Below are 288,358 nucleotides of genomic sequence, written 5' to 3'. Positions count from 1 at the left end.
TAGGTGCTGCACAAATGCAGAACAAAAATGATCCAAAAACCTTAGAAGGTAAGTATAGAAAATCAATGGGGTGATTTTTTGTCTAGCTACATCAAACCCATTTCCTAAATTTTGCCTATCAGAAAACTGTTCGCAAGTTAGAAAGAGTGCAAAATATGCATCAAAGATCTGAATGAGCTAAACTTTGGAATGATAGCCATCCACATCCATGTCACCCTGGCATCATATGGGTGCAAATGTTGACCCAAGGTGCAAAGAAGAATCAAGCTAAACAAACAAAATGTAGATTAACATATTGCTATTTCGCTTCCTTTCTCCCAGACTATTTACCATCTTAGTTTAAATGTAACTTGCTTTTTTTCCTCCACAATGAAAAGAATTGGTCTGTAGATGCTAAATTGATTAGTGATGCAGGCCACAGTTGAAGTGTGTTTGAAGTGAATCTTGGCAGATGACACATGCTTTATTGGATATCCAAGCTCAAGGAAAAACGACTTAAGTGTTAGTAAACTTACCTATACTTAAAATACAATGGGGTGTGTGTCATGGTTGGGGGGCGGTATTTTCCCCTGTGATACTCAGAATTCCAGGAAGGCATTAATTTGTTTGTTTCCTTGCCATGCCAACAAAAGCTAGGCACTGTCAAAGCAGAAAATAATCAAAAATCTATATGTGGTTGCTGTTTGAAAGGCAAAACAAAATCCCACATTTCACATCACTTATTGAAGGCTAAATTAAGACCATATTGACATATACATTCATCATGTGTTTTACTGGAAAATAAATTCTTCACTTCCCCTCCAGGAAAGCACATCTAGCATGTATGTTATGGAATGGGTGCTTGCTCCACCCTGAAGCCATTACATTTCATTGGCAGGTGTCTGAACCCCACTGCATATATTGCTCATGACATAACTCTCCTGCTCCCACTGCTTTCCACAAATGTTTTGCCATTGAATGAAAATGCATCTGCAAGAAATTGTGTATCTTAAAACATAGATACCCCACACCTCGAAGCCATGAATTAGTTATTAATTATCACTGGGTAAATTAATTGGGAACAACTTTCTAAAGTATTTCACAGAACATGTTTTCTCTTTTTCTTCTCCGGGATAGTTCCCAGTGATGACTTTCGAGGCTCACTCTGAAGCTGCTCATTCTTCTATTGATATATAATTAAAATGCACTTCCATGTGAAATTAGTGTGTTGTATTTATTTAATTGTGTGGTAATTATTGTAAAAAGGCTGTGCTGTTTTATTCCACAAATCGTCATCTCTCTTTCCCCTCATCACCACTCTCTGAAGGAAACAGAGAGTAAGCCGTGCTAGTCTATACACTATCAAAACAAAAAGCAGTCAAGTCTTTAAAGTGCTGCTTGACTGCTTTTTGTTTTGAAGGAAACAGTTACTCATTCTGTCTTGGATATGCTTCTAATCTACTCAAGTGATACATTTGCCCTTTAACCTACAGAAAGTAATACTAGCTTGTTGTGCCAGCATCTTTCATGCAAATCGTGATGCTAGGGAAGTCTTGGTTGCCTGCTCTTTTTCTCCACTCAGAACTGGACATTGTTATATTGAATTTCCAGGTCAAGTGCACCTTACGTGAATCCTCAGGACTTTTCTAGTTTATTAGTGTTTCAATGAAACACTTTGACTATTGTAAGAAAAACCTCATCAAAGTAAGTGAAACTTAAGCATCTTCATAGACTCCACATGGCAGGCTTACCATGCAAGTCATCTAGACATAACTAAGTGGCATCATTTGATGTACTGTACCTGGATGTATTTATAACTTTGGGATTCCAGGAAAATAATTAAAACAAAATCTTGCTGCCCTATGGGACCTTTTTGCAATTCAACTTCCAGCAACAGGTCTTCAAGAGAGGTACAATTTTTCTCACAAAACTATTACTAGCAAACTAAAGACCATATAAATTTTCACTAAAGGAGAAAAGCCAACATTGACGTTGACATAAATCAGACAAGAAGTCTCTAGGGAAACCAAAGGGATTGGTAAACTATTCAAAATAACAAAAATAGTGAATTCAGAAAACACAATTCGTATTAATACAACTTTCATGAGGATTTATTTCACATAGGAAAAGATATAGAGTAGATGGGTTCTGAGCTGGAACCAACCTCTAAGCTTTATCCCAGTCCATAAACTTTCCAAAAGTTCAAATAGGTCTCCTAAACTCAGATGAACCTTACCACCAACACTCCACATGCTAGCTGGGGGTGATGGGGACTACCTGGAGAATGGGCAATGGGAGAAGAAGAGACCCAGCAGCACTTCAGGCTGGGGCCAACCAAACCCACCACCATGCCACACTCTGGCAAGCTGGGCAAGGAGAAGGCTGAGCAGGGACCTGGAGGTCTGAGCAGCAGCTGAGCTGGGACAACACGGCAGGGGAGAGGAGGAAACCCCACACAGAGCAAACAGGAGAGGCTGAGCAGAGACAAGGCAGGCAGGGAACTCAATGGGAACTACCACACAGGAAAAGGGCAAAGTTTTTGGCTCAGACTTCATGATTGTGGCACATTTTAAGACCACTTTTGACTTGTACATCACCCACAGTAGATGAAGGATCTCATTGAAATGAATGCTGTGCTGTTCTCTTTCATGTAGGGATATAACTCATAACACATGTTTTTCAGACTGGTTGATTTAATTACAAGGGAGGCCAATGACCCTTAAATCTTTATGGGACCTGCAACACAGATTATAATCCAGGATTTTTCCAGAAATTACTGGCAGAATATAAATTGTATGTAACTGATAACTCACTATTTCTTGTAACAGATCTTACTGTGCTCTTGATGGTGTCCCACAGGGCTGCATTCTGGCCTTCATGCTCATGAGTGTCTGAATTGGCTTCCCTTTTTGAAACAGCATGAGGAGTGAACTTATCATTGCCATACTGCATCAGTATCACACGGGCATGCTTTGATTTAACAGCAGATTGATCCCAGTGGTCTAGCACTGCTCTCTTGCCCAGCAGATGTGCAGATCTAGTTCTTGTCTCAAGGTGGTGTAAATATCATTGGTAGAGTCTTTCAAGACTACTGGAATTACCATATTGTATCAGACCCCTGGTCCATCTAACCCAGACTCTGGCTGTAGCCAGCATCAGATGAAGGTGTAAGAAACACCAGGCAGGTGCAGGTTGATCCCCTTTCCAAGAAGGACTCATCCAAATCCTTAATAATTAGATGCTGGTTTAAGTCATGAATTGTGCTTTATTATAGACATTCAAATCTTTCATAAGAATTAACTATTATAATTCTGTCTACTGTTGTTAGCCATATAAATATTTAATTTCTATATAAATCTCATTAAATTCTTGGCATTAAGACATCCTGGGGCAAGGAGTAACCTGGTCTCAAATAAAGGATATTGTTTACTGACATGGGTATTCACTAGATGAATCAAGATATCTCCATCAATTATTTTATATTAGGAAAAGGTTTTAGATCCAGCATGTCCAAAATCAAAAGTACCTTATTTAACCATAATATGTTATTCTTTTCTTGAAATGGTAGGTACATTAACTTTGCAGATGCCATCAATATTGTTAGCATTATTCTGTGTTATTGTAACCACTAAAAGGCACCTGTGACCTCTGGAGCTTAGTACATGAGATTCTGGGCTAAGGCTAGAGAGGAGACACTCTGGCTATGTCTACACTACAGCAGTCTTTTGAAAGAAGTCCCTCTGGAAGATCTCTTCTGAAAGAACTTCTTTCAAAAGAGTGCGTCCATACACAAAAAAGCAGATAAAAAGAGTGATCTGCTCTTTCAAAAGAGAGCCTTCACACAGCCCCCGTGCTTTCAAAAGAATGAGACTGGGATTGAAAAATCAGGTGCCACGAGGACTGCTCTTTCGAAAAAAAAGGACCAGCGGAGTGTCTACACATGTTTTCTTTCAAAAGAAGTTACTCTTCCTGAAATGGGAGTGGACAAGTGCTTTAGAAAGGAAGTCCATGTTCTTTTGATTTAGTTTCAAAACAATGCTTTTTGTGTGTAGATGCTCTTCTGTATATTTCAAAAGAGCCCCCTTCTTTCGAAAAATATTTTGAAAGAACTAGCTAGAGAAGACGTGGCCCTCAGAGAGGGGTTTCTTAATGATTTCACCATGTTTCATCACTTTGATCCTGCTTTAGGCAGAGGGCTGGAATAGATGACCTCCTGAGGCTCCTTCAGCCATTCTATTCTATGATCCAGGAGCCATCAGAACTCATGAACAAAGCCTTAAAAAGATCAACGGAAGTTATACACCTAAATATATAAACCTCTACTACTTGACAGAAATAAGTTATCTCCAATAGCCTGTAGCAGTCCTAGTCTGTTAACCTCTAGAAAAACTGCCAATATGGGGGATAATGCACATGCATATCATAATTTTCAAAATATAGCTAAAAATGGGCAAAAGGACTTTGCAAATAATAAGAAGGGACCTGAAACCTTACCCACAACTCAGAATGAACATATTTGGGCTACGTCTACACGTGCACACTACATCGAAATAGCTTATTTCGATGTAGCGACATCAAAATAGTCTATTTCGATGAATAACGTCTACATGTCCTCCAGGGCTGGCAACGTCGACGTTCAACTTCGACGTTGGGCAGCACCACATCGAAATAGGCTCTGCGAGGGAACGTCTACACGCCAAAGTAGCACACATCGAAATAAGGGTGCCAGGAACAGCTGCAGACAGGGTCACAGGGCAGACTCAACAGCAAGCCACTCCCTTAAAGGGCCCCTCCCAGACACAGTTGCACTAAACAACACAAGATCCACAGAGCCGACAACTGGTTGCAGACCCTGTGCATGCAGCATGGATCCTCAGCTGCCGCAACAGCAGCCAGAAGCCCTGGGCTAAGGGCTGCTGCACACGATGACCATAGAGCCCCGCAGGGGCTGGAGAGAGAGCGTCTCTCAACCCCTCAGCTGATGGCCGCCATGGCGGACCCCGCTATTTCTATGGTGCGGGACGCAGATCGTCTACACGTGCCCTACTTTGACGTTCAACTTCGAAGTAGGGCACTATTCCCATCCCCTCATGGGGTTAGCGACTTCGACGTCTCGCCACCTAACGTTGATTTCAACTTTGAAATAGCGCCCAACGTGTAGCCGTGACGGGTGCTATTTCGAAGTTGATGCCGCTACTTCGAAGTAGCGTGCATGTGTAGACACAGCCAGGATATTCCAAAATGGGGTCAGCAAACCCTGGCATGGGTGCCAAGAGTGTCACACGAGCCGATTTTCATCAGCGCATGAGGCAGGAGCTCAGCCCTGCCTCTTCCTTCCCCATTCAGCTGCGCGTTTCCTCAAAGCCATGCCACCTGTAGATTAACAAAAAACCAGCTAATGCTGCCAACCACCACCTAAACAGTAGCACTCTGCATCTTTATTTATTAATGAAGCTGTTGTCAGTAGGACTATTAGTGACTTTAAAAAGTATCACCAGCACTCAGACCATATGCAGATAGACACTCAGCCTCAGAAAGGTAGCTGACCCCTGTTGTAATACATTTCTTTTATTTCTTGTACCATGACACATTTTAGTGCTATCACTGCTGGAATATTGTGCTTATTTTGGTGTCCCTACTTCAAAAAGGATGTTAAATAACTAGATGGGATTCAGAAAGAAGCCACGGGAATGATAAATAGATTGGAAAATATGCCTTACAGGGCAAGACTCATGAAACTCAATTCATTAAGCTTATCAAAGAGGAGGTTAAGGGGTGATTTGATCACAGTCTCTATATACCTACAGGGGAAACAGAAACTTCATAATGGGCTCTCCTTTCTAGCAGACAAAAGCATAATAAGATCCAGTAGCTGGAAGTTGAGTCTAGAGAAATTCGGATTAGAAATAAAGTTCCAATTTTTTAAAGGGAGGGTAATTAATTCTTGGAACTACTTACTAGGGTCTGTGGTGAATTGTTCATCACTGGACACTTTTAAATCACGAGTTGACTTTTTTTTCTAAAAGCTATATTCTAGCTGAACCACATCCATTGGACTAGATGCAGGAACTAACACTGGGACGTCCTCTGGCCTGTGTTATTCAGGAGGTCTGATTAGATGATTACAGTGGTTCCTTCTGGCCTTAAAAATCTATTCAGCAATACATCTAAGTTACTGTTTAGAACCAGAAATGAAAACACCCAGAAGAAAAAATATACATCTCCACCAATACCTTGAAAAAAACAGGTTTTCATAATCCAAGCTTCATTCTGTGTATTTGAGCCATTCACATAAGGGCTTGAGCAACATCTGAACTCTAAGATGCTCTTCCAATGCAAATGCTGAAACCTTTAAGGGCTCACCCATGTACATAATGTATAATCCTATATTTACAATCCAGGCATTGGCATCAGGTTTAATTTCATGCTGTGTTTAAACCTGAATTATATTATCTTGGCCTTTCTCAACTGACCAAAAGAATCCATTGTTCTTTATATTTTCTGCTACCCTAAGACCCTGAAAAGAGGCCTTTTTCACAATAAACCATATTACAATGAATTAATAACTACTTATTTGCTCTGAGATCCTCAGATGAAAAGTGCCATAGAAATGCACCTTAGAAACATTTAGAAATGTTAAACTTCAGCATATGCCTCTCTACTTTACAGCTGGGGAGCTGAACTACGGCATCCTGCCCCAAGTTACATGGTAGAATCAGGAATAAAACCTGCACATTGTGCCTCCTGCTCTAAATTACAAGAGCAATTTTAGTGTCTTGTTTTTTAATAAACAGGTGCATGATGTTTAGAGCTCTCTGTTGTGCCTCTGAGAAAAAAATCTTATTAACTTTATTTTTATTTATTATTTTTAGCATGATGGTACTTGGATATTTGGCTGGGCTGGGAGCCAAGTATATAAGTGCCACCATGATAAAAGTAATAGTGTCTTGTGGGTGATAGTAGGTACTCTACCTAGATTGTGTGAAAGACATACAATGCCTGGAACAGTTTCCAGTCTGAGGCCAGTTCTACACTAAAAGGCAAAATTGAGTTTAGATAAGCAAATCCAGCTACGAGAACTGCACAGCTGGAGTCAACTTATCTAAAAATCAATTTTTGCCACTGGCTGCAAAGCAGGAGGTCAATGGGAGAAGTTCTCCCATAGACTTCATATAGGGCAAGTCTACACAAGGCCTTAAAGTCCATCCTACGTGTGCAATTCCAGCTACAGCGATTGCATAGTTGGAATTGACATATCTACAATCAACTTATCAGGTCATCCTCGCTGAGGGAAGTTAATGGAAGAAACTCTCCATTGACCTCCCTTACACCTTGCAACAGTGAAGAGTAAAGGGATCAGCTGTCAACCCCTGATAGTTCAATTTCATGTATCCCCACGGGTGCATGAAATCAACCCTGAAAGATTGACCCTGACACATAAATGTAGATGTACCCTTACTCCACCCGCCAGGAGTACTGGGGACAACTGTGGTGCCATGACAGTTCAATTTATTGCATCCCCGCTAGGTGCTCTAAATCAAACACTAGATGATCAACCACCAGCCGGTTGATCTTCCAATAAGCAGAGATGTATTCTTAGTGAAATACAAGACTTAAGAGATGGCTGGAAGAAGCAGAGCTCCTGGAGGCTAGTGTGTGATTACGACAATGTCTTTTTGCACATCCATGCACTAGCATGTGAGCAAAATTAGTAGTTATGCCATAGTTTATTTTGATTTTGTTGCTATCTATTCAGTGGCAATAATCTTGATTTGCCTTACACCTAGCTGTTATCAAACATACTTTCTTGTGCTGGGGTATGAAATTGGAGCATGATTTCAGCTTCTTCATGGAAGGTTCTGTTTTGATGTGCACTTTTTTCTTGGGGTTGCTTGTTCTGATGCTTTAGTTCTCTTCTAGTAAGGCTCTGGCCTTTCCATTATTTCAGGGTCTTATCTCCTCAGAGGTTGGCTATTTTGTGTCTAATATTACTGGATTCCAATCATATGTCAGGCCAATTTTCTGCTCCTGGGTAGTTTATTAATACTTAATAAATTCCCTTCTGGGGACACTATATCTGGTCTAGCAGAGGCTATGTACCTGATGGTCTTTTTGATGTTTTTCTTGGCTAATTCCCATGATCTTTTATACCATATCGTTTCACATAAACATGCTGTGTGCTTTTCCTTTTGCCATATATTCTTGCAGTCCTACATCAAGGGCTGATATCAGACAAATAAACTGAACATGTCGGTGCTTTAAATTAGAATGGAGAGATACATCTCAGCCCACTGTAAATGTTCAGGGCCACATCACACAGGATAGGAGTTAAAAAAACACATCCACAGCAACAGATACCATGTGAAAGGGAAGAAACTTCATTTCCATTATCGCCTCCCTTCATCCGCTCAAAACACATCGCTGCAGGGGTTGTCATGGTGATGCAGGTTTGACCTCTCACTTTTTACTCTTCCAGGAGCTAAAAGGTAAAAATGAGGTATTCTGTCTCAAATGGAAATCAACCTCCTGCCATTAAAATGGCAGTCGAGCCATGTTGCCCTTCGTCAAACCTAATGCTCTGTGGTCAAGACTGTAATTAACCAAATTAAGTCAATTAAAACAGACCAGCGTGAAAAGAAACAGAATGGGTTTGATTGAAGAGCAATGCGAGGGTTGTACCTGATAGCAAGGGCCCCTGTCAAATTTTCTCAGAAATCCAGTTAGCATGCCCTGGACTTCTAGTCTTTGTCTCACTTAGGCTATGTCCGTAGTGGTGTATTTGTTCATTTGGGTTGGTTTGGGGTTTGTGTGGCTGGAAGTTCTAGGGCAGGAAATCAAATGACTGCGTGAACTGTATAGCAGACTCAGAAGTCATTATTAGCATCCTGCCGCATGTGAGACTGTAAAAGGTAACTCCATTTGTGTGTATTTATATTCTTGCGATGTGGGCTTCAGCAAGCCAGCTGTTTTGCCAGATTGGCAGAGGCAGGCTGGCACACACAGTCTCCTAGTCTCTGGATCTAGGCAGTCAACTGAGCAGAGCTGTTTGTGCGGATTGGGTGCGGGGCCGGGGAGTGGGGGCGGGAGGGGAGATCTCTGATTTCCATGCTTGCAAAGCTGTCTTTCTCTGTCTGCCAGTTTAGAAGCCCAATCCTCTGCTTTGGTAACCAACCCCTTTTCCCTCTTTCACCTCCTGCCTCACCAGCTGGACACAGCCACAGGCCCTGATCACTTGTGGGGTCATTGTGATAGCATGCTAGTTTTATTTAGCTCAAGGATAAGCCATTTACATAGAAAATCCCTGATGCAAATTCCCTGGACTATGGTAAAGGTGTTTAAAATTACTTCTTCATGTGAATTCCTCATAATTACAATCTAAGGGAAGCTACTGAATTTTTCATAACTGGGCAAAATTGAGCAGGGGTATATTTTTCTTTGTTTTAAACTTCTGTAGAGCTAATAATGAAATATGCCTAGACAAGGGCAACTATTGCATGTCAGTGAAAAGAAAGCCTAGACCAGGAACAGGACTAATTCTGTGACCACCAACAAAATCCCAGTGTAATAACTTAGTCTTGTTGCCCAAAACTTCATATCACACCCTGGTTACTCCTGCCCATGCAGCAGGAGAAATAGCAGCTCCTTGGTGCTGCCCTCCCTCAGACGCAGAGCAGTGACTTTGGTTAATCTGTATGAAATTTTCTTTAGGAATAAAATCAGTCCCTACCACAAGGAAGTTATGATTTGGTTTCCCCATCCGAGAGAGGCCGCTACTCAAAAAGGCGTAGAACCTTCAAAATGCACAGGACTGTGCCATACAGTCCCATGAAGGAGGAGCAATGCATTGCTTTCTGCCCGCCCTGGTAGTCAGGTGCTACCCTGAACCATTAAGAATAGCAGCATTAACAGTAAATATGAGGAAGTGGGTCTTGCCCCATGAAAGCTCATTACCTTATAAATAAACGTTTGTCTTTAAGGTGCTACAGGACTGCTTGTTATTTGTGAAGCTGCAGCCTAGAACAGCTACCCCTCTGAGAATTAAAAGTAATCTACTGAGTGTATCCTGTGGGCCTGAATCCCACCTCTTAACTAACCTAACATAGGAAAGCACTCCCATGGCTTGATAGAAACAATCCCAAAGATTTTGCTTTTCTGCACATGAAAGGCAATATTAGAAGGCAGCGAGCCTCATTTGCCTCTTTGTATGCAGCAAAAAGGGGGTCAAACCGGACGTAATCACTAGTGTCACGTGGCTGGCTGGGTGGGATTTTCTAAGTTTAGGCATCAGAGCAGGTGTGGCCAAACTGCAGCTCTTTTATAGTTAAAGTGAAGTGCAGCTTATGGAATCTCCCATCCCTGAACCCCCCTTCCCTTTCTCCACCTGCTACACTTGGGAGTGGGGGAATCTTGGGGATTCTGCCCAGCAGTGGGGTGGTGGGGTTTGGGGCTTCTGCCAGAGACCACAGATGCCTGCTGAGAGTTGGGTTGCACAGTTTAAAAGTTCCTCTCTCCTAACAGCTTGAGCCACACGCAGCCATCCAGGCACACCCCTTTTAACCTCAACCTGGCATTAGCTCTGCATGGAGAAGCAAGGGGCAAACCACTGGTAGCTAAAGGGAGGGGCTGCTACTTTAGTTCCAGGAGGAGAAGCAGCAAATTTCTCAGCAGCTTCTAACTGTTTGTCTCTGCCTCTCCCAATGGGCAGCTGCCAGCTTGCCAGCCCCAGCAGCTGCCTCGCAGGGAGGGAGCCTGGCAGCACCATTTCCTCAAGCTGGTCCAGCAACCCTGGCAGAAATCTGAGGAGGGCACATAACTCTATGTCCTCCCACCCAACCACTATCTCTGACTTCTGCCCAGCTGGGAGGGGTTTTCAAGACCTCAGCATTGAGGAACACTTACTGGGATCAGGGCTTCAAAAGAGCTGAAGTCCTAAGTCCCAACAGGCACCTCCTATTCATCTGGAGCCCAACAGATACAGCTCAGGGCTCAAACTTCTGAAGATAGGTGTATGCAGGTCTGAGGACCAGGAAGTTTGGCTGCCTCTGCTCCTGCAGAAAAAAAATCGTCCCTTGAGTAGCTGGGTGGGCTTCATTTCAGTTACACCAGGGTTCAATTTGGCCCTTTTCACACACTGTGAGGGGTGCATAGCAGCCCAATACCATTGGTGCCTGTTATAACTCTGGAAATTCAACAGCTGGTGTGCACTCAGAAGCTGCTGACTCATCTGTAGTTATGATCTTAAATTCATATGTCACATGCTTTTAAACCTCATCCTCTTGTCTGTCATCCTCAAAGATCCAAGCATTATTAGATAAATAACCAATACTACTCTATGGTTCCAGTACAGAACTATAACCAGGCCACCCATAAGAAAAACCCTGAATACATCCCTCCCCAAACATTCCACTTTCAGCTGTCAATGGTGCCAGTAATCATCTGTCCCTACTCACAGGCAGCATTCCCTGTCCGATAGCTCTTGGATGGCCACGAAGCAGAGATTCAGGTGCTGATTCGCAGAGCACCCGTTGCCACCCACAGCATGTGGGTCTGTTGGCGATGCACATCTGCTCATGCCTCAGTGCACATAACAAAATGTATTCCACTCATGGATCCCCCTTCAGACTGGCTTTCTCCAGGGCTTTACCCAGAGAATGCCCTTTCTTTATAGTGTCATCGTTTACGTGTTTGCTTATTAGTAGAATGAACTTGTCAGTAACTGTCTTCCTACTAAATCCACCCTGCTCCTTAAATACCCAACTCTTCAGCATGGCTCCTGCCACCAAGGCTGTTTCAATATAAGACACTCAGCATTCAGGGTGGACAGGCCCTAAAAAGGGCCTAATCAATGTCCTGCACAGCTAACAGGTCACATTCAGAGTCAGTCAGCACTGGCCAAAGGTGCTGTGGTCATGCTCAGTAGCAACACTTTCCACAGACGGCACAGCTGAGAATAAAGGGAAAACCTGGCAAGTGGGCAGGTTGGTGTCACAAGCATGTCGTGTGTCCAGGGCATAGACTTCCCAGAACTTCCATTTGTGGAGTACGGATGGATGCTTGAAATTACAGCCAGTCATTGCTTTACAGAGCAAATCTCTATAATTTGCCATAAGGGAGTACAGAGAGTGTGGTATATTTATGTCTCTAATAAAAATCACACCTGCATAAAAGATATGTTATAAATAAGTTCTAGTGGCATGCTCCCAAATAGTTTAACATCATTTTAAAATGCAGCATCGAAGGGAAAACATGTAGGACACCATATCGAATACACGACTTCCAACCTCAGAGGTCTAATACCCGCTGGTATTTAAATTACATGCATGTGAGCTGAGCTAAACCATGGAGCACTGTTCCCTCAAATTGTTTCCATCCATGGGCAGAATAAATTTTGTTATGTGCACCAAAGTGGTTGTAGAGGTGCACTACCAGTAGAAACACATGCTGCTCACTTTTGTTAGCTGTGGGCATTCTGTTAAACACTGGGGGTGCCCAAAATATCTCTTGGGTGGCCACCCAAATGTTCTTCTTACAGGAATCAGTTTGTGGCTGCTTATGTCTCCACAGGGACAATATTTATTTCCGAACTGATTCTGGAAGGGCAGGCTGGACAGTGTGAGTGTAAGTACAGGTTTGGGAAAAGGTGATTTGTAACCTAATCCAAAGTCTCCAATATATTTCCTTTGTGATCTCCAAGCTAAATATTTAATCTCCAAGTGCCTCAGTTTCCTCCTCCATAAAACCTCTCTAGGTGCTGAGAGACTGGCTCAGTGTTTGTGACATGTCTTCAGACTCTCCAGGAGAAAGTAGGCTAGACACACAAATTGTAATAAATCTTTGTTACTCACAGTGGTTTAATTTTGGACAAACATTCTTTGATTGTTCATGGCCTATCAAGTCTTGTACTGTTCTAACACATGCTTAGAAATGGCAATGATAGACACACTTTAAAATCTGAAAAATATAATCTACCTCTGATTTGGAAACACTTTCATTCTGACTCCAAGACAAATTGTATTCAGTTATGATTTTAGTGTTTTTAAATCCTTCTTTTAACATCACCTATCATCCTTATTTATAGTGAATGAAATGTAAATATTTCAGTTAAAATGAGGACATGCTAGAGTGTTGTTGTGGATAATGAAATTCCTGGGAGGAATGATAAATTTCTACTATTTATGTGTCATGCAGGAAAAGACCCAGAAAAGTTGTGCTTTCAGTTCAGAATTTGTTGGACTATAATGGCTCAAGGGTAAGTGTTATCAGCTGAAGGGAAAAAAGAGATCTGTTGTAAAGGGACAATGGTTAAGTTTCTATGTCTGGTTGGAACATTTTTCTCTAAATATTTCTTTTAGAGGAACTTAAAACAAATTAACAATTACGAAGTCCACACGGCTATTTCCCCTCCCTAGTCATTGGAATTATTTTTTAACCCTGGAATCTCTGATCTAGTGAAAAAGATGTCATTTTTCTTTAAATCATTCTCTGCTCAAGAAACAACTCCAGTTTAAAATATATATAGGGAACTCTCTCTCTATATATAGCTGAGGTTATATCCCAGAAGGGATGCAGAAACACCAAGAACTTTCTGAAAGTAGCATACAGTTCAGGCAAAGACTAATTAGCATATAAAACATAAACCACTTGAAATGTGTATTTAAGTCTGTAGGACTCTTTTCCTCTGCTTCTGGAGGAAACTTAAATCTATTCTCCTACTCCTACAAAGAAGTTCTAGAGAGAGAAAAATATTGCTTTTTTAATTCTTCAGGTAGTCTAAGTGATCTTTCACACCGTTAAAGGAACAGTTAATGCCAACCATTGCATAGCTTCTTTAGAGTTCCCTATCACAGTGCAATTTAGTTTCTTTCTGTATCATGTAACTTAACTGCCCTCCACTGGATGTAAAAGGTAAGTACAAGTTTTGTACTGAAGTATAAAAGCACAGTCCACTTCTGTGGTTCTCCTGTACCGCAGACCAAAGGTTAGTATAAACTCAGTTAATAGTTCAGGCTATGTCTAGATTACAGGGATTTGTCATAAGAAGTTTTTGTTGGAAGATGTCTTCAGCCAAAACTTCTGTCAACAGATCATGGCCAAACTGCCAAGCAGATCGCAAGCTATCCGCTCTGGTGACTGCCTGTCCACTCTATGAGCAAAACTGCCAACCAGAAGCACAGCAGACAGGGCTGCCTAATGTCCCAGAAGCCCTGTCTGTCGACAGAGGGTCACCTGGAACGTACAGACCAGCTTTCTGTCGACAGATATCTGTCAACAGAGGTATTATTCCTCATGGGGAGAGGTGCACAGCTGTTGACAAAAGTCGTATGTTCTGTCAAAAGAACACCTTGGGAATCTGGATGCTCCACAGGTTTTGTCAGCAAAACGGCCATTTTGCCAACAAAACCCTCTAGTGTAGACATAGTACAGTCATTTTTGATTTGCTATTGGACATCACTGCACTAGATAACACGATGATGTGCATAGCATAAGATGCCTTGTAGAAAAGAATCAACAGCACCCAAACATCTAGCCTGGTACACAGGTTGTTGAAAGATGTTTCAGCAATTCTCCCTTCCCCCACCAGCCCCTCCAGTCCTGCACCAATAAGTCTGTCATCTCCAGTTCTTGTGAGTCTGCTTAGCCACGCCAGCTAATGCCATTCAAGATAGTGATTTCCTTTAGACATGGTGGCTGTGAACAGAAGACTACAGTTCAGTTCAATAAGGTTTAAGATCCCAGTTGCCCCATATTTAACTTTTTATTTCTGGTATGGTCCTTGATGGTTCAAATACATAACTCTTGTCTGATTGTTCCTCTCCATCAAAATCAGGGAAATGGCAAGTGGACTGCTGGATAGAAATATCTGTACTACAGTCCCAAATCAGAGGCAGCTGACATTTGGGTTTCCTGGTCTGAAGGACAAAACTTTGTGGTATTTGCTCAGATAAAAGCCAACTGACCTCTAGGTTTATTTTTTCCTGGAAAAAGATGTCAGACTTGACCTTTGTAAGCTTAAGGCAAGTGTTAAATTCATTTACTTCTGACTTGAGGAAAGGTGGTCCATGTTGAATTATGGGACTAGTGGACCAATACCTGTTTTCTACTTTATTTTCAAGTGACTTCTGTCCTCATCAGTTTCGCATTGTCAATATTCAGAATCCACATTCTAAGTAGAAGAGCAACATAATGCTCAATTTTTGGAAGCTGGGGGTCACTGAGTCTTTCCTCCCCCAGCTCCACAGTCTGCACACAGCATTCCCCTTAACTTCATCACTTTTTTAAAATTTATGGAGCATTACATATCATGAGGTCATATTGCCAGCTGATGTAATGTATAATAAATTTGACATAACCAAACATTTATCATTTATTTGTCTTCTGACGTGACAGCATGGAACATAAATTTAAAAGTAAGTTGCTCTAAAAGACAAAAGGCAACACGGAAATAAAAATGAAGGAGAAAAAGAGAATGTTGATGATGTCATAAATAAATCTGCCCAATTAATAACCTATCTGGCCATTCCCCCATTCACACTCCATTTCCAAGCGTCATCCTTTTGTACAGAAGAGGCAAAGAAATATGGGGGAATGTCATAAATGATAGCTCTTAACTGAATGTTTACAAAAAGCGTGCACCTGAGTTACTAAAGTAGCAAAGGCTGCTGCTACAGAATTAATGCCTGAGTATCCTTATGAAAGAGACCTGTCTGCTATCCACACCTCTCATCAGATGGTCAAAAAGCAGCGAGAGTTTGGGCTGAAGGCACAGTTGTTTGCTGTCCTTTGCTGGAGAAAACCTCCTACATCGTGAGTCAAAAATCACTAAAATGTAAAGAAAATATACGTTATCAATTATTCTCTTTTATGCCTAAAAAGTATGGTAGAAATATACTTTATAAAAAGGATAACAGTCCAAAAATAATCACTCTTAGTACTATCGTGTAGTTGCTAATAATATAAATATATATACATATATACACACACATATATATATATATATGTATATATATGCAATAAAAAAAATGTTAGAAGGCCACATAAGTGGTCATGAGAACCAACACCTCTGTCGACAAAGGTCTGTCAACAGAAAGCTGGGCTAGATATTCTGGGGGGCCCTCTGTCAACAGACAGGGCATCCAGGACACCGGGCATCCCTGTCTGCTTTGCTTACGGTTGGCTATTTTGTCGAGACCGTGACTAGGCAGTCCAGCTGCTGTCTGTCAACAGAGTGGATCACCCTTGCAATCTGCTTGGCAGTTAGGCCAGGATCTGTGGACAGAAGTTTTGTTGGAAGATATCTTCTGACAAAATCTTCTGTCAACAAATCCCTGTAGTTTAGACATAGCCTTTGAGAGGTCAGAACCGCAGGTGGCATGAATTGTCATAGCTTCATACAATTCCATTGAACGATAATATTTTACTCAAGCTGAGGATCTGACCCCTAATTCTCTGATGATAGTTTGAATTTGCTACGTTTTTCCTAATTATGGTTTCTTAAAATTAATAAAAACTAGACCAACCATGGAGTGTAAAAGTTGCAAGAGGACAGTTGCCTTGTCTGCAATATCCATAAGGTGATCAGAGCCTAGGGCAGCTGAGGGGCCTCTTTCTTGCTTTCTGGTCACAAGGCTGTTCTGTGTGTTTATATATATTCAACCAAGAAAAAAGTGTTCTGAAGCAGATGGGTGAACTTACCCTTTCAGCTCTTGGTGTCTGTTTCTGTGCTTTTTGATTAAAGTTTACACCAGAAACTCAAATAGAAAAAAAAATCCATACGACCAATTCCCATCAGAAATGATGTAAAGTTCAATGTCTTGTCTCTGGCAAGAGATGAACTCAATTTTCACAAGCAAGACAAGTAACAGTTGCAATATAGTGTCTGATGCAATCACTGCAGTTGTGTGTAAGAGGGACATCTACTGGCAGAGAGAACAGAGTTAGGCCTTTAATTTACAGAAAGAGTTTGATTGTTGCATTAAACATCATTGGTTTCAATTATAGCAGGGGTTTGATTAGACATATTTGATTAGACATATATGTGTATATAAGACCGAGAATGACCCAACCGTACGGTTAAATGAGGCCTCTGCATGGCACAGCATGGGCTTAGGTGAACTACTTGAGCCATATTGGCTGAGGTTATTATTCTTGATGCATAAACACTATTGCCTCTGAAGGTTATGGAGGAGAATGGTGAGCAGTGAGTCTTGCTACACATTTTATAAAGATATTCCAGGTACCTTCTGTAGCCCTCTTTGACTGACACAGCCAAGCACCCAGAGAAAGGAAATGGTGCCCACATCTCTCACCCTTCTCAACATATTCCCTTTGGGGTCACGGTTCTTTGTGGCCCCATGCACTGGTACACTCAAGTGACCAGCCAAATCGAACCAGGCCCCATCTTCCCCCATATCCTATCCTTTGTCTAGCACAGACACGCAAAGGATGGCATGTTTGATCACTGAGCATCCACAAAGAATACACACTGCGTTTGGATAGATTAAGGCCTGTCCCCACCCCGAAACTGAATAAATGTCCTTACAGCTCTGGGCCAGTATGGGGAACAGAATTCCTGAAAGGGTTCGAGCCAGGTTTGATTCAGGTCAGAGAATAACTGAGAAGTTTGAATTTACCTCTGCTTCTGAGGGCAGAAATCAGGCTTCCTATTTCTATGATCCACAGAAAGCTGACTTTTTCCCCGTACGTGCTTCGCCCACTATCACCAGTTCTGAGTTAATATTCACTAACCATTTAAGTTTAGTACCTGAGTCATTTTCAAATTTCATTTCAAAATTAGGCAAAATGATATGGTCCTTCACTGGAAGGCATCTAAACAACATCTGTCAGAAAATACGCAAGTCTCAGATATTTTAAGTAATACCCCTTCAAAGCCTAGTCAGTCACAGATCAAACTGTGCTTGTCTCCCTTAGCACACATGCTGTCTGTTGATGCTGCTATGGCCCCTGTTTCCCTCTAGAAGGTAGGTCTCCGGTGAGCAGCTCATTCCTTGGTATTCTAACTTGTATTTGAACATCTCACAGCGAGACTTACATCAGACCCCTTGCAAACATGACCACAAGACTTGGCATACCTGACTGCATCAGCTTAGGTACCCTTCTGTTCATCACCCAGCCCATGGGAATTCCTTAGTGGCTGGAATTGCCTATTTAAGGCCCTTTTATATTTACAGAGCTGCTACGAATGGGCTTTGAAACAACTGTGAATGAGGTCTGTTTTCAGCTGCTACAAACTGGAGCCCTTTCTACCGAATGCTCCTTGTTTCTTTGTAAACAGAAGTGGGACCAACCTTCAATATTCCAAATCAGGTTTGACCCTGTATTTCAAAGACGTAGGGTGTTTGTATTTGCATTTCTCTTTCACCCACAACAGAGAAGTGCCCTAATGATGAAATGTGGCTCTGGGTTCCAGTCCAGATTTCTAAAACCTCATGCCCATGAAAAGTGCATGGGTGTTCGACCTGAAATGGCAACAGGAGCCCTGCAGAAACTGAGATCAGCATTCCCCAGAAGCTGAAAAGCAGGAGCTCACAAGTAAGCAGGGGTTGCAAGGAGACTAGGTATGTCAAGAAGGAAGTGCTACCTCCAGGGCCCTCTCAGAAGGAGGGTTCAAGAGGAGAGGGTGACTGCAGAGAGATAAGAAAGCTTTGAAATGGAGAACCTTAGGTGTTGGGTTAGGAAGTCTCTGTTCTACACCAGAGGAGTATTTGGAAATTGCCATGAGAGGAACAGATGCAAGGTTGGATGGCTGGATTGTGAAAGAGAGTCGGAAAGGGCCTGGGATGATGAAGATGATTTTTGATGGAAGCACCACTGTGACTGGCAGCCTACAGATATCTCAAACAGACAGTAAGATTAATCTAGTTTCCATTTCATGGTCATGCCCCTCTGGATATTATTGGATACATTCTTACAGATCGGAGATTCTGGGTGTTTCTGAAGATCTCTACCAAATTCAAGGTAAACCTACCCCAGCAAGAAATAATCTTTAAAGGGGAAGTATTTTCAATGATTTTAGCCCTTCAGAAGCTAGAGAAACCAGTGAAGCTTCGGCTCTCAAAATAAACAAATAGATCCTTTACAATGAAATACTTCTTTTAAAATTTTTTTCTATAGATCTGTTGATTTCCTCCCAATTTTTAACTCATTACTGCAGCACTGTTTATTATTTTCAATGCTTATATTATGCTTCTTTATAACAGACACTCATAGTATGTTAATGAAACATGCAAGGAATAAAGTCCCAAAGATGTAACTAAGATACTGTGAAAAGACAGTCTTAAGAAATTGGATGGTAAGTGTCTGCAGAACAAATGAGAAACGAGGGAGTTATAATATACTATGGTAGAAGAAGAAATAAATATGAGACATAATTCAGTACAGACAGACATTTGAGGATCACACTTTGTGAAATACATGTGATGCTCTTGAGGATGTGAGACTTCATTCATGCCCAATCTGTCTTGTGTAGAGAGCTAGGCAACAACATTCGAAGCAGTGAGTCATCGCAAGATCTCTCCATTCATCTGAAGACTGCTTGATAGCAATAACAACAAGCCTCTGGACAAAGAAAATGCTTTGTACACATGTGGCAGGACTACAAACTCAAAGCAACAAGTACCATGCACATAGAGATTACTGTGTAAAGTAGAGGTATGGTCTGGGTCCTAGACTTCCTTCTCTGTGTTCTAACTAAGATCAGTTAAGGAACTGAAGGTAACAATCTCCTTCTTTACATGAAAGATGACAGTGTCATAGTTTATTTATCTGGGGTCAGGACATCCTCAGTGGTGAATGATTGACTCTGGAATTTGCTCCTCACTGTGACCTGTCAGAGCTGAGCTTTGAAGAGCCATCAGATGCCACTAAGTACAGAACATTGACTCAGCCACCCAATCAGAGCCACGACAGAGAACATGCTCTAGATCAGATCAAAGGCTCAGTCCAGGAAGTGGGTGTTATGGCAAAAGTTCAACCTGCACCTCAACTTTCTATAGCACCAGCCAACCATTGGGAAGTACTGAGATTAAGCATGTCCCACGCACTCTGATTAGTGGATTATAATAATTTGCACTCAACACCATTCATGAAAATATGAAAATACTTAATCCCATCAAAGAGCAGTTTCAAGAAAATATTATGAGTTTCCAAGCACTCATGAGACAGGAAATGCTCACACCCAAGTTCAGCCCTGTTGTGCATATGTAATACAGAATATGGTTCACTGGTGTTCTGTTGCCTCTTGAAAATGGGTTTTAAAAGACCAAAAAGACATTAGATCTAAGAAATTATCTTGCTATAGGAGCATTCACAAGGTGGCGTACTCCATGCCATGGACTTCAGAACTATTGTACTAAACATTGTAGCAATACAGAACTAAAAGACAATCCCTAACTCAATGAGCATACAATCTAAGCAATACAATGAATAATATTTCCCCTACAAGCCTAAACTGCTTCTTGAAATATTCACTGAAATGAGAGCTGGTTTAACAAAATAAAATAAAATAAAATAAAAATGTTGTGTGAATGGATGGATGCTTTTTGCTTTTTTTCCAAAATATTTTTTTAAAAAACCCAATGGAAAAATAAAAATATTAATTCAACTGATTGAAAATTATTTGTGTTTGCCACTTTTTCACTTTCGAGCATAGAGGAAGTTCTGAAAAGTTAAAAGAAGAGTGGAAAAATGGATGGGGGGAAGGGAAGAAGGCTCTAAAAAGGAAAACCAAGGTAAAGAAATGTAATGTTTTGACAAAAGTGTTTAAAAAAACCCTCAAAACTGGTAGCTTTCTGCAAAAAAATGTTAACTGTTAAAAATGTTCTTTTCTTTTTTTTTTTTTGTGATTGATTGATTGGTTAGTTGGTTTGTTTTGAGGCCATTTTTCATCTAAAAGTGTTTCAAACAAGACATGTTGGCCAACTCTAATTGCTATGCACACAAACTAAGTTTATTGTTAAAAAGGTTCACTGTATCCTTGTGTAGTTACACTTACTACATAAAATTCCCTTCAGGCTATGGTAATAATTTACTCAGAGTTTCTCTTCACATACAGGCCGAGTCTACACTAGCAAAAGTCTTTAAAATGGCCAGTCAAATGGCCATTTTGAAGATTAATAATGAGGCGCTGAAATGCATATTCTGCACCTCATTAACATGCTGCTGGCCGCGGCTCTTCGAAATTGCCGCTTTTTGCTGCTGTGTGGCTCATCCAGACGGGTCCTTTTAAAAAGGACCATGGGAACTTTGAAATCCCCTTATTCCTATCAGCAGAGTTTGAACCAAGATGGCAATTTTCTAGCTCATTATAGGGGCTCTTTTAGGTACTTTGCTTTATCTAATTCTTGACTTCCCCTGCCACCCTTATGCCACTCTACTCTCTGATTTGCTCACCTTGATAATATTTTTTTTGATTTGTGAACCTTGATTACTATTTTTGGTTCTCTGTGCCTTAAATATTGAGTCTGTTCTGGTATGGTTATGATCTGAAGAAGTGGGTCTGTCCCATGAAGGCTCATCACCTAATAAATTATTTTGGAGAGTCTTTAAAGTACTGCTGGACTGCTTTTTTTGTTTTCATGGGTATATGTGACTAGGATTGCATGGGCAGAGCACAAATGCACAAGAATGTAAAGGGTTAAAAAAGTGCTTAGATCTGCTTTTGTCATCCGTTATTTAAATGAGAATCAGGTCATTGGTCCATCTTACCAACAGTATGTAAACAACTTTCTACAGTAGCTCACAGTAATTATAAACCGTGTTTTGCACGTCTATGGGGTTTTAGAGCCAACGTTCTCTAAACCCTTCACATTTATTGAATCCTCACTGCATACCTCTGAAAGAGATGCAAGAAACTGAGGCACAAATGTGGAGTGAGTTGCCTACTGTTGGACATAGGAAAAAAGAGAACCCAGGAGTCCAGATTACCAGTCTACAAATGTCCATTACATGTGACGGCATAATAATTTTATTAGAGACTGTTGAAGGAGTTTATTTGACTTAGAAAACATTCTAAGTGCTCAGGTTACTGGTTATACCTCACCTGCAGGAATTTAAATGCTATTTGGACATGTGATTTCATGATTCATTTAAAGTGATCTGAAATGTTGCTTTGATGCACCCACTTTGTATCCAATGACTGCACAGTGAGTGGAATTATATTCAGCCTGTCACACTCCAGCGGACAGAGACGGTTTGTAAAGGCTGATAAGCTGTGCTAGGGTTTGCAACTTTGTATGAACTTCAGAGATAAATGCCGCATTCATGAAATGCCAAACACTGTTGGAATGCTGGTTCAAGTGTGACAAAGATTAGGGTTAATGTATTGGCTTGTAGGTATGTTGTGCAGTAAATTACAGCCATTATATGCATACTTTTGCTCTGAAAAATGTTTTATATCCAGCAATAATTCCTGTAGTACAGTAAGCAAGCATCTAATAGAGCTAATGGCTTGGATTTAAATTAATGATGCATGCATAATGTGACTAGGATTCTCTCTATGGCCAGTTTTGGAAGAATTTGTCAATATTTGCTTGAGATTTTTGCACACGCGATACTTGCTATTGCTAGAGTAGCCAGTGCATGGACACATCTGAAGAGAGGCAAAGTTTAGAGAGATTAAAATTTTTATACTTCTTAACAAAGATGTTATAATCCAATTTATTGGCTAATTTACAGATTGTAACAACTCTCTCCTGTGTGCAGACAAAAGGAAATGCTGATACTTATAAAGTGCTGGGGTTCCTTCCAATTATTTATGTCTGATCTGAGTAAAAGCTTTGCCCTTGGCAATTAATATTAGGATAATTATAAATAGGAATGTGATGCATATTTGCTTGAGAGGCAATGTTGTCTTCCATTTACAATTGGGGATTCCAGGGACAAGATTGCTGGCTTCTATTCTTTGCTTCAGTCACAAGAGCAATTTTCAGCAAGTGCTAAAGTCACTGGACTTCATATTATGGAACTATAAAATTGAGGACATACTATCTACATTAAATGGGTTTAGTACTTGCTAATTAATGTTGAATAAACATTAAGCTCTTTGGACTATTTCAGATGAAACTAGGCAATTTATGATCATGAATATATTACTATTTTTAACATTTAAACTAACAATAAACCCCCCCAACCTGACAATGGGCTATGGAAGTTTCTGGAGACCTGGATCCAGTCTGACCCAGGGAAATAATGGTACCTGTACCATCTAATGTTCAGTGATTTATGTGAAATGAGCTGGCAGTGCTCCTATGCCTTTACTATTGAAAACCAGGTGCACTACAAAGCCACTACCACAACTGATACTAGGTGGCCCCATAAGAGGCTATTGTCAGCAGAGGCCAAAGAGTGAATAGGTCATGGGCCATGGAAATGGATCTGACTGGATTTAGTACCTTATGATGTAGAAGGGACAGTGGGGCCAACAGCCTGAGCAATTATGGGGGGTAGGGGGGAATGGAGGGAGCACTGATCTGCACCCCTGGAAGGGGCAGAGCCTTACGCAGAAATGCAGGGCTAGGAGCAAGGCAGCCCTCCATGCCATCCAGAAAATGCTGTGCAGCACTCCGGTAGGGATTTAAAGGGCCCAGGGTTCTGGCCACCAAGACTACTACTGCAGCAGTGGTGTCAGAAGGAGCCCCATACTCTTTTGCCACCCCTGAATTTCCATCGGAGGGCCTGAGAAGGAAGGAGCTTGTACCAGATGTCCATGATATACCTGTCTACAAAGGAACTTCCCTCTCCACAGTTCTAAGTCTGGCAAATCCTACCAGCACTAAAGTCACTGTAGAAAGAAAACAAAGAGAACGCAAGAACCCACCACTTCTCCCCTACCCTCTTTTGGGAGAGTATACATGAGTAGTCCTTGTACCATGAAAGAAGGCTATTGTGAGCAGCACCTGAGAAGGCAAGAGCAGAGGAGAGGAGTCTTCTGCTGTCCTCTCCACTCCTTCTTGATCAAAAACGGGGGCCCGTATTTCCTCCTAAGGCCTGGCTAAATAATGCAACATTGAACATGGCTTTGAGTAATAAACTGAGTGCAGACAAGTTCAAAATACCACAGCACTCGTTGCCTGCTCACCACCTCTCAACAGACAGACCAAGCACTCCAGCCCTGGCCCATGAAACAAAGCAGTCAATAAACCCATCAGTCAATGTGGGGCTTTCAGTTCATGGACATTGTCTGGCGGTGGTATTGTATTACTCAATGTCTGTGTAAATAGCAGCCTTTTGATTGATATGGCATCTCTTACAAATTGTGTCAGGAAATAAAGGCTACAGGTGAGAGTGGTTATAACCATGAGGTGTAGTTATATGGAAAACTTCTTTTGTTCACATTTAGGGAAACCTATACCAGGTTTTCCAATATACTAATCTATAGTATTGTGGTCTGTGAAATCTGGTATGTTTGAGAGACCCCCCACTCTATTTGCTGGACATACAGGACATGAAGTGTATGAAATTCACACCTTGCTCCTTTCCTAGTTTGAGAGCTTAGTTATGTAGAAACCTAAACCCCAACATTCTTATCTGTGAGAAATTAAAAAGTGGAAAAACCTTGGCACAACTGAGGGCACATAGGGTAGAACAGTCTTCAAAAATTCAAGCCTTTGATATTAATTTGAGAACACCTGGCTTATAAAAATATGTACTTCAAATCTTGCAGTTCTGTAACTCCTGGGTGAATGACACATGTTACTAGAGCAGGGAAAAATTGTTTTGGCAAGAAGTATACTGAAAAAGGCAGTTTGAGGTGGACCAGAGCAGCTTGTGAATGTGAGTCAAATTCACTGACTTGTGTTTTGACATCTTCAAAATGAAAAACAAAAAATTAAACATTTCATTTTGAAACATTCATTTCAGTTGTTAGATATAAAATTTAAAAGTATCCAAACAATTTTGAAAGGTTATATTCAGCCCAAATGTAGTTATTATTTCATAGGGAAAAAAGCAGAAAAGAATTCTTCATCTCAGATTGACCCCAAACAATCTTTTTCAGCTTTTTCAGTTTGACCACTGGACCGAATAATTGATTATTTGCCCAGCTCTATTTATCACCTTGGGATTACCCAAATGCATCCCAATTAAGCAGCTTTTATTTTTTTTCTCCTATTGTCGCTATCAAGCAGCATTTATTGCCAGTCACTAGTCAGCTAAGGTTCTAGAAGATATGAAAATAAAGAGGCCATCCTGACCCAGTAGTGCGTTAGAGACATTTGGATGCAATGATGTGGCTTGATCATGTTCTAAATAGTTATGTTTCCTATTTTTGGAAAAGGTCCTGTATGTTTCTGATTTAAACTATATGCAGTGTGACTAGATACCACAGTGATGGGAGCCTTATAAATGTGTTATAGTAGTCATAAGAAAAGAAGCAGTAGTATAAAGCTTTAAAGGTATTTCATAGTCCTCTGTGGTGTTTTTTATGTCCCCATGCATAATATTGTAATAACTTTTTGCTAACATGAAATAGATGTTTGAGACTTTTGTAATGTAGAAGTCAGCACCAGCAAGGGCTTAATTATGTAATGAAACAGTCTCAAAGCCCTCACATTAGATCACTGATGCTTAGTGGAAAAAGCATTACCTAGCAACAGTCACTAACAAATTGCAGAAAAAAATAATAGAGATTATATGTTACATCACTCTACCAAGTCAAAATTGATGGCAAGATGTGTTTGCCCTTTCGTTTTGTGTGGGAAAGCTGTTGTTTACAGCATAGCATAGAACTGATGAGAGAACAGGCCTTGTGGTTTTTCATTAAAAACGTAGTCTTCAGAAAAAGTCGAAAAGATAGGGCTAGGGTTAAACAGTCACTAATCTGTCTGGAGACATGAAGGTACTAAGGTTCAGGTATGATTAGAGGGAAAATATGGCCTCCTGTTTTTCTGAACAACTGCTCCTGTATATCTTCAAGCCACATGTACTTTCTTAGAAGGTTGCTAGCCTAGGTGTCCAACTTCAATGTTCTACTCCACAGACTAGTCACTTAGGATAGGTCTACACAGCAAAGTTATTTCAAAATAGCAGCCTCTGTTTCAAAATAACTAAGCAAGCATATGAATAACCTCTATACCACGCAACTGCCATTTCAAAATAATGTTGAAATAGCAGATGCTTTATTTCTAAATTGGTAAACCTCATTGTACAAGGCCTAGTGCCTATTTCAAAATAGGGACTGTGTAGATAGCGAATAGAGCCTATTTCTAAATAAGCCATCGTGCATCCAATGGTTCTATTTCGAAATAGGCTCTATTATGTGTGGACACGCTATTTCGAAATAGCTAAACACTATTTCAAAATGCATGTTGTAGGAGCTGTGCTATATTGGAATAAGCTGTTCCAGAATACCTCTTCTGGAATATTCAGGAATAACGCTGCTGTGTAGACATAGCCTTAGACATTAAACAAGTCACTTAGGCCCAGCACATCAAAGGTACTTAACTGGCCTCCATTCCAGAAAAGGAAAAGCAAGAGTTTAGAGGAATGTCTTTTATTCAGAAAAATATGTCTGAACAGAGAGAGGAGGCTGCTCTGAGGGACATGATTGTGCCCTGAAAAGGTGGAAATGATAGAAAATAAAGGTCTCAAGGCCTGATGATTTAAAAGGGCTGTGTAGATAAACAATCAAAACTTTATCAGACTTTATCTGGTACTCCACGCAATGCCTAAGATATCAAGATCAGTGCAGAGAGGTTCTGCAGAGCTAGAAAATGGGGGAGAAATTCTCTCTCCAGGTTATAGAGATGTTTTGTGACCATATAGTATCCAACAACCTCAGGCAGATGTTTTCTAGCAGCAGATCCTCTTACCTGTGTCTACTCCTCCTTGCAAGCCCTGTTCCCAGCCCCAACTTTACTGTATGGGTGCACACAAGGAACCCCAAAACGTTCATCTCCATGGCATTCAGTTAGGATGGAACACTACATAGGTCTTTTGTCTTCTAATGTACTGGAACTACTCCAGTGTCATTGTGTCTGGGTCCCTGCCACACCGTCAAGCCACAGGATTTCCACTTGAGATTTTATCAAGACTGGAAGAATTAGTGCTTTGTTTCTAACTGAGTTATCATAATCAAACTGGCTTAACTCAGTTGACCTCCCCCCCCATGGGGGTGCTGCAGCACCACTAGGTTTTGCTTCCAGATTCCCCACTCCTGGGGGGCAGACTTCAACATTGACCACCACCAGCTGGCTTCATCTGCCCCAGTTACCAGCCTCTGGGTACCCCTGAGGGCTCCCACAGGAATAAATGGATGCCCCTGGCCCCATTGGCTTTACCACTCACCCTGGGATCTGGCCACCCACCAGCCCCATGGGCTCTGTCAGACCTCACTGTCCCGTCACTCACTGCCTCCTGTCGGCCCCATGGTCCAAGCTAAAAGTCCTAGAGGTTCCGCTGCCACCCAAGTTGCTGTTGCCATCCTGGGGCAGTGCAGGACTAGCTTTGCCAACTCTTCTAGACCAGATGGACTGGAATGGTGTCCGGTCAGTCCAGACCAAGAGAGTTTGCAACTGGGAGGGATGTAACTCTGAATCCTCACCCTAAACAATGTTCCAGTGCCACTGCATGCGGTTTGGCTAAAAGCAAGGTATTAACTTATAGTCTAGTTAAGACAAAGCCACAGATTGCACCTTGTGCTAATATTGTTCTTTTCATTTCCGCATCACTAGTCCCACACCCTTACTTAGGATAAGTCTACACTAGTCCAGATGATTGACCTGCTCAGGGTTGATCTTCTGGGGTTCAGATCCACACGTCTAGTAGGGACATGCAAAATTGACCTCTCAGGGGTTGCAGTCAGCCCTTGAACTCCTTGAAAGATATGAGGGAATAAGGGAGGTTGATGGGAGAAGCTCTCCCATCAATCTTCTTCAACAGGGATGGCCAAGAAAGCCAAGCACAGATATGTTGATTCTAATTACGCAATTGCCATAGATAGAATTGTGTATCTGTAGTCAACTTACTTTCCCTAACGCAGACATAGCCTTAGATCAAATGGTGCTTTGCCCCCTCCCCACAGACACAGACAAAAATTGTAGTGTACCATTCATTCTAATGGTTGCACATCGGGACTCAGTGACTAGCTCATGAGAGAGAATATATACACTGAAAATGCAGATCAAGCAGCCAGTACGATGGATTACCTGCTGCTGGTGCAGGGTACTATGAGCTCCTTATTTCAAAAGTATTATTAAGTTACAAGAAAAAGAATTTCCTGCCTAAGCAATGTAGTTTGGCATCAGAAAGAGGTCTCTCTCTCCCCTCCCATTTTCATGTTTTATATACAATTTGCTTCTTTTAACACTTCTGGAATTTTTTTTACTCCTTCTAATAATAAAAGAACCAAATCTGATGTCTCCCACTGATGGCTTTCTAACCTTCCAAAGCATGTGTTTATCATGAGTTTCGACTATCCAAAATAGTTTTGACCCAAGGTTACAAAGCAGACTGAGGCTGCTTCAAAGCAGGTTAAATGGATGATAAGCAAACATTTCATTACAGAATCTCAGTTCGGTGGAAGGGTGTTCCAATCCCTGTGAAAGATTTTCAGTGTATCTTCCAGAGCAGGGTAGGACTTCAGACCTAGAGGGTTCATTCAATCGGAGCCCTACTGGCATGTAACAAATATCTTCGCTAACTGCTCCTTCCAGCATTGGATTCTCAAGACTTTGGTGAGCTGGAGCCTGTAGAGCAGTCAGAGATTTTGCATTAGATGATACCTCCTCTGCAGGTTTTAAGGTTTAATTAAAAATGATAACTTCTTGATCAACACCCTGTCCTCTGTGTCCTCTGGTTTCTGTAACAGTGGAGGAACCAGGAACAGAAAAGGGCAGAGATGGTCAGTAACCAAGTTGAAAGTCCTTGAGAAAGAGTACCTCTGCCTCCTAACTCACTGCTGTGGGTATATCTGAGTTCACTGTGTGCTACTGCTTCAAACAGCAGCAGTAGACTGAGTGAGAAATCCCTGCGTTCATGCATCTGGCAAAGACAAGAAACTAATCGGGCGGGATTTCTAATCTGCTGCCAGCTCAAGCCAGAATCTGTGGAAAGGGCACTTTGCCACTTGAGCTGCATTGTTATTGTGTTTGGCTACCTGCTTGTTTGGTGGGGTCAGTAACCCACCCCAGCCTGGAAGCCAGACTCCCCCCTCTCTCAGGAGACAGGGAAAATTCTAATTGGCATGAAAGGTGTTTTCATTTTACATTTGGAATACAATGAAAGCAGGATATAACACAGTCCTAGCTGCTAAAGAGGGGGGTCACATATTACATATGCACATGACTCTGCCCAGATAGCTTCCTCCTTTGCCTCCCAGCTTGGAGTCCCATTGCTAATTTAACCCTATAACACCTGCATTTTCCAGACCGCCAATCAGATTAATGATTGAGAAGCGAGACGGATGCAGCCCTCCTACATTAGGTACTACTTATGACATGACTCCGCACTCCCAGCTCACTTTCACACTTACAGAATAAGTGCTCTCAATACAGGTGCTTATATGGCCAGAGATCAATAGATAATGGCAAGGAAAGGCATGGACTGCAATTTATATTAGAAAAGCAGATTTTGAGAAAGTTATGAGCATGTAAAAATCTCCTTTTTGGCTAAAATGTTTCACACTGGGTCTGAATTCAAAAGATTCACGATCTTGCTTCATTTGTGACAATGTTACTTGATTGTCACCAATGTAGCCCCTTTCATTACATATACATATCTCATAGAGCTGGAAGGGACCTTGAAAGGTCATCAAGCCCAGTCCCGTGCCCTCTCGGCAGTGGTCCAAATGTACCAGAGCATAAAAGCAAATATTCTCACCGTTGCAGACCTTGGGTATTGACATGCTGATGTCTGACAAACTTTTGACCTCCTGCTTCATTTCCATCCATGGTGATTATCCACTTACAATCAATGCCTCTGATTCTTTGGCCCAAATTATGCATTGCTTCAGGGTTGCATACAGAAGGTGGTACATATAGTACCTAATCTCATCTACTATGACTCGTATTAGCCTAGAAGGACTCACCCTTTTCCAAAGGGTGTACAAAAATAAGTCTAATTATGCTTTGCTAAGTAAGAAATGTCCTTCTATTTAGCAGATGCTTGGGCCCTACTTTGACCTAACACTGAGAGTTTCAAGTAAACTGCCAGCAGCCCCGTCAAATTGTTGTGGGTAATTTGGAGTCTGAAATGTGTTAAATTATTCAACGGGCTGAATAAGCAAAACAGGCAGTACAATGGAAGAGATATGCATACCAAGCGAAGTTAGTCTGACATTTAATACATCATATTTGCACTCCAGTTAGTACAAAGAGCCTGGTGCTCAGTGCAGCATCTTATGTGCACACAAATAGAACCTGCTAAAGCAGTAACTTGCCCCTGCCACTCTGTTAACCATTTCCCTTTGCAGGAGCCAGGCCTGACTTAGCCTGTTTGTGATAGAAGAGTAAGTTCAAGTTTGCATGACTTTCTTATCAATAAACTAGGGAAATACAATGTAGATGGGACTATTATAAGATGGGTGAATATGTGGATAAGCATTCTCAGGGAACAGGTATTAACAGCTCATAGTCATGCTGGAAGGGCATAACAAGTGGTGTTCTGGGGGGGTACAGTTTTGGAACTGGGTATGTTCAATATCTTCAGCAGTGATTTAGAAAATGACACAGAGAGAACGCTTATAAATTTTGTAGATGATACCAAGCTTGGCGGGGTTGCAAGTGTTTTAATTCAAAATGGTCTGGACAAACTGGAGAAATGGTCTGAGGTAAATAGGATGAAGTTCTATAAAGACAACTACAAGGTAGCACTGAGGCAAAAACATTCAGTTTCAATCAAAATGGGAAATGACTGTCTAGGAAGGAGTACTGCAAAAAAGGGATCTATGAATCATGGTGGACCACATGCTAAATATGAGTCACCAGGGTGACACTGTTGCAAAAAAAAAATAAATAAATAAACATCATTCTAGAATGTGTTAACAGGATTGTTGTAAGCAAGACACAAGAACTAATTTTTCCACTCTACTCTGAGCAGATTAGGCCTCAACTTGAGTATTGTGTCCAGTTCTGCATAACACATTTCAGGACAGATGTTGACAAATTGGAGAAGATGCAGAGAAGAACAACAAAAATGATTAAAGGTCTAGAAAACATGGCCTTTGAGGGATGATTGAAAGACTTAGGTCTGTTTAGTTTTGAAAAGAAATGACTGAGCGTATACATGATAACAGCTTTCAAGTACCTAAAAGATCCTTAACCTCTGAGGATAGGACAAGAAGCAATAGGCTTAAATTTCAGCAAGGGAGGTTTAAGTTGGACATTAGGAAAAACTTTCTAACTGTCAGGATGGTTAAGCACTGCAGTAAATTGCCTAGGGATGTTGTGGAATCTCCTTAGTTGGAGATATTTAAGAGCAGGCTAGATAAACATCTGTCAGGGATCATCTAGATCAATGTTTCTTAAACTTTTTGAGACAACAGAACTCCAAACAATATTTTCTTAATGTGGTACAACTATGAAAACAACATAAACAGCAAAAACAAAATGAAGTAATTTCATCGGGTATCATAACAGTGAAGAAGTAACATTGTATCTGGTTTTAATGACAGAAAATATATACCACAATACACCTGCCAGTTGCTTATGAACCACCAGTGTTCTTTAGAACATGGTTGAAGAAACACTGATCTAGTTGGTGCTTGGTCCTGCTGTGAATGCAGGGAAATGGACTTCATGACTTCTTGAGGGCTCTTCAAGTTCTAGTATTCTATGATTCTGTGAAGGTTAGTATGCAAAGCTATGTTCTACCATGAGACTGTTCCCTACCTCACCTCCGCTCAGGGCTGGCGACAGACTTCACCTGGCCCTGGACAATGTGTATAGGGGGGTGCAGTTCTCCACTAGAGAGCCTTCAGTGCCACATAGATTGGGCCACACAGGGCTCTGGCATTGATTTAAAGGGCCTGGAGCTCCAGGCACAGTAGCAAGCTGGAGCCCTGGGTACTATTATATGGCCATGCCCCGAGAAATTAACCCATTTGCCCCACCACCATTGGCGGCCCTGTATATGCTAGTTTTGCACCAGCCTCACTCCTGCGACTTCAGTGGATTTATTCCTGATTTAGGTCAGCATTACGCAGAGGATCAGAATTGGGCCCAAAGTGTTCAAGAAACACAGCCTGAGACTGGAAATACACATGTAACTCCTGCATAATAGAAACTAGGGGTGAGATACACTGAACTGTAACACAGGTCCACTTCAGAGCTATGTCTATTCATGTATGTCTCAGTAAAAGCTAACATTAATACAAGGAAAAACCTGTTTTTAACTATAGAATGGAAATAGTCCATTACTTCTTGTCCCTAGGAATAAAGGGTATTTTCAGGGGATTTTTTTAAATCTAAAGCGACTACACTTCAAGAGATGAATGAGATGCTTCCTTAGTTAGGGTTTCATGATGGCTCGCTGCAATGTGGGGGAGGGTGCCCCTTTCTTGTTTGAAAGCTTTTCCCAGTCCAGAAGAATCTGCAATTTGGAGAAGTTTGGGCCTGGCAGACCAATCTGTGTTGCTTGGTTTGTCAATGAAAATAAAAATAATACTTAAAAAAATCCATAGAGTAAGTTCATAGCGAATAAATGGAATGATCTCTCCAGGGATTACAGGGAAGCCCCAACGCTACAGCTATTTGAAAATAGACTGGACGAAGCACTCAGGAATGTGAATATGCTGTAAGGAACAAGCTTGCATTGGCAAGGGATGGACTGGTTGACCTGAAAGGCCTTTTTCCCTTTTCTTTCTTTTTTTTTCCCATGATTCTAAATAGCAGAGGTGGGATTATTTTCTGCCTGCCTGATTTTAAATGGTTCTGAAGTTCGCTTGCTGGCTGCCATAGCTCCTTAAAATAGTATCACCATTTTCTTTAATAGATTTTTTTTAATCTATTTCTTATAGTGCTTTTTTAGAAGGCTAGACGAAACATTGAAAAGCATTTGTCCCAAAGGAGTGGATAAAATATACCAGTGTGTTTTTTGGCTCTTGTTTTCCTTGTTCATAGGCTAGATTTAATAATCTCACATAGACACATACAGCTCCATAACGTACATTTTGTTGTCACTGATCATTAGTGATAGTGTAAAAAACTAAAAGAAAATAGCAAGGATTTCAAATGCTGGCTTGCTCTTGCAATGCAGGCAGCTAGAAGAATCACATGGAGCCAATTTTCATTCCTTATAGATGTGCCCAAACAAACTCTACAGACCATTAACATTGGCCACATCTACACGAGTGGCTTTTCCTGGCACATCCGGGCTTTTGCCAGAAAAAAAATTCAGTGTCTACGCGGCAAATCTGCTTTGTAGATACTTTGTCGACAAAACTCGGCATATCCACCTGCAGCATAATGCCTCTCCCTGTTCAGGTATAATGCCTCTCTCAACAGTTTCCTCTTAACAAAATAGCTGTGTAGACACTCTGGGGCTTTTTTGTTGACAGACAGGGTTACCAGTTCACGAGCCAGCCCTGTTTGCAGAGCTTCCAGTCAACCATTCTGTTGAGAGAGGGCAGGCAATCTGGCTTCTCTCTGTTGACAGAGTGGATTGTTCTTTCGATCCACTTTTGTGTGTAGATGTGATCTGTCTACAGAAGTTTTGCTCGGCAGTCCCTTCCAACAGTCACTTCTGTCAACAGAACCTTCTCGTGCAGACATGGCCAATTAATCTGACCAAAGTTGAAATGGGCAAATGCTGCACAATTTCCATTACCATTGTAAGTATTTTAGGGAACAGGTATTCCCATGGAAATAGCTAAGCCTAATCAATTGTTTGAGAATATTCACGGATAGCCAAGTTTGAATTTTTAAAAATCAAGACTATTCACTCCAGAAACAGCATACTCAGCAATACATGTATCTAGTCAGGAAACAGGACCATGAGACCACAGTGTCTAATCCAAAACAGAGACATTTTGGAATATCCAGAACTAGTTCCAAAAATAGAATAGTGATTCAAATTTCAGATGTCACAATGTGCTCAGAAACAGCTCATGAACAGAAAAAGAGGGTCCATCCATTCATCTCTATACAGGGTGGATTGATTTAAATCAAGGTAATTTAAATAATTGATTTAAATCATCATTTAAATCACCAAACAAAATCTTTGATTTAAAAAAAAGTGACCAAAAAGTAAGATGTCTTGTATTATGTAATATTAAACAGGAAAATGACACTCGGTGGCAATTGACAACTAGATTTCTCTTACTGCAGCTTTCTGCACTGTATACTTGGGTGTTAGATTCTAAACTTAGTTAACTAATTAAACAAGGCATAAGGATTGGATAAGTTAAACTTTTTTCTAGCAACATCCAACACAGCAAACAGCGTGGGAATTTACTTGTCAAATCATTATACTAAAAGGCATAAAGAGAGTCTTGAAAAATGAAGCACTGCAAAGTGAATTATTTACATCACTAACCAGTTGACTCTCTTGGCCATATCCACATCTTCATCCACACCATTTTCTCCCAATAAGCAGATTTCCTTATGACATTTCATTCTTCCAAGAAGCCCTGCATCTTCTTCTTGCACTGCTTGCACTTGACCAGTTCTTCTTTTTCACCAAAGGGATGAATTTCAAAATATTTCAGAACAATTCCTGATGTGGCCTCTTTGACACCTAGAGGCCATATCAGTTTTTCTGTGGCAAAAGTGTAGGGGCATATAGGAAGCTGGTTGTGTGCTAAATAATGCTGCTCCTTTTTTCTTCTAGTCCATTCCACTGTTCATTTCTATGCTGCCTCCACCCTTTCCTATATATTGTCTCTCTCTCTCCTTAAGACAATGTCTTAATTTACGCCTCTGCTATGCTTAGCAAAGGCCCATCACCACATAAGCACAGAACAAAAACAATTCTATCCAGTCTTTCTTTGCACATCTTAATTTTGAGTTTGCTGAGAAGCAGAAATTAAAAGCCCAGAACTTTCAAGAAGCAAGAGCTAACGGTTAGGCTGGACAGCCATTAATTAATTTTAATGATGCTGCAAGCGCATGTGTAGCATGTTTATGATGAGATTCAATTTTAACTTTCTTTTAAATGAGAAATTTAGTATTTTATAATTTAAACATTTTTAAAAAATCCAATTTGAATACAACATCATCTGTTGTTATCCACCCCATCTCTCTCTCTCTCCCCTTGTCCTTCTGTCATTTTTGCTTTCCATTAATCTTCCTGGCCTGGAGATGGTCTTCCCTCTTACCCCTCTCCACCCCTACATGTGAGATGTATTGTTGGCAGTTGGGTCCCAGGTTGAGGAAGACTATCTCAAATCATTAGACAACAGAAGCAGCGATAGTCTGGGAGACAGAAAGAAAAAGGACCAGACCCTCCATGTCTTTCAGACTCAAATTAAAAACATTTATTTATATCCATGATAACTCAGTCCCTTCCTCTTCTTTGCCACTGCAGTAGAATAGGATGTGGGATGTTCACTGGTCCATACGCCGTATTTAACAGGACACTAGACAAATCATTCTGACAGTAACAGAGTTAACACCCATGTTAAAATCAGGAACTGGTTCAAAATTGGGAGAACACAATTGTGAATCCCACTCCATATGCAGCTAAAGATTCCAGAGTGCATTTCATTCCGTGACAGGGTATGTAGCTCACCTCCATCCCCCCCGCAACCCCACTGCTTTTTAAACAAAATTCTTTGGATTTATTCATAAATTCAGATTAGATCATTTTAAACATTTTCAGCTACTGACTAATCTGGATCCACTAATAAAATCTAAAAGTGACAACCCTGCCGATAGATTTATTGGGGAAAATTAGTTTAAAATTAGGCACTAGTAAGATTTTATCAAGTTTAAGAAGAAATCTGTGAGGAGGAGAAGAAAGTAGGCTCATCTTTCAAAGGACTACAACTCAGATTTGGAATGAAGGGGCTTTATTTTCTTTCTGCTGATGGTTTCTGGGGTCTCCTCACTATCACAAGGAACTGCTAAATCAGATGGAACTGGTTTGAGATGTTGAATTCTATACTGGCTAGGACTTGTATCTCTGTTTGTCTGGGCAGGGACTACAAGCTTGTTGTGCCTAGTAGGGTTTTTTGCAAGTGCATCTGCAAAAAATTTGTTTGAGACTTTGTTTTAAATAGGCTGAGGGGCTCTGTTACTGCAAAACAAAAAATAGAAAAGTAACCAAATACTGTTTTGTAGGTCATTATTTGTCATAAATATGAATCAATTTGTGACATTTTTAGTCATGCTACATGAAACGGGAGTGAAGGAAATAAGCCCCAAAGCTAATAAATTGAATAACTTTTCCTTTTTCTTCCTTCCTGTTTTTACTGACATGGCAGATTTTGCATGGTTACTTTTCTCTGCAGTAACGCAGCTGCACTTTTTTTCTTTCTTTCTTCAGATTGCCATAGTAGCTATGCTGGATTTCTATCTATACATCAATGAAGGAGTGCTTTATAGAAATAGCTAAAACTGGTCAAAGATGGGGTGGGGAAGTATTAACATTTTAACATTGTAAAATGTTTTAATAGCACAGGTTTTCAAAAACAATGTATTTTTATATTGCTAATCTTTTTTCTTCAGAGTTTCAAGTTTAAAAATTATCTTCTATGATTTTTTTCCCCATTTTGTTCCCTAGCCCATGTCCAAACAAAGGTGAGCCAAAATGCTGGATCACTGTAGTTGAGCAGTAAATGTTAATTTTCTTTAAAGATAAGAACAGAATCAGACTATGCAGTATAAAGAAATCCTGCCCTGACCAAAATGTACTCGATTTAATGGGCTGTTTCTGAGATTTTTCACAAATGCATATAAAATAATATTTGATTTCAGACCCATCAGTAATTTACCACCATTACCCCATTGGAACAAACCACACTTCTTTTCATTTACTTTGAATGTTGCCTATTTGAGTGGAGCTGGTTGCGAATGTGAAACCAAAAACATTGTTTGGTTTCTGATGCATTTTTCTACGAAAAAAATATTAGGAAAATATTCTGTGATATTGTCTAAGGAAAAGCTGCAGTTTCTGGTTCAAAATGAGATTTAATTTAGAAACTTAAACTAATTTGGGCTTTTTAAAATTGGAAAAGTCTAAATGAAATATTTTGAAATGGAAACATTTAGATGGTCCTGAACTGATATTTCTTCTTTAGGGGAGGAGGGGTCAAGAAAAGTATTGAGATTTTTTTTTTATTTTGTATTAGGATGAGAATTTTGTTTTTATCTCAGTTTTCCTCTCCTGAGAAAATCTGTTTCCTGCCAGCTCTGTACACAAGTGCCTATGGTTGTGGATTAGTCTGGATCTACATAGCAAACTCCTAAACACACAAAAAATCTGGGAGGGCACGGAAAGGGTCATGCCTGCCCTGTAGGCCACCTAATTTGCAATGCTTTGCTAACTCAAAAATACCACTGACACTGATTACTTGAAATGAGCATGTTTCAAAGTTTGCATCTAGCTGTGAAGTTCCTCAGTGTTTGGGGATATTCCTCATATCTTGGATCATAGTTTAAGGGTATCTGTAACAAGAACTTTAAAAATGAAACAAGAAAACAGTCCAGTAGCACTTTAAAGACTAACAAAATAATTTATTAAATGATGAGCTTTCGTCTTCTTCAGACCATAGCCATACCAGAACAGGCTCAATATTTAAGGCACAGAGAACCAAAAATAGTAATCAAGGTTGACAAATCAGAAAAGTTGTTCTCAAGGTGAGCACATCAGAGAGCAGAGGGGCAGAAAGGTGGTGGGGGAAGCCAAGAATTAGATAAAGCAAAGTATGCAAAACATCCCCTATAATGAGCTAGAAAATTCCCAACCCGGGGCTCTTTTGCATACGTAGCTTTTTTTATTTCTTGATTTGTCAACCTTGCCATTTTCTGAATGAAATATTCTATGTTTTTTGGAGGTGGCGGGGCAGGGGAAGAGCAGGTGTTTTTTTGCTTTGAGATAATATACATTGTAAAAGATAAAAAAGTCTTAAAGGAAACAATTTTGTCAAATAAAGTGTTCCAAATGACCCAAACCAATATTTTTCATAACTCTTTCTTAGCAGAGACTTTAAAAACTCTTAGTCTACAGTCTTGTTTGTAATGGAGCCAAAATAAAACTCTTTTTGTAATACAGAAGTGCCATCTCCTGCATTGGTATAATATTTGTGTGCTTAGAAAATGAGATTTTGATTCAAAGATGGAGTGTCCTTATCCTGAGCTTTGAATCACATCTCCATGTGTTCATGTGTGAAAAGGGAGAGAGATTTTTCTCTTTGAGGAGAGAAAGTGGAAATATTTTCATGGTGGGTTTTCAGGAGAGGGTCTTTTTTAAGACGGTGGTCACTTGAATATGTTCTTGGGCATGGAAAATTAGAATAAATCCTAATCATGCAGGCAGGTGTTTGCCAAAGGTATGGGAGAAATTGATCACATCCCTTTCCAACTTGTAACATGGAGGTCACCCCCATATATATGAGGGCATTTTGAACTGCATAACGCAGCCTTTAGGATTTCAGTCATCTTCAAGTGTGTTCCCCTACTCTTTCATTTCTATTATATTTCTTCAGGGGAATGGGATTCATCAGAACACAAATAGCCTTTATTTCTAGATGTTAAAAACCTGATGATGAGGAAGATCTCTGAGCAAGAAATAGAAGTCAATTTCCTTACCATGTGCAGAGTTAATGTCTACGGTAATTGCGACTAAGTACAGTAGAGCAGAGATGCACTGCCAGCTGGGGCCAGGGATTAAAAAGGAAACATCTGTGCTGAGATTATAGGAATAGAGGAAGTTTTGGGGAGGGAGGAAGCTAAAATGCCCATGTTGTTCTGCCTGCTTCATCTGAGATTCTCCTTCTCACAGAGCACTGGTTTCCTGTAGCTAATTCTATATATTAACCACTCTACGTATAAAGAATGCCTTCTAAATTCCCATACTACCTGGTCATTTGCTGTGCTTAACTTTGTGCCTACACTGTTTTCACCAAAGCACCTGCTTAATTTTAAGCACATAAGTAAATCTATTCCTCTTCAGTAGCACACTGATTTAAATGGTACTCAGAATTCCTGAGTTATTAGCACAGCTATCAGGGACAACTCACATGCTTAAAGCTAAGCATATGCCCATTTTACTGGACTGGGGCCTGAATAAACAGCTAGAAGGATTTCAGATACCATGGTGATGGGCAGAGCCTAAAAACCTGAATAGAATATTATATCCCCTCATCTCAGAAAAATCTATTCTTTTTCTCCATTGTGAGGGAGAAACACAGAACATGCTGCAGCCATGAATTGCTTTATGCTCGAATGAAAATTTTATTGTTTAAGGAAAACAGCAACTGAAACTCTTTCCTTCCTATTGATATTTGTAAGCTTTCTTCCACTTGCCCCCACTGAAATACCAGGAGAAAGATATTTAATAACTTAATAAAGTAAAATCCTTGATGATGAACTAATCTAGTGACGGGAATGTAGCAGTCTACAAAATTAAAGGCATCCTTTAAGGAAATGTATCCTTCCAAATACCAAGCCAGCAAAAATAAAATAGTTTTCTTTTTCATTTTTTTTTTTGTTTCTCCAAAACAATGTGTGTTGCTTTTATCCATCCCTCCCAGCTCTGAAGATTGATAAATTTGTGTCAGAGTTGCAGAAATATCCAGTTATACAAGACAGGTCAGAAAGAGATTAGAGAGCTTTTTGCATTTTGCACAATTGCCAATTTTTTTTATGCCTGTTTCCCTTTGAATGAGTGCTCTCAAACAGCTCCGTGAGGTGAGAAAGCAGTGATGGGTGGTGAGGGGTGGATGGGGCAGAGGTGTGCAAGACACTGGGAGGGGAATTACTTCCTTCAAAAATAAATAAATCAATAAAAAAGCACAAAAGTATTACTTGGGGAAAAAACCCAGAGAGAGCGCACACACTCCACTTCTGCTAATCGGATTGTGATGTGTTTGACTTTAATATGTGCAGCCAGCCCCTATGCCCTGCCTTGTGCACATGTCATGTCCTTTTAACATCAGCAGCCATTGGCCTGATTCTTAGTCTTTGATAACATGTTCCCAAGTAGTATCGTGTAACTGGCAAGCAGAGAGGCGGGGTGGAATAATAGCCTTCTGCAGGCAAAAGCAAATGGTGGCTTTGTTGAAACATTAAGGACAATTCTAAAATTATCTCCAGCCCTTCTCATTTGATTGCAATTCCTCATTTTTATTGATACATCAAACAAAGGGTAGGTTGATCATAAAACAAAAGGCTGGATTCAAACCAGGATTTGCCCTTAATCTGTTCTCCCCGTCTCCTGCTTTCTACAGATTTTCAATATCATTAGTTTCCCTGAGTGGGTGCAGTTTCTTTCTCGTTTGGAAAGGGAAGAACTGTCAGGCTCAAGCAGCTGATGCTGTGAAAAATTTAATGGGTTTTGGAATGGAGAGAGAATTCTGAAATATTTTAACTAAAGAGATCGAGTTATAATAAGGCACACAGGAACAGACTGGCCAAGAGTCAGCAACAAGAATGCACTGACCTAGTCTGAGTGAGGACTAAGGAAGCTGCCATTTGACTTCAGGGCTTCCAAATTGGGCACTGCACTTTCTGTTCACATCAGACTTTATTCTATAGAATTATAAGATACTAGAGCTGGAAGGGACCTCAAGAGGTCATTGAGTACAGTCTCCTGCCCTCCTGGCAGGACCAAGCACCAACTAGACCATCCCTGATAGATGTCTGTCTAGCTGCTCTTAAATATCTGTCATGATGGAGATCCCACAAATTCTCTAGGCAATTTATTGCAATGTTTAACCACCCTGACTGTTAGGAATTTTTTCCTAGTAGTAGCATCCTTCAGTCTACGTAGACTATGGATCGCGTCCTTCGTAGTTCCGTTTGGCATCCTTATTTGCAGCATCAGCTGTGACTGTGAAGACCCACACAAGAGTGACAGTCCTTGCTGCATCTGTTGCATATGTAATGGATGTCTGGCAGGTCCTTTCTGTGCTTTCTGTGGGCTCGTTTCTCCTTTGCTAGCTGTCTGATCCTCAACTCACCCTTCTGAAGGCCCTTGTATAGTTCCTGCCTCCATCTGCTGTGATCATCTGCCAGCTCCTCCCAGCTGTCTGGCTTGATGTCTACTTCCCTGAGATCTCTCTTGCAAACATCTTTGTAGCGCAGCTGGCGTCCGGGAGGTCTTTTGCCAGAGGCTAGCTCGCCATACAGGATGTCTTATGGGATCCTTCCATCATTCATCCTGTGGATGTGGCCAAGCCAGCGGAGCCGTCATTGCCTGAGGAGGGTGTGCATAGTTGGGATTCCAGCTTGCTCAAGGACGGTAGTGTTGGACACTCTGTCCTTCCACGATATTCCAAGGATGTGCCTGAGGCAGCGCAAGTGGAAGACGTTCAGCCTCTTTTCCTGGCGGGCGTACAGGGTCCAAGTCTCGCTGCCATAAGGGAGGGTGCTGAGGATGCAGGCTCTGTAGACTTGCATTTTGGTGTGAGTTTACAGCATGTTGTTATTCCACACTCTCTCGCTGAGTCTGGACAGAGTTGTGGCTGCTTTACCAATCCTCCTATTTAGCTCAGTCTCCAAGGACAGGGTGTCAGTGATGGTGGACCCACGGTAAACAAACTCGTGGACGACCTCTAATGTATAGTTGTCAATGCTGATTGAAGGAGAATCAGCAACGTCCTGAGCAAGTACATTTGTCTTCTTTAGGCTGATGGAGAGCCCAAAGTCCTTGCATGCTTTGGAGAACCAATCCAGCAGCTTCTGAAGCTGGTCTTCTGTGTGTGACACGACAGCAGCGTCATCTGTGAACAGCATAACTCTGATGAGGACTTCCCGCACCTTAGATTTAGCTTTCAGCCTTGCAAGATTAAACAGTTTCCCGTCAGATCTTGTGTGCAAAAAGATGCCCTCTGTTGAAGATCCAAAGATTGAAGATTAGGAATTTTTTCCTAATGTCCAACCTAAACCTCCCTTTCTGCAGTTTAAGCCTATTACTTCTTGGCCTTTCCTCAGAGACCAAGGAGAACAATTTTTCTCCCTCCTCCTTGTAACACGCTTTTAGGTACTTGCAAACCATTATCATGTCCCCTCTGAGCCATCTCTTTGCTAAATGAAACGAGCCCGCCTTTCAGTCTTCCCTCATAGGTCATAGAAAGATAACAAAACAAAAAAAGAGCAAAAACTGAATTTTGAGAAAGCAGAATGTGATCAATTATTTTCTAGTCACAGTCTGCATTGAACTGAACACAAAATGGCAACCTATCGATGCAGACAGCAAAGTGCACTTTATGAATGATTGTTGTAGAGAACTAAAGGCATAAAAACTACATTGCGAAAGAGAGGTATGCGCTTCCTAAAAAGCAAAAAAAAAAAAAATTGAGTATGTTTAGAGCTATTCCTTCTGCATTATCTCAGTTACATAGAACTCTGTATATTGACTGTATCAGCTTCAGCTACATGCTCCCTTTTATATGTGGACACAGAGAGGAGTCCATACCTGTGGAGGGCAGCTCAGGCCAGGGCAGGGAAGTTGCATGGGATTGCCCATTCTGGGACATGTCCCTTCACTTTGCTCATGAAAACTCCATGGGATCCGGGTGCATGGTCTTGAGCATACAGAATCATGAAGAGCTGCTGGTGGCAAGTCTCCGATGGACTATTCTCACCACACCAAAACAGAACAACCACAAACCTGTGCAGCCAGTACAAGTGACTTCAGAAGACGTATTTTCCAGAGGAAGTATGGAGCTAAGGTGGGAGGGAATTGGGTTAGAGGCATGGGAATATGCTTCTGGAAGATGGAAAGAGGTCAATCCCTGGCTCAGTCCCTGGGTGTTGGAACCTGCCATCTCCTGCCCCAATGGAAGAATTGGAAGGAAATTTTATGAGCAGACAGTTGCAGCATTTTCACTTCCTGACATGGGTTATTGACATAAAAGAGAGTAGGTGGGCTTATATACTTTGACCGCCAATAACACACAGCCATTGCTTGTGTGAAAAAAGGTCAGCTGCTTTAAACTGAACGTTATACACACTATGATGATTATTTGAATAGATGTTTTAAAATGTAGCAAATGTGAAGATTCTGAAAGTGGCTAGTTTATGACATCATCACCTTTGAAACACACCAGAATATGTATCTAATTTATTTTAGGGAGGCGTCTCTCAGCATGCTAATTACACAGGAAGAAATATGTACAATGACTTATTGAACCAAATATCGACTTCAAGGAAAGGTGTGGGCTACAAAACTTACTACCTGGGGGACATGTTTTAACTGTGAGGAATTGTTTGGATTTAAATAAAGGGGGTAGGAAAGAGGGACAGTGACTCCCAATTCCAGTCAGCATATCTACAGGTTTTGGATATTTGGGTTTGATTCAGAGGCATTGAGAGGCACTGGGGTCCCAGGGCAAGGTAGGAGGGGGACCTGGCTCTCTGTCCCAGAAGGGTTGAAGGAAAGAGCAGAAGGGGCAGGGCTTGGGGTCCTCTCCCACACTCCCTCTGGGACACCCATGGAGTAGTGCACAGTGCTCCACAGCATTTCAAAAGGGACCAGAGCTTTGACAGCAGCATTGGCTGGAGCTCTGGGCCCCTTTGAAATGCTGGGCCTGGAGACATTTACTCCCCGCACCCATCGGTGAGCCTGGTTTGACTTGGCTTCTTTGATTTTCCAGAGTTTATCTGAACAAAATTAATGTCTTGAATTTGCAGACTGGTCTAGAACTTTCATGCTAATTTGCTTTCTCACAAGAGTCCTGGCCCTTTCCTGTCTCAGCGGTGGCACTGCCAAAGTGCCCTCTAGTTCTAGACAGAACCCAGAAATAAAATAATGTTTATTATCTAAAGATCTTAGAACACTGTAAAAGGGCTCAGTTCAACTTTGGTAATAAAAATGAGGAAAGGTTCACACTAAATCTTGTGCTTCAGAACTCCCACCTTTTTGCAGTGGCTTTACATCAGGGGCTTAGTGGAGGGACAGTTTTCTTAGGGACCAATTTGGAACATATTAACAAGGTCCAAGTACAAAGGCATTGTCTTGCAGAGGAGGTAAAAGAGGATTCCTCACCCCTAAAGTGGAAAATGGAGCCTGGAGCCTCCTTAAACTGTGTTGCATCACGTTAATTCAAGGCATTGGGAAGAAGTGCAAATAGATATCTATATATCTCCCTCTCAGAAGGTCTGTCATTCTATGGAGCTGTTCTGTGGACAGTCCACAGCCCATGCCCCCTCACCCCAAACCCACATTAGCATCTCCCTACAAAGAGCCACCAAGTCTTTTTTCTTCAGTACTCTTTGGTTCACCACTGCTATCTCATCTCTCCATCTTTCTGTAGGCATTCAGACACCAAAGAACATAGATAGCAAACTCAGGTAGCTGAGAGATATGTAAATCTGCTTCTAGTGCAGTAATCATACTATGAGAGTTATACTATTGACATAAGTGAGGGCACCATGGCATATCTTTCAACAAGGTCAGCTGTAGGCCCAGAGATTTTAAGTTATTTTTTGATACCTTCAAAGGTAGTAAGGCAGCTCCAAGCTTGCAGCTAGCTAATAGTTAACACATAGTATATTTTGAATGCTTACAACTTCTTATTTTTTAGATGCAGGACTAAGCATCACCAGTAAAAGCCAGAAACACAAGCTCCTATGTAAGAGCACCATATTTGTTTCCTACATAGACCATAATAATACAAATATCAGACCAATAGAGAGAGTACAAAAAACTCTTTGTAGCTTTGAAACAATGGAGATTCAGCCCAGTGTAGATTGTGACTTCAATTTAATTCAATCCCAACCTGGGTTTCCCTGGCAGATGAGAACGTCCTGAACTTTTAAACTTTGACTTATGCTTATCATCATGTAGCATTCACTGACACATACAAGTTCTGCAACAGCGGGTTTAAGTGGCATCATCACAAACCATTTATAATCACTGTACCTTCAAGTTTAGCCTGTGTGGTGCTGAGGGCAAGTTACCAGTATCTAACTGCAAGCAAAGCCCTGTAATATAGGAAGCAGGCCAGGCGATAGTTTCTCTTTTATCTCTTATTAAAGGGGCTCAGGTGTTTGCCCATCAGAACTGAACTCTAAGCTACATGTTTTTTCCCCAGTAATATGCCCATAAACTAGAAATGTGTCTGTTTAAATAAGCATAAAATTATAAGTACCCTGCAGCAAAATGAGACAGTAGCATTCAGGAATACTGTGGATGAAAAAGCTCATTCTTTCCCCTTTCATGACTAAAGGGGTGAACTGTGGGCCTATCCATAATTTTCAAGGGCATAGAAAAGGGGACCCAAGAGTTGCCAGAGCTTTATGTAAATCACCAAGTAGGATTTTTAGGCTGCATTTTGCCAAAAAGTTCTGAGAAAAAAGTGCTATGAATACAGAAACATGCAGTAAGTTTGTATATATACACTTTATATATCACACACACATAAATATAATGAATGACTGCTGCTGGGTTGACATTACAGCAAAGTATCTGTGTCCCAACTTGCTTGTAACAAATACGTTCTGTACTTTTTTATATGAGGAATAGTATTTTTATGTTCTGCAAATGGATATCGGATGGTATTATTAGTTGCACTGGCCAACAGATTCTTCTGTTCTTGAATCTACTTATTTTAAAGGTTTTCATTTCCTGAGACAGCTGCAAGGTGTCCCTTCAAGGATTTTGCTTTTTTGATTTATACTTTTGTACACTTGAATCGCAATTGAGATAGCACAGCTTCATTCCGGTTTTGACCTCACACTATCAAACTGGAGTGACCCTCTATCTCTTAGGACTGGGCTAGACTCCAATCCAGGTTATGCAAGTGCAAGGACAGAGGATCAAAGCAACCCATCAACTAAATCCCAAGGAAACACTTTATGTAAAGCCTTGGTGAAGGCCAGCCAATCACTAGACCTCATTTATAAGCCCAACTGAGTGTACGCAACTCCCTACCCTTCAATCTTCTGACAGTAGTTTTGTGTGCGCACGCAGAGGTCCTGCTTACACCAAACACAAAGGCCGACAGACAGTATTTTGGTCTGCATATTCTTTCTGAGGAGAGCGAGTGGCAAAGGCATGAGCCAGGGTTCCTGACATAACTCCTAGAATGCAACACACCTGTTTCTTGTCTTTGCTCTCACCGTAACACTCCTGTCCACACAATAGAGAAATACAGGTATTTAATGTTCAGGGACAAGCGCAACTGAGGCAACACCCAATCATGGACACCTCATGCTAATTAATTTGGAAATGAATTACCCAGGAAGAAAATTGTTACCATCATCCCAGCTGAGAGAGATGTTTTGCTAGGCACTACCTTACTACCTAATCAGATGGGAAAATGCAGCTGTTAGGTAAACTTCCCAGCAAAAGCTCGTTCATTGTCAGGAACGCCCTTATTCAAATACATACATGCTAGTATGCAGCCTTTGCAAAAGACTGTCTTCTAAGTGACTAGAAATAAGATAAAGAGGACTGCCCTGGAAGGGGAGCAATCTGAGACAGTATAGACTGGATTCGCTGCAAGCTTTGAAGCAAGTTAAATAAACCCCTAATGATCCCTAAAAGTTGCTTACATAAAAAAAATCTAAGTTTTTGAAGCAGGTTCTCTCTAAAACTCCTATTCCTGGGCTATTCAAGCATCCCCTGTTAGCTGAAGCTGATGAGAGTGAAATAGGGAGCAAATAATGGTACTGTCCTCTGTCTTCAATAACACCTTTAAAACATATAAGTGCCATCTGAATTAGCCTATTTATAAGGCCTCTTTTTGCCCCCTTACAGTAAACTCCTAATGACACTCCTCTACACAATGCAATTCAATATGACTCAAGCTTCCAGGGGTCTTGATCCCCTCAGGATAGTCCACCACAAGAGTGATTTACAAACTACAGCCTGAGAGAGTCTCAGAGACTGAAGTGATTTGAGAAAATAGTTCGGGCTTCTAAGTGAATTCAAGTGCTATGAATTCCAATGACAGAATAACAAAAAAAAACCAACCAAAAAAAAAAAACCCTCTAAGCTTCATTTCCTACCATTGAAAAGAGGGGAAGGTGAAGACAGACTGAATGCTTCATGGTAAAGTTCTATCTATCAGTAATGATGCCGGCACCAAATTTGCTTCTTTTCTCTAATAGGATCCTGTTTACATTCCTGATCATATTGCAAAATTCAAAAAGGTTTTACAGTATTTTAACAATCTCTGTGTTATGGTAGAGGTTGAGGAAAAGAATTGAGAGGAATGAGCACCAAAATCTGAATCCAAATCTGGGCATACATGTAAAGGAGACAGATTAAAAAATGTGTAACTTATTTTTGGTTTAATTTACAAATGGTCAGTGAAGAAGAATGCTTATTAATGTGCCCCCCCACCTTTCAGAAAGAGGTCCACATCCTTCAAGTTTAAAATATTTCTGTGTTGAAAATATTCAAGAGCAAAAGAAGGACTGGGAGAGCAAAATTACCCAAATTCCTTCTTTCAAAGATTTTCCCATGTAAATCTCAAAATGGGGGTGAAGATTTTCTTCCCTCTACCCTGTCTTTTACACTCAACTGTTCAAGCCTAAAGACAGCCAGGGAGCTAAAAATATATTAATTAGAACTCTTGAGGCTGGCATCAATGAGCTATAGTTATCCCAAACTGATGCTATTACAGCTCTGATAGCTTCATTTAAATTCCTGAATAAAACATGAAATATCTTAATGAGATATGAATGTAGTTGTCAGGAGGGAGTAGTTGTGATATTGTTACTAGTTGAGATATAGAAGATGAAGACATAATATGAATACCCTCGATTTTATATAAAAATGACGGCTGTTAGGAAAGACAGATCTCTCTTCAGAGACTTCTAGACAGCATATCAAAAATATCTAGAATAACAGCACAATCTCCTGTGAGGAAGATGGCTCATAGTACAGACTATATGCTGACAGTGTCTATAAAAAACACAAATGAAGGCAACAGTAAACCCAAAACTGTTATTGTTTTGTTGCTTCAAGGTTGTTCATAGGGTTCAGTTCTGAAAAGTACCCTGCCATCACACATACCCACACACCCATTAAAGACCAACGTCAGTAAGGAAAACAAACTTGGTTCTTTCCTTTTCAAGGCAAAAGTAAGACTCAAGGTCATGCCAGAAACAAAATGGAGACTACAACACTTTAAATCACACTGTCAGGAAGATCAGAATGGCAGGACCTTTTCATTCTTCCATGGACCTTCCATGAACCATGCTACTAACACTAAGAATTCACCCTTGAGCTGCAGTGGAAGCCTCCCCTCCTGTTCCTTGCCTGATTTAACCTTCTTGCCCTCTGCTTATATGGTTCTTCCTTATTTATTTTTCTCTCCATTCTCAATGATCCTAACATTTAATTCGGGATTTGTTTAATCCATCAGGATCCCAAACCAATCCACAAACAACAGGCATCTGATGCCTTACTGCCTTTCTATACCCAGACCTCCCATTAGATTCCATCCACCTTTTGCACACAAGAAGAGAGCAAGATAAGGCTCTGAAAACACCTCCCTCCACTGAAATGCAGCCAGCTCTGCTGCAGAATACACGAGCTATTTAACAGCGTGCAGCATCACTTGCAAGCCAGGTAAGGCCGGAAAGTGAAGACAAATATCAAACCAATTGAAACTGAAAGGGGAATAGTAGAGACGATACAAACTGGAAATGGCCAAATTTGAAATCCCATTTTTGCTTAATCTTTAGCAGGCACAATGCTCTCAAGAGCTCAAGTGAAAATCATCAGTAGTTTATATCAAGTATTTTATATTACATCAGTTTATAAGTATGGCCTGTATATTACTTTGTTGACACTCACAGCATAGCCACTTATTTTCTTTTACAATGTAGTGAAGAGGTGATACCTGTACAGTGTCTATTTTAAGAGACAGAACATTATCTCCAGGATACAGTTCAATTTCTCTTCATCAACACATCTTTGCTTCATTGACTAGAGTATACTTAATCCATTCAGAGTGGGCTGTCAAGGAATATACAATGGGTAATCAATATTTTCCTGAAGATGTGTGTACATGAAAATATAATCTATGACACTTAAAAAATATCAAGACTGAAAAGTTTCAAAGTGACTTGTTGGTCTGGCACAGAACAAGCATGTCAATGGATTCCTTCTCTGTTCTTATCTCTTTGCTCCTCCTACAAGATCCCAGATTCAGGAGAAGGGCTTAAAAGGCACAGCATTTAGTTGTAAATAAGCCTCCTCACTTATAATGGTTTATTTTAATTTTGTAGAGTATAAAATTCTTATGTGGCACTATAATTAGATCAATGAGTTCATAGGTCTCAGCTCAGTTCCCAACAGCCAAAAACCAACCTTCCTTTGCTTCTTGTTGACAGTGGTGCTAAACTGCTTTTTCCTATTCAGTTGCTGACCCTTCAAAAATAGACTGAGACTCATTGGCAGACTACATGTCCTGTCTGTTGTTGTCCATTGTACTTTTCATCTTTGGAGACAGGAACAGTCTCACTCCCATCCATCAAATACCCACTCAGTCATTCTCCAGGAAGCCTACAGAAAGGAGTTGACAATTCTGGAGGATGTAGAATGGGCCATGGACCTATAATGATGTGTGTTAGTGCAGCTCCTAGGAAACTCAGTCATGGCCCATGACCCAATTATTCCAAGTACTGTACAACCCCTGAACAGAAAGACCATTGCTGCCCTAAACAGTTTACGCTTTCACTCTACCGGTGGATAAGGACAGATGCACAGACAAAATGGTCAACCTGGTAGCCTGTGGCCTAACAGGCTGGCCTGCTTCACACTTCTTGATAGGCCTCCTTCTATTAACCTACTTATTTCTGACATGGGAACCTACCTAGCATGTGAGTATCTAATAACTGCTTCTGCATCAGTTGAAGGCGGCTTGCAGACAAGTCTGAAACACCATCACAAAAATGTAAAAAGTGTTGCACTCAATGGCAACTGTTACAAAACAAATGACAAGTTGGGGATCCCCTAGAAACATTCTAAGCTGCTTCTAGAAACAGATTCTCCTCCAAAGCAAATGTCAGCCCCAAGCAACAAAATTGGAGATCTGAAAACTTGACATTGTAAACATCAAGTGCATTTTGCAGCCGTCAGAGCACTATACCTGGAATTACATTCAACTATCCTCATTTTATTTGTACTGTTTTTTCCCACTCCTCTTCCTCCAAATCAATGTAATGATCCTAAAAATGTGTCAGATTAATAGCCCTGGAAACTGAAGATACCTATTTATCCCCACAAAAGGTACAACATGAGCAGAAGCAGTGCATTCCTTCTCCTCAAGCCTCCTGTCACGATGCTGCAATTTGGTCTCCTCTGCTGAAACTGCCCATGTCTGGGGTTTCAATTGCCTGCAGACTAGCCAACTGTGATGTGTATGTGGGGGAGTGCAGGGAGATGTGGACACGTCCAGTAGGCTGAAGATGGAGACCACCAATTTGTTTCATACAGACCACAGAATAAATAGGCATTGCATAGTGTTCATTGTTTGCCACTAAGAAAATGGGCTCCAATTAAAAAATAAATAATACACCTATAAGCAAGAGATGAGTCTCCCTGTTCCTCTCCTTCAGTTAAAGTTTAGCACTGATAAACATACCTATAAATTCCAAGAAATTCCTCTCCCTTCACTACGTTTGGCCCCATCGCCTCTCCCTCACACCAGCACTTACCTGTGCAAGCTTTTCCTTGTAGTAGGCTGATTCCATTCCATCTCCAGGCCAGCAGGATTTATACAGGTGCACTGCAAGGACAATAAGGAATGGGACAGAGATAAGCCTAGAAATGCCAAGAAAGGGGAGAGCTAAAGTGGCTAGAAAGAGAATATAGCTGGAGACGGGCATTGTGGGTAGGAGGGGTCATGGAAATATCACTAAATAAACAATAACCTGGGAGTGCCATGCAGACTGTGACAGACCTGAATGTTTACCCACAGCCCTAAATTGGGCTTGTTGAAAAGGCTGAGTGAATAAATTTTATAATTTGCAATAACAACCAAAAGTGGATGTTCCACTTCAAAAATGCTCTAAATCCATTAATCCACTCCCAGCTTTTCCCTTTTCCACCCAACCAATCTCTCTCCACCTGGCTGCACTACTTCCTTTTCACAGAAAATTGCAGCTACCAGAACTCTACCAGTGGATGAGTCTCAGACCCATCTTCTGTCTTGTGCACCTTCTGTGTCACGCTGGAGGAAAGAGGAAGAGTGTAGGGCAAAGAAGACAGTCTGGTTGTCTGGCACAGGAGACAATCTAAGCCATCATCACCATGTGCTGCTGAGCCAGCCATGTGCCACAGAAGCAGAAGAAGGCAAGAAAGACAGAATGGGGGCCTGCAAGTCCAAGTCTGTTGCCAAGAGCTGTAGATAAAGCCAGTCTGCCTAGTACTGTCAGCTACTTTTACTTACACACACACGCACAAACACACACACACACACACACACACAATTATATGAAATTCATTTACTTTAAGTGCATAGAGCTAAAGAAAGTTCCTCCTCCATAGCTCTGCATCTAGCTCAGACATTTCTGGAAGGGTTGAGATGAGGTTGTCAAGTTCAGGATGTATTGTACACTCATGGGAATAAAGACTTGAGTAGTGTTCCGCCCTTCTGGACATCTGTAGCTTTTTGTCTGTGATCCCCTGTCCATTTAAATGCTTCAGTGGGGCAACTTTGGTAATGTTTGATCCAAGTGCTTTCCTCAACCCATCATACATAGTTTTCAGGTCACCCAATCAGATGCCTTTTGAATATTAGAACATAGATAGATATTTATAGCATTTGTACACTTACCAAAGGTGTTTGACTCAGTTTGTATATCAGGACTATATAAAGTATTAACCAAGATTGGCTGCCCACTGACCCTACTCAAGCTCATAACATTCTTTTATGAAAACATGAAAGCAACAGTACAATATGATGTATCTACATCGGAACCATTTGCAATGAACAGCAGAGTCAAACAAGGGCGTGTTCTTGCCCCTACCCTCTTCGGCATATTCTTCTTAGTTCTACTAAATTGAGCATTTCAAAACTCACACAGCAATGTATTTTTCCAAACAAGATTAGATGACTCTCTCTACAACCTGGGAAGACTCAAGGCCAAAACTAAGGTCAAGTCCTCATTAGGGAACGCCTCTTCAGAGATGATGCAGCTCCTGTCGCTCAGGCATGCTACAGTCACTGATGGATTCTTTGTCCAGAATCTGCAAGATGTTTTCCCTTGACATAAACATGAAGAAAACTGCTGTATTCACTCTAGATATACCTCAGTGACCCCATGTCATTCCGGATAACAGACCATTAGATGTGGTTCAACAATTCTGCTACCTTGGATCTACTGTCACCATGAACCTGTCCCTGGACAAACAGCATCAGAATCAGGAAGGCAGCGACTATTTTTGGCAGACTTACGAAAAGTGCACGGAACAGTCCTAAACTGAAAGTGCAAACAAAGAAACTAATCCAACAGGCATGTTTATTGAGCATCCTACTATATGGTTCTGAGGCATGGACCAGCTACTCAAACCAGGAAAAAAAACTAAACAGCTTCCATCTTTGCTGCCTTCACAGAATTATGAATATCCACTGGCAAGATAAAGTTTCAAATGCAGATCTCTGGCAAGATCTGGCATACCCAGCCTTACAGCGATCCTCAATGGCAGTAAGACTATGTTGGCTTGGTCATGTGAGAAGAATGGGTGACAAATGTCTTCCCAAAGAAATCCTCTTCAGTAAACTGTCATGTGGGTTGAGAACAAGAGGAAGACCAAAGCTAAGATTCAAGATCAGATGCAAAAGCACCCTGAAAAAATGTAGCATCCATGCAAAATCCTGGGAATCTACATCATCAGCTCAATATACATGGTGACAACAGCTACAACAGGGCACATCATCCTTCGATAGTATATGTACAAGCCACACAAAAGAACTTCATCTTAGAAGGAAAAGCTCTCAGACTCAAGAATTTGGAAATAGACTGACATACGGTTATTGCAGTTGACCGTGTAAATCCAATATTGGATGGATAAGCCATGAGAGAAGCTGCAGACTCAAACCGGCCATAGATCCTCACTGCTGCTGCTAACCACTGTCTTTCGAGATGAGAAGGGGCCATGTATATAAGTGCACAAAGTTTTACATGTGCATACAGCTATGAATGTGGGAGATCTTTAACCTGAGTACTACGCATTGGCATTTCATAGCATTCTCCCCACCTGCCCAGTTGAGCCGCCATTTTGTTCCCAGAGTTTAGTGCAAACTGTAAGATATATGCGCTTTGCCTCCTCTCACAGACATTTACTTTTCTTCCTTCTTGTTTCATGGTTAAAAGGAAGGCTGTTGTGACTGAAAATATCTGCTTGCTCTTTGTGTGTGAAAATACCTGATGACGACAATGTTGGAGCCAACTAATTGTTATCTCTTATGGGTCCAGAACCATGTCTTTTTGTTTACAAGCACAATGGGTGTTTGCAGCCCTGTCTAAGAAACCATTTCAATAATCAGTACCTTGCTTGTGCCTTTCAACAGAGTGGTTAGCCATCACTTTTGTGATAACAATATTTACTTTAGATTTATTGCAAATTAATTTATTATTAATCAAAATGTTTTACAAATATCAACCAAATAATTCTCACCCCATCCTTCAGAGTCAAAACTAATTATGATCCCCAATTTTACATGAGAAAATTAAGGCAGAGGTCGTGCCAGACAGAGGAGGTGAAGAGTAGAACTCATGAGCACCTGACACGATTCCCAGTTTTATGCATGACCAGCACTTTTATTATCTGACTGTAGGCCCCATCCTCTCCTATTGTCAGTTCATTTGCACTGAGATGACAAATTACTATTTTCTAAAAGGGCTGACAAGCCCTGGCATTGCTGGGACACTATTCACCACAGTTTCACCATCTCCTTTGGCAGTTCCCTCACTCACGTGGTGTCGGTTCCTGAATTCCAAGCACTCCTCTCTGTGTGGGCATCATAGACATCTGTATCTTTACAGATGACAGCTTCTGTCTATAAGAGCCACCTCCAAGGCCAAGAAAGAGGCATTAAATGTAAAGAACTGTTGAGAAGATTGGCTCCCACTCTTGGGTTTTATAGAGAGAGAGATGTTTGACAGATGGTCTCTGTGAAAGAGGTGGCCTTGGAGACACGTTCTTCTTAATTTTATTTTTAATTAACATTTATTCTCAGTATTTCATCCCTTTTTCCCTTTTCCTGCTCCATCCCTGCCCCCTTTACTCCACCAATATTTTTAAAACAATGCCCGGCTGTCCCCACTCCACTTGCGCAAGCAAAGGTAGCCTTAGCATTATCCTCTGACAGGGATTTTATAAAAGTCTTTCTCTTCACCCCAGGGCCAGCCCCTCAAAATTCATTTTCATAACAGGGTATCCAGCTGTAATTGCCATCTTAAAGCTAACATTAGTGGGTCCTTCATAGGTCTGTACAGTAGCAGTTTTACAGGTAGTCCCTAACCCCTGAGATTCACCCTTCAAAAGCAGCCAGACCTGGCCCACCAGAGCCTGGCTGGTAAGTGGGGACCCAGGTGGCACGCTGTCAGCGGGGCTGGGCCAGTGGGTGGGGGCTAAGGTGGCACACTGACAGCAGTGTCCAGCTGGTAGGCACAGCTTAAAGTGGCAAGCTGACAGCAGCACCCAGCTGGTGGGTGGGGCCCAAAGCAGCATGATGCAGCCGGGCCCAACCAATGAGTGGGTTCCAAGGGGGCACACTGACAATAGGGCTCAGATGTTATGGCAGTGGACAGCGGATGTTATGGTAATTGGTTGCCTTGCTCACCTGGCCCTAAGGCCAGGCCTAAAAGCAGAGCCTCTGCTGATTTCTCCCAGGCATGTCAATGAATCCAGTGTATTTCAGCCAGTCTCTAGCTGACAAGCATCAGTCTGTAGCTGGGGCTGAGTTTGTGTTTGTTAAGCTCTTCCACATGTGTCGTTCAGGCCCTTCCTGTTTGGATTTCTTGTCCACGTTTTACACCTCTTACTTCACATAAAAACAAATGACCTTAGAGAGACTGGCTGGACCATAACTCAGTTACCATCTACAGGGTCAACTTCATCTCCTGCCATAAAAGTGCTTCCTTGCCTGCCCTCCCCTTCGCCTTGTGCATTCCTGCTTTAATGTTAATTGTAATAACATGGTTTCATTCAAACAGCAGAGAAAGATACAACCCATCCACCCCCACCACCCACCCTCTGCAGGCTTTGCTTCAGTGATTCCTCCAAATCCACTACAGTTAGAAGTGAGCACTTAACCTTCCATGGGATATTTTTATGCTCCATTTTCCATTCCATTAGGAAGGAGATGAAAGTAAACGATGGATGCTTTTGTATGGGTGCTGTCATCGCCTGCAGATGTGCTCATTGCTCCCCCCACCCACAAAAAAAGAAGACAAACACAGCACTGAAGATGTTCAACATTTAAAAACTAAAGGAAGATTGAACAACAGTGGATATTTGGTCCACTAGCCTGGTGCGACTTTTGTATATGGTGTCCACCAACTCATGGCGCTTGCAAGAAGTGAACGTGTGCCAGTTAAGTCTGCCAACCCATGGTCAACCTGCAGACTCTTCAACTTGTTATACAGGTATCTCACATAGTAACACAGATCGGATTTCAAACTGAGCTTCACCCAACCATCTAAGCCAAAAGGAAGTTTCCTAAGTTTGGAAATGTCCTGCTCCATCCCTGCCTCCTCTACTCCACCAATACTAACTTTTTTGCATGGACTATATGGGCCAAATGTGTGTTTGCCATGGTCCTAAGCAGGTTAAAGCCTCTGTATACCAAACCCCAGACTTTCTTTAACAGCAAGCAGAACTGCAACATCGGAGAAAACCACACTGCTACACTTCAGGGCCTGTTTGGACTAATTTAGTTTGTCTGTCTGGTTCTCCTGAAACTGTGCCTAACAGTCATTATAAAAAGCAACTTGCCCATTTTCCATTGCCACTTATTGTTATAGGCTGTTGTATTTTTTTGCACTTTTCAGAGCTGAGCTCCTAATCCGGGTAAATCTCTCTGTCCAATTATGACAAGAATATTTATCTCCTTCATCTCAGTTTGGAAGTTGGTCTTGATTTGGCTTATCTGATGATAGGAACTCATTCATCTACACTACAGAAATCACCAAGATTCTAGGGTGACAGGCAGGGTATATGATCAATGATTAACGAGAATTTAAAAAAAAAATAAGCATGTAAAATAGTGATTATAGGGACGTGGTGGGCACATCTCAGCTTGGAAAAGAAGCATAAATAATATTAACCATGACATAGATATTGACCATGTGAATGTAGCTGGAGTTAACGTACCTTAGGTTGACTTACTGCTCTAAATACACCATGCTGGGTCAATAGGAGACACTCCTCTGTTGATGTATTTTACTCTCCCCTTCCAGGATAGACTACTGTGGTCAAAGGAGAGTGAACTACAGTCAGTTTGTCAGGGCTTCACTAGACTTGCTAATTAAATCCTCAGTGCATTGAGCTCCAGAGTCTCGATTCCAGCTATGGTAGAAATGAAACCTAAGGGATGAGGGTGTGTAAGCTTTTGGTTCTCTCTACACCTGGAGCTAAAAGTGTGATTCCTGGTTTGAGAACACATACTTGTGCTCTCATCAAACTAGCATGTTAAAAACAATAGTGTAACATCATTAGCATGCTCACGAGTGAGAGGATCTCGCGGTCCCGAGCATGTGTCCATGGGTCCAAGATGGTTTGACCTCAGCTAGCCTTTCCCACTTCTCCACATTGTCCATGTTACCAGGACTACACCATTATTTTTAGTACACTAGTTCATTGAGAGCTAGCAAAATATGTCTCATTGATCTCAGAATCACATCCGTAGTACCTAGGAGAGACATAGGATTTATTTCTTTAAAGCAATACCCCAGTTTGAAATGTCCAAAATGTAAGATAAACTTGTCCCCAGTGAAACTCTAGGTGTGGGAGCAAAACTTTTAGTGAGTAGAAATAAATAATAATAATAAAAAACTCAAATATCTTCCCTAGGGACATTTCACATGTCCCCAGAATGCGGCCATTCCTAGAGTGAAGTTGGAGGCATATTGCACCAGCTGCAATACACAGTAGGAAATGATGAATTCCTCTACCTGAAATTCTAGGAGAAACTTTAGGTAGGAAGAATGTAAGTGTCATGTTTGCAACATGTCCAGTCATCCCCTTATTCTTGCTTATAAATTGTAGAAGGTGTTAGCTCTGGACCCCTCCTTTTCCTATATTCAATTGCCTGCTCTGACACGCATTTGCAATGTGATTTTGGGCAGACCACTTAGGCCCAGTTTTTAATGGTGCTGTTGCACTCACAATGCCTACTGGATTTAATACCAAGAGTCTGATTGCCAAAGGGATTTAGACACTTTTGAACCAATTTCCCATTGCCAAAGGGATTTAGACTCAAGCATCTACATCCCCTCTGAAAATCAGATTTCTGCTCCCAAATCTGTTCAGCATTGGAGCGCTGAGACCAGTGACAACTAAACACCTTCAAAAATCTGGGCTTTGACTCTCTGTCCCCAATCCATAAAACAGAGATAACAACACAGCAGTACTTTACATGTGTGCTGTAGGAATACATACATTAAAGACTGAGAGGTGCTCAAATGCTATGGTGATAGTGAGCCAGATGTGTGCCTTATACAGATAGAATCAAAGACTGGCATCTCTAACCACCACAGAGTAAATTGTATTGGTTTAACATGAACTCAGAGTTGACTTATTGGATTTAGTGGTTCATGGCATCCCTTCAGCTAATGTCAAGCCTCAAACATGCACTTGGAAATATTTTTTAATTGCCACCAAACTGAGATGGGGGAAATCAAGGGGATGATGAGGATGGTTTCACTACTGTTAACTTATAAGCCTTTAAAGTTCATTTTTTAAAAAAGGCCTGGATTAAAATGGTCCCTGGGACTACTGGTGCACTTTCCATTCTTGGTGGTGTTCTGAAATCAAGTTACCCAAGGACAAATCAGTAAGTGGCATTAATGCAGCCATGGTCTGTTCAAATACTTCTAAGGAGTGGCATTCCATTTTAACTCTGCGGTCAAATGCCTCTTTGCACAATGCTAGCTGGGGAATGCTGAAGAGGTCAGAGGGGGGCAATTTTGGTACAACATCAGTGTGCAAACAAACTATTTTGGTCTCATGCCCGAATATAAAAAATAAAAACAACAACACTCTTCTATTTAGTGCCATCAGGCTCAAATCAAAACTATTTGCATCTTTTTATTCCTGCCCTTTGCCTCATTACATCAAAGGCTGTAAGAGTCTGGCTCCAGCTTCTCAGCCTCATTGTATGAGCTAGATAAACCATCAGTTTACCTCTAGTGCAACAGACTGTAAATATCCTGAGGGCTACTGGATAATAAAGAAAAAATAAATAATGTACCTTAATATGCATCTGCTGAAAAATCCTGAGTGTGATGGTCCAAAGATAAATAGTGTATTTCTTTTCCCTGGAATGTGCATAACTTAATCTAATTTCATTGGCACATGTAAATATACAGTCAGAGATCTACAATGGATAATATATGAAATATATTCCCCCCCATCTCTTTTATCAAAGAGGGACATGAAAGAAAAAGACATTAAACAATATTGTATCTTTGTCTCCCTGTGATAGATTTAATGCCTTGGCATACTGACAGATAACTGGCAGCTTTCCATTCCTTGGAACTAGGTTACTGGACTGCACAGCCCAGACAGCAGTTTAACCTGAGGGTCAAAGGGCAGTCAGGCATTATCTACCAACTGGGCACATTTCCTCCGCATCTGTGACTTCAACACCCACATTCAGCTACTGACAGGAGGACAAGACCTAATGGGATCTCCTCTGGTATTCAGAAATTTAAAGGGCCAGATTCATTTGAATGGCTGATTAAATGCAATTAAAAAAAAAACAGGTTGAATGAAATTAACTAGATCGATAGATAGACAGACAGACAGACACACTCACTCTTCTTTCCAGGCTTGCTCGTTTGTCGTAAAAGCAGAAAATAGTTATGCACTTTAATAACCAGAAAATAATAAGTACTTTCTGAAATGAGCTCACAAAGGAGGGAAAAAAAGACTATATCATCCATGGCATAAGCACATTGAACAAAGCAATTGTTCCATATTTGACCTTGTCTTCCGTCTCAAAGGAAATGAGCACAATCACTTCAAAAGACTAGCCTAGGAGCTTAAATCCATAATTTTACTAGATGTTAAAAATTCTGGCTTGTGTGAGAATACTGGAAGTATGTCTCATTACATTCTGTAATGCACAAACCTCCTTTAGCCACTGGCTGTAAAGGTGTTCAATTGCCCACTTCACCTTGCAACATATGTTGACTCCTTATGCTTAACAGTTAGCTGTGACAATTGAGTACTTTTCCCAGAACTGAAGAAGAGTTCTGTGTTAGTTCAGAAGCTTATTTCTTTGGTCACCAGAAGTTGATCCAATAAAAGCTATTACTTACCCACCTTGTCCCGCTAGTACAAAATTTCCAATTAAACAATTGCAAAATGGCTGTCTTAAATCTTGTGCCTTAAACTGTATATTGTTACCTGAGAGGATGAATTATAATTTCTATTTTATCAAGACACCACCACCCACCTCCACACACACATACACACAGCCTGACCAAAGGTGATCATAATACATGTAAACTGTGTGTCCCGATTCTGGGCTATACTTCAGGAATGCATGATGCAACTCAGGAGGTGATGTTGTGGGGACAAGGATCTGTAGCCATGTTTGTGTTCCCATAGTCTTGCAGACTGTTAAAGAATCAGCTCAGTCCCGAGAGTACATTGGAGCAGCCTGAAAACTAATTGAATTTATGTCAGCTGCCAAAAATTCCAGGGAACTGTTCCAGCAGCTAGCAATCAGCGAAGCAGAAAGGATCTCTGGTCATGCCCTCTGTGCCAGCAGCCAGGAAGGAGTTGGTAGCTTTATATGCTTCCCAGAGATTCCTTTTCACTTCAGGAAATCCTTAGCTGTCTAGATACTTCAGGATTAGGGCTATACAACAGTGAAACATCAAAACAGCCTAAATGTACCAGAGAATCAGGCCCATGCTTTGTAACAAGCAGTAGAATAAAACAATGCGACTTTGTATTACCACAAGAGCTCTTTTTATTGGTCATTCTGCTACAGTAATTGCTGAGTAACACACCTGGCATAATGAAGGTAGGGACCAAAACAGCTCTGTCATGAACATGACACTTAACTGTTTTAAAAAGCTTTATAGACCTATTTTGTTTTCATTGCACCCATTGAAGCTGGAAGACAGAAATCACAGGAGTGCTGATCAACTCAGTGTTAAGAGAGCATAGAGATTTTTGCCTTGCATTAGTGGGTTCAAGTCCAGCCCAAATCAAAAAACGTGAGCAAAAGACAGAGCCATCTGCTGCATGATAGCTGGACTTTGTGAAATAAATTGATGTCTGCTTCCTAGTCCAAATCACAAAACCATCACTGTAGAAGGGTCACAGCTACTCATCTACCTTCTGAGCCACAAAGGAAGTCACTCCAACTCAGGAGTGAAATACATCTTGCACCTCTCTAGTCTGGCACCCTTGGGACCTGACTGGTGCTGGATGAGTGAATTTGCCAAACCATGGGATGCCAATATTTTCTAGCACATTGCCTACACTTCATTGCTTACTGGGATCTTAGAAGACATTTAGGGGTAAACTGCAACTAAATAACAGCACAGAACACTGACAGCCACGACTCACGGCTGGAAACAAACGTTATGGGACCACGGGAAAGTTGGCCACGCCCGAGATAAGTGGTCTTCTGGCTAATTATAATCATGCTGGTTTATGGATGTTGCCGGATGAAAGAGTCCCAGATTCAAGATGTTTAACCAGTACTTAATTAGAGGTGGCAAACATTGATATAATATTTTCCACCCCAATCTCTTCTCCAAATACAAGGTTGGTCCTTATAAAAATATCCTCGTGGGTTTCCATCTAGGCAACTCTATAATCAACTCTAGCAACAGCACTTTTGCCATTTCTCTTGGGAACTCATTCTACAGTTTAACAAGACCTCACTATCAGGAAATGTGTTCAGTATTGTCCCTGTATCATCCTTGACTAATTTCATCCTACGCACTATGGTCAGACACACCACTTGAACTTCCAGGGCTGGGTTTCTAACCCCTCTAGCAAGCCCTGCGTGCACAGAAGCCAGTCCTCTCCTGAATTTGTTCCTTTCCATTTGGCAAGCAGTGACCTTTTAGTCATCCTTTTCCACAAAGCCTGAAGTTACCCATTATTTTCATTTATTTCCTGTTCATGCACTAGACTCCTGAGCTCCCTGAGAAGCCCTTTACAGCTGTAGAAGAAGGAGCACAAACTGTTGAAAGGTCTTGTGGGGAAAAAATATAAGTGGTCTGTTTTCAATCTGGTGCAGAAGAAAAGGGAGTACTTTGGTTTGCTTTTTTGAAAACTAGATCTGGAAATTCAGAACCTGGAAGAATCTTCTCATTACATATGTGTTTCAATTTAAATAAATTCAGACACTTTAGAGTATGAGTAAATACCAGTTAGAGTACCAGTTAATAAATGATTACTAATTAAGATTTTTAATAAATGGCAAATAAAATGAAAATTTTCATGTGTGGCTTATAACCACTTCTTGATGTTCTTACAGTCACCTACAATCCATTTTCTTCATGACCGTAAAATGCTTATAACGCCTACAGAATTGTATTAACCCCTTATAAAACTATTGACAAAGGGGTGCTTTCTATAAAACTGTGATCTGTGATTCAAATGTGGGTAGCAACATGGGACCAAGCTCTCTGTTGCTGAAGCTGATGCACAGCTGTTGAGGCCCTGACCCTTGGTTTCCACCCAACAAACCAGGCTAAATGGTATGCCATAAAATTCCGTGCAGCTTCATAGTAGAAAACTCCTAGGACTCTAACCATGCTCCATGGGGGAAAATGTCCCTTTCCAACTCCTGTGGATACAGAAGTAGGAATATAAGGCACAAATATCCTTTCCCTTCACCTCCTCCACATTATGGCTTTAAATCAAGGCCAGCTGCAGCAAGAGCTCTTCAATTACCCTGAGCACAAGGGATGCTGGCAGTTACCCCGAAAGGGCTGGAGATGCAAAGAAGAGGTGAAATCATAACTGTGCCCCAAATGGCAGAGAAGAATGCATGCTGGATCCTAAACCAATCATCCTGCTCCAGACTTGGTCCATCTTAGCTTGTTTTTGAATTGTTGTAAGCATACTGTGCTGTAGACTGGATGATTTATCTAGCTCAGAAACAACATGGCACACCATTATCTCCCATGACTCAAGGCCAAGCTTGACTATTGGGAAAAAATAGCAAGTGGTTCAATAAAGTTTTTTCTGTAAATCAATTTTGCCCGATCATTTAGTTATGCTTGGAAAATGTACCTTCTTGACTGAAACACACTTTAAAGCAATACTTACTAATTTAACCAAAGAAGTGGCCCAACTAACTAGAGTGTTCTCTGCCTGTGTCCACCCACACACAACTCACTCTTCCTCCCTGCCCATGTAGCAATACCCCAGTTCTGTTCCTTTCTTCTGGGCTGTCTGTAGAAAGAGGAACTTAACTTAAATTGACACTGACAATCTGTTTTAAGCCTCACGTTAATTTAATGAAATTGTTAGTCTTTAATATCAGTTGGGGGTTTCTTTAGATTGTTGTTAGGGTGTTCAATCTATTAAATAAAGGGGAATTATAATATTTACAAGAATCCAAATATAATAGTGTTGTGCTAGTGTATGAGAATTGTATAATGAAACTGACAGACAAAAGTGAAACTGACCAATCTTGTATAATTGCCAGGGATTATGAATATGGAGCCAGAGATCTCTCAAAATCAGATATGACTGACCAGGATTTGCTTGCAACTGAAATAACATTAGATATTAACCTGACCTTTTCTAGAAAGAGCTTCAAGATACCCTAGCTTTCACAACTGATACATTTGGTTTCTTAACTGATTGGAGGAAGAGACAGATATGATGGTCTTTGATTTGCTGAGGTCTAAATACCTCAACTTCAATCTTGTACAGCATATTATTAAATATAATATAATAAAATATGTAAAATAAATGAAAAACAAATAAATGTGGTTATTAAAACAAAGCAATGTTATTGTGGAAAGTGTTAAATGGCTGTCAGCAACAATGTCTTTACTATTTAAGCAACCACAGCCCTCATTAAAGCTGGGAGGGCATGTTAGCTACCTTCACTCAGGCTAAATAGAAGAAGCAATAAAGCTACTTTATGGTATAAGGTAGCTGAAATAATAGAAGTCATCACCCAAGGTTCTGGAAAAAGGTGAGACAGAGGGCAGGAAAAGCTAACATTTTTCTCCAAAAAATTCATCTGTAATGTGAAAGGAATGAGGAAGGGGATGAGGGAAAATCAACACTTTCCTCTTGCCTTAAACATCATTTGTTCAATTAATGCTAAAGAGTGTGTGGTGGTTGGGGGGGTGGGGGTGACACAGAGAGAGAGGAAATAAGGTGAAATTTCATTCTTGGGCTAAAGGAGAAGTATAGCTGCAGAATTATACTATTTTCACCGTTATGAGATGCAGTGGAGACAGCCCAATTTTGGACACAGCACATTTTTCGTATACTGCATTTTTAATTCCTCCTTTTTCTCATTTAAGATCTAGTCCTGGACCATTTAAGTTAAGAGGAGCTTTGTCCTAGTGTTGCTAGTCTTTTTAGCCATGATACAAACACTTGACTCTTGGTGCTTGAACCTTCTGTTCTGTAGCTATCGCCATCAGCAACAACCTTTTCGTCACCTCTCCTCCCCTTGCCTTTCCCTTTCTCAGGTAGGAAACAGTTGTTGTTGTTTTTTAAATGAAAGTAGTTATACTAAATCAATTTGCACAAAAAAAAGGAAGCCCTAAAGACAGGATAGGATTCATGATGGAGGAGATGGTGGGTCGTGCTAACCATGTAGAAAAGTGCTGAGTGTTAGCTCTGGAATCTAAATAATGAGTAGCACACTTCCAACTCTGTCTCACACCATCCTTAACACACACACAACAGTACAGTGGAATGTAATTAACTCTGTTTCAGCTGTTTGCTGATGATGCTTATATTTCCACATAAAGCATCATATGACATTAATTTTATATTTAATCCCTTAAGATAAAAAGATGAGAAATTAAAATCTCTCCTGGTATCTGTTTGCTTTCCCAAACATTTTGATTTAATCCTAGTGCCCTTGACCACTCAGAGGCAAATTCTATTCGTTGGGCTGATCATCACTGTGAAGTGTAAACTAAGCAGGTGGAGACGTGGATGGAAACAGACACTGACACCTTATATTGGTGCACAGAGTACTGAGAACAATGATGTAAGCAGATATGTGAGAACGCACCCAATACAGCAGCTGTTATGCCATCCCTTTCATGGCCCAAAATATGAGAAATAGCTGGAGAAAAGAACTTGATGTCGAGGACCTTCTATGTGTTATTGTTACCTATCAGTATGTTAGCATGGGCCATTTAGCAAAAAAAAAATTGGGGCTCCTCTAAATTGAGCCTTGGGACCAGAAGGGAGCAGACCTGCAAGAAGAAGATGTGAAAGCAGCTTAAACCTACTTTTGTACCCAATTTTGGAGCTGCATCAGGCAAAGACGGGGGAGCCAACTGTAGGCAATGTGCCTGATATTTGGTAACAATTAATGAGGGAGAAGACATATAGCTAAGATACAGTGCACAAGCCAGAATGATTCACTATACTTGGAATAATGTCAAACCCTTCTCCATGAGGCACCACCCAGCAGCTTTTTAAATATTGAGGAGCCAACGTTGTTGGCTGCTGAACCCATATTACAACTGGGAGCAAAAGTGGCTTTCCAGTCTCTGCCATTTGGCCCCAGCGTGTCAGTGTAATTTATCAACAGACATGCAGCATACAGTGAGAGCCTCACAGAGGTGAATGTTAATTAAAAACAATTTTCAGCTCTGTGCTCTGCTGTCTGTACTTGAAGACAATGGCTTCTTGTTACCAGAATGGGGACCTTCCCAGTGCACCACTGAGGAAACTTGAAGCAGCATCTTCCCAATACAACAGCTCCATTAAATGCCACTGCAGACTTTTGACTGCTGTTGTTGAACACAAAAGGAAAACAAGCATTGTTTCCTAGTAAAAATGTAGGCCAGAGGTCCAGACCTCTCCTCTGCTGGGCACCCATTATATTTCCCATGCCATGATGCCTCTTCTCATTTTGTGAGGAGTCTGCAACATAGGAAGGCTTGGGCTACTGCCACACCTCCTCCTCAGTACATGCTTGCAATCTCCCCAGAGGATTGGAACTCAGTCTCTGTGCCATATGACAGGAGGATATCTAATCCAGCACCTACTTTTAAAAGAAAATCTTGTCTCAACAATTTATTAAAATTCTTTGAAACAGTCATGGGATAAGAGGGAAGGTCTTTTGGTGAAATTACAGAAAATGAAGGTAGAAATAAATGGTTGGTTTTCACAGGCTGCCTCTACACTAGCAAGTTCTCTCAGAAAATCAGGTCCTTTTTCAAAAGAACACACAGAACATCCAAAAACAAAATATTGTCTTTCAATCCAAAAATCGAATGGCTTTTCTTCTGGAAGCCCTCTTCTGCTCCTGGGTCAGGAAAAGCACCTCTTTTCAAAAGCTTCTTTAGAAGAAAAGCACATGTAGACACTCCATGGGCCCTTTTTTCAACAGAGCAGTCCTCACGGTGCTGGATTTTTCGATCCCTGGCCCATTCTTTCATAAGAACAGGGGCTGTGTGGATGCTCTCTGTTGAAAGAGTGGATCAATATTCCAGAAGATCATCTTTCAAAAGATCACTGTAGTGTGGACATGGCCACAGTGAATAGAGATAAATAGTGGGGTCCCTCACAGACCTGTACTGGGACCAGTATTATTCAACAGATTCATAAATAGTCTGAATAAAAGGCAATAAACAGTGAGGAGGAAAAATTTGCAGGTGAAACAAAATTCGTGCAGATAGTTGAATCCAAAGCTGACTGGGAATAGTCACAAAGAGCTGTCACAAAAAATAAATATCCTGAAGTTTAATTGCTATCAATCATTATTACTTTTGATTGTTATTTATGACGGGTTCTTAAATCATTTCAAATTGTTATTTGTCTTGTTGCAGAGCCTAGGAGCCCAGCCATGGTATCAAGTGCTATATAAACACACAACAAAGACGTTCCCTGTCCTCAAGGGCTACGTCTACACGTGCAGCCAACATCGAAATAGCTTATTTCGATGTTGCGACATCGAAATAGTCTATTTCGATGAATAACGTCTACACGTCCTCCAGGGCCAGCAACGTCGATGTTCAACTTCGACGTTGCTCAGCCCAACATCGAAATAGGCGCAGCGAGGGAACGTCTACACGCCAAAGTAGCACACATCGAAATAGGGATGCCAGGCACAGCTGCAGACAGGGTCACAGGGCGGACTCAACAGCAAGCCGCTCCCTTAAAGGGCCCCTCCCAGACACAGTTGCACTAAACAACACAAGATACACAGAGCTGACAACTGGTTGCAGACCCTGTGCCTGCAGCATAGATCCCCAGCTGCCGCAGAAGCAGCCAGAAGCCCTGGGCTAAGGGCTGCTGCCCACGGTGACCATAGAGCCCCACAGGGGCTGGAGAGAGAGCATCTCTCAACCCCCCAGCTGATGGCCGCCATGGAGGACCCAGCAATTTCGACCTTGCAGGACGCGGATCGTCTACACGGTCCCTACTTCAACGTTGAACGTCGAAGTAGGGCGCTATTCCTATCTCCTCATGAGGTTAGCGACTTCGACGTCTCGCTGCCTAACGTCGAAGTTAACTTCGAAATAGCGCCCGACGCGTGTAGACGCGACGGGCGCTATTTCGAAGTTGGTGCCACTACTTCGAAGTAGCGTGCACGTGTAGACGCAGCTAAGATGTTACATCCTATGGGAAAATCAATCATTTGGCTCAGAAGTCAATGTCCCTAAGTCAAGGCATTACAAAGAGAGGATAAGAAAACTGAGACACAGAGAGGTATAGTATATGACTCAAAGTCACACAATAGAGCCCAGAACTCCTGTCTTCCAGCCTAGTACGATATCAGAGCTACTTAATCTATAGTCTTATTTGCCACTTCTTACGCTGATGTTTTCCACTCATGGATAGCATTATACTGATGTACATTGAATTAATCATTATCATCATCATCAACAACAACCATGGGCTCAGCGCCTGTTGGTTTCTGATGCCTCTCTCATGATTTCCTTCCATCTTTCCCAGTCCAGTGTGGAGTGGCTTAGTTTCTGTAGACGAGCGCCACACCAATCTACTGTACCATCTACCCATTCTCTGTGGGGTCTGCCTCTCCTGTTCGAACCATCCATTATGCTGAATAGCATGGACCTGATTTTTCATTCATCGTTCATTCTGCAAATGTGCCCAAACAGCTGTAACTTCTGTTGTATAACCTTCTGCAGTGGGATTTCTTTTGGCTGTATCTTCCTATATAATTCCTTGTTGGTGACCTTCTGCATCCATTTCTATTCTCAGGATCTTTCTATAACAACTCCTCTCGAGTGCCGATATTCTTCTTTTTGCATCTTTCATTATCACCCATGTCTCACATCTGTACAACATGCTGCTGACTACACACATTCTCAAAATGCTCAGCTTCATTCCTAAGCTAATTGCTTTGCTTTTCCAGATCTTATCCGTCACCTTCAAACTCACTCTTGCTTTTTTGCTCTTCTAGTCACTATTTCCTTCTTACAGTCTAGATCATACATTATGTTGCTTCCCAGACACATGAACTTCTCTACATTCTCTAGTTCAATCCCATCTACACTAATCTTCCTTCCTATTTTCTTATCTCCAAATACCATACTGAGTATCTTCATCGCGCATCTAGAGAGAGTGAGGGACAAGGTCAAGGAAGAGGTAGAAGGGATATCTGTGAGCAGGATAAGAATTAACAACGTGAGGTTTGCGGATGGTATAGTTATCATTGAGGAAGTTGAGGAGAAGCTAGAAAGAATGGTGCAGGTGCTAAGCGAGGAAAGGAAGAGGTTTGGACTGTTTATGAACATCAATAAAACAAAAACTTTGGAATAATATTGGTCAGCAATAGTTTACATCATCATGGGAACAAGCTGAGTAGCTTTACTGGTGAGAAGAGCTTCTAAAAAATCAAATAAAATTACATAAAATCTTGAGTTCTATTGGAATTCCTCTGAAAAGTGTCATTAGGCACTACAGTGTGAAAACTAAATTATTGTCCACAACATCTTACAGCAGTGGTTCTCAAGTAGGGGCACAAGTACCCCTGGGCAATATGCAGAGGTCTTCCATGGAGGTACATCAACTCATCCAGATGTTTGGCTAAGTTACACCAAGCTACATAACAAGCAATAGTGAAGTCAGTGCAAACTAAAATTTCACACAGACAATGACTTGTTTATATGCTGAAATGTAAATACAATATTTATATTTCAATTGATTATTTTTTATAATTCTATTGTAAGAATGTGAATGCAATTTTTCTGTAAAAGTGTGCTGTGACACTTCTGTAGTTTCAGGTCTGATTTTGAAAGCAAGTAGTTTTTAAGGGGTAATTTGGGGGTACACAAGACAAATCAGACTCCTTTAATGATTACAATAGTCTGGAAAGGTTGTGAGCCAGTGTTTTACATTACAGAAAATGGTCTTCATGCACTGCCCACACTGCAAAAAGCATGAGGAGCCCATATGAACAATTGCATGGCTGTCTTTGATTCTGCCTTGGGAAGTCAGCCATAAGTTGCTGAGACATTGAATTTGGCTGCTTTGGGTAGGCAAAATTGATTAGGACACACTTTGCCAAACACTAGATAGCATTCTCATCCTGGCTGTGAAGAAATTCTACACCGTTCACACATTCCTAGCAAACGCTCAACTGTTTGAATCACTTATTTACCTTGCAGTCTTCAAGCTAATCTGAAACTTTGGTTTAAGGAAAGAGAGCAGGATAATGTGGTGCCAGAAGTATACCGGCATACTGGAGCAGGAGAGGTCCCACTCTCCCTCACCTCATCCTACTCTCCCACATGTCCCACCAGTTGTTTGAAGCTCTCTCCCTGAACACTAAGCAAGGGGAAGACTGGCACAAAAAAATATCCAGAGGGGCTGGAAAAGAGCAGCTGTAAAGCACTTTCAAAGCGAGAAGGTTTCTCCATCCTTGGTCAGAACTGAGGGGCTGTTAGTATGATAATGATCCACATTAACTAGTTCCTGAAACAAGCCCCAGTTTGTCACCAAACACAATTGGAAGACTCCAGCATTTATATCCGCCTCCCAACTGCTCTTTTCAAAAGGCATCAACTTTAGAGTTGCACATGTTTTCCACCAAAAGAAAGGCCTCCTGACTGAGACACTCTTTGTTTCTCAGCTGGAGCAAACCCAGTGCACTGGAGCTCCCATCCATTCCCCTCCTCAACACAGCTTCTGCCATTTGTAACTAAAAAGCCACCGTCTTTTGGAAACTTCTCCAAATAGTTCAGGACACTTTTTTTTTCTTTCATTCACACGAGGGAAACAACAAGAGGGTCTTCTGACGAATGCTGCGCATCGCCGTGGTTACAGTTCAGACATGCAGCAAAAAGCAATTATGGTGGGACACAGTGGAAAAAAAGACATGCACCTCTTTGTCAGAATTTCAGAACAGCTGTAATAACATGCTGGCACCCGAGCCAGTGTAAAATAACTGCAATATTGTGGCATATTAAATGCCGACACACTAAAGAAGTGGGAGATTCTAATGTCATGTTATTTAAAAGAGACGGAAGCATTAAGTTCCAGCTGCGTTTCCAGCTTGTTAAGGAATTGGCTGGAAATAAGGGAAGGCAAACAAGCAACAGTTCAGGGACTTTAATGTGTGGTGTGAAATAAAACGCTATTCAGGGGCACAGCCTGAACTTGCAGTGGAGTTCAGCTGACAGCAGCAAAGGTTTCCTGTCTTTACGCCAGGCGCGGTTTCATTGTTTAACCTTCCATGATGGAGGTCCAGAAAAGCGGTGGCAATGACACTCTGACCCTTCACACTCTGAGGATGTTGAAGTGCTTCACCACCCCTCATTTGTTTTTCACTTAGGTTAGATGTTATTGTCTACCACTGACATCAAGGGCTTGCAGGCACCCAGATGAAGACGAGAAAAGGAACTTCCAGGTAAATCTTGACAGCCTGAATTAGAGGTATCAAGATCATCCAAGACCAGGGGGTCTCAAGGTAAGTCTACATAATTTGGGTCATTTGAGTTACGCTAGCTGTGGGGCTAAAAATTGGTGTGCAAACATTAGCCTTTGACTGGGGCCTCAGGTCTGGGATACCTTGAGTGGGGAGGGTCCCAAAATCCAGGCTCCTGCTCAAGCCTGAATGCCTACAGGGCAATTTTTAGCCCACACAATGAGCCCCAAGGGCTTGAGTCAGCTGACCAGGCCAGCCACATCCAGTCCACAGGCCTTTTATTCCAGTGTAGATGTATCCTCAAACTCTGTGTCTTGGCTCCTCCATGCGGGGCAGGGGAACATTTGGGCAGAACCTGAAATGGTGGCCTGGCACTCTTTGAGATTGCCTGGTGTGCCTGTTCCAGCCCCAAATGCAGCAAGTCTCTCACACATAGTAGGGATGAGCAGGATTTCTTCCAGAGTGACCTCTCTTGGCCACCAGGATGACTGTTCCCTTATCCTCTGCTCTTTGTGTTCCTTCCCCCAAAGGTGGTCAGTGGGACAGGTTGGAACTACTTAGAATAGAGGCACAAGGAAAAGAGGGAGCAGCCAACCCACTGCCTGAAGCCCTTTCCAGCAGGGAGGAAAGAGGGATAGACTGAGAGGACGAGAACACATGGGGCAACCAGCTAATCAGTACAAGGTCCCATGTTCCTCCTTGGGCTTCTGGTGGGACTCACATGTCACTCTCCAGTTGTCATCTTTCCACTTCTGGATAAGCCTTTGCTACAAAAATAAAATTCTCCATCTTGGTGTGTGATGTCAAGGACCTATGTCCTATGGGCCTATGAATCTCTAACACATGGAAAGCTGTGACCTGGCTGCATTTGCTTTGGTAGAAAAGTGATCTGATTTTGTAAAATGTTTTGGAACAGTGGTCATGATCTGTCTGGTAAATGGCCTGTGCTTTTGCCTGCCAGGACACAATTTTTATTTATTTTAAATTATGTCCTCATCAGGTGAAAACATGGGGGATTTACCAGACAGCAGTCAGAGCATCTGGAATTCTAAGCAGATCAAAACTCAGACTAAGATCAGGGTATTCAACTCCAGTGTCAAATTGATACTAATGTAAGGAGCAGAAACTTGGAAAACAGCAAAGATGCCTTTCAAAAATCAAATTTATCAATAACTGCCTCTATAAAATCCTCTGGATCCACTGGCCATACACCGTCCGCAACCAAGACCTGTGACAACAGACTCAACAAATTGCTGCTGAATAAGAAATCAGGAAGAGAAGATAGTGATGGATTGCACACATCTTCAGAAAACCAGCCTCCAACATCAGAAGGCAAGCCTTAAATTGGAACCCCCCAAAGGAACAGGAAAAGTGGGAGCCCAAGAGATTGAGTAGGATTAGAGACCTGAAGGCAGACACTAAAAAGATGAGATATAATTCATCAGAACTGGAAAAGATCACACCAGATAGGAGACACTGGTGAATGGCCTATGCTCCCAGATATAGGCATGGAAGAGGCTTATTACTACACCTAATGAGAGCCAGAGGCTCTTACATGTGGGTAGGGAAAACAGGGGATGGCTTTAGAGAGATGTACAAGGCTGATAACTCTCCTAATTTTTATATGAATCTGCCAATACTTTGAGCTCTTCCTAAAGTCCAAACTGGTAGAAGCAACCAACTGCCTGAGAAGTTCAGCTTTCTCAAAAAAGTTTCTGTCCTTCATTGTTGCTGTGAAATGCTTGGAAATATAAAGAAAAGTGCATTGTGCAGCCTCAAAATCAGAAGCAAAGGAAAAGAATAAAGACACATTTTAAAAAGGAGCTCTTAATTTTGGGAGGCCCGTCTGGTGATTTTTGTACGTGTGGGGTTGGCAATAGTGGGTATGCACTGGGGCAGTGAATAGTTTTGGGGTTCTAAGAGAAGCTAGAGCAGAAAGGAGTAATGTCCTCTGGGGGATGAGAACATGAGCTAGCACTCCTTGACTGACAGCCTTGCAGAGAAGTACAGGGTCTGACTCAATATAGGAAAGGAACACCCATATAAATCCAACAGGCTGGTTGCCAAAAGTTTGTAGAGAGTGTGTTGTGTCAAAATCCTACACTCCCAATGCTGCTACTGTGCTTGATCTCTGAGTAAGTGGTGTCCAGGCTCAGTAGTGTCAGGTTGATGTATGTCCAATGAAAGCAAAGCATTTAATCCAGAATTTACACGAAGTGGAATCAAAACTGGGCCTTCAGTCTTCAGCGATGACTATATAGCACTTTATAAGAGGATAGGAATTATTTTAAAAAATAAAAAGGCACCCAAAAATTGTAATTGGAGACTCTTTTTCCTATACATTTTAAATGAATGACAAGCACGGCTTCTTGTAACTCATGATCAAGCCAAACAGGGACACCACTTCCCTTTAGAAATTGTCTACATTTCATGGCCCTGGAGTAATGAAATTGTGAACCAGTCAGTGGCAGAGACAATTGAAGGAAACCGATATTGCCACAAAGCAAAGGGTTTCAGGCAGGGTTATTTTCTTATCCTGCTGAGGGATTTGCCAAGAGACAGAAACTGGTATCGCGTCAGCAAGCACTTGAACTGGAAGATACTTAAAAGGCGCCAGCTAAAGTGGATGGAGATGAAAGCAGCTTCGCATCCGCATGCAAATCAGCTTTGGTAAAAAGCAGAGGCTATTTACAGAATGTTCCTAAATGATCAGCCATGTTTGGATGGGGCCAACCTTAAAAGCTTCAAGGAAGGTTTCAAACCCACTCATCTAAACAAAATCATTAAAAATAATAATTTGGAAATCTCTATGCTGCATACCTACTATATTTAACAAAACTCAATTTCATATAGGTTTGCCCAGTTTAGATACTCTGTAAATGACTCCATAGTGAAAGTGCCATATATCTGAATAAGCATCAAGTTGACAACCTAGGGCCCAGTCCTGTAAGGAGCTGAGCAGATCCTGAAAGGGGCAGGAGTACTCTCATATCCCACTCATGCCAGTGGGATTTGGCAGCATTCAGTGCTATCCAGATCAAGCCCACAGTGACTAAATGGCTCACTCCTTAGAGAAAGTTCTGTTCTGTGCACAGCGGAATACACTAGAGAAGAGAAGTTATGCAAACAGCAGAAACTGCTACCAGCTTCTGCAGCAAAGGATAGCATTGTCACGGAGTACTTTGTGCTATGGGCACCAGGCGTTTAAATGAGGGAAAGATAAAAGAGGGGATTTTAAAACAAAGGGTTTAGTGCAGATTGTCTGTTTCTCATTGCTATATTTTGTGCTGTATGCACATGTCAGATAAGTGAACTTGCAAATAACCTTAATTAGAAATGGGGATTACATTAGTCCAGAATATACTGGACACAGTTTCTCTCCAACGATCCTGCTGGGAGCACACATGGCCAACTTGCCAAGGAACAGACTGACTTGAAAGTTAGCTTCATTCTCAGTACAGCCATGCAGTGTATGCCTTTGTCATATCCAGTTTGTAAATCCCAAGTCTATGAATAATTCTTCATTCTTAATCAGGTTAGTGGGAAAATATAACAGCATTTCCAGAAAAAAAGACTAGTTAGTACAGATACCACACTTTTAACTGCAGTCTTGTTAGCTCTCCCCAGATAAAGAAGGGTCATATGTGGTCAGGGTTGGATGAGACATCTACAAGAGCAAGCCAGGTTGCTGCCAGTGATTTCATGAGCGGCAGTCTTACTTCTGAGCTTGATACGGGACCTATGCCGAAAGAAGATTCTTTGCTGCACTGGTAAATGGTACAGTCTTTTGTAGGAAAAGTAAATCTTAAGACTTGATGATATCTGTTCATTAGACATTCGTACTTCTTTGCAAGGGAGAGGCTACTGGCCCCAGTGCCCTGGCTAAATTCCAGCGGTGTAATTAGATTTGGCATGCTTTCAATTCCCTTTGTATTAGATTAGAACTCTTGGCTCCTGGACCAAGGTTTATTCTGGTACCTCAGGCTGCTCCTTTGCAATTCCTGTTCAGACTGAGAGGTTAGTGAAAAAGGAATGTGGAGAATACTGGAAGAAAACTATACTAGAGGCAAAATTTCTTGTTAATAAATAACTCCTTTTACTTAAACAGAATAAAGTAGGATGTCTCAATAAATAGTCACAGAGAGAGAGCCATATATCTTCACAAAACCAAAAAGCAGTCATGTATCACTTTGAAACTAACAAAATAATTTATTAGGTGATGAGCTTTCGTGGGGCAGACCCACATCTTCAGATCTGGAGATAGTGAAAAAGTGAATTTTCTGTTTTATTCATACTTTTGCCAACTCCCATCCCTTTTCCAAGCCTGATCCCGAAAGCTGTAATACTGAACATGGAATTGCATTCAAGTTCTGTTTTGATATAGTTTGACCTATAAAAGAATACTTGAACATACACCACCCAGCAGATTTGTGTTCATTTTAATCTGTGAGTTTGGGATTTAGCAAACAAATTTGGCCTAGGTCACAGGACCAACCTGTAGTCACATAGGTTCATACAACGTTTATGGTTGTATTTTCAGAAAGGAAGGCTAATGTTTTCCATTGTTAGTTAAACCATATCTCTCTGCCTCCAATGCAAGTGCTCATGCATTTGCTCTAGTGGTTGCATGAAGAGAAACACTCCTTCAATCATGCAGGGTAAAGATAGTGAATAGCAAGACCTCAGAGCATTCAGCAATCTGATTCAGTTGAAATGGAATAAGTACCCAAAAGTTCAGAATTGAGATGAGAATCAAAATACAGGATCCAAATTCCAAACACAGGTCTCTATGTTATAAAGGGTGAGATCCAAGCCTGAACATTTGGGGAAAACTGGATCTGGAGCTAGTTTTCTAGAACTAGAATTTTGGGTAAGACTCATTCTAATTTAGAAGTCTAAGGGTGTTGCGTTTCAAAATTAAGCTGAAAAACAGGTTTAAACATCAGATTGCTGCAGAAGCTGTTTTATCAGCCTATTAGCACTCCTAACTCTCAAGGACACTAGATTAACTACCTACAGTGCTGGTCAAGAAGGAATTTTGTCCCAGGAAGTCTAGCACTGGATTTCCAGCCCACAGTCTCCAAGCAAGAGTTCACAGAGTTGGTATTATACCTTCTGAGGGATGGAAAACAGACTAAGCACAGAGTTTATTTTGGCCCCACAATACAGGACCAGTTCTGCTCCCCATTCACCAGAAGACTGTTGCTGTAAGAATGGAAAAGGAAAAGGGGAAAAAGAGGAACTCAGAACACACAAGGCAGCAAAGCCAAAAAACACATTACAGACATGCCTGGTATAGTGGGACTCATAGGTTAAGCCAAGTCAGTATTCTCAATCTGGAAAGCACCAACCCACTGTGGACTTGGAAGAACAAATGTGCATTATTCTAGCAAAGCATCTAGTAACAGGGGAAGCTTTGGATTTTCTTACCAGCTGATTCCAAGTAAGATATAATACAATATAGACCTTCATTTTGTATAGCACTTCTCCTATGAACTGTACAACCCAGCATTTTCTACAGTGTTAGATAGGGTGGGACAGGGATGCAGAGACATGGATAAAGAGAGACTAGGGTTGGAAGATGAGATTTGATACGAGACTGGGGAGGAGGGATGTAAGAATGTTTTCCAGACAGCAGGCAATTCAGAGAAGGCTCTTGTAACACCAGGACTGATGCTATGGGAACAAACAGAGAAGAGACTGGTTCTAGATACACAGAGGGCAATAAGTACAGAGCGATGGGGCAAGAGGAACAGTTAACTTAAGCAGGCATTATTCCACTGACTAGCGAGGGACAGGCCAAAGATAGCTAAACCACATTCATCCTGAAGACGGTGATTTTAAACCTACCCATGAAACATCCAGGGAAGCCTCTAACTGCCTGGTGAAGGAGGCTGGTATAATTAGAGGTCTTTGTCACTGTGAAAAAACAGATCCCTCTCTTTCCATATTCATCAATGTAGCACACCAGGTGCAAGAGCCTGCAGCTAGGGAATGGGTGACTGCCTTGCAGCCCAAGGTGTATTGAAGCTTCTGCACAAGGCAGGTCACAACAAACTTGGTTTGTACTTTACCTTTTTTTAAAAGAGCTGAACAAACAGTAACAAGTTGCAGGAGCTTGCCAGCTATTTTCCCCCTGTAATTGAAACCCAAGTGGTCTAATTAAAGGCAAACAAATGCAGTTTTAATCAAGCTAAAGGGCAGCCTGGACTAAGTATTAGGGGTAGAACTTACCTGTTTCTCAAACTGCTCCGCTGGCATGGGAGCTGTGCCCTGCGTAAAGTATCATCACCACGGCTGTGAGTATCATTTCTCTCCCCTACTTGGTAGTTCCCTTTTTTCTTTAGTGTCACCCTAGAGTTGTATTTCCTTCTGCCATTTCCCTATGCCATTTTGCAGCCCATGTTTTCCTTTCTCGGATTTTCTGTCTCCTCATCTTTGTTCATTTGCTTATTTTTCCATCCTCCCCTAAATTGAGAGACAAACCCCGCTCAGCCCTACCATTGGAGCCAAGCACTGGAAATCACCATTTTGCATTGGATTACAAACTAGGCAAACAGCCCTAGCCCATCCCTAGTATATACAGTTTGTTCAAACACTCCTGAGGCATGTCCATCCCTCTTCAGATGCCAGTCCATTGTCCCCTACTGCTCCCAGCCTCCTGAAAAGCAATTGAAAGAACGAAAGAAAAAAAAATCATTTGAAATGATTGTAAAGGCAACACTGCATTATGTCTTTAAAAAACAAAATAGTCAGATGCTGGCATATCTCCAGAGAGGAAGGGAAAGTGTCAGATCTCAGCTGGTAAATAAGATGTTACTGTGAAGCTTGTAAAGCCAAGGTTCTTTCTCCTTTATAAAGGCTCTACCTGCAAAACATGAAGGGGGTTCAGTGACAGACACATTAAAACACCATTAAACTGTGAAATAGAACACAGTGTGAAAATAGATTTAACCTTCACAGCATATCGATCTCTACCCTGCGCCGTGCCTAAGTTCTTGGACAACTGTTTTATAATAGGTTTTACTTATTTTCCTGTTGCTATTCTGACTTCCTCAGAGGAGGGTGTTATTTCTAAAAGCTCCTGACAGCTCAGGGAAAAGCTGGCTTGTTTCTTAGCCAGGGCTCAGCTCTGGAATGCTGCTGCTGCCAGCCGCTCCATAAACAGAAGTCAGTTTTCGGAGAGTGAAGGATGACTTTGGGCAGCAGTGGTGATGGGGGGGGGGAGGAAAAGTGACAAGGAAGGAAAAGTGAAAAGGGGCAAAGCATGATGGGGGGAGGAAGGAAAAGGACGAGGAAGGAAAAGTGAAAAGGGGCAAAGAGAGGAGCTGTTTGCAAGGAGCCAGCTGAACAGAAAACTGGGAAGCAGACGACGCTGAAATGACTTTGAAATAGACACTGCCATATATGCGTGTGTGTGTGTGTGTATATATATATATATATATATATATACACACACACACACACACACACACACACACACAACAACAGTGCACATGTTGCCCAACATGACATCCATGTTGTAAATTAAACATCTTGTGTAACCACCTACAGGCAGACTTGAACCGGAGACCTCTGGAACTTAGAGCATGCGCCTCTACAGTTTGAGCTTAAAAAGTCAACTGCCTCTCTGCTTAGGCTACAGAGAACACCTACTTTTTCTCAGTGAGGGAATACATGGCCCAGTGAATTACACATAAGTGTCAAAAGAACAAGCAGTCAAGTAGCACTGTAAAGACTAGCAAAATGGTTTATTAGGTGAGCTTTCATGGGACAGACCCACTTCTTCAGACCATAGCCAGACCAGAACAGACTCAATATTTAAGGCACAGAGAACCGAAAACAGTAAGCAAGGAGGACAAATCAGAAAAAGATAATCAAGGTGAGCAAATCAGAGAGTGGAGGGTGGGGGGGGAAGGTCAAGAATTAGATTGAGCCAAGTATGCAGACAAGCCACTATAGGGCGTGTGCAAAGTGTGTTGGAGGGGGGGAGACGGGGCACTCAGCATGATCAGCTCCCCACCCCTGCAGCTTCCACTGTGTCTGTTCTTTCCAGCATAGCCACTGCAATGTCAGCTTCTGGGCCAGCCAGAGTGCACGGAGGTCCCAAGACAAGCAGCAGGGGCAACCAGCAACCTCCCAGCTTGGAGAGGAAGGACTGTGAGGGGCACAGCAACTTTACAGTGGAGGAACTGCATATTGAGGATTCATTTAATCTACTCACATACACTATTGGGTGAGGAAGGCGACCTAGACCTTACTGTAGACAGCTGTGTGGGAGGTCTTCCCAGTGTGGGGAGGGTGCTAACATCTAACTTAGGAATTAGGTGCATTAAACATAATCAGCAAACATACTGACCCACATTCACCATTGGCTTACATACCCACTGTATGAATGTAGGTCAGTTATTGTTGTAGAGAAGATGAGATGTGCATTATTTGCCTCCCCTGGTAATACAAGGCTAAAGGGGCACTTGAAACTACAGGGCAATAAACAAAACAAATGAGATCTGCTTTCCCAAACTAACTAGCTGGTGGCATTCACTACCCCAGATTAATACTGAGCTCAAACAACACTGGTGAGCTGCACAATGTGATGGGACAGTTCTATGAGTGAGAATAGCATGAGACTGAGGTATTAGTCTGTACCATCCAACTGCAGCATCCGCCTTGACTCTGAATTTGGGGAGACAGGATTAAACCAAATCTGAATGTCCACATTTCAGGGCATTATCTAATCTCCAGCTGCTGTCAAGGGAATTTGCCTTCATATTATAGAGTAGCATGATGAACTGTGTCAGATGGGGCAAGTGACATTAGCTTTCTCTGAAATATGTGGCCAGTGCAAACTATCAGATTATATGGACCACTGGTCGGTGCTAATGTGGTTTTTACTGTTGTTTAGTTGTATTGTTGTAACCTGAAAAGACCTCAGGTGAATTGGAGTTCAGTAACCTCAAAAGACCTCAGCTGAATTGGAGCTCAGGCACTGTTCAAAAACATAGGATATGTCTTCATTGCAGAGTTAACCTGGGCTCTACCTAAGTTTTGCTGTTAATCCTTTTCTTATTAAGATGACCTGGGAGATGATCACTCTGTAGTGAAGACATAACTATGGTGAATGAAAGTCCCTACCTGGAGGGGTTTACATTTTCAATAAACAAAGGTAGAGGTGGGAACCTACATGCATATGTCCTTTTGAATAAGCTTAGCAATGAAAATCTCAGTCAACCCCCACAGGGTTTTAATGACTGGCTCTCGCTTTAATCTGGAGCACGTAGAACTTAATTTGATTAGAGATGATACGCTTTGGACAGCAAGAAACCCAACAAGTACTTGTCTGTGTATTGGGAGCGAGAGTGTAGGATTTCAGAGCTCAGAATACTTCTGGGTTTATACTGGAGGCATTTGATGTACAGTTGCTGGCAAAAAGCAACCATCCCCAGAGGTTGATAGAATTCACATGCCTGTCAGCCAGCCAAAAGCTACCTGTCCTATATTTGCATGTAGTGACACAATGCCTGAGGACCTCAAGGGACCTGGCAGCAGCTGAACATTCCAGTTGCTCAATCATTTGCTGGCATTTTCCCAAATGCACGGAAAGGCTCCGATTTGAAAATGATGAGCAGGGAGTGGGCCTAAGTACCTCTTCAGGTGTGTCTACACAACAGGCAAAAGACCTGAAGCAGTGGGTATCAGAGACCAGGTCAACAGATTTGGGCTCATGCTGTGGGGCTAAAATTGATGATGTAGGCCTTCTGGCTTGGGCTGGAGACAAGGCTTGACATCCCATGAAGCAGGGACTGCCTTAAAGCCCTGGAATCAGCACGAATGTCTGCACTTCTGCTTTAGCTGAGTAGTGTGAGTCCCACAAGCCCAAGCTAGTTGACTCAGGCTCTGAAATGTGCTGCATCAGGCGCTGTAATACATATTCAGTGCCTCATTAGCATGCGGGCGGCCGTGGCACTTCGAAATTGACGCGGCTCACGGCCGCGCGGCTCGTCCAGATGGGGCTCCTTTTTGAAAGGACCCCACCTACTTCAAAGTCCCCTTATTCCCATCTGCTCACTGAGCTCTGAATTGTCACCTCCCAGCATCTCACAAAAGACAGAGGATGGCCTATAGGCCTTCAAATCCGTGAAAACCCATCATTTGCCTTTGACCTTGGTCAGCACTACAAAAGAGAACAATTGACAGTGTCCTGTCCCACTTGAAGAAGGCTTCAGTTAAAAGTGAACTGTTAATTAAATGCCTCATGAATCAAAAGGCTACAGCCAACTCAAATAAGGGGTAGGACTGGGAAGCCAGGGAAGACTGGATTTCATCCTCCTTCAGACCTGGTGCTTGGGAGGGACACAAATTACAGCAGCCACAGGGATACAAGAAATGGAAATACATGTTTAAAACCTCTCAAGTGTAATATTCAAGGACTGTAAAAGACTTTTCTGTACCATGGAATACCACAAAATGCACAAAAGTGGGTGTGCGAGGAAGGTTTTGTTGGCACGTGTTTGAAGGTCTGCAGTTCAGGAGTAGCAGATAAACTCTTGCTTACGAGGCCTCAGCAACATATATTCTGCACATAAGTTGTAGAAATATTATGTGACGATTTTGTGTGAATTGGGCTGTCCTTTTTGTGTCCTGCCATCTCTAAGGCCGATTGTCTGATGCACAGTGGGTAAAATCAGAAGGGTAGACATGTTAGCCTGTATCCGCAAAAACAATGAGAAGTCCTGTAGCACCTTACAGACTAATAGATTCTTTGGAGCATAAGCTTTTGTGGATGAAGACCCACTTCAGCATGCATCTGATGAAGCTGGTCTTTGCTCACAAAAGCTTATGCTCCAAAGAATCTGTTAGTCTATAAGGTGCTACAGGACTTCTTGTGGTTTAGTGGGTGAAATCCTGGCTCTGCTGAAGTAAATTGAAAATTCTTATTGACTTCAATGGGGTCAAGATGTCACTGCATGATTCTGCTTGTCCACGGCTGAGAGGGAGCATAAAGATCGCTAAAACCCTCAAAAACAGCTTGACTATATCCAAATTGTCATCCTTTTTAAAACCTCCTGCCCCCCACACCCATTACAAGCAATTTCTGTCTCTTACCTATCCTTGGTATTGGGTCAGGCTATTTTGGAGGGGACATCCCAATTTGGCGAGAAGGAGGAAAATTTTATGTAATAGAGTGAACAAAAAACTCCCCCCAGTGTGGTAATTTGAAGAGTTTGGTATTGTTGGAGTAAGTCCCAAAGGATATAGCTTAACAATCACATCAAAGGTCACATGGATTAATGTAGGGGTGAGCACATTTTTTAGCTCATGCCTCCTTTTTTGGCCCTGCAATAAGCCAAGGCCTCCCCCCAACTTGTGGGAGAACCACAGGAAAGGATGCGGCGGGGGGGGGGTGCTCAGAAAGGGTGTGGGACACTGGAAAGGGGTGCTGGGAGGGTTGGGGGTGCCCAAAAGGGGTAGGAGTGCTTGAAGGAGGACCCCAGGGAAAAATAAGCTAAAGTTTGAAACATTCCTTTCATTGACAAACCATTCTCAGGGATAAGCTCAAGGATATGCAGAATCTAGTTAAACAAACAGAGTGTACACTCTCAGAAAGATAACGTTTATCTCAGATTTGGGGACTTTTCCCCATTAGGAAGAGGGATTAAATTCACAAAACCTCCATATTCTAAATTAATCTTTTAGAAAATTGCATTCAGCCCATTGACGTCAGTAGACCTGATTCTGACCTCACCACAGGTTTACACTACTGTGATTCCATTAATTGCTCTATGTTTGCACTGTTGTAACTCAGAGCAGATTCCTTTCATTGCTCTGTACATATACTGAAGACCCCATGACTGCTCTTTTCTTTTACAATATCACTTTGTACAGATGCTTTACTCTCAGTTGGAGAAAAAAATCCTAAATCTATTGTCCCAACAAATCCATTTCCACACTCCATGCCTCAGTTAAAGGTCTACATTTAACTATGTTGAAAAAAGTGAATAATTTAGAACAACTGTATATTGGGACTGATCTAGTAGAACAGGCTGTACATTGCTGGGTAGGAGACCTGGGATCTGGTCCCTGTTGTGCCATGTCACTGATGAATGACCCAGGGCAAGTCATGGTACATGCCAGTGCCTCAGTTTCATTTATCATCCATTATGTTTCCTGTTTCAGAAAGCAAGTTCTTCAGGGCAGTTGCTGCTCATTTTCCCCGCCTAGTCCCCAGGTCCTGGAAAAATAGACATCCTAACTGAATTATATGGTTCAGGGCTTCAAGCTCCAGTCAACTCCTCAGACTGCAAACCTTCCATGGTCCCATCTGATCTTGCAACCTGCCTTCCCTTCTTCCAGATTTACAGTCAGACACTCTGGTGTCACCAGACGGTCAGGGGAGAAGATGGGTTCTATACTGGGATGGGGCCAACCACTCTCTTGAGCTCTTTATAGCAGGGGCATATACTGGACATGTGGCAGACCAGCTATTCATGATGTTGGCCTTGTGGCACAGGCACTTCTGGTTTTTATCTGCTCCCAGCACTACACACGGTCTGATGGAGGTCTTGGTCCACCAGCCTCCATGGGCTGATGTAAAAAGGGTCTTATTGTGTGAGTTACTGCTGAAGTCATGGCTCTGGATGTACTCTCACCAGAGCCTCTCCAGCCAGCTTGCAGCACCCTGGAAGCAAGTGGTGGAAGTGGAATAGTCCGTGTAGAAAGAGAAGAGATAAATGCTGAGCAAAGGTACACAAAACAATAGATAACTTGCGGTCCATAGAGACCAAGTGGAAGGAAGCTGATGATGATGACCAGAAGATCGGGAACAGAGAACTGTGGGAATGAGGAGGAAGGACTAGGTACTCAAGGGCAGTTAATAGCAACAGAGAGGCAGCTGTGCTAGTCTATATACTATCAAAACAAAAAAGCAGTCAAGTAGCACTTTAAAGACTGACAAAATAATTTATTAGGTGAGCTTTCGTGGGACAGACCCACTTCTTCAGACCATAGCCAGACCAGAACAGACTCAATATTTAAGGCACAGAAAACCAAAAACAGTAATCAAGGACAAATCAGAAAAAAGAATGATCAATGTGAGCAAATCAAACAGTAGAGGGGCGACACTCCAGATCCACAAACCGGCTAGTCAACATTTTAATGGAGTGGGCCATTCTGTTAATGAGTTAAGAGTTTGCATGTTACTGAAGTAAAAATTTTGCACCGCTATTGAAAGGGAGACAGCTGACCTGTCTTTTATATTCAAATTTGGCACATTAACATGTGGTTTGAACAGGGATGGGAATTTTCTGAGTCACTATAGGGGCTCGTTTGCATACTTGGCTTAATCTAATCCTTGTCCTTCCCCACCCCCTCTACCCCCTTATACCCTCTACGCTCTGATTTGCTCACCTTGATCATTTTTTTCTGATTTGTCCTCCTTGATTACGGTTTTTTGGTTCTCTGTACCTTAAATATTGAGTCTGTTCTGGTATGGCTATGGTCTGAAGAATTGGGTCCGTCCCACGAAAGCTCACCTAATAAATTATTTTGTTAGTCTTTAAAGTGCTGCTTGACTGCTTTTTGTTTTTAAGGGCAGTTAACTGTATCATTGCTATGTCTGCATCACAGATTAGGAGGGTAGAGAATTGGGTTACATGCTCTCACACACCACTCCAGGTAGGTACAATAATGGACTTTCTACACACCCCGGACATATATCTAAGGGATCTGAGCATGAAAGATAGGGGCAAAAACCTGCTAGTCGTGTACATAGACCTTGCACCATCTAGAGCAGCATTTCTTAAACTATTTGAGATGATGGAACACCAAACAATAATATTTTTTAGGTGGAACACCTTTGCAATTTTTCTTAAAAAAATTGTCAGACAAAAACAAACAAACAAACAAGCAAGCAGCAACGTATACAACAAAACCAAATGGCAGTAATTCAGTAGGTATCATAGCAATGAAGAAGTAACATTGTATCTGGTTTTAATAGCAGAAAACATACGCCATGAGTGTCCAATATCAAAAAAGTGTCAGACACTCGCAGCACACCTGCAAGTTGTTCACTAAACACTAGTGTTTTGCAGACCATAGTTTAAGAAAGACTGCTCTAGGGTCCTGAATGTGACTGGGGACTTAAGGCAAACCTGTAATACAAACTCCTCATCACCGCCATCACACTGCCACCAAATATATTGTGTAAAATGTTCCAGTCTTAAGAGCATGTCCTGCTATTTCAAACCAGTAGCTAGGCATAACTATGGAAAGAGTGGTGAGAACAATGAGATGTTGCCACAACTGACACACTACTCAAAATCCTTGAACAGAAGCATCTCGGCATCAAGGCAGAGTTAAAAACAAGCCCATTGAAAATGAATTAACAATTAAAAATGTATTGAAAGTGGAAAGAAAAAGAGAAATCATTCCTAATTAATTCTGGTGCCCTGCACAACCCCAGACCATTTGTAATCCTACAGGGAACATCTTTATTGATCAGGGGGACGCTGCAGCAGACTTCTGATGCTTATCTCAGCATAAAAATAGGCTCTTGTGATGAGCAGTGATTTAATTACATGACAATCACTGTTAACAATGCATGGCGAAGACCAAAAATATGCAGAGCAAGAGTGGCAGTGATAAATGCAAGTGGATGGCATTGACTTTCAGTAAAGTCGTCTATTGCCAGGGATGGAGGGAGACTTCACAAATATTTTTTTCCCTTCTCTCAGAGCAGCAACTTGCTGTGCAGTTCAGGAGACTCTCTCAAAGGGTCAAAAAACACACAGGAGACAGGAGCAGGGGGAGAAGTAAAGAATCACATTCAAGGCAACATGTAGCACAGTGGAACTTACAATGCAGTTGTTTTGTATGAAGGACAATGTGCTATTTCCACTGTGCATCTCCTCTAAGAAGTGAAGGAGAGAAATATTTGCTCTTCTTTGAGAGCAGGTGTCAGAAAATCCGAGAATCACATGGCTTGACTCACCAATTTGCCCCATTAATAGTTGTCCTACAATGCACAAGGTTAAGAAACTTCAGCCAAAATCCATCTGCAATATGCAGAAGATGGTGTTAAAAGTGGCAACAACAGATTGCCCATGGGAATTTTTTTTCAGCCTGGGTTATTAAGTCCTCTTTAGTGTATTCTTGAGCAGTCCATTCAAAGGAACAAATCTTGAGCTGGTGTAAAAGGATTTTCCCATTGTAACCGAAAAGCCCATTTGCCTTGATACCAGTGGAGGATCAGGTCCAAAAGGTTTGAAAGTTGCCTTGACCTGATTGTAACAACATGTGTTTGCCAATTGTCAGAAGAGGTTTGAACCTTCTGCTAAGACACCCAAGCCATTTACTTGGAGTTGAAGGAGAATCTAGATGGTTGCATGTTTTGGAGCTGCGGGTTGGCTCACTTCTGAGTCTTCACCATCTCAACAGTGACAATCACCCACCCCTGAACTGGTCTGATATTCTGTTCCATAGGAGGCTACAGCGGTATCTGTGCAAGTAAGTACGTTACCAGAGGCTTGGCTCTTCTTCTACCCCTGCATTCATCCATATGTGCAGAGGCTGACCCTGGAAAATTCATTCTCTCATCTACTGGAAAAGTCAGCATGCAAATTTGGAATGTGAAAAGGAAACTCTAAATTAGAAGCTCTCAAAACACCCACAGGGCACTTTTCTGTTTCCATCAAAATCTATATTGTTTGACTGTATTCATCCATTACTTTTTTCCAAACCTCCAAGGGGGTGGGGGCTGCTCCAACATATGGGAACCATTCGAGCAGATGGTGACTGCAGGTGCCAAGGAATAACCTGTACCTGTCTTCTGTTTCCAACTCACTGGCTTCCCAGTGCCAGGCTAGGGGCTAGTTAGGTGGCTTGGAGGCTGCTTTGCACTGGTGCAAGAAAGCAGAGGGTTGATTGGTTCCAATTAAATCAGCAGACATTCCATAGAACTCTCTCCTCCTTTCCTCTCATTAAGGCAGGCATCATCTCTATAGCCCTGTACAGCCACTGATATCCCCTTCATATCCATGGATAATGGAGCGACTTCCTGCTTTTGTGCTGCCTGCCTCTTCCCTGCTCAACCCTGCCCCTTATTGTTCACCTGTGCTTCTACCTACCCACCACCTTCCCCCTCTAGATTTGTTGTGCAGACACACAAAATCTGGATCGTGGATTGCAGATTGGATGAGTTGAGCCTGGTGGATGCGGATCAGATACAGATCTGCATTTTTGTATCTGCACAGGGCTCTGACCATTCCAGTTCTATGCAACAAACTGAGGCCATTTGGCAGCATTTCTCATAACAGAAAAATAAATCATATAAAAAAATCTCAATTCCATTGGTCACATGCACTCTCTGAATTTCAACTCACACCTTCAGTTTCTACTTCCTAAGTGTTACTGCTGTGTTCAACATCATGAGTGCCTACCACAGTTCCTTGTTGAGCTGGAATAGAACTTTCAGGATGACATATATAAAGAAAGCACAAATCAATTTTTAAATTAAAAAAATCTAAACCCTTGAATACTGCATTCAAATCAATGTGAGTGGCAAAAGCCAATTAAAAAGTGGTGTAAGCCCATGATAACATACCTGAAATGAACCACTAGTCATTTTGTTTATGTATATGAGAAATAAAACACAGCTTTCTCTTACATTGTATTCCTTTGGTAGTATATGATTTTGGTTGTAGTAGGGTTCCTTGCCCCACAATAAATCACTGGAGAGAACCAGAATCCCAAAATGATGACATTTCAACTGGCTTATTCTCCAATTTTAGAATGATTAAAACACTCCATCGGTAACACTCCAGATTAACAATTGCTTGTAGTATCTCAGCCTCCCTCTGAGTTGCTTACTTTATGGGTTCTAAAGAGCAGATATTCTTACCATGTTACGGTATGGTTCGAAGGGGGTCATGCATCAGGGCACTGACACATGCAGCTTTAGAGATAAAATGCAAGTACAATATTAAGTCAGAAGAGGATTCACTTCTAACGCACACCATAGTCTCTAAAGCCAAAGCTAACACTTCTTTATGTACCAACTTAATTTAAAGGGATGAGAATCCAAAGGATGGAGTTTGGTTAAGGGGCAGCCATTTTAAAAAAACAACAAAAATGAACAACAAACCTTCCACATTCATCCTGGTGCAATCCTGTTCATGTAATGGGAAGTCAATGTCAGTTCTGCATTTGAAAGTGCTTCAAGATCCACTAGACAGTTCAGGTTATTAGCAACAGAGATTGGCTCTGGTTGTAATATGCTGGTACAAACTGTTGCTTGGTGGCCTCCTCCAGAAAGCTGAAGTGGTTCTTATCCATGAAAGCTCATTACTTAATAAATAAAAGTATTAGTCGTTAAGGTGCTACAGGATTGCTTGCTTCGGTTTGTGAAGCTACAGACCAGCAGGGCTACCCCTCTGAGACTATATAAAGTGAGTTAGTGGATTTCAGTCCCATTCCTAGTGGACAGGAGCTTATATTGTCTAAACAGCCATCACAGTTGCTAATCATCTCAGTTGAAGAGGCTACTGATTAAGGATCGTAGAGCTTGAACTGCTCACTATTCTACATAGGTGGTCAGAGTTGAAGACCACTGATGAAGAAGTGTGGAGTGAACTTGATTAACATTTGACAAGACTCTTTTTAGGATTTAGAGCTTTTATGTTATCAAAGCCCAGTCCCATCAAGGAAGCATAAAAACTCCTTTCAAACAAAAGTTTAAAATGGTTTTAAGGAAAAGGCATGAAGAATAACAGGACTATTAAGATAATTAGTTACTTTTCCTCAGAGATATATTTGAGCTCTCTCTGAGCTATTTTAATACGAAGTAGACTACATACTACACTCATGTTTTAAAATGTGTCAAAGGCTAAAGATAAAATATTTCATATGCATTAAGAAAATGAGTTACTAAAAGTCATCATTGCCTGAATTACAAAACAGCATCATTAACCTGAAACCTAGCAATAAAATTAAAACTTATCATTGCTTTTGATTTTAACCACAGAAAAATTGCCATAATTTTACCTTCTACTTTGATCTGTGAAAGCACCAATACCATCACTAATGAAGATGGTTAGTATCGTACATTTGTGTGAATCCAGGTGTAGGATTAGAGCCTTAGCCATTTCCTTTTTGGCTCAAAGGACTCGTATAAACATCATTCTCTTTTAAAGGACTAAACACCCTACCTCCAAAAAAACCCAACAGGCCATACTATTTAAAGGACATTTTTTAAATCAGAAAAGTTTAATTTTTAAATTAATCAGCAGAACAAATAATGATTTGCATAGTCTTGTTAAAGATGCAAAATATGATGCATACATTTAAAAAACAACAGTTTCTGCCAGAGATCATTTTCTATGTCCTGATTTAAAAAACACTGCAGAGCCCCCCCACCAAAAAAGCACCCCTCAAAAAATCCAGCCTTACAGAGCCTTACAGTTACCATTACTTCCACTGTACCCACATTTTAATGCTACAAATAAGTAATGGCAGGAAATGTCATTACTTAAAGTTAAAATAAAAGCGTAGCAAATACCTGCCATTCAGCCCTGCCTGCCCCACCAATATTTGTTTGACACTTAGATGAATGAGCTTTCTTCAGTCTAACTACTTCTGATTGTTTGCTTTCAGGATAAATATTTTAGCTGCAGAACTTAACCAATATGAATGTTCAGGGAAAATGGATTTTAGTTGCGTTCATGAAAATCAACTTTTCAGAAGCAGCTTGTGTTTGGCTGAACATACGCAGAAATATTACACCTCAGAACTGATCATTTGCACAATTGTCCATGCAGTGTATAAGTACATGTGTGCACAGCTAACTTTTCTCTAGTTCTGACCCATCATCAGGCTTGTGTTGCTGAATGCATTATGATAGGAACCATATTTGGGAAGTATATGCTACTAAATGTGCACTGCTGTTTTCCTTATATCAGTACCTTACATAACAGATGGACAACAAAGCACCTGCATCAAGTGACTTGACTGGGATTTTTAAAACAAAAACACACTCAAACATTGTGGACCAAATGAAAAGTGCTGTGAAGATCTGTCGGAAGGGGGCAGCCGTCCCTGGGCCTACTGTTTCAAAGGCGCCCGGAGGTCTGGCTGCCACTGCTGCTGCTCAGGAGCAAAAGCGGGACCAGAGCACTGACTGCCTTTGGCCCTGCCCCTTCCACTCTTGGCCACGCCCCCTCCCACCTTGCCCCAAGGGCTGCGGTAGCTGTTAGTCCCACTGTCCAAGGCCAGATCCTGTATGTGAAGATTGGAGATCATCTTAAGTCAACGTGAGACTAGGGAACCCCTCAAAACCTGTGGATGGCCTGAGTTCCACAGATAAATCCTATAGAAACAGGATACTTGTTTGGGTTTGTGCAGATGGCCATAACATCACCCACTCCCAGTCCATACACAACTCTTTGTTCCCCACAGTGACATAGTTTTGATTCCAAATCCCACTTCTCTGCTGTTATTGTTATACTGCACTGCTTTCCTGTCAAGACACGTACTCATATAACACGCCTACTTTGTATGGGTAGATGTTAAGTACTGTGCCACAATAAATGTTCTATGATGAACAGGAAATGTACATTCAGAACAGATTAATTAAAAGCAAAGCAACTTAAAATCAATTGTTTATTGCATTTCCAAATATTTATCATAACAAATGGCACTTGCAACATATATAGGTACTAGAACATAGTAAAACTGTTACATTTGTGTGTCTCCAGCATGATAATCTAATACAAAAGTCTGAAATTTAGCCCACCTATTATTAAAAAAATAGACATTACCCTGTCTCCTGAATACAAAAATCAGTTCATGTGGAAAAGTCTATAGAAAAATACTATTAAATATTGGTCCCACCTTCTAAACAAACAAATGAATAGATCTCACATGTGTGTTTAAAAATGTCTGACTTTGGTGCTTACAAAATGACAGACTACAGTATGATAAACGGATAGTTTAGAGTGAGACAATGAGGCATTGTTTACACAGAAGACTGACTAACTAGTTTAACAAAAGAAGTTGGTGCATATCTACGGTATGTACAAATAGGAGATTTACTGAAGCTTTAATAATTTCTACAAGGCTCTTTCCAACCAGCTTCATTAACTTGAAGTAAATCAAATCATGCAGAGATCTGACTCAGCCAGAAAGACATGCCGGGAAAGATATAAAATGAAAAAGACCAGACACATGATGATAAGCTTTAGAATCTTTGGCAGTATTCATAAACATTTTCTTTGAAGACTTTCAAACTGCATTTTAAATGTGTGTGCATGAGTATGAGAGATACACTCACACAATACACACATATACATATTCATATAAATATATACACATATATACTGTATGTGTGTGTACCTATGTACACAACACACATTTCCTTTTAAAATGAGTGCTTCTTTATTTTCTACTCTTTTATATATACCTGCAATATGGTATTCCAGAGAAACATTTTTTATAAAATTATATCTTGTATGAAAAATTTCCTCTCTTCAAAGCATTGTAAACATTATTAAAACTAATTTGAAAAATAAACTCTAACAAAATTACTGAATCTGAGTAATAATCCATTCACTATCACTATCATGTTCCAGCAAGTGTCAGTGCTGGACCCAATGACATAATTTTGTATTGCTCAGGGCTGTAGGAAGATAACTCCATGGCTTGTATTTACAGCCACTGATTTATCAGATTATTTCTAAATAGTGAATTTTCAAGTCTTCTGTATCCTGTGGTTCCCTAGTTTCTTTGCTTTGTGAACCACTTCAGGGGAAACCAATGGAAGTGGCTGTCAAGAGACTTAGTTTCTAGTCAAGTCAGCACCACCTCAAGTGATTTAGCAGCACACGTTTCCTTGAAAGTCAGAGGGGTTAGTGCTGGTTTTGCCTCCCTGTTCCTCAGTTTTCCTCATCTGTGAAATGGGTAACAATGATTACCCAACTTGAGAAAGCACTGAATTCTACAGACAAGAATCATTACATAAGGACTTACAAAAGGTGAAGAACTGAAATTTTCTCAAAAAGACAAGTCCCAATACCAAAGGAACAGTTCTTCACAGGCTGGCTCTCTTACCATTTCTTCTGGCGAACCACCAGGAAAGACTCTACAGAATGTTGGTGGTCAAATGGCCCAAAGTCTGAGAACATATTTACAACCACTGTGCTGGGCATAGTGCTCTGCTACTCCCCAAGCTCTTGCATCTTTGAGGCAACAAAGTGGGGTTTTTTTTTCCAAGAGTTGTAGTGTTGGCATCTCCATGTTTAGACAAAATCAACAGTTCTATCAAAAACTCTAAGGAGATGGGACTATAAATAGCAAGTCAAAAATATGGCCTTTTCAGGATCCTTTCTCTGAATCCTTTCACAATGGCAGACCTTGGTTTGTCCATTGCCAGCAATGGACCTTATACCAGGCAATTTTGGCACCAAGGCATTAACAGAGATTTTAAAAACACAAGTGCTGGATGAAGCATTAAAATACTATGGGAGCTCCTAAATGTTTTTGGTAATTACAATATAAACTTTTCAAAATGTACACTGCTTGAACCGAAGCAGGGTATCAAAGACTTGTGAATTCAGAGTTCAAACCTTTCTACGTGCTGTGATATAACTGAGAAAAGAATAGCTGTCATATCTTAATGTAAATCTGTTGGATATGTTAAAACCTAGTTCAGCACATCTTCTCACATCAGCTTCGCTGATCTGCTACACTAGGCAGAATTATATCTCGTTATATATAAATGAGGCAAGCTGCCATTTTACCCTAATACTCCAAATAAAAAATCTAAGTCAAATTTGTGCTCTTCTCCACCCACTGATTTGTCCATGCATTCCACCCTGCTCTGGTTGGGCTAGGCCTCTGTTCCAAAAAGAAAGGCTGCCCAGGATAGGTGTGGATCAGAAAACAGATGCCTTCCAGAAGAACCATCCTGGGCCACTGGCAATTATAATAGTGTTGATCTGAACTCAAAAAAGGGTGCAAACAGAGAAAAAAATAGTGTCTCTCTAAGTGTGTGCATGGAGGGGGAAGTTGCATTCCAAAATGTCTGCATCCTATAGTGTGCTCCTTTTCTTCCTGAGGGGACTGGAGCTGCTGTATGGTTTCAATTCAGCACGCTGCACCTGTAAAAACAAATAGACATGACGTTTGCAGTTAGGTAACTCTAGCTCACGATAGTGTGTGTTAATGGCTCCCCAAGGACAAACCAAGGAAAACTAAGGAAGGTTCAAAAGTAATGAATCATTTTCTAAACACAGGAACATGGGGGATTAATTGCAGGAAGGATTTGAAAAGTCATGCATCATTTCTTGAAACCAAAATATTAAAAGCAGATTTTTCTAATGAGATGCATGGGGCACTACCTGATCTCTGCAATGCCAAATAGACTACTCTTTTATTACCGGTTTTTTTGCTTGTATTAGCCTATAAGTTTATTAAGACTCTCTTGGGAATCATAAAGCAAGCGGATCCCAATAGTTAGTAAGGTGACAGTGAACTCAAATATTGTCCACAGACATGCGCGATCATTTTAAAGAGGAAAATATCTTCCCAAATAGAAACTTAAAGATTTTCCTTTCCTGCAGCAACTTCTTTCATGATACAATGGTTAAAACATCTGTGATATATCCCAATGTAGTTTAATTTCCAGTCACAAACTCTCTGCTATATAACTGAAAATTGTCCCCACTGTAGTTACGACAATACACCTTTTTCCATTCTTCTTACCCAGGCCATGTGCTACTGGTATCCAGTAACATGCTATGATACTAGGGATATTTTCTAACTTATAGTTCTAGCCAAATAAAACAAAGGTGTTTAAGCAACATGTTATATGGAGCCAGCAGAGATAGCTTTGATATTGTCTGGGGATGGCTTTAATTAGATTCTTGCATCAGATGCCACTATTTTTTTAAGCATTTATGTCAAAACTCTCCTGGGATGGTATATCCCTTTATATGTGTTTTACCAGTGCCTCCTCATAGAAAATAGCATCAACTTCCTTATTGAGCTCGGTCAAGCTCTCCAAGGATGTCAGAAATGTTATAAATGTAAATCTTAAGTACAACACAGATAGAAAAGCAGCTTATCTTTAAATATAAACCTTAAAGGACAAGTGCAAAGCATCTCTACAAATCCAGCGCATTCCTTAACAGCAACAGCAAAAATACAAATACACTTAAGCTTAATTTCTCTATAATTATTTCTGTTACATCTGTTTAGCCTTTTCCACCCCCCAATCTAGAGAGAGATTTTCTCTCTAGCTCTTACATTGCCTTCACCCAATCTGGAGATCTTTCGAAACAAATGTCATCAGAAACCTTTTCCAACTGTGTTTCTACCAGCTGCATTGACACCACACAGAGACAACCATTTTCCAATCCGCAGCAAAGTAAAATCACTATGGACTAGATTGGGATCCCCTTATTCACAGTGAGAAGCATCTTACTTTACAAATACTAGTGCTTGAGGAGTACAAAGCTATTTCCATGTGATTCAGGGAGGCAGAATCAAGGCCCTACATCATAAGATTCTGGCTGATTACAAAGGATTGTTTCTTTTGTTTGATTTTGTGCGATTTGCCACCCAGTAAGAGTATTTTCCTTCCGCCGAGAGAAATATAAATAGATCTCGACATGGTAAAAGACCCACTGTTCAGATAATTTGCAGCCAGCTGGACAAGATTATTGAATACAGTGCTTTAAAAAATAGACGTGAGTGAAGGGGAGGGGGAGGGTTATCCTGGCTAGACTGAAAATTATAATTCCATGCTGGTAGAAGATCAATCTTTTTGATCACAGGTTATTTTATACAGATCTCAAGTCATTGTATAATAAAAGGAGAGCATAGCATTGTGCAAGCAAACCTTGAGTTCAAGCTGGGTGGGGAAGACGAAATTAGAATGGCAGCTGGCTCAGGGCAGATCACAGCAAGCACAAAGTTATGGAATATCCCCCCACCTCCATCCACCCCTGCATGAGGAGATGGAGAATTCAGTAAACCTTGTTGGATAGTTCTCTCTGTCACTCAGAAAGCTTATCCCCCCGCCCCCACCCTTCTAAAAACATCACAGCAGAAAGGTGACAAAACCTTCTAGTTCAGTAACCATGCATGGCAAGTTCCAGGTTCCTTTTAAGTAACTCCTTTCAAGATAAACTTTTCTTCAATCATCCGACAAAGGTTTTTAGCTCCCCTCTCTTTGCCATATTCATTGCCCCCTTTATGGATTTTCCTGACGCCTTATCTCTGTTATTCAAAACGCTTCGGTGTGTTATGCCCCAAGTACAACACTGCCAGCTCTTTGTGCTGCTGGATGCCCCTGTTGGTGGTGATAATTCATTACTTACCTTTTGAACATCAGATGGTACCCTGGAGAGGAAATCTAGTAACTCATTATTGTCGATGGCATAAGGATTTCTAAGCTTCTTAGTAAACTTATTTATGCCTGAAAAACAAAAATAAAACAATAGAAACCTGCCTTATTTACTTATTTAGAATTGCTTGGGCAATGTCTGGGGCGGAGGGGAAGGCGGGGGGGATGGCAATAAGAGAACAAAAATTCACAAGTAAAAATTAGTGTGAAAACAATGACCAGACTTCAAGTCATGCACGTGTTGCTGTCATGTGGAATCATTCACAAATGCCTTTTGGAAGGAAGGAAAGGGAATTATTATATACAGACTCTGCTTTACTTGGGTGGTGAAAATCCCATTACCACACCAGCAGAGAAGCAGTGCCTGCAAAAGAGGAGACTTGTGGAACCCATCAGATTTTTTCCTTTCCTTTTCTTTTTTGGATGGGGGTAGTGGTGCTGGGAATACATGGATAAATAGCTCATTCTGCTCTCAGATACAGCATCCCAGCTGGACACAGGCCTCCAGGAGATCAACTGCGGCACTCTTGTGAAGCATGGGGGAAAAAGGCAGACAGCTGGATGGTGAGGAGAGAAAAGGGACAGAGGAGGATTTCTGTTTTATTTTTTCCTTCAGTTTAGTTTGAAAAGGAAAGCTACTGAGGAAATCTAGTCCCCCTCCCGCCAGTATGTTTCATAGCTTTTTTATCCTTTCACAGCAGAGCCAGATTTGACACATTGATTGTACTTTGATGCTGAGGGAAACTGTGAAAATTTATTAGGATTTTATTTTTTGATCTTACTAAGGTTGATAACTTGATTTATTAACCACTGCAATGTCACTGCTAGTTTGTTCTGCAGAGCTAGCCAAGCAGTAGATGGACCCAAGGCTCACCAGTGGTAGGTCCACACAGAATAGTTATTTTGAAATAATAGCTGTTATGTCCACAGTTACTTCGACATAACTATCCTTGCATCTACACGATGCAACCACTATTTTGAAATAATTTTGAAATAGCAGTTGAGTTATTGTGAAATTGATAACCCTCAATCTACAGAGAATAGTGCTTATTTGAAAACTGTTATTTCAAAATAAGAGCTATTCAGGCTGTGGTCACAATAGACCCTTCTTTCAGAAGGGGCATGTTAATGAGGGATTTCGGCAGATGCTAATGAAATGCTGCCATGAATATGCAGCACCTTATTGGCATAATGGTGGCCACGCGTGATTCAAAAGTGCCTAAGGAAGAATGGGCTTTCAAAATCAGGGGGTCCTTTTGAACGGCCCCCGACTACATGGGCAGCATGCATTCTGAAAGTGGCACTTTCAAATCGCGCATGGCTGCCATTATGCTAATGAGGCACTGTATATTCATGGTAGTGCCTTAATAGCATTTGCTGAAATCCCTCATTAACATGCCCATTCCGAAAGGAGGGGGATAGTGTGGCCACAGCCTCCCTGTTTTAACAGCACCTATTTCAAAATAGGCACAATGTGTGCAGACAATATATTTCACAAAAGCTATTTTGAAATGCATTTTTCTGTGTAGCAGAGTTATTTTGAAATAGCTGTATCAGAATATGCTGCTGTGTAAACATATCCCAGGAGATCAAGGCAAGTAACCGATTTCTTATCCCATTAAACATTTCCAATATCAAAAATTTTTCCCAGCCCAAATCAGACTGAAAAGATATATTCTCAAAAATGTCTGTGAACCAAAAATTTTAAATTAATTTAATTTGGGTGGATCAAAACACTTTGTTTTCAGAATTCTAAAGTGCTCGTTTCAATTTTGCCCATTATTATTTACTTATTTATTTTGCCTTGAATTACCTTACCTTTCAAAACAAAGAGGTGATTCTAATCAGATAATCTGGAGTTTTTGTTTCAAAAAGGCAGAAAACAAATACAAGATGATAATAATTTGAATTTAAAAAGAGCAAAAAGACCCTTTCCGATGAACAGTTTAGGTTTAAAGAAACAACATTGGCCAAGGGGGAAGGGATAGCTCGGTGGTTTGAGCATTAACCTACTAAACCTGGGGTTGTGAGTTTAATCCTTGCAAAGGCCATTTAAGGATTGAGCAAATAGATGTCGGAGATAGTGCTTGGCCCTACCAAGAGGATAGGGGACTGGACTAGATGACCTCCTGAGGTCCCCTCCAGCTGGAAGAGGAGGTGCTGAGCAGCTCCTCTACTTACAAGTGGAAGATGTGAAAGTTCATTTTACAGTGTTAATGCAGAGCAGGAGTGCCAAACAACCTTGAGCTTACCCATTCTCTAAGCAACAACATGAACAAAGCCCAGGACTGGGAGCCGGGCAACTACAGCTCTATTCCCAGCTCTGCCATTTTCAGTTTAGGCAAGCCACTCAATTTCTTTTTGCCTCAGTTTCCCCATTAGGAGACAGAAACATGCAATAGGGCTTACCCTTCTGTACAGTAAGCTTTTCAGATGGAAGGCTGAACTATGCTACAGTGGATCTCAGTATTATTAAGAAAAAGGAGCAAATAATAACACATCATGAAAATGATGATATTGATATCCTATCAACAAAGAAAGAAATCACAAGTTCTTAACCTAATGACAACCCAAGCTAAAATTTCACAGCAGTTTCTCCTCACATGGTTTCAAATTCAGTGACTTTAACCTTTTCCCTCCCTTGCTCCCTCACTTTTGCTCTTGCCCAAATGTACCTGCTTCATATATGAATGCAGGTTTTAGGCTATATTCTTGTAGCAAAATGCCAACACAATTTTCTGTGTACCTGATTTTTAAAAACAGAAAATACCATAAGGTCTTTTGAAGCCTTGCCACAGGGTACTTGTTTAACACGTATCATATTTGAAGGGCCTGTCAGTCTAGATGATGTTGACTGGACGTATAGCTTTGGTGTACCCTGGATGTCTCCCATATTGAGGCAGAAACATATTGTTACTGAACTTTTACCTCAGAGTAATCTCCTCTCTCTCTGTTTGTTCGCTCTCTAGTTGAATTCAATCATTTATTTTATCGTTCTTCTCTCAGCTCCATCTTTTGACAGTATCATCCACTCACCCTTCTCATTTCCATCCCTTAATGTTATAGTGACATTAGCTGATGCTTCATCACTGGAAAACTAATCAGGGCTGACCACTGTCCAGAAGCATACAGTAACATGATTGTATGACCTTGCAAAGCTGTTCAATGAGGCTATCCTGCCCCCTGTTTTTTGTTCTTTTAACCCTACCCAGATTTAGCATTTTAGATACCCAAAGAAACTGATGAAAAACATTCTGAAGAAAAAAAAGACATGTCTTTTATTGCACATGTACATATAAGGCCTGAGTTTCAGACTCTGAACTCCATCAGCGCAGGCATAAATCTACACACAATGGGGGGTTGCATAAAAAAGTCTATTCCCCGGTTCCAAAATGAACACAAAAATTGCAGCCCCACTGGAAATCAGGTCTGCGAAGTGCGTCTACCTGGGATTCTTTATAATGGGCAGTGAAAACAGGAAACTACACAAACCCCACAAAATTAGCTCAAATACACCACTAAAGGCAGGCATCCCCACAGGAGTAGCAAAACACAATCACAATAGATCATCATTTTAAACAGTGACTTGTGATGACATCAAAGCCTTCAGAAATGTCCCCAACTTTACTGGATTTGGTCCTACCTCTCTGAAAAGGATGCAAAGAGCTGAGGGGTCTGTTGAATTGGTTCAGAACATCCAGCAGATATGTGGAGACTTTTTAAAGATTTGTTTAGAAAAAACCAGCTGATATTTGGATATTTAATGGCTTTGAAAGGTTTGAATACTTCATTTCCCCAACCTAGTCAGATCCTTTACCATTGTAGTCCCCTTATTCCCTCCCGCAAAACTCAGCTTCCTCTTTCCAGCACACCTCACCTCACGACAGCTGATCTTACAGTGTGCAAAACACGAAAGCGATTTCTTAGCTCTTGCACATACACTGTCAGTCACTGGCCTAGGTGCTCCATTCCTAAGACATCAAGCAGCTCCTAATACATAATCCCTCACTTTCACCTGACCGTGGAATTCAAAATAACTGAAGGGCAACAGAGACTGCCAAACTGGCTGAGAAGCTCAGCTGGATTTCTGCCAAGGTAGGAAGCCACTTATGAGGGCTGGGTCCTAAACTTTATAACCTACTAACAATTTCAGATGTGCTTCAAAATGTGTACAGAAGTTGGTGCAGAATCCTATTTTCCTCCAGTCCAGTCCCACATTTCCAAATATGAATCTACTGATGTGTTCTCATTATTACCTCCAACAGGGCAACCAACTATTAACCCACCTATACACAGACTTGTTTCTTTAGCAGAATTTCAAAGGAAATTATCTCAAACAAATTCTCATTTGAACAAGCTAGTTCTACCAGTTACTTACCAAAAATCTTTTCATACAACTGGATAATAACTCTGTGTCCATAGGCATTTCAAGCTGTACATTTGTGTCCCCCCACCGCCTACATTTGACAGGCATTTATCTCTAACCCTCCTTTGGAAGTCAACTTACAGGGGCACGTTCCATTACTTACATTGGCTAGAAAGAACCAAATTAATCAAGTAATGACAATGAACAGTTTTTAGCCCAAATCATTGTAGAAACTAGAGCCAGAAAAATACCTACTGTTTATAGAGTACATCCTCTCGCTCTTCCTTTGCAAGGCTGCTCTCTACAGCATAGTACATGCGCTAGAGCTTTGTCTAAACAAGACTGAAATGCCTCCAGTAACCGGACTACTCTCACTTATTATGAAAGACTCTATCACAGTCTTTGCACTATCAGACAAGTTTGTAACCTAATTTTTTCCCTTTTCTAATTTTACCCTAGTAAAACTTAGCCATACCTTCATACCACCCTTACCAATTTCTCCATATCCATTTCCCAGTCCAGAAAGGAGTTAAGTACCCCTAGCAATTTTCTGAGCACCCTCAACTACTATAAACTTTGGCATCTTGAAGGGTTGTCCTTTAGTGTTTAAACCTTTGAGATAATTCTAGTCAGTCCATACATTTCAAGGCCAGATGTTCCTTTCATTTTCCCTTCATTTCCCAATCACCTGTGTTGATACAATGAAAGATTGAGAAGAAGCCTTTTAACCTCTGGCATTTTATTCTGCTCAGTGCAAATCTAGACAACCCACTAGGAAAGATGTTGGCAGCATCTGGTCTACACTAAAGCTCCCCTTATGGTAACCATGAGAACATTTTAAGAAAAACCTCAGACTAGGTAACTCAAACTATTGGCAGAAAGGCTGAGATCCAGTACAAATGGTCATTTCCATCCATGTTTATGAAATATTTAGCATCTGCAGAATGCCTACTCTAAATATTTGATATCTGTGACAGCAAATCTAAAGATTTATAATTCTCTCTTATAAATTAACATTGGATTCTTCCCATGCAAATGCCATATTACGGAGCACTTACCCCAGATTAAAACAATGTACCTCAATGGTATGAAATACAAAATAATTGTTGCTGCGGTCAGTATTAGGCAGGCTAGGACTGACAGGAAAGGCACTGTCCAATTCAATGTGCTGTAAAAGATAACAAGAAAACCTCTTCAGTGTTACTGATCTTAAATTATGTCTATAACTTACATCCCATTAAGAACTCAATGACTCTGCAATATTCAAGTCACATAAATAAAGTGTAAAGGAGAGCACAAGGTGTTTAGAGAACAAACATACAGGTTGCACCTTCTAAAACTGGCACTCACAGATCTGGCAACATCCACTGTCTGCAGGACCAGAGATGTTCCTGGACCAGAGAGCCAGTGCAGGAGGGCAGCCAGCTGGTAGTCCCATGGGGGTGGAGGGGAAGTGAGGCTGGACTGGAGGCAGCCTCCTCCGGCAGCTCCCTGTGGGGGACCTGGTCTGGAGCACTGGCTTCCATGGCGGCCCCAGCGGACCTGATACTGGGGCTGAATCCAGGTGGATGGCTGTGGTGGTGAGCCATGGCTGGAGAGCCACGGAGCCAGAGCTGGAAGGCCAGCAGGCAAGGCCAGGCATTAACCTCTCCTGGTCCTGCAAAATCCTTCGTTTGGGACCACTGAGGTCCCAACAGGGAGGTGCAACCTGTACTAAATTCTGCAGCTGGATGTGACAAGAAGAATAGTTTCTGGAGTCTACACATCTCCTTTCACTGCTGTAACTTTTACCAATCCATTACTATTTTTTTTTAATTTAGGTACTCTCCAGCATTACACAGAGTGAGCCAGCAGGTGTCCAAGCTTATCCACATCACCAAAGTATTCAGTCTTATTTTATAGGGACCACAAGAAAAAGATAAAGAAGTAGTCCAGTCACCAGAGTCATCTAGTCTTTGGCCGAGACTGATCACACCTTCAGTCACTATGCTCTTAGGTGAGGCGGACAATAATGCATTAGGAAGTGCAGTTCATTTCACTCAGGCCACCCAACAGCCCAGTAACTGCAAAACTGGACCATGTATGGCATAATGAGAGGTGATATAACTGAGAGATGCTATTTAGGGACTCTTCAGAGTTACTCCGTTGCCCTTACACCATGCCTCTGTGAGCTCCATCTACTTCCTAGCAGCAGCAACAACGTACCCTGCAAACCGCAGTACAAGTTATTTGTTAATTTACAGGTGGAGATCTTTGTGTCCCTGTAGTATATGGATTGTCTGTTGGCATCCTTACATTACAATGAAGGTGGCGAGACAGTCAAAATGGACCACTCATATCAACTTCAGGATATAAAACAAGATAATCTTCATCTCGCAAATCAAATTTGTAGAAGGCGGAAAATATTTTAACTTCCATGGTGGTATTCAAATACTAAGTAAAGACAGAATGCAAGGGCTTCCACAGTTATTATACAACTGTGTAGCTTGACTGAAAAACAAAAACCAAACCACACAGCAGCTCAATATAATTAAGCTCTGACAAATCCCTCGAATTACAGAATCAGAGTGACACACAGTGCTGGCACAAACCAGTCTGTCATTTAAAAACCAAACAAGACAAAACAAAAACTTTGGTAGCAATTTTTAAATGCTACATCGTTTTTGAATTACAATGGAATTCTTTGGGAATTACATAGGGCATCCACATTAAAACCAATGGGTTCTTTAAAATCATTGTTACCAAAATAAATACCAGCATTAATAGTGTTTAAGCACTCTGAGCCTTCCTGCCATGCAGCTGGACAGAACAGTACCCTGTTCATGGAGTGGAATACATCTCCTGGCCACTTCCACCACAGCTGGGATGGATGGAGTGGAACTACAACACATGGATTTGATATATTTTTAGCCCCGACCCAGCTCCTTATTTAAGCTTGTCTCTGTTACAGACAATCGCTTTGTGTCAAAACGAAAAAAGTAGTGAGGGTCAGTTACACTCCACTATGGATCTAATTATAAAAAAATAAAAAAGTGTGTCTAGGGGAGTTATTTAGGGAGTCCTCACACCCCTGATCTCCATGCTTCCTGGTGTGATGCACAAGGACTGTGACTTCTGTTGTGACAAATGATAAAGGACCTCCTGACGTTCCTTCATGGCAGCAGGAAGCCTAAATGGATACATGGACAAGCATTTCAAGTCATAAGATAGAGGTGACAAGCAATAAATAACCAATAGGTCTAGCCTAGGAATGATGGGAAAAACACTTCCAGCATTAATCCCCACTCAATTCAAAGACAATGGATGAGCAAGAGGAATACCCTGAAATGCACCTCTTTGATCACCTCCCTCCAGCAGATGATTCCCTGGACCCCCCAGGTCAGAGTTACCCATCCCCTACCCTCATCCATGAATGTAGGTAAGAAAAGGGGTTGATGGCAGCATGCAGGGGTGAACTGAGAAGGGGCAGGGCTGTGGATTATTTTTCTCCTCTCTGCTCTGAGCTGTCTTCTGTGGTACCACCATGGTGGAGAAGAAACAGACCCAGGCCTGGCTACTCACTTCTTGACAGCTCCCAACGGCTCTCTGAGGGAGGAATTTGTTTCCTAACTTCCAGTTATGTCCCTTTAGACTGCCCTACACATTTCAGAACCTGGCAGCAAAACATTCGCTTACTTTTTAATGCGCTCTCCAAATGATGCTATTTCTTCTAAGATGTTTTGAACTGTTATAACAATATCCTGGACCATGTGGATTCTTTCAATTATTCCCTTTTTCTCAGATTCCTGAAAAGTAAACAAAATTTTTATTTACTCTGCTTTTCCTATTGTTTTCATAAACAAAATGGGGACCGAATAGATTTTCATGTCCACACCTGTGTCTGTTCAGCTGGGATCGGGAGAGGATTAAAATGCATTTATAATATATGAAATTACTCCATGTATCACCCCTGCCCCAAACACACACACGTGCATACAGGCTATTTAAGCTGAGCACAGGTCCTTTTTCCAAGATCCCAGTTTTCAGCAGTCATACTCTACATTGAGGTCAGCAACCCCACCCCCCAGGTCCCACCTCCCCCAGTCATGGGTGCCAAGAATAACAGAGCTGGTTTTCATCAGCAAGTGAGGCGGGAGCTCAGCTCCACCCCTCCTCCCCCATGCAGATGGAATCTTGCTTCAAGCCATGCTGCCTGTGGATCAATAAAAGACTAGCTAATGTACCAACAACCACCTAAACAGTAATGCTCAGCATCTTAATTTATTTATTAATAAATTTCTTAGTGACTTTAAAAAGCATCACCAACACTCAAACCGTACATAGAGGTCAAAAGGTCAAATTTTGGCATTCTGCCTCAGAAAGGGTGTTGAGCCCAGTCTACACCATCTACCTCACAGAGGCTCATCAGACGAATGCATCTAATCCCAGGCCTACATTTCTCATCTGATGTTGACCTGCATGAGATTTTGCACCAAGAGCCTGATTAGGAGAAATACTGAGGATCTGCAGCTCCTATTGATTTCAACTGAACATGCAGGTGCTCAGAATCTCAAAGGCTCAAGCCCATGCAGAAGTGATTATTGATATATTATGTACAAATTCTGCAAAACTGGGCAATCATTTTCTGATGCAAACACAATATACCACACAAATGAGTTTCTATACTGCTTACACGAAACAGTTCTTCATCTAATGCTCTATTAAAGACAAGATTCATATGCTTCATGGCCTCATCAACAGCCATTACATTATTCCACACAGATATGTCAAGTGATCATATGTAAAGTTAAATCATTTCCAATCTTTGGGGTTGGTCTGTCCCAACTACCCAACATGTCTCCCCTATTTTCACTCAGAAAGTGTTAATAACCATGTCTGCCTACAAAACAGTATCAGTCTTACAGATCCACCTTTGAGTGTGTCATATCCTAACCTAATCTCTTCTGCTGAACTTTAGAACAAGGTAAGAGCTGTATAAACTGTGGCCCTCGGCAATCTGAAACCTAGGTTTGAATATCTAATTTCATCCAAACAAGCTTAAATTTTGCATTAATCAATTATGACTTTTCTTGTCATTTCATTGATCACTGTTCTCTGAAAAATATATACATGTATGAATAAAAATTGGACATATTTTATGTTCATTTAATTTTTTTTAATTTATTTATCCTCTTTGCACATGCAAAAATACAACGGCAAGTTTATTGCCTATAGGCAATTTCTTCTAGTCAACCAGTTACAATTAAGTTGTTTAAACAAATGTGTTGCAACAGCAGAAAAAAACTTCACGTGTCTGAAAATTGTGGGTATTGGGGATACTTTTTTTTTTTTTTTTAAAGGGGTACTTTATTTAAAAAAGGTAGAGAAACACTGTTTTAGGCCACAGGATTACAGGAAACTAGTGTACAGCAATAATAAAGAAAGCGAAGAATGTATTAACATGAGAACAGCTTAAATTGGTTACAGAAATGAGGATACACTTTTCAGTGTCAACATTACACTTCTTTGCATGCAAACTGGTATGACCACAGACATTCTAGTTGAGGTGCAAAATATTTTAATGTGCAAACATTTTAGCTCCTCACACTCCTCCCCCCTGAGATAGGGAGGATTTTACATTGCATTTTTGATTGTCCAAGAATCGTCCAATTTGAGGGGGACTGGTGGAAATGTGTTTTAACCTATTAAAACCCAGACTGAGGGAAATCTGTAGGAATGGTGCTACTAGTTCCTTTCATGATCACTTATTTCCTCACTTACTAGAGTCAAATGAGGGTAATCTGGGACCTCATATGGAATTCCCTTATATTCTTGCCTCTACACATCACCACCCTCTGCTACATTCTTACCCCTAGCTTGAGTGGAATAGTAGGGTTTAGAATCACCAGCTGGTATGGTAGAACCTTCATCACTGCTTTCCTTTAAGCTGAAATCACTCAGGGACGAGGCACCTTTTCTACAGCTCCTGCTATGGTAATGCTATGCCAAATCAATGACCCCGTACATATATATCTCCTTCTCTGCCCCTCCCCATATATTTTTAAACAATATGCGATCCTTTTTGTCTCTAAGTTTTAAACAAAAAAACAATAACAATTTTGAGCAAAAATTTAATATTTGGGTGTTCCTCTTAGATACACGTCACTGTGCAATGAAAAGAAGTGGAATTTTAAATACCACATTTGGGTATTGAAAGAGAATAATTTCACAGAATTTTTTAAAACAAAAACAACATCTCTTGAATATGCAAAACAAAAAGTAACCACATAACAAAGCAGAAAAAAACTATCATTTTCACACAGGTCCAGTTATAACCTTGATAGGGTCAGAATTAAATGATGTCATGATTATTTTAAATTATTTGCACACTGTTATGCACCTTACAGACAAGTGGAACACAGAGCAAAAATTCATGGAGAGTCTCCTCAGTAATTAATTTAGTTCTGTCCAAATTGCAATTAATTGGAATGGAAGGCAAGAAATTTCCAAACGCGATCTTCCAAAGCAAACCTACTTTTGCTGCCTGGAGTGGCAAAATAATCTGGCAGCATTTTTTTTGCATCTTGCTGACTTTATTTACACATCTCAGACTGATCTATAAAATGCTGTGATAACGCAGTTTAACACACACATTACTTCTGCTGCAGCTATAGAGCAGCCTTGGAAAAATAAAACACTGATTCATTCTGAAGGATGAAATAGTCATCAATGTGTTTCTTACCTAGCACACACACAAGCACACACAGTACTGCTAGAGAATGGCTTCTCCAAGTTGGAATACAAAACACACACAAGACAGAAAAGCGTGTATGTATGTGTAGTCTGTGGAAATAATCAGCAAGTGCGGTCACTGAAATCAGATTCTGATTAGCAAGTAATTTGGCCTTTGCAGCTGTTCTTGTGATGTATCTACAGACTGCATGTTTTTGCAAGAATCATTTGGAAGTTCCTGGACTTTTCATATTGGGCTCAAGAAATGACGCAAGAGAGGACATTCTAATTTCATGAAGCTAGAGTCACTGCTCTTTGTTGCCTGAATGATAAAGAAATAAAATACAGGCAATCATCATGTCAAAAGCAAAGTATGAGCATCAATAAATGTGCTATATTTGAGCCTGATGTAGAATGAATTCACAGGACGATTTCACTTCCCTAAAATACACAACACCGAAGATTCCACAGAATTATACTCCTTTTCATATCATATCACGGTTTTCTGCGGCCTGAGGTGTCTCAAGTCCATGTGTAACTGGCCCAGCTTAGAAAAAAGTCTGGACTCCTGTAGTTTAAAATCTTAGCTCAGAAGGTCTTTGTTTAAGTTTAAATTTAAAATAAAATATCCTGACTGTTTCCAGCAAGCCTTTTTATTTTAAATGGATAGTAAAATCCCCATTTTTTCAAGGTCTCTCTTCTCTAAGTCTCAGCTGATTATGGCACTGTAGGTGGAATCAAACTAGTCTGCAGCCTCTGGGAAAGAATTAACACCAGCAAAATACATTTACAACAGTGAATTAATTATATAATCAGTATGCTACTTTAAATCTTTCATGCGTATTCTGATTTAAGAAAACCTTCATTTCTATATTAATTGCATGAACAAAAACACAAAGGGGTGTTACCAGAGATTAACCATGTCAGGGAAAAAAAAATTCAACAAATTCAGAAATTAAGTCTTTTGTGTCCCACTCGTGCACATCAGCCTGAACTTCGAAAGCAAGATACAAAGACTTTGCCCATGTAAGGAAAGGTGTTTTCAGATTTTACTCTTCATTACTGTTATGGCAGTGAATTAACTGGGCCATGCAAATTCACTTGAAAAGTTATGTTCTTTCTCTCAGCTTTATCTCATTTGCATTCAAAAAGTTAGGGACGGTAACAAAAGAAATGGCAATTCAGCTTCAAAACAGATAATGACTTCATTTTGAAATGTCTCATAATAAACAGAAATCCATGACTGGTCAGATAAGTTTAATAGAACCAAAACTCCCAGTTGAAATCATCAGGAACTATACATGCATAGATTTTAAGGAGAGAAGACAGATTGTCAGATCATCTAATCTAACCTCCTGTAGCAAAGGCCATAATATTTCATCCACTTATTCCTGTATTGAGCCCATTAGCTCAGGTTTTACCAAGGCCAGGTCTACACTAGGGAAATAAGTCGATTTCAGATAAGCAATTCTACCTAAGGCCATTGGGTAGCTAGAATTGACATATTTGAAATTGATTTACCTGACTGTCTTCAAAGAGGTAGGTTGAGGGGACCGTTTCTCCCATCAACCTCCCTTACGCCTCACAATAGCGAGGAGTACAGGGGTTGACTGCCAACCCAGAACAGATTGATGTCACGCATCTCTACCAGATGAGTGCAATTTAACTCTGGAAGACTGACCCTAACCAGGTCGATAGTGTCTTAAGCAAAGATGTGCCCTAGGCATGTCTTCCAGAATAGAATTCAGGCTTGTCTTAAGATGTTTAGAGAACACCACTTCTGTTAAAAGTTTGCACCAATGTTTAACCACCTTCATTATTAAAACCATACCTCTTACTATCTCTCCTTTAGGTTTCTTCCTGTAGAAAACATCCAATATAGCCTGTGTTTGTTAATCTATTACATTACAATTTCAAGGACAGTTTCTAATGCCCTTCTCTAAGTGCATTTCTGACTCACACGGTAATGTATTGTATGAACAGAACTGAAACTTCAAGCTCGAAATCACAAACAATTCCAAAAAAGCTTTATAGCACTCATATTTCAGTTTAGTTACATAAAACACTCTCATAAAAAAGAAATTTTGTATGTAACTTTCATACAACTGGCATTCATCAAAGAGATTTTTAACATGCCATAGGAAACTCATATATTAACCCAAGGGATGCTGCAAAGGGACAAGGTAAAAAGAAACAAAAATTAAAAGGGGTAAATTGCAAAAAGAGGAACATGGCAGTGAAACTGGCAAAAAAGTCAGGAATGGTAATCCTGGAAATTTTCAGGAAAAAAAATACGTTGTAAAGTTTGAATAGCACTTGGGCAGTTCTAAATATCACCATAAGCTTTTATGCACAAGATAACCCAAGCTGACATTGTCCTTGAAAGCATAACATGGGCAATGCATTATTGGGATTTGTCCAATGTACTAAGTAAATTTCTCTAGTGTATTAAGAACAAACAGGACTGTCTTTAAAAAAAAATCCAAAATACTCATGCATGCATAACTTCTTGCTCTGTTGTTCTTCTGGGTTTTAAAACCATGTTGGGGTTATTTGAAGAAATGCAGACTTTACCAATGCTTGATTTTCCTCGTAACTTTCATGCACTATGCAGTAGAATGGTGTTTCAAACTTATCTTTGCTAAAGAAATATTCCCAAAGACCAATGTCTTGACAGATGTGTATCATTTTAAATCAAAAAAGATATAATGGATTAAAAACCTCAGAGAATTGTCCCTGACCATTATTGAGTGTATTGCAGACAGAGTGAATTTCCCTATTGAGTGAAGTCAGGGTATTCTCAGGCCAGGTCTACACTACAAAAGAAATTTGACTTAAGATATGCAACTCCAGCTACGAGAATTGAGTAGCTGGTGTCTACGTACACTAACTTGAATTTCTGACATAGACCCACTGTGGGAGATCAATGGGAGAAACTGTAAGGAGCACCAGAATTGATGGTATCACCCTCAATGTTCAGTTTAGCATGTCCCTAATAGATGACCTAAATTGAACCTGAAAGATTTAACTCCAGAGCCTCAATTTTCCTGTAAGTATAAACATGCCCCCAATTGCCACTGAGAGTCTTGCTGGGTTGATATATTGCCATCATCAGTGTAGTATATGAACATGCCCCAAGTGTAAGGACAATAATTATCTCCTTTTTCCCTTCCATGCCAGCAAGAATGGGGTGTAAATTCGTGTCATTTAATTATTACTGAATGTAGAAGAATTTTTAGGCAAAGAAGTAAGTTGTGTACATTACTCTGAATGATATAAGGTTCTTGATCACTCTTGCAGCAAGTTTCCTAGTCTTTATGCAGTTCCTATGGAACTTCTGCTTCCACTGGTTATGAATCTCTCTCTTGGTGGCTTGACAGTTTGGATATGTCTAGACTGCAGGCTTCTGTTCACAAAACTTCTGCTGACATTGTGTGTCTAGACTGCAGATCTGTCGACAGAGATCAGCCAGTTGGGAGCATTCTGTCGACATCCCTGTACTCCTCATCACAGGAGGAAGAAGGGATGTCTCAACAGTGGGTGTTTTTCCCTGACATGTGGCCCCATGTGGATGGGACAAATGTTGGAAAAGCCTCTCTCAATAGAACTATCAGCAGTCATTCTAGACAATCTAAACATTGCCTTTCATTCTTCTAGTGTAATGATGACCTTGTAGGAAGCAGTGGTCATGCAAATGGAGAGTCTCTCTAGCTTCCAGGATGAATTTCATGCAGTCCTTTGACAATCAGCCCAGTAACCTTGAACTGGACTCTGTTCAAAGGGCAGCCATAACACAGAGGCATAAATCAGACTGAAATGAATAATCCACATTGTTAAGAGACTCTTGTCCTTTATTGCATCTATTGTGTGCTGTTGGAGGATTCTTGTTACCTAACAGAAGGAGAGGTAGATTTACACAATGCACGCCTATAGTTGTACATCTACCTCACGCAATATAAAGATGATAGAGAATTGGACATGTTCAGACTTCTAGTTTTTAACATCCATGCTGAAAACATGACTGCCTGACTGCCAATGGAAATATGCATGTCTCTGAGCTAGTCAATCAACAAGAGATGAAAATATGCATACTAGAGTGACATAAAAGGGTCCAAATTATGCTCTCAGTTACAATGGTATGAAATTTCTCACAACTCCATGTAAGTTAATGGAATGTTTTCAGAGCAACACAAACAAGAGCACCATTGGCCTTGTAGGGTCACAATTTCAAAGCCTGTGTGTTGGAATCTCTGCTCATCAAGACTTTTAGTATTGCTTGACTGTCACCTTGTGGTTCCTCCATGTCATCTGTTTGTTGTATACACTTTCTGTCTCTTATCTTTTATACTGAGATCATAAGCTCTTTGGGGCCTGGGCCATTTCCAAGTTATGCGTGGACACAATGATTGGCAAAATGGTGCTGGGACTCTATGTATTACCCCAATATAAATAATCAAACTAGCAGCATTAATAATCATGCCATCTACTCCTTCCATTTTATGGTGTAGGCCTACATCTAGATTATCCTTGCAGCTGAAAATAATTTATGTAATTTGCACAAAGCAAATTGTGTAAGTTATTTTGAGTTACATTAGTTCTAACCCAGTGCCATCCAAACAACACCGAGGTTCGAAATAAGGGGTTATTTCGAGATCTCTGCTATCCCTCTCATGACGAGGGATAACAGAAATGGAATACAGTGCTGATATTTTGAGGGTGCCATTTAGCCCCAGAGTTGCAATTTTGGGATACATTTGAGGCCCCCAGGAGGAAGGTGGCAAGGCCAGAGCATTCTTACTTTGTCAAAAAGGCCATTTGGGTTCATAGGTACCTAGGTGTAAACTTAGAGGAGCTGTAAGGCTGCTCTAAGTATTACCTAAAATCCGGTAAGTCCCCAGAGGGTTGCAAAATGGAGACAGAGTTGGTTTAGACCCCCTCTATACTTTCTTCTAGATCACTCTGTCTCTTTAGTTTAGCCATTTGTGGCTCTTCTGTCATTACTGCTCAGTGAAGTTATTTATAGGAACCCTAGCTGTGTCTACACGTGCACGCTACTTCGAAGTAGCGGCACTAACTTCGAAATAGCACCCGTCGCGGCTACACGCGTCGGGCGCTATTTCGAAGTTAACTTCGACGTTAGGCGGCAAGACGTCGAAGTCGCTAACCTCATGAGGGGATCGGAATAGCGCCCTACTTCGACGTTCAACGTCGAAGTAGGGACCGTGTAGACGATCCGCGTCCCGCAACGTCGAAATTGTGGGGTCCTCCATGGCAGCCATCAGCTGGGGGGTTGAGAGACGCTGTCTCTCCAGCCCATGCGGGGCTCTACGGTCACCGTGTGCAGCAGCCCTTAGCCCAGGGCTTCTGGCTGCTGCTGCTGCTGCAGCGGGGGATTCATGCTGCATGCACAGGGTCTGCAACTCGTTGTCGGCTCTGTGTATCTTGTGCTGTTTAGTGCAAGTGTGTCTGGGAGGGGCCCTTTAAGGGAGCGGCTGGCTTTTGAGTCCGCCCTGTGACCCTGTCTGCAGCTGTGCCTGGCACCCTTATTTCGATGTGTGCTACTGTGGCGTGTAGACGTTCCCTCGCTGCGCCTATTTCGATGTGGTGCTGCGCAACGTTGATGTTGAACATCGACGTTGCCAGCCCTGGAGGACGTGTAGACGTTATTCATCGAAATAGCCTATTTCGATGTCGCCACATCGAAATAGGCTACTTCGATGTAGGCTTCACGTGTAGACGTAGCCCCTATGTATTTAGACATGGAAGCAATATTTCCTTGGGCCAGCTCCTCCAGATGGGAGGTATGGTCAAGACAGGACAATAGGAGGGAATATTCATGCTACTAAAAAACCTAACATACTCTTTTAAAAGATGGCATGGTGAAACATCCTTGCCCATCAGACAGCTTGCTTTCAAACAGCATTGTTAGCACAAGTACATCCATTATGGCTTATTGTATTTTAAAGCCTCTATCATCGTTGGTCTTCAGTGGTATTAATGGGAGATGTGGACACATTATACGTGATTATTACAATGAATGGGATGAAAAAAACTTAAAGCAATTATTTATATCTTAAGGAATGAAAGCAAAAAGATGATATTGTCTTGACTGACCTTTTCTAAGTATGGGATATATCCTCTTACACAATGTATTCTGGGTTCATGTTTCAATTACTGACCTTTACTGTGGAGAAAATTAATGCAATTTTCGTCATAATCCACCCATACAAATAAAATCCATACGGAAGGTTTCCACATGCTAAATCTAACACAAATGGAAAATGTCAGCTGTTTGCTACTGGATGAATCTGATTTTATTTGTTGGGCTGGAGCCTCTGAATTATGCTTGAAAAACTTGGTGCATTTTTGGTACCTACTAGGATAACAGACATGTTCTTATATCAGAAAAAAATGCATTTTTCCCTTTGGAGATTTCTTTTCCAAGCATAATCCATAGTGGCTGGGTCTACACAGAACAGCTCTCCCGTCAGCTCCATGCTAATAAGTGCCTCAAAATTACAAATGGCTGCTCATTACCATGGTCCCATGGCTCATTATCATAGTTGCACAAGAGCTCACTCTTGGCAGAGAGGGGTGCCAGCAGTAAACAGGCTATGTGGACGTGCCCCTGCCATCAAAAAGCCACTCTGTCGCCAGCCCCTTTTGCCTGAAAAACCTGTGAGATAAAACAGTGCTATTATCCCCATTTTACAGATTGAGAAGGGAGAGACAGAAACCAAATGCTCTCTCATGCAGGATGGCTAAGGCAGAGCAAGAAACTGACCCTAAGCTAGTGCCTTAATCACATTATTATCTTTCCACCGAGTTTCTGCTCTACCGATTTCCAAACAAAACTTGTTACTGATAGCAATTTTTTTTTTTTTTGGAGAAAAGGGAAAAACTAATATCCTGACAACCTGAGGTCATAAAAGATTCAATGCCACTTTCCAAAGGAGTATAAAAACTCCCTTTTTGAGAAGGATGATATCTACTCTTGAAGTCATTGTCTAAAAGATATACGGAGAACAAAGACAACGATCAGCTCTATTGTGTGCTGTATTTCACTTTCCTCTATCTGCGTACTGGAAGAAAAAGATGCCTCAGTGATGTAATTTTAAAACAATCTCTAGTCCAGACAGCTATGTCCTGACAGATCCCAGAATTGACATGATGCAGTCTGAAATCTGCATCCAAGATGGCAAGAATCCGAGAAGGCATTCATCCATTGAGCAGATTTTGCCAAAGGGATGAAGCATTCTTATCTTTCACAGTCCTCTGTGTCAGCATTTGGGGGGTGGGAGGGAGGAGGAGGAGCTAGCAATTAGGCCCTGTCATTTTCAAGACTGATCGTTTAGGTGGAAGGGAGTTAATCTGCTCTTCTGTTTTTGAACTACGCGTCTGTGTGTTTATAATTTGTAAACAGTTCATCTCTCAGGGGTCGTGTTACAGTTCCCAGAAGCATGGTCTGTTATGTCTAACATGCAACAGAATCCAGAAGAGCTATGTGTGCGAGTATTTTGATACAACACATTAATGACAGGAAACAGAAACAGTGACCTTGTATACCATGTCCCTACTAGCAGATTTCAATTTAGGAGTTCCTGCACTAGGGGGGAAAATGTATATTTTTCTTTTAAATGCAGACATAGCATTGAGATGTCATCTAACTCATTGTTCTTTATCTCACAAGGGCATTCTGACCACCCCTCGCACCACACTACGAAGATACTGAGCACAGCTAAATGCACTTAATCTCGATTCCCCTCGATACACACATGCAGTTTCCATTACAGTTTGAACCTCTCTAATCCAGAATTCTCTCATTTGGCAAACTCCATAATCTGGCAAAATTTTAGTTAGCTGGATGTCCATGTATTATGGGTGTGGCTGTTTTCCCACATGGTCCCATAAAATTTGTTTGCAGCCACCAGTCCTGGATCTCAGTAGTCTGTGTTGTTACTATGTTGTAATTTATCCTTAAATGTCTTCTAAGTGCCCAGTAAGCAGTGGAGGTGTTGGTAATAATAATATAGTTTGACCTCTCATGGTCTGGCAAATTCTCTCGTCTGGTACCAGTCATATTCCCAGGGTACCAGATTAAAGTGGTTCAATCTGTACGATTAAAAAGGAGGGTACACCTGACAGGATGGTCATGCCAGGGTCTAAGTTGGTAGTTACTTTAGTAAGGGTTACATATTGTGTTTATGGTGAAATGCAGTTATGCAAGATTATAGAGATGGGCACCTAATATTGTTATAAGAGAGTTTGTACAGCAGATGCCTCTGCTATGAATAGCTCAACCCAATTTCCTCAGTTGCCAGTTATTATAAGTACATAATACACAGAGCAGATCTAGAAGCAACACTACTACATCATCATCATGGTCCTCAGAAATACCTAGCATTTTGAATGCTGTCTGACCAGAGCATTCCAAAACCGAAGTGGTAAGAGAAGAAAAAGGTCAGGTTTGAGAAGAGCAAATGGCAGCTGGGCTCGGATCTCAGTTACCATGTACAAAACCATAACTCTATGGAAGTCAGTGTAGTAGAAAATTGGACCTAAATATTTTGGCTTTGCAATAAATTAATACACCGCCAAGTCCTCTGCTGATTTTGGACAAAATGTTTATTTAAATAAATGTTCATATGTCCTTTTTTTTTTGCCTTTTTTAATATGGTGAAAAGAACTGTTGTCTCCCTGTAGCAAAAACCAACTCCTAGCCCAGCCACTTACCAACATACAGTTTGCTTACTGCTCTAAACCATGCTCACAGGCTAGGGAGACCACATCTCCTTGTTTCAAATATGGGAGAGGGAGATATGGCGGGGGGAGTGGCAGCTCCTCTGGGCTCCACCAAGCCCCAGGAAGCCAGGAAGATGACAGCAGCTGCTGGCCCTCCCCTCTGGGGAAGTGGCAGCCACTGCCGCCGATCCCCCAACCCCCATGGAGTGCCGGGGAAGCCGCAGCTGCCAGCACTCCCACCACACATCCAGAGCCCTGGGGAAGCAGCAAAGACATGGCACTGAGGGTTCTCTGGCCAGCAGCTGCTGGCAGGAAGGGTCAGTGTGTGTGTGTGTGGGGGGGGGTGCTGTCATAAATAAAGGACCATCCCACCAAATATGGGACAAATGGTCACCCTACCACAGGCATATATTACAGTCAAGTTCATGGCTTATATGTCTAGAGCTTTAAGAAAAGCTAGGTAGTTTTCTCTGAATTGGCATGTACAAATGAAGAAAAGTAATTTGATAAAACAAAAAAGTGAATCTGTCAGTTCAAGTGAGTAAACAGTGAAGAATGAAGCAGTACACGCTCAGATGAAGGGTTGTATTTTCAAATCTGGTGCCTAAAGTTAGAAAACTGCTCTGATTTTCAGACATTCTAAACATCTACCACTCCACTGAAAATCACACCACTCTCGGGTAGCTCCTTAATTTTAAGCACCTATGTCACTTTTATTTTTGGAAGAATATTCACACTAGGAACACGTATGTAAATATTCTTTGAGCACAACTATTAGCACCAGAAGCGTTCAGCAGCCACCAAGAAAGATTCCTGTTGTCTTTAGGCTCATTCACTCAGCAAAAAGAACAATTTGTTTGTTAGTTGACCAAACACACAGTACAGTGAACTATAAACAAGAAGACTTGAAGTGACAGTGATTGTGAGCAATCCACAGGCTAAAATAAATTATTTGTTACATAATTTTTAATAATAAAAGATTTCTTAGTTTTTTAAAAAAAATTCTAACAGAAAACTAAGCTATATTAAAAGATGTTCACTGCAAATAGCTTGTTTAGGGTTAATCCTAACGTACTCTGGTGGATAATGTTAGGGGTTTGTACCCTAAGACTTTGATTTACTACTGAACACTTAATTTCTTCTGAATATGCTATCAACCTAAGGAAAATTCAAGAAATAGCACGTTAAGTTATTATGAAATGTTGTAAGTTGCACATAACCTTGTACGTATTTATATCCTAATATCTAAATGTCTTTTTGTATCTGTTATTCATTAAGTAATTCCTTACCTTTTAGTTCTCAAGTATTTATAGGCTATCAGATTCCCCTTCACTTTGTTACGTTTATTATAAGATGTTTATACTAAGTTCTCTTAATCTTTCTTCATATGTCATGCCTTCTAATCCTTTTTATCATTTGTCATTTTGGTTTGACAAACTGGTGAGAATGTAAAGTACTTTTCATAGTGAAAAGGGGGGATGAGCAAGTATGTCCAGATAAACTAAGAGGTACCTCTCTCCAACTCCAGTTCTTTGTACATCTGAGGCACAGAAGTGAAACTAACATTTCTGGAGGGTCTCAACTGAAATAACACTTCCAACCCTCCACAAATCTTAGCACTGCTGGTCTCCATCTTGGACAAAAACTGGAAAGAAATGTTATTCATGCTGAATTTCCATCAGAGATTGGAACTGGACTTGCTAAGAGCTATTGTACTAAAAAGAGTGTTTTCCCCATGATTTCTAGCCCACTTTTGGGGATTCCAAAGGAATGTCAGCTTCAAATAGACATCCACACTTTTGAATGCTTATCAAAATGAAACCTCATATTCTAAAGTTTGCCCACCGTGAACAGAAATCACCCTTCCCCACCACAAGCCTCTGAAGATTATAAACTGCAATCTCCTGGAATAAGACAGCATCATTTGCATTACTTCATCCCAGTTGATGTACCTACATGTAACACACTTACCTTGTCATCCTCATCTTCATCCTCATCTAGATAAGTGGTCTCCTGAAAAACATTTCCATGTTAAATTCTTCATTGGCAGACAGAGATTCAAAACATTTCTGCAACTTATCACATTCCATTTGGTACATTTCATTCTAAACCATTTTTTAAACTACCATTTTTATTTTATTACTCTGTGTTCAAGGATATTTCCCCCCTGCCCAAGATCCTAAACAATAGCATGTAATAACCATTGCAAATTTTAACTCTACATAGAGGTATTAGTGTCTGGGCCCAGTATTTTGAAGGCAACAAGCTTTTACATTCATTGCCAAGTTCTACTGCCTGTAAACAGTTTTTCTCTTAGTCTGATAAATGAACTAGTTGGTGTGTCAAGGCTGAAGATTCTATACTCAGTTTGTTCTATCCTCACAGCTACAATGACTTCTCTCTCCCATTAGGGCCATTACTGAAACATTAGACAGTAGAAAATACATTAGTATGAACATAATCAATCTCAAGAATCACATACAGCATTATCCGTTCAGTTTGACTCCTGCTCTGGCAGGTAGGGAAGAAAACAAAAGACTTGGCTAGCGTGTGAACTTAGGGACCCCTGGCTTTCAATTCAGGTATTTTACCAGCTGAGCCTTTAACAGGATCCTCCACATTAATTTAGATCTTGCTTATTTAACGGGGAGCTTTGAATGACTACATTAAAATGTTTAAACATGGGCAAAATCAGAGATTAAAGGTGGTTATCAAATCCAACCTGCTGCTCAAAGCAGGACCAACCCCAACTAAATTTTCCCAGACAGAGTTTTGCCAGGCTTGACAAGTGGGGATGTGAAGGATCATAATTAAAGATTGCTTTAATTAGATATGCAGAGTTATTTATTCATCTGAGTAAGGATCTGGGATCTCACATACCTAAACTGAGTCATATCTCCAGATCTGCCAATGGCTTTGCTGTAATGCCTAAGGTTAATATTTATGGCAGCTCCCACCTAAGACTCTCAAAAACACTTTGCAAATCCTGTTGACTTTAGTGACAAATTAGTCTGGTAATGTGCACTATGTTAATATTAGCTCCATTTTACAGCTCAGGAAAGTGAGCACAGAGCCCCACATTTCCAGAGTATGCTACAGGCACTCTGAAAGAACAACATGAAATCTGTGTTTGAAAATATACATGGGTACACGAGCCAGAAGAAGCTACTCCATATGTAACTCAGGTCTGGATGAGCAAAACAAATATGGTTGTACCCAGTTATTTGGGGGATTTTTTTTTTTTTTTAAAAAAAGAGGAGCTGGTACTCAGTTGGCTCCCCAGCCCCCTTCCCAGACAATACTGCAGCTGGGGCTGCTGAGATACCAGTAATCAGTACTGGAACACTTTACTACCCACTCCTCCCACCCACAGCCTATGCAACTCAGAACAGCCTACCTCTTTAGAGCTGCAAGAGCCACAGTATATTGGAATTCACAAAGCTCAGAAGCTGGGTATCCAGGGGATCTTTGATTAGCTAGAGGCTCAATAAAGCACCAATCCAGAAAAACACTTGGGTGTGCTTGTGCCACTTTAGCCAATGGAGAATGTCCTACTGAGTTCAGTGTCACTACTATATGCGCATAGGGTGTGTGTTACTCCCAAGTTGCATATGTAAAGGAAGGGACCAACTTATGATTAACCAAAGTCTTGCTGAAAACAGCTATTCTGTACTTTTCAGCTGTCTCTGCATGGCACTTCATTGTGTCCACCACAAGCACACTGAAAATTTTAGAGGGATTCTATTTGCTCGGGTATTCAACACACTCATCAATAAATGAGTGATGGACAGTGGCAGCCATTAACTCAGCCCTTGCCGGGCTTTATCTGGTTAGTCACACTCAACATCACTTTATAGATCATCTTTTATATTTAATAAACTATTTGTCTTGGAGTCTCCCTGGTGGTAAATTCCTATTTTGATGGTGGAATAAGGCACTCAGGGAACACATGCAATATGTGTATGAATACTTCAGACTTTACCAGGATTGGAGATTAGCAGATTGACATGAGGATAAATGGCGAGAAATCTGCAGGATGGCCTGCTATTGGAAATGTGATTTTCAACATTTTGTAACTGCTCTCCACTGGGGAATGACTCAAGACTTCAGTAGGAACAACTTACTCTACAAAAATGATTTTTTGTTCATTTTGGTCCTAGGATGCCAATTATTCCTTCACTTAAGATCCCATGTGCATGCACTACGTTAAATTACTTCTTGTGAACAAATGACAATGCTTTTCTATGCAAATTTCAAGAAGAAAAAGTTTGCCTGGATTTCATTATTAGAATTATCAGAAGGTTTACAACAGATTCTTGAAGGTGTTAATTTACATGATTTCTAACTTTAAAGACTTGTGCTATGGCATAACATGTCAGGAGAGTGCAAACAATACTATCACAGTAATGACATTTTGCATCATAACAGTAATCCATGTTGCAATGTAATTTTTGCACAGAAAATATTTTTATTTAAAAGAATAGCTATAAAATTGAAACCTAGTTAGGCTACAACAGTTTTGTTTTTCTTTTAAAAGTCCCAGTAACTATAAAATGCTGATGATATTGATCTAACAGAATGGATTTTTAAAAGCTGGCCTCCCTTTTGGGGTTTGGTTAGCCTCTCTCAGCCGCATGAAGTCCTGAACCAATCCTGAAAAAAAACAAAAACAAAAAAAAACAAACTGCAGGACTGGATACGAGCCCAGGAGTTCAGATCATGGATCAGTGTGATCTGAAGGATCCAAGGATCCAAGGGAGCTAGTTCTGCAAGAGGCATCTAATTAAATTTCAATTAAAAACTCTTTGAAAATTTGCAGCTGTTTTCAGAGCATTAAGTGTTATCCCACAATGGTTTATGACAGGAAATGAACCACAAATCTCTGAAGCCTATAATTTTGTTTTTAACAGGAACCTAGAAACAGAATACCATTTTGATATAGACCTAGCTAAAAACCAGTAAACTGGTTAGATCATTTTTCTTCAAAGACAGATATCAATTGGCTCAGAAATATATTAGTGGTACTTTACTTGCCTGGCTGTCCTGGGCACTGCTGATCTTGCCAGTCGTGATCAGGGAGAAGTTGTAAGCAAAGAGCAGCAACAAAGCCAGGGGCACCATGTACAGCTCTATGTGCCAAACTGTGACCACAAATACCTACAAGCAACAATGCAGTAAAAGAGGATTTATACAACTGTTTAAAGAGACAAATAATAAACCTGTTCAATCATTATCCCTACTAACATATGTCTTTGAATCTCTACTAAACTCATTTGCCTGCCCCTCCCTCTTTGATAAAGAAAATTGACCATGCTAGCTTATTCTTTTTCCATTCAGTTTGATCCATTAGGCTAACATTTGTTAGCTTCTCCAATCTCCTCAAAAAAGTACAAGGCCACCAACATAATGCTAGTGCATGGGCATTATTCCCTTTTTACTGGGACACTGCCAAATCTAGGTAGCTGTTGTCCTCAATGCCGGCTCATATATGCACTTGGCAACTTCTCAGGGGGTAAATCCACTCAGCTTCGTCAAGCACTAACAACCAGCAGGTTCAATGAGTGTGAAATGGAAACCTTCTGCCCCAAGTGCTGCTGCACATCCGCTACGTGATTGGACAATGGAGTCTTACAATGCTTTTTCTATATGCTGCTGCTTCTTCCCTGTGCCCAAGCCAATTCCTAATTCCCTGGGGGAGGCAAAGCAGCTCTCATACCTAATGGTGCAGAGAAAGAGAAGAAGGAAGTGTTATTTACCCCTTCCCATAGCACAAGAACCAGGGTTCACACACTGAAATTAACAGGAAGAAGGTTTAAAACAAACCAAGGAAAGTATTTCTTCATGCAATGCAAAGTCAATCTGTGGCACTCATGGCCAGGACTTGCTGTGAAGTCCAAAAGTATAACTGGGTTTGGACAAGAATTAGAAAGTGCATGCAGGGGCAATGGCTATTAGCCAAGATCATTAGGGGCGATCCCATGCTTTGGGTGTCCCTAAATCTCCAACTGCCAGATGCTGGGATTGGACAACAGGGAACGGATCATTCAGCAACTGCCCTGGTCCATTCATTCTTTCTGACACATCTGGCATTGGCCACTGTCAGGACAGTCTCCTAGGTTAGATGGACAATCACTCTAACCCAGTATGGCTGCTCCAGGGCTCTGTGGTGAGCATGAGACCAAAATCCTGTCCCCCAGCCACCTTCCAGCATCGCCTAACCATATCATTTCGGTTGTGCCTGGAGCCCTTTGGGCCCACAGAGGGGGGAGTGACACCCACCCTGCTGTGATGCCAGATTCTGAAAGCAGAAGCTGGGTTTCCAAATAAAATTGATTGTAAAGTAACTCAGGGAGAAATGGGGCCTTAAATGGAGATTTAAAACAACTGCTCCTGGATTTTTTCAAAGAAATCAAAGCAAATTAAACAGATTTTTCAGGCTCAGTTCCTTCCTATGTGAAGAGAGCAGTAAACATGTTTGTCTACTGCAGGCTCACTGATGGGATGGGGGCAGGCAACGGGGGCAATTGCCCTGGGAACTGGTGATCCTAAAGAAGTCAGGGCTCCCAACTGCCATTGTCACTGCACCAGAAACCCAGGCAGTGCACTCTGGCTGGCCATGTCTCTTCTTCCAGAGGCATTGCCCTTCCAGAAACATGCAGTCATGTCTCTCTCTACCCTGTGTACCAGCCTGCCAAGTCTGCTGCCTCCCTTGGTTTACAGATATCCCCTGAACAGAGTCTGAGCTTGACGTTGATGATAACACAGCATAAGTTTATAAATTAGTTTCACATTCATTGAGACTAAAATTCTACATGGCAGGTACAACGTAAGTGACAGCAATGAAAACACCACCACGTTCTCCTGCCACTGCATCCAAATACCGAGAGGGAGGAATTTGTGGGGCGAGAGAACAACTGAGTCTACACATCCATTAATCCTTGGCCTCTCTGACACTGCTTGCAAGGGTGCCAATTAGTGCCATTTGTGGCAGTGATTTTGTGACAGGGACACAAACTGACAGCTCCAACTCCTATGGCAAAATGCTGGCCTCACTGACATAAATGGGAGTTTTACCTTTGACTTCAGAGGGGGCAGCATTTCCCTCCTAAGGGATGGTGACAGATATACCCTGCACATGAAAAATGCTCTTTTTGTATAGGACAAACTGTCCAGCCATCATCTACCTGGGGCCAAATTCAGCCTAAAGATTAGAGGGAAAGACTCCACATCTTCTTACCCATTCTAAATCAAGCAATTCCTCCACAACAAAGGTATTTTTCACTGATAAGCCCTACTTTGTGTTAGCCGTTGCTATGGAATAGGGCTATCTTCTTGTTATCAGCAATCAGAGCCCAATAAAACAGCCTCTAAGATATATGCCTTTACAAAATGGACTGAATTCCAGACAACACAGTCTCATATTATTGATTTACAGCTCTGGAAGTTAGATCACGACAAGGCAGATCACATTTTTCCACAGTAATCTTCAGCAAAAAAAAGACAAGTAAGAATGACTTGTATATAATGCCACTAAACCAATGTATGCAACCACAAACTCAGCAGGAAGACAGGAATTTGGACAAAATAATGGTAAAACTCAGCTACCTTGCCGGAATGCTACAAGAAGTCAATAGTTGTTGGAAAGATTTCTCTGAGCCTGTGAAGAAGGTGTTAAAGAAGGTGGCGAGATTCTCACAAAGGAGATTCCTCCAAACCTATTTCAATTCCCTCCTCCCTTCAGACCTAATACCTCTATTTACTTAGGATATATCTACACTAGCACACTACGTCGAAGTAGCCTATTTCGAAGTAAGAACATCAAAATAGGCTACTTCAATGCATATCGTCTACACATCCTCCGGGGTTGGTGCCATCGACATTCAACGTAGAAGTAGTGAAGGGGAATGTTGAAAGGAGCCGCCCCGGAAGGAAATGTGGACCGTCCACAAACACAAGCACTCCCCTTCAAAATAAGGGGCTAGCAAAGCCTGCAGACGGGGTCACAAGCTGGACTAGCACTTCTGAGGCAACAGCAAGCCACTTCCTTAAAGGGCCCCTCCCAGACACACACAGCTTGCACAGCACGAGGTCTGCAGAGGCAACAACAAGTTGCAGGCTCCGTGAACACAGCATAGACCCCCAACTGCAGCAGCCAGAAACCCTGGGCTAAGGGCTGCTGCACATGGTGACCACAGAGCCCTGCAGGGGCTGGACAGAGCATCTCTCAACCCCTCATTTGATGGCTGCCATGGAGGACCCCGCCATTTCGACATAGCAGGATGTGGATTGTCTACACACGCCCTACTTCAAATGTCGAAGTAGGGCGCTATTCCGATCTTTGGATAGGAATAGCAATTTCTACGTCTCGCCGCCTAACGTCGATTTCAACATCAAAATAGCGCACAGCACGTGTAGACACGACCCGTGCTATTTCTACGTTGTGCCAGCTACTTTGAAGTAGCTGGCTAGTGTAGACGCACCTTTAATGTTTCTGAGATACAGTAAGGGGGATTTCAGTTTTCAGTAATCTGAGTGCCACTGAAGTCAAGGGGTACTATGTATATATTTTAGTGCAGCTGTCACCATAGTATCTACGCTACATGATCCAAGAGAAGTCCCCAATTATAATTCTAATATCAACTTTCAAACCCTCTGTCTGTTAGATAACATATAACACTGAGATCCCGTTCATGTATGGTCATTAAAAATTCCATATCAGTTATTGTACAAGTAAGTTTGTGAGGTTTAGGTCCTGGCCAAATTGTATTTTCAGTAGTAACATTAAACTTATTTACAAAATAATCTCATAGTTGCCACTGGACAAGGTATTTTATCAACTTCTTTCTGAAAGTTCTGTTCTATTGCTATTTATGTTCCAATAGTCAGCTGCCAAGTTCCAACCGAGAGGTACCTGCACATCAGTAGAACTGCTTAGCATGCTTTGAAAGACCTGGGTTACTGCTATTGCTCAAATTCAGAGAAGTTTAATCACTACTGCGTACTATGCTGACAAAGGCAAATTTATTGACATATAAACACATCAGAAATTATTCGGTCTCAGAGATATACCAAGTGATTACTTAGAACACACAGTAGAGTTAGTAAAGCCCATTAGTATATTTTCATGTGAAAAATGCCTTATAAATATTCCCATAACATCATTCATTGAAAGATATAAAAGGAATTTCATTCAAATACATTCTAAGTCAGATATCATCCTCATGTTATACTTGGGGAAGCTGAGGCACAAATAGATTGAAGGATTTATCACAGTGAGTCAGTGACATAACAGGAAAAAGAATCCAGGATTCCTTACCCAAAATACTCTATTCTAATTTATGCTTTCCACAGTGTTTCATATTATCTATATGCCCATTTTCTTTCATTATCATTATCAACTATTAACTCTGTCACCATCTTTGTTGGTAAAGTGCATATTTTGGATGGGAAAAGTTAGAAAGCAAGATCAGAAGTCAACTGCAGGAAAAAAAAAAGGAAAAAGTCAAAGAATTTTTGTGAAACAGCTGAATTGGGCACTCCAATAACCAATAAAGCAAAGAATTATAAGAATCACCAAGAGCCACCACCAAAAGTTTAAAATAAAAATAGAAATCAGACAGACAGACCTTTCAACAGAAGATGGAACTTTTGGAGTTATGATTCAGATTGGAGTCCTGTCTAGAACAGAACACCAGCATCGTAGCTTTGGAGACAAGTTTGCTTGATTTCCGCTGATTAATGTGTTGCTATTTCAAAGGAGCTAATAACTACAAGTTAAAGCTCTGGAGACTTGGAAGCCATTTCATCTGAAAAATCACTGAAGAGAAGTCCAACTGTTCCTGTCAAGCAGCATGGAGTTTGAACAACCATGTGAGTGGCCCTTTCGACAGCGGTGAAAAAGATGAGAGAAGGCAGTCTGAGCTGAAAGTACAAATAAACTCTTAGAAACACATTATGAATCTGGCTTTTCGGATCCTCTGGTTCCAATTTAGAATCTGACTATTAAAAACAGATTTTAGATGAGTGTCTCCTGAACTATGCCCATAAATATTTATCACCAGCAACTACACACTCATGAGGTAGAATCATTTTTTGGGAGGGGGGTTGGATTTAGAATCCTATTTTCAAAAGGGAGGAGGTGTTGCCAGTGTCACTTTAGTTGCTCAGTCTGGCAATTATGAATATTCATCTCTAATTAACAAAAACTTCATTTTGGCCCAGTATGCCTTTTTGACAAGGTGAAGATAAAAAAGTGTTTTGTAATTCTTGGGACATGAAAGTGATCGGAAAAGTACAAAGTAGTCAGTGTGCCTTACATTTTCATAGCATCATTCAGCCACAGATATACAAAAAATTCCATTCAAACACTGTATGTCAGAGATTATCATTCTTGCTTTATCCTTTGTGAAACTGAGGCACAAATAGGTTAAAAAATTGTGCAAGATCACAGTGAGTCAGTGGCATAATAAGAAAAAGAATCCAGGTGTCCTTACCCAAAACACTCTGCTCTAACATAAGTTTACCCCCTGCCATAGTGCTTCTTTCATATTATCAACATACCTAACTCCTTTCATTATCAACCATTAACACTGTCACCCTCTATTTTTGCAACAAATTTAATGGGATGGAAAGAATAAAAAGGGAAAGAACCTGAAATGTGAGTAAAGAACCTTCATCAAAACAGCAATTTGTCAGGCTAACCATTCTCAGACCAAGACTTAAGCAAATCCCCACAGTGGAACTGTGAAAAATGTTTGCAAAACACGCAACCCCAACCACAAAACTCAACTACCAACCCCTTGCACCTCTCAACATTTGATTGACCTCAACTTTAAAACCAGTTTTGTCAAAAAGTTCACTTAAATTCATGAACATGGGCCCAACTGGGGAAAAAACATGAACTACTCTGCACTTGTGTCTCCAAGATTTTAATTTTAGCCTGAAACCTGAACTCTAATTTTGACCGGAAACACAAATGTGGACAAATACATTGAGCATGGCCATTGGGAAGAAAAGCTCCCCAATTCTAATCTACCTAACAGCTAACTAATGTATCCAAGTCCTTATCCACAATAATGGCATCAAAGGGTGGGAGGTGTCACAGTTGAATGCTCAGTGATGGACAAAATTACAATACTTTTAATCTCTTCCTACCCCAAACAAACGAATGGATTTTAGTCAATATGATACGGTACTGCACTCAAAAAGTAAAGCTGAATTAAAGGGGAAAAATTGGCCTACTGACAAGTATTATTTGTGGCAGAGACTTATTCCTTTAATTAAAAAGGAAAATACACAAAATAGCAACATGAAAGAGCAAACAGCTTTAGCAGCAAGGTCTTGCAAAATGTGGAAATGTCACATTATCCAGAAATACTCTGCTACTACACACATCTGACTGTGACAGCCTCTTATGTATATAATTGTGGCAACACAGCCTTGCAATGCACCCGCCCTCCTATGGTGCGGAATGCGGGAGCTGTCTTTTTTTTCTTTTGGGGCTTTCTTCTGTCCTCCCACCTCTGCACAAGCCTCCAATACCTTGAGGGGACTTAGCTGCCTGGTTAGGTTGCCTAGAAGTTCCAGCGTTTCTGAGGAACCCCCAGACTCTTCCCTTGCCTCAGGGCCACCTCAGTTCCCAACCCCAGCCAGGCTTCTCTCCCACAGTGTGCTCACTCTCCCAGTCAGCCAGCACCTGAGGTGTGCTCTCCCTTTTTCGCACCTCCCTCAAAGAATGGCACATGTTTGAGATGTCTCAAGGTGTGTGGGGGGGGGGGCATGATTAGGTACTCAACAGTCCACTGAGCCTTTCCTGACTCGTTTCAGGTTTACACACATCATCCCAATAACCAAGTCCAAATCCTGACCCCAGCTTAACATCTGAGCTACTGGATCATATGGACTGGGCAATTCATCCAGTCAAAACAGCCTCTTTGTCATGCAAGAGAAGAAAAAGCTGGTGCATCCCCCTAGCTTCTCCCCGCCTTCTAGCCTCCAGTGATGCAGCCGTGCATATGAGCCCATTGCACTGGTTCTCCAACTCTTCCTCTTCAGGCCACATGCTCAGAGAAAGTATACCAGATACGCTAATAGGGCAGGTCCATACTGCAAGGGCAGAAATGGCTGATCAGCAAGACTATTAGTGTCTTTGTAATGAAATAACAAGAGACATAAAACATGTGGCAGAAGGAGAAATAACATTTAAATAAACAGCTGCTGATGGGAAAAAAAAAAGAAAGTATTGGCTCTAGATCTAATTTGCTTTTCCGCAGCAAAAGAATGTGGAGAGTCTTAATAGTATTACAAAGTACATGTCCTAGTGAGCTTAGATCACCGAAATCAAAATGACCTTAAGAAAAAGCGGATCTTGAAATATTTATGCCATGTCACCTGTTATCACTACACTGCTCTGTGCATCTTATCAGCATAACAAGTTCTTGATTTTAAGGGCATACCTCTGGCCAAGAAATCTCACTAGCTCCCTGCAAACTCTTCATCACAAACAGGACCGGCTTCCAAGCAAAAGAAACCATGCCCAAAAAAGAACAGCCTCTATACAATCGATGCAGGTCACTGCAGAGAACCAGGGATTAGAAACTAATGTATGTTCAATAAAACGGCTCTTTACTACATCAACAAAATACAACCTCAGAAAGGTATTGGTTACAGAAGACCAAAGAGCAAAAAGGAAAAGGTCCAGATTGTTGCTACAAAGGGATTGCATCATCCCAGCTGTGATGTAGTAAAAGGGTTAAAGCCCTGCCCCTCCCTCTTGTGCTTTGCCCTAAACAGGGGATGTCTATGCTTCAAGCTGGAGAGGTGGTTTTCAGTTTGAGGAAGCACACCACCAGCTAGAGTTAAAAAATAAAAGTGAAGTGACAGCAGGCGACCGGCATGAAAGGTGAGCTCACTAGGTCCATGCCTACATCTCGGATAGGGAAGTACTCAGGCAGCCATTCACAGCACTGTAGCCACTCTATTTTTAGCACACTAGCTCAAGCACACATGGAACAGGGTATGTCTCACCAAGGCACCATCACCTCAGCTCCAGTGCACCTACTCTAGCTGCAGCAGGGCAAGGAGGGGCTGTTCACCCAACAGCCCTCTGCTGTGAGAAAGCGGTCAGAGAGAAGATTAAGGGGCACGAAAAGGCTCAGACTTAGCTTCATCCACTCTATGAACCAACCAGAGTAGCTAGCCATGTGCACTGAGGCATAGGGAAAAGGCTGCTCAGTGAAAAGGGTGAAGGAATCTACTTCCTCCCTAGAGCATGGAAGAAGCATGATAGGAATTGTGCTTCTATCAGTTACAATTTCAGTGTTGCCAACCCAATGCATTACAAAACATTAGCCAGTCCATTCTCCCCAAAAAACAAAATTATGTGAAAATTCTCCTTCTGTTTAAACCAATAAATGCTGGGCCCTTTTTATTTGCCTTCTGATTTAAAAAACAAAAACAAAAACAAAAACCTTTGGGAGGGGAGGTCATTTTTCTCTGCTGCTGTGAGGAGCACAAAATTATTTTGCATTTTAAAACTACGCTGCAGCTGGTATAATCACAGGTTTCCGAAAAACTGGGGCTTTCAGAAAAACAACAGATACTGTGAGGCTCTCCCCCAAATAAAAAAAAAAACACACAAAAGTTGACATTGCTGCAGTTCGTTCTCTGCTCTTCTTATGTGACACCAAAATTATTCACTATTGCCTATTCAGGCAGTGCAGGTCACTCTCTGGCGGTCTCTCGATAACAAGTAGGACATCTTCATGTCACCCTTCTATTGGAGGCATGTGGGTCAATTTTTGCCACTCTTTTCTCCTTCTCCCTCTCCCGTTGTCTGCGCCGTAGCAGGATAACTCAAACTGAGCCACCCCCTCCTGGACTACTACTCTCCACTGGAGATGGTCCTGGGCAAGGTTCTTCCAAATGTCAACACCAAAGGTGGAATATGCAATGTTAAAATGATTTGTGATCTACTGTACAATTTCCAGATTCTGATCTCAAGGTGATTGTACAGTACTACCATCAACGAGAGCCATACGTGGGACTATTTTTTAAATCCCACTCACATTTTGTCCCGCAATACCCACTTCCACATTGTTTCGTGCACTTTTATCCTCTTCTCACCCACAAAACCCTTTCATCCTACAAATCCCATAAGAAAGTGATAAACATGCTATGCTACTTAACCAACCTTTTCTAAAAATATTTAAAAGAGTTCAATTTTTACCACGTAAAGAATAACACAAAGTTTGCTTAAAGCCTGTAAAAACCACTTTAACTTCTTTCATAATGGACATCAAATCTTTTTCTAACCCTTGCTTAAATTTAAGTGTTAAAAGTTTTAGAGCATTTTCCTGAAAATTGCTGCCTTTTTTTTTTATTTGCCCAGCCTATCTCACCCATGATATAGTACATTTTAGTTGCTCCTGCTATTATGGCAGTGTGTCCTGTAAGAGACTGTTCCCACTTCAGGGAACAGCCATCAGCTTCAGTAGAATTACACCAGTGCATGAAATTAGAATTAGAAATCAAAGAATCCAATAATGGGGTTTTATTTTGAAGCCAGGTATTGACAAAACACTTGGGTTCACAGTGCACAGGCTGCATTTTTTTTAAAGCAGTATGGATGTTTCTGCTCAGGCAGGAGCCCGTGTTCTGAAACCTGGTGAGGGGGAGGGTCTTAGATCCACAGCACACTTCATTTGACCCAGGCTGTGAGTTTTGGTGTCACTGTTTTTTCTGTGCTGTGCAGACATGCCTGTGCTGAGGTAACCAGGCACCTCTTTGGAAGGCTGCAGATCACAGGTCACACTTTGGACTTAGCAGCCCAGTCAAGAGAACAAGAGCCTTTAAGTATTACCATTTTACTAGGTCTCATACTCCAATCCCTACTTGAAAAGACCACTCATGATTATTGCCCAGTGCTTTGTACTGCTTTCCAAATATCTGAGGGTGATGCAGTTAAGTATTGGTGCTTATTCTATATTTCAACTGAAAAAAAGCGAGGTTTGATTTAACATATGTACATTTAATCCCTGAAGCATAATAGCCTACCACAGTTCTGGTTTGATGCTTTTATATAGTTTTTTTGTGGCTACCACTTCCTCACTCCCCTGGCCCAGGGGTGGGTAACGTAAGAAGGGTCCTTGGGACCAATCTTTATGCACGTACAGTAGTTCTAGAGTGAGAAGGCTTCAGATCTTTTTTTTTTTTTTTGCATTTTTTCTTTTTTGTTGTTGTTGTTGTTGTAGTGAACGCTGTAGAAACAGCCATTTGTTAGAATGCTGAGTGTTCTAATTTTTCCCTTGTGTTTTTATCTACTATATTTTACATTTCCTGAGCCAAGTAAAATACAGCTAAGATCCTCATGCAGTAAACCTTAATAAAGAGAGGGAGTTGAGGAATTATTTATGACAGTTTGATACTTACCTACAATGGGTAAAACGAGCTAGCTCAGGAAAATGAATGGGGAGAAAAGGTATCTTAAACCAGATTTCATTTTTAAAAAAGAGCTTCATTCCTTTATCTTGCCCAAACTAAATGAAAGATGCCATTTTTGGATCTCTGATTCCTTTTTCTGCAGCAGCAGTAGGGTCACAGTTTCATGGCTAGGATCAGACAGAAAGTTTCTCATTATTGGTTTTCAAAGATACCAGTAATTGTGCAAGTTGAAAGTCAGATTTTTCAGTAAATACTTTTTTCAAAAAGCATCCGCAAAACCTCTGTGCTGATTAAAGGGAAGCTAAAGAAAAAAAATACAGAACATTTTATTTGTTCCTGGTAAAACCAAGCAACTTAAAGAGGTCAAGAAAAAATTCACCATTAACTGCACCAACAAATGTCTGCTCATTTTGGAGACACATTGTTTTACATTATAGGAAACATTAGCAGTGAGAGTCAGATGATGTTTTAATTGTACAGTAAGTGGGGAAAATATTCAGTGCAAGTGTACTTTGCCTTTGGTAAAATCTACATCAGGTTACAACTGTTACTAAAAAAGAGGCTTAAACTATATACTTAAAAGGCTTTCTTGCCTCATGTTCATAGTGCAGATTAGATCTATAGGAATAAAGAAAAAAGGGCTCTCTGTAATAAGCCAAGTGTATTTAATTAGAATTAGTTCAGTGTACAGTGGCAGGAGTATTGCAGTTCAGTGCATTAGGCTGCTTCGCTGGCAGCCTTCATCTGTGACATGAAAAGAATTCGGGTTGCAGTAAACCCACATAAGTGTGAAATAACTGCGTGTACATTGTAGCGCTTAAGAGTGAAGTTTCCCTTTGTAGAAAATGGTTTGCCAGGCTGAATACTCTCTGGAATCTGAGACCAGGAATGGAATCCATCAGCAGTTGGATAAAATTAGCATATGGTTCTCTTTGTGTTTTTTTTTTAACCTGGGACCCAAAAAATAAAATAAAATACTTAAGCATGTACCAATCACAACACAAGCTGGTCCTGTGGGGGTAAAAAATGTATCTAAATGTAAAGCACCAAGTTAAGATAAACACACTCTCAAACAAAGAGCAGCATGTACATTAATAGTTTCCTAGTCTCGTTTATAGCTACTGTATTGCTCAGGAATCCAGAACTCCTCTTTGTCAATCTGACTACACGATTCAGCAGACAGGAAGACAGCAAAACCAGTAACTATCCTCTCTACACACACATGCACACACCACCACCTCCAACAAGTATGTTAGATTTCCAGGAAAACAAATGTGGTGATTAAAACACACACACACACACACACACACACACCCCCCATGTTCATAAGCTAACATAGTTCTAAAATTGCTACAGTGCATAATGAACGTACTAAAACGATGGGGATAGATATTGTAATTACAGTCCTAAATATGATAACTTTCTTCATCTCAGTCTTGCATATTTTAGACTACCAATAGCAGCAGCAACAAAAAACTAATACTGGCAGCAGGACTAGGCAATGAAGACTCTTCAGTGACAGGCCTACAGCATCTTGCTTTACAAAGCACAGAATTTAAAAAAAAAATGTTGCAAGACCCTTTTGCAATTTAAGGCAGCTGTTCAGGTAAAAACCAACACCAGAAGATTGTTTATTTTAATAAAGCTATTATATGCACAGCTCCAAATTAGGAATGGCAGGAGACATGGGGATGCCTAAACCACCACCACCTGTTTGCCCTGAAAATCAATTAAAGTCACACTATCACCGCAATCCTTTCTTAGCTAATAAAAGTTATACAGCTTTAACGTGCAGCTTTAGGTGCTTTCTGGGAATGTGCCTGAAACCTAAAGCCTGAGTTTCACATTACTAAGATACTCATATGGGTATGAGCTAACCACTGTAAAACCAGCCTTTGGCAGGAGTGGGGAGTAATAAGGAAAAAATGACATTGTAGCAGCTGATTTCATGAAATGAAATGGACCAATATTCAATAAATTCTAGCAATGCATCCTATATATTTTAAACAGGAAAAAAAAAATCAAAGCCCTTTATGACACACGCCTGTTCAACATATTCCATGCTGCAGCAGAACAGATCCAACTTTGCAAGTTGAAAGCAAGGGCAGTAGAGACATCCCAAGTGTTTTAGTAATTAAACGAATATGCATAATGAACCATATGCCCAAAGGGCCTGTTCTTCATGTGGGCCAGATTTTTGTTTGAATTTTTAATTTTTATATACAGATGAAACACTTCATGTAATGCAGCAACAGTGTGAGAGAACATGCTATGCAGGGAAACGACAGGCAACTGCCCATGAGAGAATGATCAGAATATACCTGATGAATTCAGATCCAAGAGTTAAGTGTGCATGTTAACTATTATGAAAGAGATGATGCATAAGAACTGCTGGAGATTTTGAGTGGAGCTCTATATACATTTGGATCCTGCCAGGAGACTCCAGGAGAATGAAGAAAGATAACCTCATGATCAGTGTTTACTCAAAACTACCAGACTTTTGAATGAATATTTAATATTCTGAGCCCACAGCACTAGCTCAGGATCTGGATCTATGAAGCTGAGCTACAAAACCAGCATTACAGTGGCTTCTAAAATTACAGCAGTTAAAATAATTAAGATTTTATAAATACATTAAGTTATTGTAAATTTCAAGTGAGAATAGAATTATCTACCCAATAAGTCTTATGTCAAGGAAAGAAAACAAAACCTGACCTGCTTCAGAAGTAAACAACTACTTCTAAGGAAAGTGAAGAAGTTAAACTTTTCATCGGGTTCATCTTCCATCAAGTCAACATTTAAACAATACAAATGGAATGTAAAACAGATCCCCTACCCCTCTGTAAAGAATTCAAAAGGTGAAAGAAATGAGCTGTAAATAATGTCACTCATTGCTTTCAGTCCTAATTCAGGGTTTATGCTTTTGACACTGCCTGGTTTACTTGATCTAGTGGTCTCCGCAGAAAGACAGATAAACTTCAACGGCCGTCAGAAGACAAAAATTGACAAGGAGCATCACCTTTCCTGACTGCTTAAATCCTTTAAGGAAGTGTTGGAGCAATTAGAGAAGGAGTCTAATCTTTGCAGAGTGCATTAACACTCGCCGACCTCCCAGACAATAGATCAGAACTCAGACACATAATGCTTCCCTCAGGCTTTTTAGCCAGAGCATTTGATCTCATAGTCACTCTGTATGTGTTACTATAGGTATCAGTGTATAAGACATTATTCACTGTGCATTAAAAGGTCCACTATCCCTTAAAAAACAGAGCAGGGAACCCATTGCAATCTATGTGATTGCAAAATTATTACTTCTCAAAAACAACCAGACAATGGCACTACAAAATGACAACACTCTAATAATAATACAGGTTGAATCTCTCTCATCCAGTATCTTTGGCTGTGTCTACACTTGCATTCCTCTTTCGAAAGAGGCATGCAAATGAGGGAAATTGAAAATGCAAAATTGAGGTGCAGATTTACATATCTGGCACCTCATTTGCATGATCTTCTTTCGAAAGAAGAAAACCAATGTGGACACTGCTCTTTCCGAAGTAAACCCCACATGAGAAAGAATCCTTCTTGCTATAAAAAACGGGAAGAAGAATTCTTTCGAAGATGGGGTTTGCTTTTGAAAGAGCAGTGTTTACACTGGTTTTCTTCTTTCGAAAGAAGCTATTTTGAAAGAGGAATATGCAAATGAGGTGCCAGATATATAAATCTGCACCTCATTTGCATTTTCAATTTCCCTCATTTGCATGCCTCTTTCAAAAGAGAAATGCAAGTGTACACACAGCCTTAGGGACCTGACCATTGTCGGATGAGAGAATTTCCCAGCCCACAGGAGGTCAATATTGTCTAGCAACATTACCAACACTTCCACTGCTTACTGGGCACCTAGAAAACATTTAGGAGTAAATTACAGCTGAATAACAGAGCTAGGACTGGTGGCTGTAAACTGTATGGGACCATGTTAAGCTTAGCCACACCCATGATAAGTGGTCATCTGGCTAACTAAAATCATTCTGGATTTCAGATGTTGCCAGACAGGAAAGTTCTAGATTAGAGAGGTTCAAGCTGCAATAGGGTATTTCTCTGCTCGGGGATACAAACCTGTTTTTAAAAAGCCTAACAATATTTTAGTCATAAAAATAATCAGTTAGAAAAAATGCAGCGCTTAACTCCTATAAAGGGACTTAACCAATTTAGTTCATTAAGGAAAGCAAAATGGATAGTTGTATATAATCCTTCAAAATTTGTATAAGAAAGCAAAACTTCTAGAAGTACTAACTGGTAGAATGAGGCATAATTTAATTCTTGATGGACACATGCTGTTGAAATGCTGAGTTCATTGTATAAGTTACATTTTCTCCATTTAATAATCTAAACATTTTTAGAAAATTTGCTGAGCACATTTTTAAAATGGGATTAGACCTTCTATGTCGTCCTCTTCTGCCAGAGGCCAGCCCTAAACATTCTTTATATGGACATTACAAAAGTAAGCTTTTAGAGAGCAGCTAACTATATTCCCACCCACCTTTGAATAATGAGAGCTGCAAAGGACTAACAGGTATTTTTAATATGCTTGAAACCATTTGATGTACGCAGCCAGCTGATAATAGGGGCCAGATATCTAGGTACAGTTTGAAAGATTCTATTTGCTTTTCCACAGATCTACATGCAGCTGCTTTTGTGAAGTAGCTATGTTCCAAACACACACTGAAAATACTTGTTGATTGTGCATCTCAACTTTAAAAGCATGAAAAACAACCAAAAAGTTTGCAGTTACTAATGTGTGTAGATATAAATAAACTCCTCCCAGTCACAGTACAATACAGTGGTTTAAAATCAACCAGTGACAGAATAAAACTACAGAAAATTAATGATTGGCTTCCAGACAAAATTATATACTTACTTCCTGACAGAATAAAAAAGCAGTAGCTTATTGTGAAAAGCAATTCAGGGAGTTCTGAACTTAAACTGGTAGGGAAGACTAAGTTTGCATGTTGTTTTGGGGGTTGTTTTGTTAAGTGTGGTCTCCTACAAATACACTGTGCTAATCTCAGAGAATCCCTTGACTTTGCATAAGAAAGTCTAACATAAGAGACAAAAATAAATCAGAAAGTAAAGATTTTGAGGGAAGAAACAATACCATACGATCTATATATTTAAAATCACATGCCTCAAATCACACATTACATTTAAAATGATGAGCATCTCACAATTCTAAAATGTTCCAGGAAAAAAAATACAGATTAATCCATTTGATTTTGGTGAAATAAGGAAGAAGGTGTCAAAAGTGGAGGGTCATACTGGGAGGCTGGTTTCAATCTTTGCTATACAGATACTGCAGCTCACCATAATAAACAATTTCATTTTTTTCATTTCACACTCAGACAAAAATACATTCCCCTTCACCAACAAAGGGGCTCACAGGGACAAGACTGAGCTAAAAATCCATTTTGATTTGATGTTAAAGATTTGCTTTCAGGGTACTTATTTATTATTATTACAATTATCCTTAAGTCATCTTGTGTACAAACAACTCTGAACTTCTGGTTGATGAATGTAATCTCTGCTATATGCATCATATTTTAAATTACGGTTAAAACAGAAGCTGTACTAGAAAGGGAGAAAACAGATTTTTTGTTTAAAAAAAAATATTTGTAATAGGGGTTCCACTCCCAGACCTCATTCATTTCAGATCGTGTGGAGAGCGGAAAAATAGAACAGTCTTCTCTCGCAACCCCTGTCCCTCCTGTACCCTTCTCCCGGTGCACCACCATTGCTATCATCACCACAAAAACTACAACTGTGCATTGCCTTTGAAATACAATATTTCTTAGAATTGTCAAGGGTTCTGCAAGTAAGGTTAGATTTGCACTGAATGGGTGCATGAATTTAAAGATAACATGGTTCAACTAAAGGGAAAAAAATGAAACTGACAGAAAATATCTGACAAAAACCATTAAAACAGGAGTGTGATCATTCATGAGAGTCTATCGCCATCTACAGGATTTTTCCCCAGTTTTGTAAACCAGTTAAAAATCCTAGATGAAGAATTTGCTGTAAAAGAGAGGGGCAGATTTCTTAGTTGGTGTAAAGCAGCATAGGCCCACCAAAGCCAGTGAAGTTATGCTGATTTCCACCACTTGAGAATCTGGTTCTATATTTTTTAATGTAAGTTCAAAAGAGAGTGAACACCCTATTTTTAGAGGCTTTTTTTCTTGTTTGGGTTATATTCATGTGAAAACAAAAGAATGTGTCATTTTTAAATGAAGACACTAAAATAAAACTGCTACAGGAAGTCTAGATTAATGCAAGAATCAATCAAGGTCACTGTGAGTCCATACTCTTCGCATACCAAAGATACACATACTGTTGCTTTGAGAAGTTTTCTGATAGATGACAGGGTTAAAATAATAGTAAAAATTCCAACAGATCTTGGAAAAAGAAAATTACCTCTGGGGTTTTCAAAACATGGAATATTTTTAACTGAATGTTAATTTTATAATGTATATGTACTTACGGAAGGCGATAAAAGGTTTTATTTTCATGAAAATAAAAATAACTTTCATTCCTTCAATACTGTTAACTTTCTATGATGCAGTCCACAAGTAAAAACTAAAAGAGAGTATGCATGTTATAACTTGAAACTGCAAAATAGAAAGTTATTTTCCAATCACACCAAATCAATTGATTTGATGGGTTACAAGTTCATTTTTGTTATCTGTCTGTGGAATGATCAGATGATAAAGATTATAATTATTGTTTTCTCAGATATTCAAAATATATGCTAGACATTTGGTTTCACTGCACTTTCATGACAAAAGAACACATTACACTCTATTTGCCCCTATATTTTTGTAGGAAATTCCTGTTGTCATCAGTGGACGTCCGTATAAAGAATGAGGGGAGTGTGTGACCCATTGAATTCGGGATGACCCATGACAGTAAGAACAATGAGCTAAATCTATTTCTGGTGTGAGTAGATCCTACATCTGTACTGACTGCTATGGAACTGATCCTGCACACATGGAGAATGAATTTAAGCCAGCATCCTTAACAACTACTGGAATCTCAAGAAAGAGTATATTTTCTGAAGTTCTAGGAACTACTAGAAATCCAGTAGTGTGGAGTATACAGCAATAAACTGGAACACAATTTTATTTGGTTGAACACAGTGTATATTAAGTAAACAGAAATGGTATGAGATTGTTATAAACCAGTAATAAGCGCCTCTAAAATTAGATTCATAGCTTCAAAAAACAAAGACGTAAGATGAAATAAAAAGGCTTCATAAATCAAAGTTAGCCTAAAGTACAACAGACTATAGCAAACTCTAACCACACCACAAAGAGAGTTCCCTCTCCATAAACATCAGATCAGGCAGCTAAAATTATTACCAAAGCTTGCTTGTAACTGTCACCTGTGGTGGGTATAATTACAGGCTACTGCTACAAGCACGCCCACGTCATATGGCAATAAAAGGATCCACTGCTTGCCAAGACCAGGCAGACAATGGAGAACACACACCACCTGACGAGAGCCCAAAAAGATCAGCCAGGGAGACTAATAAAAATGACAGCTTAGAAACAAATGACAAAGCTTGAACTGCAGAAAAAGGCAATATCAAATTAGTTGGAAATGCAGGCGCTGAGCAGCGTGCTCCAACAGGTCACAACTCAAGCAGAAAGCCAGTTAGAAGTGTTGTCACACACGTTTGGTTCAAGTTTAAGCTCCAAAGAACCCTTTTCATTAGACAAAATGTTTGCACATTTGGGGCTGACTTTATGTGTCATTATCAGACAGCCAAACCGATGAAAACTGCACATTATTAATTCAGATCAGTAAGTGTGGGGGGGAGGTGGGAAGGAGGGGAATCTGTTTTAAGGGGTTATCTATCCTTGTACCACAACAATGAATTCATCTCTGTCTTTGGAAGCCTGCAAGCGTGGCTCCCGATGAGCTGCAGTCCATGGGAGCTGTGCCTTAGGATGAATGTGTGCACAATTGGGCTTGGGGGCCCTGGCTGCAACTTTTGGATTACAAATAGAAAACAGCCCCAGATGTAATTTAAAATCAGTTTAACATAAGTATAGGACAAATGCAACAGCTGAGGACTTCCCAGGCCACCAGGGGTGAGGGATTAATTTCTATATGATGCATGAAAAGTTTTGAAAGCGCTGTGCAGGAAGTGCTGCTGTTAGTCACATAAATGAGAATAAATAAATGAGACAACCCTTTGCGCCGTCCCCCCACCCCCACTGCCAAAGTTGCGTCAGGAGTGGCTGGAGTGTTGGCCTCCTTTGAAAGGCTAGTCCCTGGGGCAACTGGCCCCTTTGCCCTGTCCTCTCCTTTTCCCCCTCATCGGTGGCCTCGAGTATAGGTTAGAATCATGTTAAGGATCTGAACCATTAAAGGGCAGGGAAATTCACAGCTATAGATGAAGGGTCCAATTCACTGTGCAATACAGTTAAGCAGACACAGAAGAGTAGAGAATTAACCCTCAAATATCCTCCCCAACAATACTGGATAGATTTATTTCATAAGGGTGTTTTGCTTTATGCTGTCCTTCTTCAAGGCACTTTACAAAGGCCTCCATCACAGAATCAGTTTTGGACAGGCAGATTGTTAATGACAGTTGGATTTGTTAAATCTTTGGTTGCATAAACCTGACGTCTCCTTTATTGTTAGTGGAAGTAGTAGAGGGGGTAATAATGGTTGCAAAGCCACTCGGGATTGAAATTCAGACAACTTAAAACATCAGAAACAGACCTATAGAAATAGCAAAGAATCAAAAAAGCTCTCTTTCTTCACACACTGAACAAGGAACTTTGCTACAAAAAGGAAAACAGAGTTACTAGCAAAGAGACCGTCTTCTCTACTTCATTTCAGAGTTTCTGCCTAGTTCCTGTGCTGCTTGGGTTCCTGATCCAGTTTTAGAGAAGCTAGAGTTATATCCTCAAAGAGATTGGCTTCAGCTGCAAAGCTCACATCCATGCTTTCAGTAGGCTGAGGTGAGTTTGGATTCGACAGGCTTTTTAGATCCTTTATTTAAAACCATGGGCTTGTCTCCAATACAGGGTAGATCAATGATGCAGTGATCAATCCACTGGCATTCAATTTAGCGAGTCTAATGAAGACTTACAAAATCAACTACCAATCAATCCCTTTTCAACTCCCAGCAGAATGAGATGAACAAGGACGTCAACAGGAGAGTTCTTTTCTGTCAGTCCTGCCAGAATATGGCACCTCCAGTAAGGTGATCTAAGCTACATCAATTTGAGTTACGCTACTAACGTAACTCAAATAGTATAGCTTAGAATGACCTGTCCTGGTAATGTAGACCTGCCCTATTATACCCTCATAAGGTTATTCTTTCCATTATAAAAAGCCAAGTGTTCATCATGCTTCCTTTACACTATGCTCCCACTGTTGCACATGAAATCCCACATTTGTACATGCAGCTCTGTTACATGACCATAACGGGACACCTGCAGGCAACTGTTTTGTTGAGCGAACAGCTCATATAAGACAACAGAAGAAACTTGTTGAGACTACACCTTCCTGTAGAGATTTCAACTATGGAGTTTTTTGGGAAGAAGGAATGAAAGGCTACTGTTAAAGTCTGAGTTCTCTCTCTGAGTTCCGATGCTGCAGTTAATATTCCCAGAGCAGTGACAATCACAGTGGTGACAATAAGACACACACACACGGAAAGTAAACAAATGTTATTTCTAGCTCTTGCAAAAAATGTCTGGACAGAGTTAATAGGGAAATAGCCACTTGGAAGTGTCACAACATTGTAAACAATAGTTAAAAGACAATGTTTAACATTTAAAGTTTGGGTGAGGCTAAATTGAGCAGTGATTTACGTAAATTAGCCTTTCAGCTCTCAAGAGGAAAGATAATCATATGGTTCTAGCAGAGGCCTGAGAGTCAGGAGCTCTGGGCTTTATTCACTCTGTCAGTGACTCAGGGTGTGACCTCGTATAAGTCACAAAAGCCTTTTGCTGGGGGTTTAGCATCTTTCACTGTTGCTCAGGCAGGAAGGTAAAAGTGACTCAGACAAAGAGCAAGGACACTTTCTGTACTCCAGCTTACAGCAAGATCTAGACACACACACAGTTCTTGATGGGTTAAGAACGGTCACTCTCTCTTTCCATCTGTATGGTCCCAGTGACATGCACGCATTCTCCCTTGCCAGGTGCCCCCAATCCTGGCTGGTGCCACTCAACTTGTATAAGACACAGTACTGCAAAAACAGTAAAATACCAGACCTTTGGAGGAGAGCAAAAATGCCATCCCCCTAAATGCCCTGTAAACTGAGGTAACACACATTGAACTAAAAGCAGAGGGCTCCTGAAGTCTAATCCCAGGACTTCTACTCATAGTTCTTAATATCTTTGCAAACTTCACAACTGTTACATAACCAAACCCTCCTAATACTTTTGAGCATGCACCTAACATTCACCACCTACGTTACAGATATGATAACTAAGAAATTACACAGGTCACTGCAAGCAGAGCTAGTAACAGAAACGAGTGTCTCACCTTATACTTTGCTATACTCCCTTTCAAATTAAGTGGACCAAATTATACGCTTGTCTAACACTTGCTAATATAATATGGATCTATCATGACCACATCCCGTATTGAAGTATATGAGTCTGCTGCTGCCTCCATGGCTATGTAAATTTTCTCTCAATTCAAGCAATAGACACAGGTGCTTTTAAATCTAAAGATCCCAGATTCAGTCACCTTAAAATTACTAAAAGGTCCTTTTGTTGTTTCTATTCCGACCACTACACCAAAATCAGCTCCCATACCTGGGAACTAAACTCAGAAGAACTGTTACCTAACTTTCTAGTACTTCTTCACTTGTTTTATCCAACACGTGTTCACCAAGAAAGTTGGCGGTGATTGGTTACCTAACATAACGAATGCCAGTGAAAATGTGATTGATTCAGAAGCTAAAACAGGAAAAGAACAAGTTAAAAAATGACTTAGACAAGTTAGAGTCTTCAAGTCACCAGGACATGAAGAAGTACATCCTAGAAAATTCAAGGAGCTGACTGAGAAGATATCAGAGCCTTAGCTCCATTTTGAAAAGTCATGGAAGATGGAACAGAATCCAGAAGACTGGAAAAGGACAAATATAGTGCCCATCTATAAAAACAGAAATGAAGACAGCCCAAAGAGCTTAATGTCTATCTATTCCAGGAAAGATAATGGAGCAAAAAACTAAGGAATCCATGTGCAAACTTCCAAGAAGATAATATGGTGGTAATCAAGTCAATGTGGATTTGTCAACAACAAATCATGTCAAATCAACCTAGTAGCTTTATTTAACAGGGAGAAATGGTATATTTAGACTTTAGAAAGACATTTGATAAGTCTTGCGTTAACAAGCAACGGAAATACAATCTAGATGGAGCTGCTATAGAGTGGGTGCATAACTAGCTGTATAACCCTTCCAAAAGCCTATTTCTCAACCGTTCACAGTCATGCTGGAAGGACGTAGTGAGTGAAGTTCTTCAGGGATCAGTTCTGGGTTTGGTTCTGTTCAAGATTTTCATCCCTGATTTAGATAATGGCATAGAGACTACACTTTGTGAAGTTTCCAGTTGAATCTAAACTGGGATGGCTTGCAAGTGTTTAGGAGTATAGTACTATAATTCAAAATAATCTGGACAAACTGGAGAAATGGTCTGTAATAAATAGGATAAAATTCAATAAGAACAAAGGCAAAGTACTCCACTCAGGAAGGAACTATGAGTTAAGCGTATAGAAAATAGGAAATGACAGCCAAGGAAGGAGTACTGCAGAAGGGGATCTGGGGGCACTGATGGAACACAAGCTAGCCAATAGCATGACATTATTGTGCCAAAAAAAATAAAATAAAAGCAAACATCATTCTGGGATACATCAGCCAGAGTGTCATAAGTAAGAAATGAGAACTAATTCTTTGCTCTAGCTCTACCCTGCACTGATTAAGCCTCAGTTGGACTATTGTGTCCAAATCCGGACGCCACATTTCAGGAAAGATGTGGACAAACTGGAGAAAGTCCAGAGAAGAGCAACAAAAATTATCAATGATCACAGAAACTTGAACTATCAGGGACGATTGAAAGAACTGGGTTATTTTGTCTAGAACAGAGGAATGTCAAAGAGGATAACAGTTTTCAAGTACCTAAAAGGCTGTTACAAGGAGGAGGAGGAAAAATTATTTTTCTTGACCTCTGAGAATAGGATAAGAAGCAATGGTCTTAAATTGAAACAAGGGAGGTTTAGATTGCACATTAACCACCCTGAGAAGAAGTTTTTCCTTATCACCAGAATAAATTACCTAGAGAAGTAGTGGACTCTCCACCAATGGAGATTTTTAAGTGCAGGTTAGACAAACATCTGTCAGAAGTGGTTGAGATGGTGCTTGGTCCTGCCATGGAGTGCAGGGGACTGGACTTGATGACTCTCAAGCTTACTTCCATTTGATCCTGGGATAGAGGTATATTCATCGTGGCTGCATCGGCACTAAATCCATAATTATTTTAAAGCTGTAATTTACAGCAATATGTAAAAGAGTAGTGGATATTTAATTTACTAAATAATCTGCAGAAAATGTCTCACATGGAGCTGTGCAAAATTTAACACCTACAAACTGCCACCACACACACTTTCCATACTGCAACTCAGCCAAAAATTATGAACAACCAGCACAACATAATGACAAACTAATACTGCCTATTCACTGGCCAACCTGTCCCTCTTCCTATCGTCTACCCATCCCTAACAAGACCTCTGGTTAGCAGAGGCCAAAGACTGAAATTGGAGATATGCCTACATAAGTCTAAGGAGTACTGGCATATTTGAATATGGAGGGTTGGGGAAGACGGGGAGGAGCTGAAGGAAATTAGCAATGAAGTCAGAAGTTACCTAAGATATTATGGTGGTTTGGTCTGCACCTTACGCCTGCCTCTAGTCAAACATCTCCTATGACTTTCATGAAAAAAATGTAAAAGGAAGACAATTGTAAAAGGCAGGCAATAAATTCTTTTAATTTGCACTAGATTATAGTTTTCTTAATGCAATTACTGTAATTTCATTAAATGGCATACTATTAATGCATGGAAACTGTCAATAGAATGTGTAATTATGTTGTATAAAATCATAAGCACAATGTGCAATGATGCATAATTATTTATAAAAATCATTCTGTGATTATAATTAACTTTTAAAATATTTTAAAAATGAACAGTATATAGCAATAGCAATTAACTTCACAATTAACTTATGGGTTTAACTTCCACAATCTTTTTTTTAAATACGAACTAAGCAAGATAAAAAACCAGCATCTAAGAAAACTAAGCTATGAACTTCCATATACAGGTCCAACAGTGGAAAAACCAGCAAGTTGTGGACATGTTTGAATGCACAAATTTTCTCATAAGCAGAAAACACTTGTAGAAAATGGCAGGCTGAAGACAGAAATGAATAATTGACTTCTGAAACAGTACCACATTAAGGATATTATATTTATATAGATGATGCTGCTACAAGAACCAATTGCTAGAACTTGAAGATCGACACATTCAAGTCAAAAATTAGACATACATTTTTAACAGTGAGGGAGATTAATGAGAACTAACCACCAAGGGAAATCTTGCTGCCTTTCGTGTCAAGAATGGATGTCTTTCTGGGAGATGGGTTTTAGCTAAAGACAAGTAAGTAGGCTTAATAAAGTAGCTGAAATAATGGAATTTAATAGCCTGAGAAGTACAGTAAGTCAGACTAGATGATCAGTGGTCCCTTCTGGTCTTAAACTTCATGGATCTGTTCACATGCAGCTGAGAGTGAATCTTCCAGGGCATGTAGATACTCTTGCAGCAGTGGGGCTTGACCTAGCACCCTAAATATCACAACAGGGACAGTCCAGTTCAAGTGAAAGTTTGAGTTCAAGCACACCCAAACCCCTAAGCTTCAAATCTGTGGAAATGTTGGCTATGGAAGGGAGAAAGATATAGGAGGACTTGTTCAGAATTTCTGCAAAGACATACATGTCAAATGGCCCCTAATACGATCAACAATTTGTCCAAATGTATAGAAATTATTAGCTATGTCCCAATATAGCAATGTATTTTTGGGATGGCAGTGATTGTGATATTCACTATGTAGACAACTTATTGTCCACTAACATGCTCTTTTGAACACTGAAGTGGTACACAGACCTTATACTAGCCCTATGTGCCATCTTCCTTGGTGAAATTCATTTGGTCATTGAACCTTCACCTTTCCTCTCACAGCAAAACTCAACTGACTAAATTCTGATTTCATGTTAATGCCTATGTAGTCCCAAACAGCACTCATCCTAGTGTCAGTGCAAATGACTGTAGAGATAGCACGATGGGGGGTATTCCTCATACTGGCCCCTGAGAGGTAAATTAGGCTAGGTGAGCTTAATTGACCAATTAAACAGCAGTAGGGGAGAGAGACAGACCAGAAAGAGGCAGGTGAAGCTGGGCTGGAATAGAAGGGGCCTGTAAAAAGCCCATGAGCTCTAAATAGTGAGAAGAACTGCAGGAAAGGTAGGCTGCTGTTACTCCCTAAGGGAACGAAGTTGGCAGTCTGGCATACCCCAAAAGGGTGGGAGACAGTGTTGCAGAAAGAAACCCACTGAAGCAGAAGCCAAGGCAGTCTCTATGGTTCAGTCTCTCTCTTCCTCTAATGTGCCTCCAGCCCATGTAGTAAATATTCTTGTCAAACTTCCAGCAATGTTGACATTGGAAAAAATATTAATGGTACACAGTAATGAAGGTGTGAAAACAGCACAGAGTCAAGAGCAGGAAGGCATGGAGGTTTCCCGTGTTTATGGTCACATTTTAAAGCCTGACAATCATGTGCAAATAGTGTTTTTTGTTTTTTTTCTTAAATTTATGCTTTTACAGTACATCACTCAGCAACTGTGGTCGAATGAAGTTCATTACCTCCTATATTTCCAGTTATCCATAGAGCCAAGAAGAAAAGTGGGAGAGATACCTTGGGGATCTTAGGGCCCTTTCCTGCTTTTAACATCAGAGTGGTCACATATAAAAGAGCAGTGGGACAGGATGGACTGAAACTGGGTTGCTTTGGGGAGAACAGCTGTTTACCTATTGGTCTAGTTCTTTTCATTTGAAGTAAGTAGATGAGAACACCCTGCAGGTACTCCTAAACTCTGTTTCCATTGGCTTTTCCAAGGTTGTTGAAGTTTAGAAGGAAAAAACAAAACTTTCTAGGTCAGGAGTGTTGTTTGTAGTCACATTTGACCTGTTTAGTGTGAACAGTACATACAGATTTCATTTTGCACCCAGACCATTGCAAAGACTTTTTAAAAACTATTAACAAAGACACTAGAATTACCCATCCTGAAAGAGGGCAGAATTAATACCGTAATGCTGAATTAGCTAGGTTTAAAATTTGTTGCCAAAGGAAAAGTTACATTCTGTTGTCTTAACATTTACCGTCATTTCCCACCTACCCATTGTCCCCCAAAATGACATATCAGATGACATTGGTTCTCTTGCTAAAGCATCTATGACACAGAGGAAAAGTGGAATTCGCCCTCTAGATGCCTGCTGGATCATCACTTATAACTCCTCAGTGTTAAACATACTTTCCTATTTTCAGTCCTCTTACACTTGTACTTTTTTCCCTTATATTTCAGTTTCCCTCACTAGCAAACATTGTTACATTTCTCCAAAGCTTCAAAACAGACACATCTCCAAATTTAGCAATCAAGTAGCACTTTAAAGACTAACAAAATAATTTATTAGGTGAGCGTTTGTGGGACAGACCCACTTCTTCAGACCATAACCATACCAGAACATACCAGAACCAGCTGTTCTGGTCTGGCTATGGTCTGAAGAAGTGGGTCTGTCCCACGAAAGCTCACCTAATAAATTATTTTGTTAGTCTTTAAAGTGCTACTTGACTGCTTTTTGTTTTGATAGTGTATAGACTAACACAGCTCCTTCTCTGTTACTATCTCCAAATTTGTGCTTGGCTCATATTCAGCAAGCTGCTTAATCATATGCCTAATTTTAAGCAAGCGCTTTAGTAACTTGCTGAATCAGGCACTTGGCAACAATGTTTCCATTAATTTTTTCGATCCATGTTCAGAATAAATTTTATTTGCCCAAGAGATGTATGGATGTGCACCACCTGTAGAAACACATGCTGCCAGCTGTTCGATCTGTAGATGCTCTCCTAATCAGTTGGGTGACATTTGTACCTCTCTCCTGGGTGGCAGCCCCAGCACTCAGCTTACAGGGAACACTCCTTGGCACCAGGACAGCATGTTCACCTTCTTTTCCATTTCCAGTAGTACAAACATACAATTCCGCCAGTGCGCTCACATATACCTGCTTCAACTAAGAGTTCCATTCTACCTTCACTTTCTGAATACACACAGATGTGGGCCACAGAACCACAGGTATCGCACATGCACGCTCAAGCACAAGAGCGGCAGATTGTCCAGAATTGCATGTTCTAAATGAGGAGACAGTTAATATTAGCTTTCATCCCTTTTGCTTTCAATATATCTGTATACATCACAGGGAAAGGTATATTACTTAGCATCTCAATTGGAGCATGGACTGGAAAACACTAATCTTCACCCTTTTAGGCTCTTGATCTATTAGTCAACTGTATACATTATCAACACAAGTTAAAAACAAAAAGAAAAATAATCCCTCTCTCTCCTCAACCCTGCCTGCAAGACGGCTTCTCTGTTTTTACTCTGCACTTCTCTCAAACAGTGACAGCTCGCTTTACTCATCTGTGCAAATACACTGTGAAGTGTTTTCACCGAAAGAACCCTAAAGCAATTTGTAATTCACAGGACTTTAAAAGAAGGGGGGAGGCAAACACTTGGAGATGTACCTGTTGTTTGGTTTAATAAATACTCAACTCAAAAACTCCCCCCTTCTCCCCTCCAGACCACCACAACATGATTCTGGAACCTTTAGTGGCATGCCAGACATTTTGAGCACGAAGAAAATGCCACACTGCAGAATAAAAATTTTTGGAGAACCCTCTCTGTGCTTGAGTGGATGAGAAAACTGAAAACAAGGTGTTTATTACAAAGGGAAAAAAAAAACACAGCAAAAGAGTGGGCCAGACAGGTGGAGAACTTGGCTGTTAGTTCCCAGACCACACCAGCACTTGCTGACCAAAGCTTTTGTTTTTACATAGTTATTAGTCATTTTGAAGAGACAATTAATGTCAGCACAGAAATGCTTGTGTACAGTGACACAAGAGGCACACCCTCAATTTACAGGACACGCAAGCATTCCTAAACTACGGTAAAATGTAGTCTCATTGAAATTAAAGATGGAACGGAAAAACCCTTTTTGTTTAGCTGGTCCCATCAATAAACGATTGTTCCCTACAGCCTCATTCTTCCAGTGATTCATCAGCAGCACAACACGTCAGAGGTAGGTCACAGGGCTGCGAGTCCAGCTGACAGGACCTAGAGTGGCTGCTAGGTCCCCGATTGCCACTCTCTTCTCTGTGTAATCCTATTCAGAGTCTGTGCAGTCCATCCAGTCCTTATGTACAGAGCTTCCAGAGGCTGCCAGTGCTGTCTTTTGGCCCACATAGGTCACCCACACAAGGTCACTGAATGGGTTCAAGTTGTGCACAAGAGGTGGAAATGTGGGAAAGATTGCTCTAGGACTGCCATGGTGTTCATCCAGCCATTGACACAAGGAGACCCTGACCAACCTTGGGTCTTGTGGGCACTACAGTGAAATATATAATAAAGCCGAAGAACAATAATAGTAACACCATCCAAAGACAAGAGATTTTAAACTGGGGGGAGAGGAAGGTACACTAGGGCTGGATGAAATAGATAGACATCCGCTTACCACAAATGCTATCACACTCCTTAGTCTAGATTCCCAGAGAAAGCAGCTCCTTAGGAACTGTATTGTATTCCATATCGCCATGGTGATTTTTTTCACACGATCAACATTTCTTGATAAGATCTGGTAAATGTCGGATAGGAGAGGAGAGAAAGGAATTTAATTAAATGCTCCAAATTTCCCACTTCGCTTCAGCTACAGCGACAATTTAAGCTACAATTACCTTTGTGCTTGTGCCTATGCTACAACTTCCATTTCAGAGTCTTGCCAGCAATCATGTGTTCTTGTATGACACTCAAATACTTCAGCTTCCCCCACCCCAAAGCTGCAAGTTTGAAGGAAAAATAAAATGGAAGCTTTTTTCCCCTTCCACAACAAAACTAAAGCAAAACACAAAAAAAAAACCCTTATGTTGAAATCCTACAGATTTTCATAGAACTCTTTTACTAGGTGTTTGCGAGATCTATCAATAGAATTGAATAAAAAATTATACTCTTATTGCTCAAACAGCAAGAAGATTCTTTATTTAATACTATACATTTTATAGTAATTGATTTAGAATTGTATTACATTTTATAGTATCTTTGTTTTCCTTATTCTTCAGGGAAGAAACCAAAGAATAAGTTTTTATTTCAAAATGCATTAAAGTTTTTTATGTTAAAATTTTTAAGTCATTTTTCCCCTCCAGATATTGGGTGAGATATGGGACCACTGAAAGTAACTGTGAGTGAACACAAATCAGCATTTATGCACATGAAAAAAATCTACACAGAATTTACATCTGTGTTCAGTCTTTCTATGCATGAATTGAGTTTGCTCCACAGGTGCTAACATCTAGGGTGTGCTTGTGAAGAAAAAGAAAAGCCAGTGAAAACAGGTAATAGCTCAGCCTAGAATCTACCTACCTTCTTTGAAAACTTGCGGTTGCCTCCAATGAAGCGCTTTTCTCGCGGCTTGAAGGTTCTGATACTTGCTTTTACCTGACAAAGGAATAATTCATTTAGAATGTTAACATTCAAGCTTGGTATCATTTTGATTCCGAGCTCTGGTACCCCTAACGTATTTACTTGTTTCAGTTGCTAAATGGCTTATGACAAGGTGCTAGGTGTGTGTATCAGTTACTCTGCAGAATCCTGGAGCTAATCCAGGTTACTCCAATAGATCTAACTGCCTAAATAGCAGCAGACGGCATGGTGTGAGCAGTTCCAAGCTCGACCTTAGCACATAGTATAGCAAGCTGCCTTCTGTGCCCTGTTGGATCAACCTAATACAGAAAAGTTCTAAAAAAAAAGAACACGACCTGAATATCGCATCCTCAGATATTCTATTCATGGTGCACATTCAATATTAAGGTATTAACAGGGACCACCCCCCCCCAAGAACAGACAAAAGTCCTTTACACTTCTGTAACACCCTGAGTCACCTAAGTCAAATTGTGATCTGCTTGTTCACACTGAAGTTTACCTTACCCTAGGAATAGGTCCACTGAAGTCAATAGAATGACTCCTGCTACTCAAAAGGTGAGTCATGGTATCATAATTTAGCCCACAGAAAGTAGTAAGTTAGCCATAGATAAAAGAATGGTAACATGGCACTGGCTCTGTCACAAATGTTTTGTTGGACCTTGGTCTAGCCTATCTTGGCCTCAATAACCCATCTATAAATTGAAGACAGTACCTTCTATACTAGCATAGTGCTGTGTGGATACAATAAACTATATATAACAATGAGGTTCCCGGACACTAGAGAGCAGTTCCCAACCTTTTCCACATGGGGACCCATTTTGACAATTCAGGAAGACTTGATAACCCAAGGCAATTCAAAAATGTGGGGGGAAGGAGTAGAGCAGAGCTGTAACTAGCCAATTTTGTGCCTGGGGCAAGAATATAAAATTGTGCCCCCTCATGTTTATATATTCATAAAAGTTATTTCATAGAAAAGGGGAAATATATTAATAAAATAATAACACTACATTTACTATAGTTAGTCAGAGTTGTGTGGGTGGAACGACACTCATCCCCAAAATGCTCCCCCGGCTTAAATCGCACAATCAGGGGCTAGGGGGTCACTCACAGGATGGAGGTAGCTAGAGGAGGCACAGGGACCCCCATGGCTGTAAGCCGGCTGATGCATGGAGCTTCGGCTGGTTGCACCAGTCGTCCAGGTGCAGGGGGGATCCCCAAACCCAACAGATGGAAGCCGGCTGGGGCAAAGAGCCCCAGCCAGCAGAGACAGCTGTGGGAATCCTGCGGGGGTCTGCAGGGACCCCATGTCCTGCAGAGGCTGAAAGTCAGGGAGATGATCAGCTCTTCCTACCTGCCCTCCCTCCCAACCTGGACTCAGGCCCCCACCTTACCCGAGTTGGGTGCTATTCCTCAGGTATGCAGTTCTCTGCCCTGCAGCTGAAATGGTTCTCAATGTAATTGATTGGCTTAACTGCCTGACAGTTGTTAATCCAATTAAGAAATTGAGAACGACTTCAGGAGTGTGAATGGCTTCTTAATAGCCACCTGTGGAGCTACCCAGCCCAGCCAGCGACCCTTTTGCAATGCAATTGCAACCATGTTTAGGTCCCAACCCATAGGCTGGGAAACCCTGCACTAGCATAATGGCTACATAGGAGAATAGATAGATTCCAGTCTATCTGCAAAGAGCAGTGGCCTGGGGAGATCTCTGAAAGCCTCTGGAAAAGGGGATCCATAATTTATTTGAACTTCTTGTTCCTTGGCAAAGAAGAACAAATATCACTGTTCTTAACAATATTCCAAACCTCAGCTCCATAAAAGGCAAAATAGTCCCTATCAACCATTGAAAAAAATTAAACTTTTTTTTCCCATATGACCATGGTGAGTGGCAAGTAAAAAGAAAGTTGCATTCCATCCAGCAACAGTGAATGTAAAACAGAATTTAATTCAGTAAAAGATTGTGGGACACAAGGAGCCTGAGACCACTACCATATGGGTGGTGCACCACATTCATGTATTTAGCTTTTGTTCCTGTCAACACCCTACAAATAGGATACTGTGGGTCAGCTTTCTGGAAAGAAATTGCATGCATAACCACATAAACATTAACTCCTGGGTTTTTTTTTGTTTGGGTTTTTGTTGCTGCTGCTGCTGCTGCTGCTGCTGTAAACTTAAGCCCTTGCGTGCAATAACCCACACTTCTTCCTAAAACATCTCTGGTCATCCCCAGCCCAAAGCTGACATTTTATTGTCATATCAACTTGGATGGAATGTTGCAGCACTGTGATCTGCCAGTATTTCTTTATAAAAAGACTAAAGCCCAACCTTCCCACCAGATGCAACCACGTCAGGATCTTCTCTATGGAGTTCCTGTATTTAGAAGACCAAACCCCTTGGCACTGACCAGTTTAGGCATTCCAGTTTCTTACACAGAGGATGAGTTAAGTGAAAACACTTGAACTTACTGGATTAAATAGGACATCCAACTCCAAGCAAATTACTCCTTTTGAGGCAAGTTCAAGGTCTTTATTTTTCAGTGTATAACAACATTGCTGTCCATTTCTAATCTAGAATGATAATAAATAAATGTATTATAGTAAAATGTTTCAATAAATATTAACTCTCTGCTGCAGCTAAAATCAGTTTCCAACCACCACTCTCCCACAGAAAATAAAAGATGACAATATAGTAAATGCCTGAAATGCAACATGACCACTGGATCAGAGGACTATAAAATTGCAGATTAAAACTATTACAATCCAACTTTCATTTACAGACCCTTTACTTTTATAGCAAAGCAGTGCAAACAATAACCAGCTTGAAGCTTGAAAATTCTGTCTGGGAAGCCAATGAGTTGATGAGAAGTAATCAGCCTCTGTTATTGCAGATTTAAAATGTAAGTTTTCTTCCAAAGATTAGAAAAAGAAACAACAATAACAAAATCAAAATAGCAATTCTCCAAATTCTGTTTACTGAAAGGTTGTCAAATTATTAGCCACATAACAAAGAGTCCAGATCAATCAATCATTGTAATTGGAACAAATGTTCATGTAACAAATGTTCAAAATAAACAAATTTCTGTAAAAGACTTTCCCCTTAGAATTTCAGATGCTGCTTCCATGCTCTAATCTGCCTGTTGGCCCTGTCATGCTAAATATCTATGAAAAAACCCATCTCCTTTATCATTTTGCAAACTATTTGGCTCAAATCAATGGCATCCTCTCTTCAAAAGTGACGGCAGAAATGTATTTATTATACACAGTAGGATATGTATTGATTAAACATTTGGCTTTTTTAGGAAGCGGACCAGTTAATTCTAAACAGCAGCAACATAAAAACTGCAGCTCACCACAAATCTCCATTTGGGGACTGTAATGATCAAAGATTAAAGATAACAGAGGAAATTTGGGGGCCTGAAATTGCAACCATATTTAAAATAGCTATTGCTGTCATGGCATTAATTTAGTACAAGTGCTCATACAAGCCAGGATGAAAATGGACAAGGGGGGAAAAAAGCACAAAATGGAATACAGTGTTCTCATATGACAAGGGAAAGGTCATTTCCTTCCCAATGCTGCTCCACCTCTTCTTCATTGAATAGACTTTCAACAGATTGATGGCTTTCCTGGCTAATGGTTAAAGGAAAGCGGGCCCCTATAAAGAACTAGTTTGCATCCTCAATGGGATCCAAACAGGAATTTCAGCTTCCACTAATGCTGTCATCCAAAAAAATCACCAGATCGGATGTTTTGGGTTTGGTGTGTCTCTGTTTTGCCTTTCAAAAATGTTTTTTAAAACAAAGTATAGCACTGTATCTAATTGATTGTAGATTGATTCTCCTTTCATTAAATGAACATTTTAACCCACATACAGGTGGAACGTACATGGTATTAAACACAAAGGGGATACCTCCATGAAAGCTGCTCCTAAGTAGACAATTAATGTGATGTCCCTTCACAGACCACCAGTTTCAGACAATGCTGTGAAACCTCAACTTGTGGGGTCCCTCAATAACATGGGGATATTAGTGGTAGGGATGATGTTTATGCCTCATACGACAAGAATACATGGCTGAAATGTGAGCTGCTTTGTGCTCAGTAGCAGCTCAAGCTGATCCAATAATGGAATGTATCATCTATTTTTAAAAAATGGCTATTTTGAGGATTGGTGTTCTGTTTCAATTCAGGACAAAGGTACAACTTTTTTGTAGAATAGAAAGTTCAAAAAATACTGATTTCGAAATGACGAACCAGACATTTCAACATTCCCAGACTGAAAGGTTTCATTTTTATTTGTGGATCAGAAAGGGAACAACTGGTTTCAACTTTTCCAGTTGAAACTTCCACCAGTCTCTTTTTTTCCCCCTCCCTTCAGAAAATGCTGATTGCAACCTAATCCCTCTTACAAAAAAGAGGAAAATGTTTTATTTGGAATTTTTCAAATCAGCCCTATGAAACAGAAACATGATAATGCACTTTGGGAAGTCAGGATATCTTCCCTTTTGATGCAGTTTGTGATGATGCATATCACAGTTTTCACTCACCTCTACTGTTTAACAGAAGACCTTACACACACACCCACACCCACCTCCTAGGACTGGAAGGGACCTCAGGAGGTCATCTAGTCCAGTCCCCTGCCCTCTTGGCAGGACCAAGCACCATCCCTGACATCTATTTGCCCCAGTCCTTAAATGTCTTCCTCAAGGATTGAGCTCACAATCCTGGGTTTAGCAGGCCAAGACTCAAAACCACTGAGCTATTTCTCCCAGACCTTCATGTACTACAGCCCATCATTCCCCCATGAACCCACCCACAAGAATTCTGGACATGATACCAATTCTATACTTGTACTTCATACCCAGCTGATGTGATATAAGAATCTTGGGCAGGTGAACAGCAGAAATATGTTATCTTAGGCATGCTTGATGTTATCATGGAATCTTAGCCATTCTAATTAAAGACAGCACAAATAAATGGCTTCCCAAGAGACTCCAATCTGCCTGAACAAGGCCTGCACCCAAAGGCAACTTCAAAATTCTAGATACAGTCTTTCAAACTGCCTATCTCAGGAGTGAGCCACAAGCAGCCTATGGGCCAGTTACATTTCACCAGATGAGAAACTGGCAGGTCGACAGATGCTAACCCTGGTGAACTGCGTCCAGCCTGAGAGTCACTTATTCACCAACCTGGCCTACCTATTCTAATCCACCAGCGAATGAGTGTGTTGTATGTCCTATTGAAAAAAAATTCCATAAAGTTCAGAGTATTGATCATCTTCACATTTTCTTCCTTGAAAACATAATAATTCAATCAAAATCCACAAGGTAGTTCTTGGCCAATAACTCTTTCGCAGCCTGTTAGCCTGGAGAATATACTTGATATTTGTGCAGGGGCTAAAAGGAATGATGCTGAAAACACCTTCTCAGAAACGCATGTGCACATGTGTTCACAATAGGTGACTCAAAGCACAATTTAGACTTCAATGCAGCTGTCTGTTAATTTTAATTAACATCAAGAGCTAAACTGAATTGGATAAGATTATATGTGTTTTAGTGATTTTCTGCACAGATATTCCTCATAGTTCCTCTGTTGTTAGTGTGGAAACACATCTTTGACAATAACCTGGCAAAGAGGATTCATTAATCTGTCCTTGGTGCATGTTAGTTAATTACCAAGTTCAAAAATTAAGACATGTAAAGCATCAAATGTAGCAACACCGCATGTGGGTAAGAAGACACATGCAGTACTGTGACAGCAGTCTCAGGTAGACCTATTGGGTTTGATTCTCGCACCACATCATTTTACAACAGAACAAATTCCATTGATTTCACCCTGATTTGCACAGTGAAAACAGAATGAAACGTTGTGGGTGTGACTCCTCTGGCAGCAAGTTTGGATTCAGCAAAGAACTCATGTCCATTGCAATGAATTATGGAATCTGACAGCATGTTTCTGCTCAGATCTTTTTAAAAAGCTGGAAATTTTCTTTAAATGCATGTTTCTATTTTTTATTATATGTCACTTAAAATTGTATTGGGGAAAACTCTCTCAATGCTGTTCTGATGGAAGTGTTAACAACCAGTTTTAATTCTTCTTAATTCTGTTTGGTTTTTGTAGGGGAAATGTGCAATTATAGTTCAGTCTTACTCTGACCATTCTTACCAATTTACTAATTTCCTGGTCTTCTTAATCAAAAACAGAAAGGGAAAATTTAAAATAAAGTGGTGTATCTCCACCTCATGTCTTTTACTGAATATAGAGTATTAAAAAACAACCTGGTTTAATGCCCTAGCAGCACACTAACTCAGTTTGTTACAACAAATGCCGTGGAGAAGTTCCAGTACACTTGATCATAAAGAAATAAAGAAGTGCTCCAAAGAAAGTGCCCGAGATAGCTTTCGCTACAGTACATTTCCACTGCATTAATTTCTTGAGTCACGCTTTTTCTTTCTAGCTGTGTCTACACGTGCACAAAAAAATCGAAATAAACGGCCCTTTTATGAAAGAGCGGGAGGAGCATCCACACATGCAAAACCAGCTTTTGAAAGGGGCGCAGATGTCGAAGTCCAAACCCCAATCCCAGATCAGGAAGATCGGCCCCTTTTGACACTAAATTGAAAGAGTACATGTGTAGATGCTCCACAGTCCGCTTTTTTCGAAATACGGGTCCACCATGGCGCCGGTCAGCTGGAGCACAGGGCCGCTCCAGCCGGCATCAGGGGGGCTCTATGGTCCCTGCGTTCAGCTGCCTTAAAGCTGAATGCACCCAGGAAGCCCGTGGCAGGAAGCTGAGAGCGTGCTAGGAGCAGCCTCTACACATGCTCCAGTGCCACAGCATGGCCAGCAACCATCCCCCTTCGAGCCCCACAGCCCCACTCCTAGTCCCTGCAGGGCTCCCAGAGGGAGAAAAAAAAAATGGCCCCCTCCTGGATGGAGCGCGAGCTGCGGGACCTTCTCAGCCTCTGGAAGGAGGAGGAGGTCCTGCACGAGATGGGGGGTCAAGTGGCGCAATGCCGCTGCCTTCGGCCGCCTGGCACGGAGCCTCCAAACCGGGGCCAACCAGAGTGTACCACGGAGCAGGTATGCTCCAAGGTAAAGGAGCTGCCGCAGGGCTATGCCCGGGACAGGGACCAGGGACCAGGCTGTCCGCTCTGGGGCAGCTCCAGCCACATGCCCCTACTACCGGGAAATCTGGGGCATCATAGGGCCCCAGGACAACTCCCCACCCCCATTGTTCCTGGACACTTCGGCCGAGAGGAGCAGCCTGGACCAGGGACCCAGGGGGGCCAGGGGACCCCGGAGTGGTTGAGTGAGGACGGGGACCTTACCATCATCACCCTCTCCGCTCCTCCAGCCCGGCGACTGGGAGCTGGACATCCCCAGACATCACCGAGGGACCCCCCCCAGTACGTACAGGAGGGGCGCATACCTGCTCCACAAGGTGGAGCAGACGCAACACCTAGTCGCCCTCACACAGGACTGGTGGTCCCGGGCCACAGACAGGCCAGACCCCACATGGGATGTGGCACCCCACGCTGGCCCACCAGCGATGCCCAGCACCCACCTTCAGTGGGCAGTGCTGCAAGCTGCACGGGGGAGGTGGCCAGGCAGTGCTGGACAGCACCTGGGGTCTGCACACCACGGGCTAGGAAGGGCCACCTGCATGAGAAACCCCTGGATGCACCCCCAGGCCAGGAGGCCCAACCTGTAGGGGGCAGGTCAGTGCCCCTTGGTTGGGGGGTCAATGTCCTTTGGGATGGGCGGGGACCCCAGGGGTGGACTTGGGTGGGTGGGCCACAGCCAGGTCCCCTCCAAACAGGACACATTACTGACATGCTATCCTCCTCTCCACACAGCTGCACCATCCATGGGCTGGGAGAGCCCTACCGCAGTCCTTGGAGGTGCCCGGACGCCACCCCAGGCAGACTGCCATCAGGACCATAGCCGGAGGGCCCCCGCTGGGCTGAGGAGGACCCAGCCAGCCAGCGTCAGGCTGAGGTGGCCGAGCAGCACCTGCGGGTTGCCCAAGCCGAGATGGAGTGGTGGAGGGCAGCCTGGGAGAGTCTGCTGACCACACTGGAAGGCATTTGCCACACCCTCCAGGACCATGTGTCCACTGTTGCCCGCCTCCTGGCCCCTCCAGCAGCTCCCCCCACTGAATCTGCGCCCTCCACCCCTGCTGAGCCTGCCCCCTGGCCCCTGCTGAGCCTGACCCCCCGCCCCCGCCGAGCCTGCCCCCTCCACCCTCACCCAGGCCCACTCAATGGCATTATCTGCTGGTGCTACCCGCACCCTCTCCTCCCCACCAGGGGCAGAGGCAGGGGCTCCAGGGCTCACGGCCCACCACCCGTCCTGGAATGCATGCCCCGCCCCACTCCAAGTTAGGTTCCCACCCCTTGTACATAGTTAACGAGAATAGTGTAGATAAATGTTTATTTTATTGTTCACCACTCCATGCTGTGCTCCTCAGGGGGATGGGTGGGTGGTGGATGTGTGGGTGCGGTGATGGTGGGGGTGGGGGTGGCAGCGACGGTGGGTGGCAGATGTGCGTGGGATGTGGGTGGGCATGCAGGTCAGAGGTGGCCTTTACCAAAGGCCTGGCTGAGGTCCTCCCTGATGCGGTGGCTGTCCCGGTGGGCCTGGCAGATGGGGGCAGTGCCCAGCTGCTCATAGCCAGCGCAGGCTCCCCACTATTTTGACCACCAAACTTCGATTTTCGCCCTTTCGAAGGGCCACCTCTGTAGACCCAGCTCCTGTGTTTGTTTTTGTTTCAGCACAGCATGTTCCTCCCCAAATAGCTACAGAAGGCCAATCCATTTCTATTTAATTTGGTGTCCACCTTTTTCTTGTACCTCTGATGTGCATGACCATTGGTAGGCATTACCTTGACCTACAGGAAAGGTGAATGGATGTTATGCTGGAGTCAGACAGAAAGCTTAAATCTGCCCTATAGTTTTGTCACTAAAACTTCTGTTACTTTTGTTTTGTGCCTCATATCTCAGGGATTTCATTCAATAATGAGTTGACTAAATGGTGTTTCTAACATGACTTGTGTCTGGCAAGGCTATCAATGAACACTGAGTATTACAGCTAGGTAAAAGGAAGGAAATATGTTTTACACAGGGACACACTTCTGATCTAAATTTCAACATGGCAGAGGGTAAGACCCTTGCAGATAGGCCCACCGGGGGACAGCTGCCTGAGGGCCCAGAGTTTCAAAGGGGCCTGGAGCTCTAGCCAGCACTGCAGCTACTTCAGTAGTCATCATCATCAATAACTGTGGGCTCAGCGTCCATTGGTGTCTGATGCCTCTCTCACTATTTCCTTCCATCTTTCTCTGTCCTGTGTGGAGTGGCTTAGTTTCTGTAAACTAGCTCCGCACCAATCTACTGGATCATCTATTCATTCTCTGTGGGGTCTGCCTTTCCTACTCAAACCATCCATTATGCTGAATAGTAGGGTCTTGATTTTTCATTTGTTGTTCATTCTGCAAATATGCCCAAATAGTGGTAGCTTCCATTTTATAACCTTCTGCAGCAGGTTCTCTTTTAGCTGTATCTTTCTATATAATTCCTCATTGGTGACCTTCTGCATGCATCCTATTCTCAGAATCTTTCTATAACAACTCCTTTCAAACGCCAATATTACTCTTTTTGAATCTTCCGTTATCACTCATGTCTCACATCTGTACAACATGCTGCTGAATACACGTTTTCAAGACACTCAGCTTCATTCTTAAGCTAATTGCTTTGCTTTTCCAGATCTTATCCATTGCCTTCAAACTCACTCTTGCTTTCACTATTCTAGTCGCCATTTCCATCTTACAGTCTAGATCATACGTTATATTGCTCCCCAGATATGTGAACTTCTCTATATTTTTAGTTCAATACCATCAACACTGATCTTTCTTCCTATTTCCTTACCTCCAAATACCATTGTTTTTGTTTTATTGATGTTCATAATCAGTCCATACCGCTTCTCTTCTTCGTTTAACACTTGGATCATTCTCGCTAGCTTCTCCTCATCTTCCTCAATGATAACTATATCATCTGTGAACCTCAAGTTGTTAATTCTTTTCCTGTGCACAGATATCCCTTCCACCCCTTCCTTGATCTTATCCATCGCTCTCTCCAGATGTGCGATGAATATACTTGGCAATATTGGATCTCCTTGTTTTGTACCTCTACTTGTTTTAAGCCAACTTCCCAGGTCCCTGCATGTTCTCATTGCTGTCTCTGCATCATTGACAGCCTTCAACAATCATATCAGTCTGCTATCCACTACATATGACTACAACACTGCCTAAATCACTTTCTGATCTATACTGTCAAATGCCTTTTGAAAATCAATGAAGCAAGTGTATACTTTTTTTTTCTTTCCTCGAGCTTTCTCCACCATCAGTCTTAGTGCTAATATCTGCTGTATAGTACTTTTACCTTTTCTGAACCCCGCTTGCTCGTCTGCGGTACGTTCTTCTATCTGTGATCTTAGTGTCTCAGTATCATCATCAGCATCTTACCTAGATGACTTGTTAGGTCAATCGTTTTGTAGTTCTTGCACTCCAATGTATTTCCTTTCTTGGGTATTGTCACTAGCACAAATCTTGTCCATTCTTAGGCGCCTTTCCCTTCTTTCCATGCTATATTACATAGCCGGTGTATTTCCTAAATCATGCTTTCTCTGCCGTATTTGATCATCTCTCCCGTGATCTTATAATTTCCAGGGCTCTTGTTGTTCTCTAGTCATTTCACTGTTTTTTCTACTTTCTCCTTCGAAACATCAGTCTCGCTCTTGATGCTTGGTGGAGACATCTCTTTCAGTTCTTCAGTCAGTCCCTCTGAGACACTTAGGTCCAACTGTGCTTTGTATAGATTGTTGCAATATCTCATCCATCGCTGCACAATCTTCTCTCTGTTCATGAGCACTTCTTCATTCTCATCTTTGATCGCCATCTGCTTCAGTTGCCATTTCTTATTAATATTCCTAATTGTCTTATACACCTCCCTGGTCTTACATTTGCCATAATACCTCTCTGTATCTTCACGTTGCTCCTCTAACTATTTCTCCTTATCCTTTCTGCCTGCTTTCCTTACCTTACTGCATTTCACCCTATATTGCTGTTCTGCCATCTCAGAAACATCTCTTCTGATCTTCACCGCTCTCTTCTCTTGAACCAACTTCAGTGTCTCCTGGGTAATCCACTTCTTATTGATCTTTTCTTCTTCTGGAACAGTCTGCTCAATTGCCTCTTCTATAGCGATGGCTATCCCTGGAACTCCCTTACCTAGGTCTTTCTCTGTGGCGATATTCTTAATCTTCTCTTCAAGTGCTGCTCTGTATGCATTCCCTGCTTCTTCCTCACATAGCCTCCCCAAGTCTTTTTTTTTTTTCTTAAACTGCATCTTTCATTTTCTTTTCGGTTTTCTTTTCAGTTTCTTGATTTTTGCGATCACTAGACTATGGTCCGAGTCTGTTTCCGCTCCTTGGAAAGTTTGGCACTGCTGTACTATTATTCATCTTCTTATCAAAATCATATCTATCATGTTCTCGGACTTCCCGTCATCTGATCACCACGTCCACTTCCTACAGTCCTTTTGTTGAATCTCGTGTTGCAGATCACCATCTCATGTTCTGTAACAAACTCTAGCAGTTTCTCACCTCGTTCATTTCTTCCTCCATATCCAAACCTTCTCACGACTCTCTCCCAACCTTCGTTATCTGTTCCAACCTTCGCATTCCAATCTCTTCCGATGATCAACACATCCTTCTTCGGTATCTCCTCCACCATCTTTGTCAAGTCTTTATAGAATAGCCCAATCTCTTCTTCCATACTGTCCGAAGTGGGTGCATACACCTGAATGACTGAGATGTTGAATGGTTTTGCTTTGAATCTCACGAACATCATTCTTGCACTCTCTGGTTTGTATCCTAATAATAGTTGTTTTGTTAAGGAGGAATCCAACTCCTGCTTCTAAAATTCACATTCCCCTTCAAGTTTCACAAGGAAAGATAGCTTCAACTTTCCACAGTCATCTCAAGAGCCAAGTCTTCACATGTATCTACATCTGGTTGAAAATAAAAATTTCCCTCCCACAGGAATTTGTGTTCTTCAGTGGGACAAAAAGTCATAATATTGACATTTTTCCACAGAACGGAAATTTCTGAAAAAGTTTTAGAAATATTGAAATAAAATATTTACAGGTAATTTGAAATTAATTTTTGTTGCACAGTAATTCCTGGGATTTGTATTTCAAGTGCCTCTGGGCTCCCTAGCCAGCCTACACTACTGAATTCCCATAAGGCAATGCTACAATTCAACTAGACATGTAGTTCGTCAGGGAGCATGAGGTGCTATATTACAACTCTCCTCAGGAACTGAAGTTGCTTAAGAGGACACAGATAAATGTCAAACTGCCCTCAAACAGTTGGTTTACCATCAAACATTGCAAGTTGGTTCTACAAACTGAAAGATTTTGATCCAGGTCAACCTGAAGAGAAACTAAGTATTTTTTAGATTTTTCCTGATGGAAAGGAAAATGTTGACTTTCCCAAAACAGCCTTTTCCAATAAAAGAAGAAAGAGGATCCTACCAAGTATGCTACAAGGTTTGGATAGCAATAAAAATAAAATGGACACCCATATTTCCCCGTACTTGTTGCCTGTCAAACCCATTAGAAATATGAGTGCACTGACAGTAAAGACCATGATCATCTTTGTCCTCACCCTTCATTATTTGTAGGGGAAAAGGCATCTGCAGTGTGAATTTAGTCCTTGGGCTGATCTTCAGGCATCCCTGCTCTAAGTACCCAAGTAAAGATAATTGGGAATATTCTGGAAGCACCTGCAGCCATTTTCTTGATGCACCAACATTATAAAGAGAGTGGAAGAGCTACTGAAGAAATTCACCCACCAGATAGGGCTGGCAAAGATAATCCCACACTATTACTTTCACCCCCTTGCCCAATCCTATAAAGCAGGGGCATGTGGAGGAATTACATCAGGAGAGAGGTGCCTGGGATGCTTTGTACTCTAAATATCTTGGGCTACACAGAAACTCATTGGTGGTTGCGGGAAAGCTGACATAAAATAAGGGAGAATAGGATTGTGTTAACATTATGGGCCATGCCTGAAACAGCCCAGATTTCCAGAAGTGAACTTTTGCATCCCCACAACACACTGTGCCTCTAAATAATGTGATTTTATTTCTTGGCGTGGCAGAGACATCCAAGCTCATTGAGAAGAAAGGTGTGGATCCATCGTAAAGTCCTCTCCCAGCTGTCTAACCATCTTGGCCAATTTTATGTTGCAGTTCTCTCAAATGAATAAATATATTTGCTGAATGCAAACATCCTCATTTTGTGACTGAACATGGTATTGACATAGCTACCCAATGCTCAATTTATTAAGCAACCGCTTCAGTGACTGCTTAAGAATTTCAATGAAATAGTTAAACCAGAGATTATTACAATATTGAGAACAAAGGAACCTTGCACAGGAAAGGTTATCTGTTCATTGCTTTTATCTAAAAAAGGGTTAGTGAGGATTTTTTGCACTGAAGGAAAATTCACCAAGCATCTACAACCATTGTCATATCTTCCTGGTATAACTGAACAAAGCTGGGTAAAACCTATGTACACCACCACCTTTTATGCAGAGGATAGGTAATGGGATGGTTTCCTCTGGGTAACAGGTCTAGGCCATTTGGGACATCTGAAATTCTTCCACAATCTCATCACTAATACACAGTGTTATACAATTTCCACTGAGCAACATAAAGCGTGCCTAGCAGAAGAGACACATGGTATTATTGAAAGGCAACTTCCACTAGGAAAAGGCAAGAGCTTGCCACTCAATGCCAGAGTATACAACTGTAGTACTACCATAATTGTCACATCTAAGCCCTGATCTTGTAACAACATGCACTACCGGTCAGGTGCTGAGTGTCCTCAACTCCCAAGGCTCCCCGTGTTCTGAATCTGAGACATGCCTTAGAATATGAAATCTCTGGGACATTTAATTACTTATAGTCACTGTAGAGTTGGAAAAGGAACCCATTTGGTTATTTGATGAGGCTATTTTACAGACCTCTTCCTGTTAGTTAAAAGACTGCAGCTGGAGTCTATATATTGAGCTGATAATGCTACAGATAAGAACATTCCAACCTGTGACATAGTACTTCATCTCATGGCCCCTCCAACTCTGGACTATTTTGTATAAGACCATTACACTTTGCTTTCAACTTCATTAAAGCACATTACATACTTCCAAATAACTTGCATCTTTGTATAATATAGGCATCCATTGAAGCAAAAATGAAAAGACCATAAGGTCGTTTTAATAAGAAGCAGGGGCAAAAGGCAAGAGAGGTACTGGAAAAACTCATGGACTGATTAACATGGAAAAAAATTCTCTCAGCCAAGCTCTCCTGAGGTTGGTGTTTATAAAGTTCACGCAGTGCATTTGATCCACAACTTGCTGGAATGTACCAATCTTCAAATCCTCATATTTCTGAGCTGGGAGTTATTCATTGTCTTTCATTAGCACCTAATCTATTTTTTAGCTTCAGAAATGAGTTAAGACAGGGGTGGGGAACTTCTGGCCTGTGACGCACATATAACCCCCATATTACTTGGATCCGGCCCATGGTGAGGATTGGAGCTTGCACCCACAGCAGGGAGAGTTGGTGCTCATGCTTCAGGCCCACATCAAGTCTCTGAGCATCAGAGCTTCCTACCCCCTGGAGCCCAAGTGCCAGCTTGCCCTGCTGCAAGGGGAGCCAGGTCAGTGAGTCTTGGGGGTTTTTGTTTGATTTTTATTTGATGGGAGCTAAGTCAGTGGGGTTAGATTTTTTGGGGGAGACAGAATGGGTTTTTTTTTTTTGTTTGACTGTTTGTTTTGGCTTGTTGGGAGTCAGGTCATTGAGTGGGGATTATTTGTTTGTTTGTTTGTTTGTTTACTTCTCAGCTGTGTGTGGCCCCTGGCTGATATTTCTGTGAGTAAGACGTGCCTACCAGTAAAAATATTAGCCACCCTTGATTTCAAATATGTTGCAACAGTAACACGAGGCTCATGTCAGAGAAAGCACGCTACTGTGCTTGCAACACTGAAGATGAAGTCTGGTCATGATTTCAGTGCTAGATGCCAGAACTTCCCAAGTGCTTATTTAGACTCATTCTGACACATTATGCAGCCTACAGGAACTCATAACTTCCCTACCCAGTTTCCCTATCTATAAAATGGAGATGGTACCTAGTTCAGTAGGACACTATAAACAGTTACTGCTTCTTTGGTTCTTTGAAAATTTAAGTGCTAAATGTTATGGTTTGAGCTGCATAAAAAATAAATTGGTCAGCAAATTTTGCTGTATTCTGTTCACCAACAGAAAATGAATTTGAGAAATTCACACGCTATCTGAAATTGCTGGCAAATTCTTTTTCAACTCCGCTTTCTACCACATGTAATTGTTCCCATTCCTTAATTGGAAGATTTATGGAACAAACTCCACGTGAAGTGTGGATGTCAAATGTCACAATGGAGCAGGGGAGGCCAACTATTTTTTCTCTTAATATTTGTGCTTTTAAGCTTAAAAATTCATTTGTGATGAGCATTCATCAAAATTAAGCGTGCACACTTGAGTTTGTGAATAGCATCAACTTAAGAGAAGACTGACTACATTTAAATCAAAATATAATCTTAATGTTGACAAACAACAGGCAGTTCTTTTACACCTTAGGGACTAACAAATTTATTAGATGTGCACTTTTTTTTACCCACTAAAGCTCATGGCCGAATAAATGTATTAGTCTCTCAGGTACTATAGGACTGCTTCTTATTCGTGAAGTTACAGACTAACACAGCTACCCCTCTGAGGCTCCTTGTCTCGATTTTGAGTATTTGGGGAACACCCCTCAGCATGTGCTCAAACGCTGAAGTTTATTATTATTAAGAGGAGAATTTCTGTTACCCATAAGTGTATGTAGAAGTAAATGCATCTCTTCTGCCAAGAGATCACAGGTAACACTCATGCATTTTTAACGAAAGAGATATGGATTATTGTGAAATGATTTTTTGGTTTCCAGCAAGGGTTTTAATGCCAGGCAAAGGCTAACCACAATTACCTATAAACTAGACATTTTGTGTGGTAACTGGCCACAACTCTATGGGATTCCAGCTACTGCTCTATTACAATATACTTCTCAAAAGAGTTCAAAGAATGCACTGAAATCTATGGACAAAGTGCTTACACTATTGGGTTAAAAGAGAGAGAGATTTCAAGACGACAGTTTCAGAAAACTGCAATTCTCTGAATACACTAAGTTACTAGGTGCTAGACGGTTTTTAATCAGAGGAAGAGAACAGCATATTTACACTAGATTTATATGAAATAGGAGGCAGAGAGGTTTGGAAAGGGAAGAAGAAAATCAGTTGGCTTGAGAAAGCATAAACATTTTTTTTTTGGACAAAGAAAGAACAGACTGAATGGAGTTTGGACTCCACCACACACATACACAATCCACTCCTCTGCCTTGTTATAGGCTTCCTAAGGGATACTCAACAAATGCCTATAAAATCAACAGAGGATCCAAATCTAACATCTCCTCACGGTGAGCCCACACAGCCTGCTGCCAATCATGCAGACCACTTGGCAAGCACAGGTTCTGCAGGAGAGCAGCTGTTCGAGCCACTCTCTTCCAGTAACATCAGGGATATGAGGACTTGGGGGGAAATTAACCAAGCCATCAAAAATGGAATAAAAGATGTTCACAGTTGTTCCTCCCTGTAAATATCAAATGGTTCTTCACACTCAGTCAGCTTTAATATTGTTCTAAAACTGCAGACATCAATGACTTGGGCCACTAAAATGGACAAACAGAAAATAAATGTCTTAAGAAATTCATGAAGTCACAACAGCAAAGTGGGAGAGGGCTGGGATACCCTGAGCAGTTCTGCTCTGAGAAGGAATGTACATGTTTATGTATCATTTGACACACTTTTACATATTATGAAACTATGTATCAAATCTGTTCCAAAGCCCACTGAAATCTGTGGATACACTCCCTTGGACATCAGTGGGCTTGGGATCAAATAGTAACATTTACCAAAGTAATGCATTTAAACTCCATGGATGCCATTCTGTGTTCACCTCATTCTTCATTCCCACAAAGGCCACGTCTACATGTGCACGCTACTTCGAAGTAGCGGCGCCAACTTCGAAATAGCGCCCATCACGGCTACATGTGTTGGGTGCTATTTCGAAGTTGAAATCAACGTTAGGCGGCAAGACGTCGAAGTCGCTAACCCCATGAGGGGATGGGAATAGTGCCCTACTTCAAAGTTGACGGTCGAAGTAGGGCACGTGTAGACGATCCGCGTCCCGCAACATCAAAATAGCGGGATCCGCCATGGCGACCATCAGCTGAGGGGTTGAGAGACGCTCTCTCTCCAGCCCCTGCGGGGCTCTATGGTCACTGTGTGCAGCAGCCCTTAGCCCAGGGCTTCTGGCTGCTGCTGCGGCAGCTGGGGATCCATGCTGCATGCACAGGGTCTGCAACCAGTTGTTGGCTCTGTGGATCTTGTGTTGTTTAGTGCAACTGTGTCTGGGAGGGGTCCTTTAAGGGAGCGGCTTGCTGTTGAGTCCGCCCTGTGACCCTGTCTGCAGCTGTTCCTGGCACCCTTATTTCGATGTGTGCTACTTTGGCATGTAGACGTTCCCTCGCAGCGCCTATTTCGATGTGGTGCTACCCAACGTCGAAGTTGAACGTCAACGTTGCCAGCCCTGGAGGACGTGTAGACGTTATTCATCGAAATAGCCTATTTCGATGTAGCGTGCACGTGTAGACGTAGCCAAAGAGAGATAGAGGAGGGAAGGGAATTAAAGAGGGGGGAAAATGCCCATTTCAGTCCATCAGTTTCTCTATTTCCAGTTCCCTTAATATTTTTCAAACTTTGGTGTCTAAAATATTGCACCAAAATATTTAAGTGTCTAAATAAAGGAAACACGATTTCCAGAACTGTTGAGTCCTTCCTTGACCTAACATACTATTTAGGCTCTGCAATCCTTATTTCTGGTGATGATCAGCAAGAAGGAACCAAGTGTGACTTTTACATCCCTGGTTAAGTTACACTGACAATTAGGGGAAAAACACAAAAAAAACCCTCTTACCTGTAAAGCGAGAACATGTGAACAGAGATCACAGAGGAAGAACACACATGCAATCCACAAATGCTGTTTTCACCGAGTCACTTTCCAGAGTATAACTGAAAACATCCACTCAAAGTGAAGCAGCAGTCAAGAAAGCAAACAGGATGTTATGAAATATTCAAAAAAGGGATAGAGAGTAAGATAGAGACTATCTTACTGCCTCTGTATAAATCCATGGTACACCCACATCTTGAATACTGTGTACAGATGTGGTCACCTCATCACAGAAGGGTATCTTGGCATGGGAAAAGGTATAGAAAAGAGCAACAAAAATGATGACTAGGGATTCATAATGGCTGTTATATGAAGAGAAATTTAAAAAAATGGGGATTTTCAGCTGAGGAAAAGAGGAGCCTTGTGGGGGATGACAGATGTCTATAAAATCACGACAGGTATAGAGAAAATGAATATGGAAAACTTATTTTCTTTTCGCCATAATATAAGAGCTAGTGGTCACCAATTAAATTAATTATTTCCTCATGCAACACTCAGTCCACCTGAGGATCTCCTTGCCAAAATACATTGTGAAGACAAAGACTTTAAGGCCGCGTCTACACCACAGCAATCCTTCAAAAGATGCTCTTCTGGAAGATCTCTTCTGAAGCTCTTCTTTCAGCACGTCCACACACAAAAAAGTGGACCAAAAGAGTGACCTGCTCTTTCGAAAGAGAGCGCCCACACAGCCCCGGCTCTTTCAAAAGAACGGGTCAGGGATTGAAAAATCCGGCACCATGAGGACTACTCTTTCCCACAAAGGGCCCCAGAATGTCTACGCATACTTTTTTTCTGAAAGAACTTTTTGGAAAAAGGTGCTTTTCCTCACTGGGAGAGGAAGAGGGTCTCCAGAAGAAGTACCACATTCTTTCAAAAGGAATTCAAAAGAGCACATTTTGTGTATGGATGCTCTGCTTGTTCTTTTGGAAGAGGGCCTGATTTTCTAAAAGGACTTGCTAGTGTAGATATGGACAAACAGAGTTCAGAAAAGAAACTCTCTCTTACCAGTATTCAGTGAACTGGCACCGCCACCAGGCTCTATCCTAGTGCCTAGGTCTCCTCTTCCCAGGGCCTGTGCTGCTCACAGGCAGCACGAGATTCCTTCCTGCCCGGAGCCACTATGTCACTTCCCCTTCTTAAGAAGGGACTGGCACTAGGACATGGGTGGAGAGCCGAGAGGAAGCTGCTGCATTCGCTGTTCCCCATTCCTCCCTAAGCCAGGGTTGCGGAGGCTCCAGGGCTGTTTGGCAACCGCTACCACCGGTGGGAGTGGTAGGTGTGGTGGGAAGAGCATCCCTCCATCATGCGTTGGCCCTGCCCCCCTGCATGGCAACACCAGCTGGAGCTTCAGCTGCTGGGGTCTGCTGAAACCCAGCAGGATAGGTGACCCAGGCAGGGGAAGCCAGCCCGCGTGCTGCCCGGCCCTCCCCCTCCCCTGCACCATGAGGCAGCATGGGCCAGTGCTTCAGCTGCTAGGGGCAGCTGAACCCCAGTGGAAGGGCAGAGGACAGTGGCCAGAGCATGGGGAGCCAGACTTCCCCCTTCTTGCGCAGCACCACAGGCCGGGGCCTGAGCCACTCGTGGCTCTCAGCCCTGGCAGGGAGTGCAGTGGAACTGTGGCCGGAGCAAGGGGAGCCAACCCCTCCCCCATCCTACCCCTGAGCTGCTGAGCCCCGGCAGGGAGCGCGGAGAAGGCTGCATGGGCAGAGTTAATGCTCTGGGGACAAGGGATTCCTTTCTATTATCGGTAATATTTTCACATCTGGCAACCTCCCCATCTCAGAGCTGCCAGATATGAAAGAGTTTACTGTAGATAAATTCATGGAAGATAGGTCCCTCAATCCTTAACAGCCACGATGGGGAGGAATGGTGCCCCTAGCCTCTGTCTGTCACAGGCTAGAAATGGGTAACAGGGGAGGGATAATTTGATGATTACCTCTTCTGTTCAGGCTCTCTGGGGCATCTGGCTTTGGTCATTATTGGAAGACAGAATGTCCTTTATTTTGTGGTGCTGGATCATCAATATTAGCTTTATGCAGATAATACATACAAAAGCATAATTACACTGAACCACACTGTATTCTGTATTCAACCCTTTTCATAAGCATCTGTGTTGAATATCAATGTTGACGTGTTCTCTTGGTAGTCACTCAACTACTGCCTGCTTCCTAGTATTTTTCCAATACCTGACACGTGTGTGTTCTGAATAAGTAGATATGAAAGGCAAATACCTACATTCAAGCAGTTAAAATTACACACAAGGCCGAGATTGCAAAAAGGCCAAGGTCTCAGATCAACATTCACTCTGCTATACAGGACATCCTGTACGTTGTCATGACAAATATTTTAAAATATTAACAGTGATATAGTAAGCTATGTAACAAACATTCCCACCATCACCTAATACGCAAAGAGAACAGAAAATACTGCCCACTATACGTGTGCTGTGCCTATGTTGCTGCTGGAAACAATATTATTTAGCAACTGTGCATTTTTAAAAAAAACATCTACCTTGTTTAAAATAATTAAAATTGTCTTCACCTAACAATGTTAACATCCAAATGGTCATAAATGGGCTCTGAAGTAATCACCTAGCAAAGCACTGAAGCATATGTTTAATTTTAAGCACATAGGCCCTGGTTCAGGAATGAGGTTTCTAGGCAATAGCACAATGCATTTATGTTTCTGTTTTCCCCATGATCACCCTCTCTTCACATTTGCTTACAGAACAAAAAATTATGACACCCCATAGTGGAATACACCCTTTTATGTAACTCTGCTCAGCTGTGTCAACAAGTATTTGCTCAATCCTATTGTGATGTGCGATTGCTTTCTTAGAGGAACAAGAAGCAACAATGCATAGACATATCTGAAAAGGTACTATAGAAAGATGATGTGACAAACATACAGAAAAACAGTTAAATTGTTTTCAGACCAAAATGGCATATTGCACTGATGAACTAGTAACACACACACACACACACACACACACACACACACACACAGAGGTCATTTCTACACACAGGCTAACACACAGAGCAAAAGATGATAATGAGGCACGGATGCAAATTTCCTGCACCTCATTAGCATAATGTCACGTGATTTGGAGTCCGGAAGACCATTCTTCCAGACTCCAAAACGCCCTGTAGAAGCGCGGCCCCGGGGGGCTTCCGGAAGTAAGTTCTTCTTCCAGAGGCCTCTTCTTCCTGAAAATTTTTAGGAAGAAGGGACCTCCGGAAAGAGGACTTCCTTCCAGAAGCCCCCCCAGGATCGCGCTTTTATATGATGTTTTGGAGTCCGGAAGAACGGTCTTCCGGACTCCAAATCACGTGACATTACGCTAATGAGGCACAGGGAATTTGCATCTGTGCCTTACCAGCATCTTTCACTCCATGTATTAGCATGCCACTTCCAAAGGAAGTGGCCTGTGTAGTAATGGCCCCAGAGCCTGACCCAAACATTGTTTAGATCTAAATCCGAGATGCCTCATGCAACAGAGAGAAAGAAATGCAACTTGCTCCCGATGAAACTATCCATGTTCAAATGATATATTTGCAACAGTAACTTACAGACAGCAAAGGGATAGCAACTTTTCCAAGAAAATCAGGGGGTTTGTCTCCATCTTCATCAAACACTGTCACTTCAAGAACATCATGGATATCTTTAACAGGACTGGAATGAGAAGCACAAAAAACGGTCTGTATACATACAGTGTGCTGCAGGAAGATCAGATAATATGGTTCCACTAATTAAGCCTGCATTACCTTGGAGTATAAAACCAGCATTTAATTAAATTCCAAAAATTAAATCAAACCAAGGCTATTCCCCATGCTCGTCTCTCATGAAGGATTCACGTATCCATGTGAAAGACGACAACAATTGTTGCTAGATAGGGAGTTTTCTTGTGTGTGGATTTTGACACAGACAGCTCATAAAAAGGATGTGGAAGATGAGCAAGAAAATTTGTTTGCATCATAGTTTCAGAAGGTTGTGAGTATGTGCTGAAAAGATATGCAAACCCTCTATCACTTTTTTTATGGCTTGAACAATTCTCCCCATTTTTAAATTACTAAATTTCTAAATGTCTATCTCAACTGATCTCCAGAATTATTAATAAACAAAATTCATCCAAGGAAACATATTTGTTTCTGTCTTCAGTAACTGCAGATGAGAGAAGAAAAGAGAAGAGAGATGTATCCCTATAGCCCCGCAGTACATGGATATCTGCTTTATATCCATGGGCAAGGGTCTGCAATCTGCGGCTCCGAAGCCACATGAGGCTCTCTAAGGAGTCATTTGTGGCTCCTGATGCTGAGATGACCCTGCCCTGCTGCTGCTGCTGAACCAATAGCTGCTGCTATCTCCATCCTGGCCAGTGCTCAACTCTCCTTCTGCCCCCTCTTGCATCTGGCCAGGTCAGGAGCCAGCAGGAGGTGGGGCTGGCCAGCGCTAACTTGGGCAGGGTGGCAGAGGAAAGGCTGGCAGGCTGGTCTTATTGCTGTGCCGTCTGAGCTCAAGTGGAGTGTGGTGTGGGGGCTGCAGTGAGCAGGGTCCTGCTCTAGACAGGTACAGAGAAGTTTGGGTGTCTCTTCTCTGCCCTCCCACCTCTTCTCTGGTTCCTTTTCCTGCCCACTGAACCTTGGCTACTCCTGAATCCCACCCCCAGCCCCCACTTAGCAGTGCTGCTCTGTCCGCAGCAGCAGTGTGCTGACCCCTCATGCCTCTGTGTGAGCCATGTCTCTGGTACTCCGCTTTAGCCTCAGGCTCTCTGGGCATGCAGCAGCATCCTGTCCCCACCTCGCTCTAGGCACAATGTGTGCTGATTCCGCAAAGCGGCGATTGTTCGCTGAGCCTGCCGCCTCTGCCCAGCAGTGGGAGGCTGGGGAGCAGAAACCCTCACCCTGGGAGTGCCTGCTGGATATGCATGCATAGCATCACTGTCAGCACGTAAAGCAATGAGCTCTGTATTGGCTTGTTTTATAGGACAGTGTAGCTCAATGACCAGTCGATGGACTGATATTGATCACTAAAATCTCCCTGACACAATTTAAAAAGGCAGCAAGCCAGTCCCTGCTGTCAAAAAAGTCTAAGATAGGAGAACTGGCTATATGGCTATGTAACCATAGCACTGCCACCAAACAGCTCTTAATGGCTTGAACCAGATCCAAGAAAATAAGTCCTGCTAGCTAACCGAATCGTCTACTGTTTGGGAAACACTATTTGCTACCACTTATTACATGAGTAGGAAGCATAGTTATAGGCACAATTATATTTAGAGCCCTAATTCTAGAAATGTCTTTAAAAGCACGTGGAGTAGATGGAGCCTAGATTCTCTGTGAAAAAATATCTTATTCTGGTCTCATGGGGGCAGATTTTGTTCTAAATTGAGTTAAAAACTTTGATGTTATTTATTAAAGAATGCCTCATAATCTCATGCATTGTGCTCTTGAAGTATTGATTTTCTAACCGAATCTGAAAAAAAAATAGCTCTTTTCACTCTATCGGTTGCAGACCCCTGTCCACGGGTATCCACATTCACAGATGTGGATATCCATGACTCATTTCTGCAGCTACAGATGCAGCTACAGATACAAATTTTGTACCTAGAACCTGGCAAATTTGTGAATATCCACTTTATATCCAAGAATATCCACACATGTGGATATGGATGCAGTTATGTGAGGATCCTTTTTGTAGATGGGGATGCACACAGAAAATGTCTATCAGTGCAGGTCTCAAATATTCAAGTACAACTGACACAATGAAACACTGAGGGTTCGTTTGGCTTTGATATTATAAAAGAGTGGTTTTCAACCATGGGTTTGTGTACAGCTAAAACACACAGAGGTCTACCAGGCAGTACATCAACTCACCTAGATACTTGCTTATAGTTTTACAACAGGCTACATAAAAGTACTAGCAAAGCCAGTGAAAACTGAAATTTAATTGAGACAATGGCTTGTTTATAACACTTTATCTATTATAGTCTGAAACAATAAAAATAATATTTCTATTCCAAATGTTTTCTTTCATAATTGTAGGATAAAAATGAGAAAGTAAAGAATTTTTCAGTAATTGTGTGCTATGACACTTTTGTATTTTTATATCTGATTTTGTAAGCAAGTTTGTGAAACAAAACTTGGTAGTGCGCAAGACAAATCAGAGTCTTGAAAGAGGAAAGTCTGGAAAGCTTGAGAGCCACTGGTGTAGAAGACAAGCCTCACAGAGCTTCTACTTTAGCTAGAAGTCAACCAATTCCAGGAACATTCCAGAAAAAAGGCCCATAACTTAGAAGGTGTCTCCCCTAAGGACTGAGCTTGGTACCTATTGTACAAGAAGCATGAACTAAAATACTAATTCACTCAGCAGATTGTTGTAGAAAACTGATTCATCTCTTAGGTAGACAGCCAGTAAAGGTAGACAAATATCTACACAAATCACAAAATGAGTTACATAAATAGTGATTAAATGTATAACCTAAAGTTTTCAAAGTCCAGAGAAAGTAAATTGGTACCAGAGCCTGCCAGTTTATAAGGTTTCACCTGTTTGCTCGCTCAAAGGTAAACTGAAAAACACCATCAAAATAGTTATATACAGGCTATAAGCAATATAAAATGTAAAAAAGGGCTCAGACAGCACCATGTTGGCCATAATCCAAGAACCAAAATAGAACAGAAAAAGTAATCTAGAATGTATGTGACAAAAACAGATTTACTAAAACATTGCAATCTGAACCAAGCAAAAACTTTGTAAGCTCAAGACAAATGGCGATGCATCTCGAGCTTCTTCAGAATAGACAAACAGAGTGAGAAGGAGAATTACAAAAGAGTCATGAAGCAGGGGCCAGAAGACAAAAGAGGTCTAGATGTTCCACTATTTCAGTTGAAATATATGGCAGAGATTTTTCTAGTGATACAGTAATGAGATATAGAACCTTTCATCTTGTTCAAGTCCACTCTACCCTCGCTATATGCTATAATTTGAACCAATAATACTAAACCTAGTTTCCTAATAAATAGCATCCACATCATAAAGATAAAAGTGACAGTCTATCAGTAGCATCAGTAGCAGTGCACAAAGAAATTATAATTTAAGGAAAGTCTCTTCTCTCAGCCCTAATAAGTTATTATCACACTTTTGCCCTAAACAGGTAGGTGAGGCACTATAAGCAAAATCAGCGTCCTCTGTGATAAATTTGCTTTGCAAGTGTGTATTGCACCTATTCTGCAAATACTGAGACCTTTCTGCTCCAGGGTCCTTTCCACAGGCACCAACTGTACTTAAAAACTATACATGTTTCTGGTGTGATTAAGGTGTAAACTCAGCTGTTTTGTGGACACTCAAAACTCTACTTCCTATAATCGTGATTCTTCTTATAAATATCCCACTATTCTTCTTGGTAAGACTTCTATAAATAAACTTCAGACCAAGACGGAAAAAAGGCTAAATCCTTTAACTGAGAAATACCAAATAAAATTCAGTCAACCTCTTCATCCTATGGAGAATGTAACATGTCCCAAACTTTACCTCAGATTTGCTGCAATAAATATATTTTATACTGAGGCTTCTCACAGTTTTGCATTTATGGCATGTTTGCAAAAGCAATTCACTTACAAGGTGAAAACTTTGTTCCACTCAGGATTGAGGTTTTTGTAAACTGTGTGAGTCTGAAGTCTGTCGTTTCCCAACTCTAGCACACAGAAAGGGTCACTTTTACCTGTAAAAAGAACAGGTTAAAAACAAAACAAAAGGTTAGGTAATGTGATTGTAGTTAGCTTAGTCTTTTTTTCAGCAGGGTTGGGAGGAGTAGATGGGTAGGTTAAATAAGAGTGAACTGCACTAAGGCTCCCCTTTCCCTCCTGAATTACTAAATTAACAACACAACCCCCATGTGTTCACTCTTTCTCTGACACTTTATTAAAGCACTGTCTGTTCTGATCCATGAAGGCAACTTGTCCTAGCCACAGAGAATGGAAGGCTTATTGAGAATAATCTTTAAACCTTTGGTGACCCGGAAAATCAGCCTCATTCATAAAAAATTACATGCGACAAAAGACAAGTATCGGAGGGGTAGCCGTGTTAGTCTGGATCTGTAACAGCAACGAAGGGTCCTGTGGCACCTTATAGACTAACCGAAAAGTTTTGAGCATAAGCTTTCGTGAGCACAGACTCACTTCATCAGATGCTGGTCCAGCATCTGATGAAGTGAGTCTGTGCTCACGAAAGCTCATGCTCAGAACTTTTCGGTTAGTCTATAAGGTGCCACAGGACCCTTTGATGCAACAAAAGAGGCAGTTCCACTCCGGACAAGCTTCCATGTTTATATTCTGCTCCACCTGTGATGAGGTGTTACGAACCATGCAGACTTTTAGTCTGGGTGATAGAAATATCAGGGCCTCAGCTCATTTTGGTTTATCACCTGCTGAGAACTTTTGCCTTTGTCAGTTCATTATATGATCATCTGAGCACGTGCAGCCTCATAAGTATTGTGCCCACTTCAGCATCAATCCTGCAATCAGATTTGCAACAGGAGATCTCTGAATCCATACAGACATCCAGTGACTTAAGTGAGAGTCAGCTCAGAACAATGGACCCAATTCCTGGATCAAGTGCTAGACAGAGTGAGAAACTTAAAAGAATATCTTCTCAAATGAGGGTATTGGAGAGGAAACCTTCTATGAGGAAGGTATATTTTCCTAGTGCCTCTTCTCAATAAGCAGAGTTTTGCCCTACCTCCATTTATACAGAATGGCACTTTAAAGAACTCTTGTCTGAAAGCTCAAACTTTACTAAAACAAGAGTTCTTGTGAGCCTGTTCAGTTGTATAGCCAGTACTGCTTTTGTGCTGACGCTTGCTGGTACTGAGTACTGGCACCTCAGCAGTCCCCCAGCCACAAGACTGGCTGGGATGGAGGAGTGGGAGAGCCACAAACAAATAAAAGGACTGTGCATATCTGTATTCATTCTGTGTTCATTATCTTACTTTATTCAGTTTCCTGTGCATCTCAGCCATGGAAACATGTATGTAAGAGAAAACAGACATTTAAACAGACTTCTCTTGATTTTTTTTAATTGTTGTTATGAATATACTACCCAAACTGCAACCAGGTACAAGTGGTTAACCATAAAGAGAAACTATTTCAAACGGAAAATAGTATATGCCAAAAGACAACACACACTCTCTAATTTTATGTTCTGAATGCCAGTTTTTGGTCAGTGAGCAAATGCTGTCTTTGAGCAGAATGCTCATGTGCATACCTACACAGCCAATGAAGCAAAAAAAGTAATTTCATGTTGACAACACATTATATATATGGTACTGAGTACTGGCACCTCAGCAGTCCCCCAGCCACAAGACTGGCTGGGATGGAAGAGTGGGAGAGCCACAAACAAATAAAAGGACTGTGTATATCTGTATTCATTCTGTGTTCATTATCTTTGGTATTCGTTATATAGGTTGAAGCCAAACTAGTCGGGGTTGATGAGGTTCCTGTGGCCAGGGATTCCCAACCTGTAGGTCTGGACCCAAACACGGGTCATGACTGGATTTGTTAAAGGTCACCGGCAGCTCATAGCTGCATGTGGCTCTTAAAGAAGCCGTTTGCGGCTCTTTAATGCTGCCACATCCAGCAGCTCTCTCTATCAATAGAGAGGCTGCTATACTTGACAAAGAAAGCTTCTCCACCTTTGATATTAGTAGCCATCGCAGGCAAACCATTTAATAGACTCTTGCAGTAAGCAATTTTCACCCCCTCTTCCCCCTTATCCCCCCTTCTGTTCTATGTAGATGATTTATCAGTTCTCATTTTTTCTTTGTATCTCCCCGCCAGCCCCTCCAGTCCCTGTGTGATCCCCCAAGCTCCTGAGCGTGACCCCTCCCAGCCTGCTCAGCTGGAGTATAACCCCCCAGCTCCCTGAGCCCTTGAGTGTGACTCCCCGCCAGCCCCGAGTGTGGGGGTTTGAGGTGGGGGAGTGGCAGGGAATAGGTGTGGGCATAAGTGTCTTTCCCCCACCACAATTCAGATCAATTATAATAACAACATAACTAACCATAACAAACATAGTAGTATTATTTTATTATTGTTAATGTATTTTCCCTTTTTCTATTAAATAACTACTACGAATATATACACATGAGGGGACACAATTTTATATTCTTGCCCAAGCACAAAAATTAGCTACTTACAACAGTGGTCCCCATCCCACCTCCCCTGCTTTCGAATTGCCTTGGGTTACCAAGTTTTCCTGAATTGTCAAAATGGGTCCCCCTCTGGAAAAGGCTGGGAACTGCTGAGTGTAGACATATTTAGCACCACATTTTTAATATGGAATGGGACGCGGCAACTTGTCTAAATTTAGGTCAAACAGCACCTGTGTTGTCAAAAAGGTGCTTCAAAGCCAAAACTGCATATAATAATGTAATATTCTGTCATTACCACCGGTGGATAAAAATGCAAATTTGGTAAACAGTACAGTACCAACATTAAGCAACTTATAACAGAAATACTAATCACGCTAAAATCTGACCTTTATTATGGGAGTAAGTAACAAGGTATAAAATGGCATTACACTTAGAAATGGATAATTCGTCTGCAGAAGTATTCCCACCATTGAATCACCACTGTGATACTGAGAAAATACGACACATGCTCAGACTGCTCTTCGTTAACCCTTGGAAATCTCTGTAGTTTTTATTGTCTCCTTGATTATTTCTTTATCAGATTTTTAGCTGGACCTTAAATTACTTGAAATAAAAAACAATAAATTGGAGCAGTCTCCTAGGCAGTGCAGGAAACACAGCACTGCTTTGGGGGTGGTTATATTATGGAAGCACATAATTGCTGCGCTAATCATTTATGAATGGCTCAGAACAGACAATCTTTATGTCTCTCATTTCGCGATCAGAAATTTATGCTATTTTTGCCTAAAATGGCTGCATCCTTTTGCAGTTTGGCAGGTCTATTACCACATAATACTAGGATATTTTCAGTACTGCCATTGCAAAACAATTTGTCATTTGCCTCATGAATCAGATTCAGGCTCAAAGCCTGGGTTATTTTAAATATAATGACAGGCTGAGTAACCTTTCACTTAAAGAGGATTTCATTCTGTGCTGCGCACAAGGAATGTGTGTTTCAGACCCTTTATGGAAAGTCTTTCAGTTGTAAAATCAAGATTCCCAGAATCTCTTTCAGTGCTCATTATCCATACACAAATGCACACACTCCTGTTTAAGCATTTAGGGAAATAGGTCCAGATCCACAGCCTCAGTGGAGTTAAATGAAGGAAGAATACAGCCAATATCAAACTTTCTCCTTTGGCTAAACTCCCTGTAACAGTCTGTGTGTTTGCAAGTGGAATTGGTCTCATGGCTTATAAATGCTCTCTCTCTTTTTTTTTTTAAAACACTACACTACATTTAGCCATATTATGTTTTCTAATGAAGAGCATGTAAAGTAACTAATAAACCAACAGAGGCATTTTACACTGTTACCAACCCTTTATGAGCCAGGTGAAAGGCCAGCTCAGGAAATTCAAGATCAGAAGCAAAACTTCTAACCCAGATAGATCTACCCTAATCATTATTGCACATGGACTTCTTTATATCTTTCGTAAAGATCTGCATATTAATCCTTTTAGTTATTCAGTGCATTGCTAGTATGTCAAAAAGTCCATTGCCTGTTCCTGGGGATTGGGAGGGGAAGCTACAGTTGTATGTAACCCTATTTACAGGCTGAAATTTTGAAAATGTGGGGTAGTATCTTTAGCTTGGAGAAACACTGCTGAAATTAGGAATCAGAGATTGGTCTGAATAAGGGCTCCAGGGCTGACAATGCTTTCTCTTGAGAAGACAAAGTATATTTTCATTACAATGAGACCTGTATCTTAAATATGCCCACTTCAAGATACCACCTAGATATAGCGTTACTCACACACCTAGGGGCGCGTTCACTGTCCCACTTAAACAAAAAAAGAACGAATCTCTTCCACAGCTTTGGCTGAGAGCCAGCTGGCTTTTAGCTCAAACTGTAGAGGCTCCCACAGTAAGTTCCAGAGGTCCCTCATTCGAGTCCGCCTGTTGGTGGTTACAATAGCAGATCTCATGTCTATCAGGGAACTTTTTAAATTTCAATGCACTACACACCCATTCTCTCCAAAAGAGGATAAAAGTTATTTTTCCTATTGACAGAGAAACTGAGATATTTAGTATATTTTGGATCAGATTCACTCCTTAACTGTAATGGGAGCCACTGTTCAGTTTTCTAGCACAGACAAACCTCTGCTTCAGTGGGCACATTGACCCATACATTCAGGCAGCCTTGACAAATGCTTAATAGGGTACTAAGTAAATGTGGAACTTTAAAGATTTTGAGGTTTTCAGGTCATTCCATTATTTAATTCATGGTCTCGCAAGCAGTTGCTCTGATATAGCCCCTCCAGCAAACAGCTGAATCATGGTCACTTTCTAGATCCTTCTCTACGAAGTATTTTCAAGATCTATATCGAAAGATATGGGAACTAAACAGTGTCCCAGCCTTCTAAAGCCTCCCAGCTGAGTCCATGTAACGAGGAGCCACATTTTCACCCCACAAAAGAGCTACCTTCTATTTGCCCCAAATCTAGCCCTCCGTAGCATCCTCACATGATGAGGAAGGGTTCCGCTGACAACACATTTCACAAATAAACATGTCTCAGCCTGGAGTAAATCTGATTGCATGGGAGTGAAGGAAAGAGGACCTGGTACTCCAGGGCTTAAAGAAAGCCTCTGGGCCCAGCTAGCCCTGCTCTGCTTTACCTCTAACTAGTGCCAGACCTGGAGGGAGGAAAAAAGGAAGGAGCATGGCTCACTTTGGGGCTGCTAACTAGGAAGGAGGCAGGAGCCTACATCAGCAGTCTCAGGACACAAACTACAGCCTGTCTGAGCAAGTAAGCCCCACCCTATCCCGCTGGGAAAAGGAGGAATCTCCCGAGAGTCTCCAAATAAAGGGAATCTGGACTCTTGGGACCACACCCCAAACATAAGGGCTGACTGGGGCGTTGTTCAGCGTTCCTGGACCAGGAGGCATAGGACCATCACCCTCCTCCCATTTCTTCCTACTTATTCTGTGATCTAGCACCTAAGCTTCCAAGCCACCAGGGACCTGGCCACACTGATGCCAAAATTAAATAACAGTCTAAATACATACTTTTAGAGCTGACAGGCTTCTCTCCAACCTTGTATATTGATACTTAACCCTCAAGGTGCTTTTTGTGATTCCTAGACTACAGTGATCCTTTAACTAGCGTGGAGTCAACCAGTGAGTCAGCGAAGGCACATGAATGGGGCTCCTCCCTCAGAGGATTATCACCTATTAGTTGCAATATGAATGACATTTGCTAGGATGCATTAAGATATGTAGTTCCTGCCCTGCCATTGCCAAAAACATAACAAGTGAATTAAAGCCTGTGGTTCTCTCTCTATCTCTCAGGGGCAGAACATACTTTGGACCACTTTTGATTACACCCTGCTTATCAGCCACAAAACCAGAATGGGCCACTGCTGAAAATGGAGCGCAGTGTATTTAACACAGTTCTTCAAGAGGCTGTGTTTCTGGATGAAAGGTCTCGGAGACAAGTCACAGACTACACAAGTAATAGTGGATCACTTCATTTGTAAGGAAACTAGCCTATATTAGAGACATGAATAGGCTAAGAAGTAGGAAGGGATCACAGAACTGCTAGAGAAAATTAGTAACATTCATATGGCGTACTACAGAACTTGGGGGCGCAGAATGGCTAGATGCAAACTGGTGGCAGGTTACAAAGAGAAGCAGCATGTGATGATGTAAAAGTAATACACCTAGATAAGTCAGATGGGACCTAGGAAGACCTTGATGCTACAGCAATTTGGCCATGTGAGTGTCTCTGCTTCAGGCAAGAATTTCAGGTAGCTTTCCTGACATCAGGTGTTAACTGCACTGAACGAGATGGGCTGGCCTGATGGCCTGAACACGGGGCTAAGAGTTTGATCAAGCAAACCCTTACTTTCATTGATAAGTTTTTTTTGTTTTTCTTTCAGGATAGTAGTTACAGTTTCAGTATTACAAACAGGCAGCGGGGCTGAAAGCCACTCCACGCCTGGAAGGAAGGGTGGGGAGGTGGGTTGGCTCCTTGCCCACCAGGGGCGAGGCCAAGGGAGGAAAGGGCAGGATTTAGCACAGGCAGCCCTGGCCCTCCCCACCCACGCTCCCTCTGAGCTGCACACAGAGCAGTGGCACAGCTCTGTCACAGCATTCCAAAGGCGGTTGGAACACCAGCTGCTACCGCTACTACTATGGCAGTGGTGGAGGCTGGAGCTTGAAACACCTTTAAAAGGCCGGACCCCAGGGCAACTCTCCCCTTTGTCCCGCCCCTGTTCCCACCCCCCAGGTTGGGAGACCTGCGAAACAGGTACCAGGGCCAGTACTGCACCCAAACAACCCAAACTTCAGCTCACAAGAAGCCTAACTTACTTAAGGTATTGGGGAAAAAGCAAATGTTACCGGACATGCCACTCAGCTCAGCATGTATGCCCCACACAATCCCTACATTAGGGCCTTAAGTGATGCATAAGGCTTGTGAGACCTTAGTTCCAGGCATGTATTTCACCTTTAAAGTTTTAATACGAGAGTGATACAAAAGTCTTATTTTGCTTTGCGAGACTCATGGCATTGCCTCAAAGACTGACGGATTCACAAACCTGCATTACCCCTCAAAGGCATGTAACACGGCAACCAAACACATTACGCAAGGCCCACAGTAAAAAGGCAGACACTTAATACCTGAAAAATCTGCTGCCAATAGGTCAACTGCCTTTAAAACTTTGACCTGTAAGAAGCCTACATCCTTCATGTCCTTAAGGGAGTTCTTTATACACTGGAAAAAAAAAGAAAAAATTAGTGAAGAGACTTTTATACATAATGGAAGTAGAGTTACCTAAGTTGATTTAGAGCTTTTGTGAAGACAAGCCTTTAATTTTTTTCCTGTCCTCACTGTTCAAAGTTTCACTATTGGCTGCTCATTCATACAGTTCTACCAACCCTCACCTCATTGCAACACACTGTCCATAACAGCATGTAAACTGTCAATCATTTAGTTTTATTCTTATATAGTCTTCAGCATACATAAGTTAAATTAGACAAGCAGATTCACAGGAAACAAACATTCCTATGCACATATCTGAACACTAAAATAGCATTTAAAAGAAACTCGTATAAGATATATTTAGAGATGCAGCATGAGCCCATGGCTAGAGTCAAGGATCTGGGTTCTACTCACAGCTTTACCATTGACTCAGTCACTTACACCATCTATGCCTCAGTTTCCCCATCTATAAAATGGGAATTATGAAGTTTATCTATCCTATGTAGCACTTTAAGATATGCTTTAATACAGAAAGTACTAAATAGTATAATAAAGCTTTATCATCCCAAAGTGAACAGAAAAGAATATTCCCCCAATGAGAAAAGAATTCCATATATTATTCTCTCTTCCATTATCATTTTTTTTAATTCATGTTCTCTCATTTCCTAAGATAACATCTTCACATAATTCAAGTTTTCAAAAAGTAAATGTTAGTTTAAAAACTGCCAAATGCAAACAGCCAAAGTGTTAGAGGCTAACTGCTCTGTCAATTCACTCATCACATTGAACATAATTATGGTGTGCAATACCTTTTTCCATTAGAAGCTGTATTATTACGACTGGGACAGGTTGTCTTTTGATACAATTTTCAGTATTTTTTAATAAAGTAGCAACAAAACAAAAACTTACATAGCGCTGGGAAATCTGTTTCCTTTCACTGGGATCACCCAAGGGGCAGACACACAGATCAGAGATAGAAACCCCTGAACACGGGGTAACAGCAATTAGCATTAGCAGAGACCCCAGATGCTTCTCCACTGGCACTTCTAAAATATTGGTTTGCTTGCTAGGTAGTGCAGAAATATCCACTTTACACCTAGAATAACATTGTCATGGATTAATCATACAGAGGAGTGCTTTAATGTGAGAAATCAATCCCAACACACACACTTTTAAAAATAAGTCATTTGTTACCCACTCTTAATGATGAAAAGGTGCAAGTGAACTAAGTTTAGAAATCAATTTACTTTTCTCCATTTGGGCAGTTTGGTCAAGCTGGGGAAAATGGAATAAAAAAAAAAGCAAAAAGGAAAAGCTTAAATTTTATATCCTGTTTTCCCTTCATCAGCAAAGGAACTGAATATTAGGACTTCAGACTATCTAGTACTGAGTTTTTAAATCAAACTCTGCTCTCCTCCTCCACAAAACTTCAATGCCTTCTGATTTCTAAAAAAATTAAATAATTATAATTGGAGGGCAACACAAAGTCTAAATGTTGTATCTGAAATATCAGCTTCTTTAAAGTCCCAAATTTTATTTTATGCTACGTTGTGCTGTGTGCCCTGATCTCCTTTACCAGACCTAAGCTTCAGTGTATCATTATATTTCCCAGAGGGGCAGTGTGTCTTGCAGGTATCCTGCCAGCTCATAATGCATGTTGTTATAGTCTCTGACACTTTTGAGGGAAAAGAGAAAAAAGAAAGCCCATGTTAATGAGACACACAAAAACAAGAGACCAGGTTGAGGTAAGCAAAAGAGAGTTTGCTGGAGAGCCTGGAAGCAAATGGTCAAATGTGACAAAATCTATCCACCTAGTGTGGCTAACTGCCTTCTATTTGGAAGTCCAGTAAATGGAGTGGAACTTTCAGGAACCTCTATTAGTTTTGGCATTTAAAAATAAGGTGAACAAAAGTTTGCGGTTTTTTTTAAAAAAAAAGGCGGGGGGCGGGCAAAAAACAGGAAGGAGAAGCTTTATTTCCATGGTATATGGGGAGTCACATTTCTCCAGCGGATGTGGGATGGCTGATCGAGAGAGTTCTCACTCCACTTAATGCCTGCCGACAAGTTTTTATTTAAACAAAACTTGTTAAGGTGTTGTCTTAATAGGCAAAAATTCCACAGGGGTCCCCTAGGGGGGTTTCTTCTGGGTAAATGGTGCGTGCACTGCTCCTGATTGATCCCATTCCAGTTGTAGAGCTGGAGTGGTTTCTATCCATCTGCTATAAATTGCATGCTTTCCGCTCTTTAACAGCCTCTTTTCTGTGAGTGTTTGGAAAAACCTCCCAAATACATTTAAATTAACACACAGACAAATCTAACCTATGAAGTAAAAGTCACTGGTGTGATGAGCATGTAAGCCATTCACTTGTTCTGCATTGTTTATTTGTCTAAGATTCTAATGCCTCAAATCAACGGACACGCCTCTCACTTGGATGAACTCTGTTAAACACACAAGTAGTTGTAAGTTTATTTGTATTGATTGCACTCAAGTGCTATGGAAGAGGAAACAAGATAACCAAGAAAAGAGCACCAAAGCTTCCTACGCTATAGAAAGTACAATTCCAACCCATTTTCCCAATGCGAGAGATTGTACTTAATGCTCTTTACTACACCTTGTGTCCTGGAAGGTGAAGGGGTTGGGGAGGAGAAACAATAAGACAGTCTCCTCAACTCTTAACACTTAAATCCAGATCAATATCACCTTTGCCATGTTTTCTGGTTTCTTCTCAGTCTATCCAGCTTACAAGTCTCCTATATAAGCTCAGTTTCAGTCTTCATTCAGTAGTGTAGGCAGAACGTTGCCAAATACCCAAAGCAAAATTAAGGAAAAAAAAATCTGATACTGCTTTTTCTCCAATCTCTCTTAGAAATCATAACATGAGGTGCTGTGTATAATAAATGGGGGGTTGGGGGAGAGAAGGGAAGGCAGCAGTTTGAGAGAAAAGTGTCCCTCCTACACAGACAATTTCATCAGAAATCTGTGTCATAAAAGCAGAGTTAAGTTGATCTCTAGTTCGCTTTGGTTCTGGTTAACCGTTTTCACCCATTCAAAAATTAGTATCTACAAAAGGTCAAAGATAAGACTAAGTGCAAGGATATGGAGAGGGGAAGATATGGAAGAGAAAGAGGAGGGGAAAGAATGTATGCATTGTTTCCTCAACTCCATAAGAAATAACTGACTCAAAACATCTGTGTTCACTCAAGTTGCTGTTATGCCTTGTCTATATGTGATACACTTTTCCCTTAGAAATTGCAAACAGGCTCCACATCTGCACTGGCAAGCGGCAAAATTCTTAGCGAATTAGTACACTTATTATGATTCATTTGAGTCGTTTAACTGATAAGACTGCAAAAATTATTGAAAAATTAATCAGAAATTGAGTTTAACAGATGACTGTAGTAATTTCTACATCAGCCATCAGCTCTTGACTACTGCTACTCCGGTCCAGTTACTTTCAAATAACTTCCCTGACATGCTGGAAGCCATTTTTTTTTCTTTCTTATGTTACACATGTGAGTGGTGTTTCACCATTACTATTGATTTGACATGGAAGATATTCAGATATGTCCATGATGAGCAGCAGTATAAAAATTTTGGAGGAATCACCACATGAAGTAATACTAGGTAATTCAATTGCTTGCTTATAGTTCAAACTTTGAGCAAATTACTCAACCCACATACTTTTTAGGTGAACCCCTTGAGCTAAGTCCCTAATACAACATTCATGTAGAGTGGCAAACTCATGTTTTATTTGCCTCCTTCCCTCAATTTACACTTGCCTGTTTCTTAGTTCAGAACTTGGCTCTAATCACCTGTCTAAAACCTACTGTCTAACCCCTCCCCCACAAAATTACTACACCTCTATATATGTTAGGTAGAAATACAGATGTAACCTCATGGTCAGCATGTTTTATGCATTGTTCTTCACATCTCCCTTTCCCGTTCCCTATCCACACACAATCTGAGATTTTTATGGACTCTGGCTTTAATTCTAGGTGTAGAAAATGATGTGTTTAGCTAAGGAGGTCACTGTTTCAGTTCCTGGTATGTTGGTTAGGTGGCAGTTATCACACAAATATGCACCCCCCCCACCCCATGCTACACATTATATGCATGTATCCCATTTCTCTAGACTCTTTTTCCCACCTCAAGGTCTCTCATGAAGGTCTCGTGGTTGAAACAGATTGTAACATGTCTTAAAGGTTATCCTGCTGGTTTATTTGTTGTCTGCCTGCTTTGGCATCATTCAGTTCTTTGCCCCTTTTTGTTTCCACTAATTTTGCAGTTTTATCGTTTGAGTTCCCTGTTAATTTGGGGGGGTGGTGTTTTATCATCACAAGCAGACATTTTTTTATCACTGCAAATCAATCTTAACCTTTCACTTGCCACTACAATTTATGTTAATATTTTATACTGCAGGCAATCAGAACGTAACTAGACTATAATCAGTAATCTCAAAAGTAAAAGAAAATATTATTAAAACATGAGTTTCAATATTTGGATAGGGATCTCAAACTCTACAAGGTCTGGCAGTATTAGGAGGTAGGTTTCGCTTTCATTCACTCTAAAAAGAGGTATTTTGAACTCTTCCTATAGCTTGGTGAAATTCAGAGTTGGACTGAAACTCTCAATGTAACAGCCTTACTACTCAGTAACTATTGCATTGCTGTATAATTGGATTGTTTCTTGGTGCAGAGATACTACTGGTGCTTGCCAGAGGCATTCCTCATAAAGATGTCACACTTGCTCTCTTATTTAATGGCTTATAATGATCTTGCCTTAAGTCTAGCAATTTTCCTAAACCCTATTCCTCGAACTAAATTTGTGTAAAATCAACATTTTACAGTCTCCATCTCTCAAAGTGAATTCCTTAATGCGGAAACATTCTCTTCAAATTTGGCATAAGCAATTTCATTCAGCCAAGACAGATTCTGCAAACATGAATGTCTTGCTTTATTAACCCATCAGCATCATCTTATGCTTAAAGTTTGCCTTTTATCTCAACAGCTACAAATGTTGCCAACAGACCAAATAGAAGGAGCCATTTCATTCACCACTGAAGTCAGCCACCTCTGTGTTGTGTTCTGGAAGCTCAGCTACATGCCACTTGTAATAGTTTCCACCCCACTTTACATACTGAGTGGAACTGTAATGGGAATTAGGCAGGCAGAATCTAATAATCCAACACATAATTTGACCAAGACCCTAGATTATTTTGCTAGAGATGGGGCAGGGTTGGGGGGAGAAGATTAGTGGACAAGTCTAAGCTTGTACAATACCATGACATCTACGTGGAAGGCCTGGTATTCTGCTTTGTGCACATGCTCTCATACGTGATAAGCTGAATAGTAACAAGTCTCCAGGACCAGACGGTATTCACCCAAGGGTTCTGAAAGAACTCAAATGTGAAATTGCGGCGTTATTAACAGTGGTTTGTAACCTATCCTTTAAATCCGCTTCAGTACCCAATGACTGGAAGACGGCCAATATAACGCCAATATTTAAAAAAGGCTCCAGAGGAGACCCTGGCAATTATAGATCGATAAGTCTAACATCAGTACCAGGCAAATTAGTAGAAACAATAGTAAAGAATAAAATTGCAAGGCACGTAGAAGAGCACGAATTGTTGGGCAAAAGTCAGCATGGTTTCTGCAGAGGGAAGTCGTGTCTAACTAATCTATTAGAATTCTTTGAAGGGGTTAATAAACATGCGGACAAGGGGCACCCAGTGGACATAATATACCTAGATTTCTAGAAAGCCTTTGACACGGTCCCACACCAAAGGCTTTTATGTAAATTAGGCGGTCATGGGATAGGAGGAAAGATCCTTTCATGGATCGGGAATTGGTTAAAAGACAGAAAACAAAGGGTTGGAATAAATGGTAAATTTTCACAATGGAGGGGGGTAACTAGTGGTGTTCCCCAGGGGTCAGTCCTGGGACCGATCCTGTTCAACTTGTTCATCAATGATCTAGAAAATGAGGTAAGCAATGAGGTGGCAAAGTTTGCAGATGACACCAAGTTCTTCAGGACAGTCAAAACCAAAAGGGATTGTGAGGAACTACAAAAAGATCTCAGCAAACTGAGGGACTGGGCAGCAAAATGGCAAATGAAATTTAATGTGGGTAAGTGTAAGGTAATGCACATTGGAAAAAATAACCCAAATTACACGTACAACATGATGGGGTCAAATTTAGCTACGACAGATCAGGAAAGGGATCTTGGAGTTATAGTGGATAGTTCTCTGAAGACATCCACGCAGTGTGCAGCGGCAGTTAGTAAAGCAAATAGGATGTTAGGAATTATTAAAAAAGGGATAGATAATAAGACAAAAGATATCATACTTCCCCTATATAAAACTATGGTACGCCCACATCTTGAGTACTGCGTGCAGATGTGGTCTCCTCACCTCAAAAAAGAGATATTGGCATTAGAAAAGGTTCAGAAAAGGGCGACTAAGATGATTAGGGGTTTGGAACGGGTCCCATATGGGGAGAGGCTAGAGAGATAAGGACTTTTCAGTCTGGAAAAGAGGCGATTGAGGGGTGATATGATAGAGGTATATAAAATCATGAATGGTGTGGAGAAAGTGAACATAGAAAAATTATTTACCTTTTCCCATAATACAAGAACTAGGGGACACCAAATGAAATTGATGGGTAGTAGGTTCAAAACTAATAATAGGAAATTTTTCTTCACACAGCGCACAGTCAACCTGTGGAACTCCTTGCCGGAGGAGGCTGTGAAGGCCAGGGCTCTATTAGGGTTTAAAAAAGAACTCGATAAATTTTTGCAGGTTAGGTCCATAAATGGTTATTAGCCAGGGGTAAAGTATGGTGCCCTAGCCTTCAGTACAAGGGCAGGAGATGGATGGCAGGAGATAAATCACTTGATCATTGTCTTCTGTTCTCCTTCTCTGGGGCACCTGGCATTGGCCACTGTCGGCAGACGGGATACTGGGCTGGATGGACCTTTGGTCTGACCCAGTATGGCCATTCTTATGTTCTTATGTACATCTCAGCTCAGTAGCGTCTGCATATTCAAAGTTTTTGACTTATGAAAGGAAAAAAAGAACTCCGCAGGAAAGACAGGAAAAGAAAAGTAGAAGCCCACCTATTCTCTACCCTTAGATGTTACAGTAAGGCTAAGGTTACCACCTTACGGACTCCAATGGAGCCACAGTGCTTGCAGTCAAGAATATTATTGCACCTGAAAACCCAGTTGTGTCTAGAAGAATGGCTGTGTAGAAATGACACCTTCTTACTGAGGAAAACCACTCCCTTATGTTCAATCCTGGCTGTGTAGAAATCACTGGAAGTTTTAACATTGAATTCTGCAAGTTCAGGATTTACCATGGCTGCTTTAGTGTTAAAGCATATTTTGTTTTGTTTGTTTGTTAGCACCTATTAGTACAGCATAGCCAATCTGGCTCAGAGAGCAAAGGGGATTCTATTCTAGCTTGTTCGTTAGCAACAGAGCTCTTAACTAAGTTCCTATTGCAAAGCCAGATCCTGCCCTTGCTCACAAGTGTGCAGTGTTAGTGGAGATATTTGGGTTGCACAGTGGAGAGAACAGAATTTGAAGATAAGGGAGGTTGCACAGGTTCAACACAGGGTAAAATTTTATCCATATTTTTTTTCTTTATTATGACTACAAGAGCCAAGAAGAACCCATAATGGCATGTGAATCATTGAAACAAAACCACATGGTACCTCCTAATGCTCTGCTCTATAGAACTGGGGGGAGGGGTTATATTAGAACTATATACAAACTGTTTAATAATTAAAAAAAATAATATTGTATTACCTGAGAGCCAGGTGTTTCTATACTGTGTGAATAAGGCTTGTTTTACACATCCAGATCAGTCCTTACTTATGCTTCAACCCCCCCTTGCTAAACTCTCCATTGTAAATTTTCTCTCTACACTTTCTGTACATTGTCATGCAGCATATTTCTCCACACTTGGGAAAACAAGAGATGTTTCTTCCCGTAAATAATGATAAAAATATTAACAAAACCTTTAGACCATACATATTTTATTTTCTAATGCTGATATCTTTTCAAATGTTGCTTTGCAAAATCATTTCACTGATGAATTCTTGACACAACAAATGGTGAACTCCACCTGCTGAAAAGCTACTTAGGTCTTTTTTCCCCCTCGATGATAAAAGAAAACCAAGAGAAGAAGAATCCTTTCAGCATTAAGAGGACTGAGGCCAGCTATATCAGCATGTGTGGCCTGTTTCCTAACTAGGAACAAAAATATCAAAAGTAATGAGCACATATTCCTTGCAAGAGAAACAAATTCCTCTGCAAATATTTGTCCATGTGATAAGCAAAAGTATTCAGCAGAAAGCATTTCCTGTTCTGGGAAACCACAAATATTTGTATGGCCAGAGGGCATCAATGCATTTGGTGAAGAGTTTCAAATTATTTGAAAACATAAGAACATAAGAATGGCCATACTGGGTCAGACCAAAGGTCCATCCAGCCCAGTATCCCGTCTGCCGACAGTGGCCAATGCCAGGTGCCCCAGAGAAGGAGAACAGAAGAAAATGATCAAGTGATTTATCTCCTGCCATCCATCTCCTGCCCTTGTACTGAAGGCTAGGGCACCACACTTCACCCCTGGCTAATAGCCATTTATGGACCTAACCTGCAAAAATTTATCGAGCTCTTTTTTAAACCCTAATAGAGTCCTGGCCTTCACAGCCTCCTCAGGCAAGGAGTTCCACAGGTTGACTGTGTGCTGTGTGAAAAAAATTTCCTTTTATTAGTTTTGAACCTACTACCCATCAATTTCATTTGGTGTCCCCTAGTTCTTGTATTATGGGAAAAGGTAAATCATTTTTCTATATTCACTTTCTCCACACCATTCATGATTTTATATACCTCTATCATATCGTCCCTCAATTGCCTCTTTTCCAGACTGAAAAGTCCCAGTCTCTTTAGCCTCTCCCCATATGGGACCCGTTCCAAACCCCTAATCATCTTAGTCACCCTTTTCTGAACCTTTTCTAATGCCAATATATCTTTTTTGAGGTGAGGAAACCACATCTGCACACAGTACCCCTACTACTTATTATCCAATGAATGCCCCAAAACATGCTAAACTGAACACAATTCAAGCCAGAGTCTCTGCACTGAAAGAAATAAGTATGCAGCTGCTCTCCAAAAAGAGCCACTTTTTGGGTGTTTAAGATACTCACACAACACATGCTCACATCATGTATCATTTAAAAGCATATTTTTGCATGTATGGTGTGAAGCCGTCAGGTAATGCCATAAGCATGTATGTGAATTTATATACAGGTACCCAACATAAGAAAGTTATTTTTGCTCAGTTCCTGCATCACTGCAACAGGACTATGACTGCAATTTTTTACCACTTAAGTTAATTTCAGTGCCTTAGCATGATGTTAATAGGTCAAAAATACCAAAAGATAAGGTATTAAAATTATTAATTGATTTTGTGTGCGCAAGCATTTTTTCCAGGAATGGTGAAGCCATTTACATGTGGCCAAAATGGCAGATATCAGCATTTTGCAATATACCAAATTAGAGAGGTGAGTTCGATCCTCATGAGACGTGGCTTCTTCAACCCAGTCCAGAAATCAGACATCAAAATGTTTGCTGATATACCCATGAAGACCAAATTTAAGTCTGGCAAGAGGAGGACAGTCACAGCAGTTATCAGTCCGGAAATTGTTTTCCACAGAGCCCTGTCTTTGGCGAGAATAGATGTTTCAGTGGCAACTGTTTATATAGCACATGTGCCTATGTCTGCAACGAAGGGTCCTGTGGCACCTTATAGACTAACAGAAAAGTTCTGAGCATGAGCTTTCGTGAGCACAGACTCACTTCATCAGATCCTTCATCAGACTTCAGAGTCTGTGCTCACAAAAGCTCATGCTCAAAACTTTTCTGTTAGTCTATAAAGTGCCACAGGACCCTTCGTTGCTGTTACAGATCCAGACTAACACGGCTACCCCTCCAATACGGGCCTATGTCTGTTCTCCATGTTGATGGAGCAATAAGAAGAACAGAGAAAGCTGGATTAGGACATCAGCTGGAAGTTCAACGTGAAAGAATCCATGAGCTAACAGCATGCAACACAGAAACCAGCATATATCAAAGATGCCCTGGCTGTCATACAAACGATGGTTGGAAATAAATTCCACGTGTACAATGAAGTGGTTGCTAAATATAAGAGGCAGGTCCTTAATGGATTTAACACAGCCATTTCTGTAACAGAAGTCTTCGACAGATATAACAGTGCCTCTGTGAAACTGTCGAAAGACAGTACCAGTCAGGATCTAAGGTTGGGTACAAGAAACACCAGCTGATTGTTGGGTGCTTTGTGCCTCCATGGGAAAAAAATTCTGAACATGGCATCCAGAAACAACTTCTTGTCATTCACTGCGAAGAGATGGTTCAAAGTTCGCCTGAGAGTGTAGAAGTACCTTCTATCTAAATATGCTTTCTGCTGGAGGCTTTTCCAGCCACGAATTAGTAAAGATGATGTAGCAAAGCCCACCACAGGGAAAAGTGCTATAGGAGCCCAAGACTTGTATATGATTCTAGAGGAAGCAGAGACAAGGATGCTTTTGCTATATGGCTTTTCAGGTTCTTGGGGGTCAAAGGAAGCCGTAATAATTAGGTCAATTGACACAGATGTTTTGATCCTTGATGTTCACTACTTTCCAGAAACGGAACACATAGACAAGGGTGCCTATTTCAATCCACATCTTATCCCCACAACTGATGTGTCACCTCTTGCCTGTACATACAATTTTGGATGCATTCACTCACGGCTCCGCAATAGATTGCCCATTATCCATGAATTCAAATGACTGGATTCTGCGTCACCCCTACTTGGTATTGGGGAAAAAAAAAATCAGCTAAATGTTGTTTTCACCAACAGAGTGTATCGCTTCAGAGATCTTGCCAAATGGGAGAGAGTGACAGACAAACTACAATTTTGGCAGCAATGAAGTTGGTAGCAGTGCTGAATGACCAGAGTGAGAGAGAAACAGAGACATACAAAGACCTGAAAGGCTTGCACCTCAATCTAGCCATCACAAAAGACAAGTCAATAGCCAAACTCACACCACACAAGAAGAGTTTTGACAAGTATGTTTTAAAAAAAAGAAAAGAAAAGAAAAAGAAAGCATCTTGACAAAGAACTGGATGTCTTTGCTTATAAGTAAAGCAGATATTGGTTCACCTTTGCAATGTGGAGGGAAAATACTGATTAAATATTTTCCATGTTCTTCAAGGGCCAGGTGATATCTGAGCTCCTTCTGTGATTGCACCAGAAGTCACTACTCAGTGACCTTTGTTTTCAGCACTATCTTCCCCACACAGAATGCAGTGGAGATTGTGGTAAGGAAGACACTCTTGACAGAAATCATAGTTATGAAACATGATGATGATGATGTAAACATGTCACCAGCAGTGTTCGCTGTAAACTGAGTGCTTGGGCAGCTGCCCAGGAGAAATTTAAATTCCTTTTAGCTGATTAGTGCAGTGCCCAAAGCCCTCCAGAGCTGTCAGTATGTGTTTTTATTGGTGTGCCCATCCACACATGCCTTAATGAACATAGCAAAATTTATTCCATGCCTGGATGGAAAAAAAGGGAATATTGGTCACGAGTGCTATGACATTTCAATGATACCTGTAAACAGTTGTTATCAGATTTTATTTTAATCTTTAGATGATTGTTATCATGCTTTTCAACCATTAAACTCACAAACACACACACACACACAGGTTGAAACTCTCTCATCTAGCATCCTCGGGACCTGACCGGTGCTGGATAAGAGAATTTGCCGGACAACAGGAGGTCAATATTTTCTTGCTCATTAACAAATCTTCCACTGCTTACTAGGTTCTTATAAGACATCTAGAGTTAAATTACAGCTAAGTAATAGCACAGAACACAAAGCCAGGACTGATGGCTCGAAACAAACTTTATAGGACCAAGAGAAACTTGGCCACACCCACATCCGGCAAACTAAAATAATGCTGGATTACAGAGTTTGCCAGATGACTAAGTTCTGAATTAGAGAAGTTCAACCTGTATTTCAAAGTGCTCATCATAATATGTTGGTGGTGTCATTGTTTATCCCGTTTCTATGATAACGGCTCCACTGACAACTCCGTGTGATATCTCCTCTTAAAGCAGATATTATAAGTTTTCAAATGCTGTGTGATCTTTGTGTATTTATACAAGATAGAAGTCAACCAATGTCAGCAATATCTGCTGATCACCTCAAACTACTGCACGACACCACTGATCCTGTAATTGGATATGCACAGGCAGACCCATGCTGGATTTCAGGCAGCTGCATGCGTCCATCTGTGCAGATCCAATTTCAGCATGAGGGACTAAGTGGTGACATTTCAAGGTCTAGTGAGGGAGAAGACAATAAGGAGGAATTTATTACCTGGGTTACCAAAGATCATGAGACCTCTAGTCTACTAGGAACAGAAGGGGACTAGAGTACAAAGAGACAGGACACACACTTCCCTATTATGAAAACAAGAAAAGCTCAAATACTAATCCTTAAAAGAAAAAAAAATATTATCAAACTTGAGGCATGCCCCATTACTTGTGAAATTTAAAGCAAACCTGGAAAAAAAATCTTTGAGAACAGTCCATGGTGGTGGGAGGGGAGTGGGGGAGGTTGGGCAACAACCCTGTATTGGCCACATGCAGACTAGATGACCCAGACAACAATGAATTTGTGAAACAAAATGAGTCACAAACTCTGCTCAAGAAGCCAGCATGGTATGTTAGAACACAAAACACATGTAGGTATTTATATTACACCTTCAGAACAGCATCTGGGAACTGCTAGAATAATGTAAACCAAAATATAATGCTACTATGGACAATACAGTGCGAGTTAAGTTGCTAACATTTCATTTAAAAAAACATACCATCACATCACCATCCACACTTTAAAAACTTACATTCCCAAAAGCTCTTCGTGCTTTTTGTTATCTTCTCCCCAGACCTCAATGTCCAACATATCCTTCCTGTCAGAGAAGTAGTGAAAATCAATCTGTTCCCTCCACTGAGGATTTGCACTCTTACACAGTGTCTAGAAAACATGTAGTTATAATATTTACTTCTCTCAAATGACACTTATTTCCACAGTTATGCATATATCAATGTCATCTACAAGGACCAGGCCAGAGGTTGGGGCATCAGATACCCAGACCCCAGCTAGGCTCTGCAGCCTATCATGCAGATCTGCATTTTATTTAAGTCTTTTCTACCCCATAGTGACAAATAGAAAAGCAGTATGTGAAAATGTGGCAAGAGAAATGCTCATACAGGGAAGTAGAACCACCACCTCCAGTTTAAATGGACCACGGGCCTGGTTCAATGCCACTTTTATTGGCAAGCACTTGGAAGTCAATGAAGTTGAACAGGTTTAAATGAGATCAGAATCCGGTCCCAGGGTTTCATTCTTTTATGTTAAAACATAGGACCTTAGCAGATGTAGGAATGAACAGTTAAGACCTGATTTTGCAAATATTTATACACACGGGTAACTTCATGTGTGCAAATGGTTCCATTGTGTTCAGTGAGAACTATTCATGTACATAAGTTTATGCAGGAACCTGAGTGTATGCAGAATGAGGACCTTAATATCTCTTGCAATACACAATATATTAGATTATATTGGAAGTACACCTGCAGTCCTTCTATATGTGTCTTGACCATTACAAGAGACAGGAGATTGGATTAGCTGTTTCACTGCTATGGTCTCTTCATTTTTGTCTATGTTTGTATGCTGTGTGATTCAATAAAGGTAAGTTAAATAATTCCCATAAAAGGATGTGAAACATTTTCAATTTTAATATTTTTACTGCCTTAGAGTAAACATTAAAGTGCATTTGAAAAGGAGATAAAGCATCTCAACTATGAAGACTAACAGATCTGTTTATTACTTTTTAAAACTTTTCTGCTCATGAAACAGTGTCATGCTCTCTTCCCCTTTGCTTAGAATTATTTATAATTTGTTTTAAAACAAAAACAACCACACTTGTGGAATCTCTGATGCCATATCATCACGACTTGCATGCATCTAGAATTAGAAGGCCCTGTAACCCAGTCTAGAATATGCCTTTTTTATTTTTTTATTTTTTATTTAGAGGGGTTTGTTTGTAATTGAACTCTCCTCTTCCCCTACCCCACCAACCAATTTCCCTCCCCATCTTTAGAATGAAAGGGTGAAACTACAGTCTGTGGACCACAGGAAAGCAGTACAGGGTGCAAGTAAACATGAACTCTGGCCTGGCTCAATGAAGAACAGAATGAAGAACTAGCTCTGAGCAGCAACACTGGAAATTTCCAAGGTTCTTTTTAAATATTGCATCAGTAAGTTCTTTAAGTCCATTTTAAAATGTCAATGCACAGATTTTAGGATCTGTCCTATACAGCACACTTAACATTACAAAATGACTTCTGTATTGGCAGAGAACAAAACCATGCATTATGCAAGAGTCCTGCTTCATTTTATATTAGTGCTGTGCATCTATCACTGTGAGGATCTGACTGGTCCCAAATAAGGGAAATTTACAGATGAGGGGAGGTCCCCTGCCTCCGCACCCCCCAGCCCCTCCCTGTTGCCATCTTTGCTTCACCCTTCTGTGTTGCCCCTCCCTGCAGTCCCAGGACCTTTACTCCAGTCAAGCCATGGCTCCAGCTGGGCAAACACCAGCCCCGGCCACCCCTGGCTGCAGCCACAATCACTTGGCTGGTCTGCCAGACATGGCCCCATCCCCACGGAGGCTGGCGCCGGCCCTGGCCATGTTGCCAGACACAGCCCCAAGCCCCGTGGAGGCCTGCTCCAGCCCTGGTCAAATTGCCAAATGCGGTGCCAGGCTGCTGGATGGTCTCGTACGTGCCAGGTGTGCCCCCCCCGCAGCACTGGGCTCCACCTGGTTCTCCCTCCAACTAACCCAGGGCACTCTGCAAGACCAGAGAATCCCAGTATTGGGGGGGTGCAACCTGTCTAAACATGAATGGGCACAAAGTATTCTCTATTTCTTATTCTTCAAATAAATGTACATATGAGCAAAAGCAACATTAAAAAAAATTGAGAACAAGAAGTCTTGTGGCACCTTATAGATGAACAGATATTTTGGAGCATAAGCTTTTGTGGGCAAAGAGCCGCTTCATTAGATGCATGAGTGGGGGGGGCAATTACCTGTTTTGATCTCACTCACGCTGCTATAACTCAGCAATTACTCCACAGAATAAAGTGTCCTAATGGTGTAAAGAAAAAAAAAAAAAAGGACCCTTTATTTGCCCAACTTGCACATGTATAGAAACAACCAGCAGTCCTGTAGCTCCTTAGAGACCAATGGAGTTATTAGGGCATAAGCTTTCATGAAGAAAACACACTTTATTCATTAAAGCCTATGCCGTTATAAATCCATTAGCCTTTAAGGTGCTACAGGACTCCTTGTTTTTACAGACACATAATAATATAGCCCAGCTATCCTTCTGAGACTCTACACTTACAGAAGTTGCCAATACTTACCTTACTCTTATATATTTGATCTCCAAGTTTCAATAGGACAAAAACCTGTGTCATACCCCCTCCTGGGATATTCTTCCCTTCCAATAAAGTGATGGTCACAATTCCATTCCATAGCTCGTTCTTTCGCATGGAATCCGATAGTCGCATATTTCGTGCGAAACTTGACTGAAAAAACAAGTTGACTTTATGAAAATACTATTAGATACATCTTTGAGGTGCATATATGGCCTCGCTTTCACCAGGTGCCACAACTCTATGGTATATTCACATTGGCTCTGGAAGTACTGAAGTTCTAGTATCTCCTTTCTCATTGATGATGACCTGAGATAGACCATTCTGAGTGATTTGCCCAAGGTCACCCAGAAAGACTGGCAGAGGTAGGAACAGACCATGGGTTTTCCTGATTCACAGGCTGGTGTTCAAATCACCAGACCACCGTTCTCCTACTATGCACATATATCTCTTTGTTTGTCTTTCATATTTTTGTTACCTGAATTTGAGCTGGTCAATCAAAAATAGTGGTGCCCACTGACTTACCTAGTGGTTATACAGCAACTACACCATATTTATTTCATCATTCCATGACACATAACAGTATATTACTGGCAATATTTTATTGAAAATAGAAATAACTAAATGGGCCTTTATTTTTGGAGAGTAGCAGAGAAATCTGGAAACGTAAAGCTTTTCCTTTCTTCTCACTGTAATTCATGCCATATTTTATTGCCACGCAATACTTTTTAACACGCCATGCTGCTGTGCTTCATTTGTGACAGATTTGGTCCAAAAGGGAGGAAGAGCTTTCATTAATCACATGAAAACAGGATATGTTAGCTTTAAGAAACAAATAAGAAATGATGTGACTAAATAAGATTGCAAGAGCACATCAGGCTTGGGAATACCATTTTAAGGAAGAATTATCCAGTAACAAAATCCTTAAATCATGGGAGGCACATACACACATTTTAACTTGCTCTTTACTGGCTAAAATACCCAATGTTTGAATCCACATGCATATTAATATACTTCTATTTAAATACACTGTTTGTCTTTCCTGGCACACTGAACAAAAATTCCTACCTTTAAAAAGAAAATGAGATTTTGATTCATAAATCCAGCTGCAATGCAATTTTTTAAAGTTCATCTTGTAGGCCAAAAAGCTAAAGCATGACTGTTCCCATGGACATACTTCAAAGTCCCGGCAGATATATTCCTCCCTAAACACTGCAACTATTTCAAAATCCTTTTTATAAAAAAGGGAGTAATGTCCACAAGGGATCAAAGGGCATCCTACAGTCTGGCAACTGCCTAAGAAAAATGGCAGTGCTTCCATGAAATACGCCCTAAAATAATTTTGTGGCTTGGTATGTCCTAATTTTGAATTGGATGTTTATCTTGGAAAGGCTTCTATCTAACTTGTCCATAAAACAGCTCCACTTAGCTCTACGAGCCCTGTGAAAATGGAATCCAAAGCTGGCTATTAAAGGGGCCTAGAGATTGCTTCCATATGGCAGAACAGCATGGGAGTGGAGGGCTAAGGCCTACAGCAGGCACTGCTTGGCTTGAGCTCCCGATCTATCCATGGACACTCGTTGCATTACACCATAACATCTGGATTATTGCTTGTAATGTCCCTGGGAAATATCCACTTCCCATCAAAGCCTTTATCTATCTCAGTCGTACTTGGAACATTTTAGTATTTAACACTGTCATGTTTGATGTGATGTACTTGCTGTTTTAGGTCCAACAATTCTCTCCCTTCCCCCTCCGCTCCATCCTTGGAGGAGGAAGAGGTTTTTGAAGCTAGTTCACTAAAAACAGACAGAGTAAGTTTATTATCCACAGTACATTTTGTTTTAAACTGAATTTTCCACTTAGCCAGAGTCTCCAGGCTCAGCAACAAAGAAACTTATCATCACTTAATTTTAAAATCAAATTTGTTGAGCCCTCTCATATGGAATCTTTCTGGTTTTTATCAACCCAGTGTTTTGTAGTAGCAGTCTGGGTCTATGGTCCTCCTAACCAGTATGTAAGTCACCTGGGCCACAGCCAATATAGGGCAAAGGACCACATAAGGCCCTGTAGATGACTTTGAAAGGACAAACTTTTAGCTTTGCCACCACCCTTGAGTGTATGTATATATGGAGATATGAGGTAGGTATAGAAATGGAAGGGTTCTTCAGAGGTCATTGAGTCCAGCCCCTGTGCTGATAGCAGGATCTATCACCATCCCTGACTTTTTTTTTTAATCTATTTGCCCCAGATCCCTAAATGGCCCCCTGAAGGGATTCAGCTCACAGCCCTGGGTTTAGCAGGCCAGTGTTCAAACCACTGAGCTATCCATCCCCTGCAGAGTAAGAGTCAGAAACATAAATAGTCACAATCACCTTCTTGCCTTTCTGGTGTGGGCCAGCTCTGCTCAATCCCTGTCTATTTCAACAGCCCTCAGGAGGCTGCTCTACCCACCACAATGCAGGTGGTTGGCACCGAGGCCGACTCCAGTGTGTAAGAGTTTAGATCAAATCGTGGATCATTTTCACAGATTTAAAGTAGTGATGGGCAATCTAAGCTAGTGAACAGGCCCTCCATCTCACTGGGCTGCAAGATTGTCATAACCAAGACAGTGTTTTTGGATAGGGCAGTTTTGCTAACTGTACTTGCATACCTAGGATTTGCAGGGTGTAACAGTTGGACTGCAGCAGTGCTTTGACTGGCTGCCAAGGGAGCACATAGCTCTCGCAGTCAGCATTGTGTGCAATCAGCATGTACTTCACCTGCCCTTGCTTTACGTGTGTGTCACTTTAGCAATATCGGTATCGGAAAAAAAACTATGTGGATGGAAACCAAAGGAATCTAGCAACCCTGCGTATGGACATGGGTAAGCCACACAGACTCCTTGTGGGCCACACATAGGCCCCTGCTGGGCCGCATGCAGCATCTGAGCTGCAGACTTCCCACCACTGGTTTAAAAGTGTTGAAGAGGACAGTTTGTACTGAGGCGAATGTCACTTTATTTGCCAATGAAACTTCATTCATTATAACCCCTCTTTCAAGCTTGTCACCTGTGCGCTTCAAGGTGAATTATACAATGTCAGTTAATTGAGCCTTGCATCATCTCCATGAGATTGGAAAGTATTATGTCCACTTTAGACATGGGTGGAGAAAAATTAAGTGATGTGCTTATGAGCTCAAAGTCAGTGGCAGACCTAGTCAGGAACACAACTCAGGCATCCTCCCTTCTAGATGCTCCTCCATTCCCCACTAGGTTACCCCGCCTCCCTAGAGAGGGAACAGTGCTTGTAGGGAAAGGTCAAAGCTTCTCTGTATGCTGGTGAACAATAAAATAAGAAACCATCATACATTTATTTAAATTATATGGGAAGGTGGACAAGCGTAAAATGAACCCATCTTTTGCCTCCTCTATTTAAAAAGATGAGACAGGACATCAGAAAGTGTTCAAATTCCTGTGAATAGGTCAAAGTAGAAATTGGAACCACTGTAATTTGTAAAATAAATAACATAAAAAAAAAACAAACAAGTTTCTGGACCTCTACTCATTAGGCAGGGAAACGGTTCTGCAGAGGCAGTTTCCCTCTGGGAAAAAGGAGAGGAGGATGAAAGAGACAATTGAACTGACATGAGATTGCTGTGATGGCACATGACCCTTTGGCGACTGACTTCTATGGCTCTCTGAAACGTCCAAAGATCACAGCAGCACCACTGCCCAAAGGGTATTGCTATACAGAGCCAAACACAATGAGGCAGGCAAACACACCTGCTAAAAGGAGGGTGAAGGATTATCCCATGATAAGAGGTGTAGGAGTACTTTATTCCAGAGCAAGCCTTTCAGCCAATTAATTCAATCAGCTTTAGATATCAAGGTGGCAACTGAATCACTTGTTTTAGGAATAAACTGCTGCAGGTCAACTCCCCCCACCTGCCTCCCTTTCCTTTCCTTTCTCCCCCTCCCCTCAGCAAACCCATTTGTTCGCTTCCTAGATGTTCAACAATAAAAGGTTATTCATCTGTACAAAAGGATGAAAATAACATGCAGGGAACTCTTGGTGCAAAGTCTAGCCACCTGAGAGAAACAAGGCTACAAAGCATGAACCATAGTAGTTCCCCATGCCCCAAATTTTATCTATAGGCTAAGCACACTGACAAAAAGGGGAAAGGAAAGGGGCACTTCATCTTGTTTTTCTTACAGATAGACAAAGCATGGTGAATACTTCCTAAAAAGGAAGGGTTCATGCTTCCCTCTGCAGTGCCATGTAAGTTTGATGAGCAAAGAAGCAACTTACACACTGGAGTGAGCTATAGCAAAAACAGAGCCATACCATACTCCAATCCTAAGCTACAGGCCCTGAGTTGAGTGCACATACCTTGATGGCTTCGGCAATGTACTCACACCCAAATAACTTACTTTACATGACCCCCTCCAGCCCCACCAAGAGCAGAGAGAAAATATATGCTGACAAATATACGAGCCACTCACTTTGATACCTCTCGCATCCTGCTGATTTCACATGCCCTGTGCGGTAGCTGACATCATCTCAGCATCCTACCCAGAGCCAATATTTGCATCATTTGTATCATCTTTTATTTTCTGTACTAAAAAGTAATATTTATTTTTTATTTAAAAAAAAGATTGGGGGAGGGGGAAGGGTATTTAAAATGGTAACAACAGAATTAACGTATATTTTTACACTCTGCACATGGGCCTGCAGTAGTTACGGACACCAGTGTGAAGTCACTGCTCCTTTGGAGATATTAGTGGGCACCTGCAAGATGGACTGATAACTAAAGTAATAATAAGATTAATTTGACTATGATATCTGCTATCTGCGCTAAGATAAAACTTAGGGGACCAGATCCACTTATAAGCTATCATTGTCTCCGATATACTGTACAGAAGAGATGAGAAATCTAAGACTGAAAAACAAAATTCACTTTTCCCCTTCAAGTCCTTCTATCCATATGAGATTATGGCATAACAACAGAGTCTGAAAAGTACAATAAAATCTCACTTTAGTTCAGTGTGAGAAGAAGTTATGCTACCCCAATATCAAAAATTTGTTTTCCTGATAATGCTAGAGATGCAGATTTCTGGGACACATTTAGTTTAATCAGTGTGATGCAGCTCTATCATGGACCACGTTGCACAAATGGATTTTATATGGAGTTATTCCTCTTTGAACAACACAAGTGTAATCATCAAAATGGCAGTGCTGACTGAGTTTGTGTTTCCAGCATATAACATTCTCCCCATATATCTGGTACCTTCATCCAGTCCGTCTGCATTTCTTCTACCGCATCACACTGCCCTAGCCATTTTTCCATAACCTCTCATGCCTTCCCCTAGATATCCATATTCCCCATGCTCACAATTTTTTCTTTCTAGCCTTTATGTTCTGACACAAACCACCAATACTATTTCCACAGACCAGAGTTTCCTAACTAAAGGTGGTTATTGATGGACAGTACTAGTGTTTTAATGCAGTAGCAGAATCAATAAACTAGGAAATATTGCTTTGTCAGATTTTTTTCCAGCACATTCTGGGAAATTCTTTACTGCCTTGGATAGCCACAGAAGCTTTTCTTAAGAGATCACACTAGAGCATGAACTAGGTCTTCTCTGTGAAGAACTGAAGCTCTCTTACCCTCTAGTGGCTATAACAGAATAGAGCAGAGGATTGCAGCTATTTTTCCTTTGCACAATAATCTTGCATTCACTAATCCAATATCAGGCTTTGGCATCTCTTAATTTTATTTAAAAAGAATTGTTAGGATGTTAGCTGGAGCCTTGGGAACTGAATGACCTGCCCCCATGAATTAAAGCTTTATCTCCATTTTTTTTTCCAAGTAAAGTGTTTAAAACAGAGTGATAACATGCAGCAAAAAGAAAAAAAAAAAAGCAACACAGAACTGGCTGTTTTGGAGTGAAAGGACTAGAGTTGGAATAGTTGACTCTCTGTCCTGGGACTCCAAGCCAGCGTGATTCAAGAGACAGCTGTGTGTGCGCCCACATGCAGGAAGATCAAGCCACATTTGATCAAGCACTGGCCCTAGTAATATCAAAAGCTTTAGTTAAAAACTAAACTGCTGACCTCTTCAATTATTCCATCACTTTCTGTCATCTTCCATTCAGCAATTTCTGGCTAACTCTCTACAGAATGACTGCAGCTGTGGACAGCCAGTATTACCCCAGAATGGATTGGTTAAGCCAAAATACCTGCAAACCTGTGCCCAGGAAGGCACATTATATAACTGCTCTTTACTGAAGTGTTTTGGTGGTATTCTTCCTGGGGGTCCCAATCTACCACGTGCTGAAGGGAAGAGCAATTATTAATTTCATATGTGCACAAACAGCTGCATGAGGAAACTCCGCAGGTGCTACATGTTCTTAGAAGAGCCAGAATTAAGGTTTTGTTTTTTGGGTTTTTTTTTCTTCCCTAGATTTACAATGTAAGCTCCCAAAATTAAGAATCTGGAGCTGATATCCTGAGTTTCTATCACCATCATCCACCCGGAAGTATTTTGGGTTCTTTACAGAACAACTATAATGATAGTCCCACTCCTGAACGGCTTAAAAATCCAATTTGAGCATGAGGCAATAAGCAGGTGCACAAAACAATAAAGGCCCAAAAGTGAGAACAAAGTAAAAAGTTCATGTGTATACTTGGTAAAGTCAAACACACATTTCCATAGCACAGTTCTATTCCTAGCAACGAAAATACCTGTTCATTCAACCAGGGGAAACCCTCAACAGAAGGAGCTAAAGAAATCTCTGCTCAGGAGCCAAGGCACCATGGTCCAATCTATAGGAAACTGGACTAAGAGTCAGGAGACCTTGATTCCATTCCTAGCTATGCCACCATTGTGCAGTGTGACCTTGGGCAACTCTCTTCCCCTCTCTGTCTCCTCCTCCTTGTCAATCTACCCTGGTTAGGGACTGTCCCTTGCAATGTGTGTGTGCAATTGGCACCCAAGAACTCTGGGTGTCTCCAGTTGCTATAACACCACAAACAACAACAACAACAAGATGTCCAATATTTGTCCCTCTACAGTCAGACTGAGATCACAGCCCATAGGATCTGATGGCCTCCACCCATGTGAAATTTTCAAACTATTTACAGAAAACCATCTCAGGTGGATGGGGTGGAATCCTGAGTTGATACAGAAGACTATTCATCCTCAAAGAGAATACAAGAGGAGCATGCAAAATGATACCTTGGTTGCAAACCTCCAGGACTGGAGATGCCACATAAGAGGAGGAGGAGATTTCTTGTGACAGAATGGGAACAAGAGATTTGTATGGGGAAAAAGGGATATGCGTTACCTTGGATGAAGTTCGTTTCTTCCGATTTGACCGCTTCTATTCATGCGTGCCCACCATTGTAACAGAGAATCCAAAAAGAAAGGGAGAAAAACAGATAAATTTTTAGTCAAATAATTAGAACACTGGTTTCTCAACTGTGTAAACAAAGGCATATTACTAGTTCAGAGTTGGATCTACTACAGCATTCAACTAAGCTACCTTCTTCGCAGATCATAACAAACAACAAAACTGAACACCTGCATCGTGCCAGAAATAAAAGGAAACAAAGCTTCAAGAATAAAAAGTGGAGGCAACGTGGACCCATTAGTAAGATGCATGTCTCACACTTCTGGTGCCACCTGGTCCTGCTAAGCTAATTTAAAAGGGGGGCAAGGGATGGAAATCAGCTTGCTGTTAAGTGCAAAATATGGCAGGGACATTTTCCTCTTCTGATTCAACTGAAAATGGCTGAGCTTTTGAGACTGAAACGTGGTCAGTGAAAATTTCACAGCATGTACCTGTTTTTTGGGCCTCTGCATTCTGAATATCAATCACCAGCACCCATGCATCCTCCAGGTAGTTACCCAGAATTAACACTACACCCTCTCTTATCCCAGCGTCCCCAGCACCACTCTGGCCCACATGCCCTTAATGTTACCAGAGGAACTGTTCCTCTAATCAAAACTAATCCTTGTGGCAGCTCTCACATAGTGTTCCCCTCTGTCTTGCCCCTTACTGGATGCCATTCCTTGTGCTGCGTAAGTTAATGGGGGCTTACACCTGTAAGAATGGCTGAGATTTCAAGTTAAGTAGAGAGGCTTTATTATAGGACTTTGATACAACATGCGCATTTTATTGATGACTTAGGAAATGTGAGAACATTAGTCACCATGAGTGCAACATTACTTGCCTTCTTACCTTTAAGACCAGGCAATTCATTCTCTCCCTACTTTCATAAGAAAAGATCCTTTCTTACAGTGTCTATAATGCTCGGTCAGATCAGCACAACACCAGTAAGTGTTCTGGAATTATCATTAATTATTACTTGCTTGTTGGTAAAGTTTTTAAATCATCATGTGCAGAAAGAGAAATAAAAAAAAAACCCACCTCTCCAATAACACACTCTTAAAATACCTAATGACTTATCCACTCTTAAACACAAGGAACTACTAAGAAGAAATAATAATGAAAGACAGACAGACCTCTCTTATGAAGTCTATTTCCTATATTCTCCCCACACCATCTTTTGGTAACCTTCTCACTCGCATAAATACCCCACACCTATTGCAAATTCCCATGTGCCTAGTTTAACAGTCTACAGTAACATTTTTTTAATCTGTAACACTTTAGTTATATATTTAAAACTGGACTTGCTTGAAAATTGGAGCTATTGCCAACCTGTTCACTAAATGACAATCAGATGCAGTTACAGACTTACGCATGGTCCATGTTCTGTGTGAAACACAAATGGTAATATTTTAAAAAGCAATTTCAAAAAACCCTGATCCTGAAAGCACTGACTCCTTTTTATTTCACTTTCTGCAGCCTCTAGCCACCTCCTTCTGGCACACGTGCGACGGGAGCCTGATCCAAAGCCCCCTTGAAGTCAGTGGAGAATCTGATGAAATCTAAGACTGTGCTGGCCTCTTCACAGTTTTGTGAGAACATCGCTCCTTATGCCCATTTCCCTCCTTTCAGCATTAAACTTGAATTAAATGCCTTTTTTAGACATATCAAAGTCTAAACACCTCGCTTACAGTGAGAAAATGGCACATCCTGAAAGAGTAGTCCTGCACGCTGTAGTATATTTGTGCACTTTGCAAGTGCTGCAAGATCTCTCTCTCTCTCTCTTTCACACACACACACACACACACACTTGGTAGAAACATATGGAGACTGTCGCCATTCATGGACTCAACCTTTAAAATCGCAGAACAGAAGCACTTGGCCACAGAAGTATAAGCAACTTTTATCCAGTCCCACGTGGTTGATTTTTAAATTGCGAACTATCAAGTTTTCAGTGCTGAATCTCAGAAGATGAAAATAAAAGTGGCATTTCCCAGTACAGAGTAAATCAGATTAGGGATGCTTTTTTTTTCTTGTGCATTCCAGCTGGAAATTTGATTTCCTAAGCTACTTACAGTTCTCTTGAAGTCTCCTTGCTTGACTGTTAGACTCAAGTTTAACACAATCTCTCCCATGTCATCTTCTAAACTGTTTGGATCCTCCAATTTTAAAATATGTTCAGTAGTTCTGCAAGCAAAAAAGAGATGCATCTGTAGGCTTCAATATCTGTAGGCATCTGGTTCATTATTAAAGCTTGTGCTGAATTGTGCAAACTCATAGAGTAGGGGGTTGTGGCTGGTATTTAACAGACTTTAAAGTTTTCAAAATTGAGTCTAGATGTTAAAATGTGCAATCTGCTGTATTTCTGTTGTCATATATTCCCTGTAGACTTGCCTTGTAGCTTCCACAAGCATACAAGACTTAGCCCAGCAACTTTAAATAATAATATTGTATCTCTAAAAACCTTGTTTCTTGGACCCCAGGCTGGAACCCACAACAGTGGGGCCATGGTTGTGGCCAGAGCTCTCAGCAGGAGCCACAGGTGGGACCTGAGCTCTTGGAGGTGGCAAGAGAGCCATGGCCAGGGCCCACAGCAGCAGACCTGGAGCCAGGGCCACTGGCAGCAGGGCCAGTAGCAGGGGGCTGCAGCAGTCAGCATTGAGGCTGGAGCTGGAGGCTGGGGGGAGGGCATCAGCCAGGAGACCTCCCCTGGTCTAGCAAATCCCCTCATTCAGGATCAGTCAGATCCTGAAGGTGCCAGACCTGGGAGGTCCAACCTGTATTTAATAGTTCCACAGCAAGTGATTACTACACATAACTCACCAGCTGCAAACAGGCAGAAACTGATCAGCATTATTCCTGTTTTACAGGAAAAGAAATTGACAATGATTTATCCATCTGAATTGTCTGAGTTAGAAACTGGACAATGACTTGTGTGATCTGTGCTGAGTCCCTGGATCTGATTCAGAATTCCTGCCTCACCCTGGACAAAACATTTCCTCTCTCTCTCAATCTCTCTTTCTCTACCTCAGTTCTCCTTCTGAAAATGGAGATAGCTCCTCCGCTCATAGAGGTGTGGTGGAAATAAATCCACTACTGTTTGTGAGGCACTCCAAACAGTACCAGCCTTATGGCTCATAATTCAAGAAAATGCATTTGCCCAAGATATCAATCACCAGAAAATCCAGGAATAAACCATGAAGTCCTGGCTCCCATCTCCACATTCAGACCAACACAACACAGATAAAAGATTAAGCTGTTGGAAAACTGTTGTGATGATTTAAAAATAATATTCCTAAAGTAACACATTTTGCTGATTTCATATAGTACCTGTTCAGCTCAAGGTTGCCAAGCACCACAAATGCAGATCCCATGAAATCAGAGGAAGTTAAGTCTCGATCATATACCTGGCAGCAAAATAAATGCACATTATTTTCACATCCTTAACTAGTTTTGCCGCCTCAGAGAAAAGAACTGACATTTTGACTTTAATCCCGCATTTTTGGGAATTGAACCTAGATGCTGGTCAGGCAGGGATAATTCTCCTTTACGATTTTTTAATGTGGATTTGCAACTGAATATTTTAACAGAGTGCTGAAGTACTTCTTGACATATGGAGAACAGAGTCATGTGTGCAACAATGGGGACCATTCAGACATCTCTTGCACTGTGCAGTGCAATCAAATGTTGTACACAACCATGCACTTTTTTAGCTGCAGACAGTACAGCAATTAGTGCTTACAACTGGTAGCTTGCAAGCTCTGTTAACAACACAGTTACCTCATAATGAGAAAGAGCTTTGCTGCTTGTCACCACTGCCTCACAGGTAATAATTCTACTCAACTCAGTTCGCCAAATTATGCTCCTAGATTATTTCATGTAAACCTCACTGATTTCACTGAGGTTACACAGATGTAATTGAGGGCAAAGTTTGGCACAGTAAGTTTAAATGCCTCCAGTCAAACAGATTATTTTGACCTGGGGCATTCACAAACTGAAAACACGATGTCCAAGTAAAATCCAGCAAAGATGTGCGTGCATTTTAATACAGAGCTTAGAAAACCTTGCCTCCTAATTGTGGTTTGAATACATGTTCTTTGTGTCAAACCATCAGGCTGATTTAACACATACATATACACATAGACAAAGAAATTGGTTCAGAGGGGCTTTTACCAATGTTTCAGAACCCTATCCAATAAACTTACCTTGACCCGGAGCTTTTGATCAAGAGTTTTCATTGGCAACACAACAGTTTCATCCCAAACTGGATTTAGGTTTTTGTAGATTACCTTACTTTTGTACAGAGTTTTTCCATTCAATTTAAATTTCACATATGGATCACTTGACCCTAACATAAACAAGAACAATACAAATTGGATTAGTCTGGAAAACATTACAACACTAGCAAGCATAAAAAAAAAAAAAAATACCGAGGAAAGTGAAGAAAATACCCAGGGATTCTACGGGACATGACTAGAAAGTGGTTTGCTGGGAAAAAAGGGAATTCTCCACCATGCTTGTGCTTTCTGCCATCTTATCTTGGAAGAACGCTGGTTATTCTTAACTCTTCTTTTTTTTTTTTTTCCTCCCCCCGGTAGGTAGCAAACAAAAGCAAAGACGACTCTACAGAACATACAGACAAACAATAAAGCAAAGAATTACAAATTAAATGGGATGTACAAAAAGGACTGCAAATTTGATCAATGTCACTGATAGAAAATCTTACAGGATTCAATAGGAACATAACTATGGTTGACAGGCTTTTGAAGCTAACCAACACTCTGTAATAGAGAATTATATGTGTGCTATGAAATTATATAGTCTCATTGAAAAAAGACTCATAGGAGGGCTCTTATTCATGACTAATTTCTGGAGGATTTTAGAGTAATTTTATGGACACTTACTCAGTTCTGTATGTCTTCTTCATGAAGGGTGGCCTGAGAAGCAGTATCAAAATAATTTGATGAATGACAAAATATCCCTCAATTAATCTATTTTCAAATGTAACCTGGAGACAGCTCTTTTCTTAGGCAGTGATAGTGCTTTTTTGTTCCAATAGCACTTTTTTTTTTTTGTGGGAGGGAGGGGGAGAAGGATGAGAAAGAGATGGACAGACAATGTTTCACAGGGGCTAAAACACTCAAACCCTCTGAAGTGAGCATATATTTACTTCCAAAATACACAGACAGAAAAGAACTATTTATCAAAAGCATGCACTTTGCACCAACAGGAATACAAAGATATTACCCAACATCAAATGAGTCCAACAAACGTCAGAGGATGCATTAGTCAGGAAATCAGATAAATAGGATTATTTAATGTAGCCTTTTGTTAATTCTTTTGAATATTCCAATTCCCCTCTTCTGAGAGAATTAAAGAGAGAGAGAGAGAGACAAACAGACGGAGAGAAATACTTTATCGATTGGATAAGTCGAAGCAGGCTGCGTTATTATTTATAAATAAATAGATCCCCTACTATTTACTGCACCTTAAAGGTAATGTCAAGACAGGACAAGGGAAGGAAACTGATGGAAGGAAGCCATGAATAGAGCAGCAGAAGCAGGTGGTCTGTGGTTCTAACTAATCTGTTTCTTAAAAAGAAAAGAAACCTTGAGTGAAGGGAACATTTAAAAATAAAATAAACATAAGCAAACAGCCAAAAATCTACCAGAACAAGAAACAAAACATAATCAGTCTCTTTTCTCCAAGAAACAGAGGCTCCATACAAAAGCACGTATTTTGATGGCATTATTGCACGGACATGTTTCAAGGATGCTGAATGACCTTCCTTTGAATGACCAGTCCCACCCCACACACCCCTATTTACTGTACAACAGCACTGTACAAGTGCATCACGCTTTAACAATCACTCTGACTGACGCACAGATACACAGATATGAAAAAAAAAAAAACAGTGAGAAAAAACTGTAATAAAAAGAGTCTTTTAATTAAATAAGATTGCCACTCTGGGATCAAGCCTTCATGCTTGTCAGCTTACTCTCAAAATAAACATCTCAAAAGCAGGCCTCAGTGGTGTCACTTACTAAGGCAAGGCATCTTGGGTAATCCCTAGGTACCTTGACAGCTACATAATGTTCAAACTGTTTCATGGGTGAATGGCAGCACTTGCACGAAAGAAAATATTAATGTCTGGAATTAATAGAAAAAGGGATGATGGTTTACAAAGCCAAACAAGAAAAGGGTGTCAAGTTAGTACAGTGTTAATTGTTAACAGAAAATAATTGAGGGAGAGCACGCCAGAGAAACATGCTGCAGTTTGCTAGCTGAGCACAACTGTCTTACTGTCAGGAAAGTAACATCTCAACTAGGCACACAGGAAAGAAAAGGGGTCGGCTGCTCAAGAATGCAACTCGGAGATTATACAAATGACGAGCTGACACCTCTCTGTCAGCCAACAGATGGACTTTAACCTTTACATCAGGAGCTTCACAAACAATGCAGCTCTGTGGTATTTGTTAGCATGGAACCCAATAGCTTGAACATCAAACCTTTGCTGGCAACGGTACTGAATTAGAAACGGAGCTGAACAAAATACTAAACCACAACCCTTTTTTCAGAAAGGGGCAGTGGAAAGGACTATACGACTAATTATTTGGTGCTAATGAAGCACCTTTTTTTCAGTGTCTCTACCCTCTTTCTCAGGACTGTCTACAAGAAAAAAAATTAATCTGAATTAATGAAAGGTGTGAATTCAAATTGGATAAGTTAAACAGCATTAAATCCTTGTGTGGAGACATTCAGAATTCAAGTGGATTTAATGCAGTTTAGCTTAATTCTCTCTAAACTGGGTGAGAACATTGCTCAAGATTTTGAAAAATTTCAGTAAGTTGGAAAATGACAGAAAAGTGCTCAGTGACCTAGACATAACACAAGCATGAACATAAGCTGATTTGCTCCTTGAAGACTTAAGCCAAAGGTCAACAAAAATAGAAAAAAAAAGTGACCTCTAAAAATATTATTCCATTGTGATTTTAATATTTTGGGGTGATTTTTTATTAAATAAAAGGAAGGATACTTATCTCAGCATCATTGGGTATTTGAAGTAATTTTCACTAGGCCCATTTTATTTTTAATTAAAATCAGTTTCTCAATTTTTTTTTCTTTTTCAGTCTGTGATTCTTCCATGGATTTTATAAGCCATTAAGCAGCTGGCTTGCATTTAAAGTAATTAGTCAGATTGTGCAAGCCTAGTCAGCATTGGCCAGGATGAAAGCACCCTATATAACCATTTCGCCTTGGGGTTTATAATACCCCACAGATTTTTAAACATACTTAACATTCATATTAAACAGCGTTTGTTATCTCGTGTGGTAGTGAGTGAATATGCGAATGTAGCTGTGCCTGTACTCCTGTTGGAATTCTACAACAGTATTAGGACTCTACTATGTAGCAGGAAAAACTTCCTCTGCTCTTGGAAATAATCTTCTAAACTGAACAGACAATAGAGTTCAGGCACCAAGAATTATGGACCTGCACCACTGAGGTCGAAAAGGAACTTTGCTTTTGACTACCATTTCAATGGGAGTAGGTTTCGGACCATATGAAAGACCTTCTTTTTCCTCTCTAATGTGCCTTTAGTGGATTATTTCTGAGTAGTATTTTTCCCTAGAAAAGCAGCTTATCCTGTAACACTGAGGACTATTCACTCAGCCTAGGTGGACTAAATTCACTGGAACTTGAAGTTGCCTAAACAAACAATAATATTCTGTGCATAGTAACTAGATAGGGCTTAGTTTCTTCAGAAAGAGTCCATACTGCTTTTAAATGGTTACTGCTGCCCTCTAGCAGCCAGCATGAGACTTGTTTCATCAACTTTCTTTACTAACCTGACCCACTTGTTTCACACTTTGCAGAAAGTATAGCAGACCTGGTTTTATTTCAAAACCATGTATTTGCATCCAAAAGAGATCACAATGCTGGATATGCAGGCATATGAACAATATCTGTGTTTACAATGCAAAGATCTAGCGATATTACAATCCTAAGAGCTCAGAGAAAACTGTACATTATCTAGCCTAGATCATTTTAATTTTACTTGAGGATATTCAGTTCCAAATTTCAATATGGGAAAGAAAATGAATGCATTTCCACTAATATTTTGAAGACTTATTTGAAAGCTGTATAAGAAAGCAAATGTTATTTTTAGCAAGCCCATAGAATTAGTATGGCAGGTACTATAGTACAGTAATGCCCAAAAGCTAGTATAAGATAGATCACTGGTATTTTTGTTTTAAATGTAAAATTCAACACTTGTACCAGAAATTACACAACTAAAATGGAACAAAAAAAAAATCAACTGGACAAAGCATGAAAAATAATTAAAAAATCTTGTGTACTTGAAAAGCTGTGTGTGTGAATGGAAATAAACCATATTGGTTTAGAAGCAAATGCCTCCAGTAAATTACCAAAACACTTTGTCAGTGAAGAGGTGTGTGGAACATATGTAAGCCTGGAAACAAGCCACTGCTTGTAGAAGGAGAATGTGAACTGACACATGATAGAAACAAGGCAGCTGACAAGGGTTGTTTTGTAAAATATATGCTGGAGAAGGTCAGAGCAACCAGGATGGAGTAATTAACAAATAACCATCTTCTCTGGAGTAAGAAAGCATTAAGAGGCATTCAAAAGAATGCACAAGCCAAGACACACATTTGTTACTGAGGCAGGTATGAAAAACCACATTGGGAAACATGAGGATAGATGGAATGAGTACACCCAGGAAGTGATGAAGAGCACAATCAAGTGTTTAACATAAGGCTAAAGCTTGAGCATACAGAACACTGTTTCTTGGTCCAATCTAAGGCAATGGAATGAACTCTCCTAGGAACTAAGGGCCATCACAAAACTAACCAGCTTCTTTCCACATAAGGCAACTTCCTTAAACTTGCCTTCCGTAACACATTCACACTGAACATGACACACACATGCACTTACGGGCCAAACGAAAACATTACATAATTATCCACTGGGAAAAATGGTGAGAGAAATTGAAACCACGCATGATATGTTACATCGCTTGATGTAGCACTGGAAGCTGGTCAAATACTACAGTGATGAAGATAGTATAAGAACCTATACAGAACAGAATCTATCTTGGCGTTTTACACTCTGCCCCACACTGCAGTATCTGAGTGCTTCAATAAAGCAGTAACCAGCGGGTTTTTTTGTGCTGGTACTTACTGACTTCCGGCACCTTGGCAGCCCCAGCCACGGGGGATGGCAGGCACGGAGCCAGCTGAGTACCAGCTCCTTCCGCTCCCCCCCGTCCCCCTGCTTTTTATTTATTTATTTTTTTAAAACAAAAAAAAGCACAGGCAGCAACTAAGTTCCTTCTGGACTAAACAGAGATTTGGCACTTCTTTCCGGGGTAAATGTTCTGCATTAGGTAAGAATTTCGGTTAATTAAATTTATTAATGTACTCTGTTTTTTTTTTAAATTGACTAGTTTAAAAAAATTTGGGGGGGGGGTGGTTTAAACCGTTGTCAATGTTGTGAGTGTTACTCTTGCAGTGAACACACAACATACTGCCAAGAATGAAGTTAAAGGCCTAGCTGCGTGGCAAATTAGTGCACAGCAAGCCAGGATATCTGGCCATACTTTGAGATCTTCACAGTGCTGTACCAGTGTCCTCGCAGGATGTTACTGCATCGCAAGCTGCATGCGGTAGATTCATACCCTGCCTTGTTGCATAGTAACTTGCCAGGTAGATAAGCCCTAAGTCTTCCTAACCAGACAATTACTTCTGTTGCTGTAAAGATGCTTAACAAAAGTCCCAGGCAGTGCTATTTACAGTGACATATTTTGTGATCTGGACACTGGTCCATTGGGAACAACCAACAAAGCTATGGAAAATCACCTCTCCGAACCAATGACTACTTTAACAAATCCAAAGGGCATCTGGGAGAGAAGCAATTTACACTCCCAAGGGGAATTGCTCCACTTCTGAGGAGCACACAGCTGCACATGCTTGTGCAGAAACCCTGTGATATATTCTAGGGCAGGCTGACTTCTTTTTAGAGCCATCTGTAAGTGCAGCTTAAAATGTAGTGCACAGACCAGATCTCTGTGAAAGGCCATGGAATGTGAGGGCCTCAAAATCAACTTGTGTCAGAAGATTTCTCTTTTTTTTAAAAACAAACACCATATGACAGCTTTCAAACAGCCTTCCCAAGAGGATTCCACAACTGTATCTTTCATTTGTTTTGTGGAGCATGCATTAAATTTTTTTCCATGGAGCCATGTATTAAAAATGTGGAGGACGTCACGTGAAAAACTTTTGAAAAGTGAAAGTAATGTTCAGCTGGTGAAAGATGATGGGCTGAGGACCCAGGAGACAGACATCCTCTAATTATACACAAGATCAGCACAATGGAAGGGATTCCAATTGGGTAACAGGACTCTCATCTTTCATTAAAGGGACCACCGCTAGAGGTATAAGGGAAAATCAGTTGCCAGGTCCATTCAGCATTTGGCCTCTCTGCAGGGTCTGCCAAAAATTCAGCTAACTGGTGTCAATTATGGTGTTGTCTGGTCTGGTTTGAACTGTTGCCCAGCTGGAACTCAACTGACACCAACTCAATCCATAGGGGCAGCGCAGTCACCTGATCTAATTAAGGTAATGCATTCCTAGCCCCATCAATATCAAAGGAGGAAGGGAGGATAGACTCTAATGATGATAAACTCATTCCATAACATCCAGCTTGTGTTATTTTATACCTTTTTGACAGCGCTTTCCATTCAGACTATTAATCATTTAGGGCACCTAGAAATCCCAATCGGAAGCTATGTTTTCCACCTCTCTTATCAAGCTACCCCAAGGCCTAGCAAATATCAGTTACTTAACACAGGCTTTTTTTGATTAGTGGAAGAAAAAGTAGTATTGAAAAATTCATGGACTTTAAGGCCAGAAAAAGACAATCAAATCTCACCTCCTGCAAAATGCAGGAATTACCTAAGGATGATTTCACGTGGCTACCTCACAGAAAGGACTGATTGTTAGAGGCAGTACTCCACAAAGGTTTGAGATTTTACTTTTTTCTTCACAGAGCTAAATGGACACTGCTTAATATTTTCAATTAACAGTTCTCATATTTAGATGAAACCACTCTGGTCATGTCTTTTCCCTATGAGTCCATACTTCATGAACATAAAAGGGATTGCATTTACTGGAAAGAGTGTGCATAGGAGGCAAAGTTTCAGAATTACATGCTCAAGCATACATAAAAACCAAATTTCCACCTGGTACATCCCAGTAAGTCATAGAAGAGGTTGTTAAAAGTTCAGGGGCTTGGGAAGACAGACAACAAGAGGTGATTTACTTGGCAATTTGAAACTATACAATATGGCTCAAATTTCAGATATTTGCAAACTGTTCATAACTAAGCCTTAAATCAAATCATTAGAGTAGAAATTTGCCTAGTAAATCTGAATTATGAAGATATGAGGAACTAGTGATCAGATTGCAGATACCATGAAAGCAAAGAACATCTAGTTGCAGTCTAGATAAAGTAAACAAGGAAAAGTTATTTACTAGGGGCAGGTAATAGGCAACAGGTCTAAAACCGACAAAATGAAGTATTTTTTCCACACAAACACACAGTCAACCTTTGGAACTCCTTGCCAGAGGATGTTGTGAAGACCAGGATTTTAGCAGGGTTCAAGAAAGGACTAGATAAAGTCATGGAGGTTAGGTCCATCCAGGGCTATTAGCTAGGATGAGTAGGAATAGTGTCCTTAGCCTCTGTTTGTCAGAAGCTGGGAATGTCCGACAAGGGATGGAGCTCATGTTAGTATAGAAAGTCTAAATTTACCAGAGGCCCTATTAGCTGAGAACTAAAGTTGAACCTCTCTAATATATGGTTGAAAATCTACCAGGCAACATCTGTAAGCCAGCATGATTTTAGTTAGCCAGTTGACCAGTGAGGGGTGTGGACAAGTTTCCTGTGGTCCCACAAAGTTTGTTTCTAGCTATCACTCCTGGCTCTCAGTGTTCTGTACTGTTATGCTGCTCTAATTTACCCATAGGCCGTGTCTACACTAGCAAGTACATTCGAAATTGAGTTCAGAAGATGGCCCTCTTTCGAAATAACCTGTGGAGCATCTACACTCACTCCATGATCCAGCATGCTGCACAAGTGGCTTGCCATGGAGCAGCAGGCCTGGGACTGGGTCGCAGCAAACCTCAACGCCCTGACCTGGGCTGTGGTGGGCCGCCTGGCCCCAGCTGCTGCTCCTTCGCAAGCTGCTCCCACACCCAACCCCACCCCACCCCACTGTCCCATCACTCAGCCACCTTCCCATCTTCCCTCTCTGACCTCCCCCCATTCCCCAGTCAGCCTCTCCCCCACCCCATGAGCCTGACCTCACTACCCTGGTCCCGACCCACTTGCTCCTGGCCAGCCTCATACAGCTGGCCCACATGCTGCTGGCCAGGAGGGGGCCACAACCCCTACCCCCGACTCCTGCCTTGCTGACCCCAGGTAGCCCACGGTGCCCTGCCCCAGCTGCACCCTTACCACCTCATGCTGCCAGCCCCAGCCCAGCTGCCACAGGGCGCCCAGACACGGGTGGGAAGGGGCAGGCGCAGGCCATGGGGATTCCAGCCTTCAGTCCCCACCTATAGGTAAGGCCCCCCAACCCCACCCCTACCCTTGGCCCTCCCGGGGCTCGTATGGCGCCCGCTCGAGGCCGCAATGCCTCTGTATACAGTTTCCCCACAGTCCCATTTGCAGTTCCGCCCCCCGCCCCGGATACAGGCACAGACCACTGTCAGTTGGCATTAAAGTGTTTATTATGTTGTTCAACCTGAGCCCCCTGTGCATGTGTGGGGGTGGTGTTGGGGTGTGTATGCAGCGGGGCAGTGGTGGGGTGTGTGCGCAGGGTGGGGAGGTTACTATGGTTCCCACTTGAAGGCTTGGCGCGGGGCCTCCCATACCTGCTTCCCTGTGCCACTGGGCCCGGCGGAATGGGGCAGCAGGGAGCTGCTCATACCCACGCCCCGCCTTGACAGCCCACCCCTGCGTAAATGGCTCGTGCTTTGCCTCAACGAGGTTGTGTAGGGTGCAGAAGGCCCAACCACTGTTGGAACTCTGGAGAGGCCCACCTGCAGCCTAGTGAGGAGGCATCTGAAGCGACACTTCAAGCGGCCAAATGCCCGCTCAACCGTGTTGCAGGCCCAGTTCAGCTGCTCGTTAAAATCATCCTGGCTAGGCTGCGTGTGTCCCATGTACAGTCTCATCAGCCAGGCTTGCAGGGGGTAGGCCGTGTCCGCCATAGTGCAGGGCAGCATGGTGGTGTCCCCACCGGGAGATGAAGGTCCCCTCAGCCATGAGGCGGCCCAACCCCAAATTCCAGAACACCCTGGCATCGTGGGCACAGCTAGATCAGCCCATGCAGATGTCCTGGAACTGACCGCTGGTGTCATCAAGCGCCTGCAGAACCACAGAGTGTTAGCTCTTTCAGTTTACGTAGGCCCTGTTGCTGTGCTCCGGGGTCTGAATGGTGATGTGCATGCTGTCCAGGGCCCTAAAGCAGTTTGGGAAGCCCAACTCCTCAAAACTCTGAATGGCATCATCCAGGTCCCCAAAGTGGATCAGCTGCCACAAGAGGACCCTGTTGATGGCCTGGATGACCTGCAAGGTGGCGGGGCGGGGGGGAAGACGTGCTCATGAGTGTGGGGCAGGGTGCAGTGTGCCTGCCTGTTCCCATCCCCACCCCTGTCTCCCGTGGGGCAGGCCTCCCTGAGGCCCCCATCCCTACCTGTCCCAGTGAGGACCGTCCCAGTGAGGGCCACCCACCCCCACTAGTGCCCAACGGTACCCAATGCTGGGTCCCCTCTACCCCCTGCATGCTGTGGGAGCATGACCCAGGCATGGCTTACCTTGTTGAGGCTAGCCCCAACTGTGGCCATGCCCACCCCAAACTGGTGGCCAACGGATCGGTGACTGTCCAGGGTGGCCAGCTTCTAGAGGGCGATACCCACCCTTTTCTGGAGTGGGATTGGCAGCCTCAGGCAGGTGTTACAATACTGGAGGGTTGGGGTGAGCCAGTGGCACAGCTCCAGGAATGTCCCCTTGGCCATCTTGAAGTTCTGTAGCCACCGGTCATCGCCCTAGTCCTCCAGCACCAGCCAGTCCCAGCAGTCGCTGCTTGTGGGGAAGCCCCACATGCTGCGGATGAGCCAGGGGATCAGGTGGGGATGTCATGCCCTGAGGATGGCTTCCAGGAGGTTGGCTAGTAGGGTGGCCACCCGGAGCCACTGGTGCATGGTAGCCATAACCGCAGCCAGTGCACCAGCCATGGCCTCAATGGGGAGGTGGGGGCTGCTCAGAGTCCATGGGGGCCCAGGCTGCCTCCTCTCCTCCCCATCAGTCTGCGTGCCTGGGGACAGGTAGCTGGCCCTCAACATGTGCAGGCCGATGCTTGAGGTGGGAGACCCTTTAAAAGGGCAGCAGGCAGTGGCCCCAGAAGGGCTTGTCCACCATGCGACGCTGCCCGCAATGCTTCCTGCCCCTGTACTTTCAAAAGAGCGCCCTGGGTCGTGTGGATGCTCTTTCCAAATTGCATTCTGGGACTTTCAAAAGAGCAGATCAAATCTTTAGCCCGCATTTGCCTGTGTGGAAGCTCCCTTTCGAACGGACGGCTTTCGACATTCCATTTCAAAAGCTGCCCTTTCGAAAGGGAGCTGTAGTGTAGATGCAGCCCTAATGTATTCTAAGGGCCTAGTAAGTAGTGGAAGTGTTGGTAATGTACTAGACAATATTGGCTTCCTGTGGCCTGAAAATTTCTCTTGTTTAGCACTGGTCAGGTCCAAAAGGCACCAGATGAGAGGTTTAACCTGTATTGAGTCTAACTGTTATGAACACTTGCTTTTGAAACAAGTCTTATTTATGTGCACGCTGACAAAGGGCTCAATGCCCTGTAAAACACAGCCCCTTCCCCTATGGTGTGGCAATCCGTAATCATATTAATAGTTTGGCATATGATATTTCAGCATCTTGAAGGTATCACAGTAATTTTTATTTATAAGGCCATTTAAAATATATATACTTTATGTATTAATTTTTAAATTTGCTTTGCACCAAAAGGTGCACCTCAATGAATCTCGTTAAGTGAATCCAGATCAATCCACAAAATCATGAGATGGGCATGCAAGAAGATAAAAATAAGCACCTCATTCAGGGATAAAATGGTCTCCTGATCTGCTGGATTTGGGAGAAAGAGGAGAAGGATGTGAGGAAATCAAACAAGCATATCTGCACACACAGGACTTATCTGTGAAGACAGGGAAGAGGAGAGATCAAATCATGGAAGAGCAATAGGAAGTGATCAGGGAAGCCACAAAGTGAAAGGAAGAAACACAAAGCAATGCACAGAACATTAAACCTGTTGCAGAAGGGTTAAAAAACACAAGAGTATGTTCATAGGTGACTGGTTTGGACATGAGACAGAAAGGAGATCTTTTTCGAACGGGTGGCCATGAAAAGACCAAGCCCCTCAGCGTACATCATTTCACAGAAATAAGTTGCAATGATAGACAGCATAACCACACAGTTTCAGGGCCAAAAAAATAGCTTAAGGCTCAAAGCCAGCTTCTGGCCTCATGCAAACCATGATACAGAAACTGAACCTCAGCAAGATGAGTTGAGTTTCTGTTTCTTGTTACAGTATCTTATTTGAATATTTAACGTTTTGCTAATTGTCATGTGACTTCTCAGATAACTGGAGAGCAAGAGATCACTTTGTTGCAGAAAAGGCACATGTGTGACATCACAGGACTGCTAACTGGCACAACTGTATGTTGTCCTGAGATGACTCAGGTGGACAGCACATACGGGGTCCCTGCCTAGCAGCACTGTGAAGGTGCAGAGCATTTCAGGCCTCATTGGAATGGCTCTGTTCAATATAATATATGCACAGCCCTCCGAAAAAGGACTAAGAGTAAAACAGGCCAAAAAGGGACTGACTCACTTCTAATTCCAAGAATATCTGAGCTGGAGGTCTGGGGCTTCACACAAAGAATCAAAGAGACCACACAGTCCAGAGAAAGGTGAGGGCCAGGCAGCAATTAGAAGGCCAGAGAGCAAAGACATTATGCTTTTCTGAAACCCAGGAAGTTTTAATGGAATGATTTTTAACACCCTGGAGCTGTAAATGCATTTTGTTAACAAACCATACTACTTGTAGGTTTGTATGGTTTGTTAACAAAATGCATTTACAGTGATTTCTTACAATTCATTGTACCAAAGTTAGACATTCACAAATATTCATGCACCCCACAATTTAGAACCATAGAATTATAGAACAATAGAATTGGAAGGAACCTTGAGATGTCATCAAATCCAGTTCCCAGAGATCACGGCAGGACCAGTTTAAAAAAAAAATTGTCAGAAACAAACAAGTCATTGAGCAGCTCTGTCATTTCTAGGTTTTCAGTTATTGTTTCTCCCTCTTCATTGAGTAATGGGTCTACCCCATCCTTGGTTTTCCTCTTGCTTCTAACATATTTGCAGAATATTTTATTGTTACCCCGTATGTCTCTGGCTAGACTGAGCTCATTTTGTACCTTTGCCTGTCTAATTCTGCCCCTGAACACTTTTTGTTATTTGCTTCTAGTCATCTTTCGCACACTGACCCAGCTAACATAACTACGAACTTAAAAACTCTCCCCAAGATACAAAATTAACCAAGCCCTTTGGCACAAAAGCACATTGTCTGGTTAAATAGATAGAACTTGAAATAAACCCAGAAATTCAAAGGGAACCATCAAGGCACGAAAAAATAAACAGATGTTTAAGCATGTCATGTCAGTAGTAAAAATGTACAGTTTGATGCAATCTACTACAGATGAATGCACTCCAGTGTGAGGTTCTTTCCTTATAAGAACTACAAACTTCTTTATCTAATGCTACTATAAGAAGAAGAGGCCACCTGCAAAGTGAAGTAAGCTGGTTTGACCTGCAGCCAAACTACCTTGCAGTGCAAGTCAATGTACTTCCCACAGACGAGGTAAGGTCAGTACTTGGTTGATACACCTCTAGACCTTAACACTGACCAGCTTACTGATCTGGCTGAAATCACACAAGTCTTCATCCTTGTGTCAGTGAATAGCAAGGGGGGCTTATGCAGAATCCATCTCCACTCTTAAATTGGTAGGAGGCCTTAAGAGACAGTTGAGCATTTACCAATTAAACCCCAGATTGGGCCCTTTCTCTCCTCACTGCAAGCAGGGAGTAATGCTGAACAAAACTCCACAGGCCGAGTTACTGGGAACCATCCTCTGCCCAGGAGTTGAGCAAAAAGAGAAGGAACATGTTCCCTAATCCCCATTCAGGCTGGTTGAAGAAACTGTTCCCCCTACACTCAAACACAAAGTATACAGGAGGGTGGGGAATGCAGGGGAAAAGCCACAGCTGTCAGTAATGGAAGAGTGAGGGAAAGGGTGGGAAGAAAGCGAAGAAGAAAGCAAAGCAAAAGGCAAGTAAGTGGGGAGGACAAGAGGATTAAGGAGGTGGGGAATATGAAAGACGAAGAGTGAAAGTGAACCTGAGGCAGTGAGGAATACAAACCAGAGCAAAAGGGAGAAGAGACCCTGGAATTAGGACTAGGGAGAGAAGGAAATAGAGAACTATCAAAAACAGAGTTGGGGAGTAGCATACAGTAGAAGGAATGGTCTCTTCCAGCTCTATTGTTCTATGATTCTATGAAAGACGACACAGAAATGAAGGGAACAGGTGAAAAATAATGAAGGAAACCAGACTTGCCCGCGATGTCACTCTGGATCTCACAGGTTGCAGAAGGCAGTTAAGTTACACCAGAGATTAATCTAGGCCAGGTCTATGCCATGGGGTAAAAAAAAATTGATTTAAGATGTGCAACTCCAGCTATGGCCCCACAGCAGGACGGCGATGGGAGAAACTCTCCCGTTGACTTCCCTTACTCCTTGTCACTGTGAGGAGTCATGATCAGAGCATCACCACTGACACTGATATTCCTGATGACTGCAAGGAGTGCCATGGTTAACAGAGGAGCCCAAATCATTCAATTTAGCATGGCCCCACTATACGCCAACATGTCGATCTTCCAGTAAACATAGACGTACTCTTACCCAAGTTTCACTAACAAGTGCTTAATAGACGTTATGAAGAAGGTTTCTAATTTCTGAAGAAGTCTGATGGCTGGCAAGGAGCAGTGAATATATTAAATAAATACATCTGAAACTCCCAGCATCAGCCATTCCCATTGCCAACGGGAGGGAAGAAGAACAGCCAGCCTGGAAAGAGCCACGTAAAGAAAAGTATCCATTCTCTGAAGGCAGGAAGAGCAACTCTTTGGTTGAGGGGTTGAGGGCAATGATAGACTTAACCATTTCTCATTTTAATCTCTGCCAAAAGAGCTAGGTCAGAAGTGCTGGCAATTAAGTAGGTGGCACGCTTTCTTCTGTTACTTCTGGATAAAAAAAAAACAAAAAAAAAAAAAAACACAGCCCAGAATTAGGAAGGCTTGGGATGCTGGAGGTGATATTAAAAAGCCAGCAGATTCGCTGTCTCTGGTCTCTTGGCTGCACACGAACACGAGGAACTTCATCTGCCCCCTGAAGTATCACCCAATTAACATGTTCTTCATTCCTTCTCCAATGTTAATCAATACCTGCATTCCACTCCAGAATTGATACAGTTAAGAAGTGGAATGCAAGTGAAGGACCTGAGTGAATTAACTAATTACTACTTGTAAAGAACTGGCTTGGAGTAACACCACTCAAGAGTTCTAGGGAAGTGCCCCATACTATAACTTCATTTCTGATCTGTATTGCAGAATTTTAAATTACCACAGGAGGGCACCACTGACACATTTTTTCATCACTCCATACAACATTCTATCACAGTTCATTACATATTTATCCACGTAGACAGCTTGTACATGATCCCTATGCAAAAAAAAAGATCATAGGGTTTTTCCCCCCAGGTGTAAGGGGAACTTTTGTACCACGTTGTACTGCATATCTTGAATCGTGTTTCACCAGTAGGATCAAATTATCTGAACAAAAATTAAAGTCATGACTGGTCAAAGAATGTTTTCAAACCAGACCTAGGTGGACAGATAACTATTTATTCAAAACTTGTAAGTGTTTGTGGGTTTCTTAAATGATACTTCTTAAGGTTTAGGACAGCATATTGTAAAATGTGTTAAACTAAAATCAGTCAAAATAGGCCATGCCAACTCTTTCCAGCCTTATCAATGTAATACTAACAACTTTATACATCTTGGCTGGGCCTACACGTGCCCCTTCCTTTCGAAAGGGGAATGTTAATGAGCGGGTTCGAAAGATGCTAATGAGGCACTGCAATGAATATGCAGTGCTTCATTAGCATAATGGCCGCCGCGGCGATTTGAAAGTGCGGCTTTTCGAATTGTGCTCTGCCTGTGGAGACGGAAGCTTCCGATCACCAGGTAGGAAGAAGGGCTTTCGAAAACTGGGGGAGTGGGTCCTTTTGGAAGGTCCCGTCTCCACAGGTGGTGCATGATTTGAAAAGCCGCACTTTTGAATCACCACGGCTGTCATTATGCTAATGAGGTGCTGCATATTCATTGCAGAACCTCATTAGCATCTTTCAAACCCACTCATTAACATGCCCCTTTTGAAAGGAAGTGGCACATGTCGACACAGGGCTTGGGTATTCTCCACATGGCATACATAAGGATAATCATGGGACAAGGAATAATAACAGAAAAGAATCTTTGGCTAAAGCTCAATTTGTGTCAATGGAAAGGAATATTTCCTTCAAATAGTAAGAGCATCTCTAATCTGAGCCAATCACTGAGTAGAACCTACCATATGAAAGCCTCTGACATACTGCCCCCTGCAACTGCTACACATCAAAACATTCCAGTCATGTCCTAGATGATGCTGATCTGCACTTTTTTAGGAAGTGCATTTTCAGGCCAACGAGCAGTGTACAAGCCCAATGAAATGCACTAACACTGCTTACAAGAGTCCCAAAACACCTAAAGAACCAAAGTACTTATTTGCATATAGCACGTATTCCACTGCTGGAGTGAGGCAGCTAGGGTTGTGGGTTTTAAATGCATCTGATGGCTGTGTTTAACAGCACTGGTTGGTTACCAGGGTAGGTTTCTGATTTCCAAACTTTTCAGGAGCATCAGTTGGCACTTGGGGATGGAGAGAAAACAATAAACAAATCTGAACACTTCACATTTTCAGGTGCTCTCTTAAAAGGGATTCCCCAACCCCACCCAGTGATTTGCAGATGTGAACAAGTAACTACATCAAGAACTGACTGCCTACACACACAAATAAGCTCTTCCACATGCATAGTGAGGTAAATGGCAATCTCTGCCAGAGCACTCAGGAAAGCCCGAGGAGTAATAAACGTACAGAAATCTTTTTGAAGCCCCCTCTCCCACCATCCATCCCAACAGAACCAAACTGGTTGAAGTTTCTTATGTGGTTGTTTTTTTCCCCCCCTCAGACTTTTAATGGTTTCACATTCTGACTGATCTATTTCCTAAGGAAACATTTTAAGATGTCCAGTAACTCACATCATATTATTTGCCAGTAAAAGCAGAACGACCTGGAGTATTTACTTTAATTTAATAGTTTGCCTCCTTTCACAGACACAGAAGCCTGTATTTACAGTGTGGGCTGGCACAACTCACCTTCTGGGTACCAAAGGCCAGTGGGAGAACATCATAAAATGCTGCACACCCTTATCAAACACCTGAGCTCCTCAGGATCTTAGAATGAGGCCCTAGCTATTTCAGAGACTTCCTCTTTGCGGCTCCCAATGACAGTGTCCTGCCAAAACTTTCGGGGCAGACAGATTACAGAATCTCAATGGGTAAGGGGCAAGCATAATGCCTTTCCCTGTTAAATTCCACCATGGCTGGATGATAGGATGAGCCCAAGTCCTTTCTCCGTTAAGAATACACAAGCCATCTCTTACCCCAACAACGATGGCTGCAGGCAGCCCAGCTAAGGGTATGTCTTCACTATGTGGAAGATCAGATTGGCCAGGGTTGACCTTCTGAGGTTCGACTGCGTGGGCCTAACAGGGACGCACAAAATTGAACCATCGGGGGTCAACAGTTGACCCCTGTACTCCTCTATATCACAAGGAGTAAGGGACGGCCAGATAAGTCGACTGTTGATAAGTCGATTGCAGCTACACAATCACAGCAGCTAGAATTGTGTATCTACAGCTGACTATAAAATCTGGTGTAGACCTGCCTAAGTTTCTCATGAAGAAAAACTCAGGAGTCAAAAAGAACCACAATGGCAACTGTTTGATCATAACTGCACTTCTGCTGTCAAGGGTTTGTGTACAAATAGTATAGAAACGGACAACAGAACAGACTGACAAACACTAAGTTTTGTACTCCTCTGCACGCAAACACAGGAGCAATTTTTGTGATTTGCACCTCTCCCCACGCACACTGCCTCTTAGCAAGTTGAGGATTTGGTATGCAGTTTGCCAGCAAGCCAACAAAATCCATCTCACCCTGGATTGTTTTTATGTGGTTACTTTACACTAATCTGAGTTGTTTGATGCCTCATTAAGACACAGGAAGCACAATGGGAGATAAAGAGCGCTTTCTGTCTTGTCGGGAAACATTCCTCTATTTCAGTTGCTCATTTGTAGCAAGTTGAGTCCTTTCCTCCAACCCGCCCAGCAGCAGGACTTGTTCTGACACAACCTCGTGGTACGCTGCACTTACACAAAGAGCAGTTCTGCTTAAAACATGAAGGATTTAGATTACAAAACATCTATTTGTTAATGTCTAGAATGCTAGGAGCTGGCCAAGAGAGAGAACCTCGCCCGCTGGCTAGGACAGTAAAATATAGTGTAGAAAAAATAATGTAGCTAAAGATTAGAAAGGAGATCAATAACCAAACAGGTCCCATTATAAGAAAGTGAATAAATCTGTGAAACTGGTCCATGGGGTACCCTGTTATTCATGTGTAATTTGTGCCCTATTGCTCAGATTCAAGACAGAAAGTGCTTATATGTTAGTAATGCAGAAGTAATCAGAGGCTCCTCCATGGGCAGAGTGTTATAATCAGCACTAATAATTGCGTTTCTAGAAAGGCAAAGAGAACCAGGTCTAAGCTCTTAAAGGAAATGCTCCTGCACACAGTCAAGGACTATGTGCTATTCTTTCCAACCAGCAGACACTCAAATGCCAGACACTTTCCATAATATTTGAATCCTGTCCCACTGATTAACTCATTTCCCCAATGGTTTTCTGACCTTCCTTTCACCAACCTATAAAACATAGAGCCCAGGCCTCATTAGGTGAAATGACATAGTCGCTACCCTCAGGAGTGAACTCTCCCTGCATGGCAGCCCTCAAGTTCTCAGACTTTTACTTCCTCCCTATAAAACACGCATTTGAAACCTGTCACGGTACTGTCCTCAAAGCCACAAAGCTGTTTGTCTTCCCCTTTGCTGCTACTCACTGGATTTCAAAACCACCTTTGGTTTCCTCTAAGTAAACTAGAATTGAACCGAGTCTTTCGCCAGCTGTAGGAGGCACACATGGGTTTTGCAAAGTGTGTAATTCTGAAACCTGGGAAAAGCAGCAATATGCATCTACCTATCTCCTCCCTTGTGTACCTAAGGTGGTCATAGGACAGAACATTTAACATTCTGACTGCCAGGCTGGCAGACAGAAGAAGGGCCTGATTTGCCCCAATGGACAAAGTAAGAAGCCTCTTGAGTTAGACTGGTCTGAAAACAAAGAGAAGTGAGGATCAAGCCCATTAGCATGTTCTTGGGTTTGGGGAAGTAGGTGAGGGTTTTTCTGTTTGTTTTTTAAAGGAGTGTTATGAGCCATATGTCAAAAGGTAAACTCACCACAGCGGTCCCTTATCACCAGATTCCGGCCTTCTTTCAGGTGTATCGTCAGTAGGTAAGCAAAGGAACTAGGTAAGCTGCTCAAACTGTCACTTCCTTCCTCAAGAGCCTGTGACAAAAACAAAGCAGTCAGATATCAGTTTGATCACCTATAAAGCACACACATCGAAACAGCCTTTCTACTTCTGGAGTGACTTGAATTCACAGGCCTCATTTCCTCTTCTGATGCAAGGGGGAATCCTGATTACCCAAGCACGCACACACACACACGGAGATGACTTTAAAAAAGCTTTGCTTTGAAGTATGTGTCAGAATTACCAGTTTTCCTCATTTTAATAATAAACAATAGGGAATTTTCCAACAAAACAGAGCTTTGCTGGAAGACACTGAGTCAGCAAACCCAAAAGGTCTTCCAGAAACATCTTGAGTTTGATGAGCTTTTATCAAATCCCTGGCAGAGCTCCAAAAGAAACCTGTCTGCTTTCTTGGATGCCTGCTAGAGACATTGGGGTTAACCGTGTCCATAGCTCCAGAGCAGTCCTGCCCTGCACAGTTCTCAGATACAAGGCAGCTCCATCCTTCCAGGGATTGCAAGCTCCCTGTGGCAGAGTTACGAGCCTCGAAACCCTGTGGGCGCTCACCATTTCCATGTCTCCTGATGAAGAACTAGAAAGCTGGGGCAGGCTGACAGGTCTGCAAAGCCCAGACAGCTCTGCAGGCTGCCCCTGGGCAGGAGACCCTAGGTGTCCAAGCTTTCAGCCAGCTAGTTCCATGATCTGCTCCAGCTGGGATATTACGCCTCCAAGTTTTTGTGGAAATGTTTGTGAATATACATATGCATACAGGCAGTGGTGCCAACAGATGCTGTGGGGCCCAGGCCAAAGTGGGTGAGGGACAGAGGCAGAAGGAGCGGGGCTTAGGGCAACGAGCCCTGAGCCGTCCCCACTGCATACAGAGCAGCAGCACAGAGGCACAGTGCTCTGCAGTTTTTCAAAGGGGCCTGGAGCGCCAGCTGCTGCTGTTGCTACTATATGGCAGCAGCAGCTGGAGTTTAGGGCCCCTCTGAAATGCCTGGATACAGGCCCAGCCTTTGGGCAAGGCAAGCAAGGTGCTTTCAGAACCCCATGCTCCAACTGACTACAGCATCCTCCACCCGCTACCTGGGCCTCACTTCTACTTCCATCTTGCACCCCTGCCACCAGCTGAACCACCCTGGACCAGCTCTGCATGCACAATTCAAATATGCTTTATGCAAGTTGGGGTATGTAACCTCTCATTGAAGAGTGTGTAATCCCCAGAATGTGTATGTTCTATTTGTGTGCCTGTATCATCCTTGTGCGTGAAGTTAGAAATATGAAGTATAAACTCATTAATATAGTCAGATGTGCTAGTGAAGGCCATTAGTTGTACTTCGGGAACTCAATACCCCAGCACTCACGACAATGATCTGTGAATAGTCTTATTTTTCCTAAAACAAAGAAAGTAGTCGTGTAGCACCTTAAAGACTAATAATATTGTTTATTAGGTGATGAGCTTTCATGGGAAAGACCCACTTCTTCAGCTCTGGAGTAGCAGTGTGAGCGGGGGGGTGGGAAAAAAAAGAGAAAACTGAGGAATCAGCTAAATAGGGAGGAAGAAAGTAGGGGTGCAGATTAAAAATAAACCCCTGTTAAGTTTTACAGGTTTTTCCTGTGAACCTGAACTATGGTTGGTCCTACAAAGACATGTTGTCAGATCACTTGAGGCTGGAACCCATTTTGAATGTGGTACTTTCCTGCGAGGAAGGTTGGGCTGGGGAGTTTTGAAGTTTCTGCTGAAACATCTTGATTTCTATATTTACATGGACAAAGAGAATTGAGTTTAAGGTAAAAACCCCAGAGTTGGATCCAGAAATTTATAAATACACATTTCACCCATTGAACATGTGTGTATGTTACCAATGTCTTCTGAACATGGCCAGCATGAACCATAAACCAGTTTACTGTAGTCTGCCTGAAGATTGTATTTGCCTGGAGAATAATGAATGGTCAATTAAATAGTAAAAGCTTGAGCTCACATAAACGTTGCAATAGGTCTATCCCCACATTCAAGCAATATCCCTTAGTGAAAAATCCACTCCAAGTTTTCTCTGTATCTTCCAAGCAAATGAATCCCTACCCTGGTGCTTTTGGCAGCATGTTTCTCCAAATTAAACAATGGGCTAGGATCAGTTTTCTGTAATCTATGCAGCTGGAGGGCTCCTTTGTATCCAGCCTTTTCTTTTGAAAAGCATTTGAAAAATGTGGCAGCGTGTATGTGAAATCTCATCTCAAAATGTTTTCTAGAGTAGTGTTATTGTCTCACACCACTTCCCTCCCACATCACAAAAAAACAAACCAAAATATTTTAAGTTGAGGGGTGGGTCAAAAGGGGCGACTGAGCAGGGGCCCAACGATTTCAAAGGGCCTCAGGCTTCCAGTTGCCACTAGTTTATCCACAGCAGTGGCAGAAGCCCTGAACCCTTTAAATCACATCTGGAGTGTCACATGGTGCACTTTGGTTGACTCTGAGGGCTGCCTGGAGGCAGGGTGGCTCTGGGTGGAACTGAAGGCTGGCTCTGCCAGCCCCACCCCTTCTGACCTAGTCCTCACCCCTTTTAGGAACACAGAGCCAGGACCCCCCACTTTGCTCAGGTACCTGGCAAGTCCGTCGACCCCTTTGTCCACAGGAAGCTGGACCCAAATCTAAATTTAAACCCCATTTTCCCAGAGATTCTGCTCAGAATTCAAAACTTTCTAAACACATAAACTTACAATTTGTTCTTCACAAAGTTGAGAGGACACTGAAGAGTCCAGATCGATCCCTCCACATGGATGCTGTTAAAAATAAAATTTAAAAAGATCATTAAATAGGCAAAAGAAATATTGTCCTCCCGCTCACCGACCGCAATAAATATTCTCAGGACTTCATATTTAATGCAACATCCAGTTTAAAACTATACAGGTCTCAGCCTTTTCAGGTGGCAAAGGGTGTGCTGGGGCAGTAAACCAAAAATCTGAACAAATAATATGCATGCTTAAATGTAACATTAACACAGTTTGACAAATGAGTGCTTCTGTGGAAATGTCTGTAAAATAACTGTTCATTGGCACAGAGGCAGGGTTTGGGAAGGTCAGCCAATTTCAAGTGTTCATTTGGGCCCTGAACATAGGGAAGGCTGAGGGACTCCCCTCTTATCAGTGCTAGCAGGAAATGAAGGCACTCAACACTTTGAATAGTCAGACACTTGTAAGCCTCCCTTGTCTACTGCTCTCCCATTTTACCACAAGCTCTGCTTACAAGGTCTCACCTACACAAGAACTTGTACCTCCCTAGCTATACTGGCATAGTTAAGGTCACACAACCTTTCTGGTGTGAACATAGGTATATGGCTTCAAACATATAGCATCATAGCTTATTCCTAAATTGGAAGGGGTATGAGCAATGCTAAAACAAGACCCTTTTACACGCGTGTAACTACATCCACACTATCAGCTGTATCAGAATAACTACAACTGGTTAAGAAAAAACACACCCCTAATCCTCAGACTTATATGGCACTACATGCGTGTAGAGTAGGTCTCACTCAATCACAGTGCAAACAGATTAAACAGTATGTTGCTCTGTTCACTCTCTGGTGGGCATCAGCAAACGTTTTGAGGCAGAGTGCAGTAATTTGACCTTTTGATCTCTAGATATGGTATGAGTGCCAGTAATATTTTTTAAAGTCACTAATAGTCCTACTTAACAACTGCTTCATTTATAAATAAATTAAGATGCAGAGCTTCTCCGGTTAGGTGGTTGTTGGCATCATTAGCTGGTCATTTGTTAATCCACAGGTGGCCTGGCTAAGCACGCTCCCAGCTGCATGGAGCAGGAGGTAAGGGGCTGAGCTCCCACCACGCATGCTGAGGAAAATCAGTTTGTGTGCCACTGTTGGCACATATGCCAGGGTTTGCTGACCCCATGTATCTAGTTCTACCAGCTGGACTAAGCTCACTGCTCTGCATTCTGTGCTAATTATGCTATATGTATAGATAACAAGACTGGTTTGTCACAATTTTCCTTGTGATGTGTAGCTATGTGTACCCTGCCTGCTACCCCAAGTGTAGGCAAAAACTAAGTATTAAAAACCTTTAAACAGGGGATAGTCAATGAAATACAGAAATTTCTCCTCTAATTTTAGTAGGTTTATCTGTGTACCTTCTCTTCCCTGCAATTCCAGGTACTTTCAGTTATACAGACAGACATCGATACACTGAATAAATGCAAATATATGTACAACTCAAAATGTAAATCACTCATCTTTTCTTTTTTTTTTTTCCTTTTTTTAATTTTCTAAATATAAATTGCATTTAAAAACCACATTCATGCAACAACAGAACTGACTTTTTAGCTGTTTGACAGGGAGGAAGTTTAAAATTACAGTTCCCACAATAACCATAACTTGACCACATTGCAAATACACACTAAAGTCAGCAAAACTATCATCTGATAGCACTACAGAAAAAACTCCCTGCACAAGAAGGCTGAGTTATAGTTGCTTGGGGAATCTTAACTCTGAATTTCCTAACTAGTGTGCATAAAATTTCAGTTGTGTTGCATTAAGCTGAGTACTTCTACCAGTTTGAGACATCAGTGGAATTCCCTTCAGGCACCATCAGCTGTTTTGGTAGTAGTCTTGCTCTACATCTTTGTTTTAAACTGTGTTAACACAAGAAAGAAGAGTACTGCAGAAAAGTGAAATGAAAAATATTTGTCTCTCTGATACCTACATGCAATTTATCACCAATCACATAACCTAAAAAACATTAGTTCACCCTTTAATCTCTTCCTTGTACATTTTACATCCTATCTTTGGAACAAAGCTACAGTTTTCAGATAAGGAAACTAATTATAATTCAATTTCCATACAGTGCTATTTTTCAGTAAATCGAAATTCACTGAGATTCTTAACTATGCATGGCATTGACCCTTTGTGTTATCCAACAAAAATGCAGCTAAATTAGTTTTTGCAATTAAGTTTGAGCAACATATTTAGTCTTTTTTTCCCCAAAATGGAGCTTTTTATCTACTATATACATGAGAGTGTTTGTGCATCTGTCTGTGGGTCCAGCTGCTCCAGAAGTCCTAAAGGGTGAGAACTAGGACCACCAAATTTGCTATACAGCTTCCTCTTATCCTGAAGGAAAGCAAGGTCAAGGTTTGGTTGTAGCAGGAAAATGGGATGTGCCTTTAATAGGATTGTTTTCCACAACACAGAAAGGGAGTGGTCTGTTAGGAGGCACAGTTATACTGCAGAGTGATCACTGAGGAACAGCCATGTAAGTAAGACAGCAGCCAACCAGGGGAGGAGCTCTGAATTTTACCGGCAACGGTTAAGGTTCCTGTGCTCCTGCTGGGCATGGTTCCCCCCAACCATACTAGCCCCCTTGCCCCACAGCAGCACCCCAATCATCTCCCATCCCTGCAGCCCTTAGCCCCAGTGCCAGGAAGGTGAGAATGCCTGGGTGGGCAGCACAGCCTCGTCTCTGCAAGCAGCTCTGCACAGCTGCCACTGAAGCATCATGGTCCTGAGTGCCCCTAAGGAGCCACTGCCACCCCAACCGAAAAAGTGAAGCCCCAGGCACCCCAGGGAGCCAGCACCACTGGAGAGTTGGCCAGGCTTTTGGCATTACAAGCTGAACCTCTCTAGTCCGGCACCCCTGGGACCTGACTGGTGCCAAAGGAGAGAATTTGCCAGACTTCAGGAGGTCGATAATGTCTAGTAGATTTACCACCACTTCCCCTGCTTACTGGGCTCTTAGAAGACACTTAGCGGTAAATCACAGATAAAGAACAGCACAGAACACTGACACATTGCTGGTGGCTGTAAGCAAACATTATGGGACTGCAGAACTTGGCCACACCCATAAGTGGAGGTCCAGCTAATTAAAATTAGGCCGGATTACAGATGTTGCCAGATGAGAGAGTGCCAGACGAGAGAGGTTTCAAAGGGCAAGACAGAACAGAGACCCACCACCCAAGAGTGAAACAGTAGGTGGCTGGCCCCCAAGCAAAAGAAAACGAAAACCGAAGAATCATCCATTATCCTGCAAATATCACCTCTCTGGCAACACTTCAGCTTTCAAAAGCCCCAGAGAAAAGAGGAGCCTGGCAAGGTCTTCTGAAGGTCACCAAGACAGGGGAGCACACTCCAAAGCAGAGGGCTACTCAAAGAATAATTTTCTAGCAGCTCCGTTTCCATTTGACTACAGTAAAAGATGCACCAGTTTTTAGACCGTGTGTCTATTTTCAGTAGCTAATCTGAAATGCCAGATTGCTTAAAAACAGAGATATCAAAGAAAGGTTAGTTTTCTATAGTTGACCCTATATGAATAATATTGGGAACGGTGGCTGTCGAATGCCCAGCACAGTAGTTTAGACCAGTCCCTACTCTTTAAAGTGTTGGCAAACCACAATCACACATTCTAATTCTGTATCACGCTGAACATGCAACATGGCCAAGCACATTAGAGAAAGTGAAACAGCTGGTTCAGAAGGTCTGATTGATCCCTCTGGTTGTGTGGTCAGTGACATGAACCTTTGTTATTACAAAAGAATGTTGATAATTTTCTAGAACATAAGAACAGCTGTACCAGGTGAGACCAATGGTCTATCTGGACCAGGGCACTGGAAAACACAGTTTGTGGGTAGGATCCAGCCCACCAGACCCCTGGATCTGGCCCAGGGGAGCCTCAGCCAGCTCCCTTTCGGCCCTGCCTTCACTCAGCTCTCAAAAGCCAGCTATGGGGCTGTATGCATGCAAGGGGCACGGGAAAGGGGTGTAAGCAAAGGTTTCTCACACTGCTCCAACCCCCAGCAAAATCTAGTCGCTCCCAATGGCTGGTTTCTGACCAATAGGAGCTGCCTGTTTGCAGGACAGGAAGCTTGTGCAATATTCCCTCCCCCAGCCCCACCCCAAGCTCACAGCATTCAGTTTAGAGCAGTACACATGGCCACTGCAGCTGCTGAGCATTCACCATGGTGAGACAGGCAGGGAGCCAACTTCAGGAACAGCAGGGCTGCTGGCCAGGAACTGCCCAGGTACTGCCTCCCAGCCAGAGCCTGTCTCTGGCAACACAGCTGCTCCCCCACCCCAACCTTGTGCCCCCTACTCCATGTAGTCCCCACTCCAACACCCATATCCCTTTCTATACCTGTAATGCTCTGCACCCCCACTCCTGTACCCATCCCTTTCTATACCCTGCACCGCCTCCTATACTGCTCCTCGAGATCACAACCCCCTCCCAGACCTTACACCCCAACCCCTTGCCCCTGGTCACAACCCAAATCCCTGAACCCCACTCCAGCCCCCTCCCATTCCTCTCCTCCTGGTCAGAATCCTCTCCTACACGGATACCTCCTTCCAGACCTGCACCACAACCCCCTGCACCAGGTCACAGCCCCCTCCCATACTCTGCACCCCTTCCTGCACTCCTCATCCAGGTCAGAATCTTCTTCTGCACCCATGCCCCCTTTTGGGCTCTCCCCTCTTCCTGAACCCTAGTACCTTGCCCCAGGTCATAACCCTCTCCCAGATCTCACACACCCATCTCTTACTTCAAGTTTCCATCTGCACTCAATCTCCATCTCAGACCCTGCTCCTGCTCCTGCTCCATTAATATCATGGACAAGTGCAGCCCTTGACCACTAACCGAATTACTGGAGTGCCCCCCATCAAAAGTTATTGCCCATCCCTAATCTAGACCAAAATCATCTCTTCTGACCCATACCAGATGCTTCAGAAGGAATGAACAGAATAAGCAATTATGAAAGGACCCACCCTCTGTCATCCAGTCACCATATCTGACAGTGAGAGCTTAGGGACACCAAGAGCTGGAGGCTGCATACTGTCCATCTTGAATAATACCTAGAACCCTTCCCAACTCACAACCATGTGAAAAACATCACAGACTATGAAATCTGGTCCCACCATCAAATCTGGTCTGTTTTGTTATGCAGATTTTGCAGAGGAGACTGGCGCTTCTCAGGCTGGGTTTTAACCTTGCAACTCCTTGCAGCTCCTTTTTGAGTCCTTTCGGAGCTGCGGGGGTTGGAGAAGGATCGCAGTATTACCACCCTTACTTGTACGTAGCCTTGGGTGAGCAGAGAGTGGTGACTGCTGGCCAACAGCCCAGCTCTGAAGGCAGCAGCACAGAAGTAAGGGTAATAATACCTGATGTACTTCTGCGCTATGGATAACAGGGGTGCTGTCTTCCGATCTGGGCTCCCGCCACAGTTGACTTATCCCCTATGAATTTATCTAATTCTTTTTGAACCCAGTTATACTTTTGGCCTTTACAACGTCCCATGGCAATGATACTGGATTCTTTAAGCCAGTTCTGTCTAGCTAGCATTAGGCAAAGCACCAGGCAGTAATTCACTGCAGTGTATCCGTGGCAAATGCCCCGGATTCTTGTGGCACTCTGACAAACCAGACTGCAAATTTTGTGGCAAGCTTCAGGTAAATTAGAAAATCACACATGGAGTGTTCAACTGAACTGAATGAAACATGAGTAAGTCAGTACGGTATTTATTCTTGTATTTATTTTGACATTAGAATAATGTCTTCTGTGCTGCAGAATTTTGCACTGAATATTCTCTACACTGCGTTTAGAAGTTGTGGAGGGAAATGTATTACAGAAAGGACTGGATATATATAGACACCATGATTATGTGTATTCAGCTGTAATAGTAAATATAATGCTTATGTATATCAGCTTAAGTTGTTACAATTTTTAGTGCAATTATAAAATGTCTTAGGGATATCAGGTCCCCAGATTTTCTTACATAGACCAGCCCCAAATTGTGACAGCTGCACAAGGGAAAAATCAGGACTTCATCAGTTTGCATGCTTCTGCTACAATGATCAGCAATGAAACAGCTAAACTATATAGTTAATTATAATTAGGGATGTTATCTCTTCTATCATGAGGGATGTTTGTTTCTTTTAAACTGAAAGCTTAAATGCTGGTACACATTTCTGTGGGTGGGGTTGGATTCTGGGGCTGCAGAACATTTAGCACCTTGACAGCGGCTTGGGAACAGCAATACGGAGCTTGTGCATTGTCAGCTACAATGATTTTACCTGTTGCAAGTGTGGCAACCACGTGGATTAAACCACATTCTAGGCTAAACCCCTAACTGGGCCAGGCTGAAACAAAAGACCAGATTCATGCCAAGTGGATGGCAGGAGGAACAGCTTTTTCTACAGATGAATCCCCCATGGCCTATAGCAGCCTTGGGGTCAGGGACTTTACAGTGGTTCATTTTATACTTTCTTGAGTGAATTTGGCCCGTTTTAAAACATGAGTCACTATACTATCTGGCTCAACTACAATTGGAGGCAGCCCATTAGGAAGACCCTTATATGCCCCTAGTTTCTTTGCTCTGTTGAAGCAAACATCGTCTCATGCAATGTCAAGTAAGGAGCCAAAAAAAGGTATCCTCGGGTCAGCGTGATGTGGTCCAGTGCAGAGTATTTCCTGATCCATATACACCCAGAAATGGTAAAAAATTAAATGAACTGCATTGAGAAACTACACTGAGTAAGGGTTCAAAGACAAAGGGGGAAAAACGTATTTGATTTTTGTGACTACTCACCGCATTGCAACAATTTCCCCTTTATACCAGAACCTACAGGAATGCTGTGGATAGGGCAAGGCTTAACAATTTACTCAAAAATTGTCCCCTAAAGCAGATGATGACAAATACGAAACCCCCTATCCTCACCATGCAGACACGCAAGTGAACCTCCTCCTTTACAAATAGGGCAAAGATAGCAGTAAAAATTCTTTGTGAAATAAAAATCTATGGTGGAACCTGCTCAGCTACTATATGTCTCACTGTATAGAATCTCTTCCATCAGTTTTGTTTTAAAAACTTGTGTTTACATTCGCTGCCCTTACCTACTTTCTCCAAATTAAATTGTAAAATAAAAGTCAACAGTACTTGTCTTAAATTATTATTCCTTCTCTACCACACTGGGACTACAGCTGAGAAACCATGCAAACCCCTTGTCTTATTATCTCCCTGGGTACCAAGGGGGCAGCTAAATTATGCTCTTAAAGCTGTAGGCATTCATTAGAAGGCAATTTTTGGCACCAGGTATATAACTATGCCCAGGCTACAATTGTGGAGTTAGGGGTCAAAGCTCCATAGTAAAGGTTCTATTATGGTAAATGTTGCATGTGGGTGAACAAGCATCTTTAAATAAATAAATAAAATAAATAAAAAGCCTACATAATTTAAATATTTTCTTTAAAATTCTCTGAATTGCAATGAAAAGCCCCAAATTTAGGAACACAGCAGATAGCCTACACACTGGAGTGAGCACTGCCCCCAGTGTCAGGGGCACTGTGGAATCCTCTTTCCATGACCATGGAGCCCTTTCATGGCCAACTCTGAGCAATACTGTTATATGAGGCTGGACTAGACTCTTGATCCACTCTACCCTTTTGGAGGGGATCCGCCTAGTGGTGAAATCTTCTGCCTCCGTCTCCAGCTTTCCAGCACTCAGTGCCCACCGAGACCCACACCAGGAGAGAGCATAAAATGCTACTCAAGAGTCCCCACACAACAAAGCCAGTGAAATGAGTCTGCTGCCACAAAAGCCACACTCAGTTACCACATATGTGAGAAGCAGCATTTGCCTTGCAAATCAACTTTGAAAACCCCTCTTCTTAGACAAGATGCAAAACTGTCCTTTCATGCCCAATTCTCCACTTCTCTGTTTTCCGACAAATTTCCAAGCACCATTTGCTGCCACCGCTCCTCTACTTGCAGATAGGGGCAAGGAGATGACGGCCTATTCTAAAGTCCCTATATTTTTGAGCTTAGGGCAGGAAATATCTTTATTCTAGTTCTTTCTGTGCAATTTGCCTTACACACAGTCTGATCAGCCAAACTCTCTGCCTGACATGACCAGCAAATAACAATTCTGTTTTGCAGCAATTTTTGAGTTTTCAGAACTAATCATCGTTTTATGTTGGAACTCAAAACAAACATTTTGACTCTTTTCATGAAAACAAAATTGTGCCATCACAAACCAAGTTTTTCAATTCTGGAAAACAGTTGTGGGCTCTCCTTAGGGCCATGAGAGATGCAGGTTCAAGTCCCTCTCCTGGCTGATTGAGAGCCAAGTTCTTCATCCCCAATCATTAAGAGTAGGGACTTCAACTGGGTCGTCCACCGCACCACTCCAGTATCCAAGCCAGCAGGCTATTGAATTAGATGGTTGGCCACAATGCATACAAAATCCTTACTGACAAAATCTTTTTTGAAACTGGTAAGTCTCTATGCAGCTGGAGCTGCTCAGAGACGAGCCATGGGAACGCTAACAGAATTAGTGTCTTTGTGACAGACTCCAAGGGCTCCATTTATTTAGCTTAACAAAAAGAAGGTTGGGGCCGACTCGGGTTGAGTTATCCCACTGCAGCTGTGCCACTGTAAGGTCTCACATGTAAACTGCTCTATGACAGTGGGAGAGAGCTCTCCCACCAGCATAATTAAACAACGCCCCCCTCTGCCCCCCCCGCAAACAAGCTGCAGGACCATATCTTAGACACATAGGGGCTTATCTACACTACCACCTTCCTTCAAAGGAGGGATGGTAAGTAGGGTGTTGGGAGTTAACAAAATTTTGAGGAGTAAGGGGACTTTGAAGTTAACCCGGCACTTCGAGGTACCGGTGGATGCGCCGCAGCTAGACATGTGCCGGTACTTGAAGTTTAAAACTTTGGAGTTGCCACGGTGGGTGGAGGGGGAGTTTGCTTAATGAAGTGCTGCCTATGCATGGCAGCGCTTCATTAGTAAACTCCCAACACCCTAATTACCATCCTTCCTTCAAAGGAAGGTGGTAGAGTAGACACAGCCATATAGAGCTATCCATACATGTGCTTTTGTCAGTGAAACATCAGTTAGGTGGTGGTTTTTTCCATACCCTTGACCAACAAAAGTTTTATCACAAAAAGTGCTTGTGTAAATAAATCCTTGATTATGGACTGCATAGGGAACAAATATTTAATAACAGGCTCTTCAGTGTAGCACGGAAAGCTATAACATGATCCAATGGCTGGAAGATGAAACTAGACAACCTCAGAATGGAAATATGGCATAATTTGTTAAGCCTGAGAGTAATGAACCACTGGACCCATTTATCAAGGATGGTGGTGGATTCTCCATCACCTACAGTTTTGATTTAAAACAATGTATGTTTTACTAAAAGATCTACTCTAGCAATTTATTTGAATAAGTTCTATTTTCTTGGGCTATACACTGAGTCAAACGAGATAATCACATATGTCCCTTCTGCCCTTTCAAGCTATTAATCTGACAGAATATGAGCTTCAACTAAATGAAATCTTGTCATAAAAATTCCAACCAGCTCTACTCACAGACTGCTGGTCATGTCGCAAATCTGTCATGCAATTCCAATAACTTGCTCCTCTCAGAACAGACAGCTGACGATGCAAGTCAGGACCGAATAACCCTGGCAGAGCTACACTGACAAAGTTCTCATGCCTTCTGCCAGTACTGTGCCTGATTGCAGTCAGTGGTAGTCTCTGATTTCCGTGAATGCTAAGTGGGACTGTTTAAAAACTCTTTTGTCTGTGCATTTAAACAGATTGATCATCCCGTAATGAAAACCTGAATGATAGTCTTGAGCAAGATTCGACAAGTTAACTGCACTCCAGATTATTTCAGCAAGCTCATTTTTCAGGCAGAGGTTTATCCCGCTCTCCCTTCCGCTCTATTCTTCGATCAGTTTGGGGTGGGTCTTTGCTCTATGATGAAACCAACATATTATGATAACAAAGAAAATATAGATGAGCCCTGGGTGTAACACTAGCACCCTCCTTTGAAGGGGACATGTAAACAAGCCCAATCGGAGAATAGCAATGAGGTGCTGTGCTGTATATGCAGCACTTCATTAGCATAATTCCCACCATGCGAACTTCGAAGTTGCCTATCTTCAAAGTGGTGACAAGCTGTGTAGCCATGGGCACCTCAAAGAACCCGTGCAACGTTGCAACCCATGCAACTTGGGAGTAAGGGAACTTCCAAGTTGCACAGGTACTTCAAGTGTCCCTGGCTACACTGCTTGCTGTCACTTCAAAGTTAACAACTCCAAAGTTCACATGGCGGGAATTATGCTAATGAGGTGCTGCATATGCAGCACAGCACCTCAGTGCTATTCTCCAATCAGGCTCGTTTACATGCCCCCGTCAAAGGAGGGGGCTAGTGTAGACAAGCCCCCAGTGTTTCAGCGAACATATTTTGAAGGTCAAAAGCCTTCAAACACTTTTGAATCAAGGGATGGTTCTTCTGAGAACCTTCAAAAAATGGTCTTTAAAATTATCACACACTTGACAAAGTCAGATAATACAACAATGTTCCAATGTGCCATTTATGAAAAGGACAAATTGTAACAGGATTTATGCAGATGTTATACATGATAATTTTTACTGCCTTAAAATTTGTTTTAACTTTTCTCCATTTCTTCACAACCAAACCAGACAAATGACAAAGTACAAACTCTGACATAATCAGTTATTTACACTGGCTTATTCAAGACCCCTTACCTCAGTCATTTCTTCTGTCAGATCACCACTCAGACGTGCTCTCTCCAGCAACGCAAAGAGGTCAATGCTGGATTTCCGTCTGGGTTCTGACCCATGCGTGACTTCCGTTTCAGTAATGTTGATCTCTGTGTGCACATCTCCCTGCTGTCTCCATTGAAAGTCCTCTCCTATCCGTTTCAAAGAAGTGCTGCTGCTCTTTATAGACATGGCTGAGCCAGAAAGAGTGCTGGGAATGTAGGTGGACAAGGCTTCGGAACCTGAATAAGTAGTTTCCTCTTCTGTGAAAGACTCACTCTCCAGTATGTCAGGCACAGATAAGCTGAGGCGTCGGTCAAAGGTGTGCCTCTGCCGTGTACCCACCATTTTTCTAGAACTTTTCTTTGTCCTCTTTATGCTGAAGTTTTGTAACAAAGGCCTGGTTTTCTGCTTCAGGGATCCCCAGACAGATGACCTGTCCAAATCCATAGCTGCAACAGGGATATCACCAACTCCTTGGCATTTTTGCTTGTAAACGACTTTAATAAATAATAAGATGACTAAAAAGAATATGGGAAAAATGAACGTAAATCATTGAAGGGAACATAAGTTGTGGATTATGACTCATGCCTCAACAACACACCTCCAGTCCATTAGCTAACAATCACAAGGTCATCATGCTGCATTAGTATGGAGGGAATTATCAGTAGAAAGTGTGTCGTACATTAGGGAATGATGGCAAAGATTATGGGACTCATGGTAACTTTTCATGAGAAAAAACTGCAATGCTAGTATAATCTTTTGTACATGCTTGCCTCTCAGAAAATAAGCAACACAATACAGGGCGAAACAAATGGTGTATCTAGCCCAGTATTCCATCTCTGACAGTGGCCAGTACCAAAGCTTCAGAGATCATGTATAGGACTGGGTAGTTGGACTGTCTTCTTCTCCTGGCTTTGTTGTTTGCTTCCTATCTTTTAACCAGTGAGTGATCCATGACAGGACATTCTCTCTTATCCTACAACTACTTAATTTCTTTACGAGCCTTTGGTGAAGAATCTTGCCAAAGGCCTTCTGAAAAGCTGTGCTGACTAGATCACTCTTACCCGCATGCTGACAGACACCCTCAAAAAATTCTCAGATTGGTGAGGAATGATTTTCCTTTAGAAAAGCCATGCTGATTCTTGCCAAACAAATCATGTTTCTCTACATGTCTAATATTTCTGGTTTTTACTATTGTTTCTACCAATTTTCCCTGTACTGGAGATAGGTTTACCAGCTTGTGCTTGTCAGGATCACTTGTGGACTCCTTTTTAAAACTGGTGTTATAACAACTAGGTTTCAGTCATCTGATATAAAAACTTAGCAATAAGTTAATTTTGCAGTTTCATATTTGAGTTCCTTCAGCTTTTGGATGAATGCAATCTGGTCCTGATGACTTATTCCTGTTGAATTTATTCTAAAAGAATTTTTCCTAACACTTAAGCATGGGACAGGACTTCAGATACATCAAACAAAAAAGGACAGGTCTGGTGAGGGTCTCTCTTGCACAGCTTATCTAAAACTTTCAGCAAATTCTTGGGCAGCCCACTATACCAACCAAGAAACAGAACACCAAGGACTGCCACACACTATAGGGGCTCACCTGCATACTTGACTTAATCTAATTCTTGACCTTCTCTCCCCACCCCTCCACTCTCTGATTTGCTCACCTTGATCATTTTTTTTCTGATTTGCTCTCCTTGATTACTGTTTTTAGCTCTCTGTGCCTTAAATATTGAGTCTGTTCTGGTATGGCTATGGTCTGAAGAAGTGGGTCTGTCCCATGAAAGCTCACCTTATAAATTATTTTGCTAGTCTTGAAAGTGCTACTTGACTGCTTTTTGTTTTTATGAGCCAAGGTGTACTTAACAGTGATAACACAACACAACACCAAAGAAGCTAGAGATTCAGGCTTCAAATGATGCACAGCTAACAACTGTCTCTGTCCCCATTTTCCCTAGATTCTTTGCATTCATTGTGCATGGAAGCCTCCCCTCACTGTCCCCGCTCCACAGAAACACACCTCCACACATCAGAATTATTCTTTGGAGGAGACTACTTTGAAAGTTTACCACATGAAGAACTATAAATGCAAAGTGCCCATAGACAAGGAGAATATGAAGTTTAAAATACCATCTGAATTAGATTAAAGAAATATACTTTATAATCTGCAGCCCCCACATAAACTCAAGTTTGTTCAAACACTTGTTATCCAGCCATAGACCCTTTTAGGGCCCGAGCCTGTGAACTCTTTCATGGCAGTACTACGTATTCCTTCATCGTGATGGAGAAGTGGAGGGGTCCACTTTGACTGATTAGCATTAGTGACCCCCACGCTCCAGATCACTAGGCGTGATGTGAGGAGTCATGTCCAACTCAGCTGAACAGGAGCCACTGTTGCAGGGTGCGTGTGAGGCAGGATCACCCTCTATCACCACCCTCCTGGAGCCTTCCTTCCACAGCAGGCCAACATTAGGTTTGTGGTACCAGAGCACAGCGTATGCCTACGGGTGGTTGGTGTCACCTTGGCATTTAATATAGTGCACCTGGTGAATCAAGAGGCCACATAAATAGCCCCATTGATATCACAGAGACTAATCACATCAGAAATTCCTTTTCATTTCATTTAGAATGGCCAAAAGCAGATTCTCTGAGAGGCACAAGGGAGGGAGATGTTATAATGGACTTAAAGGCAGGTGTGAGGTGAACTAAAATTAGTTCAGCCACAGAGCATTTAGTAACTGATGCCAGTATACTCAGGGAACCCATCTCTTCTACTCCACTTTACAAACTCAGCAGTGGCTTTCAGTTGTAGAAATGAGATGCATGCACTTAATTTAACCAGCCAGCTGCTGATCAACAAGCCATCAATCCACAGATTAAATTCTTTCCCTCCCTACTTATCCACTCCTGCTCTCCCACAGACTGATTTCCCAGTTTCCTGAAGTTAATGGGATTCCTTTCTTGGACCTCAGTGGTCTTTAGAAACAGCCCTTATTGCACTGATCTGTCCCTCCCTGTTTCCTCTCCTCTGCCAATGACACTAGCCTGAATTGCTTACGTGTCAACAAAGACCTTTGGACATCCTTCCATCCCAGTCCTCATGCATGCAATGCCTTCAAACACATTTCTGCTATGGTGCTGACATGCTGTCAGGCAAAGTTGATGCAGTAAGGCCAAAGGACAACTGAGGCACATTGACATGTCTGATTAAATAAAACTTTAGAAAAGTTAGAAATGGAGGTAAATATGAAGGCTAGATGGCCTTCTAGAAGCTACTGCTCATATAAAAGTTATGGCCTTGATGCAGAAATTATTGGGTGGTGTTCTGACCTGCTGCATAACACAGGATAAAGACTAGATGACGTGCTCACCCCAAAAATACTTACACAATTCTTCTCTTTGATAGACTTTAAGGATGTTGCTCTTCGTCCATGGTGCTCATCTTTTTAGACTGTAAGCTCTTCAGGTGGGGACTGTTTTCTTCTCAATGCAGAGATTAGCACAACTCTGCTCTGATCCCAAAATGGCCCTGTGGGTATTAATGCAATATAAATCAATTAATAATAGTGAGCTAACTCAGTATCACTCTTACTGATTACAGCATTAATAGCATGAAACCTCAGAAATAGGTTATTATCCAAATACATTTCCCTGGGCAAACTTTAAAAACAGCACCAGATGCTCCATTGACTCCAGTGAAGATTTACACACAAAGGCTACCTGCACATACATGTAATACTCTTTGGACTTGTCTACACTACCACCTTCCTTTGAAGGAAGAAAGGTAAGTAGGGTGTTGGGCATTTACTAATGAAGTGCTGCCGTGCATAGGCAGCACTTCATTAAGCAAATTCCCCCCCATGGCAACTTCGAAGTTTTAAACTTCGAAGTACCGGCACACGTCTAGCCCCGGCGCACCCACCGGTACTTCAAAGTGCCAGGGCAACTTCGAAGTCCCCTTACTCCTCAAAAGTTTAAAATTTCGAAGTTGCCGCGGGGCAGAAGTTGCTTAATGAATTGCTACCTATGCATGGCACCACTTCATTAGTAAACTCCCAACACCCTAATTACCGTCCTTCCTTCGAAGGAAGGTGGTAGTGTAGACAAGCCCTTAGGGTCTGAGCCATAACCTGCTGAAGTGTATGGAAAGATTTCCACTGATTCCACCTAATGGCTGAAGCACTTACTGGTATCTAATGCTTCATAATTATTCTTGTAGTGCAATTCCTTTGGGAAGATTTGCTTTCGCTACATAAGTGATATTCCAAGTACTCAAACAGGAAAGTGGTTTCCTTTCAGAGCAAACCTTTGTGGAAACAAAACTACCTATCCGTGTGCAAACATTGTTTGTCCAGGAGTTGAAAAGAGGAAAAAAAGGCGTTTACCATATCCTGAGAAAACAGTGACCAAATATACTGCACATTTGTAAGTCTCTATTTGTGACAGGAGCTTAATACATTGCACAGAGAAGATTAGCTTGTTTGAAGCAGGACAAATATCACTGCTTGATGGAACACAGGAAAACACGTCTGTATGAATTCTACCATATATTTTCAAAACTCTGCAACCAGTTAACAAAAAAATATTACCCATCAGAAAAAAAAGAAAGAGAATCCTGTTTTGTTCCATTTTTTAAATCTAGTGATTTTTAACCTAGTCTATTAATTTGGGTAGGCCCTAATTTGTGGTTTGTGAGTATTTGAGATGGCAATACTGTGTTTGCATTAAATTGGTATAAAAGAATTTATTGTCATTACTTCGGTTAAAAAGAAGTCACATCTTTAGCAAAGATAGCTATACAGGTACAAAAAAAAAAAATAGTGTAGTTAGCAAGACTACCCTATCCCATGAGACCATCTTCCTAACAAGAATCTCATGGCACACTGAGATGAAGGAGAGACACTCATGCAACTTACTCAATAGCCTAGGTTGCCCATCAGATGTAGAATCACCAGCATTTAACAGGCCAAACGTTCGCAGAAAAATGCCGTCAAATGAGGCTACTGAAATTATAATTCAGCTTAATTCAGGACTTTCAGCTCACTGGCTCTCACTTGCCCTCTCTCCCACCCACCTCTGACTCATTCAAAAATTTTTGTTCACAAAGTCAAGACTGGTTCATAACTTGTGCCTCCCTGCATGAGCAAAGTTCTTCAAAGAGCTTTGATTCCTATTTCATTTATATTACTCTGCTCTCCTACCTTCCTGAATATTTACCATGGCTTATTGTCTTTGTTTTTGTTTTGTTATGTAACATACAGCCTAATCTTGCAAACACTACCAGGCATAGTTCTCAATCAAAGGATTCATGACAGTAAACAATTCACTCAGTAAACATTATGGTTATGTCTAAACAAGAGGCTTTTCCTGGCACAACTGGGCTTTTGCTGGGGGAAAAAAAAATGCAAAGCATCTACACAAAAGATGTGCTTTGTTGACAGCTTGTTGACAAAACTCAGCACACCCACTGGCAGAATTATACCTCCCCCTGTTCAGGTATAATGCCTCTCTCGACAGTGTTCTGTTGACAAAACAGACATGTAGATGCTTCGGGACCCTTTTGTTGACAGGCTGAGCTTCCAGTCCCACGGACTGCCCTGTTTGCAGAGCTTCTGGTAAGCCGTTCTGTCAAGAGAGGGCAGGGCAGCCTGGCTGCTCTGTCGACAGAGCGGATTGCTCTTTCAATCTGATTTTATGTGTAGATGCAATCTGTCAACAGAAGTTTTGCTGGCAAATCCCTTCTGACTGTGACTTCTGTAGACAGATACTTCTCGTGTAGACATATCCTGTATGTTGGACAGGGCCCTCTGAACAATAGCTTCTGCAGCGAAGTCCTTTATAAAAGCATATGGTATTCTACATATAACACAAGAAATAAAGTAATTCCCCAATACATTGTACAATATCATTATCGTCAGCATGCAAACAAGATACTCCAAGAAAAGAGGAGCTGTGTGCCTCAAAATCTATTCCACCAACCTAAGGGACATCCCTTTTTCCCTACTGACAATCTTATCCAAGTGCAAGGGGACTGCTGGTCCCTTACTGAAACTCCGTGAGGCATCTTCAGCTGGCTAGCGCCCAGAATAAAAACACCGGGGAAGAGCTGAAGATAAATCAGGCCCCTGAGATTGACAGTACCCAGGAAAAATTGGGCCAAAAGGTCAGCCTGACTGACAGGGCAGGCAGGCTAATGAAGTAGGCAGGAGGAGGGGATTCCTGTCCTCCCTATAAGCTGGAATTGTCTGGGTCAGACAGGTAGGGCCGAGCTAAGGAGAGAGCAGGAGGCTGTACTGAGCTGGGGAGCAGAGCCATGCCAGCCAGAGGGAAACTCTTCTGTGCACTGTTTTCTGGTTCTATGGCTGCAACTCTCTTCCCAGCAGCGATCTGCTTCTGGGCTGTGTCTGAAGCCCTGGCTGTGCTGCAGGGATGCTGCAGATCATATGCTTGCTCTAAATGGTAGGACCCTTCCCCCCAGCATTAGATACTCCTCTTCCCCTCCAATCGCACCTTCCAGGCCTCTTGGGTGGTAGAATCTCCCTACTCTGGGTCTCCACTGAGGGCCCCCCCTTGCTCTCCCCTAGGTGCTCACCACACCCAGCTCTAGCCTGCTCCAGCCCCAGCTCCACTCTCTGCTGCTTTGCCTCTCGCTCCCAGGTGATGTCTGTGGCCCCGCTGGCTCTGTGGCTGCAGTTCTCCTCCCAGCATGGCTCTGGGACTAACAAGTAACAGCTTGTGAACTGCCCTGACATTCCAGAGACGCTGTTTGTGAGGTCTCCATGCCACAGAGTGATGCCTTCCATTAATTTTCTCCTGTTTTCCTTATGTTAATAGACGGTCGTTTAATAAATCGTATTTGCTTTGAATTGTAAGTAATCATCAGTGGGTCGGGGAAACACGCAGTGTGGAGAGAACACGCCAGAGTGGGGACAGACTAGCTCCCTCCCTAGGTGACCACAACAACGTTGGGGGTTGAGCCTCAGGATTCCTGGCCTAGCCTTGTGGGGGTTACAAAGACTCTGCCACACAGGAGTGTGGAAAGAGAGCCCTGATGGTAAAGGAGACTGCTAGATAAAGGCAGTTGTAGCAGACACTCATATCCTTTCACTAGACCATTTCACCAGAGTAGTGTAGAAGCCAGGATAGTTCTCCTTAATAGTGGGACCATCCGCACTGCTTACAACAAGCAATGGTTGAAAAAACTTGGCACAGCACACACCATATTAAGGAACACAATTCAGTCTTCTGACATTACAAGGATTGGTCAGACACACCCAGTACCCCAATACTGGGCATCAAAAGCCTTCGCCACCGAAAGCCTTAAACCCTCATAGCTTTGTAATTTTCTAGATCCCCAAAGTACAAACTGTTTGGAGAATATCAAAGGTCACTACAGTGACCAGAGATCTAATGGCAAGATGATGAGTTTTTATGTTCTGCAATCTGTAATCAGGCACAAGGAGTATTAGCGTTTCTTCAAAGACAAAAGAGAAGATTGCTCCCTCCCCTACTATAATGTACGCTGAGCCTGGTGATGCCAAAATGAGCATTTAGCTTGCAATCAAGAGAAGCACATCAATATGAGGATGTGAAATCAGCATGGGAAGACACTGGAGTTTCAATCCTGGAGATTCATCTTGAACCTGGTGACACAGACAATATGCTTTAGGGAACATAAACAAAAGCAAAAAGACACTCTCATTCAGAATAAGAGACACTGTCATTTATTCTCCTTAGCCGTGTCTACACATGCACGCTACTTCGAAGTAGCGGCACTAACTTCGAAATAGCGCCCGTCACGGCTACACATGTTGGGCGCTATTTCGATGTTAACATCGACGTTAGGCGGCAAGACGTCGAAGCCGCTAACCCATGAGGGGATGGGAATAGCGCCCTACTTCGACGTTCAACGTCGAAGTAGGGACCATGTAGTCATTACGCGTCCCGCAACTTCGAAATAGCGGGGTCCGCCATGGCGGCCATCAGCTGAGGGGTTGAGAGACGCTCTCTCTCCAGCCCCTGCGGGGCTCTATGGTCACCGTGTGCAGCAGCCCTTAGCCCAGGGTTTCTGGCTGCTGCTGCGGCAGCTGGGGATCCATGCTGCATGCACAGGGTCTGCAACCAGTTGTCAGCTCTGTGGATCTTGTGTTGTTTAGTGCAACCGTGTCTGGGAGGGGCCCTTTAAGGGAGCAGCTTGCTATTGAGTCTGCCCTGTGACCCTGTCTGCAGCGGTGCCTGGCACCCTTATTTCGACATGTGCTACTTTGGTGTGTAGACGTTCCCTCGCAGCGCCTATTTCGATGTGGTGCTGCGCAACGTCGATGTTGAACATCAACATTGCCAGCCCTGGAGGACGTGTAGACGTTATTCATCGAAATAGCCTATTTCGATGTCGCCACATCGAAATAGGCTACTTCGATGTAGGCTTCACGTGTAGACGTAGCCCTTGAGGGGTATAGAGGTGCTGTAGCCCATTCCATCCAGGAGAGGGTTACAAGCAGGCCAGAGGGAGCCTACTCAGCCCAGGCCAATCAGAGCATGGAGCAGAAAGCCAATCAGGGCCAGGCTGGGCCCTATAAAAGGCTGCAGAGTGGCAAGGAGCTGACTCTCACCCCAGCCGAAAAGGGAGAAGGACATGGCTCCTAATAGGAGGGGGTGGGGGGGACTGGGTGCTGGGAGGTGCACGTGACCCCTTGTGCACTCCCCGTGTATTACCCCTGAGGCCCAAGCAATAGGACTCAGGTTTCAGACCTGTGCAGCAGGGCTTGGGCTTGAGATGAGGTTCACAAGTGAAAATCTGGCTCAAACATCACACTAAAATGTAAGGGCAATATTTATAGTCCAATGGATTTACTTTATAATTATATATGTTAAAAAAAAATGAGTAAGTAAGCCATTTTTCAGTACTGACGAGCTATGACACTTTCATGTCTTATTTTATAAACAAGTAGTTTGTAAGTGAAGTGAAACTTGAGGCACACAGACCAATCGTTCTCCTTAAAGGGGCATAGTAATTTGGAAAGGCTGAGAGAACCAATGTTCTGGAGAGACTGGAAACAGTAATACAAGAAGGGTTAACCTGCAAAGCAAAGCTAGGGCAAGCAGAATCCCAAGAAGTCTGGCTGGTTCCCAGACTGGAGTGGTCTATAAAATTATGACAGGTATGGAGAAAGCAGATAAGGAAAGGTTATTTACTTGTTCCCATAACATAAGAAGTGGGGCTAACCAAATGAAATTAATATATAGCAGGTTTAAAACAAACCAAAGGAAGTATTTCTTCATGCACTGCAGTCCATCTGCGGAACTCTTTGTCAGAGGATGTTGTGAAAACCAGGACTTTAACATAACTAGATAAATTCACCAAGATTAGGTCCATCAATACTTATTAGCCAGGATGGATAAGAATGATGTCCCTAGTCTCTGTTTGCCAGAGGCTGGAAATGGGTAACGGGGAGGGATCGCTTGATGACTCCCTGGTCTGTTCACTCCCTCTGGGGCATCAGGCATTGGCCAGCATCAAAAGACAGGATACCAGGCTAGATGGAACTTTGGTCTGACCTAATATGACTATTCTTATGTGGGGAACTGCCATCCAGTAAAGCACCAACAAATCCCTCTTTTCCTGATGCAGAAGGATAACTGCATAACTCCAGTGGTAGACATCCCAAGAGCTCCTCACAATAAGTAGTAACAAAAGATTACCCCAATAATATGTCAGCTCAATGCTGTGTACTTACCAAGCAGTGACAAACCTTCCAAAGATAACACTGGACAAGAAAGTGCATGCTAGTGGAAGCACATAAATACATACATTTCTCTTAACTAATGATTGCACTGCTGTGGTTCCCAAACTTTTCAGCATCGCGCCCCCCCTTCTGATTTTTGAGAAACCCTCACGCCCCCTGCACATCTTCTTTACCATCATCTAATTCCCCTTAACAAAAAATTCAATTTGTAATTTCAAACAAACACAAACATTAAAAATAAGTACACATAGTTTTTTCATGGCCCCTTGTGAGTGTTTGGTACAGCCCCAGCTGGCCAGCTGCCTGAGCCCTGTGCCAGCCACCAGAGCTGCCCACACCAGCTGCTGCCTGCCTGAGGCCTGCATTGCCAGAGCTGCCTGCCTGCCCACCAGCCGCCGGGGCCCCACACTGTCAGGTCCAGCCGCACACCCGCCACCTGCCCCAGCTGTGGGCCTGTGCTGCCGGGGCCAGCCACCCACCCGCCCAAGCCCCAGGCTGCCAGGGCCAGCCAGCCAGCCACAAGCCTGAGCTGCCCAAGCCCCACACTGCCAGGGCCAGTCACCTGAGCCCTGCACTGCCAGGGCCAGCTGCCTGCCTGAGCCCTATACTGCTGGGTCCAGCCATCCAAGCCCCACGAGCCCCACAAGCCAGCCACCTAAGACCCCTACCCAAGCCCCTCCCTTCCCCCAAAGCCAGGTACCACCAGCCCCCAACTCTTACTCCATCCCTCCCAAACCCACACATATTCACCTTTGCAGGAGGCAGCTAGCTCCATGTGGGTCTTCACCTGCTGCCTGATCTTTACAGCAGCTGGTTGTCCACATAAAATGGCAGGGCCTGACAGCCGAAAGCAAAGGCTGGCTTTTTCTTTGTGTGGGGCAAATGATGTGGGAGGAGGGGCTGGTTTACCTCACACGCACACCCCCGCCCCCCGGAATTTGTTTTTGCCCTCCAGTTTGGGAAACCATGCTCTGCTGTGATCTACAATAAATGTCAGAGCCCTGTCTTCTGTTACTTTCTCCAGTGTTTTACTTTCCTGCTTTTACTCACTATCTTTACCAGCAGCACAGCAACAATATTTTAATACACAGCAGCTTGCTTCTAAGAAGCTTAGTCTTATTTTCAATATTAGCAGCATTCTCTACATATTCTTCTTCCATCATAAAACAGGGTGCCTTTTCCTACTGTAAATTTCAAATGGCTGGTACCAATAACCTCAACAAATGATGTATCAATAGACCCACGCATCCAGAGAAATACTGTACTGGGTGCGAGCCAGAGGTGACTGGTGCCTATGTTGAGGGAAAGAGTGATGGGAGGGCCACCAGAGGGATTGGAAGGAAGCATGAGAGGTCCCCGTTTACCAATTAACCTTTAGGTGGGGGCATAGGCAGGCAGTGCTATCATGCATTACCTAAGCCTAGAGCTTCAGCCCCAACACGGCCTCCTTCACTCTTCTCCAGCATTAATTATATATTGGAGCAAGGAACTTCAAAGGCATAAAAAACATTTGTGGTCATTTTTTTTCTTTCAATGTCCCCCTTTTTTGTTTTTGGTACGTTAGGCAGAACAAACACCAATAGTGTACTATGTACGATTACCCACACTCATAGCCTTGCTAACCAGCCACAACCTTTTCTTTTCGTCCCTCATAAAGAAGTCTGTTAATGTCTCTAATCAGATCTGTTACCTGGCTTTGAAGCCCCTCAATTTCTGCTTTTTTTTTTTTTGTTTTAGACAACATGACAAGAACTCAGTACAGTACTTCAGACCAGAGCATCCTATTGATTAACATGACTGAACATTTTAATGTTTTCTCTCCCATTCTTTAGACATGCTAACCCTACATTTGATTTTTGGCCATTTCATTAGCTTTCTTTGAGCTCTCCATATTGTCATGAATAATTACAATATATTAAGAATATGTAAAAAGTAGTTCAAAATTATCCTTCCTACTTTATATTATCTTGAGTTTGTCACCACAGAATTACTTGTGTGATCACATGACCTTCTGATTAGGTCCCTCTAAGGTTCCTCACCACGGTCTCTAGTCTTGACTGACATAAACAAATATGTCATGTAAAATACTGCCCTTTCTGTCCATTCCCATACCATAAGTAATTATACTAAACAGCACTTGCTGCTCATATGAAAATGTGGGGCACACCAGAGTTAACCCTGGGCCAAGACAAAAAACTGACCATATTTTCCTCCTCTATTTTCTTTCTCTTTATACGTTTCTGATAACTGAAACTGAACATTACTTTGGTTATTCTGTTTCCTTCTTAGGTGTCTTGTCAAAAGGCTCATTTGAGAATTCAGATAAATTACATAAACCAATTCATTTTTATTCACTATTTTGCTGGGCTGTCATGAAGCTAAATTCACTAACATAATGTGCTCTTGATCTTCAGATGGAAGACTTACAAGTGAAAAGTGTTAGTAAACAGATATAGACAGCCATGCTGAGTTTCAATATGATGCATCATCATTGCAGAATGTGTTGCCTTATTCACTGAGTACTCGCTCCACTACTGCTGCCAGCTCCCATGGAACAATACAATAAATCGAACCTATAGGCTTCCACTTAAGCATTATCTAGAAAACTGTTTACAAAGGGTCCTCCAAAGAAGTTAAAAAAAAAATCAAACATATGAACTCTGTTACGCATTTCACAAATATTCGAATCATTGTATTCAGTTTGCTTACACAATGAAAGTGAAAATTACAGGTCGATTTGCATGCCACCACTCTTTGTGAACATACGCTTAAGTCAGGATGTTTTTGGCTATGACTAATCATTACTCAACATTTAGAAGAATCCTTACAATAAGAAGCTGAAAGGACCAACAAGTGACACACTGAGGTTATTAGGAAGATGTTCGTTAGTTAGGTGTCTTAATACTGGTTCCAATTCAAAGGTAACTCTAATGAAGCTGAACCTAGCACAGCTTTACACATTTCAGCTCCTGCAACATGAAAGCTGAAATAATTTAGCCTTTGTCTACATAAGGAATCCCCCATCCCCGATTTCTACCATTGGTGGCAGGCATCAGCATAGCTGCCCCAATATAAAAGCCAAAGAGAGACAGGGGACAGTGTTAGGTTCACCAAACTGGTTCCCCGCAAGGATAAGTCACACTTGTAAAAAGAGCTTTGCCAGCCAAGAATATTAATCATTTATATTGTTGCAGATAGATGGCTGTCTGGTCAGGCTACTTGCAGGAAAAATTGCCCTCAGGTTTAAACCTAAGTTCTTTATTTGATCCAATAAATGGTTGTGATACAAACATATTCTGCTAGTGAAAAGGGGTGTAGCAGGAAAAAGCAACCACAGACTCTTGGTGGTTACACCTTTTTACAACCTCCTGTTAGTTCCTTTCTCTGCTACAATCTCTCTCTTCTGGTCCTCAATACATCAGTTACACAGCCTGACATACAAACTCCTTTCTGGAGGGGAAAGGGAAAAAGCAAGTCGAATGAGTTATGTTTATCTTCTATCAATTGGCTGCCATAATTAATGAGAACAATGGATATTTTAAAGGAAGGGTAGCTATGAAACAGATCACGTTAGATACACCAGATTTTTCCTACTACTGTTTACAGGGCTTCATCTTACTATAAATCATTACCATTATGAGCAAGTCATTTCAGAGGCAGACGACTTTGCATACTTACATTTTAATGGCTGGGTTTGGTTACTTATCTGAAAACATAAGCAATGATAAGCAATACTAATCAAAAGGATTTTGAAAATACTTGTGCAAAGTCATTCTTTGTTTGCATTTGGGTTTATCAGTTTATCCTTGAGCTTTCATATCAATTCCTCTAATGTAGGCTGACTTTATTTTAAATGTTTAGAGGCAAATCTAAGCCCTGTTCATTTCAACAGGGTCACAATTTCACCCCTAGAATGCTGGCTGCTTAAATCATTTAATTTTCCCTACAGTGGAGATGCATAACAAGATGAAGCATTCATTTGAATACACTTGCAGCCATACCTTCTGGCGCTGAGATCTCTCATCTCGTCATCTAAACAAGGGCAAAATTATGCTTACAAGGCATAGCTCAATGAGGAACTATGATGCAGACTGTTCTTTCCTCTGTGTCAAAGGCTGGTGTTACTGCGCTACTGCAGGTACAAATGTGTAGATAAAGTCCTGATCAAATACAGTCATTAAAGACTTCATGGGACTTTTTGTAATGGCAAGGTTTGATATTTTCAGTCAAATTCCAACTCTAGCAAATACATTTTGTCTTCCTAAATGTTCCCAGCAGTTTCCGCTGGATCTATTATTAAAAACTGAAAAGCACTTGGGGATCTTTAGCAAGAAAAGGTGTAAAATGGTCAGATACTGAAATCAGGTAGACTAGTCTTTTGGTTTGGTCCATTCCTCCCTTACCATCACTTTTCACTACATTAGGCAGTATTTCAAATGCTAACTGCTTCACAAAAGACAATTCTTGCAGGTTGCAATGCTTGAATAAAAAACAGAAGCAGACTTCCTTTTATTTGTGTCATCTGAAGGAAATCGAGGTCTCTGGTGACGAATGTCATAATATAAAACCTCAAGGGGCTAACACTGAATTTCACAACATGTTTATTTTACAAAGAATGCTGTAATATTTCTTTTAGTAGCTCTTCTTGTGCACAAAGATCCCTGGGTATTTTAAAGCAAATGCCTAGCACTTAAAACCACCTATCCTATGTACAATGAGTTGCCATGATGAGCACATGCGGTGCGCACTCATTCCTGTGCTGTACTGACTGGGAGAGGAAGGAAGAATCCCTAGCTCCTTGGAGACTTCCTATTGCAATCTGAAAAGCTTGTTTTCCTTTTTGCATGGAAACAGACTAACTCTGGGCAGCAACTAAAGAATAAATATTACAGACATCTTAAAATAGTACCTGGTAATAAAAGTTAGTGGGGAAAAAAAAAAAACACATGAACCTGCCTCCAACTTGTGGAGCTGTTACTTTCACTTCTTATGTGATCTTCTAAAATAGCAGAAGAAATAAATAAAAGCTTCTCACCAATACTTTCTACCCCCCAAAACGAGGCACAGGAGGACATACCTTGTATCTATACCAGCAGGAGGTGAAAGTCTTGTTTATGTCATGTTTTTCTACTTCCAGGCTCACAGCAAGCTGCACATTCAGACAAATACTACATAAATACCAGACCGAGATAGCTGTAGGTGACATGTGGGAGTGCACATGGGAGTCGCTTGCATCCCTTGGTGTCTGCCCCCCCACCGCACCCCCACTGCACTCACCATCAGCACCATGCCATTTCCAATGAGCGGGGGGGCAGTCAGGCCTCTCCCCTAGAGCAGTGCAACTCGAGCTCGGCTAGGAGCTTGCACTAATCTTAGGCTAGACCATTCCAGGGGAGAGGGAGGGCTGCCCCTCACTCACCTGAAGCAATGAGGTGGGCAGAAGAGGGTCATGGGCAGGAGGAAGAGGAGCAGAGGCACGTGGCTGCTGCACCCCTGGAATCACCACACTGGTCGCCTCTGGAAATACCCACCAAATGTCATGCATCTCCTGTGATTTTTGTGCATGCAGGCCTCAGTTTACAGCTCCCTGCAGGCCAGGCTGAATATCATGATTTCAGATAGTATCTGGGAAACCAGAGACTAAGGAGCTGCCAATATCTTCCCCATAACCATGGAGTCACTATGATACCTGCTGTGAAAGAGTAGCCAGCTTGTGTGCCTACTCTCTGCCCTTGCCTCCCAGTCCTTATTTCTGGGGAGCTCAGCAGAGGACACGTCTGGTAAGGCTGCACCACAAAGAACAGGCTAATGGGTGGCCATGAGAGATATAAAAGGGAAGAAGGAGCTATTTGGAGGTCTCAGGCCCTACTGGCCCAAAGCTATGAGCAGGACAGGTGGGTACTGGAGGCAGCTATGGAGAGGTCAAGAGTTAACAGGAAAACAGAATGGGAGTGGGGGTACAGGGGATTAAGGAGCTGAATATAGGGGCAGTGTGGAGATTGGAATTAATGCATGGCAGGGGTTAATGGGACTAACTCCTCCAAGTTTCTCCAGCAAATCCCTGCAGCAAATTCCTGCACAACAACCTCATCTCCTTTAGACCTTCATTTACCTGCCATTAAGCCAAACTCTCCCTTTAATTCAGAGGGGTGCCAGGAAGTGTTCCCTGTAAGCTGAGCACTTGGGCAGCCACTCAGGAGAGATTCAAATATGACTCAGCTGATCAGCAGAGCACCCACAGCCACCAGCATTTGTTTCTACTGGTGGTACACATCTGCACATGCCTCTGTGCATATAACAAAAGTTATTCTGCACATTCATGGGGGAAAAAAATTAGAGGGAACACTGGTGCCAGGAATAAGGACCTTCCTTCCCATGACTGCTCATGGGAACCAACGCTGTGAGGGAAATGAGTGATTTGTTTCCACTGGTGGTCAAAAAAGATGTTGCCTTTCCTCAGACCTAATTGCACAAAGCTTAAAAAGAAGTGTGAGTCCATATGCAAATTATTCTGAACTAAGCAAATTAAAGCATTAACTTTCACAAGCTGTCACACAGAACACCTCAAAACTCAGCAGCAATGCATGCTAGCAATAGAGACCTGTAAAAATACTAAAAAAATGTTGTTAGAGGATGCACAAGTGGTACAAGGAAAATGGAAATATAAAGTCAGGAGATAAAAAATAAGATGGTTCAGAGAATTCTGAATCCCGCATGACATTGTGGCTTGGAAGTCTGTTCTCGCACCTGAATGTTTTGCAGTGTGAGTGCCACTTATTGCACCATCATTTTAAAGGAGGCTCAGAGAGCTTGAGAATTAGTTAACACAGCATTCAATGTACAACTAATTCATCTCCCATTTCATTCATATATATATAAAATTTAGAGTATCTGTCTGTCACTGCTATGGTTATCCAAGATCACTTCTTAAACTGCAAGAGCTAGGACCACAACATTTGGTATGTAGCTTCCTCTTATACTAATTTAAACCCAGGTCAGGTTTTGGTTGTGGCTGGAAAGTGGGAAATGCCTCAAATCCCAGGATTTCCCAGAACATGGAATGGGAGGGGACAGAGGGAAGACAGAGGCAAGAGGGAGAGGCACAGACAGGAGGGGCACAATATTGAGTGTGGCCACTGCGGGCAGCTGCAGCACCAAGAAAGCGACCAACAGAGGTGGGGCTATGCCATCTTGCCTGCCACAAAGACCAGGTAAGTAGTTCCCATGCCCTAAACTCAGAGCCTGCCCCTCTCTCCTGTGGAGAGCCTACAGGCTGCAGTGCGGGCAGCGCCCAGACAGCCTTTGGGCCACAGGAGGGGGTGCTGGAGGCTCGGGGCAGCCCCCAGAACTTCACCCTACTTAGAGAGCCTGCAGAACGGGAGGTACAGCTGGTGTAGGAGACAGCTGGGGAGGGGGACAGCCCCAGGACTCTGGCCTCCCCACAGTCTGCAGGGGGCAAATGGAGGGGGGCAGTCCCTGGAGCCTACCCACCTAGGCATCTCCTTGAATGCATCCTAGAATACTCAAGGAGATGATAGAGCGGGTATCTGAGTCTTTATCTATCATCTTTGGAAAATCATGGGAGACAAGGGAGATTCCAGAAGACTGGAAAAGGGCAAATAGAGTGCCCATCTGTAAAAAGGGGAATAAGAACAATGCAGGAAACTACAGACCAGTCAGTTTAACTTCTGTGCCAGGTAAGATAATGGCGCAAGTAATTGAGAAAAATCTGCAAACACTTGGAAGGTGGTGAGGTGATAGGGAACAGCCAGCATGGATCTGTGAAGAACAAATGATGTCAAACCAATCTGACAACTTTCTTTGATAGGATAAGGAGCCTTGTGGATAAGGGAGAAGTGGTGGGTGTGGTATACCTAGACTTTGATAAGGCATTTGCTATGGTCTCGGATGATATTCTTATCAATAAACTAGGCAAATACAACTTAGATGGGGCTACTAGAAGGTGTGTGTAAAACTGGCTGGATAACTGTACTCAGAGAGTAGTTATTAATGGTTCTCAGTCCTGCTGGAAAAAGTATAACAAGTGAGATTCCACAGAAGTCTGTTTTGGCACTGGTTCTGTTCAGTATCTTCATCAACGATTTAGATAGTGGCATAGAAAGTAGGCTTATTAAGTTTGCAGATGATACCAAGCTAGGAGGGGTTGCAACTGCTTTGGAGGATAGGGTCATAATTCAAAATGATCTGGACAAATTGGAGAAAGGGTCTGTGGTAAACAGGATGAAGTTTAATAAAGACAAATGCAAAGTGCTCCACTTAGGAAGGAACAATTAGTTTCACACATACAGAATGGGAAGCAACTGTCTAGGAAGGCCGCTTCCTCCCCTGGATGAAGATTCACATCTCTCCATCAGCTACAATGTCAGAAGGGGGGCAGCTGCCAGCCACTGTGCAGCCCCCATTGCCCTGGGCTGCCCCCAAGGAGTGCTGGTGGGGAGCATTCATGGCGCCCCCAGCCCCAAGCTGGGTGCAAGGTAGAAGCCAGTGGGTGGGGTATAAGGCCCTACCCCCATCCTTGGCCAGCCCTGGGAAGAGGCCAATAAAGCAGTGTGCACGCGCGCGCGCACGCACACACACACACGCACACACGCGCACGCACACCCCCTCTCCCCCGGGGAGAAGCCAACAGCTGCTTCCACCCCTGCCCTGATGCTCCAGCCCCTGAGCCTTCCCAACTCCCTGCTCTGAGATCCTCCTCACCCACTGCTCTGAGTCTGGCATTCCTCTCCACACCATCAGCCTCCTGCCCGGAGCCCCCCCACATCCTCATACTACTGCCCCAACTCCAGCACACCCCGCACTACCAGCCCACTGCCCTGAAGGGCGTGAGAAACACCAGATAAGTCTTCTAGTGTGATATCAAAAGAGATGCCGGTCTCAAACAGCCAGGACCCAAAATAATCATTTTGATCAAACCCAACATCTTAAACATTATCCCGAAATCAACTGCAGATCACGTTACATGTAACATGCTTTCTGCAGAAATACCAGAGTGGCAGGTTCAAAAAAAATGGTTAGCTCGATGAAGCAGGGTTTATCAGCTGAATGAAAGCACCACACTCAGTATTATCTCGTTTGTCTTCCTTACTGTCCCAAGCACATGTTGAACAGGAGGGGTGGCAACATTGTATTATGTGGAACAGAAGCAGTGAGACATGGAAACAAGTGAGCAATTGCCCAATAGAGGTTGCACCTCTCTCATCCAGCACACTCAGGACCTGGCAGGTCCTGAATGAGGGAATTTACCAGACAAAGGAGGTCTCCCAGCCCCTTCCCCAACTGCTAGCCTGCTGCCCCTCCCTGCTAGCAGCTCCACATCCCCCAGCCCCCCTCCCCCGCCAGCCTCTACCTCCACCCCACACCTGGAGCCCCCTTACCTCCAGCCTGGACTGCTCTGGCCCTGATCCTAGATATGGCTGGGCTGCTGGCAACAGCCCCAGATGCTGACCCTGTGGAGAATGGCCCAGCCCTGGCTGGGCTGCCAGCGCAGCTTCAGCCCGGGGTACCACAGCCAGAACATCCTCAGGGCCAAGGGCTCTATGGTCCTCTAACATCCATGGTCCTGCTGTACCTCAGATGTTACCAGACCAGAGAACATCAGTTTTGGGAGGTAGAACCTCTACTAGCTTCTTATATCCTCAGAAAGAAAAGGACCAAGTCATCTAAAAGCAACTGTCTATCACTGCTGGTGATATCACAGACAGCAGACTGATCGAATGAATCAGTACACACACCTGATTTTCATCCATCACCAGCAGGAGATCCAACAATAGAGTTTGTTTATTATATCCAGGCCTAAAACTGAACTTACTGGTGATACTTCCACACTGTTATTGTCTCAGCTAACATACAATGGAGGAACAAATAACAGCAGCTGGTTCTAAGCCCCGAGAAGAGATTCACCGGCAGTACTGTGCCCTATTTCAAAATGTAATCACAGCAAAAAATCAAATTTTCTCTGGTTTCAATCTTACCTCGGGAATTTTACAGCAAGCTTAGCATACAAGAGGCTTCTGATTTCCAGAAAAATTACCAAAATAACTGATCACAAGCAAAATTAAAGTAGACAAAATATTTTGTCTTTCAAATGACATTTTCACCAGTCATTTAATTGTAAGGGGCAGCATGGAGTTGAATGTTAGCATTTCAAAACTCAGCTGGCTGTCAAGGGTGAATGCATTCCTATTCTTGCCAGGTAATAAGAAGATACTCTTTCCTCCCAGTGGCCAAAATGTATAAGTCCACTCATACAATACACATAAAAAAGAATCCAAAGCCTATATGCAACTGCTTTTAAAAAAACATTTTTTTTTGTAATGTAAATGGGTCCCTAAACCAATTTTAAGGCAACAAGTCATTCTTTAGGTGGCAGTAAAATGAATCTGCCCAGGAGCCCATGCAACAATGAATGAGGGAAAAGCCCACCCAGCAGATACAAAAGAAAACAAATTGTTGATTGTTTAGATCAAACCTAGCCTACATACAAGAAGAAAGCATTATAAATAGATCACTTTAAAATAAGGAGCACCAGCAAAATTCCAAAGGCTGTTGGTAACACACCAGCTATGTTAAGGCTCAAAAGTACACTGCACATACTAACTACTTATCTAGGGTATCTTCTTGCCTCTTGATTGGGAGGGATACTTGGAAACTAAATTTCAAGACCAAACTGGTAGTGTAGCAGTACTGATTGAATGCAGTAGAGAGGCTCTTATATCCTTGTAGGTTCCAGATGTAAAGACCTATTTTTCAGGGGAACTGAGCAAATGAAGGCAATGAAAGATGCTTGTGCTCAACATCTCTGGGACAAAAAAAAAATCAGCCTTAACGAAGCATGTAAGAAGAGCAAGGATAAACTAGAAGGACAAGATGCACATTACATTTAGAGTCAATACTTCTGATGTAAAGATAACCCCAAAACTCTCTTAAAATGTGTAGATATTTTACAAGTTTTAAAATAAAAAGCAAAATCACAAGATGTATTTTTGCACTTCAATCATTTAATAACTATAATGCCAAAACAAGGAGATAAAAGCACACCTAATTGATTTTGGTTGCACTGTTCTTCACGTGTTTAAGAACAGAATGGATGGATATTTAAGACTGTAGGCTCAACAGCTGAGATCTGACAGGAAAAAAGATGTAGATAGGGCATAATCGAAACCTGTTAACTTCACAAGATACACAGTTACCCTCAAGAGTGTAGCTGACACTAAACAGACAGAAAACAATATTCTTCTCATAGACATCTTTGCTGTCTGAATGTACACTACAGAGGCATAAGTCTCCTGAAACATTTCAAAAATGTTCACTGCCATTTTCCATTTGACTGGATGTGTTACTCCTCAGTTATGCCACTTTCACGGTTTTAAAAAAAATGTAAAAACTCTCAGAATCGGATATATGGGGATTTTAAAGTAACTTAACCTGGTACATCTTTTAAAGGTAGCTTTGTTTCAGTATTATAAACTTCTTGTAGACTAAGCTGATAATTTAAGGAAACAAGCAAAGTGCAGTATGCCTCCCCTCTCCCTGCCATTTAACTGTTTACTAGTTTAATTTTTTAACTCGTTACATCAGCACACAAGGGTAAAAAAAGGCATCAGCTTTTGTTGTTTTTTTAAATAAGAATTTTTCTCAGTCCGATCTAGTTAACTGCAAAATGCAGTGGGTAGCATCAAGAGCATAACAATAATGTGACCATCCTACTAAACTCTGATGAGTGCCTATCATACACACCCAAGGTACATTTCATCTCTTTGGGTATCATGGTCAGTTCTTGTGCAAAGCAGCTGCCATGTTGAAAGAAATGGAAATTTAGCCTGCAGTGGCAATGCAGGATCAAAAGGTCTTATTTTTCCCCCACTGTTTATTTTGAATTGCATTCAGTTTGGCTAGTAAAGCGCCCTTTGATCTTTGTTTTGTTTATAGGTAATTTTTAACCAGTTTCTCTTCACATGTCCACACACTAAAGCTCAGATACTGCACAAACAGACTCCTGGTTTGTACACATAAGTTTTGTTGCCATAGCTGTGTGTTACAGGTGTAATTATTTTCCAACACTAGCAAAAGCTCTAGCTGTCCTACCAAAAATAAATAAAAATACTTCTAGTAATGTAGCTTATTTCACTTGGGCAATGAATACAAGCTATACTGGCAAAAAGTTTCTTTTTTGAAGTGGAAGCTTGATTTAACTAGGTTGATTTGCCAGTACAGCTATAGAATGGTTTCCCAAACTGGGGAACATGCCCCCCGGGGGGGTTGTGAAGAAATTTCAGGGGTGCGCACAAGGCAACCCAACCCCCTTATCATTCCCCCCACCCAAAGAAAGAGCCGGACTTTGCTTCTGGCTCTCAGCCCATGCCATTTTACACGGGTGACCTGGCGCAGCCGCTATAAAAAGCAGGCAGCCGGCCAAGACCCGCAAGGAGCTAGCCGCCTCCTGCAAAGACAAATGAGTGTGGGTTGGGGGAGGAGGATGGAGTTAGATGGGGGACTGGGAGTGCCTCGCTTGGATGAGTGGGATGGAGATGGGGTAAGAGCGGAGGGCTGGTGGTGCCTGGCTTTGTGGGAGGGGAGGGGCTCAGCTGGGTGAATCACAGGGCTTGGGCGGACAGCTGGCTTGAGGGTCTTGCAGGGCTCAGATGGCTGGCCCCAGCATCTCGGGGCTTGGGCAGCTTGAGCTGGCCCCGGCAGTGTGCGGCTTGGACAGGTGGCTAGTGGGCAGGCAGCTGGTCCTGGTACCGTGGGGCTCAGCTGGCCCCGGCGGCATGGGGCTCCAGTGGACAGCTCTGGCAGCACAGGTCTCAGGCGGGTGGGCGGCTGGCACAGGCAGCTCTGGCAGCTGGCACGGGGCTCAGGCAGCTGGCCAGCTGGGGCTGCACCAGGCACCTGCAATGGGCCAAGAAAAACGATTTGTGCTTATTTTTAATTTTAAGCAACATTTTTATATCAAGTTTTTGTGTATATTTTAAATTACAAATTGAATTTTTTGTTAAAAACTGGGGTTGGATAATGGTAAAGAAGAAGTGGGAGGGTGAGGGTTTCTCAAAAATCAAAAGGGGAGCACGATGCTGAAAAGTTTGGGAACCACTGAGCTATAGATATGGGCTAATGCACATACCTAACATCACCCAGGTGAAATGTTCTGCACACCTGGAGTCTCAACAGTATAGGAGGTTACACATCTCCAGCTCCAAAAGAAGAAAATCAGAGGGTTGTCTGGTTGTTTTTTAGTGAAATATTAATTTCACAGAAAAAATGTTTCTCTGTGACTCTATTATGCAGCAGTGAAGAATGGAAGAAAATGAGAGCGTGGAGAGGCAGCAGCGTTGTTTCTGCAGGTCTAAGAAAACCAGGAGCAACTTTCCACTGCAATGGGAAAAAGGAATCGGAAACTAAGAGCATTTTAGCCAGTATCGTCCTCCTTCAATAACCATCAAAGCAGATGACCAGCTCAAAGCTGCTACCAAAAAAGATGCTGTGTGACTGCACACGGCAATGAAGAATAAGGGTCAGGAACCTGCTCCTAAATTTAGCCTGTCACATAAGGAGTGAGAAACAGAGACTGATAAAGCCTGACATCCTAGTAAAAGACCAATAACTCAGTAGACTGCACTAAAGGTGTTCTGACACACAATGCCTGAAGGGATGGCACCACCCTTCTCACACTTCAGCTGCGTCTACACTACATTCCCCGTTCCAAAGGGGAAATGTAATGAGGGAGATCAAAAATGAAAATGAAGCACCGATTTACAAATCTTGCACTTCATTTGCATACTCTCACACGATCGTGTTTTTGGAAGAGACTTTTTCAAAAGCAAAAAGAGCTATGTAGACGTGGTTCCTTTGAAAATAAACCCTTTTTTTTTGAAAGAACCCTTCTTCCTATTTTGTTTTGATCTCTCTTATTTGCATTCTCCTTTTGAAAGGGGAATGTAGTGTAGATGCAGCCTTACTGCATGGCCCTTGCTGCAACCTTCAGATGCTACTAAAGAAGTTACTCTGAAGGGAAAGAAGTAAATGAATCAGAGACAGAATAAAACTAGAGCATTCCACACAAGTAGCACTGGTGGACAAACTCAAAAAGTAATACTTACCCACAACATGCTTTCTTTCACAATTTCCCTTTGTATCTAGTCTATATTAAAAGCCTGGTCCTATTTACCTCAAAGACCATGACTTATGCCAATTGACTTCAGTGTTCAAACCCCGAAAGCTATAACCTCATGAGGAGCATTACTTGTCTGAGCAAGTGCACTGAGTAATTATTTGATCTTGGCAGCATTCGAGTAAGGGAAATTATAACAGTTTAGTTAGCTGGAAACAGGTTGTTTACATTGCTAAATGCAAAAGATGCTGGGGAAAAAAACCTCGCTCTAAATCTGATCTAGGTATCGTAATAATTAACTTGACTGATATGCATGCTAATGCAACTAATCCACCAATAGTTTATTGTTCACTGGACAAAGAGGGGAAAATTTTCAGAAACAAATGCCAGTGAGGTGCTTAACTCCTACTGATCTCTCTGGGTGAAGTTAGGGACTTTGTTTTTTTTTTTTTAAATTAAGACAGTAATGATTAAATAGTCTGAGGAGATTTTTAAAGGCACAAATAACAAACAAAACCCTACAGCTTCTCTCACACAATAAAGAATTTTAAGAGTGGCTTAAAGTTCGGAGAAAGTTAAATTTCCAATGCAACGTGAACATGAAGAACTTGTTTGTCTTATATTCCTATAGTTTATGGCTGCTGAACTTGTTCTCATGTGATGCTGATCATTGGTAAGTTGTATCACATATCATGTACTGTTTTGTAATATTTATACCTATAACTACAAATGATAATGGTATTGAAACCCTATGCTTTTTCCATCTGTTCATTCTGGCATCTGAGCTATCCCACAACGGTGATTCTGGATGATGAGTGAGAAAAAAAGAAATCATGAAACAAATGTGAAATAGGATTCCCACAAATAAATACACTGCAATATTTCAATCACAAAGGTGATGATTTCTGGTTGAGAGTGCATTGGAAGTGGCTTTACTACACAGCATGCTTCAACTGACGCGCATGCATTAAAATCAGGGAACTAAGAGCTGTCTTTGACTTCAGTAGATAGTAGCACTCCTAAAACTCGAGCAATTTTTATTTAGAAGACCGTAGTGTAAAGAGAATTGGGAAGAACAGGCCTTTTTTTCCCCACCAGAAGGTTGCAGTTTTAAACCAAGGTCAGTTTTATTGCATAGGGTGAACACCAGTGTAAGTGCTCTTTTTCTGATTTACACTAGGATTAGTTTGGTTTCTAATGTTGTAGGGTAATCAACTTTAAATTTAAACCAAAAGAATGCCACTTTTAATGTATGTAAGAGCTTTCTCATGTAGATAAGGTTTACTTTTGTCAGCTAAGTTTGAAAATTTTAGCCTAAGTGACTTAAGCAAGGTTCAACAAGAGAATCTGGTCCCACGTTTTCAGCCACAAGAGTATGCTTCATCTCTAATATCTTGATGAAACCTGCTGCGCAGGGGTCAAATATTATTGTTACAGTACCTGCCCAAAAGTTAAGATGGGTAAGTAGTAAAGTTTAGCAAGTACCCAGAAAACTGTGCTGTACCACCACTAACTAATAAAAATTCCCTTCAATATCCGGCCTACAGCTACAACTCATCCCTTGCTCTACAAGCACAATGGGTTCCCAACTTTCTGCTCGCAGGTGAAAACTTGTAAGAGGGATACTAAATTCTCATTAAAATACATGTGAAAGTCTCTGACTGGTTCCAAGATCTCAGCGAAGGAGTGGCAGCAGGTGGCGCTGCTTTTGAAAGGTAAGTGAACCTTGGGTTTGGGGGTTGGAAAAGATTAAAGGCTGGGGGCAGTTAAGGGCCATGAGTGGGAGGGAGGGTTAAAACCTGTGGCCAGTTGGGCCCGTGGGGGGTTCAGGCTGCTGAAGGTGGAGTGTGTGGTTGGGGGGAGGTGGTCAGGCTGCAGTGGGTTAAGTCTACCGGGGAGGCAGGGGTCAGGCTGCCACAGGGCCAACAGTGATGGGTAAGACTGCAGCGAGGCCACCGGGGGTCAGGGGGATAAGACTGCAGTGGGGCCAGTCTGAGGGGCTGGCGGCTGGGGGTGGGAGTTTCAGGCTGCTGTGGGGCCAGTCTGCAGGCCAGCATGGGGCTAAGGCTGCTGCTGCAGGTGGGGCTGGCAGCAGGGATCAAGCTGCTACGGAGCCAGCTGGAGAGGGCAGGGGGTAGGCTGCCAAGGGTTGGGGCTGTGGGGCTGGTGGAGGGTCAGACTAGGGCAGGTTGGAGCCGTGGCAAGGGGATTAGCCTCGTATTAGCGGCGCTTGTAGAGTGAACTAAGGTAAGTAAATGTGTCCCTCATTTAAGGGAGTACTCATTAGTAAAGTACTCATTTAAGGAGAGATGAGTGTTCTGTAAAGAGCATTCATTTGTACTTAACCTAAAACAAGATAAGATTCACAGTAACAAAATAGATGGTGATGAACAAAACTAAGATTCATTAATAACCCAGCAGGGAGAGGGCTATGAGGAGCAGGAATTCTTAGGATGTAATGAAGTGAAAGGTTTTGCCCTGTAGTACTTTACAAAAGAAGGTTGGCTAGCAGCACATTACCTAATAGCTCCCTGCTGGGAAGGAAGACACATTGTTTGCCAACTGCTGTGTGTTCAATGCTCGCAACTGCATGATTTGGTTAAACAAATACTATCTGATTATTACATACGTCACTTTGACATTTACTCTACCACCCAGCTATCATCACTTGGCTTTCAAAGATTGCTCTAGCCATACAGGTTTCCCAACAATCACTGTGAAGTCTGTAATCCGAGAATTAGCTTTTGGTTTTTCACTTATGTGTTCCTAAGCAAATCAATCCCCAGTGGCTTGAAAAGGGTTTGTCAGTAATAGGCTGAGGGACAAGAAAGAGGAAGCCAATGTCCTGGTTTAATACCCAAATAGTAGTGAGGACCTGTGCTGAGGAGTGGCATGTGGGAGTTTCTAGGGGAAATGAAGCAGAGGGATTTCCCTCTTACAGAAGAGGACCTGACTTTCCTCTCTTTACTACAACTCCCTCTGTCCATCTCCAGACTACATTCTCACCAGACACAAGTAGGGAGTGAACAGACATTAGTCAGGAGAACCACTGTGCAAGACGGCACCTCTCTGCTGTCACTTCCTTTCTCCACAGATACCCATCCCTACTCACATCCCCCCGCTGGGGTACCACCTGCCCAGCCCCCGCCACCTTCCTCCCACCTACACCCAGTCCTTCCCCTTCTCTCATCTTCCCATAAGGCGTCCGCTTTCATCAGTGCGCTCCCCTGCCCTCACCCCCACACATCCCAGTCTCACCACTCCACCACCCCCAAGTAGTGCCCACCCCTTCCCACTCCCACATTTCCCCCCATTGTCCCTTCCCTCAAAGCACCCCTTGCCAGCCCATCCCTTCCCTCCCACATACAACCCCATCCACCTCTCCCCGCAGCAATGCGCCAAGAGGCCAACCCTCACCCTACCATTGCCCCCAGTGCCTGTCCCTGCCCACCACTAATAAACATAGTGCCAACCCATCGCCCCACCATAGCCCCCAGGGGCTGCCCCCCTTTCACCCACCAATGCACCAAGAGCCCACCCCTCCCCCCACCACTGCCTCCGGGGGCTGCCCCATTCCCTCGCTGCACCCAGTGCCCGCCCCTCCCCCCACCACTGCCTCCGGGGGCTGCCCCATTCCCTCGCTGCACCCCGTGCCCGCCCCTCCCCCCACCACTGCCCCCGGGGGCTGCCCCCTTCCCTCGCTTCACCCAGTGCCCGCCCCTCCCCCCACCACTGCCCCCGGGGGCTGCCCCCTTCTCTCGCTGCACCCAGTGCGCGCCCCTTCCCCCCACCACTGCCCCCAGGGGCTGCCCCCTTCTCTCGCTGCACCCAGTGCGCGCCCCTCCCCCCCACCACTGCCCCCGGGGGCTGCCCCCTTCTCTCGCTGCACCCAGTGCGCGCCCCTCCCCCCACCACTGCCCCCGGGGGCTGCCCCCTTCTCTCGCTGCACCCAGTGCCCGCCCCTCCTTCCACCACTGCCCCCGGGGGCTGCCTCCTTCCCTCTCTGCACCCGACGCCCAGCGCTCCGCCCACTCCCCTCCCCACGCTCACCCCGCGGGTCAGTGCGCCCAGCGCCCCTCTCCCCCCGGGTTCCAGCGCCGCGATGGCGCCCCGGGCACCCCGCGGGAGTCTCGCTCTTACCGGCTGGGGTGTCCCGGGCTCCCCTCCCCGCCAGCTCCTGCAGCGGCTTCCCGGCAGCCACTCGCAGGGGAGGAGCCCCGGCCGCGGCTTAGCGGGCGTTCGGTCCCAAAGGGCAAGAAGCTCTCAGCGCCCCGGAGAGGCGAGCCCCAGGCCGGGCAGTCCCCCTGCGGGCGGCCCGCTTCACTGTCCCCTCCCCAGCGGCAGAGAGACGCTCCTCGGGGGTTTAGCTTGAGCGGCGCTGGCTGCTGGCTGTCCCTTTACATGGGTCAGATGCAGGAAACTGGGGTGGGAGATGAGCCACTAATGATTTAAGGCCAAGCCTTGAGGTTCCCGCACGTGAAGTTTTAAGAACCGAGGAAACGTTGCGTGTCCTCACCCCCCGTCAAAACATCCAAGTGGAAACCTGTAAATCAGCTGCTCCCTTATTTCCGCCTTGGCCAGTCCCCACGCGTCTGATCTGTGTTCTGGTTGGTGTGCGTGCATAGGGTGAGCGCTCCCTTTGTGGACGTTAACCGCTAACAGTCTAACCCCAGCCCACTTAGAAAGGTGGTAAAAGAAAATAATTTAGTGTCGGATTCTGAAAATAATCAGTGAAAATCATTAACAAACAGGTAAGTGGCCTCTAGACATAACAAAGTTGGTTTTTTTTTTCTGTTTTTTAAAGCTGCCCTTCTTTCCAATAGTTGTTACAGACAAGCGTAACAATGCATAGCCTGTTCCTGCTTCGAGTATCTTCAGGCCTTGGGGAGGAAATGTTTACACCACAGTCCTTGCTGTAGTGCCATTGTGTAGACACTTTCTAAATCGTGGATGGGGTTTTTCCATCGAGGCGTGCATCCATCTCTCTGAGTGGCCATAATTAGGTGGACTAAAGAATTGTTTGGCAGACCTGCCAACAGCAGGGGTTAGATCAGTTTCACTACTTCGAAATTGTTCACAGTCCTAAGCGATATAGTGATGTTTATCAAATTTTTATGGCTAGACTAGGCCTGGTTCTCTCTTGCCCCTTGCATAGATTTTTTTCAGTGCAAAATAGGTGTAATGTCCTACCATTCTGATCTGATAACATTTAACAATTCCCTCACTCTAGCATAAGTTCATACGCAAGGAGCGGAGCAAGGAGGAATCAGGCACTGTATCTTCAGTGGAAGTAAAGATACTAACGAAGGGCTCGCCCTAACTAGGGAAATTTGTGGCCATGTAACAGGCAAATGATGAATGTAAATTCACTAGACCAGTCCCAAGAAGGGCTTGTGTAGTGAATCTGGTGTCAGGGGTTGCAGTGTAACTACATCTGCACAAAATACACTCTTCTAATGACAGTGCCTCAGACCCCAATGTCATAATCCAAGATGGGAGTCATGCCACTGAATGCTGTGACCCAGCCTACAATCAGATCTGGATGGGTAGACCCTTGGTGCAAGTGCAGGGTTCCAGATGAATCCAGCTGTAGGATCAGGGGCAATGAGATTCCTCACATGAGTAGGGTCACTCAACTCATCGTGTCTAGGCATGTTTGATCAAGGCCACATTTAACTTGGGCCCTGATCTGGAAACAGACAGTTATAAAGGCAAGTATCAGGACCTCAATGCGATTTTTGGGGACATGGATCAATCTTCACATTGCACTTCCTAACTATATCCAGCAGGGGTCCAGGAAGCTAATTATCCAACCAGCAGAACAAATTTGGTGAAGGATCCAGATTGCATACATTGCACATATGCAAAGAATGCACATTCAAGGTGTGTATGGTGCTGAGCTGCAGTATTCATTTATGTCAGTATTGGCTCAGTGGGGAAAGTATCATGCTTCTTCACAAGAGCCTCTCACTCAAATGCTAACCAGGCCAACCTTATTCAGGGTAGGTCTACACTACAAGGGGAGGTTGAATTAAGATATGCAATTTCAGCAACATTAATTACATAGTTAAAGTCGACATATCTTAATCTGGGCTCCCGTCAGCTTCCCTTACTGATAACGGGGCGCAGGAGTACCAGTGTCAATGAGGGTTCCGTATAAATTCAATTAAGCACATCCTCGCTAGGGGCATTAAATCTAACTCCAGAAGATCGACCATGGCAGGGTCAATCCTCCCTGTAATATAGATGTACTCTTAGACGGTGCAAGAAGAAGGGAATGCCTCCAGAGAAAGTCAGCTCAGAACCCAAAATTAATTGAGTATATCGGCCAAAAATAAAGAAACAATATTTTGCCATTTTCATGTTAGCTGTGTTATTTTTCATAACTCTCTAACTTAGCAAAATTGAAAAAAAATAAAAACATTTGTTTCAGCTATGCAAATAGCTCCTGGAACAAAAGCCACATATCCCTGAAAAACCGGTTCTGTTGGTTCTGAACACACCCCAAATATACTTTATTTAGCGTTCAAGGGATTATATTTTTATTGGTGAAAGTGGGAAACATTATTTGTGTTGTACATATGTGCAAAAATGTTGAAAAAATACTTGCATCCCCAATCAAAATGTATAGGTAAAGTGCTGCTTGAGAACTTATTAGAATCAAAATCACGGTCATTTCAATTTCTGGCTTAGACTTGCTGCAAATGGGTTAGTGAATGAATAGTAAAAACAGGTATGATTTCTTGGCTTTATATTTATTTTGTATATTTTAATATAAGATGTTAACAATTTGTGTTTCAATAGTTTATAAAGCTTTAACTTTTTGAATCTCAACATGTACTGTCATTGAATCACTGCAACACCTCAATGCTTAATTTCCTCACAGCTGTGAAAATGTGAATGTAGTCAAATAAAAAATACCTTAAAATTATCATTGATATTGTTCATCAGAATTTAAAAAAAATAAAAATTAAATTCTGCCAAGTCTTAATTGTTGTGTATACATTCACATTACAGCCAAACAGCACATGTGTTGCAAGGCTGTTAATGCAGTGTAAAGAGGTTATTTTTCCTTTGACTGATTGGACTATCAGATCACCATTCCAGCACTAGGGATGTAAAATCCCATTTAATTAGTTAACTGGTTGAAAGATAAGTTTAACCGGTTAATTGATTAAATGTGGGGAGAAGGTAGAGGGGGTGGAACGCCACTTCCCTCCCTCCCACCTTCCCTGCCATCTTCAAAAACCCTGATTTCCAATAGAAAAGCTGCTGCCTTCCCATGGAATTGCGGGCCTGTCTTCAAAAAGCCGGACTGGAGCACCCCCACCTGCAGCATGCCCCAGGACACCATGGATGAAGGTTGTTCCACCCACTCTGAAGCGTGTCAGCCAGTGGCAGGACCAGTGGGACTGGAACAGCCGCCTGCCCGCAGCGGGCAAAGGACTGCTCCAGCCTTTGCCAGTTAATTGTAACCAGTATGCCTTTTCTGTTTAAGGTAAGGTTTACTGCTTACCTGGTTAACTGTTACACATTAACATCCCTAACCAGGACTAAACAGGACTCCAAAGATGTGGCAAGAGAAAGTTATAAAATAAGAAATAAAGCACTCATAAAAATCAGCCACTAAAGCCAAGAGGATTTTTCCTTGTGGTGGAAAATAGGAAGAAAAAGTAGTGGAAATTAATATAGATCCAAGTTGAGCAAGCAGGTAAACCAGGAGCTATACATGCAAAAAGACCTAGACTGAGGCCAAAACATTAATTATTGGGTATTTTCAAGAGAGAGAAACAATGACCAGAATAAGAAAAGTGAAATGTCTAAGGAGGGTAAATATTGCTGGAGATGGCATGGCATTAGTTTGTGCTGGTGGCTGTAGCTGCTTCCGTGTGATTGGTCACTATGAATTATACCCTCAGCCCAGTTCATAGGTGTATGTTATTTTATAATTATTTGCCCTCAACAACTGTGCAGTGAATATGTTTGCGCTAAGAACAGCAGTGAAGGTGTGTTCTTTGCCTTATTGTAAACATGATAAAATGATAACTGCATGCCTGGAAGACAAATAAAGGATTATCACACGTCAGCAGACAGAGCTAGACCAAAAGGCCCTCTTCCATGGAAATGTGTTCTCTTCCCACCTCCATTTGCTGAAGCCATCCCAATGCAAAGAGGCATTTGTGGAGGAAAATGATGTCTGCTCTTCAGTTCCAGTCAAGTTCTGTGGTTCTAAGTGCAGGCAAATAGCAGCTGGTGAGCTACATGCCAATCTATTGCAGTGAAAATAGGGTTTCCTGAGTCCCCTCCTCAGCTTTCCCTTTTCTTAACTCCCAGGGTAGGGGAATGGGAAACCCTGGGGCTGCTGCCCTCTGATGGGATGGTGGGCTAGGGACTTCAGAAATGTCTGCTGCCTGGGAGGGGTGCAATTTAAAGGTTCAGCACCCCCAACATCCTGAGTCACGTCCCTCCCATGCACACCGCCTCTTACCCTTTGCGACCCCTCACTCTAGCTCCTAGTTGAGAGCTCCATATGCAGAGGCCAGCCAGAAGGGCCACTCTGTGGGGAGCGGCAGAAGGAAAAGCCTCAGCTCTCTAGACAGCTCCCAGCTTGCTGGTTCCAGCAGCTGCTCTGCAGGGAAGGGGCACAGCAGCACCATGTGAGTGAGCCAACAAACCCTGACAAAAATAAGGAGTAGGGGGAGGCATATGACCCCAGATGGCTCCCCCCCTCATTGCGTCGGGCAGCAGGGAGGGGGGAATCCTGCCATTTCAGCCCAGGCACTCTAATTTTTGTGCTTGTGATATGCCACTCAAAGGGTCAGTACATTTAGCCAACTCCTGCTCTAGTGACTCATCTCCCACCAGAATCTCCTCTCCAAAGAACCTTTCCTGTATTTGCTCTATTTGTGGTTTTCTGAACCCGAGTTTCTACAACATTTATTTATAAGAATCAACAAGAAACAGGAAGTATTGAGAATGTGTCCTGATCTTATCTTGTGCTGAAAATAGTTATTAAGATTCAAATAAATCACTCATGGTTTTCTTTTTACAATCACTGAAGCTTTTATTATAAATTGCTGGAAACTATATTTATCCTCTATTTTAACACACTGTCGGGACAGAGCTAAGAGTGAGATAGATAAACTATACTAGCCAGAAGACAGGTATATTGTATGCCCAAACTTGGGAGATTCACAGGGGTATATATCTGGCACATTGACATCCCTGCATGATACCATCTTATACTCATGAATTTATGCTTTCATTTTGAAAAAAAAGGGCCTGCATCTCCTATTATTTACAGCAGTTATGCACTTGTGTATCTCAGTTGACTTCAAGGCTCAGTCATGGGTGATGAGCATAAGAGGCAGGAGAAGGCAATCCCTGCCCAATCTACCTGGTTGGCTTTGCCTACACTCTGCCCCCAGGGTTTCCCCACTTCAGCATGGTTGCCCTAATCTCATGGGGCTGCCGGAGTTCAGTGCCACCAAGGCTGGGGCTGTGTGCCCTCCCCATGATGGGGAAGGTTGTGGATGTGCATCTCCTGCTGAGGGGAGGTGGCCTACCCTTATATGGGGGTGACCTTGACACCTATGGGACCCGAGTGGCTGGGGCAGGGCCTTGGGTGAAAGGGGTGGGGCTGGGGGCTTGCTAGGGGGCAAAGACAATCTTCTGCTTCCCAAAGGGGAAAACCTTGGACAACGTGGAGAAGGGCTACTGAAGGTCAACAATTAGGGTACTTCTGGAGCCAGAGTGAAGTGGAGGAGACTTGTAGATGACCCTATGCTCCACGTGGAGTACAAGGGTTAAGTAACAGTAGCAGTAATAAAACCTTCAGAATGTGGCCCAAGTGTAACTGATGCAGAGATGTCTGCCTGAGTTTGGCGAGCACTCAAAACAATAGTTGTGGTAGGAGGTATAAACTACCCCATATGCTTCACCAAGACACTCAGAGCCTACGTCTACACGTGCCCCAAACTTCGAAATGGCCACTTCAAAGTTTACTAACGAAGCGCTGAAATGCATATTCAGCGCTTCATTAGCATGCGGGCGGCCACGGCACTTCGAAATCGACGCGCCTCGGCACCGCGCGTCTCATCCAGACGGGGCTCCTTTTTGAAAGGACACTGCCTACTTTGAAATCCCCTTATTCCCATGAGCTGATGGGAATAAGGGGACTTCGAAGTAGGCGGGGTCCTTTCAAAAAGGAGCCCCGTCTGGATGAGACGCGCAGCGCCGAGGCGCGTCAATTTTGAAGTGCCGTGGCCGCCCACATGCTAATGAAGCACTGAATATGCATTTCAGCGCTTCATTAGTAAACTTCGAAATGGCCATTTGCGTGGCCATTTCGAAGTTTGGGGCACGTGTAGACATGGCCAGAATGTGACATTCTTAATGGTTTCATCACGGATCAAAGCATATGAAATAGGAGAGGGAGGGCATTATTGTGCAGGTCTTCTGGGCCTTGCAGTTACAACCAATCTGAAGCTCAGGAGACCCCCAGGAGCATATTCAAACCCTGGTGAGGAGAAGCAGAGTCCCAAAGAATATTTATTATCAATACTTACACTATACATTTTCAGTGACAGCTGTTGTGTTCAGTAGGGAGCATCACTGGCCTAACAAGGGATATGATGTTAAAGAAACCCATGTTCACTCTTATAATTAAACACTTAAGTGTGCTCTGGGGTTTTATGCAGTGCCCACACTTACAGCCACCATTAAAAAAAAAAATCTTTAAAAATTTAAGGATGCAGAAAGAAGGAAAAAACAGGTAGAGCATTTAAGACGTAAAGCACGGAAGAAGTCTTCTATTGTAAAAAACATCCCTTCTTCTTTACTTATAGAGAACTCTACAGGAACCCATAGTGTCTGGCAGTCTTTTAGGTGGTATTAAATGTGGCATTAACTGACCTTTGTAGAGAAAGTTAAAATTTGTCAACATGATCATGAGGCATCAAAGAAACCTGATCCTGTTTTTTTTTTTTTATGACAAACACAGAGAAATTTATGCAAAAGGGAGCAGAGAAAACAAACGAGTTAAAAAATGCAGCTTCTATTTCTGACAGACTATCAGTTGCAGCCAGGCTACTGGAGAGTGGCACTTGCCAATGATTGTGTGTCAAGATGTGGCAAATTTTATTAATGTCTGGCAACTTAAGGCATTTCTTTTAGCAGCTTTTCTGGTCAGAGGCTCACTACAGTGTTAAAAAAGAGAGCTTTGTCTTGTTCAGCTCTGCCATGCTCTGAGATTATGTCCAGCTCTGCCAGATGCTATGGTTAGCCAGACAGCCAAAGGAGAGTGATAGGAAAGAGGAGAAATAGGTAGGGAAGGCAAATGGCATTTCAGGGTGACTGTCAGAGGAGGAACCTCGGGACACATCTGTACTTACATGAAGACCGGTGCTCCAAAGATCGATCTTCCAGGGTTTAATTTTGTGCCTCTATGAGGGATGCACTAAATCGAACACTGAGGGTGTTTCCATTGGCTCTGGTACTCCTCATGGTTGCAAGGAGTAAGGGAAGTCAAGTGGAGATTTTTCTCTCCTCAAACTCCTGTAGTGTGGCCACGCGGTAAATTCAACTTAAGGCATGTCGACTCCAGCTATGTAATTCTCATAGGCTACATCTACACTAGCCCAAATCTTCGAAATATCCATGCAAATGGCTATTTCAAAGATTACTAATGAGGTGCTGAAATGCATATTCAGCGCCTCATTAACATGCCGCTCGCCACAGCTCTTCGAAATTGCTGCCACGCAGCTCATCCAAAAGGGCCCCAGGAACTTCGAAATCCCCTTATTCCTATCTGCTGATTCCTATTCCTATTTGCATGGCCATTTCGGAGATTTGGGCTAGTGTAGACATGGCCATACTGGAGTTGCGTATCTTCTGTCAAATTTCTTTTGTAGCGTAGACCTGGCCTAAGTCTCACATCTTACCTGCTGTTCTGGATTGAGCCAAAGCTGGTGAAAGTTGTTTCCTTTCTCTGTGGTCTGGCATGAACAGGATGTTATTCAGGATCAGAAAACAGACACGTGGAGTCATGAAATTGCAGGGTCCCAGGAATTGATAAAGGAGGGAGCCATAGGCTGCATCTACACTAACGAGCTCTTTAGACAGATTTTTCAAAAGAAGGGGGCTCTTTCAAAAGATCTCATGGCGTGTCTACACACAAAAAGTGTTCTTTTGAAAGTAAATTGAAAGAATGCACCACTCCTTTAGAAATCGCTCTTCCTTTCCCGTTTCAGGAAGCACGCCTCCTTTCAAAAAAAACACATGGGTCGACCCTCTGCAGGCCCTCTTCTTCAAAAGAGTAGTCCTCATAGGGTGTGATTTTTCGATCCTAGGCCTGTTCTTTTGAAATAGCAAGGACTGTGTGGATGCTCTCTTTTGAAAAGCAGATCACTCTTTTTAATACTCTTTTTTCATGGGTGGACATACTGTTTTGAAAGAAGTTCTTTTGGAAGAGATATTCCAGAAGGGCTTCTTTCAAAAGATCTCTGTAGTGCTGACATAGCCCTAATGGGTGGAGCTCAGGCTTTCCAGTCCACAGGTCCCCCAAAATAAACAATGTCCTACAAGGGGTGGCAAGCTCATTCTATTAACATTTACTGATCTAAACAGATTTTGGTCATTTCATCCATACACATTTCCTCCCCATTCTAGAAACCTGTGATTCTAGCTGGAGCATTGAAGATCCCAAATCCCAGTTCTTTTAATTCACACAAGTCAATTTATACTACTCTGTCTCCATTTTATGTTGATTTTGATAAACAATTTTATGTAACAACCATTGTTGGACATTGGATTACAGATATGCAATACTGGATTCTACTTCTTTGATACAAAATTTCACACCAGAAGCAACTAATAGGTCTAATTTACTTCATACAGATATATGGGTAACAGCATCTGTGATTATAGCCCCTTCTTCCACACTAAGAAAATGTCACACAGAACTGTCTTTGTTTATTATGGGAATTATGATTATCAATAATGATGATTTGTCTGTTCACAGAGTGACCACTGAGTGTATGCAATTTGCATTTTCTCCCACTAAACGTCTGCATGATTTGGAAACTCTGCATATGGATTGAGAAGAAGTCTATGTATTTCAGATCTACATTTCATGCTTCTCTGGATCTTCATTCTTGTGAATTAAACACTGAAAATCCTGCAGCTTCCGTTTAAAGTTTAGATTGCACAAAGAGATGAAAGCTACATGACTTCAAGCTTCCTTTTCCCTGTGTTTTGATGTGTGCCTCCTCATTATGCTAGGGACGAGGTGGCAATGGGGACAACCGGCCCAGGGCCCGATGCTACAAAAGCAGCTGTTGCTGCTGCTACAATAGCAGTGCAGTGTCCTCCAGAAGCCCAGGCCCTTTAAATTTCTGCCAGAGCACCACATAGCATGCTCCAGGCAGCAGTGAGGGCTGCTTCACCCCAGATCTGCCCTTTCTGCCCGAGGCCACCCCCCTTCCAGGTGTGCAGGGCAGACCACCCCCATCTCCTCCCACCTGGCCTAGAGGCACAGCAAGACTGTCAGACCCACTGTGTATGACTTAAAAGAGTGGACTGCACATTCATAACTCAATAGGCTGAAATGACAAACATGAGACCAATGTTACCATTAAATGTCTTTGTACTTAGAACATGACAAATGCCACTGATGGAATCCGCCTCTTGAATCACATGGATTTGTTTTAACATATAATAATAGAAAGTGACTAACGAAGAGCTAGAAATTATTAACCAATGTTCATGAGCCTTTAAAAAGGATTGGCAATACCTTTATCATGTATTTATGTAATAAATTCTCTGTCCTCCATGCAGTGTTCTTCCAACTGGCCATCTGTGATTTGGGAGGCAGAAAGAAAAGGATTATGAAAGTTAACAATGCCAAATAGTTCATGAGGCACTGATAACTGTTTGTACACCTCCACAGGAACTTCAACCTTACTCTGGGACAGAGACAGAGACAGAGAGAAGGAAATTGGCCCAAACACTCCAACATATTTAGGCCTCCAACTCACAGAGAATCAGATGGTTAAATCCCCTCCCCCACCCCCACCCTGCCACCACTCAAAGCCAGGACAGTCCGTGGTGCAAGTCTTTTATAGCCTACTGGCTTTTGCAGGTCCCTTAATAGCCAGGATGTAAGTCTTCATTGGCTGCTCCATTCTCCAACTTTCCAATGCTCCCTATCCCTAAGACTCTTGCAGAGATGGTCCAAAAGCCTCAAAGCTGCCCTAATTCACCATTACTGGGGTCAGCACAGTTTGGTCCAGAGACTCATGGAGCCATAACCAGCTCATAGACTTTAAGATCAGAAAGGGCTGTCATGAACCTCTTGTGATGATTTTCTGTATGTTGCAAGCCACAGAACCTCACCCACCCACTCCTAAAATAGTCTTAAGTGCTGGCTGAGTTACTGAAGTTCTCAAATCAACGTTTAAAGACTTCACATGAACAAAAATTCACCACTTACGTTTATTTAAACCTGCAAATGACCTGTGTCCCATGCTGCAGAGGAAAAGAAGAAACAAAACAAAACAGAATATCTGCCAATCTGACCTGGGGACAAAATTCCTTCCTAACACCAATATAGGGATCAGTCAGACCCTGAGCACCGGGGCTAGATCCACCAGGAAGATACAATTCACAGTAGCAGCTCAGAGCTCCCCCTTCTTCCATCTAGTGTCCCATCTCCAGCTACTGGGGATTTCTTCTCTTGGCAGTTGCTGGTAGGCCACATGCCACTGTCTGCAATCCCAGCATACCGGTGGTATCAGTCCATCATCCCACTCTATGGAGCCAAGAACCTGTTGGCCAAGGAGGGACTCCATCTCTGTATAACTCATATATATAAACTCATTCTGTCCCACAAAAGCTCATCAATGATGAAATAATTTTGTTGGTCTTTAAAGTACTACATTTCTGCTGTTTTGTTTCATTCTATAGGATTAGCAGCACAATGGAGCTGTTTGATATACAAATAAAATGAAGCTTCTTAACTGGAGGCATTTGCTAAATATTTATGGGACACAAACAGAAAAAAAGATAAAAAGATGCATCCCTTAGTAATTTACTTCCACCACAGCTGTCTTGACTTTGACTAAAGGCTTTTAATACTGGGCCTGGAGTGCCAACTCAGTCCTCGCTAATTGCTCTTCCAGGCAGCTATTTCACCACATGGAAGCTTTACACCAGAGTTTAACACTCTGCGAAACAGGTGACACCTACACAAGCCTCAGAAATTTCTGAGAAGTGGGGCAGGAAATTCCATTTCAATAAAAGGAAATGGTAAGAATGACCATTTGTTTTCACAAGGAGAGATTTGCCACACCGGAGCAGTCCACTGAACCATCATGGCTCACGTCCTGCTTCTAGCACTGACCTATTCTGGCTGCTGCAGAGGCAACTGGAAACCCCCTCTAATGTACGTAGCCATCATTGTAACATTGTGCATTCAGGAAATTTACTCCTCTGTTACTCTGGTAGCTTATGGCTTGAAACATAAGATTTACTGACAACTATTTTAAGTTATGCTTTGCAGCAATCCCTGCCCCCACGCTGTGTGCTTAACTAACCCTGTATTGCTGCTTATATTCCTAACTGATTTAGGCTTCTATTTTCCTAATAAAAAACACTGGGTTTCTTTACCAGACCCTTTTCTGACTGCCCTACTCAGACAGCTGAAGATTCCTCCACAGTAATACATAGATGGTGCAATGCTGGCACAACCAGCTCTGCACACCTATTTGCAGTTCTCTATTTCCTCAGATGAAAGCAGCAACATACACAGCATTTCACCAGATCTTCAGTCAGTGTGATTTAGAGCAGCCCTTGAGGCTGCTCTAAATTACTTGAGAATCTGTTTGTCAGCCAGCTGCTGGCCATCCCAAGAATAGAGATGGAGATGGGTGGCTCAGAGCTATATCTCCACCCCCTTCTACCTATGCACTTGCAAGAAGTTGGAGCCCATTCTGTTTAAAAGAGAAATCAAAAGCAGGTACTTACAGCTTTGTTTAAAAAAAAAAGTTATTGCACACTGAACCCCTCTAGTGCAGCACCCTGGGGACCTGATCAGGCTGAACCAGAGAATTTGCTGAATCAAGTGAAGTCAATATTGTCTAGCAGCATTCCCAACACTTTGACTGCTTCCTGGGCTCTTAGAAGACATTTAGTGGTAAACTGGAGCTGAACAACAGCACAGAACACTGAGAGCCAGGACTGGTGGCTATAAACAAACTTTATGGGACCACAGGAAACTGGCCACACCCATGGTAAGTGGATACCCAACCAGCTAAAATCCTGCTGAATGAGGGATGTTGCTGGACCAGAGAGTGTCAGGCTAGAGAGGTTCAACCTGCATGGCCCTTAGCTGAATGAAATGCCGGGTGCCTTCTGTGTTCATTATTTTGCCAGTACATCTAAAAAAGTCTAAATGCTGTTGCACAGACAAATAAGTTTAGAGGTGAGGCAGAACTAGGTCAGATCCAGACGATTCAGGTGCCTACACTGTTCCCAGACAGGACATCAACTCTGAATATACATATTCAAGCCCACTCATATCATCCCTAAACTTTAGAAATATTCAAATATGATCTGATTCTGGATGTAATCTAATCTTTATTAATCAGGCTTGTTTCCTCAAAATACAGCACTGGCTTCAATTTTCAGATGCAAGGATGAGAAGTAAAAAATCAGCCTTATGAAGCACAATATAAAATGCATCCTGTATTTATCTAAATTCTCTGTCTAGGATCCCCACAGCCCCACTACTGCCAAAACACCAAGCTGCAGGTTTCTTCAATTATAGCTTTAAGGAATGCATAGCTTTTGCCTCAAGAGCTTAAGAATTATATAAAAGTGAATACACATATCTAAAAGAATGCCGTGCTTTGCATTTGTTTGGATAAACCAAACAGATTGGCATTAAAGACTTTGATCCATATGGATTATGCCAAGGACAAGGAAAATAAACATCAATAAAGTTGAGAATTACATTTCCAGGTAACATGCAGATGTGGAGGCTGGAGTTTTTCATATCCAGCCTCTGCAACTGTCTGATACTAGAACCATGCATGTGCAGGCATCCTCCCAGATCTGTATGAAACCTGGAAGTGAAATGGTATGCCCCTTTGCAAAGAGGCAGCTTTGAAAGCTCTGTAATGAAAAACCTGCTAAAGCAGGTTTTCATGGAGTATGAATACATTATATACTGGATAGGTGAAGTGAACTTTGAAAAGAGACAAAAGGAAAGAAAGTTGGGGGAAGAGAAAAAGGTGGATTGTGGGTGTTTTAAAGAGCTTTCTACCAATATATGATATAAAAAAAAAAAAAGTATAACAAAAATGCTTCATGGAATTAGGTACATGAGATTGTAATATGAAGTTTTGCTGTTCATATTCCTAAATAATAATTCACGTACTTGATATAGTTAGAGGGAGCACAAAGGGCACCTATATATGCAGATATTATGGTATAGTGGTATTTTCAAAAGTATCCCGCCATTTTACTCCCCATTGTATCTTTGTGTACCCAAATACCTTTTAAGATCTTGCCCAAAGTGCTTTACCAACTACTTACAGGTAGGAATGTTTTTGTCCATGCAGTCTCCTCCCAGGTGGATCACAGCAGCTATTAACTCCCAACTCGCTGTACAGCCATTTAGGACTGTTGGGTAAGGTCTTAGGTCTTTGTTTGTTCGCCTGATGACATACAGAAGGGGAAAAGCTTCAGTCAGTTGGTCAGGTTCCTGCAGCAGTTACTTCTTAGCAATATCATCCTGTGTTCGTTCCATCTTCACCCGAGTATCCGCAGATGAATTCTCTGAACACGTCACCTAAGCACCAGAAGCACACTACTGCGAGTGAAAAATGATTTTATGTTAGGGCTTTGCTACCCTGTCGTTCAGATATTGCTGCCTCCCTCTGCCATTGCAACACACTGGTACACTGTATTCTGTCATGGCTTAGCAAACAAGTATGGTATTTGGGTACATTTAGAACAGGTTTCATAGACATTAATCAGGGATGGTCTAGACAGTGCTTGCTGCTGCTGTGAGGCCAGGGGAAGGGTGCAGTATAAAACCATTCTAGTTATATGTAAAGTTTACCCATATCCAATATTGAACTCCAATTGTAAAAAAGAGTGATGTTTGTTAAAATTAACTTGATGTGCTGTCTGAATACTGATTGTCTCTGTGCTAATGAAAGCCCCTTGTTGTGTGAGTGAGAATATATGTATGCAAGACTGTCACCAGATGTTCCAGGAAGGGAACTGAGAGAGGTGCTGGAATCTCCATCCCTGGAGGTTTTAAAGTCCTGTCTTGACATAGTCATGGCTGGGATGATTTAGTTGAGGTTGATCCTGCTTCAGGCAGGGGGCTGGACTACATGACCTCCTGAGGTCCCTTCCAGCCCTAGATTCTTTGAATCTATGGGCAGGACAGACCCTTATTGCTACATATCATTAAAAGGTGAAAAGTGGGCACACTGACAACTCTAAAAGTCAAGACAGGCAGTGAGAGACAGTCTTCAATGAGAATTAGCATGATGGGATGATAGAAGAACAACAACTCAAAGAAACATTAAGAGACTTGAGAAAACAAGAATCCCCAAACAGGATGCAAAGTCCACTGATCCCAAGGAAGCAGCTATAAGAAGAGGCAGACTTTGGGTTCCTCTTCCACTTGGATCTCAGCCTGGGCTAAAGGAACCTGGTCCCAATCCAGCCTCATATTTCATTAGCCTGAAGAACTAATTGAAAGTGATGTTATTTCCAGTCTGTTGCTCAACTGGCAAGACACTGTTGTGTGTGTGTAAGCATATGCTAACTGCTTCTCTATTGCATTCTCAATAAAGATCTGGTGTGCTTCTTATAGGCATAACAACAGGACTCAATGGCCTCTAAGGGTCCCTTCCAGTTCTATGATTGTATACTTCTGCTGCTCTTGGAAGATGTTCCTGTGGCATTTTATTTCTGCACGTGTGACCAGCTTGTTAGAAGACAAGTCTCTTATTTGCCAGCTTCTTTGGGCTCTAAGGAAAACAGGATTCATTGCTTTCAAGAACTCTCTGCTCATCCCATGGAAAGTCCACCTGAGCCTCTTCTACTCTAAGCCCTGAAGATGGCTTCTAAAGGTACAAATTCTAAATCTCCAGGCATGAGTAAAAGAGAGAATGTGAGTTTTATCTGGTGATAAACCACAATTCTCTTTCCCTAGCACTTCTTGACAATACACTCTCCTCTCTTCAGGATGTAAAGAGCCTTATTCTCAGCACATATTTATTTAAATGTTGCAAAGCACCCAGTATGATGAAGCAACTCAAGAAGGAAACTGTGAAATGAGGCTTAAGTAAAGAAAACATTTACTTTCTTTTTAACCCTTAGGATACTGATGTGTTCTCCCAGGAGAGTTTCTCAGACTCAGCTGGTTAAAACTGTCTGTGTAGTCTGAGTCAGTGTATGCCATGAATGTGGGGGGATATTGTTTAGTTATTCACATAATCAGCAGTAAATTTAGAAATGGATTGCTTCTATCTTAACTGTTTTTTTTCCCCTAGACCTCTGAGACCACCGACCTCTAGGACCCTACCTAGACCAGGCTGCATAGCACCATCTCTGATTTGGAGGGCATGTGATGAATAGGAGAGTAAAACCATTTTCTTGACTTTCCAGATATTCAGTTAACTAAAATCTCTCTCAGTAGTACACTCTTGAGACCTAGCTGTCTTGCCTGAAAGGGTTGAAACCATAGATACTGAGTCCTAGAAAGTTCCCAGGAATGCTAGGGAATTATAGAACACTAGAACTGGAAGGCTGTGTCTACACCATACCAAAACTTCGAAATGGCCATGCAAATGGCCATTTCAAAGTTTACTAATGAAGCACTGAAATACACATTCAGCATCTCATTAGAACACCGGCAGCTGCAGCACTTCAAAATTGACGCAGCTCGCCACTGGGTGGCTCGTCCAGACGGGGCTCCTTTTCTAAAGGACCCTGTCAACTTCGAACTCCCTTCATTCCTATCTGCCGGCATTCTAATGAGGCACTGAATATGTATTTTGAAGTTTTGAGCTAGTGTAGACACAGCTGAAGGGACCTCAAGAAGTCATTAAATCCAGTCCCCTACCCTCATGGCAGGGCCAAGCACCATCCAGGCCATCCCCGATAGATGTTTATCTAATCTGCTCTTAAATACCTCCAGTGATGGAGATTCCACAACCTTCCTAGGCAATTGATTCTGGTGTTTAACCACCCTGACAGTTAGGAAGTTTTTCTAATACCCAGCCTAAACCTCTCTTGCTGCATTTTAAGCCCATTGCTTCTTGTCCTATGCTCAGAGGCCAGGGAGAACAATTTTTCTCCCTCTTTCTTGTAACACTTTTTTTTTTTTTTTTTTTTTGGTACTTGAAAACTATCAAGTCCCCTTTCAGTCTTCTTTTCTTAAAAAAAACCACCAAACAAGCCCAATTCCTTTAGTTTTCCCTAATCGTTCATGTTCTTTAGCTCTTTAATCATTCTTGTAGCTCTTCTCTGGACCTTCTCCAAGCAGGAAGTGAGTTGTCAGGAGAGCCAATAGAAACAGGGTATGGACTTTTGAATTGGAAGCAGTGATCTGCCTGTTCCTATTGTGTGGTCAGTTGCTCTGTTACACCTAGCAACCAAGCAATATTGCACCATGTGCTTTCTCTCTCTTCTTTGTTGTTCTTATTGCTTCTAATAAAAATCATCCTTTTAAGATCATAATCTGATTTCTGTTGTCTTAGAAGACGTAAGTTCAGCGTGCACGCACCTAAGGCTGCACAGCCAAACTGCGATAGGTAGCCCAGCACTAGCTTCCTTGCAAGATCCAGTGTTGGGAGCATTCCAGGCTGAGGCACAAGAGGGTATGGTCCCAGTCCACTATGTGGTCTCTGTCAGCAACTCCTGTCTCTAATTTAGAGCTCTTTGTGGTCTTGTTTGGCCTCTGGTCACCCCAGAATGCAGGCAGGTGAAAAGATGGCTTAATGCCACTTTTCTGCTGCACCACAACTCCCAGTGTCTGCATATGTAACACACAGAATTTCACTCAGTGAGATCAGCTAGAACTAGTTAAAACGTGGTGCCCAGGAAATCATGCAAAATGTTCCACCTGAAGCCCAGATAAACTCTGAAACCAGTGAGAAACCCATAAAACTCAGCATCAAGCCAATGAAACTGACCCCTTTTGCCTCACTTGAAACCTGGACCAGTTTAACCAACATGAATGAATATTTTGGCAAACCTGGCTGGTGATTTGGGTATACAGCTGGCAGGTGATGTAGGCAAGGGAAGGAACTGGCTTCCCAAAAGGATGGAGGTGGCCCTGCCTATGCTCCAGCTGGCCAGGAAGGCTGGGGCTGGGTAGCTGTCCAGCTGACAGGGAAGGCTTGGGCTGTGGTGAGTCTGACTGCTGGCTCTGGGGGGCCAGAGTGGAGCTGGGGCTGTGGCATAGCTGTCCAGCTGCTCTGAGGGAGCAGGGCCACCCTGCTGTCTGGCACTGGAATGGAGGCATTAGCTTTGGGCAGGAGTCAGTGGCCATAATGTTGAGGGAGAGGCTTGGGATGCAGGGAGGGGCCAATGGCTGTAGTTGGGCTGGGCTCTGGAGGGCACAGAAAGGGGTGGGGCTGGGACTTGCTTTCCCAAACCAGACATTCACCCACCCTTTGGGTAACAAGCTTGCAAAGGAATTGAGCACAGCTGCATGTAGCTACAGAACAGAGAGAACGTTGTCACTCCTTTACCAGCGTATGGCACTTTAGATGAGGCAGTGTATTCATGCCAGGTGAATGGCCAGCTGCATTTGGTATTCCAGTTCCAATGCACAATCTTACAGGGCAAGGTACTCGGCCGTTTCCTTTTCAAAGACAATCTATTTGTTTGTATTTGCTTTGCTTTTTCTTTCCCCTCCCTCCCTCAGTTTGGCCATACAAGTGGCCTGAGAGGTGACAATACACGTTTTATTTCAGGTGCATGAGAAAACAGAACAGAAACCTGTACCGCTGTTTATGAATGTTTCACACTGCACTATTTTAAACCCTACACTGAAAGCTGTGCAGATACCCAGGGGAAACCAGGGGGAGAGGGGTGGGTGGGGGGAAAGTAGTGTGACAAAGCTGGATACGGTATAGTCCTTCTCCTAATATACACACTGGTGGTTAATCAAATTGAGAAGCCTACACAAATAAATAGCAAGGGTGATTTGTGGCAGTGTGTCTTCCATGGCATAGATGGAACCTGACAACTTTGGCAACACATGCACAATTGATAAAGGAAGCAACCTACAAGCAACAGGAAGCCTTCCTCATTTTAAGAGATCCTAATTAAAGACAACTATTTTTAAACAAATAACTACTCCCCTTGCAAAGCCTGAAACCCAAAACAGCCAGCAAAAAGAAGCCAAATGAAAAACTGACAGGATGCAAAAATGAAACGGATTTCAGTGCTTTGCGTTGTCCAAGCTGAAGAGAAACAGAGAATGCCGAGAGTAAAGTAAACCAGATTTAAGAGTCTGCTTTTATTATTAATCCAAGGTATTAGTGATGTAAGTGGAGTCGTCTCTTTTGTTTACAACATCATGTGTTTTTAAGTAGACAATGTCCTCTAGAATGTGCCAGAATTTTATTCTGTGACTCTAAATTGTCATGGTTCGGAAGAGCCCTTGTAATTTCATTGTAACTCGGAAAGATATTTTTAAACTATTGAGACTATGATAAACATCCTGGACATCCCGTAATGTTTGTTTCCTCTAACAGCAGTCAAAGGCTGGAGGAGACACATCAAGGGTAAACCTTACAACAAGGGAAAATAGCTGTAGAAAGTATATTGTAGCTACACAGAACCAACGACCATCTGTGCTTGGAATAACATAGATCACTTTCTCAGTAATATTTTTCCCTTTGCTGCTATTTATTCAGAGTTTGATGTTCCTTTATGATTTATTAAAGTACATGAAGAGAAAAGTCTATGAGATGTCCATAAAGCTTCCAAAGAATGGCAGAATTTGATAGCGGGCCCCTTTCACCT

General features: G+C 42.0%; 1 protein-coding gene across 1 annotated transcript; it reads right to left on the bottom strand.

Annotated features, from left to right (window-relative positions):
* Window positions 1–89,953: 89,953 nt before the first annotated feature.
* Window positions 89,954–269,664, bottom strand: MCTP2 (multiple C2 and transmembrane domain containing 2). The gene is made up of 24 exons (XM_075006809.1): window positions 269,438–269,664; window positions 244,807–244,949; window positions 241,400–241,935; window positions 230,549–230,611; window positions 227,757–227,865; window positions 209,066–209,208; window positions 208,191–208,267; window positions 206,936–207,047; window positions 204,816–204,851; window positions 197,477–197,641; window positions 194,892–195,022; window positions 182,822–183,008; window positions 181,831–181,924; window positions 174,644–174,746; window positions 170,599–170,701; window positions 151,300–151,401; window positions 148,775–148,849; window positions 147,873–147,992; window positions 119,557–119,679; window positions 116,494–116,535; window positions 102,745–102,854; window positions 100,128–100,237; window positions 94,678–94,775; window positions 89,954–92,454 (listed from the first exon to the last, which is right to left on the bottom strand). Exons 3-24 carry the CDS (start codon window positions 241,862–241,864, stop codon window positions 92,386–92,388), a joined length of 2,637 nt encoding a protein of 878 aa, XP_074862910.1. The 5' UTR covers window positions 241,865–241,935; window positions 244,807–244,949; window positions 269,438–269,664; the 3' UTR covers window positions 89,954–92,385.
* Window positions 269,665–288,358: the final 18,694 nt, after the last annotated feature.

The sequence above is a fragment of the Carettochelys insculpta genome, chromosome 12 (assembly GCF_033958435.1).
Source record: "Carettochelys insculpta isolate YL-2023 chromosome 12, ASM3395843v1, whole genome shotgun sequence".
In the NCBI taxonomy this organism is placed as follows: domain Eukaryota; kingdom Metazoa; phylum Chordata; order Testudines; family Carettochelyidae; genus Carettochelys; species Carettochelys insculpta.
Note: the sequence above shows the minus strand (reverse complement) of the source record. Positions and strands in the feature narration are given on the sequence as shown.

What these genes read in the sequence shown, in the direction of transcription:
- MCTP2 (XM_075006809.1), bottom strand. Translation starts at nt 241,864, where the DNA reads ATGGATTTGGACAGGTCATCTGTCTGGGGATCCCTGAAGCAGAAAACC. An exon ending in GGTGATAAGGGACCGCTGTG is followed by an intron (nt 209,209 to 227,756) that starts GTGAGTTTACCT and finishes TGTTTATGTTAG; the next exon opens with GGTCAAGTGATCCATATGTG. An exon ending in GGAGTGTGATAGCATTTGTG is followed by an intron (nt 119,680 to 147,872) that starts GTAAGCGGATGT and finishes TGTTGCTTGTAG; the next exon opens with GTATTTGTGGTCACAGTTTG.